Raw genomic sequence first — 288,076 nt, 5'->3', positions numbered from 1 at the left:
TGTGCCGGTCTCGACGCTATTATGAAACGTGGCTCTGCTGTGGCGTGATGTTACTTGTGCGATCAGAGTAGCCGTATTAAGTTCTTAAATTGGATTTTTTTTTTTTTCTTTTACAACAGTTCAGATGGAAACATGCCGAGAAAACCCGTGTTCGTAGCTATTCTTATGTTCTTACTCTCTGCTTCGTGTACCTGAACAAAAAAGTTTCATGCGCGCAAGCAACTTCTTTTTCAGTGACATGTCATGATTGATTTATAAATAGAAATGTTTTAATTACGGAGATATTTTATTAAGCCCATTTTAAGACGATCGATATGTATTTCAGTATCAGCGATACCTTAAAAATAAATCCGAACAAACGTCGTGTAAAAACCCCTCACCAAGTTTTTTTTTCAAAAGTTTTTTAAAATAAGTTGAGCACTATCACTTAGTTATGGCGTCAGTACATTTTTCTTTTCCCAGTGTGAGGCTTCCGAAAACTGTCGAAGCCGCTCCATGATCATGTATGAGTTAATTTTATTATAGAAAAAGAGTTACATACATTGCTTATCTATTTTTTCCTCATGAAATACTCAAAAATAGTTTCTTAACAAGTGGCTTTTACTATTCATGCTGTACTCTCGCTGAAACTTACGAAAAAATGTTTAAGAAACACGTGAAATAAAAGCCATATATTAGTGCCACAGCGCCCTAGGTGGTACGAGAGGACTTGGGTTCGATCCCCGCTCAGTCTGTCTGTGTGGAGTTTGCATGTTCTCCCTGTGTCCGCGTGGGTTTCCTCGGGGTGCTCTGGTTTCCTCCCACAGTCCAAAGACATGCTGTTCAGGTTCCCCCATAGCGTGTGAGTGACAGAGAGAGAGAGAGTGTGCTCTACTGATTTATGGATGAGTGACCCAGGGTAAGTAGGGTATCTAGCAGTGTAAGTCACCATGGTGAATAAGGTGTGTGGGCTCATAACACTACATAGAGTTCCTTGGAAATCACATTGGAGAAAAGTGTCTGCAAAATGTATGTATATTTAATAATTTTGTCACCAAGGACAGTTTCATTACATCAAGGGTGATTTACATTTACATTTATTCACTTAGCAGACACTTTTCAGTGATTTAATTTCCCTTGCATCAGTTTACTAATATGTGCAATCCCCTGTGTAGTAGTGTGTACATTCTGGGTACAGTGTTGACCTTGCCTGGTGCGTACAGTTCGTACACAGCTAAGTACAGCTCAAGTTTATAGAGCTCTGCGCGCAGTGAGTGCAGCGCTGTTGTGTACAATCATTGTTTCTGTGTTTATAGTGTGTGTCTTCTCTGCCCATATTTGCGACTGTGTTCCGAGCGAGAGGAACCGTGTTAAGATTTCCAACGCGCCGTATGTGCAAAATGGAAATGGAGGTTCTTCATCTGGTTACACAAATGTTCACTGCAGTGACCTCTTTCATCTTAAACCTGTGTGGCACACTGATAAAGCTGTGTCATATAACATGTAATAATTCTATACTTTCACCTTTTTTACTAATACTTTACTGGTATCATTTACTTACAAGCTGCAGAATATCTCAAGTAGTAAAACTTTTAAACTTTGTAATAATTTACAAAATCAGTGTGCTAATGAATCTCTCAATGTTTATGTGTAGAGTCAAATTGTCCACTGAGTAATTTTGGTCTAAGTTACTCATATCTGTTTTTTTTTCTTTTTTTTTCTTTTTTTTAAATCATAGAAATTAATTGTTTAAAAAAAAAAAATGCAGGTTTTTCCAGACTCAAATTTCCACCAACGCTTTGAAAGGCTGGGTAAACAAGTAGAAATAATCCTCATATGTCATGACACTGAACTTTAGTCCTCCTGAATTTCCCAATGCCATTGATGACATCCTTGAGCCTTGGTGCTCTGAAACTGTATCAAAGAGATCAGTTTATTCACCTTTCACTTTCTGCTCTTGGGCTTCTACACACCTGCTCCTGCTATTTTTAGACAATTCGACCTTCTAGTTTGGCCAAATAGTGTAAAATAAATATTAGCAATGGTATTTTAACATAGCTGAGATTTGGCAGATTTATTCCAGTTACATTGGGTTTATTATGTTATTAGAGACTTAAATGAAGAGAAAAACTTGCAACATTCATCAGATTAAGAGGATGATTGCAAATGTGTATAATTAAATGGATATTACAGCTATATCCATTCAAGTGAATTACTTCAGGAATCTTACAGTGCAGTGGTTTTTTTAATTTTGAACAAGGACTTATTCAGTATGCTGTTTTGGCAGTTTTTGTGTTGATTGGTACACATTTGACGTTATAATAAAAACCTCTAACAACAAAGTGAAGATGTTCTTTCACTAGTTTATTAAAATTAGTTGACCCAGAACAATTAAGTAATTAATTTAAAATCAATGTTTTGGCATTTTGTTGTACTGGGATTGGTACAGATACTACACACACACACACACATTAACTAAAACTGCTTGTCCCAAGCAGGGTCGCGGTGAACTGGAGCTTAACCTGGCAATGCAGGGCGCAAGGCTGGAGGAGACACACCCAGGACGAGACACCAGTCTGTCACAGAGCACCCCAAGCAGGACTCGAACCCCAGACCCGCCAGATAGCAGGACCCAGCCAAGCCAGCTGCGTCACCGCACCCCCTGCGGTACAGACAGTAATGTGTTTGAATTACATTAACAAAATGACATATGAACCCATTGCCTGAAGTATTGGTAAATTGCTATAGTCAGTATATAGATAAGGCATTTTTAAATTTTTTAAATTTTGCTTTCTATTTATTAAAAGTTTGGTATGAATAAAAAAAAGCACATTCAGTCCATGGAATTCAAAACATTTATGCTGACACAGACTCAAGATTTTCACTGTTATAAGATAAATGGGTTGACATAAATAGTCAGCTTGGTGTCACATACTGTTTTACTGAAGGTGACTGATTTTATTGTATATTAGTTTGTATGTATTGTCTTTAAGCTAAAATAATCCTTATAAATTGTAACAACAGGACAAATAAAAAAAAAAAGCAAAATAGTGCATATACTTTAATTCATGTGTTTCAAAGAACACTTTACAGATTAGTAAAAGATAAATATTTTACCCCATCCTGGGTGTGTCCCCTCCCCCTCCAGCCTTATGCCCTGTGTTGCCAGGTTAGGCTCTGGCTCCCCGTGACCCCATGTGGGACAAGCGGTTTCAGATGATGTGTGTGTGTGTAAATATTTTACACTGCCGAACAGAAAAATCTTTTCTTGAAGACATGATGTAAAACGGCACTGAACTGTGTAATAACACCATAAATGATTTCTGATCCTGCCTTGATTTCTTGAGATTAACCTGCTTTAAAAACGTAGGCAAGATTATGAATATGTTTGACTTTTTATGGGGCCGCAAGATCAGCGCACAGCATTCCACACAGAGAAATTACAGTGACCGCATAACAAAGTTCACTCAGCCTGAATTAAGACATTCTGCTATTTTAACTTCGACTATGTATTTCCCCTAGTCGGTTTCTTGTGGGAAAAGACAATTCGTTAAAGGCAGGGCAACGTTTCTTTAGCGTATACATATTTAGTTGCCAACTCAACACGAGGACTCCTTAGCAAATAGTTTTGGTAAATCATTATCCAGTCCATCCAATTTATTGCATGCAGGGATGGTGTCATGTAGCACTTTCTGCCGAAGCTTAAAGCAACTCGCGCTCGGTCGCCGGGACCATGTACGTGTGCCACAGCTCTCACGCTGGGTAAGTGTTCCGCTCTACAGCCGTTTTTAACCGCTCCACCGCATCCCCGCCTGCAAGCGTTATTCTGACTACACAGAATACTTTGAATACGCATACATATCATTTTCTCATAAATGTATTCCTCATAGGCCATCAGTCTGAGGATGTAATACGTACGATTTTTATATTCTATATTCATATTTTTATATTCATTTTTGAGGATTTCAGTAAACGTTGATAAATAATGCTTCGTGGACACCGAGCAGTGAATTTTTAACTTTATCTGAAGGCGTACTGTAATGACTTAATGGTGCTTTGTTTCTGCCAGGTGATCTCTGACTAGGAAATGAGTGTGTGTTTTTATTATGTGTTGATACTCCGGAAGATCATAAGGCAATAAGGAAGCCTCGAGTCTGAGTGGATAATAGAACAGCTAGAACAGTATAAAACTTTTCTACCTCATCTAGCAATGCCAACATGAACAGTAGTTTCCAAACCAGGAATATTTTCTCCTATTAAATGCTATATAAACGTTACAATGAGATGCCGTTTAGCATTTTTTCTCCGTTAGAGCGTAACCACTTCTGCTATCGACGCTTTTGATAAAAAGAGTTGTGAACTATTTCAAACACACTGGGCGTGAAGAAGGATTTCAGTGAAGGTATGGGAAATGAGATGAAATCCTTAATGTGAATTTTCCTCTCTTGCGAAGATCCACTCCGGGTTATGAGAGCGGGAGGGTCCAAGAGCGTCACCAAGAGCGTCGCGCACACCCCCCTTCAGAGCAGCCAAGGGCGCCTGATGGTTCCCATCCTGTAAGCCACTGCGTATCTCCATATGACACACAGATTGCCTCGTGTCTTTTATGGGTCAGAGGTTAGACGATTTCAAACCCCCGCCGCAGACAAGTGCAAGTGCTTTAAGTTGACGAGACACTCGTGCCGGATGAGCTGTCTTTCAAGAATCAATACGAATAGACCCATGTTTCCCAAGAGAGACGGCTCAGTCCGCTACAAAATTATTTCTTTCCATCAAAATGTCAGCTGAAAATATATATTGTCTTTCATTAACCCTCTCATTTCTCTTGTTCTTGGTAGCTACGCAGATTGTAGCACAACTTTATTACCCGCACTAGTTTGGAACATCTCGTCGAGCAGACGAGAGGTTTCCCTCGGATGAAAACTTTGTTCGCTTTTCATCGGTCTCCTCTCGTTGACGTGCAGGATCTTCGGCACAGCCCGCATGCGAGTCACAAGGACTGGCAGTGTCCCGTGTGTCTGCAGACTGCAAGCTTCCCCATCAGTACCAACTGTGGGCATCTTTTCTGCGGTACGTTCCACGAGCGTTCATCACAAGAGGCTACGTCAGAGCATAATGCAAAAAAACACAAAGGTGCGAGACACCTCCCTGAAATAATTAGCACTTAAAAAATTTCTAGGGTAGCGTGAACCGAAGCCTAACCCCGCAACGCAGGGCACGAGGCCAAAGAGGGAGGGAACAGTTATTTTATTTATTTATAAGATATTTTATTATAGAACCATGATGAAGGTTTAGTTGAGTAAGGTCTACATTTTGTAATCAGATCAGGGGCAGTTAAGTTGAATAATTCATGATTTGGATATCTTTAATTCTGAGAAATAAATAACCTGCTCCCTTTTCAATACACACTACTCTATTTAGCGTGCCTTTAGCAAATAGGAAAACATGAAATCAGGGGGAAAGTGTGAGCTCCAGTGCATTCCAGGCACATGGCACATGCAGAGATCCAATTACCACAGGGATTCTGAGTTACTGTATGGTACTAATCATTCTACAGGGTGGGTTGATGTTGATGTCATCGCTGGCAGTGTGACAATTGTGCAGTGACAGACTGGGAATCAGTGTGGAAAATTTACATTAAAGTCAACCAAAAATCACTGATTTTAGTGCTTCTATGCCAAAGCATTTGAGGCATAATATGCACACAGCAGAATCACCTGTAGATTATTGTACTCAGCCTCCAGGACATGTAGGGAACAGCATAACATGGGGTTTCCTCAAGTGAAAACTATAAAAAGTACTGCTGTGTCACAGAACCTCCTGACATGGATGCAGTTCTTTTTTTTTTTTTCCCTTTTCTAAGTGATTCCCCTAAAGTGGCCAGCGATGATGATGGATGGATACATGGGAAATATAAGGCTCACTGTAAAGGCAATGCCTAAGATGTGAGGCATCTGGGGTTGCTGAAATATTGATGCTTATTCCTATCTCTGCAGCTCCCTGTCTGATAGCCTACTGGCGACATAGTTCCTGGCTTGGCGCCATTAGCTGTCCTCTTTGTCGGCAAAAGGTAACCGTTTACCGATCGATACCATTATCCAGAAATACTGAGTCCGACATACAAGTTTTGCAGCGGGTTATTCATTTCGCTGTTTCAGTGAACGGAGAGTTATGTCTGAAATGATCCGTCTGTGTGCATCGCAGGTCAACGTACTGTACCACCTCTTTAGGGAGAGCAGGACCGACAGACAGCACGAACAAGTATTGGGGGACATCAGAGATTATAACAAGCGCTTTTCGGGAGCACGTCGACAGGTACGTCGCGCGCAAACGGCAACGTCTATGAAAACATTTTCGAGCCACTCGCCCTCTCATTTCGTGATGGGCATTTGGCCGAAAGACTTAATTCGGTTATACGCAAAGGCACAAAAGTTCAGTTATATCTAACTCAAATACATTAAAGTACAATCGTATAAAAGTCATACACTATTAGATATGACAGGGTTTCAAATAGTTTCAATTGATACATGATGCTCCCCGCAGGTTACAGACTACCTCTATGACATGCCCCTGTTTGTGAATCTGCTCTTGCGTGGACTGGGAACCATGGGGGGCCTGGTGGGGCTCTTCTTCCTGCGGGTGACCGTCTGCTGTTTTGGGACCATTATCTCCTTGGCCTCATCCGTAGAAGCTGTAGCAGAGCCCTTCTGTGGGATTCTAGGCCTCCTCGATGACATTGCGGTGATCTTTCTGCTCGTCGTCTGCGTGATCAACATCGGTCAGCAAATACAGCCCCCCGGGGCTGCCGTCACGCAAAGCGCCACCCGGGATGTTCTCGCAGACTCGTCGTGAATCTCCTTGCAGAGAACTCGCTGCCAACGGCTCTCGGCTCGTCTCGGGAAACTGGTTTTTCCACGGGGAACCCTGACTAGCTCTTTCATCATATACACACAAAACATACCTTGATGGACTGAGCAAACAGAGCCAAAGGTGAAGAATGTGGGAAAAAAAAAAAACAACTCACCGATTGCCAGACTTTCACCACGTCTATATGGTTTCTCTAAATTTGTTTCAGTCTGTCGCTTAATGGAAAAGGGGACAAATGAAAGAAATGTGAATAAATCCAAAATCACAACTGAAGACTAAAAAAAAAAAAAAAAAAAAAAAGGAGCAAAGTCATTATTACAATCTGGTAAAGAAACCCATGATATGCGTTACAGATTTCTTAAACTGGAAATGCACTAAAATGACATTTCTCTTTCAATTCCATTAACAGAACAATATGCTCCTGTGCGTATAAATGAGAAGTACTGAATGTTAAATTTGTGTATTTTGTAAATAACCATGTACTGATAATTGCATTTTTTTATGATAAAGTTTGTCATTATTATATTAAACTTTTTTGTCAGCAATATATTGTCAGTAAGCCTTCCCAGCAGCCACAAATCACACTGATTCTTTCAGCATTAAGAAGTTCTTTATAGCTTTTAACTCCCCTCCAGAGAAATCATAACTACACAGCAGAACGATGCATTCTGAAAAATACAATGAGGAATTAACCCTAGACAGCAAGAAACAGACATTATTATTAATACAAGTTTAACACAAAACACAACCCCACCTATCACTGCAATGTGTCAGAATATGGTCAATATAACGCGATATCACAAACGGCAATAGCTGCAAAAACTGATGAAATGTCAATTTAACAGAGGTGGAATGTTCAATTTTTGCGCTATACCCTTCTTCAGATCGACATATTTCTGGTTTACAGATCTCCGGCCAGGAACTCTTGAGTAAAGACAAAAAGGAATTTGCACTGATTGTCACAAGGACACAAATCTGTGCTTTAACAACTCTCAGAAGCACCATTTCATCATTAATCCCTGAACAGAAGACACATTTTAATGTTTTTTTTTTCCCCCCCGCACCTTATAAGATACACTGACCTTCCAAATACAGTACGAAAGCTGTAAAAGGTAAGTATTTTGCCAGCATTGCCACCCCTTCATCCAGCAAGTTCACGGCTGCTTAACATTTCAGCCTGTCACTCACACGTCATCATTCAGGTGAGACATTTTAGTCAATGGGAATTGTGGACCGGTGTAATACTCCGCCCTAAAAGCGCACGCTTTAGCGATTTTGTTTTACAGTGTTTCACCTTGTGTAGTGCAAGCAGCTGCATCTTTGCTGTAACTGCAACAGTTTTGCCGCACCATTCGGAAAAGACTGTCTGCAGTACCCGATTTAAGACCTCAGGCAGTTTGAAAGTGCTGTGGATTTCACCACGCTTACAGCCTAAATGACCCATTTCATTAGTTACAATATTCTACTTACGAAGGAATAAAAAAAAAAAAAAAAAAAAAAAAAAAAAAAATTACGGACCTCTCTTTAGGAATGCTACCCAGAAACCGGACGCGTTTCGCTCGTTGGGCCCGAGCCGAAACGCGCTTGCCAAATTGCTCCCCTTGCTGCCTCACTGCACAGTCTGGCACCAGGCCGCAGCATTTCGGAACATGCTGAGCCAGGGCGAGGACGGCAGGGATGCCCGGAGGGGCCCCGGGGCCCAGGGCCACTGCCAGGACAGCACCGTGCGCTCCGGGTGCGGCATCATGGCCAGGTGGCGCCCATCCGGGGAGCAGAGGCCAGCCAAGCCGCCAGGGGAGCCGTTGGGGTTGAGCGGGTATACCTCTGTGGGAGACCCCGAGTCATCCATGTAGCGCAGGGGGCCCAGAGTGCCTCCGACAACCCGCTCCTGGGCCTCAGAGGACCTGAACCGCATCAGACCTGGGTGAAGATGCCAATATGCGACTATGCCGGAACTGATCACCGTTGGCTTGCAATGCAAGAAGTAAGCCGCTGACTCACCTTCCCCATGGGCAACCCAGGCGCCCAGAGCGGAGCCCTCCATGCCCTGCAGCATTATGGCAGGTGAGGGCAAAATGCCCACGCTCACAAAGCGGGACTCAAACCTGCCAGACTTGTTGTGTGTCAGGATGACATCCGACTCTGAGCAAGTATGGTTAAAAAAAAAAGAGGTCAGGACAAATCAGTTTCTGCTCCAGTTTCTCAGAGAGACAACCGCCGTGGCTATGCTAAATGACAGCTGAATGACTTTGCTAACTTGGCACCAAGAAGAGGGGGAAAAAGCACGGATCACCACATTTTAGAAGCATTCTCTTTAGAGAGAACACTTAAATCATATATCCGATCTGTATTGAATTGCTGATTTACTAATGCTTTTTTTCAAAGCAATTACATTTATTCACTTAGCAGACGCTTTTGTCCAAAGCGACTTACAACGGATACTATGTAGTGCGATTGGCCCACACACCTTATTGACCAAGGTGACTTACACTGCTAGATACACTACTTGCAATTGGTCACTCATCCAGACACCAGTGAAACACACTCTCTCTGCGACACTCACACACTATGAGGGAACATGAACAGCACGTCTTTGGACTGTGGGAGGAAACCAGAGCACCCGGAGGAAACCCACGCAGACACGGGGAGAACACGTAAACTCCACACAGACTGAGTGGGGATCGAACCCACGTTCTCTCGCACCACCCAGGCACTATGAGACAGCAGCGCTACTCGCTGTGCCACCGTGCCACCCAATTTACAGTATTCGATCCATTTATAGAGCTGGATATATGTACTGAAACGGCTCAGGTAAACACCTTTCCGAAAGAGTACTACTGCAGTAACAGGAAGTGGGCCTTAAAGAGTCCATGTCCTTGATCGCTCCGCTACAGATTTCTCTTGTTATCAAACAATAAACTGACGTCAAAGGGTGATGCAAAGGTCCTGAGCGATTGCTTTTCCGCACTTTGGCAATGCACGGCACCATAGGATACAGAGCCTGTTCTGGGTCTCAGATGTCAACTGCGTGTCAGTTACTGGAAGGGAAGAATGCTCGACTTACCGCCGCTATCGCCACCCCCCACCCAGCCCAGCAGGGCCAGCAGCTGACAGCCATTGCACACGCCCAGACTGAGGGTGTCGCCCCGCCGTCGGAAACGCTCGAACTCGGCCCGGGCGCGAGGGTTAAAGGTCACAGTGGCTGCCCAACCTAAAGGGACAAAGGCCATAACTGCTCCAGTCGGAAATGTATTCAGAGATAAAGCAAAAGAAAGGGTATGACAATTAAACAACAAACAGGAGACCACAGGGAATACGGAATATTAACGTGCTGTCGTATTAAACACATGGGCCCTGTACACAGACAGAAATTTGAGCTTTTCAGTAAACTGCTACCTTTTGCGGAGCCCAAGACATCCGCATAACTGAATCCACCCACAAACACTACAGCCTTGAAAGGGTCCAGATTTGTCGATCCAGAACAGAGGTCTTGCATCGTGACATCCCACACCTGGAAAGAGTTTGTCAAACTTGCGTTACTGAAAATGCATTTCTAAGAAGTTGCACAAATCGAGGCGAGTTACACTAGTGTTCCAAAGTTTGGAACGACCCACAAATGTTCATGCTTTTGAAAGGATTTATAGTTTTCCGTCAAGGTACCGGGGGGTGCAGTGGCGCAGCGGGTTGAACCGGGTCCTGCCCTCCAGTGGGTCTGAGGTTCGAGTCCCGCTTGGGGTGCCTTGCAATGGACTGGCGTCCCATCCTGGGTACGCCCCCTCCCCCTCCGGCCTTGTGCCCTGTGTTGCCGGGTTAGGCTCCGGCTCCCCGCGACCCCGTATGGGACGAGCGGTTTCAGTTTGTGTGTGTCAAGGTACCATTAAATGTAAATTGAGTATAATGGATGATGATCCTAAGTCTTCAATGTTGCAAATGGGGCTTTGCAGCCTTTTGCGAATAATAAATTAGAAACCAGTCATTTCAAGCAGCAACAGCCATTCGTAATATTAGTAATGATGTCTTGGCTATATTTTTTTAAACCAGCTTAATGGTACCTTGATCAAAAAAGTATCAATTCTTTGATAAACATGAACATTTCCAGGTGATTCCAAACTTTTGCACACCTGTATTTCTAAATGAATTTAATCCTTTTGTCATTCTGTTACTACTACAGATATACTTGTGCACCACTTAATAAATGTCGAGTACTCATTTGTTCTTTACCCTTTCTCCCAAGTTAGCCATGGAGAATTACTGAGTTTTTACATTTATTCATTTAGCAGACGCTTTTGTCCAAAGCGACGTACATCTCGGCAAAAGCACAATTTATGCATTACATTAAGAATTTTTTCCATCATAAGAAAGAACACCCAGGAAAACAGCCTCCAATGTGCGCACCATGAAACACCTGGGTCTGTTCATATAGATTAACAGGCATGGCTAAACCCTCCACCTTTACAGGATATAATTTTACTGCAAGCAGAGGGGATAGAATCCCAGAATCCCACCATCCCATAACCCACAAATGGCTCATGTGGCACAGTGTGGAGTCAAGCACCGATCCTGCAGAATGGGGCACGGTAATTTAACGACCTGTCACTAGGAGGCCTGGATTCCAGTATTTAAACTGAGTCCTTGTTTTATGTTCAATTTACAAACTTCCAAAAAACAAGAACAGTTTTGCATTAATTTACATATTTTAACTGTATTTTCAAAAAATATATTTGTTGCTGAGAAAAAGTGACCTGCATTCATAAGAATTGTGATGTAGTGATTTACAAACAAACCGAGTTACGAACGGACTTCCAGACCCAGCTGCGTTTGTAAGCCGAGGATCCAAGGATTCACCATAAGGGTCTGTGCTGTTCGAACCCTGTTTCAGACTAAGCTGCCCGAATCAGTACAACATCCAGATGTCATCGACATCAGCAGCCTGCTGCGTTTGTTCATGTTCATTCGCCTCTCTGTCCACCGCGGTACCTCAAATCCAGCCATGAACAAGGAAACGGACATCTCTCGATCCCCATTACTGCCTTCCTCTCGCACCACTGCTACTCTGGGAGGGGTGAGACCTGAGCAAAACCAAAAGCAGCACACAAAAACAGATCGTTACTAACAGTACGATTTAAACTAAAGCTGCGGAAGTTAAGTCAGGACCACGTGAATGTTATGACAAAACAACTATTGCAGCCTCACCAAGCTGTTGAATCCTGGGTGTCTGAGCAGGGTCATAGGTCAACTTATAATACGGCTGCGTGCGGGCGGCAAGGCCTTCCTCTTCCTGCCGCACACACAGACGTTGGGCCTGCAGGCGTTCCAGCTGGAAACTGGTGCTTTCCCATAACGCCCTGAGGTGTGGCAAACTGCCTCTCAGCACCTCCTCTCCGCAGATTCGCACTTTAACCTGCAACGTGGAAAGTTCCCATTAACCGTAGTTTTACATTTCGCCAAATGCTGTACGTGAAAGCTGGGCAAAATCACATCCGACGCCGCCAACAAAGTTTCTCAAGCTGAAAACCATATCTGTAACCGTTATTCATTAGAGAGGCCCCTATTTCATGCATTCTGTTTATTAAATTATATAGATCTCCCTCAAAAGAAATGGGAATACACCCAGAACGTGGCATTACCCAAGTACCAGCATGTTTTATAACAATCTTACGAAGCGATGAAAAATTCACTCTGCTTCAAAGCTCGACCTCACCATAGACTCTGGTCCAAAGCCACGAGTTCTGCCGATCCTATAGCAGGCGAGGCCAGCGTCGGTGTAACTCCGGCACACTCTGGCGACGTTAGATTCGGACACCTCCAAAACCAAACCCAGCTCCTCAGAGAACAGAACTTCCAGCGCTGAGACACAGGAAAATTGAGCCGTGAGAGATGACGACAATTTCTTCTTTCTAATCATACAGCTGGGTGCAGAATCTCCCAAATACCGCCAACACCGACCTCCCGGTCCGCGCAAAGGCAAGTCCACATCGATCCCATGATTTCCTGCAAAGGCCATCTCCAGCAGGCAGGAAATGAGACCCCCGTCACTGACATCATGTCCTGCGCTTAACAGTCGGTCTAGGAAACGTTATCGAACAGCACTCCGTTACAATCACAAGTTTTTAATTGACCGCTAATTTTGTATCGATAACCGCCGTTTGTTCTTAAGCAGCTGTGAACCATTTACTGTGACTGACCCTTCAGAAGCAACTGGGTGGCGTTGAAGCAGGCAGAGAGCTTGTCCGGGTCCTCCAGATCAGGACCGCAGTCTCCCAACTGTCCATAGCACTGGGCCAAAGCGGAACCACCCAGCCGGTATTGACCCGGGCTCACGGGCACGTACAGCAACACACCTGAAAGAGCACGAGAAGATGAGTAGAAAGACGTAGGGATTTGAATTTGTGTGCGCTCGGGACCAGATGCTGAAGAGTCAAGGTTAAATTATGTCCGGCTATTAACCAATGGAAATTTTATTAATTAGTAAGTTTATTTATTACACGCTGACCTAGGAAAAGGAGAACCGTGGGAGTTTAGCTGGCGAATCATAACCAGTCGTTTCATGGAGTTTGTCAGCCACACGCTAAGGGACTGCGAAGAGGTCGTCGTCGTGGAGCTCACCTTTCCCATCTGGGTTTTCAAGGTCTGGGGTGACGGTAGCGGTGATATCAGGACAAATGGCATACACTGAGATCACAAGCGACCCTGGGGACACAAAATCCACATTAGAGCGAGACTGCTATACATAGAGACACTTAGAGGCCTCAAGAATGAGATGCTGGTGCACCTGGCGCTTTGACGGTTTCTTTGCCCACACGGGCCGCCATGCTGAGGGAATCCTTGCCGCCGTCGACAGCCACACCCAGTTGGCCCATCACTTGGCACATGGCTTGGCATGCCTCCCACAGGTTGGCGCCCTCGCCGGGCAGCTTTGCCGCCCACATCCAGTTCCCACTGCACTTCACATCCTGCCAGCAGACCACAATTAAACCCAAATTAACACACACCGGAAAGCATAACTTTGGACAGGGCAAACGAATATCAGTTGGTTCAAAACAATTAACGATAAGATCTACAATCTGAAGGATTTCAGTTTAGGTCCTAACTTAGATTTGCATTAAAAAAAAAAAAAAAGATACCCAGGTCTACAGATGAGTTAAAAATCACTTGCGCTTAGCAGTAAATCCATACTTTTTACATTGCCTCATTTTGTGTTTATTGCATTACTCAACTCAGCGCGACACTTTTGATCACCAAGTTCAGTTTCTTGGCCCCTGTTCTGCCTGCTGCTCCTTTGCCTGCATATGAAGAAGCCTTACCTTCAGTGCAGAGACTCTGGCGAAGACCAAGTTGGTGAGCGCCTCACCCACAGCCATGCGGGCCCCCGCTCCGGGGGACACGAGGCCCTTGATAGGCTGCTCCCCTACCGCAGTAGCCGCCCCCCGGAGACCGAAGGGAGACAGGGCCACGACGGCCACGTCAGCAAGCGGGGTGTGCAGGGGACCGACGCATTGCTGCTGCGCCACCAGACCCGTCACGGAGCGGTCCACCTGGGACAGAGAAGGCAGCCAGGAGACATCTGAAATCTCAAGTCCTTCAGGAACACGGTTCAAGTCAACAACACAAAGCTGACAGCACTGTTAGTAACCTGCAGATGTACTTTGAACAGCAGTTCCTAGTCCCCTTACCCACATCAGTGACTCAGTAACTAACCACGTCACATTGCTTGCAATCACCTTTAAATTTCTTTAGCCAACTTCTAGCCAACTGAATCCAAGCAGAAAAAGGTTATGCAAAAAGTTTAGCAGGCAACTGAATAATAACTATACATATGTATAATACTGTATATACGTGTGTGGAAGAAGGGTGCAGTGGCGCAGCAGGTTTGGCTGGGGGCTGCTCTCCGGTGGGTCTGGGGTTCGAGTCCTGTTTGAGGGTGTCTTATGATGGCCTGGCGTCCCGTCCTGGGTGTGTCCCCTCCCCTTCCCTTCCAGCCTTACATCCTGTCTTGCCAGGTTAGGCTCCGATTTGCCGTGACCCCGCTTAAGACAAGCGGTTTCAGCCAGTGTGAGTGAGTGAGTGAGTGAGTGAGTGTGTGTATATATTATGACACACACACACACACACACACACACACACACACACACACACACACAGTATATCAGCCCACACTGTTTAAATTCACAGAGATCTCCATTTTCATCCACAAACACGTGGAGAGCGGTAACAATGAGCTCTACTGACAACACACCAGTTACACAACCATAGTTATGCTACTTATTCCAGGCCACTGGTCATATCACACAAGAGGAGACTAAAACGGGCTGAAAAACACCAAATTATTCTCACCTTGTTGGTAAGGTAGCGCTTGCTGGCCACAGAGGGAAGCCTAAGGACCCTCTCGAGAGCATCCAGGACAGACAGGCCAGGAGGCAAGGTCAGGGGTTTGAGGGGAGGAGACACCTTCTCTAGCTTAAACTCCTAACATGGAACAAAGGACACAGAATAACAACTCAGCAATTTGGCCTACAATTTATTTTAAAAGTGACAGTACTTATGTCCTTATATTCTGCCCTAGCCAACACTGGACGCTGCACTTTGAAAACAAACAAACAAACAAACGGAAGTTTATTACGTAGAATTCAGGTCACCGAACTATAAAACTCGTCACATCCTTACCTCGGCCTCAATTTGCACGTATCGAACAAACGCTCGCGGTAAACATCCGTACATCACTTCGGATTAGACTGTCCGCTATTGCATATGATCCGCATATTTGTGCGTGTCCAAGGTCTAGTGACCTAAAGCTAGACCCTCATAATACCCTGGAACGTTGAAACCCGAGATCCACCTCATTCTTCTGGACTAACCTTCTGCGGCATCTTTCCTAGGACCCAGTCCAGCTTCAGGTCCACAGGATGCCGGCCTCCCTCTCCTTGCTCCCCGGGATTAGTGCGGTCATCCACTAATACAATCTGCAAGACAACTTCACCGGTGAGGTGTGGACACCAGGACAAATAACGGCAAGTAAACACAGAAGACAAAAACACAAGAGACAGATGTACATAGCAATGAACATATTAACAAAATATGAAATATCTATGTAAAAAGTAAAATACTAAAGTATTTGCACAATTACAGAAGACCATGTAAATATATCTTTTAGAGTAATCCCTTACCCCAGCAGGGATTTGGTCACAAGCACAGCCCTCAGTCCCATCCACAGAAAAACTGCCTTTAATGTAGTCGTTTTATTCAACAACGGGAATTTTGCTCATTGCCTTCTACGTCTTTCAGTCCACAAAGCATGTGTACACTATGCTTCTTATATATCGAAACCAATTACTGTATATAGGGGCAGGGGCAGGGGCAGCTGATGGCACAGTGGTCAGAGCTGCCACCTCTGGACTTGGAGGTGATGGGTTTCAATCCTACCTCCTTCTGTCATATTCTTGAGCAAGGTACTCACCCTAAATTGCTCCAGTAAATATCATCCTGCCGCATAAATGGGTAAATCATTGTAAGTCACGTTGGAGAAAAGGGTCAGATATATGAATACATATACTTCGTATCACGCTGACAATCCTAACAAATCATTTTCATTGTACAAGGCCTGTTAGAGTTGAGTTTATAAAATCAAGACAAGCTAGAAATAATATTTTCATCAAACATCATAAAATGTTGGTTTATCATTGTTTTGCAGAAAACTACCCCTTACCTTGCTATTTTATTAATTTTGGGTGGCATATTTTTTGTGAACCAATTTATTTTATGGGGAAAAATAATTGTAATCTGATACCCTCACAATGGGAATTTATCTGCATTAAATATTACATAAAATACAACAATGTTTATATATAGTACAGATATAGGCTGCATGTGTGTGTGTGTGTGTGTATATATATTATTTAAACATAAACACTCACAGACAGTCCATTTCCACGAATACAGGGTCAAAAGCGTGAACCTGTTGGGGGTTGTGCACACACCTTGCCATCCCCAGTGATTCTGCCCACAAAGTCCACAGGACACTTCTCTCTGAGACACACTTGCTTCAAAAAATCACTGTTGGAAGGGCGAATGAGCAGTGCATTGCTTTCCTGATATTCAGCCCCCCAGAGCTCGAGCACACTCAGGGTGGGGTCACCTGTCTGAAAGGGAGGAGGAAAAGCCTTTACTTCATCCGCAGCATCTCTCCCTCTCACACACACACACACACACACACACACACACACACACACACACACACACACACACGACAGTTCACTTTGAGAAATCACAAGCGGATTTGTTAGTTTTAAAATTTCGCTGATATAAGTCAATGCTTAAAGATCTGCAAGGAAATAAAAGAAAGCCAAAATAAATGGAGAACTTGAGAAGAATCAGGTAAACCTTAAATGAACTATAAAGATGGATTAAGAGGGTTAACCAACAAAGGAGATTAATTGAAGATGCCTTAAAACTTCTAAACTTCTTACATTCTCTGGGTTACATTACATTTATATTTATTCATTTAGCAGACGCTTTTCTCCAAAGTGACATATATCTCATAGAAAATACAATTTGTGCATTACATTAGAGGAAAGAGACATAGTTGCAGATGTGATTCTTAAGTAAACCCATCATAATGTGTAACGATTTTAGAACATTGCACTGATATTACAGCACAAGTCATTAAATGCAACATGTTGAAAAATAATATATTTTTCTGACAAGGTTACAAAGGAACCCAAAAAAAAAAATTTGAAAAAAGGCCTCCATATGATGCCAATATAGGAGCCTTCAAAATCCTGATAAGGAAATTATACGACAGCACAACATTGAACCACAGCCAGGTTTAAAGCTTCTTTAAAGCAAACTGACCTTGAAGAAATAAAAATACTAATCGTGGATCAAGGCAACGCTATTAACCCTTTCAGGGCGAAATTAATACTGGCAGTTTGGAAAAATAATTACCAGCCGATGCCAATTTGCAACGTCTGCCCGGAAAGGGTTAATACTGTTAGACTACGAAAGGACACCGGCATTTACATTTTAAAATAACGTAGCTTTTTCTGCACTACTACTCATAACTCACCTTGATTGAAACAAACTATTAGATGAAAAATGTATTCTTTAATTACGTTTCCATCTAAAAAGAAAGGGATGCCGAAATGAAAAGGAACGGAAGATGGAGCAGCGGAGGTGGAGTTTACAACGGGAGAACCGTGGAGGTGTCGGGGGAAGCCCTCACCTTAAACTTGCTGGCATATATGACTGCTCCTGCTGGCTCACTCAGCTCCTTGAGAACATTTCCTACATGCAAAGGCACGGTTTACTACGCCAACGCAAAACCTCGCAGCAGCAGCAGCAGCACGAGGCTTTCCGGCAGAATTAAAAGTGTGGCGTTCGAAATAAATGCTTCATCTGGAGAGCATGGATGGGGTGTGGAGAGTAGTGTGGATGTGACCATAGGATACTTCTGAGCTGTGCTTCCTAAATCAGACATGCAAATCCCAGTTATGAGACAAGCCTCAATAACTAGCAACAATTAACATGCACGTGAATGTTCGTGTATCTTGGCGTTTTGTTGTGCTGGGGTGTATTTTGCTCCGATGCGTTGTGCTGCCCAGTCCGGTGGGGTGTATAAGCCACACACCATTCCCCCCAGCACCCTGGTCATGGATGCTGCATATGGGGTTCCCGCCGGGCCGCTCCAGACAGGCCCGCAGGGCTCGGTTCATCTTTTGCTCCATCTCGGCATCCCCCCTCTGCACCGCTCCTAGATCACGAGCAGCTGCATTGTCGCCTTGGACCTAAGACACGTGGGCGGCAAACAAGTCCGAAAGGTCACAGGAAGGGTGGTTAAAAACACGGACACGAAGGTTGGACGTCGGAATTGTTAACAAGTCTCGGGGAAACATTCAGCTGCAGTACAACGAATGGAATTCTGGAACCAAATCATTCTTCTTTATGCAAAAAAAGTCGAAAAAAGGAACAGCTAACAAAATAATCAATTTCTAGAAACGGCACAGTCGCGAAGGTGGCGGGGACACAAGCCGAGCAAAAGCTGAAGCTCCAAGCCGGACATGAATAACCACACAGACGACGTGGACGCTTAGGGTAACGTTGCTATAGGAGCTGATCAGGGTCGCAGACCAAGAGCAGCAGCATCAGAAGGGACGAGGACACCGAACCTGTATAGAAGAAGCAGCTCCTCCACCCACACCAATCCTGTACACGGGTCCTCCGATCTTCACTACCTCCATCCCTGAAACGGCAGCACGTCCGAAGGACGTTTGACCGACGCAGCACCGGTGAACCACTCTTACTACCCAGCTGTGCTGGTGTCTAAATGTTTATGCACGTTGAAACTTTGTGTGCAAAATGGGAATAAATTACGACGGAGATAAGAAGCGCCCCGCTAACCTGGCTCAGGAGTCTCCTTTTTCACGTGCTGGTCCTCAATAGCGCCCAACCCTCCGCTGAACATGATCGGCTTGATCCACTCCCGCCGCTCCCCGTCGGCCAGCCGCATCCCGAAGGAGCGAGCGAAACCTGGGTAGCGATTCGCACGGATTAATTACGTTAGAGACGCTGCGGGGATCTCCTTCCGGCATTTTCCAGGTCTGCGGAGGAGGCGAAGAGGGAGGTACCTGCAAGGACCGGTTCCCCGAATTTGTTGCCGTAGTCCGAGGCGCCATCACTCGCCTCAACGGCCACCTGGAGCGGAGTAGCGAACGTGCTGGGATACTCCCAGCCGGCCTCCTCCCAGGGGAGAGCATATCCTGACAGAGGGTGAGGAAGCAAGAGGGACACATGAAGTGAGACCACAAGAGGGTGCAGAATCCAATGGTTAAGTGAGCACAGCGACTGAAAGGAAACTAGTCATGGCTTCCACACTTGCTTTTTCACAGCAGCTGGTCCCCGACTTAAGAACTGTCAAGAAACAAACTATTTTTCCCAAAGCAAACTTTGAGAAGTATTTAATATTTATTTCTTTATAAAAAAAGAGAGCTAGTACATAATTTGAATACGCTGCTGAAGCGTCACCCGATGCGTTGACAGGCAGCGATCGGGAACAGTAAGCGCCGCATTAGGGTTTTCAAAAGGAGGGAGAAGCAGACAGCTGGCGAACAAGCCTTGGATGATCCTATGGCTTCTACATCTACCAGCTCTGAGCCGTCAACGCAGCGCTGCCTCGCATCATTCTGCCTCCATGTACGACTGCAACTCCAAGTTTATGCGCAGTTGCCTGCGTTTCAAGGTAAATGACCAAAAAAAAAAAAAAAAACTTTAATTTTGCACAGAAGCTGGATATAGGCTTGCTGAGGAGCCCTCGCCCGCTCCACGTTACATTCGGCTATGACCTGGTATATAGAGGTTTTTAAACTTGAACGTTGTTTATTTTTTAATCGTATGTTAGGGCATGAGAGGGGGGCGTGGTGGCGCAGTGGGTTGGACCTCGTCCTGCTCTCCGGTGGGTCTGGGGTTCGAGTCCCGCTTGGGGTGCCTTGCGACGGACTGGCGTCCCGTCCTGGGTGTGTCCCCTCACGCCCTGTGTTGCCGGGTTAGGCTCCGGCTCCCCGCGACCCCGTATGGGACAAGCGGTTCAGACAGCATGTGTTAGGGCACGTATTCTTTTATGCGAGTCCAATGTTGTGCACTGGCCGTGTCACGGTGCCCAAGACAAATTTCCCTGGAAAGGGACAATAAAGTATATTCTATTCTATTCTGAACTTTGAACGAACCAACTCCGTCCCAATTAAGCGCCTAAGTCGGATACCAACAGCAATTAGCTTCTGGCGTTTATGGCTTCCACCTAAAGCAACACCAAGGAAATATTAGAAAAGTACATGTTTTCAGGCCACTGTACCACATGCAAAGGTACAAGCATCATCATACTTTTCTTGCAGCTCTTGGAAAGTAACAGTTCTAGTCTGCGGTGTACGACGTTCACCGTCCAGAGAGCTTACCCGGAATACGTAGGTTGCCAAAGCAGTATCCCGCGGTACCGGCGATGACGTGGCCTCCCTTGCCGGCACTCTGAATATCCCGAATCCGCCCCCCCGTACCCGTTGTTGCGCCGCTGAAAGGAGCCACACCTAAAAGACATGGATGTAGGAGGGGGATTGTGCTCCACTTGGATTTCTTCTTTACTTTATACCCCTATAGCAGAGAGTAACCTGACACGCAGGCTGCAAGCATCCACCCGTTCCGCTCATTTTGTGTTACGACTAACGTACTAGAGAAGAGCGAAGGCAATACTCGGAGGAGTGCTTATTCTCTTATTTTCTACCAATAACCTTCCCGTTCTTCGCCGCACTTCCTAACTGTCCGTGACAGGTTCTCGCACGGCAGCATTACCGGTTGGTTTTTCCGGCGCCGGTCGAAACAGCTTCAGCGCGCACGCGGCTCCATAACGTTTAAAAGAGAAGCGCCCTTCGTCTTTCGCTCACCGGTGGGAAAGTTGTGCGTCTCCGCAGTGAAGATGACGTGCCTGGTGGAGCGTCGCGTGCCATAGGCACTAGAGTGAGCTGGGTCACCGGGGTACATGCACTCCACCTCCATGCCTGCGATGCCACTAGAGACATACAAACACACACAACATTAGAGGAAGACCAGAACGGGGAAACAGACGAACAAGTCTCCATCAGAACTTCTTCCGTCAGCAAAAGGTTATAAGGAAACGGTAGCATTTTCATGACATTTACAAGCGCTTTGAAACCGCCGCCACCCTCTGACCTGCTGTTGTCGCAGAACTTGATTACATTGTTCTGGTTGCTATGGCACTGGGTCCCCATGACGAGACCGAAGAGAGTATCCTTCTGCTCCTGTCCGTCGATGGTTACGCGCCCCCGGAAAAACCAGTGGCGACTGTGCTCGCTGTACGAGGAGGCGAGAACCACATAAGCGATACGGAGCAAAATAACGCACCGAAACATGACATCGTATGAGGTCAAACGTGAGAAGATGACTTATTCCAGCACACCGACGCAGTCAGACTGACCTGTTGGACTGAGCGAGGTCAAAACACTCTACGCTGGTTGGGTTCCTCTGAACTCTCCGGAAAAGGTCACTGTAATAATCCAGGTCCCAGGAATCAAAGGCCAGACCTGCAAAGAGAGACGAGGAAAATAAAACTGGGTTAAATGCTGCGCTCAGTCACTCTGATAAATAAAGTGCACTCTAAACCATGACATAACAAGGACTTCAGAACGGTTATTAGGCTGAAGCTACCCGAAACAAGTATTAAGTGACTGAGCAGCTCAACCGTAAAATCGATACAAAAGCGACAACCGTCTCGGCGTCTGGGTCCGGCTATTTATTCAAGGTTGAAGGTGAATCATCCGCTCGAAAGCGAAACACGTGCGGCACAATGAAGAGCACGTAAAAGCGGCTCTCGCCTTACAACGGGGGTTCCGTTCCGACAACCTTGTCGAAAGTGGCAAATCCCCTTATACTTTATTCTACGCACCATAAGGATTTATAAGCACCACGCACGACTGCTACACTGTATAAGAGGACTTTGTTTTTTGCATTTATTCATTTAGCTGATGCTTTTCTCCAAAGCAATTTACAGTGTTAAGCTTCTTACAATTATTTACCCGTTTATACAGCTGGGTAATTTTACTAGAGCAATTTAGGGTAAGTACCTTGCTTAAGGGTACTACAGCTGGAGGTGGGGATCAAACCTGCGACCTTTGGATGCAAAAACAATTCTAACCACTACACTACCAGCTGTCCCCTACACATCTACAATTATTAACTGATGCTTTTCACCAAATCAACTTACAATTACTTACTCATTTGTACATCAGGGTAATTTTACTGAGCAACTGATGGTAAGTACCTTCTTCAAGTGTTTTTCAGCAGGAGGTGGGATTTGAACGAGCAACTTTTGGATCCAAAGGGAGGAGCTCTAACCACTACACTACCAGCTGTCCTTTTTCACCAATTTCACACCTTATTCATCGTGCTAAAACCACACGAATATAGGATAGTTATTCAGTACGGCATTATACGTTCGTGCTGCACCATTATTTTCACTTTCATTTGTAAAGACATTTTCTTACATTTTTTCCTTTTCTGCACCACCACAATGCTCAATTTTTTGACTTCATAGGCATTTTAAATAAGATGTACTGTAACTTGAGGGGAATCAAAGAAAAAGTTTGGTAAGCAAAAGTCAATCACTGCCAGACAACCAAACAGTGACTCAAACCCAAACAAAAAGAAATATGGTTTCTTGCAGCAGCACAGCCAGCCAATATTATCATACAGTAGATGAAGCAGTCATGTTACAGCCAGAAGTGGGAACTCAAAAATAATATAATAAGGTTAAGACAGCCATTGTAAGTCCAGGTTGTTGGATGTCACATACACTGCAGGTCAATGACTAAGTCCACTGAATTTGCCAACATGCAATCACATGGAGGAGTGAAATCAGTGATCTAAGCAACCAGCGCCCAGTCTTGTGACTTCAGAAATTGTTTTAATCTTGTTAGGCGTCACGTGAATTGTGCCCGCTTCCTCTGGGCTTTAAAATTCTTCACGAAAAACAGTAAGACGAGAGACAACAGACAGTTTGTGGACAACGCGTTCAGCGGCAATGCTTATGTGAACACTGATTTTGAAAGTACGCATAAAATGTGACAAATCAGAGATAAGTGAGAAATCAGTTTAAATAATCAACTAATGCTCAACCCTTACCTAGCTCATCATTGGCTTTCTCCAAAGCAGCTCTCCCGTGCCCAAGAATGTCCACCTCAAAGACATCTTGCGGCTGTGTGTCCACAGCAAATGAATAAATGGGGTGAGGATAGATGCACTCTGTCATGCTGTCATACAAGCAGCTAACCAGTTTCTCCACATCACCATCAGTCATGCACGCGTTGGCATCACCAAGGCCCTGCAATGCAAAAAAAAAAAAAACGGACATTACACTGAGGAAAAAGTCCATTATTAATGGAATTATAAGGATTAATAAGGGCAATATTTTCCCTTGCTTTAACATATGTATAGGAGAAACTTCTAGGGACACCCAACAACTAATCCAAAGTGCAATAGCCTGGCACAACAAGGTGGCATGGCGGCACAGCGAGTAGCCCTGCTGTCTCACAGTGCCTGGGTGGTGCGAGAGAACGTGGGTTCGATCCCCGCGCAGTCTGTGTGGGGTTTGCACGTTCTCTCCGTGTCTGCATGGGTTTCCTCCGGGTGCTCTGGTTTCCTTCCATAGTCCAAAGAGATGCTGTTCAGGTTCCTCCATAGTGTGTGAGTGACAGAGAGAGTGTGTTTCACTGATGTATGGATGAGTGACCCAGTGTAAGTAGTGTATCTAGCAGTGTAAGTCACCTTGGTCAATAAGGTGTGTGGGCTGATAACACTAAATAGAGTTCATTGCAAGTTGCTTTGAAGAAAAGCATCTGTTAAGTGAATAAATGTAAACAAACAGCAAAGAATTAAGATAGAATTCCAAGTAGTCCAGTGCCTTTTCAGAAATGTAAACAGCACAAAATGCTCAGCTAGGGTAGGCAAGACATATATGATGGCTTCCATATAGCTGAGGGGTCCCACGTACAGTAACGCCCACAGGCTACAGCTCCCCGATTACCTGTACGAGGAATCTGCGGGACAGCTCCACTCGAGTGACCTCACTCAAACCTGCGCTCTGACAGATGGACACAGCGTTGGTGGACCATGCGGTGGAGAAATTCAACCTACGGGATGAGATGACACACAAAGACAGGAGGCTTCTTTCCAAAGTTCATCCAGGAGAGAAGCACAGAAGTGCAAGCGGAGCATTACAGTCGATGTAGGGTTGTTTCTTCAGACAGACGGGCAGAATCCAGAGTCACATTCCCCATTAACTTTGCATGTTTATTAAATCTTCCACGTTACCCTACAACACTCAGTACACATCATCACTGAGCAGAGTGGTTGCACATGAAGCATTTCATAAGAAATGCAGACCTTTATACGTTTTTTTCCAAACCCACGCAATGAAGCGCCAGCTCAAGGAGCTTCTCTCACCTGGGCCCGATTTCCACCACACATTCTCCTTTCCCAGCCTCCAACGTAGGCTCCTCTGCCAGCTGTCCAGGTGCGAATGGCGAGCTGAGCAGCCAGACGAGCACATGCTTCTTCTGTGGGCTCAGGGAATCGGCCCCTGGGGCGAAACAAAGAAAGGCTCAACAAGAAATCAGGCGGCTTTACCTGCTTTCCATCAGTCTTTTCACATCCAGTTCCCCCCCCCAGCACTTCCAGCCTGTCATCCTTCAAGATAACTGCTCTGCTGCTCATCATCCCAAACTGGAACAGCCGAATGATTTCTCACGGGTCTGTGATCGATTTGTCACTTATCCAAAATTCCCCATCAGGCCTCAACACACCGGGTGGTCTGTTCTACCTGAACGGCACAGCTGCATCCAAGAAGAATAAAACTACAGGTGGTACTTCTAATTGCATAACACAGTGTTGCCTCACCAGTCAGCTCCACATTGTAGCAGTGCTCAGCGCTGATGGTGGCGTGAGGGTAGAGCAATGCGGCCCTCTGCACACCACGGCCTCTCTCATGCTCCCGCCTGTAAAACCGTAGCACTGCCATGACCTTCACACCTGCAAGGACACAATATTTGCATTTACATTTACGCATTTAAAAGGTGACTTTCTGCAGACCGACATACAACAATGGAGCATTTAGTTGACATTCTATAATCAAGGTGACTTCATACAGCACATACAGGCGCACTAAACTACCAACAGTCATTCACGCATCTATACACAAGGGCAATGTAAAACACACACACAGACAATGACCAATTCAGAGTCGCCAATTCCCTTGAAACACTTCTGTGGACTGTGGGAGGAAACCAGAGCACCTGGAGAACCTGCAAACTCCACACAGACCAAAAGGCCCAGGCACTGTATATCAGCACCACCCGCTGCACCGCCATGCTGCACTCACAAACAGCAATAGTGCAGACATCATCATAAAGAAGGCAGGACCTAATTACTCAGCGAGTAACTTTATTAAGGGGGGTGGCAGTGGCGCAGCAGGTTTGGCCGGGTCCTGCTTTCCGGTGGGTCTGGGGTTCGAGTCCTGCTTGGGGCACCTTGCGACGGACTGGCGTCCCGTCCTGGGTGCGTCCCCTCCCCCTCCAGCCTCGCACCCTGCGCTGCCGGGTTAGGCTCTGGTTCACCGCGACCCCGCTCGGGACAAGTGGTTGTAGGCAGTGCGTGCGTGTAACTTTACTAAACTCATACAAAATTACCACTGCAGAGCAAAAATGCATTTAATCTACTGTGAGTAAACAGAGTAGGACTCAGTCTGTCAGGCAGATGTAAGCCAAAAAGAAAAAGTGGCCAGGCCTGGGAGTGGGGACAGCGGATACTTTTCCTTACAAAAATATAATTTACTGTACTTCATTTATTTCGTTTTTTATGCTTGCACACTAACCTGGTACACTTAGTGCTCTTGAAATATGGTATTTTTTGTAATTCCTCTCGAGTCACACGTAGACATTGACTGGACCCCTATTGTGTGAAGGCCGATCGATCAGTGGCTCGTTGCGTCACATGACACTGACCGCGCGCGCAGCGTCACCCGTCAGATTACAGCGGTAACGAATCGTGTTCCGACAGCACTCTTTTCCCAAAAGCTCTTCCAGTGAGAGGCTGCTGCTTTAAACACTTCTTGAGAGATATGCAGGATCTCTATGCTGAAGCTTGCCAGCAAAACATAGTGAACTATGATACTCTTTTGCATTCGATCTCTCATATCTAGCTTTTGATACTTGTTGTGGACAGTACTCTCTGGTCTGGACAAACCGTCGTGGGAGGTCAACTCTCATGACTGGTGGTAAATCAGTGCACCGCGAAACTACGATCTAAGCAATTATCGGGACAAGAACGATGCATTAGAGCACTTCTCTTGCTGCGGAAAGACACTGAGAAAATAGCAGAGAAGTCGTGCTTTACCTTGGCTTAACGCTCCGCGGCTCTCAGCAGCTCCGCTCACCGCCGCGCCGACGGTCAACCCACGTGTGTCTCTCACTAAGACTCCGATCTTCCGCCACACATCGGGGTCTTTCTGCGCATGCGCGTCTCGCAAGACCCGATCACGTGACATTTTAGACGCTGAGCGTGTTTGTTGTACGAGTCCAGTGTATTTGCAAGTCGTTGAAATCGCATGGTCGCACTGAACGGGTGTTAAAATAAATTTAAAATTTAAAAGTAGATAGACGATATATTAATAAGGATCCTGCACTGAATGACGTGGAATGCCGTGCTTGAAGTTGATTATGGAGCCAGTGAGTTTAATCATGCGCAAAAGACATCATGATACATCATCATGATGCATTTTCCTCACGCTTTAGTTTAGACTAAAGTTTAGTTAAAGCGACTTGTTACTTGAAATTATTTACCCATTTATACAGCTAGGTTTACTGGAGTAATTTAGGGTAAATACCTTGCTCAAGCCTTCAAGGGTACTACAGTTGGAGGTGGGATTCAAACCGGCAACCTTTGGGTCTAAAGGGCTGTAGCACTAACCACTACGCTACCAGCTGTCCCACAAAATAATCTTGAATGTCATTTATTGCCCATCATCATCATGTAAGCATCTGTTATTACGATATTGTCATAATTAGGTTACGTTGTATTCAGTGCCTTTTCATAAAGATATACCACACCAGGGAGGGAGGAGCAAGTTGATTTTTTTGCTCCCCAAAAACCTGACAATAGTACTCAGGAGTTACAGAACAGTAATGGGAGGTATATAGGAGTACAAGCATGGCTGAGATTCCTGTACTACATAGTTTTAGAAGTAACAGCTGCTTGACATTTACATTTATTCACTTAGCAGACACTTTTCTCCAAAGCAACTTCCAATGAACTCTATGTAGTGTTACCAGCCCACACACCTTATTCACCAAGGTGACTTACACTGCTTACCCTCTGTCACTCATCCATACATCAGTGAAACACACTCTCTCTATGTGTGTGTTACTCACACACTATGGGGAAACCTGAACAGGATGTGTTTGGACTGTGGGAGGAAACCAGAGCACCCAGAGGAAACCCACACAGAGACCATGCGAACTCCACACAGACTGAGTGGGGATTGAACCCAAGTCCTCTCGTACTACCCAGGAGATGTGAGACAGCAGCGCTACTCATGGTGCCACCATGACACCCCCAGACAGAAACCTGTTTCTTTCATGAAGTGATGACCGTCTCCATTTAGGGAATCAGAGAAGTCTTTCAATGAATTATTACTGATATAGGGAGTTATAGAGTATGTACTGCAGAATTACTTATCACAGTAATGTAAGCAATTCGCAAAGTGCTTGAATGTGTTATTCCTGGGGTTAAAAAAAAAAAAAACTAGGCAGTTTATTTTTGCTGATTGTTGTTTCTGATCAAAATCATTTGGAAACATCACAGCAATGATATACTGTGACTCAGAAGTCTATATAGGAGAGCTTGCTAATATTTACATCCAAGTTCCCCGTTAAACACATACAGATGTGACTCCCTTAGCCTACTTTATAAAATCTTTATGAAAATTCACTTTTATGAAGATGTGAAATTTGCTCCATAAATTACCAAAACCACCTAACAGGTTTAAAAAAACCCCCAAAAACAAAGGTCTTTCATTAAACAGAGGAATACACAACAGCATCAGAGCCATCACACATGGGTCTTGTCCTTCTGTCTCAGGCCTCTGAGATGATTTTTAATCTTTCTAATTTTTGTTGAAGCAATCAGTATTATGCCTTTAGCTTTGTGCTTGTAACAATTACAACTTCTTGCAAGTGTATGCAATATAGCTTTAATTCTGTGGTGTTGGATGTGTGTCCAGAGCAATTGTACCGAGTTTTCTAGCATGTGTTGAGCCTAAATCTGGAAAGGGTCCGAAACGTGTGGAAAACACCTTGATGATTCTAGCTCCCCAGAATGGCCGACCGTCAAATTTCACAAATTACCGGCTGGTTGCTCCAACTTCTCGCATCTCAGCTTCTACGCGGTTTTATGTTGGTGCAATGATACTGTAGTCGGTGTCAATAGGCTGAATGAAGTCCTCAGGAAGGCTGGCTTGGGAAGTTAACGTTAATTTGGTGGAAACTGTGGATATTCTCAGGCAGAACTGATTGTGGCTCCTATCTTTTGCTTACCAGTATACATTGGTTTAGACTCAAGGAATCAAACATAAGCTTGGATGAAGACTAAATCATGACACAACATTTTAATTTCATACACTGGATATATTCACACACTGTCAACTGCAGGCAATGGAAAATAAATACAAAAGCCTCAGGCATGCTGCTGTAGATATATTTAATAAATTAAAACCAGATACAAAAATCAATATACATTTTCCTCATTCCCCTGCTTTTTAATCTCCAGCAAGTATTACCCTACTGTACCAATATTGTGCAAGCACACATACGCTATGCTACTGTCACCAACCAACCCCCTCCCGAAAAACATACATGCTACAAGTTTGCAGGCTTGAAATGGGTACAGTCAAGGACACATAGCGTTAGGTAGGAGCAAGGAGAATGACAACTCCGTTCATGCACTACAGGTGTTGATGTAAATGGTGTTAAATTGGGCAGGGGGGAGGTTGATTTGGAATTTAGGGTGTTTTTACATGTCCAAAATGTAGCTAAAGCCTGGATAACCAGTGAAAATGCAGGCATACAAACACTAACAGTTATTGAACAGAAATCTTAGCAACTCTGCTTTTGAACTAAGAAACTGCTGTAACAGGGCTCAGATTATTAGAGTAGAACAATTAGCGATAGGTTTGTACTCCGTCCTTCAGCAGAACCAAGGAAACCTTTCCTGTTGCTGTTTGATCCACCACTGTTTCCGTTAGGAAGCTAAGATCCTTCAATTGCAATAATTTCCACCCAAAGTCCTCAGTGTAGACAGAAGCTTTTTTCATGTATCAATTACTTTAAATCATTCCAAGTTTAATGGTTACATTTGGGGTACAATTCATTTCCTTTGATTATTAGTAGTGATTTAGCTCATCTCAGCTTAATTTATAATATCTACAAGAACCAGTTAAAATTCTACTTTATATAATATAAAAAAATATAAAAAGCCTAGGACACATAACAGTTCACAATTTGGCAACATAGGAGCAAAGACGGGGCACAAATTGATGCAATAAGACATGGACCTGCAGGGCACAAAGAAGTTTGTCTCTTTATTTGTCTTCTCCAGTTAGCAGCAGGCATGACTATGTCAAGTCCTGTGTGTGTGTCTTTGGATCTTTCCAAAAATAAGCGAAATATCACTATTTATCTTATGGATGCATATCACGAGGAGAATAGGCTCAGAGCCATGGAAGAGCCATAATGAGAAGAGCTGAAAGCTTGATTTGGAAGGAGGGGAGATGAGCCATGCTGCTGGGTAAAAGCCATGGGAAAGGGGCAGATCGGCTGGAAGAAGTAGTTTTGGTTTCAATGCTAATAAAACCCAGAGACATTTCAGCCTTGGCTCTCCTGGAATGGTCACTGAAGAGCTGGGATCACCCCGGGGTCACCCTGACTTTCCTTGGTGTCGATTCTCTTGGCTCCCATGTGACCGAAGTAGTAGGTGTCTAGGTGGCTGTAGGGCTGCTTTGGGTTCTGGTGTCGGGGCTGGTGCTGTTTCAGTAATCGGCAGCGTACTCCGTGCCATGCAGTCCTCTACACAGCAAAGTGAACTCCTTCACAATCTCCTTGACTCGACGCTTGTTCACTCGCTCCCTTGACAGCCAGAATGGGAAAGTTTGCCTGTGGTAAGCTTTACTACAGTACACAATGAGCTCATTGTGTGTTCAAAAATAATCTTGACGCAAATCATTCTTGAATGGCACAGACCAAATTGGAATTAATACTAAATACTGTGCTGGTGATGATTTTGGCTAGTCCTGTAATCAGTTTGTAAATAACACGTTCTTAAAGCATCAATGTAACTACAATCTCAGAATTAGTACAGACAAATGTTTCTTTTCCCAAATTTGAGAATCTGTGGCAGACTGCACATAGTAAACATGCTGCGATGATCCCTATCGGATTCCATATGTACAAGGAGAACTCCTTAGTAGCTGGCCTTTTCAATAACTTCTGTTATGTTTATTACCATCAGTATCCCAGATATCACATGTTGAATGTGACTTAGAAATGGTTTGTGTGTGTTGATAGATATTAATAGATATAACTTATATAGCATTCTTAGCTGTCAGTAACTAAAATAGACAAGGAATTGTAAGCATTTATAGAGGTGAACATCATACCAATATTACAGAAAGGCCCGTAGGATTTGGACAGGCGACGCAGATTGTGAGTTACATATGCATGGGTAATGACTGTTCACTGGAACCAATTTGTAGTCTGAACACTTTTCTTTCAGATGTACATTTTAGAGCACATGGGTCTGGGTTTATGTGGCGGAGAGCGCACCTGAGGATCTGTTGGCTGAAAGTGTCTTTCTGCTCTGCAGTGAGCCGAGAGGAGGGGAAGTTGGGGCGCTGCAGCACCTCCTTCAGCCACACTGTCAGCAGTGCAAAGCAGTGCTTGTTCATAGAGAACAGGATCTCTGAAAACTGGTCCATCAGACTGCGGGACGACTGTCCTCCAATTGCCTGGAGGTCAACAAAATGAAGGTTCACCAACCTGGCCCTCTGAGGAAATGAAGCATGCACAGTCCTGAGGTCAAGGTATTGAAGAGCCTTACCTCCAAGATGGCCTGCAGCAGCAGCTTGCCCTCTTCCTGTACCACCTGGCCCACTGAAGGAACATCTGCACAGTGAGGCAGCAGCTCCGTCTGCAAGGAGGTATGGTTCCGGACTCCATGAGCCAAAAACAGGCCAACGCTCACATGAAATACAGCTACTTCAGGATGACAAGCATACTTGAGCTTAAAGGCAAACAAATGTATGCTTTGAGGAGAGCAGCAGTATTTTTTCCCCAAGAACACAAGACAAAAAACACAGGAATTAGAAAATCCTCATTACTTACAAAAAACAGACAGGTGGATTTGACAGTGGGGGCTTCTGGAAATTTCAGTGACAGCACTCCTGAGAGAGTTTAAACTATTAGTATTTTATAGAACTATACAATAAGATATTTTAAATATTATTTCAATTATATAAGCATGATAAGCAGTTGGGAACATGCACATTTACAGCAGTAATAATACAACTTTAGGCCATTGCTTAAGCACTGGAGTAGTTCTGAAGGTGTTTGGGGTGTTTGCCTTGGCACAACGCCTTCCATGCACTCTAATCTCTGCACAATTGATTTGCAGTGCAATGAGCTGTTCAGTAATTGCCCATATGTGCCCTGTGCCTGTTCAAAACTTATACCAGAGGGATATCTATAAGGGTGTGTTAACATTGGGGTCTGAAGTTTACAGTGTTGTGCAAGCTGGGACTTAGTAAAGGGAATGGCACAATGTTTGAGTTCAAGATACTTCAACGTCATACTTACTGGTGGCCTGCACAGAAGCAGTAGAGACAAGAGGTCCCATTCGAGACAGACCTCAAGAGCATTACATGCAACCATGCCTGCACAGCAAGGGGTACGTGCAGGAGCTCAACACTCACCACAATGGAACACAGCTTTCACATCAAGATTCTCAGACATAAATAAGTCTGGTTTCCGTTTGAGGGCCTACAAAAGAGAGCAATTGAAGAAGGCTGAAATTTCCCCTCTCTCAGATGGAATCAGTGCAGCCCTCTCGTTACAAGCCTCATCTCGCCTCACCTACCTGTCCTCTCACTGTCTGAGCCTAGCTTTCCAACAAACAAATAAACCAAAAAAAAAAAATAACTTGTTCAAACGCAAATGTAAACCAATCAAGTAAGGAACACATTAGAAAACTCAAACATCAAAATTTAACTTAAGTCAAAATTAAAGGTATGATGGTTTGTTTAAAATTCCATTCCAATATTTTGGTTTGTTTGGACTGAATATGTAACAGAAATCCATAAGTAACATGTACGAATAAAGACAACTGATGCTTTAAGGAAATTATTCAGGATGAGAGGAGAGAAAGGGAAGGGTCAGACACGATTTTCAGGTTTATTCCAAGGCAGAAATCAAAGGAAAAATGAACTTGAGAGAACAAAAGAGGGCCCAATTCATTTTAATTAATTAATTTGCTCATTAATTAATTTAGGTTTTGATTTACAGTTGGAATGACTTGGAAGAAGAGGGTAGGAATTTTATCCAAGGTGAGATTACTGAGATCCTATCTCCCTTCTTTCTTCACGAGTCTCATCTCCTGACAATGATCCCCCCCAAGAGCTTTAGTACACAACTGAACTCATTTTCAAAACTGAATATTCCAAAAGTCAAAATATTCCATTTGCCTGAATTATTCCCTTGATATTACATTTACCAGGCAGCCTAAAATGGTGGATATATGCTTCTACTTAGTTACAGAACTCAGCACCGAGGGCAAAATCTACAGCCCATGAGAGCAGCAGAGCAGCAGGATGAAAAGCTTCTTGCAGCTTTAATCATTTGGATGGGAAGTCATTGCTCACGTACCAATTATTTTGAAATCTGTGCTGTTAAATTCATATACACATAAGTTACACAACAATCTATGAACAATGCAGACCCACAAAGTGAGAATGAAACATTTTTTACAGTAAGAATTGTTACTGGTTTAAAGGAGGAAGAGCTTATATACTAAATGGATTCACTCGGAACATATTCATTGTTTAACAGCTTGTGTCTTAAGGAAACCGACAGCAAGCCGGGTTGCTGTGGCACTGGTGCTTTCCTTCGGAGTGCATTTAGCCAGTACACGCTGGTCAACATCAAGCAATTTTGCCAACATGCTGCTGTCTGGCCTGTTCTGACTTATACAGTAAATTGCTGCCTTAAAGGAAAAATGCTCCTTTGCAAATTTCCACCACAACTACTTGAATGAGAGACAAGTCTCAATGTACGTCCACAAGGCAGTTCAGTTAATTATAAAGGAACTGGGTCTATTCCTACCCCCTGAAAGTCCACACACATTCCAAAGTGGAGCAAGAAACATTGTTTTTGCTCCCAATACTGGGGTTTCGGTTGATCTCCCAACAGCAAGACCATGGGTCAGTTTCATGGCCCTGCCAGAGTGGTTGTCCCCTAAAGACCCAAACAGAGGACAGAGAGGAGAGAAAGAATGAGCAAAAGAGGGAAAGAGACAGAGAGAAAGAAAGACAGAGAGAGAGAGAGAGAGAAACTGAAAGTGAATGAAATAAGAAACCAAAAACACACCTGAGCTTGGAGTTGCATAAATGAATCAACAATATCAGGATGATCCCTGGGCCCTAAAACATAATAAAGATGTAACTTAAGAAATAATAATAAGAATAATACAAACAGCAACTGAACAGATTTAACAGTCATGTGGAAACAAAAATAAATCATTGAAATAATTGCACACGTGAGTAAAAGAGGGGAGGAGTCGGGGACAGGCATGTGAAGCTTTGGAAGCAGTCTTGGGAAAAGGAAACAGAAACAGACAGAAACATGAGTCTGTTTGGAAGAACGCAAAAAGAAGTAACAAGAGAAAAAGAAGAAACCTAAAAGAACAGAAGTGGGTTTGGAGTGGGACCCCAAGGAGGCACCTGTTACTGTCAGCTTTTTTTTTTTTTTTTTTGTTGTTGTTAGCATCTTTGCAAGCTCAATGGAAACTCGCACTCCTAAAAAAAAATTAATGGGTGCACTCAGGCCCCCAAGTAAACCCCATGTCTCTCATGACTAAGGCAAGATGTGACGGGGCGTCCCAGCCCCCCCCAGAGCTGTTCCCACATTCCAAACAAAACCTTGTTCAGAAACACAGTTTGCTCATAAAACTCATCCAGGGGACCCTGCTGAAAAAAAAGAATTAATCAGACTCTCCCGTTCATTGCCAGTTCGTTTCAGGAAGAGTGGGGAGTGGAAGCACCGGGCAGGTGCGTCTTCAAAGACAGACCTAACAGAAAGTACCCAACACGAGCTATGCAGTAGTCAAACTCAGGGACGTCTTCCAAAAGCTCCTCTGGACAGATAACTAATAGCACTTGTGGATTTTCTTCATTTTCAGTGATAAAGAAAAATCAGTAATGCGTTTTCAATAGTACTGTGCACATTTACAGAAATAAGTGAATAGCTGATTGAACTTGAGGTTCCATGCAACAGCTTGCTGTTATAAATTTGCTTGTACTGATAAGAGAAAAATGCAGGTTACATAGAAACGGTCTTCAACAATTTATCTCTGTAGCGTTTCATGTTCATTATTTTAACTTCTCTCAAAACCCCACATACAGAAGACTCGGACTTGATTAAGGCAGACCTCTTCCTCAGATCATCGGGTACCTTTAACAAAGCAAAAGTTCTCCCAGAGAGCAGGGTCTTCAGTCAATTCAGTAACATTTTTGCCTACTAAAATACTCTGGCCATTCCCTCAGCAATCAAAGCAAAACACAACCTCCACCCCAGATTCCTTCTGTGACTTCATACCTTGCTGAAAGATGGATAATGTGACAGAGGTGACCAATTCAAAAAGAGCCTTGATAGGGGGAAAGTAGTCAGTTTCACTGGCAAATATATGGACCATCTGAAAGACAAGGACACAAAGTATAGTTACACACACTGCAAAAGATGACAAATAACAAAAGATATCAGATTGCTGGAAAAGGATCACTTGTGGAGTTCTTCTGTGCAAATATGACAAACAGAAGTTTTTTTTATCTGGCATATAAGGTCTCAGCTGAAAGGTGCATTCCTCCATACAGGCTTATCTGACATGCCATCCTTGAAACTAGTTAAAGAATGTGACTAACCTAAATGAGAGTAAGTAAATCCCCATTTGTGGAAATGATTTTGCAACTGACCAGATGCATCACATCATAATAGTATTAGGGTATAAAGGCCAAGCTGACCTGACGTGTGAGGTCCAGGGCAGAAGCCTGTGGGATGGTGCTATACATCTGACCAAGCATCTCACTTAGTTGGGACACCATAGGGGCAAAATCTTGTAGAAGAGTCTTCACAGATTTCTCAAAAATGGCACATACAGCCTGAGAAACAAAGCATGGCACAGAAAGAGTGAGCAAGTGTGGGTGACTGACCAAAAATAAATCCAGAAGGAGGGAAGGAACTGCAGTTACCTCCACCACCTGCGAGTCATTGAGCCACTTGCTGAGGACAGTCTGGATAAGAGCAAAGACCTGCTGGAGGACCACCACAACCTCAAGAAACACACAGGGATTAGTTCAGTTATGGAAGTTCAGCAATTAACATGGAAAAATTTTAGCAACTAATATAAATATATATACTGTATATATTCTATATATATATATATATATATATATATATATATATATATATATATATATATATATATAGTTAAATAAATTAAACCTGAAGAAGACTCACTGGGTTGGGGCCTGACTGGGGGAGGGCCTTTTTGACCAAGGGTACACCTTCTCCTAACTCATCCTCCTGTTTAGAGATGTCCAGTGTAGTGAACAGGTTGGACAGGAGGCCCAAAATGTGAATGATAGCTAGCTTATTGGACGGATTGGGCTGTAGAGAGAGAGAGGGGGGGGAAAAAAAAAAAAAGGAATTCTGATGGGTTAGGTAAGCATACTCATACTGCTTAATTATTTCCATCTTTGAGACATGAATAAATCAGAACTCCAAATTGTAAGATTAAAGACATTTAGAGTCCATATAAGGGTCCTTAGAAACTAGCACTGACAAATCACAATAATGTAACCCTAATGCGGTTCTGAGTAACAACCATAATTAGAAAGCAATCACTAACAAGTTAATCACTCCCCCCCACGATGACAAGCCCATATTTTGCTCCTGCACATATAGAAAAGGGGAGGTAAGATGTGCCCTATTGCAATTACTGCTACCCCAAGGAAAGTACAAGTTGTCAAGTGGACCTATGCAGACATGCTGACATACACAATAGTGATGCACAAATAATCATGCATGTGACCACCCCAACAGACAGACACACACCCACAAATCAAAAAATTACACAGATAAAGCAAAAACTACAAAAATTAGTTTCCTAAGTAATGGTATTGAGAAATAAAAATCAAAGGCTATACCATCATTACTTTTTCCAATGCAAATCATTTTCCTAATTAAGACCATAAATTTGAGCTCTGTGACATGGTTAAAATGAAGTCAAGAAATCTACTTGAGCCTGCTGTGTTAAAAAGTTTTGCACTTTATATGCAGATAAAGAATGGTAAATCAGGAACACAGCACATTATTGTAAACATATCTGGTCCCGATTAAGTTACTGATTAGGGGGCCGATCAATAAATTTAGGGCTGTGTTCTACTGGACAACAGAAGACAGAATAAGATTTCCCTAGATGAGGATCTTCCTCATTACCGTCTCAGCTGCCAGCTTCTCCAGCTGTTGGATATAAGGGGTGATGAGAGAATGCAGGTTCCGTAAGATGTCCTCCACTGGCAGGGCGGAGAGCAAGAAGCCCAGGGCCTGCATCAGCCACATGCATTGACTGGTCTGCATACATACAACATATAAAGAGGAAAACTGGTCAGATACAGACACTGCTCTGCACAAAGTGAAGGACTGCTGAGCTATGCAGACTTGTACACACAGGAAAATGGCCTTTACATATAGAGGCTGGCTGCTTAATCAATATGTTTTTTCAGTACCAGATGTACTTTTGCACTGTGACCGGTGTGCACACATTGAAAGAGATTAGATGATGTGAGAAATCTACAAAAATTAACATGTTAACCACTGTAACCAGCTTGTGTACACACAAAGGACCTAGTCAGTGTTTTATTTGCAAAAATCAGACAGTTACTTATGGACGAATATATTGAAATTCAAGCGTTAAAGTGCTTGCAAATGAAATAATGAATCATCACTGACCTTGTGGATCTGCTTAATGAGAACCTCCTGTTGAATGAAAAGATTTATGATGAAATAAACATTCAAATTTGTACTCCAATACAGAACTGAGTACAATTCTGCCAAACTCAGTCTGTTACAGTACTATCAATGGAATAAAGCTTGAGAATATTTAGCAGGTATAACCAAACATTTCAACACTGCCACAAGTAAAAGCTTAGCATTAAAAAAGGCACTTGGATTATAAATAAGACTTTTACTTATTGTATAATACTGTAAGACTTTAAGACAAAACGGACTAGGTTCATAAAAGACTTAATGCTCCACATAACTCCAGCAAAAAGAAAGTGATTCTCTACTAAGGAACCGTCTTACCTGGGAGACTGCGACAATGTTGTTAGCGTAGGGGGGCAAGTCGTACTTGCACTCACGACAGATCTTCTTGAGCGTGGACACACTGGACACCGACAGATCTGGGTTCCCCAAGGCCTGCAGCACAAGCGGGAGGACGCTGCTCAACATGACTGGGTGATCAGCCAGCCACTCTGCCAGCGCACCTGGAGAGGTACAGAAAGGGGTACAGAAAGCTTTGATTGCAGAAAGTCTATAGACAAAAACTATTTCCCAGAACAAACCAGCAAAAAAGCATAAAGCTAAGTACTGTGAGCACCTAAAGAGCAGCGCATACCCTGGCAGAACACATGGCCATGGTGGCTGACCAATACGGAGAACTAACTTCATGATGTACAGGCTGAGTATACAGATTGACTGGCACAGGAAAATCTGGCTGGTTAGGGGCTGTGACAGCACAGAAATGGCAATAAAATGGAAAACAGCTGTACTTTGTAGTGTGTGGTACACACAGATCCATACAAAAATTACTGAAATATTCAGTCTCAGTTCAGTCACATCTCTGAAACCAAGAAACAGCTCTTTCTAGAGTGAGAACTTGGAAAGCTTCAAACTGGCAGCACAATACGTGGCAACCTGCCACTCCCAGAAGAAGAGAACGATACACACACAGAAACAGAACACAAAGCTTATACATCTGATAAAAACATTGAAACCTGAATGAGCTCTCCTTTACCTATAGTGAACATGACTGTATCTGCCAGCTGAACGTTGTTGATGTTGATTCGCGGAATCAAGCCGATGAGGCCAGGAATGACGTCGGAGTAGTTCACATCTATGGTTTCGGCAATGGACTGGAAGCCATACAGCAGTGCTTCTGTATGCTGCAAGGACAGGTAAAACATGCTTTCCTTCAAATATGCTTCATTGTTCATGAATACTGGAACCACTTTTTGTTCTTTCTGCAGCTGACAAAAATCCCCAAATGAGATGCTAAATGAATAATCAAAATGATTATAAATTGCCATAAGCGTAACAAAGTTAATAAAAAAAAAAATTGGAGGGGTTTATCTAGGGTGGATAGATTACAGACCTGACTCACTCACCGACCTTTGAACTCCAACTGCCCTCCTTCACAATGATTGTGTGACATGTGAGTGAAAAGGACAATACAAACTTGAATGGCCCACATTTCTGTATGCCCTGCATGCAGACCAGCTGGACTGACCTGCCAGGACGTGGGCTGGTCGGAGGTCAGCAGCCTGCCCAACTTGTCATACAGGTTGCTGAGGAGCTCGGCACCCAGCATCTCATACACGTACATCAGTGTGTCTGAGATGTCCACCCTAAGGAACAGTCCCACGTGGTGTAAGTGTGCTACGCAATGATTCCTTGCTTCCAAAATCACTTCAGTTGTCGAACAGCACGTCACTCCATAATGGGTTTACATCATTCCAATGATTTACGACTGCTCTGCACTGATTAGTCAAAGTGAAACTGCAATTGCCTTTGAGGTCTCAGTCTAAACAAAAACTTCCAAAGAATAAATATTATTTTTACTATTTTACTGCTTAGCTGATGGTTCTATCATGAGACAGGTAATGATGACATGATGATGACACGACTGATAATAAATAATCATGTTAAGTAACTTGCTCAACAGAACTGCAGCAGGGACCTGAACTATTAACCTTCAGCTAATAACTCTGTCAACCGCTATGTCATCAAGAAGCCTTGTTCAGAAACGGTTAGGTCAGCTCTGTGCCATCCTGTCTCTCACCGGTAGATCCTAAACTGCTCCTTCTCATCAGACGACCAGGTGGCATACTCCTCATCAGAGGGGAACTGGGCCTTATGTAGCAGCACGTCCACCAGCTGGAAGTACACAGGCCTGTAGACTTGCAGATACACTGCCTGCTTGTCGGCCTCGAAAGACATGATGTCATCCTGGAACACAGGGAGCAAGCTGTCAAGCCTCTGCGGCAAATGAGATTTCCCATGAAAATAGGCTTCGAACAATCCATGAGCATGTCAGTAGCCAGAGGTTCAGGGAATCCTAATTCAAATTGATATTGCTTTTTACAGTGCTACTCATGGTACTGAATTGTTATTATCTAAGCAAAGATATTTAATTTTTAAACATTACACAGGAGCTTTAAAAAAAATATATATTTTCAAGGCATCACCATGTACATTTACGTTGATTCATTTAGCAGACACTTCTCCAAAGCGACTTCCAAAGAACTCTTCGTAGTGTTACCAGCCCACACACCTTATTCACCAAGGTGACTTACACTATTTACAATGGGTCACTCATCCATCAATCAGTGCAACACACTTTCTCCCTGTCACACTCTCTCTCTCTCACACACACACACACACACACACACACACACACACACACTACGGATAACATTTTAGTGTTACCAATCCGTGTGAACAGAATATCTTTGGGCTGTGGGAGGAAACTGGAGCACCTGGAGAAAACCCACACAGACACAAGAAGAACATACAAACTTCACACAAACTGAACAGGGATTGGACCCACATCCTCTCAAACCGCACAGGTGCTGTGAGAGACACAGGGCTACTCACTGTGCCGCCCATAGAAATGGAGAAATATATTTAGCAATAGTGAAAAGAAATTCACATGTTTACACAGAGAAACTCTACCTAGGTCAATGGACACAGAGGGGGGAAAAAAAAAGAGAAAGAAAACTGTACGAAGTCTGGTTTACAAAAAACGATAAAAACTGGAATAAAAGAAAAACCTTGTTTGGTATACTAAATCCATTAAATCACAAGTCAATCATTTCTCATAACTGGGGAAAAAAGCAAAATCACATTGATGACCTAAAGAACACCAAACATGGACATTAACCTTGTCAGGGAGACATCAGGCTGACTCATTTGCAAAAATGTTTTAAAGAAATGGAATCAAAAAGCTGGCAATCTGAACTTCTTGTCAACTTTCTGCCACATTCTGACAGCTACCAAGGTGTTAAGTGCATTTATGCCAGTCCTGATAACACTGAACATCTCCCAAGTGTACTGCAGACTTTACACCATTTATGAATATCTATTCTGCAGAAAAAGTTTGATTTTAGGCCCCCCTTATCTAGACTGACAGAGAAATGGGTCTCAGAGTCACAGTTTGCTAAAGGACTATTTAAAATCCAAATGCCATAAGACATCATCCTCAAATTTTGATCAAATCCTGGCCTTTCTTCTCTTTCCAGCATTATAAAAGCGTGAACACAGAGCGTATCATTGCCATTGAGCATTTAGTTCTCCATGCTGACCGACTTCAGTGGAAAGCCCTACTGAGATACCTGCTCTCCTGCACATTCAATCCTGGCTCTCATACAGATAGGCCATTTAATAACTCCTCTCTATTAAATATGCAACAAAAACGTATAGCAATCCAGCACGTTTAGAACTAAAAGTCACTGAGTATAATACAGTCAAAAGGAACCGGAGCAGATTAGATATGCAGTAAGGCCGATTTTGGCTTGAATTTGGGTGGCAAACTCATGGGGGGTGGCGGCGGCCCACACAAGGATCACCGTCAGGAGGAGACGCAGGTCCTGCGGTGCTGCTGCCTCATGAATACCGCAGCACCGTCAATGCAGGCCCATTGATTGAGGGCGGAGGATTACGGGAACGCTCGCAGTGAGACGTGCTGTTGGGCGCTGTTCCATTCAGCCTAAACGTGCGGTGAGCATCCTACAGAGCTTGTACATGTCAAGAAGACAAGGTACCCTGGGCCTGACACCTCAGTCTAAACACACAGAAAGGGCAGCGTGACGCAGTCAAGTGTGGGGCAGCAAGGCCCGGACCTTTATTCTTCCATTATTTTTGTTAAAACACATGTACCAAGTCATGAGACTAAGGACACAAATAAAATCCCCCCCCCCCCCGCAACCCTTCATTACACTAAAATGGCTCAATTCTCCTTTAGAAGCCTTCGCTCAGGTGGGACCCTGCAGGCAAGGAGATGGAGCTGTGGCTTCGGTTCTTATGCCTGCACAGAGAAAGGCCACACAACACACAAACATGCTAACGCACAGATGCACACGTGTGCTGCTTCGGAGGGGTGCGGCCCTGGCGATAAAGGTGTGGGTGTCTGGCCTCACAGCGCTGCTCTGCTCCCCAGAAAGACTGGCTATAGTCCACTGGTAGGCTCACTGTCAAACTGCTCCGTTATGCAAACGGTCATCTCATTTCTACAGGATGACAGGCACGTGCATACATACAGCCGATCTTACCTCACATACACACTACTGTCTTTATTCCACTTACAAAAACACCAGTGCACACATGGAAATTTGTAGACCGTACGCTGCCTCACTCCCAAATCCAAACTGTTTCGTCAATTTATTTTCTGCTCAATTACCAATCTTTTGAACGGTCTCTCAATGCAAAGAGCTATAATAATTACACCGCATCTTAACATTAACTAACGTGTGCTGAAAGCTCGTACTAAGTATACAGTGCGCAATGAGAAATGTGTGACTCAGTTTGAAAAGGGCAACAGCGCTGTTATGGAAATGCTTTTTGAACATAAGGCCCAGGGTGCAGTCGACACTTGTATTTTTGTCGGGAACCTGTAATAACCGAGTAGGGCTAACAAGGTTGTAGGAGGAATTATTTTCTGCGTCTAATTACACAGGAATTTAAAAAAAAGAACAGTTTAACGGAAAAAGATGCTTTTCAGACTGAGGAATACTAGGAAAATATTCTTAATATTTTTAGGAAAAAAGATGGTCAAGCTAAAAGTACAACTATAGTTAGGATGAAGTTTTGTGTTCATAGGATTCTGCCTTGAAAATTATTCAGTGTCACATGATGAAAGGTATGTTACTGAAAGAATGAAAATAAAGAATACTGAAAGAATAAGAATCAGCTTATTTATAGAAGTTCCACTTAAGGGTTAAATCATAAATTCCAAAGGGAAGTTTACACACACACACTTTCTGCATTGGGATAATAACCCACTTCCGTTGAATGCGTGAACGCAATATTATGTTGTGTTTTTCTGAACAAAACAGTAGACACACGCTACTGCATTTAGCGACAGCTTCAGTAAAGAAGTTTGGTGTATTAGTAACATTCTAACTTTGCCGTCAGTTCACTTGAATCCTTTCACCACCCACTATGGTAAAACGACCTGGCATAAAAATAAACTCGAACGAAAGTTATTTTAAACATTACAGTGCATTTCAACAGTTCCTAAAACTTTTAAATCCCTCAAAAAATGCCCCATAACCACATGGACACTTTTCTCTGTGTTTTGACAGACAGCTGTAGGTGCAGAGCTCATACCTGGAGGGTGTACCAGAAGGTGAGTGTGAGAGAACTGGTGGTCTCGTTGACGGGGTAGTGCCCAGGAATGCCAGTGCAGAACATGATCATGTTCACAAGGGCCAGAAAACTTTGCCAGTGTTCAACCTGCTCCAAAAGAGTCCTGCGCGCGCACGCACACACACGCACACAGAGAGAGAGAGAGAGAGTTAAGAGCAATTCTCTGCAGTAAGTGGTTCAGTAAACTGCCATACGGTCAGAGCAACCCAGTGCAGCACAATCCAGAGAACTACAATAACAGTGATGTAGTAGAATATACTAAGCAAGAGACCGATGCACACATTTGGTCAAAATTTACTGGGCTACTCTATCCATAGACGAGTGTTAGCAAGTGTACAGTGTAAAGAGTGAAAACTAATGTTCGCTGACTAGAGCAGTGTACACAAAACAGAATGCAACAAGCAACTGTCTTCTCTTTTGTTTAGGGGCTACTTAGCGTACGACATACTAGACAAAGATGCCTTGCGGACTGCTATGTGCAGTAAACATTGCGATAAACTGCTCTCTCCAGTGTGAAGCGTTGTACATGGCAGCACTGGATGGCACAGCAGGAGCCAGCTTCCTGCTACATTCGAATGGGTGCGTCGTACCTGGAGTGGTTCTCCCCAAGGGCCACAGCGATGCGACAGATCCCATGTGAGGTCTCCATGTCACCACTCTGTACCGCCTCCCGCAGCTGGTCCTGCAGCTGCAGCACCTGGGGCACCAGTTTCAGCAATGTGTTCACGTACCTGGGAGAAGGCACACAGCCACATACAGGACAGAGTATTACCAGTGGCCTGTGCTCCTCTGGACTCTCCATGTGTTGCTTTTCCTCCCCAACCCTAAATCACGTGTGTGGTCCATTTGCACATCTCTCTCCACAGCACTTTCCACCACTGTCCCAGAGAGAAAATCGAAAGGGTTAAATCAACTCCTTGAGAGTTAAATCAGTGAAAAAGAACGGAACATCATGCATTTCGTTGAATTGTTGTGAACTGTTGTTTTTAGTATTTTGGGAATTCTTTCCAGAGGTTACAGGTTTGTATTAGACTCTTGATAACCTTTTTTTTATCTCCAAAGTGTCACGTCCTTTCTTTTCCCTCCCACCCTTTCTTACCAAGCAGAAACAGAGCCACTCTGCCTCTGCGCTCTCTCACTCCTGCGAAAGAACTGCTTCCTTCAGCCCTCATCACTTAGCTGCTGTGCTGTCAATTACTAGCGCTCTTGCTCAGTGCTGTCTCAGCTCTTTAGCTTCTATCCATCATCTCTATTGACCTTCCTCTAAGTGATAACATGACTTCACTGCCACCTGGCAAACTGGAAGCAGCTTCTTGCAGGCAGTCAGACTCAAATTCCAAAGAAATCAGTCTTGGTAGATACAACCTCCTAGGTCAATGCCATACAGTTGAGAAGCAGTCACAGGTACTTTTATTTTTGACAGTACTGGTTTTACTGGTACACTTAAAAGCAGCAGCAAAAACAACCTCCTAGCACTAATAGCCCAAAAAATGAATTGCAAAAATTTTGGAATGAGTCCAGACGATACAAACTGTTACTAGCTTTCAGCAGAATTGTTGATGAGCTAAAACAGCAGAACCAAGCTGGATATTCCCCTAGGGACACCTGAATTCTTACAGAAAAGAATATTAAGGTGACAAGCATTATGGGATGGCTTTGATTCATATTTAAATAATGACTAATTGTTCAGTGGAGTAGGTTGCTTCACAGTATGGTCAAGCAATGGTCCATGTGTCACTGCAGGGTCAGAAAGGCTCTCTGGAGTAGCCCGTTCAGGCACTGACACAGCAGGGCTCAGTAACAGATCAGCAATTTGCCATCTGCTTTGCTCCTCCGCTATTATAACAGCCTCGGCTCTTCCCCTTCGAAGAGCCCGACCCGAATTCCCTAAGATGCCTGTTAAAAATGAATGAGGCTCTGAGTGCTGAGACTGCCGGGTTACTTGTCAGACACAACTCTGAATAGAGAGAAGGGAAAGGGGAACTACTGGGTAGAGGGATGGAGCTTAAATCAGGTAAAGTTCAAACAGGGTGGGGCGCATGGCAAACGCCTCACTGGACGTGCACATCCCTATCACTATAGACAATCTGACACACCAGAAGAAGAGGATGACCGTTATCAGCTCAGTTCTCAGAGAACCAGCCGGTCTGCTCAAGTCACACAGGCCTCTTGCTCGGGCCAATCTTTCCCCCGCCCCCCTTGCTGCAATTTCACTGAGACACAGGGAGACAGGGGAAATGAGTTGCTTAGCAACAAAAGGCAATTGGTCCAATAGCATCCTTGCAAGTGGCTTGATTGTAATGTATTTAAGCAGTATGAGTGAGTGTAATGGCAAGGAAATAGAGAGATGATAAGAAGGAGGGGTGTGAGAGTACTGGCAAGAGAAAGAGGTTAAGAGGGGGAATATAAAGAGAGAAAGGCAACTGACTGGTCCTTACACACAGTTAATATACTGGTATGTAGAGTACCAACTAAAACCACCCATCTGGGAATTTAAAAATTGATGGTAATCCCTCCCAGAACTCGCCCTCTTTCTGGTGAAAGTCGTCGTCTTCTACACGGCACAACGCGTTATTTGTGCACTACCTCAAGTGAGCTGCTCAGTGGGTTCGTACACAGAAGTGCACCACTGGGATGCATTAGTGTCGTCACACTCACTTTCTAGTAACCCTGGAAACTGTCTTTTCCAGTAACCTTGGAAACGGCAGGACCTAATGACAGGAGCCCATAAATCTCTAATGTCTAGACTTTTCCCCCACACAGACACACACGCGCCCCTCAAGTATTGAGCACCTTAAAGCCAAAAAAAACAGAGACCAAGGCTCCAATGTGCATTGCAAAATTTGTCTTTTGCAGGGAATTTAGACTATAATCAGAAAGAACTCTGTGAAATTATTGAAACTCATTACCTCTCAACTGTGCTGTCACCTAAATCACACTAATGCCATTGCCTGCTCATGCAACATTCTCTTCCAATTAGCTCTGGCCATGATTAGTCACGGTAACAGCATGACCCACAACACTTAAGGAACACAGTGTAAAAATGCATTAATTTCTGCCTCAATCACCAATTTATACATTTATTTATTCGTTCATTTGCCAGATATTTGCTGCAAGTAACAATCAAACTTCAGGGACATTTACACTTTATATACCGACCCACTGAGTAAATAATATTTTCCAGCAGTGCGAGTTGCCACTGGATAATGCCTTGTTGTCCTCTGAAGGCCAGAGTCACAGGAAGTGATTACCTCCCAAGTCATAAAAAGAACTTAAATTTCTACCCTCCGATAAGGAGTACGTTTATTCATTTAGCTGACACTTTTCTCCAAAGTGACTTACAGTGTTGAGGTTACAATTATTTACCCATTTATACAGCTGGGTAATTTTACTGGAGCAATTTAGGGTAAGTATCTTGCTCAAGGGTACTACAGCCGGAGGTGAGGCTCAAACCTGCGACCTTTGGGTCCAAAGGCAGTCGCTCTAACCACTACGCTACCAGCTGTACAGTAAATTCTATAATCAAGCATGGAAAAATTAAAGAATGAGAAGACTAAGGTAGTGCAGATGAAAGGTGGTCCCTCATTTGTTTACTCCTTCTTAACATTTCCATTCAATTGTTCAGAATGTCTAAAAATGCCTCTTCCGGTTTCTGACCTGTAGCCCAGTATGGCGTGTGAATGGAAGGCTCTCCATTGGACAGCCTTATGGAGTCACAGTTATGGAGTCGATGGCCAAGTTGCTGTTTTAGGATATGTACAGGAGGATGTTGCCACCCTTGTCTGTCTCCCTGTGGGCAGGGGGAGGGGTGGATGAGCACTCGCCACGTCTGTACCAACCAGAGCGTAAGACATCGTTCCCTTGCACTGTCGCTATGGAAACAACGTCCAGCCTTGAAAGGCCTCCACCCTCCCAACTCGCTAGACGCCATCTCTCCTGCCAACCCATCCCCCTCCCATTCTACATCTTAACCTCTGTCACAAATCTCACCTCTTTCCCATTTGTGTTCCTGCCTTTGCTCTGTCTCTCTTGGTCTGTGACTGTGGACCTATTTCTGCCCTTCCATCCTCCCTGTGTCATCAAGCTTTTCCTTTCTGCCACATTGCCTCATCACCCCTTACTCTGCATCATTTAAGAGGGTGTGCATAAAGTATCTCAGATGTGTCTCCACCCCAACATGTTCATGTGTCAGAGATCAATACGCTGCTCAGATCTGAGTCACTAGCAGCTTTAAACCAGTTCTCTCCCGGCCCGAGAACGCTGGCAAAGGCTGGATTCTTCATATGCATTCACCATTATGTTTATTCATATATAAAGCAAGTGATGTAAGAGAATCATTAAAAAATATTAAAAACCCACAGAGTTAGAGGAGCATTATTTTGGTACATCATACACGGACCTGATGGAAGGGGTTAAAGTTATCTTTCAGTTACAGGAGGAGGGTGTCTCAGTCCAAATGAAACTCCAGCATTTTTCAACCAATCATCATCAGATAACAGCTCAGCAAGTAGTGAGCCAATGCAAATGATGACTGCGGTTCTCCATCGTAGTTCAGCGCAAAACGACGAACGCGTACGAAGGCCTGCCGCTAACAATGTGTAAGCACACTAAAATGATAACCACCTATAGTTCAGCCTATGTTTTGTTCCTTTAGAATGCTTAACTGATTTCAAATCACTGACTTTCAAATTTACTACAGTTACTTTGAAAATTGCCTTTTAAATTCAGTGTTATTTGACATCCATAACACTTTCGCATTGTCCGTAGCACTGCCAAGGTCTACACCTTCTCTTTTACTCTTTTATAACTGATATGAAGTTGAGTTATTTCAGTACTTCCACCAAAATTACCATGCAGCAGTTCTGAAGATTTCGGACATCTGCGAATACCTCATGATTATTTCTCCTTTGCGCCACAGTAGTGGGGATGGGACCGTGGATCTCACCTCTGGGAGTCAGGCTGAGAGATGGCATTGACGACAGCCTCCACAGCGGTATCAAAGAGCTCGGGGTCAGCCAACGCGCTGAAGCTATCCTGCACGAGGGCCTCGCTCTCGCTCAGTGGCACATCCAGGAGCACCCAGCTGGACAGGCACCTCAGCACTCGTGCCTTCACGGGGCCTGGCGAGTCGGGCTGCCGCAGCAGCTGTCGGAGCAGCGGCCACACTGAGGCCCACTCGGCACCCAGTGCTCCGCGCACCTGCCCCTTGCGGTACTGTGGTAGCCGGCTGGTCTGAAACTCCTCGGGCAGCACGGTGAGCAGCTCGAGCAGCGCCAAGCAGCGGGCACGCCCATCTGCCACGTTCCCCTCTTCCTGGAAGGCACGCACCATCTCAGCCACGGCCCCCGGCCACGCTTCTGGCATCATGTTGAGTGCCAGAGAGGCCAGGGCCACGCAGAGCCGTGTCAGAACCATTCTGGAGCCCGAAGCGAAGCAGGCAATCTGGGAGAAGAGCTGCGTCTTGAGGGAGTCATACTGCTCGGCAGGGATATCCCCCCAGTAGCGCGAGATCTTGGTGTGAAGAGCACTGGCACCAAAGTACTGGATCTCTGGAACCTTAGGAGACAGGGTGGAGACAACTTCAACGGCCATTTCCAGGTCCGAATTTAGCATGCTACATCTTGAGAGGATGACAACTAATCTGACAGGAGGTGAGAAAAAAATGAGTCATGCAAGATTAAGTCTGAAAGGGTTTTAAGGTACCTCTGTCCGGGTTTTAAGGCATCTACATCAATAGCTGGTGTAGTGAGCACTGAGGCTTATTTAAATGTCCCTGGTGTATTGCCAGCCAGTGCTTTGCACATTTCCTTGGCTAAAACTGAGAAAATGAGCACATCCCTCCCCATTAAACACCAAAGAAAAAGCACAAGACTCTCAGCAGCATCAGTATGCTTCCCAAAAAGTAACAAATAAATTACAATTAGTCCTGACATTAATAATCAGCTGTTAACTGGGAAATTTAGCAGTTGACATTTTTGCAGTATCAACAAAATATATGGAGATTAGGAAATAAAATATTTACAAGATTTACTGCAAAATATATCCTAAACATTTAAACTAGAAGAAATGCATCACACTGATAATCAGATTAAGGATATTGTCTGTCTGAAAAACAGACAGTCATAAGAGCAAAAAAAAAAATGAAAGTGCACTAAAGACCATTCGGTGCTCAATTAGCACAAAATATGTTAGAAAATTCAATCACTGAAAAAGCTAATGACTTCATGAGCTCCCCGAATCACTGAAACACATCCCAGGGCCATCGTGTTTAATCTTGGAGAAACAAATGAACGAACAGAAGTCATTCTTTATTATAGGTGAAAGAGACCCAATATTAGGACGCCAATAAAAAGTGTGGCAAAACAAAGCGAAAGAGGAGTAAGAGTGATCCGAGTCAGCACTGTGCCTTGTTTGGGCAGGGCAGCTCACCTTGTCTGGGCTAAGCAGAGCCCAGCAGAACTGCCATGCCTGTGGGGACACTTGGGCTTGCATGAGCCACTTCTGGGCAAGATTCTTGTTGTCGATATTAGGGTCATAGTAGAGCTGGTGCAGAGCCTGGGGGAAGCAAACAAAAGGGTAGGACATTAAGACAAACAGGGAGGTGCGGTGAAGAACAAAAACTGGCAGGAGTGAGAGGAAAAGACAAGGCGTCATCACAGGAAACTTCTCCAGCGAGGTAGTTGCATGCACTTCTGGCTTCATGTCACCAGAGTACATTATGTCATGTTCTGGCCTCCTCTTTAGGCTATTCAGTGCAGTCAGCAAACTGCAGAAAACAGACAGCTCGTCCCCTAGAGCGGTGGCAAACGGTGCAGATCCACAGACGCGGTAGTTGCTGTTCGGATAGGAAGACGCTGGAGGAGCTCATATAGTCTGACGACCACGCAAATGCACTTGTCTGTAGTACACCTACAGTGTGCGCAAGATGTGGATATTTCTACCAAGGATCTAAGCTTTACCAGTCAACTCTCACACCACATAAGGGTGCTCTCTAAATTAAATGCATAAAGAAATTGATCAGGGACTGACTTAAATACTGGATAAATCCTTGCACTCCATGTGTCATGACTCCCTTTAAAATGTGTCAGTTGTGTAAGAACAATTGGATTTACTGTACATTACTGCACTGTTTCATTTCACAGTGTCCTGCCATCACTAGAATACCAGACTGCAGCAATTGGAAGTGGAAGGAAGGAACCGATGGCTGAAGAACAACGAGTGTATGTGCGGACAGGCGGGCGGGCGGGCGTGCAAGTGTCTGATGGGGGGCATCGAGCAAGATCATCAGGCCCACAGAGTCGCCATCTGCTAAACCGCGCCAGGTGGCAGCTAAAGAGAAGCATTACTGAACTGTGGCTAATGAAGGGGATGTGCAGCCAGCACTCGGGCCATACATGCGCAGGTGCGACGACAAGAGCGAGACTGAATTCTGCCCTTTGTTCTCCTTCAGGAGCCAACAGTATATTTGCTCTCCGCCGAACATCCATCAACAGCCTCAGAGACAAAGCCATAAATCTAACGCCCATTTGCTCAGCACAGCGACGCGTCCCTCGGTGAATGTTTACTGCCGCATCCGGAGGCGTTGCAGGAAGTGCAGAACGCGGCGAGGCCAAAAACGGTCTGATGGTAACTTATGAGGAGACGCAGAGACCATAAATAAATCAATATAAAAGCCAGCCTCCCGAGTGCAGGGGAGCTGAAGGGAATCCAGCCTGTGCATCCCCTTCATTAGCCTAGTCATCTGGAGAAGGCCCTGGCTGCATAACTTTCGTGAAACAACTACCTTTGATACACAAGTGCATTCAGTTCCCATCACTTTATCAAAGTCTCATGTCAGTCACTTGTCTGATGCTTGAAAATAAAAATAAAGAACAATCCCAGACTGGTTTAGTAACAAAAACAACAACAATACTGACAGGTAACAGCCTTACACCACATGGAAACGTAAACCCGTAATGAGAAGAAACACGAGAATTCTGTGTGAGCGCAAGAGTCAATAAATGCTGCAGTCAGTTTTGCTGCAATATCAACAACAAAGGCGTCTGGGAAGTGAAGAGAAGCCTTACAGAAACTTCTCATCTTTGCCAGCAAAACTGAATCACGGTTTTCCAGTTCAAACTAGCCGCTGCCTGTAAAGAATGGGGAGCAACTCTGCATATTATGTGTATAGGCAATAGGTTTTTTTTTTTTTTTTTTAAAAAAAAAAAAAAAAATTTCGCCAAAGTGCAACTGTTATTCTGAGGCAGTTCCACACAACGATCCAGAATAATGTTCAGCTTAAACAACAGAAAGGCCATTTTTTCCCCCCATATACAATCCAAATCTGACTAACTGCTGACCAGTTGCGAGTCCCTGGGAATAGAAGATATAAAATGCTTATAATTCCTTTTTGAATAACTGCTTATGGTCATCATTTTGGCATTAAATATTCCTCTCCCCCCCCCATCTAATGCCAAGTGACCAACCTTTTCTAGTTAGAAATGAGCTTTAAACTCAATATGTGCTTCAAAACAAATACAGAAAATGATGAGAGCTACAATATTCATCCATCCATCCATCATACCCGTTAATAACTGCTCGTCCAATGCAAGGTCGGAGCAGTTGAGCGCATATCCCTGAAAACACAGGGCACGAAGCAGGGTACATCCTGGATGGGACACGGTCCATTGTAGGGCGACCGCACACATACACGCATTTAGGCAACTGAGTCACCAGCTGACGAAAAACACATTTTAGAAGGTGGAATGAAGCCAAAATAAATAAAATATAAAAACACATCTTGTTGAAAACTAAAAGGCAGTTAACGAGACCTCAACCAGACCTACACGCTGACGAGAAAGCTTTGGGGCAAACAGGTGCCAGATGAACACTTATTGACAGACTTTCATCAGATTAATAATGCTCGATGGTAATAAGCCTCAGCATAATGGAATATTTCTGATATCTTCCAGATAGAAGCGAGGGAGGAAGCATTATCAATTTTGCTGACATTTCTAAATATTAAAGCTGTCACAGATACGTCACTTTTTATAGATGCTGTGCTCATTAAACTTCACCAGTGTTTGAGGAAATAAATTGCTTTAAAAAAAAAAAAAAAAAAAAAGTTCTGCAAGACAAGGTAAAGGAGAAATTGGAAAACCTGAGAAGTCTGAGCCCATCAAAAGCACACTAGTGATTAAAAGTACCCACCCACCCAGAAAATAAACAGTAGGAGTGCTTTATTGCACTCCTCTGCAATCCTCACGAGGAACAAGACAATCACTTTTCTTTGGAGGCATACTAAAGAGACTAGAAATAATTTAATTGAGCATGATGCTATACAAAGGACAACTTGATATCGTGGTATCAAATCATGCCTTTCTTTTCATAAACAAAGGAACAAAAAAGCAATATAATAAGGAATATATCCACTGTACACTGCTGGGGGGGGGGGGCCCTTTGTCCAGAGAAACTCTAGCAACTCTAGTTGTACACTTGTGGGGAGGAACAAACTTGACAGAATACACACACACACACACACACACACACACACACACACACACACACACACACATTTTCAGAACCGCTTTGCTGGAAAGGTGTATAAAAGAGGGAAGAAGCCTGTGTATCTGCTGTGGAGGGGCGGACCACGGCTGTTGACTGTGCCAGCAGTCTGCGCAGAGGAAAAACAAACCTCGTGTTGCCAATAACGACCGAATCCAAGTAGATGCTGATGTAATTGGCAGAACAGGCCCTTGCCTGAGAATTATCACACCCCCTCAAAAAATAAGGGCCATGTCACATGATCACCATTAGCCTTCGCTGATCACAAACCAAACATGGAACACGATATTATGACAGCGGGAGTAATGGAGAAAAAATTTGGCATGATTAGCAGGAATACAGAGACACACTCCAAGTGAGTCCAGGTGGATCAACCATCACTCCGAGAGAAGATGCTACACTTCATCTCCGCTGCAGGTGGAGAAATACTGCAAGGCATACAGACAACAGTTTACACCGAGTTATTAACATAAGAGTACCACACACTGCTCGTGAATTCCGCAAAGCTGGTAGCGGAGCAGTTAGAGCTACTGCCTTTGGATGCAAATGTTGCAGGTTCGATCTCCACCTCCAGCTGCAGTACCCTTGAGCAAGGTACTTCCCCTAAAATTAGTCCAGTAAAATTACCCAGCTGTATAAATGGGTAAATAATTGTAACCTTAACATTAGAAGTCGTTTTGGAGAAAAGCACAGCTAAATGAATAAACGTAAGCAAACTAATGTTAAAATAAAGGAAAATAAAATTCCGTCCACAAGTATTTTTTTCCCCCAAAAGAGTTTAGGCAAAATAAGTGGGCTTTAACAATGTAAATGGCCAAATTTCTTGGGTAAACAGCTGGAATGCAAAAGAATAGGGCAAAGTAAAGTACTGGAAGCACTGCATCAATTATTTTTCTGATATATAAAAATAGTAGCACTGGGTTACAGGTAACAGGAATATGAAGCTAGTAGCTAGAAGCCAGATCTGTAGATCTATTTTTTTTTTTTTTTAAAAAATAGAACGTAACGAAAGTGAGGAGATGCAAAGTACACATGCAGACAAATGGGAAGTGTTACTGAAGTGTTATTTTTCTGGCAATCCTACGCAAATCAACAGAACCCCTGAGACCACTGACGGAAAAAGAAATAAAACCAAGAAGCACAAAACAAAAGTTAAGATGAAACTGCTGCCATGTCTCCAGTTTATTTTTAGCAGCGTCACGGCGGCTGTGAACAGAATACTGTGTTCTCCCTGGCACCGCCAGCGTCTGTGCCACCTCCCTCTCCTTCCCCCTCTTTTTCATCTTCCCATCTGACTGTGATCTATGAGTCTTTTGTCCCTGCGCTTCTTCCAAAACTACCAAGTTGCGCACTGAAACCTGCGGACAAGGCCTTCAGCTATGAGGGAGAGAGGAGAAGCGCTGGAACGGTGCCCAAATCAGTGTCCCGTTTGGTATAATCCCATATCCTACATGCGGCAAACTACGCGTTTACATTAAAGTCACATCTTTCCTTTCACCTGCAAAAAATAAGAAACTTACTGCCCATTTCTTAATTTACCCCCCTTTGAAATGGTAACCGATGTAAACAAGGTCGACTGGAGTTAATGTTCCCGACGTGGCTGCTCTTCTGTGCCACCAGCACCGTGGAGCCACTGTGACCACGGGAAGGAGGCTCAAGGAAGGAGCTGACAGCCCAGCTTTGCTTCTTCCACACTTTGTGGAGCGCGAGCGGTCACGTCTGATGGTTACATGGCACCGTGAACGACGGCATGCAGCGTAAACGCTGTAAATAGCGCTCAGCTTATCATCGTTCGGCATACGGCCATTCTTCATGCTCAGACACCAAACCTTCAGAGAAAGGGGAAGAGACAGGAAAACCCTGTTTTTAATGTCACATTAGGATGCCCTTCTCATGTTATTTCATTTAGACCTTTTGAAGGGATTGCTTTTAGATCATAATGCAAAGTGAGGCTGTGTCATGATGTCACACATGGAACAAAGCAGCCGTCTCACATTGATTACACTGGATGTTAATTACTCCTCACTCCAGCTCTCTACGCAGGGGGTGCGATCGGTCTGTGGTGCACCTGTGAAGGACGAACGTGAAGCCTCCATCTTCAAAGGAGCAACCACAGTTACTGCACGCAGCACACGTGACATAATGACTTAGACCCTTGTCCATCTACTCACTCATACCGCTTTTCTGTCACACGGTTTCAGGGATGGCGGGCGCCTGCTCTACCCACCCTACGGAGTCTCAATGCACTGTTGTTGCGCTGGAAAAAACAGCGTAACACATTGATGCCGGACAAAGAGCATTGTGCAGGATCGGGAACAGGGCACATGTGCGTGCACATACACACAAACACAGCCTGGCACTGGAACCCTCCTGCTCAGCACTCTAAACTAATGATATATCAGTTGTCTTCAGACCCCTGTCTGTATTACCAGTGCTGTTCTGCATTATCTGTCTGTAATGCTGTTGTATTTGAGAGTCTCATACGTGCATCAGATAGAACGTGCACGCGAACCCTACTTTTAGGGCTGAAACCAGAGGATTCAGGTATACATTTCTAGAAAAATCACTGATTCAGCTTCTCTCATACCTCAACGGAGACAAAGCCATCTTAATTAGGAACTGCTTTGGATTCAAATATGAGTGAAGAGATGATGCTTTAAATTTTCATGAGGACTAATATAATGACTACCACGGGACCTCTTCATACTAGAGTTCACCTGCATACAAGTAATGGTATATGGTACAGACAGCCAGCGACAGAATGAAAACTTACTATGTATTAGAATGAAAATCTACTTTCTCTGGTTGCTCACCCTCTGCCCTCCCAATTCCCCAAAGCTGCCAATTTTACTCTGCCCAATAATCACTTCACTTTTGAGACAATGCTATTTGTAGTATATTCTAACTTCCTTGATCCTGTTATGATGTAACCATTACTTCTGTATCCCTCCCACAGTTCCACTTCGACAGTCAGAGACACCAACCTTTGCTGTCCTCCTCTGTCCTTAAAGCTCCCAAATTCACTCTCACCAACCACCCCCCCCGAAAAAACCACCCGCCCTTCCTGAACAAGCGAGAACTGCATTTACTTGATTGCACAAGGAAGCCTGTCCTTGCAGCAGCGCAGCACATGCATGGCCAGCGAGACAAAGTCTCCAGCAACTCAGAACCTCACATCGCAGCAACATGGTAACTCGCACAGCTGTTCACGTGTTGCTATGTGCAATGCATTCCCTATCGGCAACGTCCCACAGGGGCCGTCAGGAACACGCCTGCTTAAAGAAACTCACACTCTCAATCAGTCGCAACATGAAAAGGCAACACTGCTCCTTATACACACTTATTTACCCCAGTAACAAGGTCCAAAATGAAAGATGTTCTCCAAGCAAATCTGACTGTGCTTTTGACTGAATGAAAGCCCAACCTTGGGAAGAATAGTGTAGCGCGCTGCGCTCTGGGTTCAGATGGGGCGAAGGAGGACACACGGACAGCGTTCATTATGACAGTTTCCCTGTGTGGCATCGTTTCGATAAATAACGCTCTTGGGCCGAGGACCCCTTTTCTTCAAGGACCTGCACCTTAAGCCAGCCATCCCAGCCTGCTTAGCACCACTCAGGGTTTCTCATTCTCTTCCCTTGACAAAACACACGTCACCCCCTTACATTCCCTGTAAGTCCCCCCAGTGGTTGAATACTTCATTCCATTTTCCCCACAATACAGCTATTTACAATAAACCCATTTCCCGCCCAAACTCCTGGTAACACGGGTCATTAGCAATGATAACTATGGAGCAAAAACGGTCTCCATCAACTCTCACATTCAGAAGGCACTGGCTGAGGTGAACTGTTAAAGCACTAATCCTTTCTACTATGTCTACATGTCAGTCCCTCTTATACAAAGGTAACCCAAACTCCGCAGACATGCTAAAAACTGTAGAGTGACAATATGCATTTTTGTCAAGAGACTGCTCATGCTTCTGCCTTCACAGCCTGTCTAAGCCTTGGAACCACTTGACGAATATTGATTACCACCAGTGATGCAACAGACCAAACAGCCAAGTGATCAAGCACGCAGTAACCTGGACTCACTCTGAAAAGTAAAACTACCTAAATGCTTTAAAATAGTAATCATTCCTAGCCATAACAATGTCAGGAAGGCAGGTTTTGGCAATATATGAAAGAATATCAATGATTTGAAAAAGAAAAGAGCTCTGCACAGGGTAGGCAGGCGCACAGGTGGGGGCAATGGCGCACAGTCATTCTGCAACAGAACAAGAACAGGATGCACCTTCTGGTGGACTGCAGCCCTGAAGCATAGGATGCCTGGCTCAGGTAGACATCGCTCTCTTATTCTGGCTACCACCGCCTTGCTCCTGCCCTCCAGAGACAAAAAGAACACCGCACTGTTGGCGTGGGACTTGGCGGATGCACTCCAGCCAAAAGGGCAGCTGCCTCTTCCATCAGCATTGGCAGGAATTCAGCATTATTTTTACAGTTTTTTTTTGGAGGAAACCCATGTTTTTTTTTTTTTTGGTTTTCTATTGACTTTTTTTCTTAACTCCAGCAACGGAGCAGCAGGCAACGACGGACTGGCTTTTCTGAAACAGTCCTGACTGCTACACATTTTCACCAGAAGCCCTACATACTCCTTAAGACATGTCAATTTAAAAGAGGTTTTTTTTTTTTTTTAAAAAATGTGAATGCTAGGACTGGAAACAAAGAGAAGGTTATGAGTTCATATTTTCATCTGAAGCAAAACCAGATGCCCACCTAAGCAGGCACATTTGTACTTTTGGATCCTAACGCAGGCTCCAGGTTGGAATCGGGACAGGGTACGGCGCGCACACCCACACAAAGAGCCAGACAAAAGCACTGCTTCAAAACGGCCACATCTGGCCATAACAAACGCTCAATCTCCGGATTATCCTCTGCTGTGAATAAGAGAGAGTGCGTTAATACAAATCCCAAGAACAACAGAGCTCATCATCTGGAATGTTCCTCGCCCAGGTTCGTCAAAATTATCCAAGAGACTAAATCACAGCTTCCGTTTGGACGGCGCATGCTTTCACAGGTGTGTCGGGGCCACACGCACCGCCACGTCCGCATCGCTTACACACACGACACGCTCCAACGGGATGCGTCTAGAGGAACCGCAGCAGCAGCAGCACTCACATCTGGAGGGGCAGGAAAAGGCATTATACTGAAGTGAACAGAAGTGAAGTATACGTACATTTGACATTGTGTAGAATGAAACGGACACCCTGGAGCAGGAGAGACCCCCAGCAGTGTTTGTGAGCACACCGATTGTGGGAGTACAGCACTGCCTTACAAAGGAAAGTCTATAGACTCAAAGGAAACACGTATGTAGTGGAACAGGGAGGGAGGGATGAATGAATGGATGGATGAATGGAGCAGGATTCTCACCTTCTCCACATTCTCCACGGTGAAGTCCAGGGACTCCGCACTCTGCGATATTCTGAATGTCGTATCCATGTCCACACTGCACGTGAACTCCCCGCGCGCGCGAGGACACGCGGACACACACTCACTCACTCTCTCTCTCTCTCACACAGACATACACACAACAAGGTAAGGCTGTCCGGCCCGCTCTCCCTGCTGCTCTGACACGGCGGTTCTCCACCCGCTTTCGAGCTGAACCGAACCGAACCGAGCTGTTCTGACTGTGACCCCCCCTCCCCGCCGCCTCCGCCAACGCGCGGCTGTTCGACTGTGTGCTCAGCTGCCTTCAGTTCAGTTCCTCTCGCCTTTCCCGGTTGTGTCAAATGTCCGCTCTGCTCTCTCCTCCTCCCGCTGTCAACCTCTCCTTCGCCGCTGACAGCCTGCTGAACCGCCGCACACGCAGACACACGCCCCGGCTGCCGGTTCTTCCTCAGTCAGAGCCTCTCAGTCCAGAGATGCACACGGCGTGGTTCCGACCATCATGAACCGCGTCACACGAGCATCCAGCCCCACCTTGCTCGCAGCGCCACACCGGCTTCTCGACAGCTCGACCGCGGCCAGCCCGGCTGATACAACGGCGACGGTCCGCACAGCCTGGGGTCCTGGCGAAAAAAGGCGGCCTTTCCATGCGCGGCGAAAAAACACAAACGCTGCCTTTTTTTACATTGTATCCCAAATTTCACTCTGCACTTATTTTTAACACGAGAATAAATGTATTTTTGTCGCTTCTCTGTTTCAATATTGATACATAGAAGGCTATAAAGTTAAAGTAAGTTTTTTTATTTTCATTATAAATTTTTGAGAAATTAAATTATATTTTATATAATGGAATAATAAAAGCTTTGACCCACGCTTAATCAGTTCTTTTAATAATATTTCTTCATTTATAGAAAGGCTTTCTAATAGTTTCTTTTTTGGGGCCATCGCGTTGCATTGTGGAGTTTGCAGTTTTTACGGTTATCCGAAATTGGACGTGAAAGTCTAACAGCGGCTCCTTGTGGATCTTAGGAAGTAAAATAAGCGGAAAATGCGAATACGTTAATTTACATTTTTGCATTTGAGAGGCTCAGTATCGTGTGTGTTCACCATCCATGTAGCAGAGCAATGTAACACACTCTCTGACTCACATTTACACACTAAAGATATTGGAACCCCTGATTCTAGTTCAGGCATTTATTCCACTTAATTTCAAAGAATTAAACAACATATTCTTCTATCAATCATAAGTAATTTAGGCTCACCGCACACTGACATATTTCACCGGGAGAAAACACCGGAATAGATTTAACTGAGATTGCGTAGGGAGCTGCTCTCATTTAGGTTGCTATAATAATTCAACATTTACTTGAAAATAATAATTGTATAATGTTTCACTCGCAATGTAAATCTTTACAAAAAGGATGATAAGCCACATGTTGCTTTGTGCATGAAAAGCACGGTGAATTTCCGCACATAAAATCCAATCACGAACAACAGGTTTCTCTGTAGGTGGTCTGTGTACAAGTGGCATCCAGGCAACAAAATTCAATTATAAAATGAAACACATATTGAACAAAGATGCGGAAACTTTGGTGGTAAATTCATTTCACAGCGTAGCTTTTCCCCTACATCTTTCCAAATAAATGATACACGAAATACAAAAAATGGGCACCAATTCATAAGCGTAACAAGGGGGACGTGTGTGTCCAGTGCTCAGCGAAGCCTCATTTGATGATTTACTACCAGCAATAATATGCGTGTATGAAATCCTTCAGTAGTATTGCTTTTTGTCCCCGGTACCTGACATGTTGTTACACCCCCAGCCTGGATAAAGGTGTCAGCTAAAGGGTTAATGATAACAACAGTGTGTCCAGTATGTCCAAGTGTCCGCTGTGCCTCCCCATTCCCGTCCGAAATGCTAATTCCGTTCTTATGCACAACCAGTGACGTAACAACTTGACCGACGTTGGGGGGGGGGGCGGGGTTTCAATATTAGCAAAAAATTCGCTAAGGAGTCATTCGGAAATTGTTGTGGAGGGTGGAGACACCTAGTCCTGCTTTAACGTTTGTGGGACATGTCTCCCCCTGTCGCGCCCATGACATGTATTAACTTGTTAATTATTCAATTCAGTTCAGTTCGGTTTATTTTTATGGAGTCCTTTTTTTCACCGGAGTGACGCGGAGCACCCAGAAAGATTGTAATGTTAACCAAGTTTCCTGAGAATAATGGGAAATTGCAAATTAATTATAATTTACAATTACAATTAACAGTAGAGTAAGGCAGCTGGCAACAGTGGGGAAGAAAACAAAAAAATCCCATCACAGCCAAAGGGAGAAAAATGAACCTCTGGGGTCCGAGTACAAGTGGCTGGCCACTCCTCCTCGGCATTCAAAATATGAATTATTATAATAATGTACTTTTCAAATTATATAAATTATTAGAAATTATACATAGAAATGAGTAATGGTACCAGAATTATTATGATACCTTGTACCTGCAATGCTTTTTTGATACAATCAGGCAAAGAGTCAATCCGTACTTTCAACCTGTTTTACCACAGTGCAAATATGTCCGAGCTCGAGCGGTAAAACCTCGGGGAAATTACCGCGTAACGCAGTGACGCGCGCAGAGCCTGGTTTCAAGGCGGCTCCGCGAGACGAGGAGGAGGACGAGCGGTCCGAGCGCTCACTTTCCACCGCAGTGTGTGAAGCACAGAGCCCTGGCGGTGGATGTGACTTCAGCGAGGAGGGACAGTCCCCGTTGGTCCACAGCATCTCGTCGCGGCTCCACACAGGCGCTCCTGTGGGCGTGGGGCTAAACACGTGGCACTGAGTGAGCGCGTCTGTGCGCTAAAATTGGAGCGGAGGACCGGAGCGCTTGGTGACAGCGGCGCCCTCACCGCCCTGCACTTGGACGTCACCCCCCCTCTCTCTGCCCCGCTCGGACCTGGACGGCCGCACTTCCAGCCGACTATTTTAAATGCGTTTCTTGGAGGAAACTCAGCGTCACCGTCGCATCCTTCCACTAGCTGCAAACCGCCGGGCTTTTTTGACTTTTCCGGGCACCGCGGAGCCCCCGCTGCGCCTTCTTTCTTCGTCGCTCGCTGCGCCTTCATCTCATCTGTCATCCGCCACCCATCATCTTCTGCCTACGAGCCCTTCATCGCTCATGCGGCACCTGTGATCTTCTGCCGCCCTTCACGTGCCGCTGATCGTCCGTCCGTCCCGTCCGTCTCGTCCGTCCGCCGCCCGCGGCGCTCGCAGCAAACTAAACTACGGGCAGTGGAGAAGAAGAGCGCAGGGAACGGCGGCGCGGTAAAGCGAGGCGAACATGATGGGGAGAAAAGTGAGTTTGCTGCTCCACGGACTGGCCTTCCTCGTGGGCTGCTCCCACCTTACAGGTGAGATGGCGTTTCGCTCGAGGCTCGCGGCGCTTCGTTCGCGTCGCTTTCCTTTTCTCATTTTTTGCTCGTTCGCGTCCGTCACTGAACCTCCTGTCCCCGCGTGACTGTGTGTCGCGCGTTTCGTCGGCCCGCTTTCTGAGGTTTCTCAAAGTTTTCTGCCGTCGCTGCGCCGTCGTTTCCAGCAGGGCGACACTCGACTCGTGCTTTCACTTTGTTCACGCGGTCGTTTCGCGGAAATAACACCACCACCTCGCCTTACCGATTGTGCCTCGTCGTTGGTACGTGCGCGCGGGTCCGATCACTTCCTACATGATCCAGTGTGTGTGTGTGTGTGTGTGTGTGTGTGTGTGTGTGTGTGTGTGAGAGAGAGAGTTGTCACCCCCTGTACTGTCCTGCACCGATACACTCTGCACTCTTCTCTGACAGTCAGTGTTACACAGTTTACACAGACCGGGCGGGCGCACGAGGGGATCCGAGTGGTTCGGGTTCGGGTTCGGGTTCACACACCCGCGTGCACTACACGCACACGTGCGATGCACACACGCACACACACACAGTACACATGCAAATACACACTCGTGTTCGCAGTGTATAGTGCACCAGGCTCCGATGTGGTGGAACGACCTCCCCCCCTTTCACTCAGAACTGCTGAGTCCCTGTCCACATTTAAAACGGGTTTGAAAACTCACCTCCTCCGGACTCACTTCGTCCATGATCTCTTAAGCTCATCCATGTAAATGTTCATGCACTATAACTTTGAGATCATACCTGTTAAACGGATAAACCTTCACTGGGCTTCACACAGCTACTTCTGTAATGTAACTTAAATGTTTATATATAAATTTAAATCTGTATATAAGTAGGAAGGTGATTAAGAATCGTTGATATTCGGATAAGTTTTATGCAGCTACTCCTCCTGTGATGAACATTGTCATGTGGTGGAAAGAAAGAAACCTTTGCATCTAAGTCTCTCTTTAATGTAATGCACACGTTGTATTTTCTGAGATGCACGTCTCTAAAAATAAAACCAAGTGCTAAATGAATAAATATACATGTAAATGAAAATGTGATGTGTAGCGCAGGCAGGTGAAAGGAAACACACACCAGTAACACAATGGTGTTGCGTTGTGAGTGAAACCTGGATCGGCAACATTAAAAATCCAAATAATGTTTCCTAACAATGGGATACAGTTGGAAACTCTGTTGAACTGTATTTTGTTACCCTGCTTTCCTTGACTGAGCCCGTTAAGTCACTGCTGCCCATTTTTCGTCATCCCACAAACTTCATTGTTTTTAATGTGTTTAAGTGAAGTGGGGGCAGTGGTACAGTGAGTTGGCCTGGGTCCTGCTCTCCGGTGGGTCTGGGGTTCGAGTCCTGCTTAGGGTGCCTTGTGGTGGACTGGTGTCCCGTCCTGGGTGTGTCCCCTCCCTCTCTGGCCCTTTGCCGTATGTTGCCGGGTTAGGCTCCAGCTCCCTGTGACCCTGAATGGGACAAGTGGTTTCAGATGGTGTGTGTTTGTGTGATCCCACACAGGTACATCCTTTCAGCAGAGCTGAGAACTGAACTCTTTGTCCATTCCAGCTCTATTTATCTCCCTGCCCCACAGGAACCTTGCACATCAGTAAAATGACAGTAAAAACTGGGAAAGCACACAAATTGAAGACCCAAATGAGCTGCATATAAAGCCATAAATACTAGTATATGTATTTAATATGTATATATATATGCACACATACACAAACTTCAACATTTGACATGTAAAAATGAAAAGAATCGAGTTTTTCTGAGTCCATGACACTTAGGAAGAAACGGCTGAGCGTTTTTTTGTTTTCTTAAGATTTCTGCAAGTAGACACTGGCCTAATTACAGAGCAGTTTATAAACCAGTAGTCATTTCTAACTTTTCTAGTGGCATTTTAACCAGTGAAATTATATGTTTCACTGCAGAAGGAATTGTGCATGTTATTTAAAAAATAATAAATGATACAACCAGTATTATTTAAACATCTGAGTTTCATCTGTGTGTTTGCTCGGTATGTTAGGGTCTTGTCATCTACCACTTTTCCGTGATGTAGTCTAGTCGCAGGAATAGCTCCTTACGAGGTACTTCTCACCACTTGTGCCTTGAAATGAACATTTTGAATGGAAAATACGTTTAACCCGGCTACTGCAACACAAACAAGAACGTGGGTGTTTTGGCCCATCCGAATGAAAAAATCCTCCAAACCTAGTTGACCCACAGGCATGTGGCTTCCAAGTTTAGCTTCGTGAACCGGAAAGTTCATAGCAGCAAAGCGATGTTTCCGTCGTGCCCGATCGTGACCCAGAATGACGGACGCCCACTATCACTGTTCAGCTCGTGCGTGCTGCGTGCACGTGTGGCTGTCCTTGCGCTCCGAATGCTGTTGGGTTAGCGGTAACTCACGTTGGGTTGGAGGCCCGGCCAGCTCATTGACACTGCATGTTGGGTTTTATTGACCGGTTCATAAAACATAAGGCAAATACAAAAGGAATTTACATGCTCAAGCTCTCAACGACTCCATATTAACAGCACAAACAGGTTACGCTGCATCTAATAAAACACGGCGATGGAAACCATGCAAGCTGGGTTAAAACTGTCCAGCACGTGTTCCGTTTCATACGGACCCAGTGCCAGGCCAGGTCTCTTTTAACGTAAAGTTTTATTCGACGGACAATAACTAGATCTAGCGAGAGTTCTGTATCTTGGGAGTCCGTCGGGATGTCAAAGGCTGATCTTAAAGAGTCCTAATCTAGCCTCTCCGTGACCGCCTTTTCTTAGGAGTCCTAGGCTGAAAAAGGGTTTTAAGAGGGGGGCTTGTTTAAAAGGACCGCTGTTAATACACTCTGAATGCCTGCATGCTCATAAGTTATACCTACACCCTCTGTCATCCACTTTCTGCGATTCCTTAGATTAATGAATCGCTTTCTGCCCCGTAAAAATGGTGATATGGTCAGAGACTTTTTCTCCTCCTCTTTACCCGTACCTGTCTTCCCTAGAGTCTCACTCCTTATTTCCATTTATTCATTTAACTGATGCTTTTCTCCAAAGCGACTCACAGTGTTAGTGTACCTACAGTTATTTACCCTTATAGCTGGGTAATTTTACTGCAGTGATTTTAGGGTAAGTACCTTGCTCAAGGGTACTTCAGCTGGAGGTGGGGATTGAACCTGCGACCTTTGGGTCCAAAGGCAGCAGCGCTAAGCAGAATAGAGGTATGTTAAAAATAGAAATGTTAACTTCTTTTCCTGTGGACATGAATTTTTCAGTAATGATTTTGATTTTATTCTAGTGCTGATATGGGGGGGCGTGGTGGTGCAGTGGGTTGGACCTTGTCTTGCTCTCTGGTGGATCTGGGCTTCGAGTCCTGCTTGGGGTGCCTTGTGATGGACTGGTGTCCCATCCTGGGTATGTCCCCTCCCCCTCCAGCCTTACGCCCTGTGTTGCCAGGTTAGGCTCCGGCTTCCCGCGACCCCGTATGGGACAAGTGGTTCAGATGGTGTGTGTGTGTGTTGCTGATACTCCTGTAAAAACCAAGTACTGCATTAACTGTTTCCAAAATATGCAGATTTTTTACTTGTTCTTTTTTTTGTGAATTATAAATGAAAATTAACTCAGTTTTCTGGTTGCCAAGAAAAGTGTCCCTTAGATATTAACGTTAGACAGATGGATTTGCCATAGTGCTGTAGACAGCTAAGAAAAGTATACCGTAGAGAAGTTACATGTCATTCTCTGTAGATAATTCATATCTCATCGTACAGCACATATAAGCCCTTCTTGTTATTGGTATTTCCAAATTTTCCAAATACACAGCCTGTTACTGTGTGTGTGTGTGTGTGGTGACAAACTCCCACACCTAATGAGAAATTATTCATTGAGGTGCATTGTTGACCACAGTGAATTAGTCTTTCTTTATTCACATGTATAACATTCATTTCCCATAAATAATCAGCTATTTTTCTGATTTTAAAATAAGACTTCATGTTTTGCAAATACATATTCTGCACATTGTTGACACGGTATTTCTGAACATTTCACAAGATATTTCTGGAAGTACCAAGATTAAGTGTGTTGAAAGGGAAAAAAAAAATCCCAAAGCCTTGCAGAGGTGAAATAACACTTGTTCTATTTATACCCCCCAGTTCTGCCACTGCTCAACCTGAGAATTTGTTAATGGCACATTGATTTTTGGGAAACAGAAACACTTTTGTGTGTTATCCTTATAGGGGTTCTTGTGTTATGGGTGTAACATGTTCTGGTAGACCTCTGGGACAAAATTAATTTTATATTAGTAGAGAATGTATGGAAACATTTGGATGCTCTTGCAGAGCACTGATTCTTTTGTTATCGTGGTCTGGCTTTCCTAAGGTGTCAAAAAAATAGGGACGAGCCAAGCATGGGAGTGCTTTGGGTCCTGACCTACCGATGGAATTCCAAAAATCGGTTTATCTGTACACGTCAAGAGGGTTCCCACTCATGTTCCAGATTTATAGGCTGTGGTCCTGTACAGCTAGGTAATTTTTACTGGATCAGTTTAGGGTAAATACAGTGCTACAGCTGGAGGAGGGATTCAAATCTGCAACCTATTGGTGCAAAGGCAGCAGCTGTAACCACGACACTATAAGTTGCCCTTATGAGTCGTCTATGAATCTGGCCAGTGAGAACGATCACTCCCTTCCCCCACGTGCCGAGCAGCACTTCGCCTTTTTTCGAGCCCGCACTTTCCCAGAAAGAGGTCCATGGTTTGTGTTGACTGAAGCAGGCACCAGGTGGAACAAAGCCAAGCCACTTCACGGCGATGAACCGCGGTGACGTCCCTGAGCGGGAAATGCCAGCCTTGTAGGGCTGCACGGTCCTCAGTAGTTTCAATGATGTTTTTTGTTAGATTTTTACTCACGGGGGCATATATTTCAATTTGGCTTTACAGCCAGAGCTGTACGTGCCAATGTGTCAGAAAGCCAGGACCTACTCTTCTGCCTCTTAGGTTTTTGACGGTTGTCCCATAAAACCCTTTACTGAAAATCACACAACACCAAAGAGCTCATCGGCCTCATGGTCGAATGTGGTGCTGCCTTCACTGTGGTTGTTTTTTTTTTTTTTTTTTTTTTTTTTGCTCTCTAAGAATTTGGGGAACGAGACCACCTTTGTACAATGTATTACTGTTGAGTGCAGTGAAACCACCCCACCCCCAGCTTTCCTGAAGAGCTGCTTACCCCCTGGGAAGGTCTCCGAATTGGCGATGGCCCCTGTGCCTCGGTCTCGCCGCTCCTCTGGCTCCTCACAGCTCCTACGTGTTCACCGGGCAGCTGGCCAGAGCCCATAAACAATACCGTTGGTGTTTGTACTCTGTGTCCAGAATGGTCCTTTCGTGCTTCAAATCAAAATTACGCTTCACCACGTGGCATCCAGCAATTTATCAATCCTCCAGCTAGGGAAGAAGTTTTTATTTTTTGAAAATGAAAGCTCTTCAAACCTTCCTCTGTTTATTTCTTTTAGGTCATGACCGCTACGCACTGGCCTCAAGCGACCCGGAATCGGAGACGCCAAAGCCAATGACTGATAGAACGGAGCAATTCAACACTTCTTTCATCACCACCATGGGAACCCCATCTTCAGAGGCTCCCAGGAAGTATAACGACAGCGCTTCCGGAAACCCTCCGACAGTCCCAAAAGAAACAGCGTTAACGTCGGAACAGCCCTTTCAGAAAAGGAATGACAGCATATCTGTGACCCCCACAGAAAACGCACCACAACCCACAACTCTGAGCAACAGTACAACTGCTGGGCCAGCAGCAACTGACATCTCAGGTAACTGTGATGATGGATGCCTTGGCCTCATCTGTACGGCAGTGCTGCTTTTACTAGACATCCAACCACCACATATGTTTAAGACGTATTTACGTTCTCCGGTAAGGTCACAGTAAGACAGGAGAAGCAGTAAAACCAGCAGAAACCAAAGAGTCATGGTGCAGATAGTACATAGACAGCTCACATTGTTCTAGAACATACCGTACCTCAGTTCTACAGGCCAAATCTGTCATTAATGCAGCGAAAGATTCAGCGAAAGGACCGTTCGAACATAAACCTAACCCTAACCCTGGGTATTTTGATGCTGGGCTTGTGCTCTCCACACAAGATCAAGACTGGAGATTCCATAAAGAAATACACCCGCTATTAACTGCTGTGCCCAAGGTTAGAATCCTGGGCTATATTTAAATGCCACTTAAAGGGCTTCTCTGCCTGAGTTTAAGGGTCAGAGCCACAAAGACAAGATCCAGCTGGACTGAAACAGACTCGCTCACTCACACAGCTGGGAACTGTTTGCATGACCTGCATTCTTTCAAAAGAGTGTGCCAGCTGTGAGCAGAAGGAAATGCTGTGAGTTGCGGAGTACAAAAGTTTTAAAAAAAAAAAAAAAAAAAAAGAACAGAAAACCACAATTCATGTTCACCTAGCTGGTTCGGAAAGCAGAAGTTGACAGAACATGCAGTGCTCTCCTAGGTAGGAGGAAGTGGGGGGGTGTAGAAATAAGGTAAATGACAGGAAGAGGATGAAATGGGGGAAGGGATATTTTAGGACAGCTAGATTGGACAAGGGAGGGCGAATACAAACATGGAGTACAGGCACAGGATCTATCAGAGTGGAAAGGATAACACAATGAGACAATGTGTCCAGGAGGTGAGGTGTTTCAGTCTGCTGTCATTCATCAGAGACACAAGCAACACGTCCTTTACAGTTTAAGATATGAGTGTGACCTATGAGAATCACCTCTTGACTCCTATCTGCACGCCCAAGAAGAAACATTTCCTCATTTAGCTGATGCTTTTCTCCAAAGCGACTTACAATTATTTACCCATTTATACAGCTGGGTAATTTTATTGGAGCAATTTTTAAGGGTGGTACTTTGCTCAAGGGTCCTACAGCTGGAGCTAGGTAGTGGACCTGTGACCTTCGGGTCCAAAGGTAGCACCTCCAACCACCATGGTTCCCCTGAACAAACAAAATTGCATGCGGTGTCGGTCGACTCTACCACCGGATGCGAACCCAGAAATGTCCCAGGACAGAGGATATGGGATATGTTAGCTAAGCGCATTCTGGGTTGCTGAACATGATAAATACAGCCTGTTTGTGGTGCCAACTTTGAGCAGCATGTTGGTGGAGACCTTGTAAAATCTCAACGGGTGGTGGTTTAAATATTTGAGCCATGAATAGTAGCAGCCTGGGTGAAGACTGCTAGGGATGGGAAGGGTTGGATAACCAGTGTCTGAGTGATTAGGCTTATTCCACCTTAACGATGACCTTTTTGTTATTTGTAGAGTTCTAGGTTAGTTAATTCAATCAAGTTTTACATTTATTCATTTAGCAGATGCTTTTCTCTTAAGCAACTTCCAATTATTACCCATTTAAACAGCTGCCCAGTCTTACTGGAGAAATTCAAGTACTACAGCTGAAGGTGGGATTTGAACCTGTGGCTTTTGGGTTACCAGTACATAGCCAGCTGCTCCAAATAGTTTCAATCTAACCAGTTTTAAGAGTCTTCAGAAAATAAAAGCACAGGTGGTCTTGAGCTTGTGACGGTTTTCTGTTTATTAAATGAATAGGCATGAATGCTCAGCTTTATAACACGCTTTCCTATTTTTTCACTAATTTCATACATTATTCACATTAAAATAATGCCAAAATAGATTAATAATAATATAAACACAGTACATGTTTTATGTTCATTTTGTTATTTTATAGTTTCTCCTTTTTCATTTTCTTCTCTGTTTTAGTATTTGTTATTTATTATTCTAACAGTATAACAGCGCATCTTGTTATAATTTCATGTTAAGCTGCTGTGTGTGAATCTCCCTGCAGGGATCAGTAAAGCAGTTTTTTTCCCTATCCTAAGATAATTTCGTATTAATTCTGCACCATTACATTCATTTTCATTTCTAAAACGATTGTCTTCTGCTTTTTCTTTTCAGCACTTACCAGATCACTCAGTTTTGGCTAGCTTTTTTTAAATTAAAAGTAACTTGAAAGGAATCACAAACAAAACGTTTTCTCAACAAAACACACTCGCCGCTAGACACCGAAGCACTGACTGAGAGCCAAACAACGGCCAGTCAATATTATCGCACAGCAGATAGAGCGGTTATCGCTTGATGTTATGACCAAACATCGGGACTCGAAAGTAATATAATAAGGTTAATGGGACGGTCACTGTACATCCGGGTTGTTTTAAGTCACATATGTATTAAGTTGAGGACTATCCGTAATGTATATTAAATGTAAATTGGATTATCACTCACTCGCGGTCCAAGTCAGAATTGCACTAATAGAGCCTCTCCCAGAAGCACAGGGTACAAGGCACAGGGTATGACATGCCACGTCATCACAATACATTAAATAAAGTCAAAAGTTTTATATCCTCCTTTAGGAGAGCAGTCTCAATTAAAGCCTTTGATAGTATGGTAAATGGATTTATTGATTGCCGGTAGAGAAAGTGGTTTTACCGGCTCGTGCAGCGAAGAGACGGAATTCAGGATGTTTTGGAATTAAAAAATGGAAGTGGAATTAAACACGTTCATTTTGGTTAAAGTATAGCAAAAGCAGAGATTACAGCAAATGGTTACCCACCAGTATTTTCACGCTCATTGTCCTTGAACTTTAACCCTGGATTACTTCTTGCCGTTTCAACAGATTTCAACAGAACGTCTCCGCTGACAAATGAAAGCACAGCTGGGGGGCTCACCCAGACCCCTGGGAATCAGGTCAATTTCAGCAGCACCACCCTCAACACCACTTCCTCTTCATCCGCTTCAACCCAGCGGCCTGACAACGGCCTTTTCACCACCCGCATGCCACATGCCACTCTACATCCTTCTACAGTGCCTGAGACCACCATGACCCACAGCCTGCAGATGTCCAGCTTGTCCACCCAAGCCAAAGTCAACGAGAACAGTCCTTCGCAGCTCAACGTGGGAGAGAAGGGTGAGACGTCGCCTTGGACCTTGGGCCTTCGGGTGTGTTACTTGGTAATCGGGGGTGGTGTGGCTCGGCCCGGCGGCGTCTCTGTTGCGATGCAGAGGCTCGCACTTGTGAACATCAGGGTTTGTCTACTGATCCTACAGTCCCATACACTGACATCTGGACATTGGAAGGAAAAACCATCATAGTTTAATATTTTCATTTTCCACTATAGAGTACCACCTGAACTTTAGTTCTTCGCTATAGGCGGTGCCAGTGAACGTCTTCGTCGAGGGATAAGCGGGGATGTTCGCTATTGGCCGTCTTTGCTGCTCAGTCAAAGCACGGGCTTGTTTGTGCCGAGGAAACAAAGAACAGAATTGCCTTTGTTGCCTTGCCAGCTCACTGAGTCACTGTGGACATGTCCCGCTGTAGCCTTGGGCATTTTACTCTTCGTGTGCTAGCTTGACTTTTCACCCCCACTTCTATGGAAATATGAGACATGGAGATTTGCTCACCTGGTTGTTTGATTAAGCAGTTTGATTAAGTCTCACTTGTAGTTGCACACGTGTGTCACTTTCTAAAAGTGATTTAAATGATGGGGTGCGCCTCGAACGGACTGACGCAAATCTGACGTAAATCTAGTCCCTGATGCCATGGGCTGCTTTTGCGGAACACGCAACGAGTGCGTCGTGAGCGTCGGCGCATGCGATCTAAGCCACCTAACAAAACAGGTTTCTGTCATTCTGTCTTTCTCATCATAAACTCCAACATTCAAGGAGCAGAATAAACAAAGACGGAGCGCAATTCCGATAACAGTCTGAGAGCTGTGAATTAGTGAAGTTCACTGTGAATCACATTTTTATTCTCTTCTCTCCCTCTTACATTGCTGTAATACGTGAAGACCAAGACCTGCGCAGATCAGGACCCCTGCTGGCTGGCCTCGTGTCCGTGTTCGTTTTAGCCGCCGCCGTCATTTCCCTCCTCCTCTTCCTCAAGTTCCGGCAGCGGAGCAGCCGTCCAGAGTTCCGCAGATTACAAGATCTACCTATGGTGAGTCCATCTGGTTTCCAGTCGTTGAACTTTCACAGCCACTTTGGTTTGATGGTCCTTTTTCATGACTAATGTCCAGTGCTGTCTCTGCACAGGACGATATGATGGAGGACACGCCACTCTCCATGTACAGCTACTGAAAAGAGGCTTAGGTGGTCAAGCTGACGCGCATCCTCCGAGCTCCTGTTCTTGGCTAAAGCATCGCTTTTGATTTTGATTCCATGTCCGAAAGGTGGCGTCTCTGGTGGATGTTGCCCGACTGGAATTGTGAGCTGCAGTAGAATTCAAAGCCTTCATTTCACTCAGATTACAGGTGTTGGATGTTTATTAAAGAGGAGAAGGGGGAAATTGACTGTGCATTGGGCCTCATATGGATCCTTCATCAGGGTCTTTGCTTATGGCTGTCATTATGTGTTTTTAAACCCTCTTGGAGAGGTACTTGGAGTACAGAGACTGTCACATTTAGCACCAAAGGAATTGATCTGTAAAGCAAACAAGTAAAAGTAGTTCGGTTTGGTTATATACATTTTTTGCATGTTTGATGGACCTTCCACATTGATACATTTCCTCAGTCTATCGCCCTCAGCTTTGCACTCCTGGTTTTGTTACTGCAAGGACATGGTTGTTAATATGTGTAAGTAGTTTTGCCAGTGTTCCTTTATGCTGTTGCCTGCTTCTGGTGGCCTTAAATGGGAAATCAAAACGCGCACAAGACCGATTGGCTGAGCATCGGCAAAATCCGCGATGAATTCAGAATCAGCATGTTGCCTTCTGTTCTGGCTTGTTTTGTAGTAGCACCTGTAACCAGTTAATACTGGAGAATGGATTGTATGTATTGTGCTTGACTCAAGTGTCATGACTTTTAATTTGCGCAAGGTTGTGGTGAATGTTCACGAAGGGTGTTTTTTTTTTCCACCTAAATGTGTGGTAGAACTGTGTTTTAGGAAAGAACTTAGTCAAAACAATCTCTGTACAGGTTTAGCTTAAACTGCTCTTGATTCATGGGAACCTCAAGATTTATTTTGTGATATTTCTGGCTTTCTCACATGTGAAGTTTTATTTCAACTTAATTGAGCACAACTTTCATGTAGGCTTTGCAGCATTAGCATCAGCATAAGTGTATATACAGTGTAAGAATTCTAAATTACATTCACCTTTACAATAGGTGGAAAATTATAAATTTTAAGGCATGGTTTGTTGTTTCTGAGCCTCTCAGAGTAGTCAGTAAAGTGTCACCCGTTCATTCCGGTGACAAATGTAACAATGTTAATCAAAATCAGTACTTGGACAAACTCAAGTGTTCCCACTTACTGAAGCAGCTGCAAATATACTATATTCAGCAAAATTAACATTCATCAGTAAAGTTACGTCCAGGACACAGTAACTCTTCTAAACACTTTACGGCTAAATTTTGAGTCATTAAGCTCATTATAATAAGTATTCTGGTTATTTGTTGGATTAATGCAATCATGGGCAAAAGTAATGACTTGAAAAAGGAGCAAGCTGGATACGCAGATATTGTAGCTGGACCTATTCCTGGGGAACTCATTGAACACACTCCCAAAACCTAGATTAGAGATCCAGAACTGCCACCCTCAAGTGCAGCCTTTTTAAACTCCATAATATTTTAAAGTCATTATTTGCATAGAAATTCACTGAGTGCATAGAAATTCATTGAGTCTCAAGGGTAAATCTATTATTAAATTGAAGATGAATCAAAACTGTTTACATCAGGACTAGAGTTAGCCACCTCACAATGGTCCAGAGCCAATCCTGGGAAGCGTATGGCACAGGGTGGGGTACATCCGAATGGGATCTCAGGGCATCACAGGGCAAGAACGAAGTCACACACAAGGCAATTAAGGATCACCAATACATCTGAAACACACATTCTCCTGGCATGACTTCTTCCCAGCAGAAGTCCAGGCAAATACAAGAACAAGCAAACTCTACATAAAGCTCAATTTAAACCCAGGTCTGAAGCAACAGCTCAGCTGGGAAGCATCCGTTCTAACCACTGCACCACCATATGTGTGGGAGTGACATTTCCAATCACACTGGCGTTCACTCCACTGTATTACACTTGCACTGAGGGTGAGCAACAGGGCAGACCTTCTATATCATCTTACTGAAAAGCCATATATTTTAAGTAAGTACAAAGAAAAATGTTTTCTTTCAGGGGTGAAAATAAATTCAGACCTACAAAAAATTTTACAGTGATAGGAAAAAACCTCTATGCATCAAGAGGGGACATTTGAGATTTACATCCCTGTAATGTATTTTACCTGTGAATCTGCCAAAATAATGTATTTTATCAAGAGTACTGTAAACAGTGGACAATAAATGTTTTTCTTTTTTTTTAATAAAGAAAAATATTTAAAGCACAAGAATGAGCTTCCTGTGTGTTTTACATAACACAGACCAGAAATACCTTCACAGAATTCGGAACGAAATTAACAGACACTGTAGCAGACGGTAAAACCCATTTAACCATAACAGTTAAAGAAAAAAGTTGTACTGCATTTCCTTTCACAGGATATTGTATTTTAACTGTCCTCACAGCATCAACCAACATGGATTTGTTTCAGTATAATAATAGGACTGAGAATATCAACAGGCTTCCTTTTCCAGTTTGCTGTATCTGAAAGTTTATCACTTTATATTTGCAATACATTCAGTGGCACATTTCTACACAGCAAGTTTTAAAAGTATGAAAAAGTGTATAAGAAATTCAAACTGTTTCATAATGCTGAAACAGAGTTCCACTACATTACTACCTGTTAATTGGTAATTGAACCCCCAAATCTGGTGCAGTTATGTTAATTATCTCAGCAGTGTCTTACTGGATTAAGTTGTGTGTCAGCAACACAACTGCAGCTCTCAGTAATTGAAAGTATCTCATATATTGCAGAACACCAAACTTAAAACGAATGAATGGGCAGCAGTTACGGAATGGCAGTGGACTTTTATTCAGAATGTTCGTAACTCTGAAATTCAAGAAATGAAATCATAAATTATGAACAGATATGCTGTTATTTTCCTGCAACTTGTATAGCTTTGAGTCATGGAGGGTGGAAACCAAAATGCCAAAATTTTTCACATATAGTGTACTTTTCTTCCACTGCTATAAACACTGTACAGCATTTCCCAAGAGACTTTATTAAAGATCAGAGGTCATTGACATCGAAATCTTGAAAGCTATCAGACTGTGTCTCCGGTTCATCATTTAAGTCAATACTGTCCTCGTCCTTCTCAGCATCCTCCTCCAGGCCACTTCCCCCTGTGCCATTTTCACTTTCTGTCAGCTGGAAATTTTCGCTTGTATGGGGTTTTCTTCGTCGCCCTGCTGGAAAGTAAGAGTTTATTTCGAGACTGTACTTCTGCTGTTTCTAGTTAACTTGTACAACAAACACATCAGAAAAATACTCTGAAATACATGAACAACCTGCTGAAGACCAAATCTCTGGCTGGATTTCACTGAATGCATTTTGAACTGTATTTTTCAAACTTCACTACACTGACTTTTAAAGGAAGAGGATGATATTCTTTGTACTAGTTTCTGTGAACCAACATGTATTGCTTTATTATAATTTAAGCAATGAAAAGGAACTAAAAAAATTCAGAAAAAGGAAATAACTTCCTTTACCCCCAAGGCTAACGCTACAAAAAGCTTCAACAAATACCAGGAAACTGGAATCAAGAATAAAACTACTATTGTTACTGTACGTCATAAGTATCTTTGTGGGACTGTATGAGATTGAAAAGTATCACCAAGGACTGTGCATCTGCTCTAGCTTCATAACTGCAAAAACATGACACTGGCCACTTGGGAAATAAACTTTCATAATACATGTTATGTGTAGCTTGGTAATTTCCTGTTTGTAAATCTAACCACAAAGTTAGCATACCAGTTTTGACAGTGTGGCACCACCTCACTAACAAAATATTAATTAATATTATTGTAAAACAAAGTAACTAACTGAAATTGTGAAAGAGCTGGAGAGAAATCAGCACATTACAGATTTATGTTACAATGGCCTTAGGCCTCTCATCTAAAACCTTGATATGCACGCTTCACCCTCATAACTGAGTTAAATGTAATGCAGGAAAAATATTGCTACAACAGACTGAATAAATATATAACCTTTTCTTTATTATTGAGTACAAAGGGATTTTTGCTTATTTCAAAGTCATTTTACTTCCACAATGGGCAGGGGGGGAAGAAGTGATATAGGAACACCAGTCACCTCTGTCGTCATGTCCCCATCACCCTGTGGTAGGTTTTTTTCAGTTCAGCCAAAATACAAGTATGACTGCTGCACAGCTTTCAGGCTACCTTGCACATTGATATAACAGTTCAATGAGGGCAACAATTGCATGCAATAAAAATGATTTTAATAAAAGTAAATAATTTATCCATATTGTGTTATTTCAACCTTATGCACAAAAAGGCACTCCTTGGGCAGCACATGTTCTGTGTAGCTTTAATGCTGTTGTGCAAACTGGTGAAAGGACAGATGGGTTTAAAATGTTACAACAGCTGTCTCTAAAAACATGCGTAAGATTTTAGTGTTTCCATGAGTTTCTTGTGAGTGGGTTTGCAATACTGTTAAGTTCAACACTGCACTCAGGGCTGCTACAACAGCCCAACAAATAAATAAAGTACAAAATCAGATAAAAGACAACATACTCCCCACATGCTGCAGAAAAGGAACCTTTCAGCAGCAATGTGTTTTTTTTTTTTTTTTTTTAAAAAAAAAAAAAAAAAAAAAAACAAAAGCAAAACCAGACTCACCAAAAGTATTTGAGAATCACAGTTTAAAACAAGTCTCCCAGTAACAGGTTAAAACCCACAGTAAGATATAAATAATATATAGACTTTAAAAAGACAACTTTCCTCTGTTACTATAAGGTTTTTTTCAACGGAGAAAAGTTTCTGCTGTTCAAACCAAGTTTAAAATACCTTAAAAATCCATAAGCTAAAAGGAATTGAAGCTAATGTATTGAATCTAGCTGTAGTACCCTTAAGCAAGATGCTTACCCTAAATTGCTCCAGTAAAATTACCCAGCTGTTTAAATGAGTAAATCATTTTACGTCGCTGAACATTGTAACTCACTTTGGGGAAAAGCATCAGCTAAATTAATGTAAATTGAAATAATTGTTACAAATCGTATAAAATGCATTGTACTATCATCGATATGAATCTGTTTCTTGTCTCTTGCCACTGAGTTCCTGTAGCTGCCTGTATCAAGTTCAAAACATCTATACCTCACACGTACAGGATGTGATCATTCACTACACTCCAGGCAGACTGCTATACTCCTCCACTTCTGGCTACTTTGTAATCTCATGCACAAGAAGTCAGAATCAGAAGTCGGAGGTTCTCAGTTTTAGCTCCAGTGTATAATAAGCTTCCTCTCACTCAGAACATCTCTTTCAGACTTACTGTCTCCTCCATGAACTTGCTACATTATCTGTCACAATTACCTTTATACTTCCTGGCAATTCTCTATGCACCTACTCATGTGGAGAGGCAAAAACTGTGGTACAGGACAAATGTATTGTGCCTGCAGTATCACGTTGGCATCTATAATTTTTCAGTTTGAGAAAACTTTACTCTGAGTTGTACAACACTTTGGACAAAGTGAATTTTTATAAAAAAAAAAAAAAAAAAACATCTTAGGTGACATTTTCATCCATATTTTTCCAACAATCATGGCAATTTGACCTCACGATAGGAATTCACACAAGATGGTGATTTCACAGAAAAAAAAAAAAAAATTACACTTATTCATTTAGCTGATGCTTGTGTCCAAAGTGGCTTAAATGGTTAAACTGCCTACAATTATTTACCCATTTGTACAGCTGGGTATTTTGTTCAAGTACTTTTTTCAAGGGTATTACAGCTGGAGGTGGGATTTGAACCTCCGAGTCCAAATGTGAACGCTTTAACCATATGCCGCTGGCTGCCCCCAGCCTTATGTGAGGAATGGCTATATACATACAGTATATCTACACCATCCAAGCACACACCTCTACACTTAAGCACATAATCTAGTGTTTTACCTCCTAGCTTTACTCAAAATGTTACACTAGTAAGCATAAAAGTAGCAGAGCCCTGGAAGGAAATGCTTCTAAGCAAATGCATTGTAAGCAGGTAAGAGATTATACTTAATTTATCTTAGTTTGTCTTCTATTTAATTAGGTATTACTCAGCAGAGTGAAGCAATTTAATTCTCCTTTATTTTACTTTCTCATCAGTCCTTCCATCATAGTCGTACTCAGTAGAGTTTTCTTTAGCTGATGTTTAAAAGCACAATTCTTTATGCAAAGATCTGTATGCTCAGCATGTTTCCCTCATTTCCTTATTTTTCTTGTACTACCACCTGTTTCCATTTATCGCCCCTCCACCCCACAACTTAGAGATGCCAGAGCTTCAAACACACTCTCAGTGTAACACAAAGACATACACCTGTATGCTTTGCCCCTACAAGTGTTCATGGAAATCTAAAAGAAAGATCAGTTCTTTTGTGTTACCTGACTAAAGAAAAGAATGAGACATGTTTGTGTCTGTTCTCTACTGAGGTCTAACATCCAGCCTACGTATGAGGGCAGAAGATGGGTGGTGGTGGGGGTGGAGGGATGAGGGTGGGATTTGTGGAAAGACATCTGCAGCGGTGGTGATTAAGCTCTGAGAGAATGCTGGCTTTAACAGGGACTTTTGATCTCCACTTTGTCACAAAAAATTTCCCAAACACCTCAAAAATGAGTTTGCAGTGGGTTTTCCCCAACACCCCCAGAAGAATAAGCTTTGTTCCTTTCATGCTGGTGATTATGTTCACATTCTAGAACCACAAGACGGAAAAGGTTCAACTCAGCACAGCACAGAGTAGAGCTGCTCACCCGTGTCTCTCTCAACCAGCCACGACAGGTCATCTGAGCTCACATCTCCTAAGCTGGGGGTGGAGCTAAAGTCCTCTTCAGAGTCTGAAGCAGACCTCTCTTCATGATGGTCCACAGGTCTTCTAGCTGATTCTTGATCTGAAATAAGGATGCCAAGAAAAACTGGTTTATGTACCAAAAACACTTCTGGATATAAAATAAAGTGAACAAGCATTTCACAATGGACCATCCATCCACCTGTAACAACCACTCATTCCAGTCAAGATCACAGCATTCCAGAGATCATCTAAGGAAGCAGACGGTATGTAAGGTACACCTATCACACACACACACACACACACACACACACACACACACACACACACACACCTATCACACACACCTATCACACACACACACACTTTCTGAACCGCTTGTCCCGTACAGGGTCGCGGGAAACCGGAGCCTAACCCGGCAACTCAGGGCATAAGGCCGGAGGGGGAGGGGACACACCCAGGACGGGACGCCAGTCCGTCACAAGGCACCCCAAGCGGGATTCGAATCCCAGACCCACCGGAGAGCAGGACCCGGTCCAACCCACTGTGCCACCGCACCCCCACCTCTCATCAAATAGCACAAAAAAAAAAAAAAAAAACACATTTGGGTCGAAGTCATTTTTTGGAGATTAAATGGAACAAAATTTTACCACAGAATTCCTGGAATGGGGAAAAAGGGCATCAGACCCCTCAGCCTCACCTGCTCTGAATGTGGTCAGCACAGGGGCACTGTGTCTTTCCCTAAGGATGAGTCCTCTCACCTCCTCCTTCAGTTCTGTCACAGTCACCCTAAAGGTAAAACACACAGGTTCCTGTATGAACTTTTACTCTCAAGAAAACTGGAAGTAACTAAGATAGTCTGAGGTTTTAAAAAAAAAATGTCTACATGGCATTACAATTTCATGCCCAAAAGTAACCAACTGAATGGACCCGTTGCTTCAATTCAAAACAACATCAACGAAGAATCTCAAAAATAGATGACTGATGTATGGATGAGTGACCCATTCTAAGTAGTGTATCTAGCAGTGTAAGTCACCTTGGTGAATAAGGTGTGTGGGCTGATAACACCTAAGAGTTCATTGGAAGTTGCTTTGGAGAAAAGCACCTGCTAAATAAATAAATGTAAAATAAATGTAAAAAGAAAAGAAACCCCCCATAAACAGGCTTAATTAAATGTCGTCTAAAGGTGGAATAGCAGGAGTTCATTTTGGTCAATCAAAAAGGGCAGATGCCAGCTCCAACCTAAAACTGCAGTCTGGGAAAGAGGATCCAGGCTGTACCAGGGATTACCACCATTTCGAGCTGACACAGCAGGCCCCTTATACTTAATTACCAGTGACCACAAGATCAAACTGCAAAATATTCCTTGCTATCAAGAGCAAAAATGCATTTTGGCAAGGTGCTGCCAACTCCCACTCATCTAGCTAACCTCCCATCATGGGAAGCAACTTCTAGAAAGATACCAGCTGAGAGAGCACTGACTTGAGCTGTCGAACATCCCGCTGGGTGTCCTGGTACTGGGAAAGGATCTTTGTCAGGTCCAAACTGTGTGTCCTGTAGCTGTCGGTCAGATTCTCCAGAGTCTTGGAACAAGAACAGTATTTATAATCTTTAATATCTACAGGAATGAGCCACCTTATCTCATGACTGAAAGACCTATACTGGCAATGTATGTAACAAATTCAAATGCACTACTTTACAAATTTACAGATCAAAAAATAAAAAGGTGAAACATTCGCCTCCATAAACAAGAAATTTAGTAGAGAATACAGAATTGTTTCAGCTAAATGCCTCTTTATCTTAAGCCACTACATACAGTGGAGATTCCAGTACCAAAACTCAGTTTTTATGTCATTACTTGAGCATACCAACCTGACTTTTTTTGAGGGGGGGCCTCTAGGTCGCCATACTGAGTTTAAGACTCTAATTACGGCTTACAAGGCCATTAATAGATCTGCTCCCTGACACCCGCAGGACCTGATCACTCACTACGCCCCAGGCAGACTGCTATGCTCATTCACCTCTGGCTGCTCAGTCGGCCCACACACGAAAGGTCAGACATCAAAAGCCCAAAGTTTCAGTGTTGTTTCTGACATGTTGGAACAAGCTCCATCTCTCCCTCAGAACTGCTAAACCCCTCTCAATGTTAAAGAAGGATCTCAAAACATCTGTTGGAGCAACTGACTGTACTTCAACAATCATGGGTCTTAACTCTACATCTGTTAATGAAATGCACTTTTGTTACACATTGCTTCAGAGAAAAGTGTTGCCTAAATGAATAAATGTAATGTAGATGTAGTAGGAAATACAGGCCTACAAATTAAAACCTTCCTTCCCACACTAGGTTTTGCAATCGTACATTTGAAACGTAGGTAAGAACAATGACTATTCTTGTTTATTTCATTATATTTATGTTCAACATTTTTCTTCTGCACTGAACTATAAATTAAGCCAGAGATTAAAGATTTGTTTGCTAAATTTAATGTTGTGTGTATATAGGAGGGGGCACAGTGGCACAGCGGGTTTGGCTGGGTCCCACTCTCTGGCAGGTCTGGGGTTCAAGTCCTGCTTGGGGTGCCTTGGGGCAAACTGGTGTCCCCCCCCCCCCCAGCCTTGCGCCCTGTGTTGACGGATTAGGCTCCCGTTTGCTGCGACCCCAGACAAGCGGTTTCAGACAGTGTGTGTGTGTGTGTGTGTGTGTGTGTGTGTGTGTGTGTGTGTGTGTGTATAGGAGTAATGGTGAGGTATTTGTAGAAAAATAGTTTTTCTGGGGGGTTTGGAAAAAAAAAAAAAAGACCCACAAACACAAAGGGTTTAGGGTAACTTTTTTTCCCCCGTTACGGAAAAAGCATAGTGCTTTGTGGCATGAAAGACGTAGGAGGCAGAAAAAAAAGGTCATTTTACTTTCACAATGGGTGTTTAACTATGCAGAGAAAGCCACTGTGTTAAACAAGTCGACTATGCAAAAGTTTTATATATTTTCATGAATCACAGTAGTGGCTTTTACAGTATATGAAGAAATGGTATACTTATGTAGCTTATGGCTAATGTACCTTATTTTACACTAATTATTTCAACATTTCTATTGATTTGTAATTACACACCAATACACAATTGCCTCACCTTGCAGTTTTGTGCATACTGCCTCCTCACCTCTCTGGTCTCGGACTGCTGATGAAACAAGTCCTCCTCTCGTTTCCCTGAACATGTACATGCACACAAACAGACCAGTAGATACTGAGTTGACCCGACTTCATTAACATCCTTATCCTTCAGTGTCAAAAAAAACTGATTAAACACAGTTCAGACTTACAATTCATGAAATTTTAACTAAACACAAATTTCATAATTATGGCAAAGCTCCTTTCTCTTTTAGATGTTCTTTCCCACCCTTTTTTTTTGGCTGTGCAGGACCACACATGATTAACTTAAGACTAATACAGGCCTGCTCTCCTGTTAAAACCTGCACAATCCTGCTGAAATAACCAGTGGCTGGTCTGCAACTTTAATTTCAACATTACTCTAAAGCAAGTCTAATTTGCTTTTTTTGTGCAAGTTTATAGGCACAGGCACCTCAACTTGCAAAAACTATGGGACTGGAAGTCTGTTTTTTCAGTTGATTTGTTTATATCTCCAAGGACACTTTTACAACTAACGCACATTCAGTAATACTATAGCAATACAGATATGCCTCAAATTATTTTCTTACATTTACATGTATTTTAGCTGATGCTTTTCTCCAAAACAACTTACAATGTTAAGGCAGTTACATTTACGCATTCATACAGCTGGGTAATTTTACTGGAGCAATTTCAGGGTAAGTACCTTGCTCAAGGGTACTACAGCCAGAGTTGGGATTCAAGAAGGTCGTGTAAAAACTACAAATAAAGAAAAATTAATTCAATACGTTATATGGAATTAACGACTTCAAACAACATTAGAATCAATTTAAAATGAAAAAAGCTAATTTCTACAACATCATAATTAAATTGGTTGACAAATTTATCCTAAGCTTGCAATATGTTTGTCAACTTCTGGCCACTTCACACAATATTTTTTTCTACATGATCAAAAGGTTAAAGATACCCCTTCATCTATTCATGGGTTAGATTTTGCAGAAGTTTCAGAGAAATTATAACAAGTAAAACAAACTGACTTTGTATTTTAATGTTTTCATTAACTTCCACCTACATTAACGAAACCTAAGATGACAAAATAAAAAAATCTCCACAAATTTCTATTTCACAATAACTGTAGCCCCACACTCATATACTGTTGTGTTTTACTGCCAGCTAACTGTTTAGCCAAAGTAAAAGATGTTAGAAAACTGTAATTAAATATAAATACTCTTGAAAATGTTTGTATCTTTGGAAATTTGTATGGCAAGGAGCCAGAGTAGTAAGCTTCTTATAATTATTTACTCACTTATAAAGAAATATTACAATCCACAATGGAAACCACAAAACTTGTGAATAATACACTGTGTCATATATTACAGGTGCTGATAAAAAAAAATTAAATGTTATGCTGTGTACTATCACACCATAATAACTGCCAAATGTCTGGCAGAAGGCATCCTGAAAGAGTAGGATTAACAAAGACTTCAGTTAACAGGAAGGCAGGTTGGTTCCGTTCGGTTTTTCTGAAAAACTTTACAAAATTTTTTTCCGACTTATTGAAGGGCATATTTGAACTCTTAATCATATTTAGTTTTGTTTTTTCACCATCACCATCCTTACCTTGTTAATATGGTAACATTTAGCACAGCATACAGACTTGTTTCAGTTTTTTTTTTTTTTTTTTTTGGGGGGGGGGGACACTTATCCGCACCATCTTAAAAAGTTTCATTTGAATAACTCATTAGGAATATTATGACTCATCAAAATGACCACTTGCACATCCAGTCACAGGACAAAAAAATAATTAGAAAACAATAAAACACTTACTCAGCTGCTGTTGGAGCTGGTCCACCTCCCTCCGCAGCAGTTCCACCTCTTCCCGCCGCAGTTTCGAACTAAAACTGCAAGTAAATATCATAACCCCCAACTAATGACTACACCTGCCAGTATGTATTCCACAAAACTACTAAACAGCAGCCAAGGGTTAAGCATCTCCACCTCGCCCCATCCATTACTCTTACGCAATCCACTTTCCTCCCTGTCAAACTCCCCCCATCACAGAAATGAAATAAGCAGAACAGTTCATAATTTATTTTTTCCTGACATAAAACAACCTTAAGAAAGCTGTTGGCTTTATTCTGCTTGGCATGCAATGTTCAGCCAAACCATTTTGGAACTATACATAGTGGTGTCAATATAACAATATAAGTGGTGGGATGCGGTCAAGCTCTTTCTCACCTCTCCTCCTGGTTGCTGAGAGATATGGCTCTGTCAATCTGCTCTCTCAGGCTGCTCATCTCTCTGTTCACCTCTCTCTTCCACAGCTCCATCCTGCGCTCTGCTCCTGGACTCCCTCTGGCCCTGTCTCCTGCCCGCATCCACTCATTCTCACGGTCACGCAACCTCTGCAGCTCCTCTAGAAAGAGTTATCAGAAAAAAGTTCTCCATTTGACTTCTGTCAGAAAATTATTGCCCATTCATTTCCGAGTGTTAAAGACGACACTTTGGTAATCTTTAAAACCTTCAAAACAGGTCAGGACAGTGGGTATGCCTGTTTCAGAGACCAGGATAGAGAGAAAATCCAAGACTTAAGGAAGTGCACATGACAAATTAGAACAGGTATTAAGAGAAATACTTCCATTATAATGGGTACAACTGCTGACATGATTATATCCAATGAAGCAGGGGAATCCTACTTGCTAATGTGACTTCAGGGTTGAACATCATAAATTTATGCAGCACATTAAATTATGCATGCAGGACAGAATATAAAATGATGAGTCTAGACAGTCTGTTAACTGAATATGAAATGTGGGATAACATCACTATAATTTAGTGCTATACATGACTTTTACATCTCGCAGTTTTTCATGAAAATATAACTACATTAAACAGATAAATATGACAATTAATTGAATAAATAAAACCAAGTGGCTATGGGAACATTTCAACTATTAAGGTTGAGGCAGCAGTCTATTTTGTGATGCCGCTTGGAAATCAAAAGTTTCAGAGTTTGAGCAAAATAAAGGCTACTAATATACCACGAAATTAATCCAAGTGTATGCATAGAAATAACGAGTCTTTACCTTGCAATGCCTGCAGGTGGCGATGCTGAGAGTCTCGCTCTCGTTCCATGAACCGCAGGGCCTGGGTAAGTGATTCGATGGCCTAAAGACACTGAGATGTGTAAAATTTTCATCCTTCATATCTTACACCCTGTTTTAGTTGGTGGTGTTTTGAATCATGAGTATGCACATGAGCACACACATTCTTCCACAGCAGGTGTAGGGCAATCCTTCACCTGGTTCTGACTTTGCAGCTGGGCCTGTATGCCAGTCATGTCACTCCACTGCACTGGTAAACTGAGAGGCTGAGGGGGGCATGACACAGGGGGCACTTCCAAATCTGGAACACGCAATGCCTCTGGTTGTGGAAATACATCTACCACAACACAAAAGTGAGAGAGGAGTACCATGTGACAATGAAGCAGTAGGTCCAAGCAACCGCAACAGAAACGCCTTTTTATTTCTCTTAAAAAACAATGACCTACTCACTCACCAACACCCAATACTTAGCCTAAAGCTCTGAATGATTTGTTTACAAATTTAAACTTCAACAGTTCTTTAAAGACTGGCATTGTCAAACCGAAATTTTCCTACCTTTTGAGCCTTTCCCTGCAGAGGTCAGTCGCTCCTGGAGAAACAAAAAGATCAATGAGAGCAAGAGACAAAACAACCATGAGACATGCTGGCAATATTACTATACCTGTAACCTCAAACAGATGAACATTGCATAAAGGTGTATTTTACTAGTGAACCATATCCCAAATTATGTTTCCCTTTGGCCCCACTATATATGTAAACAATATGGGCTACAGGGGCCTTAGCAACGCGTGTGTGAAAACTTCAATGTAACACACCGACCTAGTGGTTGTGTCTGCTACTCACGCGCATTTTGGCTACGCTGCCATCTGCAGCTGACAGGATGGAGCTGAACCGAGTGTCCCAGTTCATTTAGGAGGGCAATCTGCAACAAAAATCCAACCGATCACTTAGCACAAAACACGGAATTGCCATCCAAAAGTATTTTGCTGCATTTTCAAAATGAGTTCAATAAGCCAGCGCAGTGCTCACAACCGTTACCTTATTATGCGTTGGTTGTAGGTCCAAGTCCTCCGGCTGCTGTAGTTCTCTTGATCAATCAATGTACCGACCTGAACGAATACAGTAAAAACACTCCATTTACTCAGTTAACTGAGGGGTGGCACAGTAAGCATAGCTGCTGTCTCACAGGGCCTGGGTGGTGCCAGTGTACATAGGTTTGATCTCCATTCAGTGTGGAGTTGTATGTTTTCCCCATGTCTGCGTGGGTTTCCACCCACAGTCCAAAGACAGGCTGTTCAGGTTCCCCCCCATAGTGTGTAAATGACACAGCGTGTGTTCCACTGATGTATGGATGAGTGACCCAGTGTAAATAGTGTATCTAGCAGTGTACTGTAAGTCACTGTGGTGAAAGGTGTATGTGTATGGGCCATAACACCACATAGAGTCATTAGTTAGATTAGAATAGAAGGAGAAAAGCATAAATAAATAATTGTAAGTGATGCTTTTCACCAAGCAACTAACAATGTAAAGCAGCTACAATTAATTACTTACCACATTCATTGTATACATAAAATTACCCAGCTGTAACAGTGTAAAGGTGAGATTAATTTGAAGCAGCAATTATCTTCAGATCCAAAAGAGAAGGCAGCAGCAAACTAACCACTCTTGCACTACTAGTAGCTGACCCGATGGATTGGCCTAACTCACACAGTAAAGCTTAATTATATATAAGTCGATTTTAAGTCAAACGTGTCAGATAAAATAAACCTTCTGAATAAGCGGATTTCACTTGGGAATGCGTAATTAACTGTCTCTGTGAAAATAATCTCGTCAGGACATTGGAATGCCAGCAGATGAACTACCCGCCACACTAATTAATACCCACTACTGTGTGTAAATAACATGTGAGAAGTGAAAACGAAAATCTATCAAAACTCGTCTTTACAAGAACGAAAAGAAAAAGAAAAAAACACTTACAACAATTCTGCGTCCCACTTTTAAATCCTGGAGCGCCGCGCATACGTCATTGCGTCAGCGCGTACAGACGTTTCAAAGAGGGCTTCTGGGAATTGAAGTGTAACGTTTTTTCGAAGAACAACATTTCCCAGAATTACATGGAATCGATGGCGAAACCACGTGTCACCGTGGAGGACATAGAGAAGGGGCTTAGTGAGTTTCTCATGCCTTTGGGTTTTGAAGTTTATCCTTTTAAGGTAGGTTATACTGTCTGTGAATCACTGTGCATTAATGTAACTCCTGTTTAAAATTTAAAGTTAGGCGACCAAATTGATTGACATTCTGCAGCGCTTAGTTTACCTACTGAATTGTTAGCAAGCAAGCTACACAACAACAGGAGAAGATCAGCAGCAAAATGAAAATATTCTCTTAGTTTTGAATTTTATCTTATTCAGCTGTACAATAAAATTAAGAAAATCATGTGTTCACACTATTCCAAATGAATGAAGTTCACAGACTCAGTACTCGGATATTTTATAGGTGAGAATTTATCATAACTCTCACTGGTGCAGCTTCTTCTAGTAGTAAAGGAAGTAAACAAATAACAATTCCCCCAAAAATGACAGAAAATATGGGTGTACTGTAGTGTAATTGCTGACCTCCACACTCTCTTGTTTACTAGGCTCCTGCAGTTATCATATTAGTAAACATAACATTATTGGTTCAGCAGTATTTCCCAACTTTTTAGAGTTTATTTCTAGTTAGATGGCCACTGGGCGGAAGTGCTGCCACCTCACAGCGTTGGGTGTAGGTTCAAATCTGGCTCATGCTGTGTGGAGTTTGAGCGTCCTCCCTGTGTCTGCGGCGGTTTCCTCCCACAGTCCAGACACACTCGGTTCGGCTGAACTGGCAACACTAAACTGCCCGTTGTGTGTCAATGGGTGCGTGCATGTGCGGCTGCCCTGAGATGGACAGGCATCCCGTCCATGGTGTCCTCCCCGGCCTGGCGCCCGGTGATTCTACCGTAGGCCTCAACCGCTATTACCCTGAGGTCTTCGCTTGCTTAAGTAAATGCATATTAAATTCACTTGTTATAAATACACTGAAGTACTTATATTTACATTTATTACTTTAGCAGATGCTTTTCTCCAAAGTGATGTACATCTCAGAGAAAATACAATTTGTGCACTACATTAGGAGAAAGAGAGACATGGTTGCAAATGTGTGATTAAGTACAGTTAGTTTCTTTCCACCATATGAACCAATGTACATCACATGAGTAACTGCATAAAATTCTTGACTAATCATGCCAATAATATTAATAATTAATACATTAGTTGTTGTTTTAAACCATTTAAATTACACTTAATTTTTATGAGTATTAGTGCAAAAAAAAAATCTTAGGTCGTACACTTATACTGTAATAATAACATAGTTGGGACTCAACCATTTTTTAAATGAGTCGATGGATAAGTCCTACCTATCTCAATTTGATTGTCTCAGTACAGAAAAAACATACTCTTTATTTATTATTTACATATTTTAACTCAGAAGTTTTCCTGAGTTCTCTTCCTTGGAAGTAAATAAACTAGGCTGTCAGTAAAGGCAGGGTGAAATTCAACTCTAGTGCTGATTGGCCAACAGTAAATCTGATTCTTCTCATTATTAGTGAACTTCGGCAGTGAAATCAGAACAAGTAGTTGGATGGCTTTGAATATTTGTGATGGTTCACCATAAACGTGACTAACTGACAGCCGGCAATAGCTGCTGAAATTCACAGAAGACGTGATGGTTCGCGATAATAATAACTTTATTTTTTTAAAGAGAGAAAATTAAAACATTAAATGTGAAAAATTCAGAAGTAATGAAAAGAAGGTCTCGGAAATGTAACGGAGTAAATGCACATTTTTGTTTTTTTACAAATATACTTGAGTGAAAGTAAAAAATATGATTATCAAAAATTAGTCAAACATTTCTCAGTTTCTCAAAAAAAAAAAGAAACTTGAGTACCGGTAAGAGTACATGATAATTCGTTACTACCCACCTCTGGAAATAAGTGTCTCTGATTAATATGAAGCTTCAGAGTTTACAAAATAAATTATATAAAGGGCTTGGTCAACACCAGAACCTTTTTTACACATAATTTATACATTTAGAACAGTTAATCCTAATGTGAAAATATGTGCAATGTACTAATGAACTCTTTGTTCCAAGAACAAGATTAAAGAAGGTTTGACGTCCCTGGATGTGAAATTGAAATGTATTAATTTCATACTCCCGTATGTCACATGTACAGGTTGGCTGGTATAATGCCGTGCTCATACCGACCCTCCATCTTTCATACCCGGATCACACAGTTGCGGTGGTGGTCTTGAGCACTCCCAAAATGTTTGAACAAGCTTTCAAACCCTTCCTGAAGAGAGAGAGTTTCAAAGGCCTCAACGATCCCATTGATCAATGTGTCGCAGACTGCATCTCAACCTGTGTATCTCAGGTAAACACCATTTGTCAAAATTGCTTACTTTGTTCATTTAGACTCTTTCAAATTATTACCAAAAATATTTAAAGCAGTATTGTTACACGTTTATGAGCTTGTTATATTAAATTCTTGGGTTATAATCCCAGACCATTAAAGAAAACGGTGCCAGATGTGAAGGAGTACTCAGACATTGTCATACTATCAATTTTTTATCACAAACATAGCTTTCTTAATTACCCAGATTATTCACGCATGCTTATGTGCAAAGTTATCTTATGATCATGTTTATGTTGACTCACTAATGCAATGTGTAAAAGTAAAGCTTGTGTTGAAAGGGAAGCTAGTAGAGTAGTGGTTAGAGCTACTATTTTTAGAGCCAAAGGTTGCAGGTTCGATCCCCACCTCTGGCTGTCATACCCTTGAGCAAGGTACTTAACCTTACATTGCTCCAGTAAAATTATCCAGCTGTATAAATGGGTAAACAATTGGGAACTTAAGTTGCTTTGGAGGAAAGTGTCAGCTAAATGAATAAATGTAAAAGAATTTCCTATAGTTGGTCTAGTTCATCCTTACATCTGATGAAAAAATTTTATATCCATTTGTTGTTCTTAGGTGAGGAAGTGTGGACCAAATTGTAGGAGTTGCAGGTGCTATAAACTTTTCACCAGTTTTGTAAGATAGGGCACGTAAACAGGATAGTTGGTGAAAACTACAAAAAATGTATTTTCTCACATCACAGTGTTTCCCAGATCAGCCTGTTGACATCAGCTATGATTATGAAATGCTCCCAAGCAGGAAACCAAAATTCTTGGCACAGACTGCTGCCCATGTTGCTGGAGCAGCTTACTACTACCAAAGGACAGACATCACTAATGACCCATGGGGAGAGAAGGTAAAAGAACAGGTTCTTGGGCTTTGCGGTCCATCTTCTTGTAAATATCATTAATAAGGAATCTTATAACTATAACTACATAGCAGACATGACAAGTAATGTAAATCAGCATCTGATCAGTTAGGCTCGCCAAAAGTATCTGTGTTTTTTCAGCAGAAAGTTATGCAATTCTCTAACTGTGTTTTGAAAAAAACTTTACAAGATGGTGAAACTTCACATTTCTCTTAAAATTATCTCATGACTTATTCAACAAGCCAACTGTTACCACTGGACGCCATCCTTATGCCGGGGGAAGATGCGTAGATGTATGGAATTCCGTGTCTGTTTTTCCATTTTGAGTTCGTAGGGCAATGCTGTGTGACCCTCAAAGCTGTGATCAGTAGCTCTTTTTCCATTCCTTCTATAGTGGAGTAGAAAGCGTAAAGACTTTCCACTAGTGCAATACTAGAGACTGCCATGTGGGGTGTATACATTAGAAATAAGCGAGAATCTTAATGTCGAGAAGAATTTTTAAACTACCTACTTTACTAATGGCTCTGTTAACTCACTTCCCCCCCGTCCCATTCTTTCTCGTATCCCTCACCCCATCCCTCTCACAGAAAATGTTTGGAGTTTGTATTCACCCCAGGCTGGGCGGCTGGTTTGCCATAAGGGCTCTGCTGGTCTTCCCAAGTGTGGTAGTAGATGAAGAGTTGATACAAAAGCCCCCTCCAGATTGTGTCCCCTCTCAGGAGGACAGAGTGGAGCTCCTGGAGAGGTTCAACTTCCGCTGGAAAGACTGGAGCTACAGAGATATCATCCCATCAGTCCAGTGCTACTCTGAGGAACAGAAAACCTACTTTTCCACTCCTCCAGACCAGCGGGCAATGCTGCTGAGACAGTGGGGTTTTTCGGCAGGAGAGAAATCGGGACTGCAGCTCCCGGATGGCAACAAAGGAGAGGAGGGCCCAAGATGATTCTCTGATTTTCTCAACACGATTCTCTTTTTTTTTGCTTGTTGGTATGAACGTTCATACATTTACATTTATTCATTTAGCAGACGCCTTTCTCCAAGCAATTTACATCTCGTAGAAAATAAGACACTACAGAGGATTGTGTACGTTGTGTGTATGTATCATTAAACACATGACAAACTGTTTTTATATTCCAACAAGTTAGATTCTGATATTTTCAGTTAAGTAATGGTAGCTAATGGCGAGTCAAAGGGACCGTAATATACTGGGCTACATTTATTTTGCCATGATGTCGTCCGGGAGCTGGAGGCGGACCCAATTGCGGAGCACTCCGGAGTCGGCGGGGTGAGACAGAAACCGTGGTCAGGGACAGGCGTGGGTCTTCTACGGCAAACTTCGTTTAATGGACAATCCAAAATCGTAGTCAAGAAGTCAGGCGAGGGGTCAAAACACAGATCGAGAAACCACAGGAAGGAAGGGGTCACGGGAGAGGACGTCGGGTTATGGACAGGGGATGAGGAGGAGAGTAAGGAGCAGGTTTGTGCAAGCACGGACGCTGGTCGGGTCGGCGAATCAAGGTTCCGCATTTGTCTCGGTTAGACTTCTCCCTTTTATCTTGCTTGGTCCAGGTGTATCCTATCCTCGCGATGGCATGGGCGTGGCATGACCCCCCCTCCTAGGAGCGGCTCTAGACGCTCCCCTGGGACCTGGGGGGCGACCTCGGGGCCGGGGAGCGGGCCGCCCAGGATGATCCCTGTGGAAATCAGAGATAAGATCAGGGTCCAATACATCACGGGCGGCCACCCAACTGCGCTCCTCCGGCCCATAGCCCTCCCAGTTCACAAGGTACTGAAGGGTCCCCCCACGGCGACGGGAGTCGAGGAGTGCCTTTACGATGTATGCTGGCCCCCTCCCGTCGGGCAAGGCGATGGGCGGAGGAGGTGCAGGCTGCGGTTTATGTAGGGCAGTGGCCACGGGCTTCAGGAAGGATACATGAAAAGAGGGGTGTATACGCAAGTGCCGGGGTAGTTGCAGCTTATAGGTGACCGGAGTAACACGTTTTAGCACTTTGAAGGGTCCCAGGTATCTAGGGCTAAGTTTCTTGGACATGTACGGCCCTTGTAAGCCGCGGGTGGATAACCAGACCCTCTGACCAGGGAGGATAGAAAGCGGTCGTCGTCGTCTGTCCTCCTGACGTTTCAACTGCAACCGGCGACGGAGGAGATGTTTGCGTACGGTTTTCCATACCTTCTGGCTGTTCTTGTGCCAGGCTTCCACCCCAGGCACGTCACTAGGTTCCGGATGCCACGGGAATAAGGGTGGTTGGTATCCTAAAATACACTGAAAGGGAGAGTGTCCGGTCGACGAATGAGTGAGGGCGTTATGGGCGTATTCTGCCCAGGGCAAGTACCTCACCCACAGCTGGGGATTGGCAAAACAGTAACTACGGAGGAATCGACCAATGTCTTGTTGTAGACGCTCCACTTGCCCGTTGGCCTGGGGATGGTAACCAGAAGTCAGACTCACCGTTATCCCTAGCTTTTTCCAGAAGGCCTTCCAGACCCGTGAGGTGAACTGCGGTCCTCGGTCAGAGACGATGTCCTCGGGCAGACCGTAAAGCCGGAACACGTGGTGGAAGAGGAGTTCGGCGGTCTCGAGAGCCGTGGGTAACTTCGGTAAAGGGACCAGGCGACAGCCCTTTGAAAAACGATCAAGGATGGTCAGGATGGTTGTCTTACCCTCAGAACTGGGGAGCTCGACCAAGAAGTCGAGGGCTATGTGGGTCCAGGGGCGTCTTGGGATGGGCAAGGGTTGTAGGAGTCCTGCAGGTTTCTGGGTTGGCACCTTTGTTTGGGCGCATACCGGGCAAGCCCGGACATAGTCGTGCACGTCCTCCTTGAGGGATGGCTACCAGTATCGTTTCTGCAGCTGTTCTTGGGTGCGGCTGAAGCCGGGTGATCGTGGGCCCATTGGAGCAACGTCCTTCGTCTCTCTGGGGGAACATATTGCTTACCTTCCGGTCCTCCTGGCGGTGCGGTTGACGGATCCGGGGGCAACCCTCGGTTGACATCCCATAGCACGGGCCCCAGTACGCAGGTCCGGGGCAGGATGTACCCGGGTTCATCGGTGGTTGGTTTCTCTTCATGTAGGCGCGAGAGAGCATCCGCTTTGGCGTTCTTCGTCCCCGGCCGGTAGGTCACTGTGAAGTGAAACCGAGCGAAAAAGAGCGCCCACCTGGCCTGCCGGGAGTTTAAACGTTTGGCGCTCTGCAGGTACTCGAGGTTCTTATGATCGGTTAGTACCAGAAACGGGTGTTTTGCACCTTCCAACCAGTGTCGCCATTCGTCCAAGGCCAGCTTCATAGCCAGTAACTCCCGATTCCCGATGTCATAATTTCGTTCTGTGGGCGACAATTTCCTGGAAAAGAAGGCACACGGGTACAGTTTTTCTGGCTTACCCTGGCGTTGGGAGAGCACGGCGCCCACCCCCGTTTCTGAGGCGTCCACTTCCACGAGGAACGGTAGCTCTGGATCCGGTTGGTGAAGGATGGGCGCAGAGGTGAAGCGGCGTTTGAGCTCCTCGAATGCCTGTTGAGTCCCGGGATTCCATGGGAGTCTGGGGGATCTGTTGGCTGTTAAGGCGGTGAGCGGGGCCGCGATCGAGCTGAAGTTCCTGATAAACCGGCGGTAAAAGTTGGCAAACCCTAGGAATCGCTGTAAGGCCTTGGTAGTGGTCGGGCACGGCCAGTCTAGCAATGCACGTACCTTCCCCGGATCCATGGCGACCCCCTCCGGGGTCAGTATGAACCCAAGGAAAGATATCTGCTGCTGGTGGAACTCACATTTTTCCAGCTTTACGTACAAACGGTTATGTAGCAACCGCTGCAATACCCGTCTAACCAACTGAACGTGGGGGTTAAACTCTTTGGAAAAAATCAAAATATCATCCAGATATACTAGCACCCAACAAAGCGCCAGGTCCCCCAGCACATGGTTGACGAAAGCCTGGAATACACTTGGTGCATTGGCGAGTCCAAAAGGCATGACCCGGTACTCATAATGCCCCATGGTAGTGCTAAACGCGGTCTTCCACTCATCCCCTTCCCGGATACGGATCAGGTTATATACACTCCTCAAGTCTAATTTCGTGAACCACCTTGCATCTCGGACTTGTTCTAGGGCCGCGGTGATCAATGGCATTGGGTGAGGATACCTGACCGTGATGCTATTCAGGCCCCGATAATCGATGCAAGGTCGCAGTCCACCATCCTTTTTCTCTATGAAAAAGAACCCGGCAGAGGCAGGAGAAGTAGACGGTCGGATGATGCCGGATGCGAGCGCCTCTGTGATATACTGCTGAAGCGCCTGCTGCTCGGGCCTGGCCAGGGGATACACTCGACTACGGGGTGGCGTGGTACCTGGAAAAAGATCGATCGCGCAGTCCCAAGGGCGGTGCGGAGGCAATTCAGCAGCCCTACTGTGGCTGAAAACTGTAGCCAGTTCTCGGTATTCAGGGGGCACCGGTGCCGGTTGTGCCGACTCATTTCCTTCAATGGAGGTAGCCCTGCAAGGCAACCTCAGGCATTTCCCTTCACATTGTGCCCCCCACGAAGTGAGGTCTCCGGTGCTCCAATTGAAAACGGGGTTATGAGACACTAACCAGGGAAATCCCAATATCACTGGAACCTCAGGGGTGGCGATCAGATAAAATTGTATTGTTTCCTGATGACACGCCCCGATCCCCAGCTGAACAGGGGCTGTCCGGAAGTCCACATATCCCTTGCCTAGGGGTTGTCCATCTAACGCATTAATTTTCAGGCGCTGGGGACATTTCTCTACCGGAATCTTGTGGTGCTGGGCGAAATTAAAGTCTAGAAAACTGCCTGCTGCCCCCGAGTCGACCAAAGCATGAATGGACAGGTTACCTCCTCCCCACGACACGGTAATGGGAACCGTCAAACGGTCACAATGGAGAAACCCACTCACCTGGGCCTTGGGACGGACAGGGCACTGGAGACGACGGTGTCCGGGTTCCCCGCAGTACAGGCACAGGGCCTCTTGGAACCTTCTCCTTCGTTCCGTGGGAGACAGTCGTCCTCGACCCAGCTGCATGGGCTCCGCAGGGCCGTACTTGTGGCTGGTTCGTTCCGGAGTGGCCCGGCGCCGTGGTTCGTGGGTACGGACTGCGTTGTCGACGGCCATTGCCGTTTCAATAAATTGGTCCAGACTCCACTTGTCTCCTCGGAAGGCCATTTCCTTCCGTATGCGCGGGTCTAAGCCCCGGCGAAAACTGGCCAGTAGTGCGGAGCCGCCCCAGTCACTGCGTGCAGCTAAGGTGCAGAACTCGATGGCGTAGTCGGCGACTGTTCGTTCCCCCTGTCTGATCTCGAACAGACTCTCATTCAGGCTGTCATCTGACAGGGGCAGCCCGAACACCGCTTGAAACCGTGTCTTGAATTCTTCGTACGTCGACTGTGAATTAACCCCCCAAGTGGCCGTTGCCCAGTCTAGCGCACGGCCAGCAAGGAGGGACGTGATATAGGTGATACGGCTGAGGCTAGTGCCGTAAACTTGAGGCAGGCTAGCAAAAACGAGTTCGCACTGCATCAAAAATCCCGCGCAGCGTGTGGAGTCACCTTCAAAGCGGGCCGGCGGCGGGAGACGCGGGTCTTGGGACGGTGGGTACTGGGACAAGGGGGACGGAGGTCTTACGGACGGGTTTTCTGGTCTGGATGAGGCCGCGGGGGCGGTACTTGCCGCGACGAGCATACCTTGCTCCTGCATCGTTCCGACGAGGGACTGGAACGCTTCCGCGAGGTTATTCAGGGTTTGCTCCATCGATCCCAAACGGTGGCCTTGGGAGGCGAGCGCCTTCTTGACGCGGTGGATCTCAGCTAGGTCCGTTCCGGAGGCGGAACCTTCTGCCATGATGTCGTCCGGGAGCTGGAGGCGGACCCAATTGCGGAGCACTCCGGAGTCGGCGGGGTGAGACAGAAACCGTGGTCAGGGACAGGCGTGGGTCTTCTACGGCAAACTTCGTTTAATGGACAATCCAAAATCGTAGTCAAGAAGTCAGGCGAGGGGTCAAAACACAGATCGAGAAACCACAGGAAGGAAGGGGTCACGGGAGAGGACGTCAGGTTATGGACAGGGGATGAGGAGGAGAGTAAGGAGCAGGTTTGTGCAAGCACGGACGCTGGTCGGGTCGGCGAATCAAGGTTCCGCATTTGTCTCGGTTAGACTTCTCCCTTTTATCTTGCTTGGTCCAGGTGTATCCTATCCTCGCGATGGCATGGGCGTGGCATATTTAAAGATAAATGATTATGATATGGGATTCCATAACACAGTGTGTTAATGTATGCAGTGAGTCATTTTCATTGTTGAAAATTATAAAACCCTTGTGAATTAAGGCGTGGCACATAGTGCCATTAAAACTATTTAAATATGCGGTACGTTTACTACATGTATGGTGAATCAGTTCAGTTTTTATTTTAACGAGAAAGAGAAAGGGTGTTGGTGAAGCTGAGATTTGAACCTAGAAGCCTGTGGTCATAAGATCAACTTGCTGCTCTACATTGCTACCCCTGCAAAGAAATATTCTGCATACATACATACATACATACATTGTCTAAACTGCTTGTCCCATACGGGGTCACGGGGAGCCAGAACCCAACCTGGCAACACAGGACATAGGGCTAGAGGAGGAGGGGACACACCCAGGACGGGATGCCAGTCCGCCGTAAGAGACTCCAAACGGGACTTGAACCCCAGACCCACCGGAGAGCAGGACCCGGTCCAACCCACTGCACCCCCAGTATAGGATTTAATGAGTTATAAATTTAATAGAAAAATATAGTCCATTTGGATTATTTCTCTTTAGGAATCTGGGTGTTCAAATCATAATCCTGCCAAATGGAGTTCTGCCAGAAACAGTTGTGAGGATCAGCCTAGCAGGAGCCACATCCCCAGGTATGACTTTGCCTCCTCCTTGTAGAAGCCAGGGTCACATTCAGGGCTTGGCCCAAGTTTACCTTTCCTTCCTAAGATGTCAGATGGAGTCCTTAGTCATTATTTAGTTGTTCCTTGCTGCAAACCCCTTAGGGATACTAAATCTAGATTTAATGTATTATTTAACTATTTTATGTTTGCAGGACTGCAGAAAGCACTGTGGTTTTTTTTTTTTTTTTCCCATTGCCTTTTTCTTTTTCAGAGCAGGTTCATTAGCAGCCAGAAGACCGAGTTTATCTTGAAGTGTTGAAATGAACTGTTATACACGGTGGTTATTTACATGGTTATACATATTTTGTGTTAATTAAATGTTTAATCACTTTTGCATCTTTACTTCTGTTGCCACTTTCAAGTGTCATTCTTTAAGAGTCCTAAGATATAATATGGATCATGGTTCTGCCAGTAACGAGCAAAATTATTCTTTCTAAATACTTGCAGGCGAATACACGTGGTATATGTTTGTTTTATATTAAGGTTATGGGTTTTTTAAAGAATCTGGCAGTGATTTAATTTCAATTTTTTACCTTAAGGTGCAGTGTAACTAACCACTCTGACATGTTGTGGAGGTGCTGGAAATATAGAACTACATCTTTCAGCATCTTTAATTGTGGTGTCCCCTCTACGACAGTAATATGAACCAAAAAAATGTCTCTCCTACAGCAAAGACAAATGTAGTGGGATTATTTTTCCAATAAGAAATAGTGGGAAAAGTTAAAGCAGACTCATAAAACAGTGAAAGGATGGAAAAGGGTGCAGAGCTATTTGACTTTTCGTCTTTTTGCTGGTAGTGCATTAGATTCTCGTTGGTCAGCATTTAAAGGTACCTGGGTTGGATAAAGAAAGCTCTTAGTTTTTATTAACAGATTTCTGGTCCCAACTGTCTTTGTAGGTTGAGGAGCCAGTATATTAGGAGATTTAATTTGTGTAAAATTCAGCTCAGTGACTTAGCTGTGTTACTGCTATTTTATTAAATGTGTATGGATATGCTGACAAATTGCATTGTGCATGTTCCACATTTGTCCATTACATGTTAATCGTAAGTTAAACATTTGAATAGAGCTAAATATTTATAAAGGTTAAAACAATTACTCATTTTATTTAAATTCTTTAAATACATAAAAAAATAGTAGTGGTATAAAGTACTGTACTTTGCTTATAACGCAATTAGAATGTGGGGGCGCGGTGGCACGGTGGGTTTGCCCTGTGCCTGCTCTCTGCTGGGTCTGGGGTTCGAGCCCTGCTTGGGGTGCCCTGCAATGGAGTGGCATCCCGTCCTGGGTGTTTTCCCCTCCCCCTTTAGCCTTGTGGCCTGTGTTGTTGGGTTAGGCTCCGGCTCACTGCGACCCCACTCAGGACAAGTGGTTTCAGTCAGTGTGTTTGTGTGTGTGTGCATTTAGAATGTAATGCTCCCTCTAATTTTTAAGAGGCAGTGTACATGGTAAGCCATTTTTCTGCAAGATTTTCAGCCGTAACTGAAATACGTTCACTGTGATGATCAAGTGAACTTATCCAACATTATGTAAATTATGACTGTAAAGAGAAATGGCCATCAGTGAGAAGAGCAAGACAGCGACAGTGACAGACTGGCCCGACAGAAGCAGGCTGTAACTACCAGTCGATTTACAATGACTGTCTATTTCAAAAAATTTTTGATGACTGGAAAATGGATCCTTTATTGTGCTCAATTTTTTGCCAGTTGTGCTTGCATGCTAAATCATGTGCACTTGTAGAGTTAGTTATTTTTTTCCACCTTCACCTCAGATGGGGTATAGGCCACCAACGCTAGTTTGTCAAATCATCTAATTGTGTTAAGGAATGATAGTTTACATGCAGTTACATTAACTGAATGTGCCTTGTAAACTAGATCACATGTCGTACACATACATTCATACATGTATTTTTGGACTGAAAAAGTCTGCACCCCAGGGTAATGTTGTGACAAATACACACATATAATAAAGGATAAAATTAAACGCTTGAGTACTAAATCAGTGATCATACGTGCCATTTCCTCTAAGTTAATACTAAATGTAAAGAGAACATATTTAAGAAATTTTATAGTAAAGTTGGCTATTTTTTCCACTTATTTACACCAATATACCTCTTATTGGAGCCAGCAATGTGATTATGTGTGGGGCATCCAACCTGAAAGGTACACAGTTGTTGCCTGGTTAACGCCATGTACCCTTAAGCAGTGCAAATGTTATGAAAGTGCCATTTTTGGACCATATTCATAATAGGGCTTATATCATACTGTCATAACCTCCAGCAACTGTAAAGTCCTAAAGATCATTAAATTGGGCATTTATTTCAAGTTTTTCAGTAGTCTGTTTTGATCCCCTCAGCATTTGTTTTACTTTGCTGTATCTGTTGCTTGCATAATATTTCTGCTTTATGTTTATATTAAGAATTTTGGTTTTACATATATATATATAAATGATATAATTATATATCATAATTAACATTATATGCAAGTAATTTTTTGTCTGTCATGTTTAATGTAGTGTCTTTTTTTCCACTAGATGGCAGCCACCCCTTTAACCGTCCCAACGTGTATGTAGTGTAAATACTGTAAACTGTTAAGCAAAAGAAGGATGGTTCACTGTGGAGGAAAACTTTTTGGAGAATTGCTCAAATGGGCTGGATTCACTGTTTGCTCTTTGTACACGTGCATGTTGCAGGTTGTAAATAAAATGAATATCCTACAGTGAGAGCAATTCAGCATGAATTTAAAAAGTCGTTCGTATTTTGGTAAAATCTTGATCACTTTATGCACCATGTTAACATATTAAGAATTACTTAATTGCTTAGCTTTTTGATGTTTGGATGAGTGACCCAGTGTAAGCAGTGTATCTAGCAGTGTAAGTCACCTTGGTGAATAAGGTGTGTGAGCTGGTAACACTACATAGAGTTTATTGAAAGTCGCTTTGGAGAAAAGTGTCTGCTAAATAAAATAAATGTAAATGAGAAGTGGTCTTAGAAGAGAACTAAATATGCTGATCACACAAAAAATGTACTTTGGTATGCCAGCCGCCGGTCCTCCCAAATCATATGGCTCTTCCACTCATGCAGTCCTGCTATGTAGTTGTTCTGTGCGACTGGGCCAAGGTCAGTATGCAGTTCCTGTTCCCCAGCCTCCTACTTGCTTACATGCCTATTCTTTTATTTCGGCACCCCCTTCCCCCAGCCCAGCTCCCTGTTCACCTGAGCAATGGCTCAGAGAGCAATTTCCCACCATGCTGAATCAGCACTTCGGTCCCTGTGGTGCAGGCCTGCAGGCTCGTCCGCAGGACTTAATTAAACTCCCACATCGTGGCCCTAGCTCTGCCCCGAATTGCCAGCGCCGCTGTGCTGTTACACAACGGCATCGTGTCCACATCTGTGTTTGCAGAGCCATGCACGGCATGTTCTCGTATGCGGCATCGTTAACTACGCCAGACTCCGCTTTGGGGGGTGTCGTTCAGGTGTTGTTGTCTTGCTTTTTTGTAAATGTCATTCTTTGCCGAAGACCTGAGCAATTACGGTGTTCGTGATTAACTGGACAGCCTGTGGCTGCATGCATGTTTATTGCCACTCCTTGATTTGGACTGACGTCTCATTTTTTTAAGTTCAACTTTTATTCATCACATACACAACCATGCTTTTCCGACTGTCCGTAGTACATATGAAGTAGGAATTAGAAACATACTACAGAAATATGAGGAATATATAATGATGAAAATAGGATAGAATAAATAATAAAATAAGATAAAAATATGTGGAGTCCAATATTAAAGGTTAAATATAAAGTGCAACGCGTGCAATGTTGTGCGGAGGAAAAAAAATATACAAGTTTGTTTCAAATCTCTTCTTCACTCCCAACAGTCTACTCAGCTCACATTTATCCATGAAAGTAATCGCTTTCTTCACGTATGTCTCATTGTTGACTGTTGTCCCTAACACAATGTATCATGATGTCTTTTTTTTTTTTTATTATTTAGCACTTTTTAGTAGGGCCACTGTTGCTGCTTATGTTACAACAAGGTCCTGAGCAACTGAGTCATTGTCAAGCACTCAAGCTGGAAGTCTCTCCTTGTGCTGTGGCCCTCTTTGGGAGTTGAAGCTGAATGGAGAATTTCTCACCTGCTTAGTCCTTCTAGCGCTCTGAGGTAGGGTCTCACCGATATAAAGAGCCAGGACTGTGGTCTAACAAGGTTAGTGAGCAAAAGTGGGCATATACTCTTCATAAGTTTCTCTGGTCTGCGAGACTGCAGAACCCCTTATAGATATTAAAGTCACAATGAAACTGAAGTGGGACAGCTTGTAGTGTAGTAATTAGAGCTCCTGCCTTTGGATCCCAACGTTGGGGGTTTGATCCCCACCTTTGGCTGTCATAGCCTTAAGCAAGGTACTTACCCTAAATTGCTCCAGTAACATTACCCAGCTGTATAAATGGGTAAATAATTGTATCCTTAATACTATAAGTTGCTTTGATGAAAAGCATCAGCTAAATGAATAAATGTAAGAGAATGCACAACCATCCAGTCTGCACTGAACCTGGTAATTCTGTCTTCTGTTATGTCTTGGAATACGTGATACATTTGCTGACTGAAGATGACTGACACGCATTGAGCCTTGGATGCTGTGACCCGCTGTGCACCTGTAACCTTTCTGTGACACGGTGCTAACGTGGTGACAGGTGGCCTAGAATGACATCAGGAGAGGCGCTGATCCATTACCATTGACACTGCAAGTCAGATATTGACACGCCACCTCTGTCGGGTATGATGTTTGCCATTGGAAAGTTCTGATGAGCTCATACGTTTTGTCTTTTACACTCTGACTCATGTAAAGTGCAATCCCACGGTGCTTACAATAAAGAAGATGGAATAACGGTGTGAGAGAAACCAGTCGTCACTTTTTGATGCCAGAGACAGGAAGCTCCAGCCTGTCCAGTGTATTCAATGGCTTCAATAGCCTGAACCACACAGCCTTGCGACCCTGCTCTGTGGGCATTCCTCCTGCTGCTCCCGTGTGCACAACCCAAGCCTGGCACCCAGCGGCTGTCTGCGGTGCCCTATCTGTCGTGGCGTATGCTGGACGCGATCCGCAGAGATACAGGGAACCAGGACAGGGCTCTGTTCAGTCCTGCACAGGTTTATTGGCCTGGGAACTAATTTGAAGACTTAAACTCAATCAACCAACACCTGAATTCACTGGCCTGCCTTCAGAGATCAGTGTATATGAGGCATGGTTAACTCAGTGCTGCTATCCGTGCTGCCACCTGTCCACAAACACTCTGCACCTGCTGGACTGTCTCGGACTTCTCTCACTAACCTCACCTGGCTGGGTCACATTTCTCTATTGCCCTCGGTGCCATGGCCAGACAGTCATTTTCCAAGGGGTCCTTGACACCCCCTCGCTTCCTGCTGCTGAGCTTGAAGTGTCAGGTGCAGCTGTGGATGGAAACACAGATCAGAGCGGTGAATGTTGCTGCGGAGTCATGCATCCCTGTGCACCGTTATAGAGAGGTCGACTCCTTCAGTTTTCATGCAGAGCGAGAGCAATGACATCATCGCAAGAGGAGGACATTCAATGAGCGTCTACAGGCTAGGTGCATCGTCACTCAGGCGCGCCTCTTAGTAACTAGTCAGGTGCCCGGCCTTACGCGTGCAAAGCTTGCTTGAACTTGCAAAACAAAGTGGAACAATAACTGATCACACTTAAGCTGTCATCAGCATCAATCTCTCTCAGACTTATCACACCTAGGACACAAATGTCAATAGTTCAAGCTGTTTGCTTTAAATCAAATTACCTTAAAGGCTGTATTGATGTCCAGTGGAGTTAGGCTGCCAGCATGACAGCATGGCGATGTATCCGTTTTTACAGTACCTACCAAAAAATACATAAAGCTGATGTTTAAAACATTTGAATTAAGCAGTAATCCGGTTACACTGAAACCCCACCAAAGCCACCTATTGCATTGGGTTCATCTCTTCTCGGTGCTCGGGTTACCAGTTGTATTCTCATAAACCTCGCGTACAGAAATGTCTCATTATACACACAAGTAAAATATTAACAAGGATACATTTTACAACAGAAGGCACTTAGAAGATAAGAATTTAAAATTATGACCAACTCGTTGAAGTTCTTCTGTTGGACTCTTTGGAAAAGTGCCTTCATACTCTGCACCAATTGAGAAAACCCGCGGAGTAGTGTTATGTGACCAAAGGGTGCACCTACTATTGCTTTGTTTTATTGCAGCCCTAGAAGAAGAGAACAGACCACAGTCAGTGTTTTGGCTCATCTCCCTGGGAAATTCAATCTGCATTTACATTTATATTAACATTTACTCATTTAGCTGATGCTTTTCTCCAAAGCGACTTACTGTATATTATATCTTAATGTTAACTTACCTACGATTATCTACCCATTTATATAGCTGGAGAATCTCTCCACGATATGCTGTTTTTACAAATGCTAGTGCCTGTTCTTATGATGCACCAAGGGAGGCATGGGAGCATGACCTTGACCTTTAAGTGACAATAAATCGTTTCCTTATATGCTAAAGTCATCCTCGTCTGCGTCTCCCTCAGCATCCAGGAACAAAATTTTACATTCATTTACAGTCGCCATTATTTTTCTATGCCTTCATAAGATATTTTTGCAGGCATCCAATCTTTGTTTTAAAAGTAAGACTGTGCTTGGAACTTTGATACATTTTCTATGAAAGTGATGGGAAACAAGCTTACTGGAATAGCATTCATTCAGCTATTTAAAAGATCTTGAAACATTTTTTAAATTTTCTCAGTCTGTATTCTTGTTTAACTACAAAGCAAATTCTGTTTTTGATAGAAGTTTAAAGTTCTAGAGATTGAAGTTATAGAACACTCTTAGACATGGGGCAAAAACATGTATTTTAATGCTATGGCCTACACCAGAAACACAAACACGAGTGACTCAAATGTCTACATTTCTTCTGCTAGAAAATTTTTCATTTTACCTATTCAATAATTTAAACGAATTCTGGAATTTATGATCACGCTTATGAAATTCTTGCTGCTATTGTAACCTTTTGCCTGTGTGTTTTATTATGAATTCACATGTAGTTGCAGTTTCTCGATATACTGTTTCTGTCGCTGTGTTGTTGTGATTCTGTTATGTTCTGCCTTTTATCAATAAAAAAACTACATACGTTAACTTTGCGTTATTGGAACATGTTATTATAGCAAACGTTTACTTGTAAAAGAAGCAATACTGCAACATAAGTTTTTTAAAAAAAAAATCATATTACACATAACGTAATATAAACATAATAGGTAATACGTAATGATAGAGAATGCTGCCACTGCTGTGTTTGACCCGTCGAAGCGTTTCCATGTATCACCCCCCCTCGTCCCTCTGCATTGGCTTCCTATTCCTCCCCGGATCAAATTCAAGACTCTGGTTAAGGGCTACAAAACCATCAATGGACCTGCTCCCTGATATCTACAAGACCTGATCACTCGCTACACCCCAACCAGACTGCTACACTTTTCTACCTCTACCTGCCTGGTGCTCCCATGCACAAGAGGCCCAAAATTAAAAACGCAAAGATTTTCGGTCCTGGCTCTGATGTGGTGGAATGACCTCCTTGTCTCACACAGAACTGCTGACTCTCTCCTTTCTCTTAAGAAGGGTCTCAAAACTCACCTCTTTCAGACTCGCTTTTCCCCGTTACGTGCTCGACAAACGTGTGCGTGTTTGTTAAGCGTAATAACTTTTAATAATTTGTTCGTTAAGGGAAAACCTACATACAGCTACTCGTGTGATGTATACTGGTTCAAATGGTGGAATGTGACAAACTGACTGTACTCAAGAATCACACGTCTGCATCCAAATCTCTCCTGTTGATGTAATGCACTTTTTGTAAAGTTCCGCGAGATGTGCGGCACTTTGGAGAAGTGCGTCCGCTAAATGAATAAATGTGAATGTTTTCAGTTAGACCCAAGTTAACGGCAGAGAGCTGAGCCCAGATCTCCACCATACCGACAGGCAATAACACCATTAAATAGTAAAGAGCCAAGGTAACAATCTGTCAGACTGAAAGAAGAGAGGCTGGGTATGATCCAGTAAAGAGAGCAGCACTAAAACTCAATGTGCAACATGTTTATCGAACATTTGAACACATATATTCATATACCGTAGGTTACAGAGTGCTCACCGGACCATAAGCACCCCTCTCAATGTTGAGAGCTGCTCTGCCCAGAGGAAACGTCCTGAAAGGCATAGTTATTCTACTGCAGATATAACAAAAAAAAAGTTTTTCACAATGTAAAAAATAAAAATAAAACTTACAAAGCTAATAATAAATTTGCAAGCAAACTTGATTATTAAAAGCTCTTAATTATTAATTATTATATTTCTGTTCTTAGATTTTGAAATCGTTTCTTCAGAGGCTAGCAAACTTGTCACCGTCACATTTCTGTACCTTCTACAATATTCACTTAAATGTGCAGACACCAGTCTTAATGCTAGAAAACAAACAGCATGATACAATATATCCCACTGAAGTGCAATGAATACCGTTAAAAGTAGCTGGATTAGTATTAACGTTTCACAGACACAGAACTGGATCTTAAGCTTAACAGAAACACAACACACTTCTAACTGACCTGCCCATCAGTGATTAAAAAAACATCTCGCTAAAGAGCGTGTAATTTTCTTTTCTCAAATCAGCAAAGCCCCTTCCGCTGCCAGCAGAGGTATCGTTGCACGAACAGTATCACGTACCACAGCATAGAGTTTAACAAGCTTTTTTGAAAGCCCACGCAAACAGTGCAGGCCATACGTAACTGGCAGCCAAGAAGACGGAACTTGAACGCTGGCAAGTAAATTTTGTGGGTGGACTGGAGGTGATGAATTTGTACACTGTTTTAACACAATTCCGCTAATGTTACACAAGACGGTGACTCATTCGTATAACAATACTTTTGTCCAGGTAAAACGGGTTGACGGTACATGCAGGCCTGCCGATTTCAGCAGCAAAAAAAAACACGACTTTACAAGAGTATTCAATCAATTTGCTGTTAAGTTTCTCTTTTAATTCACTGTTTGGGCAACTTTGGTATGAAATGAGAAAGAAAAAATAACTATCATTGCTGCCGCTATTAACAATTTGAACTCCATACGTTAATTAGAGCCAACGGAGTCACGTGGTATGGGATTGCTACCACTCGCACATTGCTTCATTTTAACGAAAAACAAAGTCACTATGTATGCATGCATGCATGCATGCCAATATATAAAATTACAGAATGACCAGAACAGTATCTGCGAGGCGCTGATAGGCCTCAGCAATCTATGACCCTGGGGCTGACCCAGTGTGGCTGGGTTATTATTGTTTCTCCTTATAGCAGGCAACCTGCATGAAGAGAGAACATCGGAGGATCCCAGGCATGTATCCAGTGTGCAACGCAATACAGGAATCAGACTCTTTGTTGCGGGTGCTTTGTTCCAGTCTGTGATATAGACTTTCGTCTGGACTTGGCGGATTGCGTTTGTATTTTTAAAAGGCGTCATAAATAGACAACACCTAATTGCGTCACCGCAGGACAGAGGACCGTCACACGGCCTCCGAGGCTCTCCGCTTACACAGCCTTCGGTCCGCTGTCCTCGCTCTCCTTCATTCACCCAATAGATGAACACGGGCGTGGAGGCAGAGCGAGACGGAGAGGGGGACAGAGGGACGGGGGGACTGAATGAGAATGAAAGAGGGAGGGCGGCGAGCATTAGAGAGACGGAGAGAGAGGGAGAAGGACAGAGGAGGAGGAGGAGAGGGCAACACTCGGGGACGAGGGACACAGAGAGGGAGTGAAGGAAAGACTAAGGGAGACTGAGGGAGTTAAAGAGAGAGGCATGATGGAGAGTTAGAGGGAAGAGAAATTGAGTGGGGGGGGGGACAGACAGAGAGAGAGAGAGAGAGAGAGAGAGAGAGAGACAGAGACAGACAGAGGGCAAACTCTCCTTCCCATTCTTTCTGTTGTCCATGAAGCTGCACACACTGCCTGAGAGCAGCGCCACCAATTTCGAGCGACCCCGTAATAATGAAAAAACGGACGAAACGCAATAACATTCGCTCTCGCAGAACGAAAACGGGTTTAGGATATAACGATAAATCAATGAGATAAACAAGATTATACTTTTTATTCTACTTTCTGCCAGTGCGGTGAAAAAATAGCGCCGGCGGGGGATGCGTGTAGCTTGTAGTTGTTTGTGGGGCGGGGGAAAAAAATAAGCAAATATTTTAGATTACAAAAAAGAAAAAAAAAAACAACAAGCTAAATGGCGAAAAGACATAGTAAACTGACGTTAAGTAAAAAACCCCACGCGTTCATTAGGTGGAGTTTGCGGAAAGAGTTGCTTTTAATCCAATGAGCGCGCGCCTGTCAGCGAGTCACCTTCGGAATTCGGCGGGACTTGGTTGGGCGCGCGCCGCCCGGGCTGGGGCGCGAGGCGGCCGATAAGCGGCGTTTCTGAGCGGGAGCGCAGCGCTGACATCCACAGCGGCGGGACTCTCGGCAGTTGCCCTTCCATGAAGAATGCGCGGGTGCTGCTGGGGGGGTGACCGTGCTGGCCACGCGGAGTTGATGAAGCCCTCGGCGGTATCATGCGCGTTCTCCTCCCCGAGCCCGGCGGCGCGCAGTCTTTGCGGCTCGTTTGCACGCTCGTGCTCGTGATGACGATGGGGGTGGCTCCGTCCCCCGCGCTGTCGGCGGGCTGCCCCGGCCGCTGCGTGTGCGACGACCAGCTGGTGGTCCAGTGCGCCGGGCAGCAACTCGCCGAGTTCCCCGGCGACCTGCCGCTCGCCACTCGGCAGCTCGTCATCTCCAACAACCGCATAGAGGAGCTCCCTCCGCTGCAGCTCAACTACCTGTCCGACCTGGTGTACCTGGACTGCAGCAACAACTCCCTGAGCGAGCTCAGCGAGTCCACGTTCGGCAACCTGAGGAAGCTCGCCTACCTGGACCTGTCCTTCAACAGCCTCGCGCAGATCGACGAGCGGACGTTCGGCCCCCTGGCCAGCCTGGTGATGCTGCGGATGACGGACAACCCGGGGCTGTCCGAGATCCACGCGGACGCCTTCTCGGAGAACGCGGCGCTGCAGGTGCTGGACGTGAGCAGGAACAACCTGAGCGCGCTCAACATCAGCACCCTCGTCGGGCTGCCCGCGCTGCGCTCGCTCGCCATCGGCGGCAACCCCTGGAGGTGCGACTGCGACACCGAGGATCTGTGCCTCTGGGTGCAGATCGAGGGCTACAAGTTCCAAGGTGAGCTTCCTGCTTCCTTCTTCTCGCGCACGCGCTGCTCTCGGCGCTCCGACCGACGACGCCAAGTTTAACTTCGCTTCTTTCTTTGCTCCGCCGGGCTTAAGTTTTAGCCACGGAGTCCGAGGCGCGCCGGAGAGAAGCAGAAGGAAGGACGCTCTTCTTCGGCGCTCTTCGGGCCGGCGCTCTTGCTGGCTTTGCGCGACGCGCTCAAATACGCAGTCGTGTTTAGTTCAGGAAAAAAAACATGATACCGAGACAAATTATATATAATTATAAGCAAGGAAGCAAGCTTAGGTGTTGCTGGCTCGTCCTCAAATCCCACACAAAAATAACGGCTTGCAGCGCCGCTGGGGTTTGCCGGGATTCGTTTTTCTCCATGATCTGTGACCTTGACACTTGAATGGGACTCGAACAGCCAGACGCACAATCCTCTTGACAAGATTAAGATGATTTATGAAGGGCACTGCGACTGGCTCGATTATATGCATTGTATCATGTGATGCCGGCACTTATGTCCTTAGAATTACGCAATTTTACTGTATGAATTAGAGTGAACGCTATGCAGGTGGGTATGAGTCCAAAAGTATTGGGACAGGACTAAGACACCTCAGCTTTCTTGACTTGTTCACTGTGGAAGTGTGGCCAGAGTGGTGTATGCGTGTTTCACAGCAGCATGCCCGTGCTGCCCATAGTTGTGCATACTTACCAGGGTAAACAGAGAGATCAAAGACACTGACTGTATGTGGCGCCACCCCAAACTTTATGGGCCGGGATGAGCTCTTCAGCTTCCACGGCAAGAGCGTCTACGCGCTGAGCCGATCACTCGATCGCACGCGCTCTCCTCGTGCGGCATCGCTCCCCACCCCCCAACCTTGAGAAGATGCCGCATCTTTTACGCAGTGCGTGGTCTCATTTTGTGGAAGAAAAGTGAAACGAAACTTCAAGATGTCAGCGCTGTTGCTCTTCTTCGAGTCAGAGCTATCACCAGTTTCCTTGTGTCATGAAAGAAAATGTGATTTCTATTTCTATAATTGAGGTCCCAGGAAGTGCTGCTCTCTTCTCCAGTGGATGACTAAATGGTTTCCCCATTCAGCAGTGCGGTTCAGCGTGGTACAACAAAAGTCATTCCCGTGCCCTTCGGCTTCCATTGGATCGCCGTGACACGGAGGCTCGTGTATTAATATGGCAGCCGATACGATGAGCACCGCATCGTGTCCCCAGCGTGAGACCCCCAGGAGGCGATGCGTGGCCTCTTTCCACCGTTCCGCCACATTCCTGAGACCCTAATGGAAAGAGATCCTTATGTCCTTAGTGTCACGCTGAATTGTGGTACTTTCAATTTTTGTTCCACCTGAGCTCTCCGTTTTCTAATGCAATCAATCACACCCCCGTGTCCCATGTCTTGCACTGTTAGGCAGTCAATGGGATCCATGAGATGTATTGTGTGGGTGTGAGCGATGCAGATGTACAGGCGTGTCAAACAGCAGTGAACCTCGGAATTGATGAGCGTACCAGAAACTGTTTATTTCATCTGTGTAATTTGTCTGAGATTAACAAGTTAAGATTCACTTTAATTAATTCGAGATGTATGTTTTATTTTGTAGGGAATACTATCTTAAATCAAAGTATAACTCACTGTCCAAGTCCCATCTCCGCAGCAGACAAGATTAATAGGATAAATAAACTATATACTTATAACTTTAAAAAAATTGCTAATGAAATTTAAAGTAAGCATGCAAAATTTAACATCATTTTGCTTTGTCTTGCCTCTTATAATTAAACATTTACCTGCTACTTTTCTCTAAAGCAGCTTGCAATCATTTACGCATTTATACAGATAGGTCATTTTACAGGAGCGATTTATGGCAGGTATCTATAATAACGTAGAGGGAGGAAATCAATCCTGCAATGTTCACCTCCTAAGGCAGCAGCTCTAGCCACCATGCTACCAATTGTCCCTGTTAAAACCAGGTAATACTACACATACTCTATTTAGCTACTACTACAGTATACATGCTTGTTTTTTCCTGTAATCCCATTAGCCAAATAAGAAATATAAACATAAAGGAACTCTTCAAATGTTCAAGAATGGTAATTGTCAATGATGTATGGACATCTGAGGTTTTCAAATCTTATTTCATTTCAAACTTCAAATTTTATTTCATTTTGGAATATCATGTTATCTGTTAACACTGTGCATAAAGTCACAGACTTGTAACCGAAAGGCTGCTAGTTCAATCCCCCATCCTGCTACTCTCTTACTGCCCTTGAGAAAGGTGCTTAATGGAATTGCTCCGGTAAAATGCCGTATAAATGGGTAAAATGATGAGTTGCTTCAGACAAAAGCCTTGGGTAAGTATTGGAAGAATAAACTTTATTGAATCGAAGAGAAGTTCTTCATTGCAGATTGCCTGGCTTTCCAGAAAGCTACACTCATCGCCGCACAGAGTCAGAGATTTGCAGCTGTCAAAAGAGTTAAATACTCAGTGAGATGGAAAAGAAGAGACGCAGAGAGATTAGGAGAGAAAGGCTGAGGTGGGGGGAAGAATGACTGAACAGTGTAGGCTTACCTTATTGATAATTTAAAATGACGACATAAATGTACTCCACGCCACAATAATAAGTGAATTAAAAACGCTAAATGCGACATAAGCTTTAATATGAACTGAAGCAACTACTGAGCAAAGAGAGCGAGGAGTAGACAGAGCTGCTGGATGAGTTGTAGCTGGTGACAGGAATGCAGATTACTCCATGGATGACCTTCACTGCCTCTCGCACCCAGGACAGGAGGAAGGTGATCGGGGATTTTTAAAAGATAATAATCTTGTTAGAATCATTTTAGTCAAGGAACACAAGGGCATATGTAACTGGGCCCGAAAATGGGCAGCTATAATTAGGCATCCTCTGCTCAATGACGCATCTCACTGAATGAAACCACTTTGTTCAAAGTCCTTCTCCTTAACCATTGTTTCAGTAGGAGATTGTTATTTCCAGTGTCTTGCCTCATGGCACACACTTACGGTTGATTTGGCACGTAACTCGCAGCTAAACAACTTACATAGACGTACTATATCTTCATTTGTTGCCATAATTGATTAAGAGAGAAACACGTTGCAAATCACATATTTATAAGCATGTAACCAGCCGCATAGCAATTAAGAGCATGGACACGTGATGTGAAGGATGACTGCTCAAGATGTAGGTGTGGGAACATAAAGACATAACTGGCTGCAACTATTCTTTTCAGAGACAGGTAAGATGGCAAATAATTAAAACAAGTTAAAAGCATGGAATTAGTCTTAGCCCCACCTTAAGCTATACTGGGTCAAGCTATCATGAATGACTGAGTCTCAAATTTTCCAGGACCACCACTGCGTCGTAATCGCTAAAAGCTTAAACATACGGTAGTTTTCCACAACTTCGTATTCAACGCCAAACAATTCTTCACATAAGCGTGACTAAGTGAGTGGTTGTAATTTAGTAGTTGAATTTACAAACAAATCAAGTTACAGACTTCTGGTCCCAGTTGTGCTCATAAATGAGGTTCTTAAATTATTTACCCTTACGCTGGAAGGCAAGAGTTCCAACCACTGTGGCAGCAGCTGCCTACCTGAATAAAATAATAGTAATAATTTATTTAGCACCAACTTAACAAATGTAAATGTAATAATAGTTAATACTGAACTCAATGAACGCTGTGTTGTGCAGCTGAGTGTTTCAGTCTGCGACTCATGACTTGGGCACTGCAAATCTTCTTGGTATGAGGTCCAAGCCAAGCACTTGTTTAAAAGGATGTTTTGAAACCTCAGTTCGCTACCAGCATTAAATACATCCTTGCACAGGTATTTTCCTTCTCGTCAGTTTGACTATTGTTTGGATTTCATAAAAGATTCACTTAGAAAATGCTTTCAGAGCATAAGAGGTTATTTACGGATAGAGACAATTAAATTTTGGTATGACGACTGAAGATGAATTGTTCTCTGGGAAACGGTTTTCAAAGTTAAATATTAAAACGCTATCGGGATTCTTACCATTTAAGGGCCACACGTAATACTACCCTGGGTGCTCAGCTTGAAAACACAGTTAGGAGTGGAAGTCTGCCTGCAATTCCACCTTCTTGTGAATCCAACCACTACGTCACAATCAATAATACATTCGTCCCACGGTTTTTTTCCCCTGGCTACGTTCGGTAAAATCTCAGATAAAGATATAAAGAACTGAAAATTCACTGCAAGGCTTTATTCCATTTTCATCATTCATTCATTCCATTTTCATCAGCAGTTCATATTGTGCAAGGTCACCGTGTTCCACAGCCTGTCCTGGAAATATAGGGCTCAAGGCGGAGCGCACCGTGGGCAGGACACCAGCCCATTGTAGGAGCTTTATTATTGTTTATTAACTTGAAACAGCATGTGCAACGTTAGTCAGCATCTGGCCACTTTCATTTTGCTTTATTATCTGCGCAGTCAACAGAAGCGTAAAAATGGAGACGTACCTTGATTTATTTGTTGGCTAGGTTCTGTAAAAGTCTCAAACATATAGCTGTGACAAACACAGTGTAAAACTTTTAACATGTTTATTAACATTGAGTTACATCAAAATAAAAAATACGTGTAAATTGATTGAAAATAAATATACGTATAAAAGCATACATTTAATGCAGAATGTTGTCCGATGTCTGAAATCATGAAAATATTCCAATTTTGTAATGTAGCCACTCGGGAACAGCGGACATGAGCTGTGTAAGGGAATCAAATTAATCTGGTCCTACATTCCTACGTTTTTTTGGCTGGATTTTACTGCCAACTATTGTGAGTTTGTGGCAATGCAGGAGATGATGTGCATTGTCTTTTTCGATATTTCAGTGTCAAGTTTTGCAACTGGGTCCGTAACTGTAAACTGTAAAACAGACTGTAAACAGCAGAAACAATTAATGTAACGATGTAATTATGTAAAGTAGCACATGAATACTGTTCTGAAACATTTTAAATATTATGTATCTGCAGATACGGGTCTACTGTACAGTTTGTGAACAGCAGATGACTGCACACTAATGCAGGCATCATTTACACATTTTACATGCTTGCTTTAAAAATACCTTTCATCCTCTTTCACTACCTAAACTAGCACTGATACTCTAAGACAGGTGAGAGTACTGAGTGTTAAAACAAAGTGTTAACCATTTAAATAAGCCTGTATTGTTTGGGGTTCAAAAGGTTGATACACAAGAGTCCCGCTGTTAAAATAAGTGAAACTTAATAGTTTCACTCGCAACGGACAATTTAGTCACCGGTTCCCCTGAAATGCATGTCTTAGGACTTTGAGAGGAAACCAGAGCATACACAGGAAACATACACATACAAGAGGCAAACATTATGGCAAATTCTCCATCACTGTGCCACTCCTAATCGTTATCACATATGCAAATCCAGGTAACAGAGATATGCATAGGAATAACCACACTTTGAATCCCGTCAGTGCAATTCACTCTGTTTGGGGGAACTTTGCTATGGTCTAGTAGTCAAATGAAAATCAATACAAACTCTGAGATACACTCATCTGAGCTACGAGAACTGAGCTTTTCAAGGGGTTTCACTTAATACCCCTACTTTGTCTTGCAAGGCATTTCTTCGTGTTTATCACAACAGAATTTTGGATTTTGCACGCTTCCCGACAGCTGAACGGTCAAGACATTGACATTTATATTCATTGATTTTGCAGACTGTTTTCTCCAAAATGACATGCACTGATTATGATCTAGTATTTATCTGACATGTTTATACAAATTGATTTACTGTGTTTGATGCACTGTACTGACCTCCCTACAATTTCTCACCGGTCAACACACATATCTACACACAAACGTGCACAGTAGCAGCAATGTACATTTATATTTACATTTATTCACTTAGCAGATGCTTTTCTCCATACTCCATGGATACTATGTAGTGTTACTTGCCCACACACCTTATTCACCAAGTGACTTACACTGCTAGATACACTACTTACAATTGGTCACTCATCCATACATCAGTGAAACACACTCTCTCTCTGTCACTCACACACTATCTTTGAAGGTAGAATCACCAGTTCCCATGAAAACGCTTTTGGACTGTAGGAAACCTACAGAAACAGAAGGAGGACATGCAAGACCCACACAGACGGAGCAAGGATCGAACCTTCATAGAATCGCACAGCCCAGGCACTGCGAGACCCGGTCAGCTTGTTCAGTCGCTGTGAATTCATTGATTTCTTCACTCTTCTGTTTTGCTTTTCACACTGAAGATTGAATTAATACGTAAACATTTAGTATCACATGTATACTCAATGCATGTTTTGTTTGTGTTTGTCAAGTCTACAGTATGTAAAAGCTGCAGAATAGTTGAAGGAGCCATACAATATTAATAAAAATAATGAAAAAGCCATGAAGGGTTATTCATGCAGGGAAAGTGTCGTGTTATGTTGTGTTATAACGAGCGTTAACTGTTGAAGCGGTTATGTCCATTTTAATTGGAATTGGAGATATTTTATTATAGATGGGTGTCGGTTTTGGGGCTCGGGAACACAAAAAAACTTTTACCATTGAAGCTATTGTAAATATATCTTTGAGTTTTAAAAAAATTATTTTACAAGGCACTCTTCAGGAACGCAGTAATTTCATAAGGTTGGCGAAGACCGTAGTTTAATATCGCACCGGACAGCCTTCCTTTAGCGAACTCCAGAATGTCAAGAAAATGACTAAGAACTGCAGACATCTCCTTGGTCCTTGGGTTGATCATGTATTGCATGCAGCAGACAGAAGGAAAGGGCAAAATATCTCTGGCTGGTGAAGTCTACACTCTGGCTAATGAAGACATCGAGGTCCTGCGTATCCTCGCAAATGCACACGGAGGCTGACAGCAAGGGACATGACGTCAGTCGGCGCCTCGGGTAAGGTAGAGCGAGCGGACTGGGCAGGCCCTGTCTGCAGGATGTTTGCTCCTCGGGGCTGCTGGTACAGCCTCAGGCTGACGCCGGAGACACAGGGCAAAGACCCAGCATCAGAAGGTAACAACTAGCAGTGATGAGGTTCACTAAAATGCATCAGTAAAAACATTCAATACAAAATTCACAACTGTTACTCTATATAAACAATGTGTCAGGTATCATTGACTCCTCATGTTACATTTGAATTATGAACAGTTGAAAGTACAAACATTTTCTGGTTAATTTTTGCATTTTAAATTGCCTCTTCCCATGCTGTTCTGTTCTGTAAAATTTATGTCTGCTGCTCCGCAAAAGCCACCTGCATTTCTGCATCCAGACTTTAAATTGGTTTTAATGTCGTTTGAAGTGAAAAATGTTCAAACGCAAAGTATTACAAGATTATTTTTATGCATAAACCCAAGATTTTACATAACCTTACTCATAAATAAATTGAGGGACATATGTCGTATTAAACATTTATTGATAGTGTAAATAAAGATGAGAGTAACCCGAACGTGAGAAACATCGGATGTGCTTATCAACAAATCAGTCAATGACGCTGAATGAGAGGTTGTGCTAGTTGTTTTATTTTTGATTTTCAATCATTTTAATCACGTGTTAAAAAACTGTTATACTGTGATGCAGTGGTGTCACCTCCAGGGCGTACCCTGCCTTGCATCTTGTACTTCTGGCATATGGATGGATGTTGTAAAAGTAAGCATTTTTTAATAGGTTAATAAATGGAGATATTTACCTTACATTGACCTTCATTAATTTAGCCGATGCTTTTCTCCAAAGCGACTTACAGTGTTAAGCTACTTACAATTATTTATCCATTTATACAGCTGGGTAGAGACATATGCATTATTCATCTTTGTACTGAATGAGATTTAGTGCTAGAGGTGACTTTGAAGTCATAAAGAAATTGTATTACGATTTTTGTGTTTACGGTATTTCTGTGTGAGATCAAAAAGATGCCATGAAAAAGAGTCCAGGAAGTCCTTCTCTTCTTTGACCTATGAGAACATTTTCTCAGTGCGTTCAGAAAATTCAAGTAATTAATGCTTGAATAGCTGTATTAATGCTATTTATTGTAGTCATTAACAAGATAGGGGGGCGTGGTGGTGTAGCAGGTTTGGCTGCGTCCTGGTCTCTGGTGGGTCTGGGGTTCGAGTCCCGCTTGGGGTGCCTTATGACAGACTGGCATCCCGTCCTGGGTGTGTCCCCTCCCCCTCCGGCCTTGCGCCCTGTGTTGCCGGGGTAGGCTCCGGCTCGCCGCGACCCTGCTTGAGACAAGTGGTGTGCGTGAGATTAACAAGATGGGAACCAATGCCATTGGTAATGGATCATTTCAATTAAAAGCATGTATGTTGACATTGTGGAAAGGACAAATGGATTGGGGCATGTGATGTAGGGCTCAGGGTTGGAGGAATGATGGCTCGGAATTGGAATGCGGCCCTGGTTCTTGCGCAGTCTGTCTTTCCCATGGGTCCTGGAGAGACAGAGAGCGATGGACTCACTTGCCAACCCGCCGCTTCACACACAGCTCCATGAGGATGGGCCTTCAGACCAGCAGGGCAGGCGTGACCGAGACTGCACGTTCTTGAACGCGAAGAGGCTGAATGAAGGCCGACGAAGGGGACGGACCTCCCTCGGAGGTGTGGCATTACAAGCAGCACTCGGGGTGAACTCTGTCTCTCTCCGAACGAGATCTCATGCTGTCATACGATATGAGCGAACAGGACACCCGTCTGACTTGTACCGAAGTGTTGATTTTCTCTTTGTATCCAGGATTGCTTTAGCTTCTGCGTCCAGTGTCGTGGTAACGTGTTATAAAGTAACACCTTACCATTGCGTTCCTTCCAATGTAAAGATATAACATAATGTGATACTTTTGCAAGCAAAGCAAGAAAATGAGTTACTTTCTCTCAATTTCGGATCCATTACTTTCCATCGTGCATTTCGACAATTCTTGGTAATGTGCGTTGGAGAAAATTATTTAGCCTGTCCCATGTGCCGTGATATAAAGCAACATCAACATAATACACCGGGCTACATATCCTAATTTATAGCACTCTATTGGCAAATAGCTGTAGTGCTGCAAAAGTGGGTAAAATGTCCGATGGCTGTAGAGTCTCACGGACAGATTACAGCCAAACAGCGCAGATATTATTTCACTTTATTTTTTTAATTATGCACCCATTACTTTGTGCGTCTTTGCATCTGTGGGACTTTTGGCCACTGGGAATATGCTAAATTGCTGGCTATTAATCTTCATATTAGCATTAATTACTTAATTATTATCCAGTTAGTAGAAGTTGCTATCATTAACAAAATCCATTTCCTGTCATTCCTAATGGCGCTCTAGATAAACAGCTGTCGCACGTCATCGTGCTTTTCTGGGAACCTGCTGAAAAAGTGGGCACCCGGGTGCCGTGGTCACGACTTTCAATCCACGCACTTGCGCGCCGCACTGTGAAAGTTTGCTCTCTCTTTCCGTGCCTTGCAGATGGAGGTCAGACCCTGTGCCAGTATCCTCCAGACATGTCGGGCCAGTGTCTGTCCGAGGTGGGCATGCAGCTACGGGCCGAATGCCACCAGAGCCTGGGCTACTGGGACTACCTCTTCTTCATTGTCATCGGCTTCGTCATCTTTTCGGCAGGCACCGTGTCTGCCTGGGTGATGGGAGTGCTGATGGTGCTGTACGAGCGCTACAGCAAGAGGAAGAGCGAGGAACTCGACAGCGACGACGAGCAGGAGCGAGGTGGGGCTGGACTGGGGGGCGCTCAGGGCAATGGGGACCTCAGGAAACCTGGCATGCAGGTGTGAGGCTTCCGCCTCCGCTCCAGGCCCCACCGTCTCTTTCCAGCTCAAGCAGGGGGATGACTCTCCGTGTGAAGGTAGACACCCGTAAAGCAGGTCACGGTGTTGGCAGAGTCTGAGGAAGTCCCGAGCGTCTTCGGCTCTGTCTGAAGAACGGGCGTGCCGGCGTTCCCCGGCTTGGAGTGTGGAAAGTGGAATTAGCCAAGGTGTGGTTAAGGCGGAGTCCCTGGTGCATCACAGACCTTCGAAAGATGTTCTCTGAGACGCAGGGACAACTGGACAGGCGTGCTGCTGCTTTCACGCTCCCTGCAGCAGTGATGTCAATTCCGGTCTTTGTTTTTCAGAGGCGAACACCCGAAGCCCATTACGTGTGGGACGCGTTAGGTTAGGTCAACAGCGTAATCATAATCACTTAGACAACTAGTGCTTCTTCTCTCTTTTGCCCGGGTTGTAACAGGGCATTTTTATTTTTGGGGGGGAGGGAGGGGTGTTCGTCCAAACACTGTAATAAATAAGCCAGGCCTGGCCAGTGTCAAATTGCTTTGAAAAAAAGACTTAAGGACTAATGGCATTTTGACAATGGCAATAATAAAGCTTGGTGTGAGACAGGGATCAGCAGTTGGTTCCAAACCACAAGCCCAGGTCAAGGTGGACTCTTGTGTCACACCTCCATGTACAGCACCAAAAAGCCTTACAAGGTATAAATCTTAAGCAATAACTCCTTGATGGGTAAAGCAGTGCGAGCTGGAGTAAAGTCATATATAGTAAGCTAGTTCATTTCCACCATGACTTAGGTTTTCACCCTGAAGTTCTCTGGGTGAAGTTCTTATGGCATAAGCGCAAACTCTGTACCTCCCCAAAACCATTCTTACTCTTACCTGCACACCACAGCTTTTTCTCTGTGACACATGGACATCCTGTGTGTTTTCCTAACCTATCTTTAGTTATTTAACATGCTATAGGCTTGTCCACAGGGGTCTTCGCACAAGCTGAGCCTTTGATTTACGACATCTTCCGCCGAACCTCTTATATCACCTCGCCACCTCAAATGGACAGCGCTGGTTCGGTCAGGACACGAGCGTAGAGGTCATCCTGGTGACTGCTAATGGCACTCTGAAAGTTAGTGTTAACCCGCCCTGGAACTGCAGTTATAAATACCAAGTTGTGAAGGGGAAAGAGGATTAGCTGTATTTAGGATGTAGGACAGTCCGGGGGCAACGTCCACCGGTGGCCCCCCTGTTGCTGCCGAGGTTAGGCCGGTGTCAGCTCTAAGGTAGAGAGCGGTGACACCCAGAGGGGCCCTTCCTTCTGCCACGTCATATCAACGGCCACGCCCACAGGTGCTCGTCCCCGGGCTCCAACAATACCAATGCCTGTGTGTTTTTGTGTGTTTCTGTGCAAATGAGTGCTGCTCGCTGTTCACATCTCGACTAGGGGTCTGCCGCTTTGTCAGGGGTCCTCATCCACGTGCCTGTTCCTGTGCATAGCCTTCCAGAAAGCCCAAAGGCCTTCGGGTTCACAGAGGAGAAACAAATAGGATAGCCAGTCCGTAAAAACAGCTTTAAAGACAATGTCTGACATAAACTTGAACGTGGGAAAACGGGGGAAAGTGGCCTGGAATGTCTCTCTCCCTCGGGCCAGCGTATTGATTTTACGCTTCCTTGGCCGAGGAAAACCGGGGTCTGTCCGTCACGCGAATGTAAGTACAACGTTGAAAACGTCCACCGTGAGGAATCTTCTCCATTCTTCCCTGTTAGTTGTGGAGCTGGCTCTGCACATCACAAGCCCACGGTAAAGACAAGCTGCCATTCGGCGGCAGTTTGGAAACATCATCTGAATCTGATGATGAGGTGATGGTATTCTTAGAGAATGTTCAGTACGCAAAATTAGAAAAGGGATATTTGCTAAGTCTCAGCAAAACACTGTATTGGGATGTGTAGTGATCAAATGTAACTGCAGTGTTGTGAACAAAATATAACAAGATCTTTGCTTTCATTGTATAGCCATGTATCTGTCTATTGTGATTTAGGGACACAGCAGTTATAAACATATCAATAGTGATTGTTCTCGAACCTTACAAGTACCATTCTCGGTTCTAATGAATATCTATAAATACCTACCCTCACCAGAGCTCGGTAGGTTCAGTAATTTAGGGGTAGCACTATAAATGTCACATATCCTGGAACTGTGTAAACAGTGTCTGGTGTCACGCTGAAGTCTGACTGACATCAGGCCCCTCGAGTGTAGCCTCCGGCTGCATCCACGTGAAGCGTACGTGAAACGTACGTGAAACGAGCTCCAGCTCACTCGGCTGTAAATCAGTGCCGTGCACTCTGTACAGTGCAGTGTAGAAGTGGCCTTGTGTTTCTTCACCAGTATTAAACTGAGTGTAACGTCTTCGTGTCACGTCCTGCTTCCTCTCATTCGGTGCGACTTGAGTTACACGTGTGTCAGCTGTTTGAGAAACAAAAAAAAAACATGAATATGAAGCTGTTTGTGTCCTTTTATATGATCCCTGCCGTGAGAGTACAAACAACCCAGTGAACTGTGAACGGGGTGCGAGGCGTCTCAGAGGCTCGGCGTCGCCAGCAGGGAGAGGTGCACCCTCGCGTTGCCCAGCGCTTTTGGTCGTCTGCCTCTGCCTCCACCTTAACAACTGTGTGGGAGCAGCCGGAGCTACAAGGGAACAGCGACTGACTCTGGGAACCCGGCGCACAGTTGGGATACTGATGAACACGCATATATACTTGCGAGGACCAGCCCTTTAAGAGACGAACGCACCCTGCCCTTGCTCACACAGCTGGTGCCTAATGCCAGCCCGTTGCCCCAAATCTCGGGCTGCGGGGCACGAAAAGACCTTCACGCTGCAACCCCCCCCCCCCCCCCCCCACACACACACACACGTCATCGTCGGAACATTACTGCATATGTCACGTTCAGCGACAGATGTAGAGCTGTTAGTCCCGTCCGTCACGCGCTCGGTATACAGGAGCTAAGCTCTGCACTGGAAAGACTGCGATCTGCTGATACGGTCCTGAAAGGCGCAAGCGTATTCTGAGGGCGCGACAGCGGGACCTTGTGGCATTTACCTTCTTCACTCCTTGCTGCTGTCACTTTAGCCACCGAGCTGTCTGAAGGCCCGCGGGGGACTTCTCGAGGAACGCATCGTGTCGAGAAACATGTTCTTTGTGTTTCGTCGTCATGACTCTGAAGGAGAATTGCAGAACGCGGATCACAAAGAGAGGCCCCCTCTTCCAGTGACTAATAAAAACAGACCGTCACCGCTTTGAGCCTTTCGAATGATTTTTGGAAAGCTGTGAAAAAAAATACGGCATTAGATACAATGCATTCTGGGAAATCAAAGCGCACATAGCTCCGAACTCCCGGTTCCAGCCTTTCCAGATCCTGTGAACAAACACAACCACATAAATGGGTGGAAACTGAGCGTCAGCATTTCCGCTGCTTCCGCACTGAAACTAGCGTCAGTTTGCGTCGCTCGGACAGCATTCGTGGCGACGCTCCGTGAGATGTCGAGATGGGACTGAACGAACGGCCCCTCGCCGTTGTAGATGCTGGGCGATCACATTCTCTATGCAGACGTCCCTCCTCTTTTCAGCGTCCGCTATGTTACGACTGAGCCCCGTTGGCTTTCTGCGCGCACTCTTCTGTAACGTGCAGGGCACCCGGTCTATTCGTCTTCACGGGTACCTATAGGTAATAACAGAAACAACAACCGATCACCACAAAAAGCAGATCGGTGAAACCTGCGTACCCGTACACACACCTTCCTGACTTTTTACAAGTGAAGTAACTTATATTAAGTGGAAAAACACATTATTAATGAGAAAGAACAATAAAGATGTTTTGTTTTTTTCACCCCGACGTGATGCAGCGGCGTACGTCGTAGTCCTGCGAGGTGGGCGGCTTTGGTCTTTGGACGTTGCGGTACAGCCCCGCTGTTTGGTGCAGGAACTGTAATGTAGCGCCTGCCAGCATTGTGCTCTTCCCCAACAATAAAGGTCATCGGAGTGGAGCGGGTGTCCTTCGTGTACAGTTTTTTAAGTGTAAAAAAGATTTTTATTGCCATTCTTCTGTCTGTCTGTCCTCTCTTTCTTCTTCCCTTGCCACTCTCACCCCTCCTTGCCTTGTATGAGTGCGCGCACACACACTCACACACACTCACACTGAAAATCACACCCTTGCTGTGCTACTCTGGCAGGAGTCAGTGTTTTACCCTGCCAGGTTTACACTGTGCTGGCCCCCCAACCCAGCATGGTCACCATACCCAGGCTCCCTTGTCTTACTGCTCTGAGCTCTTGGTTTCAGATTGCAGGCCCGTTAAAGTAAGGGCTCCGTGCACAACAACACCGATGCCACATGTGTACCACATGAGTTTGTGTGATCGTCAGAGGGGCATCTGGCAGCACGACCCACTGAGTAATAGGACCGCGGTACCCTGTACGCTTGTTTACTTTAACGATGCAGCTGAGACTAAGTGGAACGCTCGGATGGAGGAGGCGTCGGGAGGGGCCCTGGTGTATTCGGCCGGTGCCAGACACCGCGTGCGGTGCCAATTGTGAGGACGCACAATTACTGCTGACAGTTTTATGCCTCGTTACAACACAGCAAAGCTGGGGGACGAAAGAAAACAATAAATTTGAACACAGCTTCTGTTACGACATTCCCCGCCCCTCGATTTTGAAGTGGTGAAGCCCGTCTATGACCTTACATAAGACAAAAACCAAGCACCTACACACACACACACACACACACACACACACACACAAAGACTACGAAAACTTAAGAAAGGCACGTTGGTGCAGGGTTGTCAATACTGCAATAGAACTGGCAAAGTGCCTTGCGAGCGTTACTCGGAAACGCCGTAAAAACAGAGTCGAGCTGCCCACCTGTGTCTTGCGGAGAGGCCCGAGCGCCAGCGCATATGCCCTCTGACCCAGGAGTCTGCACGAGCAGTCCGTTCTCTCCAGGAGCAGGACAGACACGTAGGCAGCGCGTCCCGCCGGCTGCGGAGAACGGGCCCAGGTCCCCGGTCTCTGGTGCACGGCCGCATTCTTTTTATAGCCAAACTCACACGTTAATAGAAAATGGGCTCTGGAGAGAAATGACTCATTAAATGAGAAGTCTCCTTCTGGGTCCTTGTTTCAATTGCCGAACATAAAATGATCCTCCAGCTTGACTCTTGCTGGCCCCTTTTCCGCATTTGGAAAGCTCGAACAGAATTCCCCTCGTTCCCCGAGGGCTGGCGGAACGCTCTTCCTCCATGCATCGCGGTGCTCGTAATGAGGTCGGCTGAAGTTCTTCACCTTTCCCTTCTACGGTCGCCTGGGAATGTGGAATTGTTGGACGTAACTCCCAGCTTCCAAACAAAAAATTTCAAGTACTTTCTGAAAGCTGGGAGGATGCTGGTTTATGTGATTTCGGTCACAAACAAATTTGGAATCGTAACACTTTCGCTGGTGAAGCAGGACTGTCAAGTACGGACAGATCCATGGTTTCCATCTGCTCTTTTCACAGAAATATCACGTCTACGCATTCATGTATATTTATTCACTTATTTATGCATGTATCCATACACTCAGGTAGACATAACCTTCAGAGGTGCCTAATCAGACAGCTGATGGCTACCGCCTTCGGATCCAAAGGTTGCAGGGTCGATTCCCACCGCCTGCTGTAGTACCCTTGAGCAAGGTACTTACCCTAAACTGCTCCGGTAAAATTACCCAGCTGTATAAATGGATAAATTATTGCAACGTTTGCATTGTTAGTCACTTTGGAGAAAAGCGTCAGCTAGATGAATAAATGTAGTAAAACTGCCTTCTGAACTTAACAATGTTGAGTTGAGTCACACTTGGAACGGGCAGTGCTTGTCAAGGACCTTTTAGAGCCCAGCTTCGAGTGTTTGTGTTGAACGTATTATCTGTTTTTTTCTTTTTCCGTGCGTGCCTGTTTCTTGTCAAATCAGCTGCAGGCAAAAATCGATGTTTCCAAGAAAGACCTTCTAGCTCATCCTACTGTGGATTGTTAAATTGTAAGGCTTAGACACTCAAAGAACACCGACCCTTCTTGTAAGCACACCTATGGCTTTAGATTATCTTGTGCCGCTGTTCTCGGTCTCACTACTCTTAAATCACACCACCTGTCCACACATTCCATACGAAAGCGTTCCCAAAGTCTTCCCAAGGGGGTGACGCCGGTCACAAGTGAAATGATGAAACTTTGGAGATGATATGAAGCTGGTCAAGAAAGAGATCAAAATTAAACTTTGTTACCTAACAAGTATTGGGTGTTTTATACTAAGTATTTTTGACAGATTACAGGAGTCGCAGTCATTTTTCCATAAAATTGTCAGACAAACTGCATTTATTTATTTAACGCAGACAGGACGGCCAAGACAGCTGAGAGGATCATCGGCGGACCGGTGCCTATCCTTCAGGTCTTGTACCAGACCAGAGCGAGGAAGCGGGCAGGCAAAATCATCACTGATCCCACACACCCCAGGCACAAACTCTTCACACTTCTCCCCTCTGGCAGGCGTTACAGAGCACTCTCCGCCAGAACAACAAAACACAAGAACAGTTTTTTCCCTCAGGCATCGCCCTCATGAACAGTTACACTCCCTATAGGTCTCCTATCGGTACAATATATGCCATCAATTTTGTAATGTACTTATTCTTTGTTACTCTGTAAATATGCTATTTATTTATTCCGTGTCTATGTCCGCTATCTGTCTTTATTGTCTGTAATACTGAGAGCACCAAGCGGCACAGTAAATTCCTTATGTGCATCAGCACACTTCGCAAATAAAACCTCATTCTGATTCTGATTCTGATATTGGCTGTGTCCTTCCTGGGTGTGTCCCCTCCCCCTCCAGCCTTGCGCCCTGTGTTGCTGGGTTAGGCTCCGGTTCACCGCAACCCCGCCTGGGAAAAGTGGTTTCACCCAGTGTGTGTGTGTGTGTGTGTGTGTGTGTGTGTGTGTGTGTGTGTGTGTGTGTGTGCAAACTGGATGTAAGAACTCAAGTATAGTACAGTACAGTACTACTTTCAGAGGTACCACTCATTTCTCTACTGTACAAATATCTAACTAAACTCAGAGCTTCCGTGATTAACCATTTCAAGAAGTCGTGTTTCCTGCTGGAGCTGAAAAATCCACCATAGTTTGGCTTTTGTTAAAGACTGGTTATCCCAGCTGATTCATCACAATAATAAAAGCTATAACTTGCATAACTATAACTTTCATTTTGCAGACATATTATACTCTCTACGCATCAAGAGTGAAAAATAGTCTGTTATCAGGAGTGAACCTGAAGAGTTCATATTAATAAGAGCTTGGTTGTTCTATAAAGCTTTTTAGACAAGTACAGCTGTGATTTTTCTTTTTCCTTCTGAAATGAAAAGTAAACACTCTAGGAAGGGTAATTGCATGTTGACTGATCAGGAATGCGCTAAAGTAATACAATGTGAGTCCAGAAACAATGACAGTAATAACAGCAGAGTATGTTCATTTTCAGCCTGGCAGTGAGTGGTCCTCACATGACTATTTGCTCTGAAAGGGGTCTGCGGTTGCCATGGGGACCCCAAGTGTCCACAACGCTGGTCACCCGTGGAAACCCGAGGTGGTGGGAGCGGGGATCGCCGGGAGGTGCGACATTTTTAATTCTTAAAAAAAGAAAATCAAAAAGGTACCAATCAATGATGAAGGGAAAACTTAAGATGCATAGTTCTCATTTCAGAAACGAACTTGACTCTTAGTTTGTGTTGAGTGAAATAGTTTGAGAAAAAGGACCGTGAAGACATCTTTGCACCACAAAGTGAAAAGCAATACGCTGATGTGAGGCAAAAGACCGAAGGTCGTGAGTAGTTTGTTTCTCTTCGTTAACTTACTTTGATATGCAGTTATTTAACAACGGGCTCCAGTTTCCTTCGAACTGAGTTGGATTTTAACCCAGCTCACAGTCTACAGCCTACAAACACACCAATGCTACCCACCACAACGCAATGCAGCTCATTATTATTAGTAGTATTGTTAAGAGTAATTAATGTTAGACAAGCAATTTTGTAATAGTTTACCAATATTTACAGCTTGGTTAAGGGTTTTTAAGGTATGTTTTCACTTATCCTTTTTATGTTAAAATGGTCCTATGTACAATTTTGCATAAAAGTTTAACATGCATGATTTTTATATGTAAGTCTTATATACATTATCTAAGTTCATACTATGTATACCGAAATACAGTGGTAGGCAGGTTTTCTTTATAACAGGCCTGACTGTGTTTTATAGTGTGCTGTACTGTATAAACTGTGTGGAGTGTCCTGCCACGCGTTATGAGTGTGAAGTATTTTCAACAGGCACTCCAAGTACATTTGTAACCTTTTCATTTAAAAGCGGAGTTCAGCGTGGGTGTTGAACATAACATATCAGTATTAAAAGATAAGATTTTCATGGAAATTTGCTGGTGTGATAGTGACTGAGAGACTCATTCCAGACATGCGTAATAATCCATAATGAAAATAAGATTTTTCTCTTTCTCTTTCAACCTGAGAGGGGGGTGTGGTGGTGCAGCGGGTTGGACCACAGTCGTGCTCTTTGGTGGGTCTAGGGTTCAAGCCCCCTTGGGGTGCCTTGCGATGGACTGGCGTCCCGTCCCGGGTGTGTCCCCTCCCCTTCCAACCTTGCATCATGTGTTGCCGGGTTAGGCTCCGGCTCCCCGTGACCCTAATGGGACAAGCGGTTTAAGACGGTGTGTGTGTGTGTGCGTGTCTTTCAACCTGTGTTTCAAATTAAATAATGTCTCCATGGGCAATTCTTATCCCTAAAATCAAACACAGCCATATCCCTAAAAATGTATTCTGTGGTGTCATCAGTGCAGGGATGGTGGACCTACAGTAGATGTATGCGACTTGATGCTTCTTTCAATACTTCCCCTCTTTCAATAGCTTCTTTCAGTCACTTTGTTGTGCATAGTGTCGACGGTACAACGAATGACCAAAATTAAAATATAACATGTTTGGTTTTAAAACGATTTTGAAGTGAGAAGATGCTAATAGATGCAGCAGGCTGTTCTTGGTAGCAGTGTGGGTTGGACAGCTGCAACGAGGGAGTCGCATGAGTTACAGAGTGGGTGTATATAGATGGGATATACCACAGTTATGGAAACATCAGCATATGATTCAGTGACCAGTGTGTACACCAGATGGGGACAGAACTGGGATGCATATGCGCTGCAGCCCTTCGGGAACTGCGGAAATGGGGGCCTTATAGCGGTTCCCAGTTTGGCTATAATATCAGAACAAAGTGTCACAGTGAGAGATGCAGCCATGCAGTCGCTTATGCACTGGAAGTGCCTCGTGCCTGCAGCTCAGGTGAGACATTCTGCATGAAAACCACAAATAGCCTTGTTTAATAATTCATGTCGTCACATTCTCCTTTGATAATCTCACCCCTCACAGACCCTCTTGCGCTGGTATTGCACGTAAAAATAAAGGAAGGGACTTGCGGTTGGTGGACGTAACAATACATCGATGCAAAACTGCGTTAAATTAAGACCACACCATATTTAAAGTACACCGCACTTAGTTTGTCTTCCATGAACAAAAGGCGAATGAAGTTGACGCAGCAAAGAGAGCTGTTGGCAGTAGTTGGTCCATCGCTGTGCATCATTGCTAAAATTCTCAACGGAGGGCAGACCTGTGAACAGAGTAACTGGAGCTATTCATGAGTGATGTACTAGAGGATACAGCGTGCGTGCTGTCATGCTATGACACTGGTCTGGATCGCTATCCTTGGCGTCTAAGGGGAGACTCGAACTCTACCCTGAGCATTGTCTCACACTGACTTTCCTGTTCCTATTAACGTTGTGTCCTTGCTGAATAAAAGCGGAGCCATGCACCGAATGGGCAGAGCAGCATGGCTGGTTGACGCACAGCGGCGTGAAGACAAGCGGATGGAGGCCAGGCTGGCTGGGGGGCTGCGGCAGCTGGATGAGGCCTGTCTGTACCACATTAGTACCTTAACAAGGGAGCAGCGCCGATTGACTCGGGACCTGGGAACAACTGGAACAGGTGCAGCTGTGATGTTGAGTGTCTTTGTGTTTCTGTGGCATGGTGTGCCAGTGCTCTCACACCTCTTAAATGTTTTTTCTCCCCCCCCCCATAATCTTACAATTCCACTACGAATTCAGGAAATCTTTGCAGGAAGAACGTATTCAGCCTGCAGTCACAACCTTGGGGCCGTAATGACGGTCACCAAATGCCGTCATATCGGAAGACTGTGCTACCTATAATCCCACAAAAGCCAGAAAAGCACAGGTGAGAAATGCAGAAAATAATGCAGAAAATGTCTTGTTAGGTCTCACATGCTGAATCACTAGACTAAAGACAATACAGAAAGGAACACAGCAGTTGAGCATCTTTGTGCGGCTGATTCTTAAGCACGAACTGCGCTAAACCTTACTTTTAGCATCTCATCTTAACTTCTTCATCTTCCAATGAATGTGCTAGGCATGGAGTACATCTTCCTCGCCTGCAGTGAGCTGACGCATCAAAAACAAGTAACCAGTTTAACTGGGTTTAAGGGGTACTTTGGGCCAATTTCTGTTTAAATTTAAATTCCAAAACATTTTTGCTTAGATGTAAGAAGCATATAATTATTTGTCTTGCTTAGAGGAATGTACTTGATAGTTACTTCCAGTTAAACACACATCAATAAATGTCTGTCTGCCTTGAGGTTGGACCACTATTACCTTACCACTGGAAGATCCCATGTTCCAGCCCCATCTCCTGCTTTTTTAATTTAGTGCAAGGAACACACCTCGAATTGCTCAAGAAAAATTACCCAAATTCAGGGGCAAATAACTGTATGTAGCCTTATGTGGTACAAAACACTTGTAAATCACCTGGGACAAAGGTATCAGTTACATGAAATAAATAAATTAGTAACACTGGTTGTTCTATTTTTGTGCAGTTATTCATCTCATCTATAGTACATTACAGGGTTAGCAAAGACAGTACAGTTAGTGGCTGTATTGATGTGCAGCTGGAATTCAATTTATGTGACAGATCCCTTAATTAATGGTGGGTTCTGAGTTAATTTGTTGGGAAGTCGATAACTTTTGCACTGCATATGTGTTAGGTTCTGAAGTGTGAACTGCAGAGTATTTACCAACAAAGATCAGCTTGTTCACGTTTAACTCCCTTTGAATTTCATTACATAAAGGCAAACAATGCAGGAACTTCTCGCTTTTGTAGATTCAGTGTTTAACTCAGGTACTGTCTCCATCAAAGCTTCTTATTGTATCTAAAACACAGCAGGATGGGCAGCATGTTAATTATAAATGCTTTAACAGAAAACAACTCTTTATAAGTATACCAGTTTTGGATAAATTTATACAGATAACACTCAAAGCAACTGATTTTCTTACTGCAGATTCATAATACTATGTGTTCTTGTACAATAGATATTGATTCTTCTAGACAAATTTTCTAAACTCGCAAGTTAATAATAAAGGCCATATTCAGATTTTATGCTATTCTTTTACAGGTCTCTGAACCCAGTGTTGCGAAACGCTGGCTGGACTTCGACTGGGCTACAGACCCGGGTCCGGGAGTTCATAGGTGGTAGAGGGGTGAAAACGGTGGGTTCTGTGCTGCCAGTCTGCCTGCCAGATCTCAAAGGGCAGAGTGCCGATGGGCCAAACACAACCGAACTTGGGAAGAAGTGTCAGGGTGAGACGAGTATTGAAACAGACAGCAGGAAGCAGACAGAAAAAGAGAAAGGTGTTCTTTCAACCCCACCTCCTTTCCAGGAGCTGGCCCCAGATGGAAAACTAAGAACTGTCTACACTCTTCCCAGCTTTGCCCAAGCTCTTGCAGAAGCTCGAAAAGCTCGCTACCTCCGCCTACGTGGCCGCCCCCTCTGCGAGAGGGAACTGTCTATTGAGGAGATATTCGCCAGGACCCCCACTGAAAACTGAACAGGCTGACCCCAAAACCCCTGTTGAGTTTTTGACCATCTTTCGACCTTGCATTGTCTAGCCTCTATGACTCAGCGTCTTCAAGCTGCCTCATTGTGTAGCAGTCATTAATTCCTATGTATATTCCAGTTTTAGGAATAGCTTAATATTTTCCAGAAAAAAAAAATCAAGGCGTTTTACTCATTTTATAGTATAGCACACTCAATGATAATTATAACATTAAAGAATATCTTAAAGTATGAATAAAATTTGCAAACACCTGTAATACCTCATCGTTTTGTGTTCGATCTGTGGGGAGGCTCTCCCATGTGCTCACGCTCTTGTTCTGGGTTTTCTTTGGGTGCTCCAGTATCTTGCTAACATCCGAAGACATGTTTCAGGTGAATGGCTGTTTCAAAATTTTAAATCTCTTATTTTGTATTTGTTGTGTGAATCACTCTGTCTGTGTGTGTGTGTGTGTGTGTGTGTGTGTGTGTGTGTGTCACTGCTCTGCGATGGACTCGCATCCTGCCCAAGGTATACCCTGCCTAGGACCCTATGCTTCATGAATAGCAGCCAGACCACTGTGATCCTGCATTGGACAAATGGTTAATGATGAATCAATAAAAGAAATATCAAATAAGAGTAAAGCTTCATAACAAATCATCTTACAGCAATAAAAAGCTGTGAAATGAGTAAAGAACAAATCTAACAATATTACAAGCATATATCTGTACAGACTTACCTTGTATGATTAAGGTGCCTTTTTCAAAAATAGAGATACTGTATACATATCTGATAGTATAACACAATTATTATAATTATAGTTATAATTATTATTGTTAATAATAGTAACAGTACCGAATAATAATTCAGGGGAGCTGAGAGCATAGAGGTGGGAGCTGCTGCCTTTTGATTTGAAGGTTCCAGGTTCCACTACCACTAAATCACAATCCATAAAAGCTATAACACATTACATTTATTCATTTAGCTGACGTTTTTCTCCAAAGCAACTTAGAATGTTAAGGTTACAATTATTACAATCTTACATACAGCTGAGTAATTTTACTGGAGCAATTTTAGGTAAGTACCTTGCTCAAGGGTACTACAGCCAGAGGCAGGCTCAAACCTACAACCTTCGGATCCAAAGGCAGTAGCTCTAACCACACAGTACAGAAGTGTCGAACAAAAGAGATTTTTGATCCCAGTTGTGTTCATAAGTTGAGATGCCATTGTACCGTATATTTTATACATTTTGCTCCAGGGTGCCTTGAAATTCCTAAAGTGTCATGATACTTTGTGCACATTCAAGGGCTCTAGTGCCAGAGGCAGTAAAGCAGCCCCACAGCTTTCTAAAAAAATATTCAGGTTTCTCTGAGAACATTTTGGCAGAGTTTTTGTCTCAGTAAGGTGCCTTTGGGCTTCCAGCCATAGAACACATGTTGTTTCAGTGTCGGGGGGGCGGTGGTGCAGTGGCGCAGTGGGTTGGACTGGGTCCTGCTCTCCAGGGGGTCTGGGGTTTGAGTCCCGCTTGGGGTGCCTTGCGATGGACTGGCATCCCATCCTGGGTGTGTCCCCCCCCTCCAGCCTTATGCCCTAAGTTGCTGGGTTAGGCTCTGGCTCCCCGTGACCCTGTATGGGACAAGCGGTTCTGAAAATGTGTGTGGGTTGCAGGTTCACATCCCAGCTGTGATACCCTTGAGCAAGGTACTTACCTTAAATTGCTCTGGTAAAATCACCCAGCTGTGTAAATGGGTAACACTGTAAGTTGCTTTAGAGAAAAGCATCAGCTAAATGAATAAATGCAAGTCCATTGTATTCTCACACTGATGGGAGATATAGAGTCAACAGCTGTCCTGGAATGTGTCTTTGGACCATAGGAGAAAGTGCTGATGGACATGGGAAGATGCAAACTCCTCAGAGATGGAGGACTGGACTCAAACTCATGGGTGAAGCCAGAGACCAGGCCTGCACGTGTAATGAGCAGTTGATAATCTGGGCTTGGTTTTCATTTAGATTTCCTCTGTATTTGAAAAGATATGGCAAGAATTTGGCATGTTTTGTGAAAAAAAAAAATGGTGAATTTTTGTTACTGGGTACAGTATGGATTTGCCCCCTTAACTGATTTTTCAGAGAATTCTCTTCAGGAGCAGACCTTCGGGAGGGAATCGGCTCTGGCATGCAAGGGAAGCCTTTGCAGATTCATTTTTGGTATTTTCTGAACCCAACATAATCACTGAGCCTTTCTTTAAAAATAGGGAACTAGAAAATCCACAACACAAAGATGTAAACAATTCAAAACTGCGCACTGTTAAGCCCTGTCACTATTAAGTTTCTCATTTTAAAAAAATCGTTTTTTTAACTCTGTAAACACTAATGTGTGTGTGGATTCCGCCTTATCAAAGTCTGCAGTCGAAGGCAGTAAAAGCGAACACGCCGTAACGACACCGTCACACGTCCCGTGAGCTCGAGCACTCGCACGTGCCGTCGCCGAGGTGAGCGAACGGTGTGTGTGTGCGGAACCCCTCCCCTGAGCTCCGAGGGCGGGGTATCCGTGTCCGAACTTCCGCCACACTCTTCCTACTATGTGTCCGCGGCTTGCGTCACACGTGACGTAGGAGCGCCGTGCACGTCGGCTGAGAGAAGCAGTCATGACCTTTGTGAGGAGCCCGCTCGTGCGGTCCTGCGCTCGGCTGCGGTTGCTGCGGGCTCTCGGAACGCGCTCAGTGCCGACGCCGTGTTGCGCGCGCGGGTCGCACGCCCGCGCGCGCCCTTCCGAGGCCGCTGAAGTGGAGCTCAGCCGACTGGAGGGAGGGGACGCCGGTAGGGCGAGGCGAGGCGAGGCGCGAGCGCCCCGCACGCGCACCTGACCTGCTGTCCGCGCAGCCACGTTCCCACCCCGTCGCACCGCCCCTTTCTTTCTTTCTTTCTTTCTTTTCTTCTTTCCTTCTTTCCGGCTTCCGCCAACACGCACGTCCAAGACTTCATACATTTCCTCCACTTTGGTGTGGTGGTTGAAACAACGAAGCGGAGTTTAATCCTGGTGTTGAGAAGTGTCACATCACCCCCGCTTCGTTTAAACCGTGCGAAAATACTCATCTTGATGTATCGACACACTTATGTGCCAAAAATGTGTGTTGATTCACTTGCTTTAGAACTTATACATCATTCCTGTTGTTTGCCCCGCACAAAGAAACCAGTAGTTCCAGTAAAAAAAAAAAAAAAAAAAAAAGTGTCCAAAACCAAGCATAATATTGAGAGAATAATCAAACTTTTTTTTTTGACTAACCTTTTCTATACATTGAAAATAGCACCCGAAGGTTAAGTAGTTAAAGCTTAGCGTCAGGTGTCCTCCAGGTAACGTGTTTGTGGAAAGTTTTAGCGACCGAGTCACTGGGTTGGACACTGCAGCTGCTTTCACTTATTCAGGTGCTGACTCAGCACCATATTTCATCTTTTCAAATGGAGAAACTGTGAACCGATCAGGTTGCGACATGCAGCCAGCAGAGATGGACGTGTTATTCGTGGAAATCTGCTCTTCTCCCATGGAGGAGAAAGCGCTGGAGTTGGTGTTTTCCCGTGGCTCTTGGGGAAAACCATGGGAGATGTCACACGTTGTCTTTTCTCACCTCACTACTCTCTAGACGGTCGATTCCCTTTGCCTTGGAGCACTGTGCTCAACAGTGTATCATCCCAGCGGGAAATTAATGCTCCTATGTCTGCCTTGTCATGGGAACAGAACTAGGTTTGCCTGCCGCATATTAACATGAACATTGCAGGGCCTTCGTACGGTGTAGTATTTCCTTAAGCCTTGGCCACCAAAGGATGTGGATGAATGCGTAGCTGTGGAACACACAGTTGGGCGTACTTCCGCGTCTTCATGCTGAGGTATTTTTGTTCCTTTTCCGGGCATCTCTCTCAGAATAATACTTCTTTGTGGCATCTTGGAAGCTTCTGTAGGCTTTGAGAAGGAAGAGTCTTCCAGATCAACCAAAAATCACATCCCAGGGCATGCCAGGTTATGATGGAGGATTCCACAGCTGGTTTATGGTTTACCTACAGGAGGGGTATTCACAGGAAGAGACATGTATATTTCAGAAGCCATGACCTTCACCGGTCATGCTTTGCTGTGTGACCCTTTCCTTTTGTTTCTATTTCTATTACCTTCTTATGTATAAAAAGCTGGCTTTATGCAAGCACTCACTTTTAGAGTCTGTCTCTGTCTGTCAAGGGATTGCGGAGGTGTTGATGAGTCGCCAGAGAGCGAGGAACTCCTTGGGAAAAGCGTTTGTGTCTCAGGTAAGGCCCGCAAAGCGATGCCGTAAAGCAAAGACCCAACACAGCGGTCTGCTAAGGAGGAGCAACGTGAAAGTTTCACGCTGTGCCGCAGATGCGGGAAGCGGTGGCCACGCTGCGTCACGACTCCGCGGTGCGGGTGGTCGTGGTCCGAAGCACGGTGCCTGGAGTCTTCTGCGCCGGTCAGTGCCTCCCTGTCACAGTCTCTGGACAACCAAGTTTAGCACAGTACTGTCACCTTCTGCTCTTATGGGTACTGCGCTTTGTACATCCTGAAGGTCTTTTATAACGTAGCACGTCAAGTCCCGTAGCGCTGAAAGAGTTGGAGTAAGTCTTGTGAAAGTATGACTCCCTGTTTGCCTCTTTGGAAGGAGCTGATCTGAAGGAGCGTGCTCAGATGACCAATGCAGAGGCTGAACACTTTGTATGTGGGTTGCGCTCGCTCATGAATGAAATTGGTGAGGGTCTCTTTGTGATCTGTAGTGTTGGGCCAAAAAGGCTGATCCACCTCCATGTGTGCTTGCGTCTTTGTTCATTGCGCTGCTTATTAAATTAATTTGTCCTGAACTATCTCAACACATGATTTCCAATCACTGTATTGCTTTCAGTGTGAAACTGGGAAAGGAGTGCATAATATAAATGTTATAAAACTCTGTAGTTTGTGTGTACAAACATTTGAATTCCTAATTTGTAATGACTATCATGATTAGGTTTATGACCTGTTAGGAATTGCACAGGAATCATGATTTCATAGCACCGTTTCTGACATTTTAACCGCTTTCTTATGTTTTAATTTGGTCTGTGTCTTTAGCCTTTTTGCCCATGCCCACCATTGCTGCACTGGATGGCTTTGCGCTTGGAGGGGGCCTCGAGCTAGCCTTGGCCTGTGACCTTCGTACTGCTGGTCAGTGTCAAGTAGAGGCTTTGGGGTCTAACAGAAAAATTACAGCAAGTCCCAACAAGCCACTTATACTATTCCCCAATTGCGAGTATGTTGTTGCATTTTTGTACACATGACAGATCACCACCCTTCTCTCTGGAGTAGAAAATTTACTATGTTGTGTTACATGCCCCAGACAATTAAAAAAAAAAAAAATAAATATATATATATATATATAACACTAATAACGATCAAATTTCTCTACTTTTTTAAAGCTCCAATTTAATTGAAATACAGCATAGAGCTCTTAAAAAATGTTGCCAGTGGTCACTTCTAGCTTTGAAAAGTATGAGAGGAAGGTCAGCTGGAGTCCACGCTGTTGGTAATTGGATTACAGCTTTACAAGTCCTCGCATCTTTTTTATTCCAGCATCCACAGCCCAGATGGGTCTGATTGAGACCACAAGAGGACTGCTCCCAGGAGCAGGTTAGAGACATTTACATTAATTCATTTAGCAGATGCTGTGGAGTTAAGAGAAAATCAAAGTGCTTCTCACCAGCAGATGGGGAGATGTAGATACAGACATGCTATTCTTGAAGTTAGTCCAATACCACTGTTTAACCAGTATACTCTCCACGAGTAGCTGTATGTAGAACTGGTAGAGTTTTTTCAGAGAAATTTTACTGAAATTCAATTCTGACTGTAAAAAAATAGAATATATTAATTGGTTCTTAAAATGTTGACTGTTTATGGCTAATTACAAGTGGTAGCGGTGAAAAATGACCCAGCAACCACTTATAAAGACAGTTTTGAATAGCTTCTGAATGGATTTCATTATCAGCACTTTGGAAGTGGTGTGAGAGCAGTCCTCTACACCAGCTGTGTTTCACACTGTAAGCTGTAACAGTGGTGCCTTAGATCAAGTGAACTGTTCTTCTTCCAGGGGGCAGCCAACGCCTCCCTCGTCAGGTGGGCTTTGCAGTGGCCAAGGAGCTCATCTTCACTGGGCAGCGTGTGGGGGGCGAGCGGGCGCTACAGCTAGGCCTGGTCAACCGGATGGTGGAGCAGAATGAGGCTGGAGATGCTGCCTACCGAGAAGCACTCCAGCTGGCCAGAGAGATCCTGCCTCAGGTGTGGACTTGTGTCTCTGTAACATGTCTCCTTTCAGCTGTAGTCTCAACTGCCAGAGTAGTGGATGGGGTGGAGCTTCAGAAAATTATGTGCGACCAGGCATTTGCAGCATGTGTTTCAGGGTGAGCGGGTCAAATTATGAACCGTATGCAAATCTTCTGGCAAAAGAGTCTTCGGAATATAAAAATACAGTGGTATCCTTGGTACAGTTTTCTCTTCTGCTTTATTGGCATGACTGATAGAATGAATGACTTAGTAACATCTTTAAGTGAATAAGTAAAACCATACCAGGGCAGCACAGTCCTCGACTGTAGATTCAAATCTAGCTCGGTCTATGGGGAGTTGGCATGCTTTCCCTGTGTTGATGTGGGTTTCTTCCCACAGTCTGAAGATGTTTCAGGTGAATTGGTGACTATTGTACCTATAGCGTGTGTATGTGTGAGTGAATGTGTGTGTGATTTCCCTGCAATGGACTGAGGTCCCATCTAGGGTCTAGCCCACCTCATCCCCTATGCTTTCAGGATCGGCTGAGGACCACTGCGATCCTGAATTGGACAAGAGGTTACTGACAATGGATGTTTCATAATGGTTTTCAATTAAAAGAGTACAAAAATACAAATGAAAATATATTATGGTTCATGGTGTGTATCATGGGTTTTTCTCTCGCCTACCCAGGCACCTATTGCAGTCCGGATGGCAAAAGAAGCAATGAACAGAGGCATTGAGGTTTGGTTTGAGATCGTCATTGTTTCATAGCTCACTGGTCTGTGATACCAAATCACTAATCATATTTAACTATGAAATGAATTGTGAGTGCAGTCTGATAGTTATCCTTATACTCGGTGTTCTGCATCTCTTTGTTTTCTTCTCTCCTTCTCTGATTGTAGGTGGATATCAGTACTGGAATGGCCATTGAGGGGATGTGTTATGCCAGGGTAAGACATCTTGTCAAAGAATCAATGCGGTTCATGAAAACTTCGCACAGCATGAGCACTGTTGCCGGACTCGATTTTACAATATGTTTTACGCGCATCTAAACCATGCTTTATGCCCTATGGGCTGTCTTACTGGCTTGAACTGGTTTGCACTCCCCTTGCAGGTCATTCCCACACGAGACAGGCAGGAGGGAATGGCGGCTTTCATTGAGAAGAGACCGGCACGCTACACAGGGGAATGAAGGCGTTTGCAAGCCTGCTTTTTTTTCCCAGCTGCCGTGAGTTCAGGTCTGGCAGTCAAACCTTGTGCTGCACTGGGTGAAGAGAGATATACGGCTTATTTCTGCTGGTTTGTGTCCTGTGGGGGCAGTTTTTGATGACTTTCTGTTGTTGTGCGCATAGCGGAATACATTACCGTAGTGTGCCAGAGGCTTATGGTAATTTATTCTGCATATGACTTTCCACACGAGTAGAGCATCTGCAGCATATTAATGTGATTTAGCGAGATTTAGGGCATCAGTGGATTTATTACGAGAAGTTTTACGGCTTGGTGTTATGATAACAGGTATGTGGTTGAAGTGTTAAGGCTTGTACAATTTTGTGCTCTTCTAGTTCCCAGTATAAATACTCACTTTGTTCCACTGTTTCTCATCAGAAGGTCAAATTTTGAATTTCTGCACAATTAGTTTTGTACCATAATAAATAACTGAGGATACATCTGTAATGTAAATAACTGAGGTTTGTTATTGTGGCTTTAGAGAATCGGCAGTTGGTACACAAACGCTTTCATGAAAGGACACCTTACAAGTGCAATTAAATGGGGTATGCATTCTTTATTTCCTAAACACCTCTAACAAATCATTTCTCAGCAGCAAAATGTAATATTCACAGGAGTTTCATCTGGACAACACCCATATTGAGGCTAAGCGTACAAAATAAATATGGATAAATAGTTCACCATTAAGGGAAATGCATACTGAATGCATGACACAAGTGTTTAAAACCCTTTAGAAAGACAGGGCAAAACATGCGAAAGGTTTGCTGAATAAACATTTTTTTGCATTTGATAGACATAGCTCTTTATTGTATGTTTTCAAGAACAAAACTAAAACCCAGCTTTATACAAAAATACCAGATTGCCAAGGTAGCATGCTTTTGTTGAAAGTGGAACAGATGTTGAGGACTCATGATTGGCTTCAGTTAAATTACTAGCTGCAAAGCTATTTACTTTTAAGATTTAAGGGTATTATCTTGATATTTCATTTAATATACTGAAATCCATGGGTATTTTAAATTGTTTTCAATTTATAACTACAAGCAAGCCTCATCAGTATATGTGCTGGCATTTCATATAAAGCACAATGTAAAATGCAATAAATCGCTGACTAGATTTAATGGAAGTATGTGTCTTTGAAATGCTGAACTGGCTTCTGTAATGTACCATCTATCAGTTTGGTTACTTGTTACTCTTCAGTTTATTTCCTTACCTTTCAAAAGTACTTGCTTCACTAGTCAGTGATATTAAAAACCTAACTTTGTCTGATTTAAGTACTTTACATTTAATTACACCATTCGATTTGCAAGAACAATTACATACTGTGGAAGCATTGGATCTATAAATGGGCACTGCTGACTTGATTTAACTAATCAAATGGGACTGACAGCAATTATGGAATGCAACAAATGACACAATAGTGATCCGTCCACCCTTGTACAAAATGATTCTAAAGCGAGTAGCTTTCAGTTCATCTCTAAGCTACTGGACTAAAATTTTCCTGGATTTTATTTATGTCATGGTTTCTTTTTGTCCATGAACAAATAAGTTAGAAGTAGCACACCCTCCCCCTTTATTCTGGTAGTTTCACATGACACACTCAGTCAAAATAGCAGGCTTGATCTACAGCTGTAGACATTAAAAAACTTTTCATTCTTGACATGCTGTTGGACGTACCTTATGTACAAAATGCAACAATCTAGCAGTAAACACAAATCACTTCCAAGAACTTACAGAAATATACATCTTTAAAAAATTGTATATGTTTCTTCTATAATTTTAACAATATTTATTGCCATTTAAGTCTATAAGGAACTATATACCTTATAGGCAACTTTTATAGAGGAAGAGGACTGTAGGAAAAAGCAAAGAAAGCATTAAGAGGCTTAAGACACACTAGTAGCCTGGGAGCACATGCCATCATGCACACTCTTCAAGATGCAACATGGCTCTCAAAGGTATGGGCCAGCTTCATTAGGCCTGTAAGCTTTTTGACAAAGCTGAAACAGTAGGGGTAAAAAAAAAAAAGACTTTCACATATGGCCAAATGCATTGGGGTCATTTGCATTTCAGTCACATATACTCAACTTCCTTGTAAAATAATACGTAATATGAACAATAGAAACATAAATGTTGACAGCTCAAATGAAATCCAACTGAATGTTCAGTGTGTGCAAAGAAATGATCTCCAGTCATGTTGCCCCCTAGTGACAGTTCAGGGTAACATGAAAGGAGCAGAAAGGAACACGTGGCAGCCAGCAGGTCATCTTGGAACCTCTTCACTGTCTTTTCTATTTTCCCCGTACACACTCGAGACACTCTCTACATTTCCAGTTATGTTCCCTGCACTGCAACTCTGGGAGCAGAGGAACCAGTAGGCTGGGGCAGATGTCATGGAATATCCTTCTCTGGAATGCAAAGAAAAAAAGAAACTTCTGTAGTGCAAAGTAAAGTAACTGCCTTAACCTCACGTGCCTAACTAAATGAAACAGACTGCTTAACTGGACATAAAGCTGGAGTAGCTTTCTTGAATGTTCCTAAACTCTTCAAAATGCTAAAGCAGCTCCAAAGTCAGACTTAAAAGTATGGCTCCTGTGGTCTCACCTTTGCGGGTGTCCTGATGGCACTGGCAGCGGTGAGATGGTGGAGGGATCGGCTGGCCTGTGCGGGCCCTGTGTCGCTCCAGGCTATCCAGGATGCTCTCAGCCAGCCTCCGTACATCACTGTGGGTGTCAGGGTGGGTCCTCACCATCTCCAGCTGCTGCAGGCCCCCTTCCTCCAGCAGCATGCTGCAGTAGCGAGATGCTGGCAGGGACACTCGTAAGGCTTAGTGCAGGGCATTGTGTGCAAAAGATCTATTCATGTCCCTGGCACATTGTTAACCTGTGATCTTAAACTGATTTAAAACACTGAACTCCCTCACAATGGATTAACCTGAGCCTGTGTCTAATCCCTTATCTGCCACTTCCTTCTTCAGGGAGGTGTCTGTGGGAACCACTCACCATTCTTGCTGCAGACATGCTGCATAGCCCAAGCAGCCCAGAGCTGAACCCCAGGGGTCCTGAAGCACTCCAGTAGGGGGAAAAAGGGGTTGAAGGACCTGACCAAGGCAGAGAGGGGAAGATGACACTTCACAGCATTTATTCTAAGTCCTATGTCTGCATTGGCTTCCTACAGCTGCTGGTCAAAGTCAAGGTGCTGATTACAGCCCACAAAACCATCAACAGATCTGCTGGATATCTGGATGTCTACAAGACCTGTTCACTTGCTACACCACAACCAGACTACAATGCTCCTCTACCTCTGCACATCTGGTGGTCCCATGCACAAAAGATCCAAAATCAAAAGCACAAAAGTTTTCGGTTCTGCATCCAATGTGCTGGAATGACCTCCCCCTCTCACACGGAAATGCTGAATCTCTCTCTACATTTACAAAGGGTCACAAATTCACCTTTGTCATACTTACTTACCCCTTGATCTTGTAAATGCAGGATAAAGATGTAGTTTTTAATTTGTTTAATAATGGAAAAGCCTTTATGCAGTTAATCCTGTAATGTATACTGGTTCCTTTGGTAGTATGAGATAAACTGACTACTCAAGTATCACATGTCTGCATCCAGACCTCTCCTCCTGTTGATTTACATTGCAATTACATGACATTGCACTTTTTGTATTGTTCTTTGAGGTTGTTTGGAGAAAAGCATGTTAAATGAATACATGAAAATGTAAGAAAAACTATAAAATGCTTCATTATATAGTATCAATTACATTTACTTAATTAGCTGACACTTTTCTCCAAAGCAACTTAGGTCACAATTATTACATGCTTACAATCATTTACCCATTTATACAGCTGGGTAATTTTTTTTACTGGAGCAATTTAGGGTATTTGCCTTGCTCAAGGGTACTACAGCCGGAGATAGGGATCAAACCTACAACCTTTGGGTCCAAAGGCAGTAGCTCTACCATTACGCTTCCAGCTGTCCCACAGTTAACAATGACAATTACATATATTACATTATATTGTCTGTATAATTTTAGGTATTTTCAGTGCTGACACAAAGGTAGTGAAACCACTTCCTCCTGAAAGGAACAAGGGCATGCAACAAGACACCTGTACAAACACAGTGGGGGTTTACTCCAGATAAACAGCTCAGAGCACTAAAGAGTGATTTTCTACTGTATTTTAAGGAAAAAGAAGGTAACAATGAAAACTAGAAGAAAATGCAATTTGTTTCAATGGAAAATGTCAAACGTACTTAAAATATACATTGCCCATTTTTTTTTTTAAGTAGCCTTTAGTATGATTTTCTCTTATAGTAACTGCTAATAGAAGTCTTTGGGAGAACCATTTTAAGCATCCAGACACACTGACCTGTACGCAACCATCTCAACCTCAGGTGTAGGCCATTTCAAGATGGCAGCATGCTGGAAGGCAAAACCACAACCAATGGCTGAGATGCATAGAAAATACAGACAAGAACTACAAATATAAATGTGAAATGACTGTACCAGTTGATCCAGCAACATGGAACGGAGAGACAGCCCTAATGTCCACATAGCTTCCCCCCTGGAGGTCAAGTGGGCTAGGATTCCAGCAGCAAAGTAGCTGACTTCCACCTCAGGGCTGTGCAGCAAACTGCGGATGTGGTCCAAGAAGCTTTGAACCATCAACTCTGAGTGAAGCTCCCCCACCTCAGCTATGTTGTTCTGGAACACAGAACACAGGTCTGGCAGAGTCACATGCAAGATACCAGCGCACAATTTCAGATCCTGTGAAATACACCGAGTCCCACAGAATCACAGATGTGGTGCACAACACTGAAACTTCCACAGATCCAATTCACTACAGGCTAATACTTAAGCATCTGCTTTTCACTACTATAACAGTGACTGTGGCCAGGAGGTGGACCTCCACCCACACACAGAAAGTTAACAAAACTCACCAGCAGGCCTAAAACCTTCTGCTGTATAGAAGACTCTGAAGGGAAAGACTGCAAGGGGCAAGGAAAAACATGTTTATTTCTCTAGAAATGTTCCATGTGAAATAAATATTCAGTATGTAGTAAACATGTGTGCGGTGTACCTCTAGGACTTTGATAAACAGTTCTAAGCCTTGGTTCTCAATGAAGTGGCGACAGGTAGTGGGTGACTCATCAGTCAAGTTCCAGAGTGCGCTCAGTGTAAATTTGAGTGTGGCATCCACTATGCCCTGGGCCGTCTTCTGACGGACTATGTGAAGTAGTTGCTGTGGAAAGGGAGGGACAGAGAGAGAGACAGGCTTCATGCATGGTTCTTCTATGATGTTCACTTCTTAAGGTCATTCCAAATGCTCAATTTGGCACTCGGGGAGCCCTCAGCCTCACCTTCACAATGAACAGCTCTGCACCCAGCTGAGCTGTCTGCTCTGTGGACAGCTGGAGAGAAATTGGCAGACAAAATAAGTCCAATAAAACATTTTCAGCTCTGCCTCTACCCCTCTGATAGAACTCGATCCATAATTCCATATTTTCCTTAAGCCTTATTCAATCTTCATAGCTGTCAGGAGCTGTTCATTCCTACCAAAATGACTCTCAGTGATGTACATCTCACCTTGGCTGCTAGTATTGAGATGATGGCCACTGCCATTCTCTGCATATTCTGATCCTCATGGTTGCACAACCACTGCATGACCAGCTTGGCTGCTTCAAACCTGAAATGCAGAGATCCGAACATAAATACATTCTAACCCCGAAAAGTACTTCTAAACATTTTGTTTCTTATGTAGTAAAATGTTTGATGGTGACGTTATTGCCTTTGCTGACCTCTACAAAACATACATCATACAGCCACTGATGACATTTTGTGTGCTCCGTGTCCAGAAACCGATTCATAAGGGCAAGGTGACAATCCTATAATATATAATCATTAAATTCTGGAAACATCCTGGACCACTATAGAAAATCACTAGAAATAAATTGACCTATTGAATGGGACTTCCTGTAGGATGCGATCACTGCAAAGGGAGAGCAAGCAGTTTTTTTGTAGCTGAAAAGCAGAAAAAGAAAAACTGTCAGTGAATGCAAATTCTGTAAGCACAATAACATGTCAGTCACATGCTGCCTGGTAAAGCTTATTTCATTCCTCATTCTGATCAATGAAATAGCTCCATAAAACACTGACTTCGTAGATCCTATTGTACAATGCGCCACCGATCCTGCTATGCATAAAAGGAACTTGCCGACAAGGAACCCATAAACGAGGAGAAACAGGATGTTCAAATATCACAGGGATGCTAATCTGGTTTCACTAGTTCTCTTTAGCAAGATACAAGTTGTGTGTTTTCTTCTAACAATGCAGTGTTAAGTCAAGTTCAATAACCTGCTGATGGTTGGGGAAGTTCCTCATAGCCTCCAGCAGCAGCTGGGTGACAGTGCCAAGCAAGTGGACAGGCATTCCTGCAGCAAGGTCCTGCTTGGTCAGGTTGAAGACGCAGGCGCTGGCTGCCAGCTGCACGTGCAGCGTCACGGGGTGGTTCTGCATGCCTAACACCACCAGCTAAAGACAGGGCAAGGCTGGTCACATTATGCCATTTCTCATAGGGGTACAATACAATGAGGCTTGTTAGTGACAAGGTATGGTACGGGAAAGACTTTTCTTGCAAAACAACCTTTAGGATGTCTGGCCGTGGTTTCTCCATCACATGAGTGTGGTTGAAGAGGTGGAAGAGGGCTTCCCGCACAAAACATTCCCGCTCTGTATACCTTCTGAGGGCTTCACAGATCTGGGTCTCATTTGCCTCCCCTGTCACCTGCAGTCAGAACACATGCATGGAAATTTGCAGACACACATATATAGAATCATATTAATTTAAAAGATCATTTATATTGAGTCCAGATAGTGTGCGCACGCGCACACACACACACAGAGAATGAAAATGCTTGTCCCAAGTGGGGTCGCGGAGAGCCGGATCCTAACCCGGCAACACAGGGTGCAAGGCTGGAGGGGGAGGAGACACACCCAGGACGGGACGCCAGTTCATTGCAAGGCACCCCAAGCGGGACTTGAACCCCAGACCCACCAGAGAACAGGCACAGGCCAAACCTGCTGCGCCACTGACGGGGGAGTTCAGAAAGTGTTTCAATTAAAAAAAAAACAATGGAACACTATATTTTTTTTAAGCGAATAACTACGTACATAAAAGCAAACACCAACCAAAAATGCCAAAAAAATAAAACATAAAAATAAACAAACATAAAAACAAATAAATAAGCAAACAAGCAAGCCAACTTGGACTTCTCACCTTCAAGCTGCCCTCCCCAGACAGGAAGTCAGAGAATCCAGCATCAGTTGCCAACAACCCAACAAAGGTCATGCCTGGTCTCTGCTCCACAAAAGCCTTAACCGCCGCATCAGTGACCTGCTTGCGCCCAGACACATCCAAGGAGACAAGATGAGGCAAGATGCCTGGCTGCTCCAACAGCTGCCGTGCCACATCGGAAGTGAACTGCTTGTCGTCCGAGATGTCCAGGTGCTGTAGGCCATCGAGCTGGCTGAGTACAAAGAGGAGCTGGGCAGTGGTCATCTCCAGCCGTTTCAGCTGATGCATGGTGAGGTAGCGCAGACGCGCTCTGCAGCCCAGCAGTGGTGTCAGATTTGTAACAGAGGTGTTGGAGATGTCCAGACTTTCCAGGCGCGGGAGAGTGCATACATCAGCCAACCCCGAGTCGTAGAAGTCCACGTTGGCCACGCTGAGTGAGCGCAGGGCCTGCAGGGAGCTGAAGCAGCGGCGGTTAGGTTCCTCCAGTGACATGGTCAGGCCATTCAGCACGAGTCGCTGCAGGCTTTCCTGGCACCCCTTGTTGGATGCCAGCCCCCGCAAGATATCGGCAATGGTCAGGTCTGCATTGACCCTTGATGCATCGAGCTCCAGCAGACGGTGTGGACACAGGGCACGTCGGAAGGCTTCCGCTGAGATGCGGGCGGTCCGTATGCAGGCGCGACGCAAACGCAAGTACTGACTGCTGCGGAAGATGCCCACTGTGCTGTCATTCAACAGCCCTGGAACAGCACGACAATCTGTTTACATATTTTCACAGCCACTTTAAAACCACAGTGATGCTTAATGAAAAAATGCAAAGCTAATCTCTAATAAAAGCCAATTAAAATCATTACAGCCTTGATTAAGACAAACATAAAATGTTAATCACTTAGAAGCAAAGTTGCAGAAGCAAACCTGTGTGCACCTGTATTGAGATAAAAACAGGCCAAAGACCTAGCAGATCTCACCCTCAGTGGCCATCTTGCACAACAGCTGGTCAGCGAGCTCCTGGGGGAAGATGAGAGACTCGCGAAGACACAGGGACCCATCAGCATGCTTCTCACAGAAGCGTTCAAGGTTTCTGCTCACGTAAGACAGGGATAAATCTGTCAGGGATGCTGGAGATGCCTCATCCTGTAAGGAATACGTCATCCATTAGCACTGTAGTACATTTCTTTCTCATTAAGAAAAACAAGTCCATACTCGAAACACACGGCACTTGTGCTTCTTTTTAATAACAAACACCCAGGTAGGTATGAACATGACACAAGCCACAAAGACATACCCACAGCGAACCTAGAGCATGGACATTTTATGTACATTCCCATACATTAAAGCAGAGCCATTTCTGCCTTCAAAGCATTTTAAATTTCACACTTGTAGGGAGCAAAACAACAAATTGCAGAACCTCAGGTGCAAAGTTTCTCTGGACATCTCATTAAAAAAAAAAAAAAAATCACAACCTACAAAAAGCATACATATTGTGTTTTACCACGGACAACAAATTGATCCTTCCCAAATATGCACACAGAAGTACAGGTAGTCCTCAAGTTATGACATATGTCACTTATGACCACCTGGATTTGCAACGCTGTTCCATAACCCTTATATTATTTACGATTCCAGAGGTTTGACCGTAACATCTAATGATGACCGCTCCATATGCTGTACGACGACATTGGCTGGCTTCCTTATTTGTTACAGTTTGGGTATCAGTCAGTGTTTGGGTGACTAGAAGTGACTGTGCTGTTTACAAAACTTCTCGTTTATGGTTCCCTTCAAGTCACTTTTTATTTAAAATGGTGAGCAAAAAAAGTGAGTGTTATAGTATTGCTGAAAAAAAGCAAAAGACAACAGACATAAAAAATAAAGTGGAAATAACAGTGCGGAACGAAAAGAACGCTCTGTTGTACTTGCTAATATTACTGTATATTAGTATTATTTTAACATAGTGTGAAATCTGTGAAAAACTCATTATACAATGTAACACTCGTGCATGTTGTTCGTATACCCTTATGGTTCATATCATTATATTGATAAGGGGATTTCTGACTTATGAACAGGCTGTTGAAAAGGAACCCCACCGTAAGCCGAGAACCACCCGCGGTCCCCTGGAGAGCACAGTTTAACATACGAAGAAGGCGCCGAGACATTCGGCTTTCTTATACGAGATGTCCGACCCGTTTATCCATCAACAGGAGGGCATTTGCTGAGATCTACTGCCAATAAAAACATTTAAATGGTATCCAGTAATTAAACTCTCCGTGGGGAACATCCATGGCCCAAAGGCGCGGCAAGAATTTCTCATGCCTACTATCAATATCGACATGATCATGGAGAAAGCAGGTACAAACCAAATAACATCACATTCATTGTGAGGTCAGCAGGTTGACACTGGTTAGCACTGCTGTCCTACAGTCAACAGTTTCTGGATTTCAATCCCGTTCCCTTGATCAAAATACGGACCTTGGCTTGAATTGAAGAAGTGGGTATACCCCGCATTATCAATAATACGCAAATCACAGCAAAGTTGATTATCCATCGCTGTGAATCACCTTGGCTTGGACAAAGAAAGGTATGAGATAAACAAAGACTGCTAATGAGACAACACCTCAGGCTGAGGTCCACACACTGACAATGTGTCCGTAGCGGTTAAGGTTCATCCTCTTTCCAGAAGCGGCGATGCGTGTCCAGCTCACCCCCTCCTACACACCTCTATACAGTGATCCAACACGTGTCCGGCAGGTTCCACGATTACATCCAAATAAATCCAGCCCAGCTAAGTACATTAATGCTAATCTAATTGGATTATGGCCTGAAGGCCAGCTGTACAGGTAGTAAGTTAGGAGAGCACATGTTCTGTAAAATCACTCAAGGATATCCCTTAGGTGTACATAAAGAAACGTTTAGAGCACTGGGTGATGATGATGCTGTCCAGATATTGGTGATGGAGGGGGAGGCATCTCAAGTCCCGTTCTTTCAATGAGATTATTATTATATACATCATGATCATCACATCATCCCTCGCTGTAACAGTGCCCGACTGAAGCAGCTCAACACACACTCGATCGGAGGTGAAGGAACCCCGCCAGTCCATCATCATGTACACCGAAGTGGAAGGCCGACCAGACTCACTCTGTACACACCGACACGTCACTTCAGCTCCTCCACATTCCGGCACAGACACACACACAGTACTAGTGATTGTGGCGAGCCCCACAGTAGAGTAACGACAGCCAAACGTAAGGAAATTTGGCCCCTGAGACACTTACCATTTGGAAAAGGATCAAATTCCGGCCGAACCGGTACGTGAAGAGCGAAAATCCGAATATAACTTCTTGTTGTATATTACGTATAGTATACCACTCACTGCCAGGGCTCTGAGATGTGCGAGTATCTAGCCTAGCGCTGGCTAACTCCTCAGCAGTAACACGGCGAGCACTGCGAGGCCTTCGGCTGCATCGTCTCCCTCAACTCCGTCCGAAAATCGGCATGTCACGCCTGAAAAATTGACATTTTCTCGGCGAGATGAGGAAACACAAGTTCGCGTCGGCTGCCGGGTAAACAAGGTCACGACACCGGAAGTGGTACGCGTCGCGAGGCGGCACGCGGACGGGCTGCGCTTCTGCGGTCCTTCCTACTTCCGCACAGACTTGGAAGAGGTACAATCTATCAATAACATAATCTGTTGCGAATAAATGGCATACCGCGTGAAAACAACGAAGTGAAAGAATATTCAGCTCATGACACTTTGTTTTTTTTCGAAGCTCTTCTGGCATTAGAACGTTTCTTTTACGATTTCCGTCAGCGCTTGGACAAGATCACTTCATGCTGGCCAAGCTGTATAACTGTAACACACTGACTGTAGATCAAAATTGAACACTACATCTCCGAATCACGGGATCGCATCACTCCCAAATCGCACACACAAAAGTGCAAACTGCGTTGCCCTATTTATTCATTGTGTTGCATCCAAATCGCACGGTTAAAGCACGCGCTGTTGCAAATATACCTTATTTCAAACGCATTAAAGTAGTGCCCGACGTGACCATGAGGTGGAGACAAAAGACCCTTTGGTGATTCACAGCTCTTGTGAAGTAGTACCCTAGATGGTCATGCGGTGGAGACAAAAGCTTACAAAGAACCTCCTTGGTATAAATCCATTTTCATCAACCACTTGTCCTGGTCAGGGTCGCAGAGGTCCGGAGCTTATCCTGGAATCACTGGTTACAGACCGAGAGGGACATATATGGATTACCAGGTAGCCCACCAAAGATGTGTAGCTCCACACACTGTCCAACTCGACAGGTCTCCATTCATCATTTCCGACGATTAAAATATTTATTCAGTAAATAAATCCTAAAAACTGTCATGCCAATGATGAAATCAAAAAATCGAAGCAATAAACCAGCTAATATAAAGACTGCATGACAGGAGCTTTAAGACACTAAAAGACATACCCCAAGGCTAAAAACCATAAATAATTTAAAGGAATTTACTGGAGGGGGACATATACTCTTGACGGTACACCAGTCCATTGCAGGGTTAGTCACGCTCGCACTGATGGCAATTTAGCATCACCAATACACCTGGACTGCATGTCTTTAGACTGTGGGTGGAAACCAGAGCACCCAGACAAATCCCATGCAGACACCAGGTGAACATGGAAACTCCCCACAGTCTGAGCTGGATTGGAACCTACGCCTGAACAACTCAGGCCCCATGAGGCTGCAGCCCACCTTTGGTAGCTCGTCAAAATGAAAAATCTTACACATTTATTAAACACTTGCAGTATTCAAAGTCAGGGGGTCTGTACTGAAAAGTTAAGATAAACGCGACACCTGAGTCAATTTTCTACATTCTAACCAGTAAAGTTTGCTTTCAGCATTGCTAAAGTTTTTAATTTTTAACAGCTGTCGAAAACAATAAGTCCTTACAGGAAGTTTATGATTAATAGGTGGATGATATGGCACTTTTTCAAAACACGATTTTAATATTTTAGCATTTTCAAAATTTGATTACTCATAAAATAGTTTTATTTTTTTAAATCTGATTTTACTGTGAACATTCTCTATGTTGTATAACACATAGCTTAATCGGTTGCTTATTGAATGCACAGTCGAATGCACGAGACGGGTATCGGTGCGAGGGACGTGACCGCAGAGTGTGGCCCTAGTCTTTCTGTGTAACACCATTTCTGCTCATTTATCCACTCGTACCTGAAACCTGTCATGTTCTTACGCCACTAAATAACATTATTTCTGCCTCAGCTGAAATATATAAATACGCAATATTCTTACTTTAACTGACATACTTTAGACAGATTCATGTATGAAATTGACACTCTGACAGGCTGCTCGCGCCGCGCTTGTTGGTCACGCGGATCGGGACAACTTCTCGCAGTCCTCTGACACGCGTGCACGCGATGCACTGCTGTCCAACCGTCGTCTCGGAACCTGGGCGGGCGCGCGCAGGGGAAGGGAGGGGGGGGCTCCTCCCCTTTCGCCGTCTCTCCTTCATTGAAAGTCCACGCGCCGTGGCGCGCTGTTCACTGCGGCGGGGTTGGGGATTTAGCGCTTGTTCACCCGCACGAGGACGGGTGTTCAACCGGCTGACAGCTCGTGCGGTGTCAAGGGTCATTAAAGACAGTAACCCGCGAGCCTCGCTTTCGTCTCAACACGAGGATTTGAGCGCGCGGAGTAAAACGCCGGAGGTCAGTTGATGTGTGTTGTGTGATTCTGATTGTGCTGCCTGCTGCTGGCGTCTCTTTTTCTTTGCCTGTGTGGAAAACGTATGGCGCTTCATCCATGTGGACTTACTCCTTCCCGCAGCCCCCGCTGTAAGAGACGTGTTGCGCTGTCTGGACCCTCGCGCGATGCCCCCCCCCCCAGCACCACCGGCTCTGGACATGACATGTCCGTCGACTCGTGTCGCTCGTGTCTCATTTCCTAGGACTAGTGTCTCCGCTGCGGAAGATGTCTGAAGTGCTCGTCACTCCAGACGTTGCTGACCTGCTAAATTAGTTCAGCCTGTTCTAGCTCTGTTTAAAAAAAAAAAAAAAAGTGCTGTTTGCGCAAAATAAAACTCTGTCTGAGCGTCACCACGAAATGGGTTTGTTTGTCGTACAGTGGCTGACGACCGTGCGTGACGGGAGCCGCCGGCACGACAACTCCATAATAAAAATCAAATCAAATGTGTATGAAAAGAAGATGGCAGGTGGTCACGAGCCCCAATTAAATTTGAAATTTAGGATCGTCTCTGCCGTGTTTTGCAGATGAAATCAGTTTGTTATAGTTCGTGCGTCTTTTTTGTGCGGTAAATTTAGGTGGCTTTTTTAGACGCGGTGCAGGTAGCGGTCGCGAGGCCGGCGGTCCGTTACTAAGGACAAACAAAGTAACGCGCGCTCGCTGTCCTGCAACTAATTATAAAAAAAAAAAAAACACAACTATATATTATTATTATTATTATTATTATTATTATTATAGTTATGTTTTTTAATTAGTTGCAGGAACACAAAGATCTTCAAAGTACACCACGTGTGTGTGTATATGTATATATATATATATATATATATATATAAAACAGGTTAACAATCAGCGTGATTTACTGCACGCGAACCCGTTATATAATTTGTGGCGGTTGTTTATAAACTCCTGAACTTGGACTTCTTCCCTGCGCTCTTGTCCCAGGGGGAAGTGCTGAAATGTGCCGTGAAATCACTTGCTCTGAATGGTTTGCATGAAGGTTCAAGTGTAGAGGTGTAACAAGTGAGTGTGTGTGTGTGTGTCTCCATTTGCGTGTAACCCCATGGAGCGCCGTGGATGTTCTTCCAAGCCCTGCTTAAGTGATACGTTGTAGCTGCTGGTTTTAGACCTGGATGGAAACCATGCCCAATCTTGGCCTGTTTTGGAGCTCGGTGTAAACATGCACTCCCACGCACGGGTTGCGTAAGTTCTCTAACGAGGGAGCTGTGGGGGACGAGATGAACAGCTCTTCGCTTGAGTTCTTCAGCATACGGTATAGATCGTTGTATCTGGGTGGATGCTTGGATCTGCAGTCTCGCTCTATCCAGCTCGCTCTCTATGTCTCAACTAGTTAGTCTTCACCCCGAAGGTCATGTATTCCTGGAAAACCCTTCCAGGAGTGAGGTCTGTTGGACAGTTTCCCATAAAATGAAGATGTAATTGACAAATTAGTTTGTCTTGCTGCTGAACCCCAAAATTGATGCCAGTTTATGCTGAAATGTCACCAGATCTCATCAAAATGGACTCAATTCTGAAATTAACATTTGTTACCATAACAAACTGGCAGTTTACCTTCATTAATTACTTTTTAATACTGTTCAGTTGTCTGCCTGCGGTTGTTCAGCTATTTTGGAGCAATTACGTGCCATACAGTGAATAAACACAAGAACATACATACTCTGTATGAAAACAATGCAAATTAAATCACTCGAAGAATAAAATACATTCTTTGGATGTGTAACCAGGCCATGATGCAGAGATTATAACCGGTGAAAGTACTAAACAGTTAATAGAGGTGGAGTCATGGCACAGCATGTAGTGATGGTGTCACAGTGTCTGGGCTATGTGATTAGATGTAGGTTTGATCCCAACTCAGTCTTGGTTTTCATTTTCTTGTGGATTTCCTCAAGGTGCTCTAGTTTCCTCAAATGGTTAAGATGTGTTTCAGATGAAATCTAAATGGTGTGTGTTAGTGAGATGCATTGCTATGCTGTATAATGGATGAATGATCGTGGGAAGTTGTGCAGTGTATTTCTTTGTTAGTCACCTTGGACAAAGGTGGCATCTAAATATGTAATTATTATACATTGCTTTTGGAGAAAAGCATCTGCCAAATGAATGAATGTAAAGGTCTTTCAAAACTTGGCTTTCAGGAGGCATGCAAAATTCAAGTTCAGTCCTAGAGAATGCGAAGAAGAGCCTTGCAGGGCAAAGTGGGGCATTTAGTGAAATATTGTATCCCAGGGCATGAGTTTATAGTTGGAATATACACTATTCAGACTCACAGTTGCCAGATGGTTACAAGATAATCCTAAAACCTGCTGGACTACCCACCAAGACAAGAGTGCATGAGTGATCTGTACAAATATGTGTTGAAGTCCCTTTGCAGACAGTAGCCACGAGACTTTCTAATAATTTTATTAGAACATATGTTAAGTGGAATTCTGTCTTTCTTTTTGTTGTGAAATAGGAGACTGATTTTTCTTTGTGTCACATTGAAGACGCGTGGGTACTGTTAAGTTAATCACCTTTCATAGCATTCTGTGTTTACTGTGTTAGTGTTTAGACATTGCTGTTACCTCGAAGTTCAGTCTGCAATAGAAACTCAGCCCAGTTATAGATTTTCAGCAGTCCTTAATGTACTTTTGGGGAACATTAATTGTAAGGTCAGCATGCAAAAATGTTTGAAGTGGACTGCTTCATAAGAGTATTTTGAAGTCAGTAAATTTGGTATCTTTCTGGTAATATTCAGTCCTTAAAATGCCCTAAGAAATTCGGGAAAAATGGCAGACAAGTGAAGGTTGTTCGGCACCAACATGTTGTCTTTGCATAGGCGTTTTTTTATTTTTTAAATTTAGCCACAATTTTTTCCTAAAGTTGAAAATATGGTTGCGAAATGCACGTTTTTAATAAGGAAGTTTAGTGTTTTGCCTTACTGAAAACTTGATTTGGCAGTTATTGGATCTTAAATTGGTTATAAACTTTTATTTTTAGTAGGTTTGTATCATAATTAAGCATGTATATCTAAGTCTTTGTCCACCACCATTTAAAATGGTTTTAGTACTTTGTAGTGCTGTCTGTTAGTTTTTGTGTAACTTTCAGAGTTTTAGTAAGTTGGGCAGATTGGATTGGCTGTGTGGTGGCATACGTTGTCACTAACAAGTAGTGTTAAATGAAGACATGTGGAAAAAGTACACTCTGCCATCTCTGTAGTTTTGTTATATGCCAGGACAACAAAATCATCTTGCCCTTACTATGTCCTAGTGTTGGGTAAACCTAACCGCAGGTGACAAATGCATGAAAGATTCCAATATGTCATTATTTAATAAAAAGAGCCAGGATGCAGATGGCATGTGTGGGGGGGGGAAAACTAAAAACACTTAATGATTCAATAGCTTATAGAACCAACTTCAGCAGCAGTAACTTGAAGTAATTATTTTCTGTATGAGTTTGTCCTTTTCTCACATTGCTTTGGAGGAATTTTAGCCCACTCGTATTTACAAAATTGCTTCTCAGTGGGGTTGAGCTCTGGACTTTGACTCCACCATTCCATCACCTTAGGACTTCTGATTTTCTTAGCCATTCAGTTGTACGTTTGCTGGGGATCATTATCTTGCTGCATGACTCCGTTTCAGACAAGCTGTAGCTGCTAGACCGATGGACCCACGTTTGTCTCTAGAATACTTTGTCACTAGGTCATTGTTGACTCGTCGCCACCGCCCACCACTGTGCTTGACTGTTGATATGAGGTGTTTGTGTTGATAAACTGTTTGGTTTCCACCAGACGTGGTGTGTGTAATGACCAGCATCTCCACATTGATCTTGGCTCTCCAAAGGACTTTGTTCCCAAAATGATGTGCATTCAAATGAGATGGAACTTCTCAAACCTAAGCTTATAACTGCTATATTTTATATAACAAAATATTATATATTTATAATAGCTGATGACACTACATAGTATCCATTGGAAGTTGCTTTGGAGAAAAGCATCTGCTAAATAAATAAATGGCAACACAGCTTACATCTTTTTGGAGAGAAAAGGCTTTCTCCTTGCTTCCCTTCTCTGAAAGCCATATTTATTCAACATTTTTCTGTTTTAAATTCTAACATTTAACACGTTAAGTAAAAACAGTAGATCCTTACATTTAGCTTCTTGGTTCTTTGCTTGGGGGAAATTTGAAGGGATGCGCACTCCTCGGAAGATTGGCGACTGTCTTGACTGTAAATAACCCTTCCCATCATAGAATGATGGATTTCGTAAGTTGTTTGTAAATGGCCTTTAACACACACGTGCACATTGACTGAAACTGCTTGTCCCGAGTGGGGTCGCGGTGAACCCAGAGCCTAACCCGGCAACACAAGGCGCAAGGCTGGAGAGGGAGGGAACGCGCTCAGGATGGGACGCCAGTCCGTCGCAAGGCTCCCCAAGCGGGACTCGAATTCCAAACCCACCGGAGAGCAGGATTCGGTCAAACCCGCCATGCCACTGTGCCCCCCTGCCTTTTAACTCTTCTCAGATTGAGCAGAAACGATTGCTTCTGAGTTCATCTTTTTGGCATGGTGTTAAGACATCTGAATACTGCAGACCACTGAACTGCCAAAAGTTCTTTTATAGACATGATTTATTGATGAAGTGCATTGCATCAGCAGCAGCTGGCTATTAATTACCTTTTTAATTTCAATGGAAGCAGTAAGGGTGTACTTAATGGTTCCTGCAATTTGGCTTACTTTTGTGTTGAATAAATATGGTGAAGTCTTAATGTGTTGTTCATCTGAGGCTAGATTTGTTTGATTATTGAAGTTGTGAGAACTAGGCAATTGTAAAATTAGAACAGAGAGAGGGTTTACTTTAAGGTTGCTTAGTAAATTTAGTAATTAATCAGTGATATTCCCACTCTTTGCAACACTGTATGCTGGTGAATGACAAATTGAAATTGAAAACCTGGTTTTATCCTAAATGGATCAGATGGTTTTGAAGGCTCCAGAGTTGTCCCCTTCTTAAGGCCAGATCAGTTTAACACTCCTTTGGATTTCTGTTATGATTACAGCCACATTAATGTTTTGTAGCTCTTGTGAGCATTTGGCCAAATGGCTTCTTTTGTGAGTATATACATTAAAATGTGCCTGGGAAAGACTCAATTTACAAAAGGCACCTTGGCTTGACAGCTTGTTCATTTTTAGTTATGTTTTGGTCAAAGTTTGTGTACAAATTTTACTCTTTATATGGTAGAACAATTTCTAAATCAACATTTAATCATTTTAACACTGGTTTGAAACAAATTGTTGTTCTGGGCTTCTTGAAATGTACAAGGAATTAGCAAGAGAGGATTATATGAGAGACTTGCAGTCATTTTATGAGGGTAAATTTAAAAAAAAAAAAGGCATACATATCCATGAAAGTTCACAAATACCTTCTGACCTGCCTTAGTTTCAGTTGTAGCATTATAATATATAAATACAATACAGAAAAGCCTTGTTTAGATTTCCTATTGTGATGGTGTTATGCTTTTTAAATCCAGCTCCTATGTGAAGTCAATCCTTTTTTTTTTTTTTTTTTGTTCATCTGTTAATGCATCATGCAAAGTTTGTGGTTGTCATTATTACACAGTTTTATTCATTAGTAAAATCAGTGACTGATTCAGAGTGGCTCAGTAGTTAGCTTATTGTCTTTTACAAATGGACAACTGAATTCCTGTAAACTTGTAATTATGGACAATAGTTTAAAATAAAATGCTACAGAGAAACTTCATTTTTGCAATTTATTAGAGCTTTCAGTGATGCAGAATGGTGTTATCTGTTTGTATGTGTGCTGTTAATGCATGTACATAATTTTTCCATTTTATATGAATCTTGGTTATCCTGTTACTGGTATTGTCTGTGTGATGCTTGAACAAGAAGTAATGGATTTGCAGCTCTGCACTGATTGCTGAAAGATTTCAAAGTCAGTTATCAAGCATGATCAGGGCAATGGCAGTTCATGGAGTTGAGAACCTTCTATTGCTTATAGATCCCTTGGATATCCTAAGTTGGTCTTTGTACGCATTTTGTCCATGATAAAGCTCCCAAGTATCAAGGGAAGGAAGAAGAACCCCCCTGTGGACTGTTAGAGCTCATTGATTTCCCTTTACGTAATGAAGAGTATTGTGTGTTGATGCAGCTGGCAGGCTTGACATGCAGCTTTAATGCCCTCTGGAAAAGCTTAAATGGCTAAATGCTGTAACAGGAAATGTAGCGTGAACTCTTGAAATGATTTGAGGGTAATTTTAAAATTTTGCTTATCTCATTGGATGTCTGCAATGAAACTAATGAAGGTTTCTGCCTTTTCACAGATATTGACATGATTAAAATGCAGGGCAAACTAGCCCTCAAATAGAAATGTGTGAGACGCAGTCATTGTTGGAGTATAATATTCGAGGTGTAATTGTAGCAAACCTCAACTGCTGCGTTAATATTCAAGCCTGTTTGTACCTTTCAAAGGGAATTCTTTTTGTATTCTGTATATCCTGAACTCCAGCTGTATGTCCACTTTTTACTAATTTAATTTTTTGATTTTCTTTTTAATCCTTAGGTTTTATGTGAAATTATGAGATTTAATATTTCCCACTATCAAGTGGGCTTCAGTCCAAATTGTCAATTTGGCTGTCATGTAGTCTAAATTATTCGTAAGTCTTTTTTGATCTTGTGAAGTCTAGTTTATTTGTACAGGATGTTTATGAGGAACATTATAATTTGGTAACCTTGCCAAGTGGCATATAAAGAGAGCATTGCATGGAAAAATGGTTGATTAGTTTTTGAATGAGAGTGCAATACCTTCACAAAAAAAACTGACACTAACCTCCTACAGTAACTTTCGACTGCTGCTATGATCTTAGTTTGCAGAATGAGTTTCCTATTAACCACATACTACATAAGCTGCATAAGCTTTGTACTTGGTTGTAGAATTGAGGCCACAATGTATCTTGTTACATGTAGAAATGTGTAAAGTTTTTGAAAATAGGCTTGCTTCAGAAATGTATTTTTAAGCGATGGCTCATTCATGTTTAATTGGTAATTTGAGGAAGAAATTAATTATTCACGTTTTCCGCAGCTGTCTTGTGTTCAGAGAATGAACAGACAATGGCCTTGGTAAACTGAGAACCAGCAGACTTTGGCAACCTGACCAGGGGATGCAATTGAGTGTTCTGTTGCACAAGGTAGTAGTGCAGTTGATGTGGCTCACACTTCTTTCTTCCTCTGTGTAGGTACTGTGTTGACTGCTCTACAGCCTCAAGAGGAGATCATTGACAGAGTGGACATGTGCAGAATATAGGTCACTTGTTGTTCTGTCCATATATGGAAAAATAGATCATTGACCCCCTGGGGGGGGGAAAGGAAACCATTATACCATCATCCAGATTGACTTGTGGCTAGTTTCACTTTAATTTTTTTTTGTTGGGATTTTTTTTTTTTTCCTTTTTGATTTGTGTGATCTGGTGTTAAACACAATGATTAGAGATGTTTACAAAATGCCACATAGCGTCAGATTTTAAGAGTTTTTAGTAGTAGCTTCGCGCACTCATTCATTTATCTTATACTTCTCTTCAAATTAGTGTACAGTTATAAAGTAGAACTTAGTTGACTCCTTTCGTTCAAGGCAGCTTGAAATGCTGGATGTATCACAGAGAGTTCCCTATTATGTTTTCGAACTGTGGGAGGAAACTGGAACACCTGGAGGAAACCCACGTGAACATAAGGAAACATGCAAACTCGACACAGACTGAGCAAAGCTTGAACCCATACTGGAATGCATAGCTCATGTGCTGGGAGGTACCAGCACTACCCACTGTGCTGCCATTTTAAAATGTTAAAAAGGTTCTCGGCTCTGCTTCTTTGTGGGCGCCACGATGGGGACGTGACGGGTATCGCAAGCAACTTCAAAAGGCCTCCTAGCTAAACTGTGAAAACACAAAACATATATGACTGCTGGACCTGCCGCTCACCCAAACTGAAAGACATCAGTAGTTTACAGAAAAAAAATATTCTGACAAGTACTGTGTGGTATATTTTTATTGACTCAGTATGTGTAGTAACAATTGTTTTATTTGCAGAGTTGTGATTCCATAATGAGTATGCCTGCAGTAGACAGTACCTTTTTGAAATTGTACATCCAGTGTACAGAAAAACATTCAGCAATGAAATTTATATTACCAGCAAACAAAAATTTAAGGAAGGCAATGTAATGACTTGTTACTGTACTCCGAGTGAGAACAGTGGAGTTGTAGTGCTTGAAGGAGGGAGGAAGCTTGACAGTTGTTCTTGCACTTGTACTGCGCAAACGTGTTGAACCAAAGCAAAATGAGACAGGATACTGCTAGCTACAGTATATTAATGCGCTTCAGTCACACGAAGTGTGTAGTCAGTAGGTGTGTGTATGTATATTAATAAGAAAGCCCTGTTAACATAGCATTTATGCATGTTCATTGTTTATGAAGGGGGTTGAGACTTGACAAGGTCTTTGGAACTGACCTCTTTTGTAAGTCGAGGACCGCTTGTACTTGCGGCTCTACAGAGACGTTGAATTGTAGGGTTAGTATGACGGCTGTCAAGGTGTGTGGAAACCCTGGCTTAATTCACTGGTGGAAAAACTTTGACTATACTGTCAAGCATGGTTTGCTCCATACCTGAATCATGCTTTTGTTGAAAATGCCAATATTGAAATCTGAGGTCTACGGAAAAACGCCTCTGTTGAAATTTACTTTATGAAAATGGCTTAAGGCATGTAAACATTTTGTCTTGTCTAATTTGTCGTCCTTCCTGGTAGAGTCCACACTGTGTCTTTGAATTTTTTTTTTGTGCACTTGGCCATATGGTCAGAGTAATTAAGCAGATTGCTCTGTACCACCAAGTCATTAATTGTTTCTGCACTCTGTTATCCTGTACATTTTCAAGAGGTTTGAAAATAGTTTAGCACAAACATAATCCCCCAGAAATGTACATTTTTAAAGCCATCTGTAGAGTGAGGTCTGTTCAAGATAATCCAAAGGGGGGGGGAGACTGGAATTGTACTTAACCATTTCTTATTCTTTGAGACACATTTTTAAACCTTTAAGATTTAATATAAATTTTGCTGAACATCTTGGTTCTGATGCTGTTCCTTTGTCATGTTTGAAAGTGCCAGGAACATGTTGTTTTAGCCTTAAGAGTAAATGCTGGAGTTGGGAGCAATTTTCAATGAGTTCCCATGAAGGTGGCGAGGCAATATTCATGCTTAACAAAAGCGCCTCTATCATTTCCTCTCAGCTTGTTCTTATTTGCATAATATACATTGATTCATTTGTGCATTAATAACATTTGGCAAGATGGCAAACTGTGATCTTGAAGGAACTCTCACTGTGGGTATTTGAGTCATGCACAGGCTTAATTTACGTTAATTAAAATGTGTTCTCAGACAAAATTATGAGAAGGCCCTTGACACTTAGTCTGACTGCAGGTCACTTTGAAAGCTAAAATTCCTGTTGATTGGTCCCCTTCTTGCAGATTTATTAGAGGCCAAAATTTGATTCTTTACTCAGTGTGGAAGTCAAATATAACATGGAGCAGGTGAGGGGCTCTGACTATATTTTGAGAATAGCATGTCTATATCTCTGTCTTGGCAAAATTAATTTTTGTTTACTAAAGGTTCTCTGTTTTGGAGGAAAAATGTCTGCTAAATGAATAAATGTAATGTAAATGTCAGCAACCCAGATAGCTTCACTGGAGGGAGACAACAGCAGTGCTTTTCTGATGGAAGAGAGCAATGCAGCCAACTGGCTCTCTCCGATTTCCTCCCTCTGGTGAGCTGGAGTGGCATGTGCAAGTGCCTGGGCATTTTGAGTCCCCTGGCAGAGGTATTTATGGCACGTTGTAAATAAACCACCATAAAGAATCCTGTCCGGAGCTAGGTCAGGTACTAGTGCTCACCTTTGGCTCTGGTAGCCCCCCCCCCCCCCCCCTTTTTTTTTTTAAAAGAAAAAAATATAAATTATATCTAAAAACTGTACACATGAAATCTAGTAGTACCTAGTACAACCATTAAAAAGAAATGCCATCATTATAAGAAATTAAAAAAAAAAAAAACACTTTACTTTGAGCCCCAGACATTAAGTATATATAAACTTGGAACCAGAGGTATTCCTTGGAACTTCAGGATGATGGAGGCAGCACTTCACTGATGGCTCAAAGCCGGAAGATACAGAAGAGTCATTTACTGCTTTTGGACAAGCTGTTTGCTACTCCGCTCCTTTGAAACACGCAAGGCAGCGGTTACTATTTGCGATCGCTGTCTGTCGGTGCACCAAGTGAAGCTTTGGTGCACAATTGTAATTGGTATGTTCGTTCCCTTAATGGAAAAATAATGCTAAATACTTAATGACAAAAAAGTTTAAGTGGCTACCCATTGTATTATTAGAAGTGTTGACTAAATGAGATCTTAACTGCACTGTTTACACTATTTGAATTTGTAAGACTTTGCACATTAACATTGGCCTGATATTGATTGATCAGCAGGAGGCCTTGCACAGAAGCATATGGCATGGGACTGGGGCTTTCTGGGTGAGGATTCAAACATTTTTTGTGTGTTTCTCATACACACACTGGCTGAAAACGCTCGTCCAGAGCGGGGTTGCGGCAAACCGGAGCCTAACCCGCAACACAGGATGCAAGGCTGGAGGGGAAGGGGACACACCCAGGAAAGGCGCCAGTCCATCTCAAGGCACCCCAAGCAGGACTCAAACCCCAGACCCACCAGTTGTGTGTTTCTTATTGGATAATCCTTTTTCCCTGTTTTGTGGCGTGTGATGATGCACTGAACCTTGGCTGTCCTGTCAGGACTGGTTTGTGGTCCTGTATGTGCATTGTGGCTGAGCTCAGGAACACACACGAGGCTTCCCAGGAGGATTGGAAGGAAAGATAACATGACTTTGGAAACTTCTTTTTTTTCTTTTAAACCCTCCCCCCAGTGAAAACAAGGGACCGGAGGACAGTTGAAACAATGTCTTGTCTATTTTTGGTCTGAGATGTTGGTTTTCTCAGTTTGTGTATCCTTTCTGAGCTTGTCACGCAGGACACCATTTCGAGTAAATGGTCCAAGTAGCATGGAGGGGCGCGGTGGCGCAGTGGGTTGGACCGGGTCCTGCTCTCCAGTGGGTCTGGGGTTCGAGTCCCGCTTGGGGTGGCGGACTGGCGTCCCGTCCTGGGTGTGTCCCCTCTCTCTCTGGCCTTACGCCCTGTGTTACCGGGTTAGGCTCCGGTTCCCCGCGACCCCGCATGGGACAAGCAGTTCAGAAAGTGTGTGTGTGTGGTCCGAGTAGCATTGAAAGAGACTGCTGTGCTGTGGGAGCGGCTGGGGAATTGCTGAGTTTGTGAGGTGCATTTGGGGGTGGGAAGGAGCGACATAAAGGGACTGGGGTAGTTGAAAAGACACAGCTGTTTGTTCAGGCTGCAGCTGTTTCTTCGCATGTATTACATTGAGGCCGTGTTCCATTATCCATTCACTCTGTTCCCTTTTGTACCGATTCTCGCTTTACTAATGCTTTTTGCTTCAGAAATGCATAGCCACACAATATCATACAAATATCACAGAAGGGAAGAAAAAAATACTTGGGCATATTTTTGTCCAAGGCTGGTTTTAAGTAATTGTTTGATTATGTTCTGTGTTTCAGGTTTATTTCCAAGATCTTGGTGCTCACTATCAGTATGCTGTCAGCCTTTTTTTTTTTTTCTGTATCGCTAGGAGAGCTTTGTCTTTCGTGTGCTTCCGAGGTTGTTGCCGAGTGCGCTGTTGATCCACGGAGTGGAGTCGACCACCTGTGCAACTGGGTAAGGAGCATCACTTCGGGATGCCACGTGTTTCCTAGTTTGGTCAACTGCGGCTGCCAACTTTCTAGTGCCTGTGCAAGCCATCGCTAAGTGCTCTGTGTGTGTGTTGAGCATTGAATCACTCAGCCCGGCCTCAGACTGTACACTCTAAGGGTATCTGTAGTCAAGATTGAGTCCAAATGCCCCTGAGCTCAACACAACTTCAAGAAGAGCTTCTTTCTGTGTTACTTTGCAATGGAGGAGGAAGACTGTCTTCAGACCCTTCGAAAGGAGCTTCGTCGAGAGGCTAGTGAACCACGTCAGCTGGCTGGCTGGTTGAAGGGAGCTCTCCGCCAGAGCTCTGCAGTGCCTGCTACTCACTCAGCTGCCAAGTACAGGATAAATGGGGAAAACCGCTCTACTGCAACGGAAGTGTCTCTTAAAGGAAGTTTGTGAGCTGCACTTAAACACGCATTTTTAATTAGAGCACAAAGTGTAAATCTTCGTTTTAGTTACCCGTAGTTCGTGATGGTTGCGTTTAAAGCTGGAAGCTCGAGAGGTTGCTTCAGATATTCTAAACATGATCAAATTTGGAGCTCCGATGAAGCAGGTCAGCCATTAGATGCCTCCGTTCTTGCCAAAAAATGTACTTGTAAACATTATTTCAGCAGCATTTAAATATTTGCTAATATGGTCTGGTGGTAGATGGGGTAGGGGGATCGGGGGGAGCGAGTGGCACTGTGTTGTGTTTGAGGTTGTTTAATCCTGGTCTGCCAGTGTCTACTCATTTTGGGCACACCATCAAGTTCCAGCATGTCATGTGTAGCCTGAGACCCTACTGGCACAATGGTACCTTCTCCTCTGTGCTGGGAAAGGGGATGAGGCTCGCTTTTGTACTTCTGCCTAATTACATTAATAGTTACGAATTTGACACTGTGTATTGGAAATACTTTCAGAAATGTAGGATGCATTTCATCTGCCTAGATTTAAAGAAATGGGCTTTTTCCGCTTCTCACATAGAAAAGAAGAGCTCATGAAAACTTCTCGACTTAGACCTTAGCTCCAAGAAATTTGGACCGGAAGTCTGTTTTTAACTGTTACTAGGTCCAACCATTATCTCACATGGGGGAAAAAAAGGCTTAATGCAGCATAATCCTTCTATTTACAGCTAAGGTTCTAGAGATAGTTACAAAGAAATTTGCTGTCAGTATTTTATTATTCAGTTTTCATCAAGAGTCATACTGTGCACGATCTCAGTTTTTGACATATATTAGAAACATTGGGTGTGAGGTAGGGAACACTTTGGGTAGAATGCCAGTTTTTTGTGGAACTTTTTAAAATTGAAACATTAAATCTACTTTAAAATGCCAAGTCATCTCAACAACCTCCAGTTCAGTGTGTTGGGTTCTGCTTCATACCTGTAACGTAGTGTTTCTCCTGCACATCAGATGGCACAGGAGTGTATTAACGGTAGAGGTGGCAGAATGTGTTACGTTTGACCTTAAGTTCCAGCTGGCGGTCCCTTTATTCAGAGGATACAACAAAACTAGTGACTATGATGGGATACATTGAGCCAGAGCTGGCCCGGCAACATAGGGTGTAAGGCTGAAGGGGGAGGGTACACACCCAGGATTGGATGCCAGTGTACCGCAAGGCACCCCAAGTGGGGATCGAACCCTAGACCCACCACACAGTTGGCACAGGCCAAACCCGCTGTGCTACCATGCCCTCCTCCGTTTCATACTTTTTATTTTTTTTTTATTTTAAAAAAGTTCAGATCTCGCTTGCAGTTGTAGTAACCTTGAGCAAAGCAAGGTACTTGCTGACCCTGAATTGCTCCAGTAAAATTAGCCAGCTGTATAAATGGGTAAATAGTTGTAAGTACTGTACCTTAACATTCCAAAGTCGCTTTGGACAAAAGTGAGTTGAATGAATGAATGAATGTAAATGTAATGGCTGTAAACACTGTTCGAAGGGCCTAGAATGAAATCCAGGGGGAGCTGGTGGCATAGTGGTCAGTGCTGCTGCTGCATTTGGGCCCCAAAGTAAGTGTAATGTAAATGTAAATTGCACCCCCCCCCCCCCCCGAATAACACCACTTAGTTTCTACAGATGGAGTTGGATTTACAAGTTTTGCAGAACAAGCTGGCCAAATGAATTTTAGCTGAGGAATGCAGATCTCTATAGGAAGTGGACCCATTTGTTTTAAAGGAAGAATCTTCAGTTCAACTGGAAGTCAAGCAGACCTTTGTTTAATTAGCCTTTCTGTCATGTTTTTAGTATTATCATTAATGTGAGTCGTATGACTTATCCATTTTGCAAGTGGGACTAGTGTGCTTTCAGACCTCTTGACCCCAAACACTACAATTCTGCCATGGCATTGCTGTTCTGATATTTCCCTGGAGAAAAGGGCAGGAATATTTGCTCCTGCAAGACTGATTTATCCCCCCTGTGGAATTTAAATCGTGCCCATATTCCAGAGAATGTGCATGACCTACTGCCACTGCTAGGACACCTGCCTTCAGCCTGCTACTTGTGCCTCTTTCTTCATGTGTATGCACCGTACAAACTGTGCGGCTGGCCTCGACTTTGACCGTGAGCAGTCGGCCATATGGGCACTGACGGGGGAGGCGAGAAAGGCATCTCCAGCAGCGCAAACGTGGCAGGCCCCCGAGAAGTAGGTGAGTAATGAGCAGCCTGCCACAAGAGCCCGCGCTCTAATTATCCACCATGCCGAGAGGCTAAAAAAAGCCAAGTCGCTCTTCAAGGTTAGCCTGCACCGGGCTGCGAAGAGCTCTTCCCAGCCGCTGGAATTTGGAAGCTGCATCGTACCGAACGTTGTGTACAGAGCGCAAACGAGCTTCCGTTCGTCCTTAGGATGATTGTCGCAAACCGTTTTTGCCATTGAGTCTGTGGTATGTGATAGGAGATTCAGCCACCACCTGTGTTTTTATTTTTTTTAATTTTTTTTTTTATTTTTAAACCCCATAGGGCACTTGATTGCTTCAGTAAAAAATATCCAGTAGCGTGGTAGTTGACATCAATCAGAATAAAAACTTACTCCCCTGCAGTTGGATTAAACAACTCTTTGTGTACTGAAATATTAATATGTGAAAGCATATTAAATATAAAACATGTTAGGCATGGTGTTATAGGCTTAGTGGTTCACTGGTCCGTGAATCGGGGTGGGACTGAATGTATTACATGAACATTTTGTTGGTGTAGGATTTAGAAGTGAAACGCTATGTATTATTCCTAGGTAACCTGCTGAAGGATGTAAATGTAAAAATGAAGCGGCCAAAATGCGGCGCGGCACGTCCGAGGTCAGCTTCGCCATTTCTCCACCGGTTCACGAGCGGTTATAATGACGTGAAGTTCTGCGGTTTACGCGCAGGTTATTGGAGAACTCTGGGATTTGTTGGGGAAGCAGGCAAGTAGTAACCGGACTGTTTGGTCACATTTTAGGCCCGTAGTGTCATGGGTTTTTCCTCAGCTTCACAGTCTCTTCTGCCCGTTTCAGTTCATTCTCAGGCTTTAACATGTAATGGTTTTTTCAGACAATCAAGACTTTAGCTGACATCTCCTTCCGACTTTATATCATGTCCTTTTGTCCCTTTATTATATTTTTCTTTTACAGTGTACGGAGAAGAAAGGGAGCAAATATTTCTGAAACCTTTTGCTTCTGTCTGGTTTTTAATTTTACACCTCCGAAGCTAAAGAACCTAGTTATGCCGTTTTTTATTGCATGCCGCTGGTATGACGTCGCTTCAAAAATGCTAGTTTTTACCTTTTTGCAGTTGTTACATTTTCGCAGATTTAGTTGACTTTTTCCCCAAAGCTACTTTGTTACAAGCGGCTTAACATTTAATCTTCCTTTTACACAGCAGGGTATTCTTATTGTTTTTGGGGAAGTAACAGTAATAAAGCAGGAGATGACATTCAAACCAGGGTCCAAGGAAACAGTTTTAACCAGTTTGCTTCCTGTTTGTTCTTGCCATTTTGATTAAATATCTGTCTTTTTGCCCTTCAACAATCTGAAGTGTATGGAAATGTCACTATGTTCACAGCATCTAACATTGCCTGGTTTTGTTTATTTATTAAAGTAAACTGAGACTGTACTGTTCATATTGTAGCCTAAATGGGCTCTAATGGAATACCACGGATGCCCTGGGACCTGAAGGGATGGCCTAGTCTGGGGGGGGTGATGAAGTCATGTCCGATTTGACTATAGACACCGGGATCGCTCCTTCTCTCTCACGGCCCCCGGGGGTCATCCTCACATTTCTCACGGCCCGCATGTTGTGTTCGTAGCTTTTCCCTCCATTGTTCTTTTCTTTGGATCAAATAAAATGTACAAAAAGTACACATTGATTGGCACTTTTTCCACTGCTTTTCAATGGACATTTTTGTGGTCTTCTTAAATTTGGTTATAGAACTTCACCTGCTGTGTTGAAGATCTAAAGTGACCATAACTTTCAGGAGGAGTTATCAGTATTACTGTTAAGTTCATCCGACACATCAGGAAACGCCCTATAGCTAACTGATAAGTTGAGTGTTAAATTTGTAGTTGGTGAATGTTCGGTCTGCCGCTTAATGACATGGATTTCTTTGCGACTGGATCCTCATTTGATCATCTGTGTTCTGCTGCAAATATTACAGTTCTTCTTTCCAGAGCTCTATTTTCCTCTTTTAAGAGGCAAAGCTCCTCAGTCCCTTCAGATTTTAGGTTTGTGAAAACTGGCCGTCTTGCGGAAAAGCTCCGTTGTGCGATTTCTCGCCATGTATCTGGCTCAGATCCTGCTTAGTGTTCACAACAGACGGCTGTTGAAGTTCTCGGTGTGTAGTAGACAACGTGTTTCATCGATTTGTGTGGACTTGCCCTATATACAAGAAGTGGAGATTTAGAAATGCAGTGAGGGTGACAGGCCAATCATCTGGAATTTAATTGGAGCCAATGAAAGGTTTTTTTTTTTCTTAAATTTTAAAAGCTTTTTAAGCATCTCAGCAACATTTGATTGGACTTGGGCAAATGAGAGATTCTAGTCTTTAATGCACGTTGTTGGCTGATTTTTATCCCATTTTATCTTGTTGCTCAATAGTTTCAGTGCTCACCAATGCCAGACACAAGGTGTAAAAACTGGAAGCAAGTTGAATTAGTCCGGTTCTCTGTTTCCTACTCTGGGTGCTTTTCACTACCGGCTCATGCTTAGACAGAGAAATACAGGTCAACATACCTTCAGTTCTGAAGACAGACAAGTGAGCGATACAATTAAAAAATGAATGGAAAAAATATATATTCTAAAAAACGGATTCAAATGTCAGTGTGCACTATGACTGACATTGTTGCCTTGATTAATGGACTTTGCTAAATGAATATATGCAAACATCAGTAATAATTGTTAATCCCACTGGAATCCCTGCTGCAGGACTCGTGGAAAGAGCGTGTGTGCGCGTGTGTGCACGTGTGTGTTGGCATGTGTTCTCATGTCATTGCTGTGCTGTAAAGGTTATCAGTGCTTCTTGTCATTCAGAAGTTGGCTGTAATTATAGAAGCTACAGCTGAAAATGTGACGGTGCCACTCAAATTACTGTATAAAAGTACACTTTCCCTTCCTGTCCCTGTAGGCAATGTTTGCCTTCTGTTGCTGATTTTGACATCCTTAAAAATATCAGCAGATGGTTCTGCTGCATGTTCTGGAGGCTTTGCAGCTTCCACATTGTGAAAGGGAGTTTATTTTTTTGCTTCACACACTCTCATCTCCATCTCACTATTGAGTAATTTCCTGAACAATGTTTACTTGAAACTGCGCCTGTTTTTAGTAAAATTTTTTTTTTTTTTTTTTTGGGTTGATCTTGGGTATTCAATGGTGTGTGCACTCATGAGTATTTGTATATTGTTTACAGTCATACCCCTTACTTATGCCAGTTTTAGCCCCCCCCATTATTTACTGAGCTGAACTGTATCCAGTGCTATCTATCCTCTTATTCTTTGTTGTTCTGTCTTACATTTACATTTATTTGCTTAGCAGATGCTTTTCTCCAAAGCGACTTACAATGGATACTACGTAGTGTTACTAGCCCTTACGCTTTATTCACCGAGGTGACTTACACTGCTGGATACACTACTTACAAGGGGTTACTCATCCATGCATCAGTGAAACACACTCTTTCTGTGATGCTCACACACTATGGGGGAACCTGAACAGCATGTCTTTGGACGGTGGGAGGAAACCGGAGCACCCGGAGGAAACCCACGCAGACACAGGGAGAACATGCAAACTCCACACAGACTGAGCGGGGATCGAACCCACGTGCCTTAACCTATCTGTACCACTGGCGAAGACTGCTCTCTGTTGCTCCGGGACTGCTCATCCTCCTTCGCAGGACTCGGTGTAAGCTGCAAGGCACCTGAAGCTCACGTGCACACGTGGCAGTCACGTGTGGACAGACAGCCCATTTCATGACTCCTTTTTCCAGGTTCATCTGCTGTGGGAAGTGGCACAGCGAATAGCAGCGGTCACGGGTTCGATCCTCTGCTCGGTCCGTCCGTTTGCATATTCTCCCTGTGTTTGGAGGCTTTCCGCCAGGCGCTCCGGGTTTTGTCCCGCTGCCCAAATACATGTTTCAGGTGAATAGGTGACACTAAATTCCTCGTTTCTGTGTGTGTTACTCTGATGCGTACATAAGTGATTGACTTGTACTGTACTGTAGCATATGTACCAGTGTAAGTCACCTTGGATGGAAAAGCGTCAGCTAAATATAACATTTACTGCAAGTTACTTTTTGCAAAAAGTGTCTGCTAAATGAATGAATGTTGTGCTTTGTGTGCTTTTCCTCCTGGGTATTGGTTGGCGTTGACAGGCTTTGCTGTTAGGCAATGTAGGAGTGGAAGCTCGGGAGCTGCAAGGTGAGAATGACGGCAGTGTTGCTTCCTGTCAAATTGAGGGGCTAATGGTAGGGCAAAGATAATCTTGTCAGCTGTTCCTTGCTTGATTCCTTCCTCATCCATACAAAAAGGGGGGGAAGTCTACTTTGGTCTATTTTTACATTGACCTGTGCATACAGTTCCAAATTTGCCCACAAGCAACCACTGGTGTGGTTGGTAAGGCAAAGTATGGATGTGGTTTTCCATTGCCTTCTACAATTCATGTCTATAGGTTGTGAACATATGGAGAAAAAGTGCTGTACACCCTCAGTCAGATTCAAACTTACACCTGAGCTTTTTTGCATTTATTAATTTAGCAGACACTTTTCTCCAAAGTGATGTACATCTCAGAGAAAATACAATTTGTGCATTACATTAGGAGAAAGACATACTTGCTGACGTGATTAAGTAAACGTAGTTTCTTTGCACTTTATGCACCGATATTCATCACATGAGTTGGTGCATAAACCATATTGGTTACAAACTTGCAGTTCTGGCGCTGTATAGCTTTGGCATTGCCTACGTACCTGCCTGCCTACCGTGCTCCTATGTTGCTTTTGAAAAGTAGAAAGCAAAATTGATTGCTTTTCATGAGTTGTGGACGGCATGACGTACTCTCTTAATCGGAAGCTTTGGTAGTGTCTGGTGGCATGGTGGACGGTGAGTAGTGCTGCTGTCTCTCAGCGCCTGGGTGGTGCGAGAGAACGTGGGTTTGAGCCCCACTCAGTCTGTGTGGAGTTTGCGTGTTCTCCCCGTGTCTGAGTTTCCTCTGGGTGCTCTGGTTTCTTCCCACTGTCCAAAGACATGTTGTTCAGCTTCCCCCGTAGTGTGTGAGTGTCACAGAGAGAGTGTGTCTCACTGATTTATGGATGAGTGACCCGTTGTGAGTAGTGTATCTAGCAGTGTAAGTCACCTTGGTGAATAAGGTGTGTGGGCTCATAACACTACATAGTATCCATTGGAAGTCACTTTGGAGGAAAGCGTCTGCTAAATAAATAAATGTAAAATCTGTGCTCTTGTAAACTTAAACCTCATTGTGTTAACGAGAAGTGACGATACATATACAACAAACTGTATTGTTGTATCTCTCCCAGTCAAGGTGGGAATGTTTCTTCTCTGTTGAGCTGAAGATTGACAGTGTTTGGCATACCCACCGCTAACCTGCTTCTTCAGAGACTCTTCAGATTTGTCTTTAAACATGGAAAAACAGCCTCCATTGGTTATGTGAAACTTTCACTTTCATTGTCCAACTCATTTATGTATGACTTAATTTTGTGTGTCAACTTCTCACGTGACAGTTGACAAGGAACAATCTCATCACTGTTGTGTATAATGTGCTATTTTTAAACATTGTTTGAAAGCTTGTTTTCTGCTTTCTAGCTTAAGTGTTTTTGTCATAAATCTGGTAAGATGTTGATCACAAAGCAGTTTTCATGCAGATTTATTTGTTTAGCTGATGCTTTTGTCCAAAGAGACTTACTGTGAATCTACCTACAAATATGTACTCATTTATCCAGCTGGATAATTTTTGTTTTGGGTTCTCATCTAGTTGATGGCCTGATGGTCATCTTTCAGGCTCTGATTTAAACCTGGGTTTCTTCAGGTGACTGTAACGTACCACCTGCTCTATTTACTGAGTGTCAGGTTGTTGTACGATTAAACCTGATCCTTGTTCTGCAGGTGAGTTTGCATTTTCAGATACTGAAGTAGTCACATGGCTGTTTTTCTCTTTGCGTCAGTTGCCTTTCACCAGGAGATGGTTAATAGTTTGCATAGGTAGAGCACCACCTAGCTGCTACTCTGTGGGAGTCACCCTCGTGGAATGATTTTTCCCCATTTCTTTACCGTTTGCGTAACTTGCCCGGTTTCCTGTAGTCACACAAACTCGTAAAAAGGAGAAATGTGACATTGTTTTGATTGAAGAAGCCAATATCCACTTTGTGTCCTTGTTCTAGAGTATTGTAGAAATTGCATTTATTTGAATGTAATGCCACCCCCCCCCCCCCCAGTAATGTTCTTGTCACTGTTGTAACACAGGTGTCTTTGAATGACCACTCTGTAATTCACAATGTGAGTGTGTGTGTGTTTTCTGACTTGATCTTCCCATCTCCAGACTCCACATCTGAGGTGAGAAGACAGGAGGACACAAGACTAGGAGATGCACCCTTACTATGCCCATCTGACAAGCCTCTGGTATGTTTGCAATGGTAAGAAGGCCAGCACCTAGAGGGGCTTCCTTCTGTTGTGATTCCTTTGTATATCATCTGAAGCGCTAATCTGGATTACTGCTTTTGCAATCCCACAAACCCTCTCTAATGCTTGCTCTTTATCCTGTCTGGCAACTCCAGAGGGCTCATGGAAGTCCCTCTCTTGGAGAGCGAGAAAAACACAAGCTGGGACTTTGGAATCTGCCCTGTGGTTATGAAAAATTTAAAGAATGAACAGATCCAGAAACTGTAGGGCACAAGGATTAACACTCCTTTAGTTCCTTTTAATACAAAGGCTACCGTATTGCCTATAATCTCATCTTGACCTTTTGATACTGAGATTTTTTTTGCCTCGCACCCCTATTTTACATTACATTTATTCATGTAGCAGATGCTTTTCTCCAAAGCGTCGTGCATCTCAGAGAAAATAGTTTGTGCCGTTTATATATATGTGTGCATAGTTTTCTGCGCAGTTACATGGGGATTAATACAGATGTTTCTTTGTGACTTTGCTCTCACTGTTGCCGCTGACATCAGTTAAAATGTAGCTTGAATGCTGTTTTGAAGTAGAAAAGAATGTATAATGCAGTAACTACTGTAAAGTTATACTGTATATGACTGGAAATTTCAGGAATATAGAAATGGGTTCAAAACATGTTTAAAAGAGGGTTCAGAGTTATGAAATCTGCAGAATAGTCTGCTAGGCATGATTCTGTCCTATTTAAGCAGCACTGATATACTCAGTGTTGCACAACTTTATCATATTTGCTGGTGAGGTGTTCATGATCCTATCTCCTTCCTGCATGTTGCAGTTTGAGGAACACACACACACACACACACATATATATATTATTCACTAGCTCAGTCACTTGCCAAAACTCACTCTGGAGAGACTGTTGACCCCCCACCACACACACACACATGTCCTTGATGTGCATCTAGTGTTGTCCTTTATGCTGTCACTTGTATTACTTTGCCTGACTTTGACAGACGCTGAGGGTTATTCCACACATGCGGGAATAGTAACAGTAGCTGCAGTTAGCCAACGCTCTTAACAGAGAAACACTTGTGCAATCAGACTTCCCTTGTTTCCTTACTACACCAGTACATTAAACTTCATCCAGCCCAGCATTGCAGCAATGTCCTCTATCAGTTTAGGGCTGGATAACGACCAGCATCGACTAGTTCTCTTTTTAGGTATTTTCAAATCTTTTCTCTTTTTTTTTTTATTAAAATTTGTTTAAGTATTTCAATAATTGTTTCTCCAGCACTAACAGGCTGGATTGAGTGCTGGGGTCCGCGGAAGGTTGTTCCGCTGTTGTCGTGACCCCCTGTCTGTGTCACCTCAGAAGGCCAGCGAGGCAGGCGGCGTCTGACAATGAAGAAACTCCTGCGCGAGAAGTGACCTGTGTGGGAATGATGGAACTCCCCAATGGCCAGGCGAACATCTGCACCTTTGCCGCCACCGCTTCCGAGGTGAGGAGCTCGTCTTCGTAGCGTTGGCGCTGCTTGAGAATCCTCGTCTTTTTCACGTCTTCTCACGTCTCGCACGACGAGACTTTAGTCTCGAGCCCTGGTAGAGATGAGGTCCGAACTCGGCTAGTTAAAGAAGGAAATAAATCTATTGAAATGAAGAACTCTGCAAGGCAAATCGTGTCTCTGACGAGAGTTGTCCGTGTTCATCCCCAGAAGAGCAGCAGTTCTGAATCTATTAGTGACAAGGGTTCCTCTGAGAAGAAGAAGAGCTTTGACGCCGTCGTGTTTGACGTCCTGAAGGTCACACCTGAAGAATATGCAGTAAGGCATTTGTGTAGCTTTGATGTAAAGGCAGCAGTTAATCTCAAGTCTGCGGTCAAGTGATCGAGTTGGGCACGTAATTACACAACTTATAATTTCAGCTTCACTTCAGTTAAATTTTCATTTTTAATGCAATTTTGACTTATTTGCTTTTAATAAATATGAATGGCCAGGCAAAACCTGAGGAAAAAGGGGGAATTTGACAAATCAGTTTTAGCTTCCCGAAGCAGATGTTGATGTGCTGCTTACAGCTCCCCCAAACCACTATATTTTTGGTTATTAACACTAGCTTGAGGTTTGATCACTCTTAAATTAGGGCGACTGAGGGAACACACTGGCCCAGTCCTGACGCTGTGTGGTGTCACTGACACTAGCACGCACTCGTTCAATCTGCTATGCTTTCAACATGACTATTAGACACTTTCTGTGCATTCCTTTCCTGGAAGACAAGTAAACTGTTGTGCTCAGATAAGGTGGCAGGGCCCATCTCCCTGATACTGTTATAGCCGGGCTCGAGGCAGCGAAACACTTCCCCCGTGACATCTCAACTTTGTCTGCTGTGTGTGGAGCGCACGTCCGTGGCTCCGGATGTCTGTTGCGGTGTGAATCTTTCCAACGTTTTCTTTTGGAAGCTAAAAATTGATTTGTCTCCAGTTTGTCAGTCCCTCCCTTCTGAAGGTTTTGTTAGTGCTTTGACTATTTACGTTGTACAAAACGTTGTCACTATAATGGCACCTGATACATAATTAGTCATTTGACTGTTTTTTGTTTTCTTAAATGTTGTTGTTTTGTGTTTCTCTCAGGGCCAGATTACACTCATGGATGCTCCAGTGTTCAAAGCTATTCAGCCAGAGGTCAGTTTTTGTCCAGTGAATCAAGCAATGCTGATAATATTTCTTAGTAGTCTGATTTGTATTTCAATGGGGGAGCTGGTAGCGTAACAGTTAGAGCTCTGCTGCCTTTGGACCCAAAGGTTGCAAGCTCAAATCCCACCTCCGACTAGTACCTAAGAGCAAGGTCCTTACCCTAAATTGCTCCAGTAAAAAGTACCCAGCTGTATAAATGGGTAAATATAAGTAGCTTAACATTGTAAGTTGCTTTGAAGAAAAGTCAGCTAAATGAAAAATGTAAATAGCACAACTCTCTTTTTCTCCTGCTGTTGTAACAGTCTCCATCCAGTAGGTGGCAATGCCTTGTAAGGTTGGCCCTCTTGAGTACTCATCCCTTACATAATTTAACAGCTTAAAGTGGCTTATGAACATGTACTGTTTTTTCTTTTTTTTGTCATGCTTCAGGATTATTATTCAGTTTAACATGTTTTTGTCCTTTATGCCTTCATTTTCTTTCCTCAGTGGGCGTTCTGTACATCATCATTGATGCTTGACTCTATCTCATTCCTGAGAGAGATACAAACTTGGTGTTTAAAACCTTTTTTGTGCTCCTGTCATGGCAAACTGGTGATTTTTTCTGAATAAATGGCAGTGCATTAACCTCTAAATTGTGAGTTTAATGACCCATGGCATTTAAATAGGGTTCTAGTGGTGATTTGACTCTTAAGTGTAGATGTTAGATGGGGCATTTCTTTAAGCAGTGTGTTAAATCAGCTGCACAATAGCAATCAGTCATACACGTACTTTCTCTTAGTTCTCTAACACTGTTAATCACAACCAGCGAATAAGGTAAATACAAAGCAGAGCTCAAAAATTGGATATAATTAGGCTGACACTTTTCTCCGAAGTGCCTTACAGCATTATCTCTCATTCAGACATTTAACTTCTTGTTCAAGTTAGGCTCTGGAAAACTGCGACCCTGTCTCAGAAGGCCAGGCCCAGTAGGGTAGGGTAGCGACACATGCATGCTGTGGGCATTTTAGGCACAGATGACCTGAAAGTCATGTCTTTGCAGTATGGAGAGGAAACCAGAGCAAACGCATGCAGACTGCAAAAACAAAGCCAGATTCAAACCTCTGTGCAACCCATACAGCTGGGTAATTTTTATGGGAGCGATTCGGGATCAGTATCTTGTTCAGGGTTACTATAGCGATACATGGGATTCAAACCTGGTTCTTTTCAGCCAAATGAAATGGCTTTAACCACTACGTTACAAGCTAGCCCTTATAACTTTTTTTTTTTCCTTTTAAGCTAGAAACATCTTGCTACTAATATTATAAAATACTATCTTGGTGTTATCGCTCTTGTGGATAAAATAACTTATTTTGCTATTTTAATAAATTTAAAGTGATATTTTTCATCTGGGAACAGATTATCCGCTTAAGAAATACTGACAATATGATCCCTCTTATGGGAATTCACATAATAGTAACTTTACGGAGTGAGGTAAACCTTTTATGTGATGGATGAACAAATACATCTTGTTTTGAGAGTAGAACCATATTATAAATATTTTTCAGGTGACATGATCAGTAGACCATTGATCATAGCCCAATGTCTCAGTGGGGAGGGAAGTGGTACATTATAGAAGGGAGTAGTAAAACATTAAAATCAGGTTTTTCATTTCTGTGGTCAAGTCCAGTTTGTTAAACTTAAGCTCCACTATAGATAAATTCCCTTCACGAGGAAGGGATTGAAGTGCCTTGAAAACTGATGTAAACCGTGAGGTTGGATCTACATCCATTTCCCTTTCCTGTGGCTTCCCTTCCCTGTTATTTATCTTGATGCTGGTTCACTGTGCCACTTGTGATTTGTGAAGTTAAAAACTATGACCCATACTATTCCTGTGCTCGGTCAACGAATACATACAGAGCTGCATGCAAGTTCCCACATGCCGTGAGAATGGCCCTGGGTTCTGTCCATGTCTCATTTCTACAAATCTTGTGCTGGTTTTGGTTGCTATGCTTCCCGTAGTCCAGGTAACAGGCAGTTACTGCCCTTTTTTTTTTTTTTTTTTTTTCCGTCGCTTGTAAAATTATCATATGTACACTGAAGCAAATGATAAAATGCATCTCAAGATGTGCAGTATGTCGATAGATTGACGTACACTCTTATGCATCATCTTACCTGTTCAGCATATTTAAATAAGGCTTAGTCATGACAAAATTGCTTTCTTTGAACATGGTGCCATCTTCGCTGTCCCATCTTTTCATCACAGTGTGATTTATGATGAGAAACATGAATTACCTGAATTTAAATGCATCAGGTGAATAAATACAACATTTCATTTGAGTTCAATGTATTTGCCCTCAAATTTATTGGGCATTTGAGTCGTCTTCAGCAACGAAACCCAATGTTGCATTGTAGCCCTCATTTTGTGAGTACTCAGAGCTTGGGGAGTAGATGTCATTGAGGTGGAGGCCTGGGCAGAGCAGTTTGGCAGAGGAATAACGGCGCATGTGTTTTTGTTACCGAGTGCCGAGTGGCCGCTGTGCAGCGCCGAAGGAGCTGGAGTTTCCGATCTCGTGTTTCCCCTGCTCTTCTCGTTCAGATTTATAATGGAAAAAACAAATCTGTGGATGGGGGGGGGGGCTGTACTGATATTACTCAGTGTCAAAGCTTTCGTACTAAATAATTTTTTAAAAAAAATAAAAAATCTTGACTACTTTGCTGAACCTGTAGTTATAGTTAGAGGTGGTGTGTTCTCCTTTGAAAAGGGAGCACATACCATGATATAAGAGAGAGGTGACTGGCTACTGCACGGGAGCAGCTCTACCTGGATTAGTGTCCTCTACTCCCAAGTGAGACGAGAAGGCAGGGCCATGGCAAGATGTAATGCATGCAAAGATGTGGCAGACAACCAGAGTGTAACTGGGATCTGCAGTTGTGACTGGATGCCTTTTCTCCCCCGCACCCGTTTCCCCGTTCTTCTTGCTTATGGAGCCTGGCGCGAATGTGGACTTGAAGAATACAGCCACAGCGATTGGTCTGGGCTAAGCTGCAGTAGTCCAGACAGGAAATATCGGAAGATTTAAACCTGATGTGTGTAGTCTGGTTGTTTTCTGACTGAAATGTGATGGTTATTATGCAAGTTGTACAAAAAAGTCCTTGGAATTAAAATGTAAGAATTATTAAAAAAAAAAAAAAAAATTGCACATGATCATTTTCAAATGTTTAAATAATGTACAAGTGCGTGATCTTTTCTGGTAATGGCTTTTAAATTTGTTACCCTAAATAACTGGCAGGTAAATGCAACATTTCCTCTACGTATAGTCCGGCCTACAGTGGCGTAATACTTCAGCCATGTTCATATTTTTGAGTTCAGGTTTGTCAATGGGATGGGTGTAAACCGTATGTATGTTTAATTCTGCCTCTTAAGCACAGGGCAGAGTATGGCCGTGCTTTAGGTTTTCTTGTATGGCACTGTTTGTACTTTTTCTTGTACAACTGAGATTGGCTTGAACAAAATTTTTTGAAATTTTGGGCAGGGTAAAATCTGACTTTGCTTATTTGCGTAGCCGTTGAGAAGTGAGCCAACCAGACACGAAAAGCTTATTGATGGACAGCTGGCAGACTGGATCCATAAGTGAATGCTGCTTCCATTTTCCCCTTTAATAGCCCTGTTTGTTCCAGTTGTTACTGGCAGTTGGTATGTTGCGGTCATCAGTTAGCAATATTCTTACATGCTTTTTTTCATGTCCTTCCAAAAATCAAAAATGAAAGCATCAGTGCTGTTTGGGCAGTTCATCTCTTGTCTCCATAGCCTGTCTGTTTTGGACCCACTTCTCTACAGATCTCCTGTCTGTTTTATAAACTTTGACGACATTATCTGTTAAATGTACTCCATATCGTGTAGCAATTTGCATAAATTATGCAGGTAAATTGAGTGTACTTTGAGAATCGAATATGTGTCTCCATCTGTGGGTGAAATGCACTTTTGTGTCCTGAGTTGTATGTTGCTTTGAAGAGAAGCATCTGCTAAATGAATAAATGTAAATGTGCAGCTTTCTCTACAAGTTGTGTAGAATTTGCGTAAAATGATGCAATGCTTCTTTTTAAATAGTCAAAATATCCTATACGGCAGCTCGTATTTTTGCTTTCGTCTCTTCCGGATGCATGCTTCAGATTTTTAAAAAAAAAAAAATGCTACACATTTTTGCATGTTTGATATCACATGTTAAAGTTCAGGAATCCCCCCCCCAGTTAAAACTGAAGCTGTGAGCAGACTCTTACCTACACTCATTGTCCATGCCAAGCTGGACAATTGGCATGGGTGAAGTAAATGTTTAAGGAGTAATGGACTCACTGCTGCCTCTGAACTTTACTGGAGCCCATGAAATGGTCCCATTTTAACACAACTGTTAAAGGACTATGTTGGTTTGAATCGAGTGTTGCTTTTTTTAAAAGTGTTAATAAAATGTAAAATAAAATTCATTGGATGTGATGTATTTGGGCCCTGCTGGTTTAATATGCTGCTTGAGGGTATTAAATGACTTTTAAAACGGCAGTTATTTCCCTTAACTTTAGACATTTCCGCTGAACTAGTAAGCGTGTGTTTAACAAGATCCAACTATGTTGGAAACATTTTAATGTAGAATGTTGAATAAATTAGCTTTCATTTAATCTTTAGCATTTTTCCCCTCTTTCTCCCCATTAATTTGTCTAGGGATATTTTCTTAAAGTATACATACATTGAATCGGCAACCTTAAGAGGCACGTCTGTGTCACGCCAACATTCCTTGGTGACTGTAGCTTTGCATTGACCCCACAAGTTTCTTGAGTGGCGAAGTTGCAAACACAAATGCAGTGGTAAGGAAAGGGTTTGTTCTTGTGAAGAACTTTGGCCCACAGTGCTGAACAAGAGGAAATGTAAGTTGCATTTAGTTCTATGTTTTATGTTGCAAGGGCTGTATGACTGCTTGCTTCCATTCAGCTTCAAGGTCTTGTGCTTCGTGCCACTTGGGGCCTCTTGTTACCACGCCTTTTTAGACCACACCCTACTCAGAACTTCAATATTACACGACATAGCACTGTAAAGCCAGTTCAATGCATAAATTGTACTTTTGCTGAGATTTACGTCGCTTTGGACAAAAGCGTCTGCTAAATGTAAACACGTTCCTTCTGTTGGACATTGAGGAAATGATCAGTAATACCCCAGACTGGAAGTTTCCGGGTGGGAGGGAACAGAAATAGCCTTCAAAGTAATATGGTAAAATAAGTACTGCTGCATTGTATAGGTTTATGTACAGTTACATTAATGGCAAGTGAATGTTTACCTGCTGTAGTAACATGACCTAACATTGTGTGTGCACCCACACATTAAAGAGTTGTGATGTTGGTGTGTTTTGCATTTGCCTTATTGCCAGTATTCTGAAAGTGGTGGTGTGTTCCTATGATATATGCAAGTATACTGGGATTGCCTAGTCTGTCCCTTGGGTCTGTCTAACCCTTGCTAGCAGCAGAATTGAACAGGGTTAGAATAATTTAGAGGTATAATCAATGTGCTGCAGAAATACAAATGCATGGAACTAATTAATGAAACTGAAAGGCGAAGGGTTCCTAGTAATTGGCAAAGGTTAAGTCAGTTTAAGATACTCTCACGGTGTTGAAATTATACGTAGCATTCGTTCTCTTGAGTCAACCATGTATCCAGTGTAATTGCTGATAGTGTGTACAGACAAATATTGCTTTTTTTTGGGTTGTTTAATACTTATTCAATAAACTTGTTACCTGTCTGCGAGAGAGAAATTAAGTTCCTTGAGTGCCCTCGCTCTTAAAGTATAGCTAAGAATGAGATTTAATTAATGTTGCTTTTTTGCCTCTCGGGTAGTCTGTTCAGTCGTTCAGTAGGGTGACACTGCAAAATAAAGTAATACAAACAGTGACGTATGCTTGTAAATGCAAACACTAATGTAATACTGCAGTAGTCCAGAATCTCCCTTTCAAGCTCAAGTGTGAGAGGCGGTACACTGAATGGAGAAATTTTAACGATTTGGTCTCCTCCCCCCTCAATTTTGTTTTAAAATACTGTAGTCTGACTCCCCACAGACTGGCAATTTGTACATTGCACACTTGAAGAAAAATCATACCTTGTTACATCTCCACTCATTGATGGTTATGCAAGTGTTTGCACAGTTTGTTCTCAGTTGACAGCTGTGGATCTGTTCCACTTGGCAGGACAGATCCTCTTTAGCTGAAGCAGGAATTTGTTCTTCTGGAGACTGGCATAGGCAGTGTGTGGTTGTCAGTGTTATGCAATAGGTAGGAATGTCCAGCAAACCTGCTGCACACTGCTGTATTAGTTTGCCTCTGACTAGGACATGTGCACACTTCATCCCCCAGCCTCCTCCCCCCCCCCCCCCCCGTTACTTCAGCCATGATTCTGTCACAGTTCCCCACTGATTTACTTACGTCTTTGGTTTCTTCTGTGACACAGTTCTGTCCTGACTTTGCAATCACATTGCTTTGTGTTTTGAACACAGCTACCAGAGCTAAGCTCAGTTCTTCACAGAACTGCTGTAGCAGTACACTGTAGTCTTGAGTGGTTTACCTCTTTTTTGGCTTTTGAAAAATATTTGAGTCTAAGAAGTCAATGACAAATTTTTGAAGATGCAGAAGAATACTTCCCACTTAATTTTGTATTGAATCCCCCACCCCGACTTTTACGTTTCTATTGCAGTGATAGTGTGTAGTTCTGATTGCTGCCATTAGTTGGCAGTAAAATGCACTGATTAGAAACTCAGTGGTGATACAGAACCAATTTCATTACGTGTTTATGGCAAATTGGCAAGTTTTGTTGTCCTTGGTAACATATGATGGTCTGTTTTTAAGGCTGAGCACTTCGTATTACATTCTTTTAATAATATGATTACAGCTTTTTACAATGGCCATTACATTCCATCTTATGCTCCTCTCCTTAGCTTTAGATGCGTTAAGCCTTTTATTGCATTGTAGTGGTTGGATTTAGGAACATCTCAAGTTACAATCAGACTTTTGCCTGTTCTTAAGAAGACATAGAACTCAGAATCAGTATGCTACCCATCTTGTAACTTGATGTCCTTGTATTCTAGAAAAAAACTTCAGACATTTAGTCAAGCAGCGAGCTTTATTGGCATACTGATCCAGCTTAAATCTGCTGCTATGATGAAATTGTCATTCTGCTTCAAAAATAAACTTTTAAATGTTTTGTGGACACGCACACAATGAGCATGTTTCTTACATTTATTCAATAAGTGGTTCATAACGAGTATTGCATCCAGTATACATCTTGAGGTAGGTCATCTTTAAATGTTACCCCCTTCCACTCCAGTTGTTCTAAAAGGTAGAAGCCAGGCCATCGTGCTTTCTGAGGCCCAGGGGGTGGTTCCTGGTTCCAAGCAGCTGGTCCCTAAGGATTTGCTGGAGTGAGGCTGATGAATGTGGCTTACACAAGTTTTCCTAATATTACCTCAGCACTGTGTTTTCAGTTCTCTACTTGGGGTATAACGGTTCAAAGCGCCACACTTGGCTGGGTCCAGCACGGATCACGACTCTGCTTTTGTTTGAGTATGTCCTATTGGTTCTGCCTTGTGCTGTGATGATCATGAAGATGAAAAAGACTCTCTCTGACCATCTTGAAAGGAGTGGAGTTCTTTATTTTTTAATTACTTACATGGCTAAACTAAGCAGAAATGTTAAATTTAGTACTTTTTTGCCTCATTATGCATAGGTTTTTATAGTTTACATTTTTGAATATCCCTGCTGTTGCTCCAGAACATGGATTTTATGTAATGGGGCATTAATAGACATGATGTATACTGTAAAAACTTTTGGCTGGGAGCTCCCGCCCCACCACCCAGTCCTATAATTGTGGTTTTTGGATTTGAACATGCATTTCAGTTTGCTTACAAATTCACTGAGATTTTTGACTTGGAGTTCTGGGGAAAACATACTTTTATGAAAATTTCTAATGCTTGTGTTTGTTAATTTATGAAATGCTAGAGAACAGTTTGTCACATTCCACCGTATGAACCAATATACATCACGAGTAACTGCATGAAGGTTTAGCACTGAGGTATAGCGAGGGATCTTCTCACCCACATGCCAAGTTTCATTTTTTTAAATGGTTTTTTTTTTTTTAACTTTTTTTTTTTTAAATAGGAGCTCTCAAGCTGTGGCTGGAACAAGAAGGAGAAGCACAGCTCTGCTCCCAATGCTGTGGCTTTCACACGTAGGTTCAACCAGGTGGGTTCAAACGTGAAATGGCACCAGTAATAAGAAGGGGGAAAACTGAATAGGATTACCTATTCATACCGGTGATATATTGTAACCTTTTGACCTTGAGCCCTTGTTCTATGTATATGGACTTATTTGTAATTGGTCTGTGTACTGTCTCTACTTGCATGTTGCTGCAGTGCAGTCTTGTCCAAAAAAAATGCACACGGACAATTTCGTGACCTTGGGCTTCCATCGTAGTCTGTATCAAGTTAGGTATATGGCCATTCTGAGGTGCGAGAATTCGAGACTAGAATCTGAGAGCAGACAGTTCACCGCTCTGCGTTCTTTCACCTCACTGAAACTGTGCCCGTAACATAATGAAGCTGTCTGGCAAGCAACTATTTTTAAGGTTCTTGGTTCACCACATTCTTGACAAAGATGCATTAGTCTTCTACACCTTAAGTGAAACGGATCAAGCAACGTTTTAAGGGAGCATCCCTAGTCAGTTTGCAACCTTGTGCACCTTTGTGGAATGAGTACTTATTCTTGGGTAAACATCTGCAGAGTTACATGATCACCTTTATGAGCAGCTTTGATGATCAGTATAAATATTGCACTCTATGGAAATGAATGTTTCAAACATTGAATATATTTCTTCCATTTTGTAGCAGCCTCTACGCTGCAGTTCAAGATTTTACATGCCGTATATGAGGAGCACAGAAAAATGTGCTTAATGAATTTGGGGAAAATGAGAAACGTGGGCAGGAGTTCGAGACTTGTCCTTTATGCTGTAGTTTATTTGTAATAGTTTTCACAGGTAATCAAAGTTCAAAAAATGCCTTACAAATGCCTTATCTTTTGCCTTAGTGCAAATTCAGATGTTGTATCCGGTAAGTTTATGCACATTTGTACGAACTTCCTTTGTAGGACCAGACAAGTATTGAAGCCTGGCTGATGTGTGGCATCTGGCTGTCTTGGTTGTGAGAAAAGGGCAAGGTCAGCATGGCCACCAGCATAGCTTGGCTGGACCTGTGTACAAGATGCATGGAGTCTTTAGCCCATATCTAATCCCTTTTCTCCCCCTAAATGCCTTAGAGTTGCACTACTGTGTTCTCCAATGTATTATTATGCTTTACTAGGAATGGTAAAGTCTTCACTAGAATGGTTTTCTAGTAAATTTACAGTCAAACTGAACAATGCTGACTGTTTCAGCATATAGTTCACAGTATGTGTGTGGTGTACCTGTTACTTTGGCTTGCCAACTTTTTTGAATGTTTAATCAATTGATGCGTAGTCGGAAGGTTTGCCTTAATGCTTGCTCAATTGCGGAGCATAGAATTTGGGCCAGGCATGTTTTGTTTATGCTATTTATAATGGGTACATTAAGATTTTTGCTTGTTGTTCAGTAACATTTACTTTATGATAAGGGCATTGTCCCTTAGAACAAAGCAGTCATTCTGCTTACTGGTGTCCCACTTATATTTATATGCATTGATTTGAACCAAGATTCACACTCCTCAATTGTAACCCCATTGCAATCATGGAAATGCATCCTTTTTCTCCCTTGTTTCAGTTGGCTCTCTTGTTCCTTTTCTCTGTCCATGTCTGCTTCTATCTGTTTCATTCACAGAAGCTTAGTGCTTGGTGGAGGACAGCTGTTCTGTATTAGGGATATCTGGTCCTGGTTCACTTTTCCTGAGCTATTTGTGCTGGATCTCGGCAGAGTTCTGAAAGCTTGGTTGCTGGGCAAGTGTTGCGTTAGTCTTTGTTTTTTCTTGCTTCCTTGAAATCGGATGACGATTTTGGACGGTTAAAGTTACTGGAAAATGAGATTATGGAAAAAAGTATAAAACACAGTTGGTAAGGCTATGGAGTATTTCCCTTGGGTAGCATGAATGTGTCTCCTATACCTTCCTTTTATAAATAACCATATATTTGATTTATCCAGATTTCTGGTTGTAAGTTTTATACTGGCTTTTATGCTGGGATACTTTGGGTAAAGTAGAGCAGACATACTGTCCAGCTGTCTCCAGTTGCAATTTCTTCATGTGGTGATGGCATTCTGAAATACTATTGTTAAATCTCAATGGAAGGTGAACTCCTGCTTGCTTTCATTCTGTTCCTTACACCTAGCAGAAATGATTATCTTGGAAGCAAGAGTTGGATATAAAGGCAGTGGGGAGATGAATATTTGAGGTCAGTCTCAGTGGAAATGATGTAAGCAGGTCCAAAGCTCGACTCTGAGGAGCTTGACAGGCATTCCCCGAGCAGAGTGATTATCGCTCATCTCCGTGGGCCGCATTTCTTTCTCAGCTCACTCTGGCTTCAGTTATACAGCCAGTATCAGTCTGAAGGACATTCTTAGGAACACTGTGTGCAGACAGCTGTGCAGAAGGAAAAAAAAAAAAAATAGGGGTTCTCACATTTCCTTGTTGTTCTGAGGTCATGGCCAAACTGGACCAGTGTCATGACTAATGCATAGTTAATAATATTATGTTGCTGCTTTCTTGTAGCAATCATATCACTTTGACTTGTCATTTCACATGCGTGCAGGATACACTCCAACATGAATACAAGACAGTGTTATAATTAAGATGTATGAGTATGATCTGTTTCGTAACACTTCTGCATACATCTATGAAATTAAGTTAGTCTTCTTGTGAACTTACGAAATTTCAACAAATTGCCAAACGAGTTTAAAATGTGAAGAGTGTTTACTGTGCATGTTTTTTGGAGAGTGCAGCGGGGTATTCATTATTTGAATGAGAACCTAGACTTGTCTGTTCTTAAAGTTTGAGGTCTGTACTTTTTTCAGGTCAGCTTTTGGGTGGTGCAGGAGATCCTTCACGCACAGACATTGAAGATTAGAGCTGAAGTACTGAGTCTTTACATTAGAACTGCAAAGGTAGGTTTAGTCTTGTAGGCCTTACTGTTGCTGCATCACTTGGCTTTTGCCAAGGGGCATTTGCAATGGGTTATTACACATCTGATGTTTCACTCATGGAATGTCAGTCAAGGTGCCAGTTGATCTTTAATGCATATGCCTTCTCTCCCCAGAAACTCTGTGACATGAATAATCTCCATGCAGTAATGGCTGTGATTTCTGGTTTGCAAACTGCTCCAATCTATAGACTATCAAAGACCTGGGCTGTGAGTATGTGTGTGTGTGTGTGTGTGTATATATATATATATATATATATATATATATATATGTATATGTATATGGAGCCTTTTTTACCAAGCAGTATTTGCATGATTTCCAGCTCTACGCAAACCACACAAAGAAGGATGACTTTCTTAATTATATAAAGTGTAAGCTGTATACAATAGAGTGCAAGTACCAGTCTTCTCTCTAATTACAAATGCATGTAAAGGATGTAAATGACATTTAAAGTTGCAGCAAGACTTACCTTCAATGTCTTTGCATGCCATTTTGCTCTTATCTTATGAATTTACAAAATCTGCACTTAGGATGTTTTTGATGAATTCAGGTTTGTCTGGGGAGAAAAAAAAGGACATTTCATGTAACATATTGAAACATTGTAAAAGCATTCAACAAAATCCCCCCCCCCCCCCCCCCCCCAAGTACATAATTTCGAGTACTCGCATAACTAAGTTTGCACGTTATCCCGTCTTTGGGTTTCTTGCAACAGTCCAAAGACATGTTTCAAATAAATTGATGACCTTAAATTACTCAGTGTGTGCATGTATGTGAGATGTTGCTCTGGTGTGTTTGGATAAAAAGGTTTCAAGGAAATGCTATGTCGTATTCATAGTAATTTGCTTCGGGGAAAAGTGTCTGCTAAACATTTAATGTACATCTGTAATAAGCTGAGCAAAGATTTTATGGGATGTGTATAGTTTTACTGTTCTAAACTATGAAATGGAAAAATCTGCATCCCGTGCTCAGGATTAATACATGTAGTACCGGCGTGGTTTGCAAGATGTTTCATGCAGACATATGTTTCATTTCTTTGATTCAGAATTCCAAAAGCATGTGTTCTTAAACAGTACTTCTCTCTGTTAAAGAAAATTAAGGCTGGTTTTTAAAAAAAGAAAAAACACTTAATGTCTTGACCTTCACTGTGAAGGTACTGGTTTAATACTCCAATTAAAGCGGGAAACATTCATTAAATTAACAGTAAAAGTCATTGACTAGTACTTCCACTGAACTTCAGCATAGACGCAGCGCACGCTAGATATTAATTTAGGAACTACATAAACTTTTTCACAATAAGCACACTAAAATAGAAATGTCTGATAAAATGTATGATCTGTAATACTTTGCTAAAATCGTTTGCAGTAGGTCTTGAAATCCTGATGATTCCCCCCACGCAGATTAATTTTTGTACTTGTTAAAATGTAACACCGATTCCTATATTTTCTTTGGTTTAGCTGTTAAAACAATGTAGAAATTGACCTCTTCTGCAAGGGAAATCTTCAAGAAGTAAGATTACATTCAGTTGTCAATGTTCATTGCACCTTGCAGCTCTTAAGCCGGAAAGACAAGGCCACATTTGAAAGGCTGGAGTACTTGATGTCAAAAGAGGACAATTACAAGCGTCTGAGAGACTACATTAGAAGTCAGAGCATGACTTCGTGTATTCCCTACCTGGGTAAGACTTGTCCTGCATTTGGAATTCCTCATTTTCACACTTTAATCTTAATATTACAGTTGCATATTACCATTTCATAAAAATGCCCAGATAGTTTAAACTGAAGATCATTATAAAAATTCTTTCCTTTTGTTCTGTACTTGTTACCTGCCTTCAACAGTGTATTTTAAAAATGGCTTTTAAACATACCCAGACAGATTTGTACTCCACTGATTTAGAGTGAGACTATCCCTGTGTGCACATAGTGTGCTTCTGTTTAGGTCATGCAATATCAAGGTCATTGAAGTATCTGTGGTTTCCCTCAAAAAAAAAAAAAAAAAAAAACTGTCATAATATTACCCAGTTTGTCATTGAAATGTGCTACTACAGAACTTAGAAACTTAAGATGATATTGTAGTAGAAATTTTATGTAGTGTGGTGTGGGGTATCCCAGTAAGGATTATTGTACCATTATATTACTGCAGAATTTTTAATAGTATTAAATGGGGTATTATATGAATGAAACTTTATCGGTTATGTGAAATGAAACAAATGCTCAATTTGAAATGTATAATAGCGGTAAATTAGCACAACTGGTTCAGCGCTTTTTAAAAAAAAATATATATATATATATATATATATATATATATATATAAACTGTAACAAGTTTCTCAATTGTTTGAGATTTGTCTGTTTACTGCAGGACTCCAGAACCTTGGATGTTGGTAGGAGTTATTTTCTCACTGTCCACACAGAATTCCTTGGCAGTTTTTCCTACGGTAGTTTCCTCATATCTTTTGAAGGCCTGCTGTGTAGATTTGTTGGGGTCTGAATTATTCCTCCACAAGTGTGAATGTGTGTCCTGTGATGGTGTGGTATCTTACTCAGGTTACTAACTGTGCAGTCTTTCTTACTATGACCATAAGTCAAGTATGAAAAGACTTGTCTTAAGATCTGAATCGATATATATAAATAACACTTAAATGCATTTGCTGAATTTTTTTTTTTTTTCCACAAGCCCTATTCTGTTTTGCCCTGTAAAAAAAAAAAAAAAAGCAAAAAAAATCTAATTGAGCCAACATGGCTGCCAGCTGCAAGAAGTGTGCGGTTTGTTTTATTGGCTATTTTAAGGGTCCTTTTCCTTTTGCCCTTGTAAACTATGCTGTTTCCCACTTGTCTTTACATATAACCACTCCTTTCAGACTAGAACATCCCATAACCCCTTGAGTGAAGCTTTGCTTTGTCTAGTCTGTCATCCCCACATGTAGGTGGGGAGGAAAGGTTAAATCTTCCTCCTTTGCCAGGAAATTGTAAGCTTTCCTACTTCCAGCTGTAGTCAGCACTTGTGTCATGGTTACATGACATGCAGGGCCTTGAGAGAAAATAGCTGCCCTTTGAGTGGGGTTGAGGGGAAAAGACTCATGTAGAAGTCATTAAGTTTGGGGCTTTTTTGAAAAAAAGAAAAAAAAAAAAAAAGCTTGGCAGCAAATTTTTTTTTCTCCACAATGAAAAGCAAGAAAGCAACAGGAATACCCCTGATGATCTTATGGGGGGGAAAATACAGAACATCAGTCCCTCTGAAAAATAAGTTGTGCTTGTTTTTCTTAGCTTGTGGATCTAGGCTGTTCCTTTTTTCCATTCCACTTTGTTGTATATTTATAGCCTATAAAGTAATTTTAACTAATAAGAAAAGTAGTGGTTAGTGAGTACTTTCTGTTTCAGAAGTACTGCTCATTTTGAATTCTCAAAATTGAGAATGCATTTAAAAACAAAAAAGTACAATTAAAATGGCTTCTTGTGTTAGTGATGTGGAAAAGTCATGCAGCAGTGCAGTTTGATCCTTTTTACTTTTCATGCGCTGCTGAGAGCGTAAAGCGAAACCACCCGTTAAGCATTTGAAATGACATTTATCCAGCTCCATGTCTTCAGATGTCATGGATCTAGCCAGCATGAAATCTGCAGCACCTGGTGAATCCTAAGACTTAAAACCCTGTGACTGGGTAGATTGAAAAGTGACTCCAGACTGCTGTGAAAATTGGGATGTTTCATCCCATTCCTGTCTCTGACATCAGGCTGTCACTGGGCGGAAAAACTCATAAAAGTTCTCAGATAGCCCTATTCACGTGTCTTTGCTGGTTGGAGTTGAAGGGGCAAAACCGTTACCTTTTAAAAAATCTGCGATGCAAAGACATCTCTGGAGAAGGGTTGACTTGTCTGGCAGACTGAGGAGAAAAGGCTGTCCTCATACTATGGCAGATCTGAAATGCATTAACATGCTGTCATTTGTTTGTGCCATAAATCTGCTGTAGCTCCTCAGAGACCGGCACCGAAGTTTGGAGAAGAGCTCGTGAACTGCTGTGCCTTATTGAAGTGTCAGTCCCTTTCTGTTTTTCTCCTCCATGCTAGTCTCCTTTCTTGAAATACCTTGCACAGGTGTGCTCTTTGTTATGGAAGCTCAGAAGTGAAGGGATGCTTATCTGGCTTGGAGTGTGAAACTGGTTTTGGATGGTGTTCAGGATGACCCTCAAGCACAGACTACAAGAGTGAACGAGCAAGTGTGTACAGCAGTGTGATGGATGGTGTTTGTCTTGGAACCCCAGCGTGGGATTAGGGGCCTCACTTGTCCTTCAGACAAGGACACAGTTCTTTTAAACCAGACTGCAGCTTTAGGTTTGTGTTATACAGATCCAACATGTCCTGAAGAATTCTAGTCCGTTTGTTCATCCCTACATGTGGAACTATCTACTTGGAACTGCTGTTGGTAACTGAGTGGGTGTAGATGTTGAGTTCGGTTCGAGCACGCCTCCTTCTGAATTCATTCTAACTTCAGGCCTAATATCTTGGACTCGTATGCTTCCAACCCTCCCAAAAGGAGCATGTCAATTTGCAGATGTTAATCTCACTATGAAACTAGTTACTTGAATTACAGGCTGTGTGAAGCCATTGCTTAACTTGAGGGCTAAATTATTCAAGCAAATGTAGACAATCTTTGGTTTTATTGCTCAATTTTTAATCTTTCCCTGCCTCATGATCTAAATATAGTGTATCTAGACATGAACTGTCAGATTTTTGTTTGTGCACAGTTAGAATTTGTGCAGATTAATTTCGAAAACTTTTTGAAGTCCACTTATCAGATAGAAATCAATTGTATTTTCATATCAATTGTTTCTCTTAAATTAAAACAACTTCAATGTGATTGGCAATGGAAGCAGAGTGAGAAGGGTTATCAAGTGAATGATGCCCTATAGTGGGGGGCGCGGTGGCGCAGTGGGTTGGACCGCAGTCCTGCTGTCCGGTGGGTCTGGGGTTCGAGTCCCGCTTGGGGTGCTTTGCGGCGGACTGGCGTCCCGTCCTGGGTGTGTCCCCTTCCCCCTCTGGCCTTACGCCCTGTGTTGCCGGGTAGGCTCCGGTTCCCCGTGACCCCGTATGGGACAAGCGGTTCAGAAAATGTGTGTGTGTGTGTGTGTGATGCCCTATAGTCAGAAAAGAGGGTTTATGTGTTGATCGGTAGCGTTTGGGAACAACAAGCGACTTTATATATATGTAGCATGGACAATATCACAGTATTGCTGAAGACTGGAGTGTTGCGATGTATGGCTGTGTGACCCCCCCCCCCCAAAGACTGTCACTGGGTATTTGGCAGCATCTTTGTGTAGTCTGCATTCAAACATCTGGGACATATTGGTTTGTAAGGCACATATACCATGTATTGACACTCCTGGAAATTATTGGAATGTTATGAATTCATGAAAGTTAATTTGGCTTCTGATCTTTGACAATTTGTTTTTTAACACATTTCATTACTTTTTGTTACTGTAACTGTTTTTTGCCTATGTAGGCTATCAAGATTGTTAAAGTAATTGTTGCATAATTTTCTTAATCTTATTTTGAAGTTATATGTCTGATTTGTAGTATGACTGTATAGTTTGTATAGTGTAGCTGGAATATAGGGTGTAGAAACGACAAAATTATTCTTCATATAACCCACTATAGTGGGCAATGATTTTTATCAGGATTAAATTTTTTTTTTTTTTTAAACGCCAAATCACTCTGTTCCTTTTATTACACTTTGACACTTGAATTAACAGGAGAGAGGTGGAAAAAACTTTTTTTTTTTTTTTTTTTTTTTTTTTTTTCCCCCTTCCCCCCCCCTAGTTTAAATGAAATGAGTTTGACTTATTGCCTGTGTTCTCTTGGTATTGAGGAAGGGATTTCACCGTGGGATGAAAAAGCATTTTGTTGTTGTGTAGTTAATAGGGAATCATTTTGAAATGTATTTCTGTGTAAGTGAAACTCTAGCTCCTTGCATGGAAGAAACTTATGGTTCTCTATATTCTAAATCAACCCACTGGAATTTTTGGAAAACATGTTCCGTTTGTCTTTTCCTCTTGTCTGGATCACAGCAATTCGATTTATTTTTTCCCCTCTGCCGAAAATTTTAAAAACTCCCTCAAGACACAGAATATAATCTTGTTTTTCCCTCATTACTTGTCTTGGCTTACATTTATGATCACATTAAAATATAACTCGTAACACATCTGTGCATAGGTGAATACATGTGTATTGTATACACATGCACTCATCCTTTGTGATGTGACAAAGTATCAAAGCATTACCTGTTTGTTATAGGCACAATCAAATGCCATTCTATAATATTAGCCTATTAACACGTGAGAAGGGGATATTGAAGTTTTATTTTGTACAAAGTGTGAGTGAAGGAGACTGCTGAGCTGCAAAGGAAATACCATCCCCGATCGACTTTGTGTGTAAAGTATACTCCTCCACAGTTGGCTGAGGGGCAAAGGAGTTTGATGGCAATCAGCATATACAGACTTTACATCTTCACAAGGATAAATAAGGGCAAGACTAAATATCAATTATAAATAAACTGATAAATAAGAGAGGGTGACAGGCTTGCAAAGAAAACATTCAGAATAAGCAGTTTGGCCATTTAAATTATCTTTTACAAAAAGGCCAAATATATTTACATACCAATGCAAGTTAAGATGATCCCAGCAGAGACTTTTTATAATTTGCCTTTTTTCCTTTTTTCTGTTTGACCAAATCATCTAAATTAAACCAATACCCAGGCCAGCCTGCCTTCCCCATGCTTTCCATCTGTACTGTATATTAAAGGTTTGTGTTTCCAAAAGAAACTGAGCAGTAGCAGCTGCCTATTTTGAGACAGCTGTTGCCTTGTAGAGGTTCTCTAATCTTGCCTTTCCACTTATGGCTAGAGGTGCTTAATCTCTTTTGACTTTGGGAATGTATCTTCCTTCCACCTTCATTCTTCACAGTCCTCTGCACATCAGATAGGTAGTTGGGTACATTGTTTGCCATTAACAAAGTACGTTTGCAGAGTGTGATGTAACAGTGAGATGGAAGGTGGTAACCGGTATCCCATTGGTTGAGAGATGGAGATGAGGCTGGGGTGAAGTCAGGGCCTTGAGAGTCGATCTCTTCTCAGTCAATGGGCCGGATCATCATGCGTACTGACTTCAGGGAGTAGAAGCCACCCCCATAGTCTGCCCAGAAGATTCCGTCCTGGAATTTGCTGCGGTACACTCCTCCTGAATACCACACTCCATTCAGATTTGTTTGGCCACAAGCATTGTACCACCACCCTCCTTTGTGAAAGTGTGCACAGTTTCCTGAAAAAGAGAAAACAGAATGGGCATGTCATGCTTTCATAGTTGTGTGAAAAGCTTTCCCTTGAGAAAGGGCATGCAGCAAACCGTAAGCAAATTTTGCCTTTTGCAGCGTACAGGTTTCATAGCATCATATTATTCTGTCAAAAACTGAGTTTACCTGAGAAGGCATCCTTGTCACGGTCTAGCGTAGTAAATTGCTTTCCATTGTGACTGGTGAGAGAGTCACCAGCATTGCCTTGGTAGGTGCCTAGGCGCAACTTATAGAACTCGTTCTCAGGCTCCAGGTGGAAACTGCTGTACTCGGCGTAGACCTTCTTCCCCACCCAGTCTTCCAGCTCTACCAGTAGGCGGTAGTCCCGTTGCTTTCCCAAGTTGTAGATGTTCTCCAAACCCAGCCAATACTCACTATCAATGTTGCCAAATCCTTTCTGTATAAATAATAAATGCATGTCTGAATGTCTTGCACCACAAAAAAGCAAAAAATTCATTGTAAATCCAATGGTAATATGATTTTCTTGTTGTGTTTAACTTTATTGTGGCAAATGAACATTCTCACCTTATCCATACCTTTGGAAAACAGTTTTCAGAAGTTGAAATTTTATAATGAGCTCTGAATTAACTGGAAGATCTGAGTAAGGATGTTTTGGAGCTGATGAATAAATACTACTGTACCCATCCACTGTGGCTTTAGTGGATGGGTAAATTTTGTAGACCGAGTTGTGGCACATAGACACAGCACGTTTTGATTCCATTATTTTTGGGAAAATGCTTGTGATGCAGTTGTGTAATGTTTGAAGACATGGTGTTTAAGCCTGTTAAGCTAATGGACAAGCTCTCAAGGCCTCTATTGTGAAGTCAGGCACAAAGAATAACATAATTTCCTGCTGGATGTTGTTGAAAGGAATGCCTCACTATTATTGCCTTTTTAGTTTGTTTACAGTACATATTATGTCCTGAAACTGTCCTCAGTTTGTGGTTTACCATTTGATTTCAAGGTCATAGTGTACTAGGGAGTTTTTTGCTGTGGTTTATTATTGTGGTTTAAAATTGGGGAGAAGTGACCCTGTTTTTGTTGGCTTCCCTGGCTGGTAAGGGAAGAATGGTGAAGGGTAGATTGTACTTGCAAGCATACAGGCTTCTGTTCAAATACAAACTATGGAGGAGGACGGCTCCCCTGTGTCAAAGGGGCTCTAGATATTCTCAACAGCTACATCCTTGAGCCAGTCCAAGCTTGTGCACAGCAAACAAGTCTTTTTGCAACTACAGATTTTGTGGGACAAAACAAGAGGCCAGTAAATAAATGTCACAAATATAGAACTCCTGTTCTCACTGGGAATCTTTTTTGTACCAAAGCTGTTTTCCTCAATTACGGGGTTCTTTAATGGTTTCAGGATATGACAAGACATTCTACAGTTAGAGTTGCTGCCGAAAATGCTGGCACTCTTGCACTTCTTGCAAATTACTCAATTTTCCTTTGATCAATTTCAGTTTTTTAAAAGTATTTCGCCTCCATTTTTTTCCACTTTAATATTACAGAACCTTTGTTTTTGAACACACATCCTATCCTAAATCAGAGCAGCAGTGAGTCAGAACAACTGCAATCAAGGGCAGCGCTGTCCTGTACCTATTAGTGTTTCCTGCACTTCTACACTGTCCACTATTTTGTCCACTCTTGTGCAAATTGCTCTAGTTCTGGGTGCATTCTCCTAAATGCTGTTTCGGGTCTCCATACATTTTCAGTGGGATTTAGATCTGAAGTTATCATTAACCTCTTTAGAACAGTGCAATGTTTTGTCTTCAAGCATTCCTAGATGCTTCTTTTAATTGTGCGTGTGGGGGTCATTGTGATGGAAGTCCCATGACCTTCATTGGAGACCCAGCTTTCTCACAATGGGTATGACATTGTACTCCAAATGGTATTGTCCTGATTTCATGTTGTGATGCACATTTTGAATGCATTTAGTGCCGGCGACAGGCAGGAAAGCAACCCAAAAATATCACCAGTCTCCACTTTTCTGCAGACTTCATTTTGTTTTCTGTAGATGCGGAGGTTTGAATTTTACCAAACCGTTCTAATTTGGTCTCGTTTGTCCGCAACACATTATCTGCTGCAATATTTCATTGTTTTCTCCTGGGACTGTGTCGGGGGGGTCAACCATGGTGCCATATTCCTTAAACTTCTTTAACATGACATGAATTAGAAACGGGAACGTCAGTCTCTCGAGAACCTTGAGATTGCTGATGTTTGCCTACAATTTTGTGTCAGACTTCCTCCAACAGTTCTTTTGGTTTTCTTTCTCCATTATGGTATACACTGAAAAAACAGGAGCGTGAGTCCTTTTCTCTATTGAAACTGGTTTGAATGACTTTATTGCAGGCATCTACAACTCACCACTGGTCAGCTCAGTTCTAAAGTAAAAGAAAATCATTTGCTCAATCTAATTATTTCTATCTACCTGAAGAAGGTGCCAATAATATTGTTTGGGCCATTTTAGGATTTACTGTGGAATAAGCAAAGATTAAATTGTTTTTTTTTTTTTTTTTTTTTTTTTTTTTTTCTTCCCCTTCTCTTTTTGCTGCTTTGTTCCACTGAAAACTAAAGAAACAGATGTGGATACCTAAAGATTTTTTTTTTTTTTTTTATTAAATTGTAAGTTTCCTGGAAGAAGCATTGTGTTATTTGAAAAATGTGTACCTGTGCCAGTATTTTTAGCCACAACTGTATATGAATGGAAAAAAAATAGTTTAAAATAGCTGTGTTTTAGACTTGTTTTTGCTCACTGGATTGTTGACACCTAAGAACTGATGTGAGTCTATAGCAGGGTCTGGTTTGCAGTTTGCCTTCAGTGGTAGAGTACCATTGCATGCGTTTATTGCTCTTGAGTATTCAAGAACCAGATTTCAAGTTGAGATTATGGATATTAAATTATAATGGTAATGTGATGTCTGGTGGGTATACCTTATAGTTCTCCCAGTTCCTAAAGAAATTGACAGAGCCGTCCTTTCTCCTTTGGAAGACTGTCCAACCACCGTTGTCCAGACCATGCTCACACCATGCTTGAATCAGGCGGTCACTGCCATCTGGCTTCAGTAGGTATATCCCACTGGAGGTGTGTCCTGCTTGCCGTACCTGGTAACAGTCCCGAAATGGTCCTAAAAAGTTGCAGAGGTCATCAAACATGTATTGATTTAGTTTGGATGGCCTCAGCTCTGGTTCCTGCAACTGTCTCACCAGTCAGCTCTGGTATTTTGAGTTTAATAGATACAGTCCTTTAAAATTCACAGAATAGTGTCACATATTTTTAACACAATTAAACTAGTCATTACATTTATTTATTTAGCAGATGCTTTTCTCCAAAGTGATTTCCAATGGATATATGTAGTGTTATCAGCCCACACGCCTTATTTACCAAGGTGACTTGCACTGCTAGATACACTACTTACAATGGCTCACTCATCCATAAATCAGTGGAATACACACTCTGTCACTCCCACACTATGGGGGAACCTGAACAGCATGTCTTTGGACTGTGAGAGGAAACTGGAGCACCCAGAGGAAACCCACACAGACGCAGGGAGAACATGCAAACTCCACACAGACTTCAGTGGGGATCGAACCCACATCCTCTTGCACCACCCAGGTGCTGTGAGACAGCAGCGCTAATCGCTGTGCCACCGTGCTGTCCTTTTTTAAAAAAAAAAAAAAAAAAAAAAAAAAAAAAAAAAAAACCCGTTGTGCTTCAGAGGGTGTTGGCAAGGAATATCTGGCACAAGTTATTGTCTTGTAGTAAGTTATGTAATTGTGTGGTCATGTCCTGCCACAGATATACTCAAGCAGTATAAGGAAGAGTGTGGACACTGAACCCTTGGGGAAGTTTTTCCCACTCAAATACTGCATGATCTCATGGCATCTGACATGAGTACAGGAGAAGCTGTTAGACAAGTAGTTATTTTGGTTTTGAATGATGCTTTCTAAACTGTGATGAAGAAATTCTTTGTATGCTTCAACCACAAAATTCTTGTCTCAGTCTGAGGAAGGATGGCTTTCTCAGCTGGTGCACACTGCACCACTGTAGTAGGTCGCACAGACACCTGAAACCCAACGGCCAAAGATTTTTCTTGTCAGAGCATGTCTTCATTTAACCCCCTCTCAGTTTTTCTGTCTGTCTTTGGAGCCTGAGAATATCAAATTGGAGTGTATTTGTGCTTCAGTCAGAGGGATGGATGAGCATTGTAGTAATGGGGAATTCCATCTTGGAACAGTGGGACAATCTCTCATATTTTGGTGAACGAACATGAGAATGCAGCTGTTTGTGGTGTTTTAAATCAAGAGAATATTGCTCCTTGGGTTCAGCCCTTGGCCTGAATGAGGTAAATGATTCTTGCTCTTCAAAAAAAAAAAAAAAAAAAAAAGACACAGCACCTTTTAAAACCTCAAATGCTTTGTTATGGATATTAGGCAGAAAACTTAAATTGTAGGTGGTGATTGAAATTGCAGGTCTCCAATTTAAATGTGAACTTCAAAATTATTACCCAATCTGTAATATGTTCAGTAAGTAACTTCCTTGAAAGTCCTAAGTAATTGCAAAAATAATGCTCCTCCAGGCAGTTCATTGCTTTGGCACATTCTCAAAAACACAACAGACAACTCTTTTAAAGAGGTCTGGGTGCTGCTGTTCTAATGCCATTTTCTTCCTGGGATTAGGCCTTTTTGTAAAAAAATTCCTAGTTTGTCACACTTCAGTAATTTGCATATGTGCCTTACCTTCAGAGCTGTAGTTGACCTGTGGTGGAAGGGGGAACCCAAAGGGGCCTTCAGTGGGGGAGGAGTCCTTTCGGGAGCCACGTGGGAAGGCACGATTGTGATTCCTCTGGATCTCATTGGTGAAGTGGTTGTTGACTGGAAGGTTCTCTGGCACCACCTGCACTAGAGGTGGTACTACAGGTGGCTCGTGGCGACTGTAGGTGCGCATGCACTGCTCCTCCAGTGCATTGATGAGTACTGACTGGTTATTAACCAGGCTGGCCATTGCTGAGTAGCGTGACTCTAGGTCCTTGTAACGTGCAGCCAGGCGCAGCATCTCTGCTGTGACATTAAGCACACGGTTCTCCAGTTGTGCCAGTTCCAGTGAGTTATCACGCTTTCGGATGATTTCGTGCAGCAGCTGCATGTAAAGCTGCGTAACTCGCGAGTTCATATTGCGGCTCTCTTTGCGCAGCAGTTTCATCTCGTTCACCAGGTTGCCATCCACATCCACCACCAGCTGCAGGGTCTCAATCTCACGTCGCTGCTTGGACAGCACTTCGCGCACATCCGCAATGTCCATACGTGTTACCCGGTCCTTGTCGGGCTCTGGGCCGGTCGAACTGGCGCAAATCGGTCCGGTTATTTTCTGCTGAGGGATGAGGAAGGTGTAGGAGCATTTTTTGCCATCCTCATCAGATGCCCTCCGTTTACGAGGTACTGGTTTCCCAGACTGGCAGGTTCCTACATCCCAGATAGAAAGACACAGTATTGCACACAGGCTCCATGTCACTTGTCTCATGGTTACACCTTGTGCTTCTGGAGCACTCCTCTTTGGGGAATGAGAAACACTGACCTAAAACAGAGAAGGCATATAATTCTTGTTAATGGTGGCTGTTTCTGGAATTTCAACAAAATGAATAAATATAAATGTAATGTTCACATTAGTTAGTTATTTACCAGGTTCCCATTCAGTGTAAATTACAAGTAGTCATTCATATGACAGTGTTTTGTCACCTTGTTCAGTGACAGTGTGGGAAGTAAGTTCACATTTCATTTTAGGCAGCTGTTTCACTTAAGTTGTATATTTAGTATGTTTAGTAATGTCATCTTTTAGGTCCTACAGTATTTTACTTTGATTAAGTATGTTTTGTATGTTGACTCGTTGTCCACGTTGGATTCAGTATTAAATTGAATGTTCACTTGCCTGAACTTCAAAAGCAAAAGTACTGTGTTCTAACCCTAAATGAAATGGTGGACTGCAGGGTGGAGAGATTAACAATTCTTCAAACTGTGTCAAACAAATCCTTGCAGCTGCCTTCATGAACACTGCACCTGGCAAAGAATTATTCATGTTGGAATGTAAATCTGTGGGCATCTGTCCTCCTAATGGTAATGTCATGACTGTGCTACATGTCTGAGAATCAAAGCTCAATTTTAATTTGCTCTGACAGGGCATCAGACTGATAGACATGGATTTCAGAAACCACACATTGAGATACCTGTACTTCCCTCTGTTTTTTAAAAAATTGCTTGCTTAATTATTTCAAAGAATTGTTTGGCATGGGGGGGGTATGTGGTGGCACATCGGGCTTGGCTGGGTCCCACTCTCTGGCGCCTCTGGGGTTCGAGCCCTGCTTGGGGTGCCTTGCGATGGACTGGCATCCCGTCCTAGGTGTGTCCCCTCCGCCCTCTGTTGCCGGGTTAGGCTCCGGTTCGCTGCGACCCCGCTTGGGAAAAGCTGTTTCAGACTGTGTGTGTTTGGCATACGCACACGTGTAAACATTATGTCTAACATGTTACATAGTGTGGACCAGACAAAGATGACCAACAGAAATTTAGCCAAAGTCAATAATCATGGTGGGATTTCAAGTCTCAAATTCCTAGCTTTTTAAATTGGAAAAATTGTTGCAAATGTCCTCTGAAGTACTTAACCCCTGGTTAAACTGTACCCCATTATTAGCAGTGAAGTGACATTGGTTGGTACCTTAAGGTATACTATTGGCCTGCAATAGTATTTAGACCCTTGATTTCAAGATAAATGCCTGTGTCTATGTGGTCCCTCAGTCAGATAATGAAATCTGAAAAGAAAATATGAAGACCGAGGAGTTTTAAATCATGTCAGAGATGAAGTTCAAGACTCATAAAATGCATATATGGAGAAAGTTACAAAAATATCAAAGTTCCTGAACATGCCTGTGGGTACAGTCTACTCCATGGAAATAATGGAAGACGCATCATACAAGACACTGCCTAGATCAGGCTGTCCTTCCAAACTGAGCACCCTGGGAAGAAAACTGTTAGGAGATGATACTCTGAAGCCAGCAATAAATTTGAAAGATTTTCTGAGTTCAGTGGTTACAGTGGGTGGGAATGTGTATCATTCTACCCAATTCCAGAATGCTACATAAAAGTAGCCTGCATGGCAAGAAGGAAAACATCACTTAAACCCATATCAAAGTGCATCCTGAGTTTGTAGCAAAATGGCAAAAGTTACTGTGGTCAGATGAAAGAAAAATTTAACTTTTTGGACTTGATGTAAAACCTTTTTTTAATGCAGACCCAACACAGGTAACATTACATCACCCAGGTAACACCACAATAAAAAAAGGCTGGCAGCATCACTATGGTGTTGCTTTTTATCAGCAGAGACTAGAAAGCTTGTAAAGATTGTAAGACTGCAAATGCTAGAGGAAACCTGTTTCAATCTGCTAAAAACTTGGAGTGACATTTCATAGTTTGGGAGGACAGATGAGCCCATGGACAAAGCTAATCTGGCGTGGCCTTAGAAGAAAGTTGGTGTCCTAGAGTGGCCCAGTCAAAGTCCGAGTCCAATTGAAAATCTATGACAAGACTTGAAAATTGCTGTCCATAAGCAATCTTCAACTTGAGAGTGCTTGAACAGATTTGCCAAGAAAAACTGGCAAAAATTGCACCAAGCCAAGGTTTATATAAAAAAAAAAAAAAAAAAAAAACTTGACTGATTACTGCCAAAGGTGTTTGCACCGAATAGTTAGGGTTTAAATACTTGTGCAAACAGCGTATTCCAGTTTTTATTGTAAAAACAATGCAAAATTCATATTGACGTTAAAGTGTGCGTTTTTTTTTTTTTTGGCGGGGGGGGGTCAAGGGTCTGAAAACCTCTGCAAGACATTGTATTTCAAGGGAGTTGCATTACAGCAGGGCTGAGAAAGTTGTAATGGACACTTTTAGACATTGGCCAGCCTGACCCTTTCTCTTAATGTCCTCTTTTAGCTTCAGCATGTCAGTATGCTCTTCATAGCACTAAAATAGTTTATTTCTGACTTTGGTGGCTTTGAACTAGAGACATGAGCTCATTTGGAGCGTTGCAGTGGCTTCAGTAGAATTCACAGCTTGTTTCCCTTTACAGGTGTGGTCAGGCATGCACATTTGTCAGTTGTTAATGTGGCTGTGCTTATCAAATTTGTGTATTCTGAACTATATGGAATGGCACAAACTTTGCTCACCATGAGTTGGGATTAAGGAGATAGAAGACATGGTGAAATGTATATATTTGTGGAGTGAGATCACATTGAAATGCTAGTAAAGTCTAATACGCTAAAGTGAAATTTGCATGGAGTGGATTTAACATCTGTTAAAAAAAAAACTAATTGTTCCTCACTTGTCTTGTTGAATATTCTCAGAACATCGGTATACTTGTGGGAATGACTTTGTTAAAATTATTCCATCTTTGCTTTGAGAATTTTGACCAAATGTTCTGAAACATAGAATAATAAGCAATCTTCAATAAACAAAATCTTTTTTTGAACAATCTTTTGCTAAGATTTTCTTGAGCTCTGCAGATGATTTACATGCTGCATCTTTTTTGAGCTCCATGAATTTCCAGTGTCAGCCTTTACAAACAAGTGTAGTTTTTGTTTCATATTGTATTAAAAGTGCTGTTACACTTAGAGGTATTGTATCAAGACAAAGAAACTGAGTTAGCTTCTTTATTTCTTGTTGGAGTGCAATTCCCTGCCCTGAAAACTGAAACTACCCACATCTGGATTTCAGATTTTCACAAGATGAATCCAAACATCTTGACACACAAAACACATTTATCAAATTTAAAGAAACAGTATAGTGGGAAGACTGACATTGTGTTCCAAAGCAGTTTTTAATGTTTTTGAGCATGTTCCCTCCTTGTATTGTTGCATATTTAGTATTGAACATTTTTTACTGTACTATGAGTACAGAAAAAATTATAAATGAAAACAACATGCCTGACTACTTGTAAACATCTAAATTGCTGGATGCACACCCTGGTTAGCAGTTTATGAGAGGTCAGCCATATTTGCCTAGAAGAAATTTTTTATTTATTTTTTTTTTTTTTTGTATAAAATGATGATCATGTTGCCAGTTAATTACAAACAGAATCAGACAAGTGTGGAAGCTGCAGCATTTTGTTGCCTTGTTAAATGAAAAAGGACAACATCATTATGGAAGAAACCTAAGAAATTTGCCAAATCAGTGTTTAAGCTAATATTAAACCCCCACCATTAAAAAAAAAAAAAAAAAAAAAAGGAAAACCTGCAGCTGTGGAAAGTGGAGTTGGCAGACTATCTCCAGGCTGGCTTTTGCTGTGAATTTATGGAGTGAAATACCCAGTTACTTCAGAGCCTTAATTGAGCCTTGTGACGATTAATCAGAAAGAAGGAAAGTTTTCAGAAACCTGAACTGGAAAGCAGCTTATACCAAAAGCTCAAGACATTGATCTGCTTGTCCAACTGCGTCTCTGTCCTGAGTGCTTTGCAACCCTGGAATGCTGAGGTTATAGGAAACAAAAGAAACCATGTTTTCTGGGTTCCTCAAATGTTGGAGTTCACTCCTCCCAAGCTTTTCAAATATTCAGAACCTTGTAGATTAAAGCAAGTCCCTTTTCTCTCTCCTCCTTATCCAGTTTCACTCCTGGATCAATTGGTCATTGTGGGAACTAGACATAGTCTGTGCAGGGAGAAGGCCTACAGCCCCCAAGCTAGATCTGAATGAGCTCCTGTTGCATCTCTCTTGAGCATATGGTGGGCTGTGAAATGAAGTACACTGGCCAGGCACAGAAACTGCTTGTGTGGAAAAGAGGAGGCTGTTAAACTGTACTGGGGATGTAGCACTTCTCACTGTGTCCACCTTTGTTGGCTTCCGAAGCAAACTTTCTCCGTACAAGGAGCCGGTCAACTTGTGTATATACCACATGCTCGCAGAGCCAGCGTGTGTTTTGTAATCGCTGTTCCTCTTGTTTACTTGTTGTCTGTTTATCCATTTACAAGTCACAGTGTGCTGAACTTGGTTTTCCGTGGAGGTTGCAAAACTGTAAGACATTTGCCATAAAAAAATGTTGCGCTAACAAAACGAAGCAAATGAGAATATTAAAAACTGACTGAACGGTACTATAAAAGTTCTGTGCGCCAGTGAAATGATTTCGGGTTCATTTGGATTGAGATTTTCTGGATATGCCAAATGCGAATGATTCTCCAGTCAGTCTCTTACATTTCGTCTGAACGGTTTCCTGTGTAACCTTGCGTGTTAGAGGGTTAGCGTAGACATGTTTTCTTTAAATTTTTTTATAATTATACATTTGTCATTTTTGTTACACTGTTGAACACAGCTGTTACTGTGTCTGTTAGTCTGCTTCTAAGACTAAACGATCCCTTCGTTTGGCCTAAGGGTTTAATCAAGGTGAATAGCAAGAATGAATCTTTGTGAGAATAACTGTGCAGACGCTAAGCTAACTCTTTCCACAGCATCAGCCCTTGGGACAACTCTGAGGGGAAAGTGCTTAAGATAGCAGCCTGAGTTTTGTCAGCTAAGGAGTTCTTGGACGTGACCGAAGACTGCCCCTTCCGCATCCATTCTGCACAATAAGGTGTACTTTATGTTGGAACGGAGACTCGAAAACCTGTATCCCCGTTCTCCTGCTAGCAATGCTATGAACGTTCTTTAGCACATGTTTCCAATTAGCTGGCTGTGGAGGGCTTTGCCGGGTTTCCACGCAAGAGGACAAACAATATTCTTGCCTCATTCCTTAAGATAGATAGCAACAGGCTTAGTAAGTACTTGAAGTAAGTGATTTCTGGTTAATACACAACAGGTTTATAGAAGAGTTGTGGGATATTCCCATGGTTTACGTTTTCCTTTCAGCCAGACGCGAGCTTGTTCAGCTTTTTCTCTTTTTAACCGATGAATCAAGGAAGGGATAAATTACTTAAGGTGTCGCTGAGGTACTATGTTGACCGTAGTTGTCCTGTCTGCGTGTCATTCTAGTGTGTGATGTACTGGTTTGTGATCTCAGGGAGCTGAGAGCTGGGGCCTGGATGTCCCCCCGTGCAGAAGTCTGCCCTAAAGTCTCCTGGGAGCGCTGAGGACACCACAAGTGTCACTTGTTACAACCCCGAGTCATGCAGGGAAGGACTGCTCTTTCTGAGCGTTAAGAATCGCGCATTTAAAATGCTGTCGGTGGCTTAGATTGTCGTGTCTCCCTTCACTTTGCGGGAGGAGAGTTAGCGTGCAGTATTTAAAAGCAATTGTGTACATAAAGTTTGAATGTTGTATATGAATATTTTCCTGTAGAAATGTAATATTCTGAGAACAAAGTGCTGCATAAGCAACTTTTACAAGGTTCTGATTTCAGTAGGAGGCTTCAGTTGATAGAGTGGTAAGCAGGAAAGTCGTCCTCAGGTGACCCAGTCTGTCTGGACTGTTTCTTTGTGCCCTGTAGCACTCGTGCTACCTGTGCTTGGTATCTCTGTGAGTGGCCCGATGGCTGTGTCACAACATAATTCTGGCTGTTCCCCTAGAGCACACCATGGGAGAGCTAAGAGTTCCCCTACATGTCCTAGTGGGTTTGAGGGGACTCTGGGATGACATGGGTTTTTTCTTTCGTATGGAGGGGGGGCATTACTCCTAATTTTATTTTCATTTTATATAATTGGGTGAATTGTTTTTTTTTTTTTTTTTTTTTTTTTTTTTAATTTTTAAGTGATCTATAAAAATGATTTCAGAAATTAACTTATCTCAAGGACTTTGGATTTTATGCTTCAGTATTTCCCATAATATACACTAAAGCCTCTTAATTCTGCACTTCTGACATAGCCGAAGAAAGCCTTATTCATAAATGCAACAGTTCCTTTTATGTAAGTAAATTACTTGCTGGTTCATCTTGAGGATAAACACAGAGTAGCTTCCATTTTTCCGTGTTTGTTGTTGCTGATTTCTCTCTCTCATTGGTAATACTGTTGTTTGTAAGGAATACATTCATGCTGTTAGAATGTTTCGCCTCTTGTTAAGGGCAAGAGGAATGAAATTGTGTAAGCTTTTTCGTTCTCATCCAAAATGTATCCGGTATTCATTGTTTGTGTTCATTAGTCTGAAAAGTACATTCAGAATTTATGCATAAACAAAACACTTTCTTCTTCTATACTGGGACTGGAATTCCCGTTTTACGTCTGATTTTTAATTAACTTGGTAAGATACAGTACAACAGTTAAACATTTTATATTTTCCCCATCAATATTTAGTGAAATTTATATCTCCATAAACATTGTCCTTGTTTTTCTTCCATTATCTAAACATCTTTAAATGTGAGCACTTAGGAAAAATGTTTTTTAAAAAAAAAAGTCTGATTTTGGTTAATTTGGCTAGTTTATGGAAGCAGCTCCCACTTACACATTTTCTCGCTTTTGACATTGAAAGCATTGCTAAGTATTTTCGGCTGCAGAGAGATGCCCTGTCGCAGAAGAGATTAGCTGCTTCCCCCCCCCTAACTTCTGAAGCTGTCCACAGACCCATTGTGAAGCCCGAAAGCCAGCAGGAGAGGAAGGAGTAAACAGTGAGAGAACGAGAGAGGGGTGGGGATGTGTACGCACCTCTGACAAGGGATGAGAAGAACGCAGATGTGTAGCGATAGCTGTTACTGCGCTATGGCAGATGCTTGAGGTTCTCTGGACTTTGTGTGCGCTGGTTGCATGCTGTCACCCAGTGCCTTGGTCCTCTCTGCTATGGTTGGTATCCTGTATCCTGTGTGCTTAGCGCTGCGTCCTGTCTTGGGCCCACTGGTATGTTTATGTTGTTGCAGCCGGGTTACACTTAGAACATGGCTCTGGGGCTCCACACATGCAGGATCGGACTGAGCTGCTGACGGCTGATAGCTCTAGGTTTTTTCTTTCTTTTTTTTCCCTCCTTCCCTACAAAGGTTGGGAGGGGAAGAAAGGGGTGGATTTTTGCTTATGGCTGTAGCTGTCCAGCCCACCTCTGATGTCACTTATACTAAAAAGGAGATAAAAGAACACTCAGTAATAATTATTCACAACTCAAACCTTCCTGTTTCCTTCTCCATAAAAGAGAAGGGAAGAGGACGTACATATACCGGAGACCCTGTGTACATCTGGGGGAGTGAGAGCAGAAGGGACCGTTTTCATTCTAGGGAGAGACTCGTCTCTGAGCTCTTTGGAAGTCACTGCTGGAATCCCACTTCTGCAGATTTCCATGTGCAACTCTCTTATGGAATTGCTTTACGTCTTTACTCACACATCTATTTTAATAGAAGATTGCATAGTGATCCATGTGATGTAATGCTGAGTGCAGTGTATTTTTCACCTTTGGGACTTTGCACTTAAATTTAATCTTCAATAATTATTTAGTATTTATGTAGGTGCCACACCTGGGGAAAACTGGAAAAACTGGCCCAGGACAGAGATGCCTGGAGAGCCCTTGTTGACGGCCTATGCCCCAAGAGGGGTAGTAGGCATAAGTAAGTAAGTAATTTATGTAGGTGGTGTAATATTGTTTTACTTTCATACTCTTGGTCGTGTAGTTCTTCGTCAGTGAAAACAGGGAAACATTTTAGTCTGCTGATCCAATTTTATTTTGGGAGTTTCAGACAGGCAGTTCAGTTGGTATTCTGTAGATCCTTGTGTGTGTTTCAGGGTTCTGTTTATCATATTAAGAAACCTTCACCTTTGTCAGTCCTTAGTGCTTAATTCCACAGTCAGTAATGAGGGTGCAACTGTCTGAAAGACAGGTTTGAGAGTCTGGTTCATTTTTTTTGTTAGAAATTTCTTTCATTTGAGTTTGGTCAGTTTTTCAAATCATTAAAATGTAATAAATACCATGTGATATTAAGAATGTAACTCTTTGGGTTGTTAAATGCAGAGTTTAATGGGTCATGTGATCTGAGTTTAATTGAGAGAGGGAGTGTTGAATTGTGGGTAAGGTGTTATGGATGCAGAGGAAAGACGTGCAGCAGCGAAGCACAACTTCTGAAGCGACATTTACTGCATAAGGTTCAAAGGCCGCACACGGTAATTGTCACTTTAGTTTATATTGTGTCTGTTGATTTGCTTTATGTGAACAAATGTGATTGTTTTTTTGCGTATTTATCGTGTTATACTTCCGTTGTAAAAACATGGTCGTGCTGGTGCGTTAACGAACTCTAATATGAGAGAATTTAAACTCTGTGAAAGATGTATGCTTGAATATTTTTATGTCTTTGTTTTTTGTAGTTTTCACGGTGTCTGAATAAAATGGTAGAAGACATCAGTATGAAGCGTGGCTATCCTTTTCATTGAACCAGTGCAGCTATAGTGGGGCTTTGGAAAAAGAGGGTCTTATGGTGTTGGAGACTGCACATCAGCAAGCAGGCATCAGTTGGGCTTTCTCAACGTTGTCACATCAGTCCTCTGAATTGAAATTGAAGTTTTCATTAAGCTTTCGTGGGGGTTCCTTTCCTGTTGTACAAAAGGAGGATTTATTTTCATAAGGTAATTTGACTGTTTAAAACTGGTTAGTGACTGTTTCCAAAATCATTGTCTGTCATGTCATGCTCTTCTGTGACCTCCTTCGGTCTGCACACTTGGTTGAGGTGTGTAATTCTTAATTCCATCCGCGTGTTGCTACTGACAAGAGCTCTTTTGGAGCCTTGCAAGTATCAACCTGTGGTTCATGGGGCTGGTTTGCTTCAGATGGCATGAATCCCTCATCTGAAGATAACCTTAAACAAACTGGCCGCCGATGGCACATACTAATCTTTATTTATTGCTTAATCCCTTCTTTTTTCTCAAATTCAAGCTGGTGTCACTTACAAAGGAAATGAGTCAAAGCCTCTTCTCTTCATGAGTCATTCTTGCTAGTTTGTTTACAAGAGCTCTTCAGTGCCTGCAATAAACAACCGGCAATGTGAGCAGCCTCTGTTTTGTCAGACAAGTCTCTTTTAAGCTGAGGGTTGCTGTTTTTTGGGGTCATGCTCAGCAATACATCAGTATCACTTACATGTATTATTACTTTGTTGGCCTATCTTGCCCAGACACACTATACACTTTTCTTTACTGTCCTGAAGGATCAACTGTTTCTATTCACAGCTGCATGCATTACTGGTTTCCAGTCCTGGCCATCCTGCACTTTGACTTCTCCTCAAGTCGTCTCCCATTCTGTTTTTTATCAGCATCTGAAGTGTTGCTGACCATTGCCAGGGCAGGTTTGCGTAATGTGACCTGGCAGTCCCACTGGCAGCCTCTGATGTGTCTTTAGTTATTGTTTATGTCTCATGGACGACTGCTAAGGAGAAGCAGGAGATATTTCCTGGAAACCCTGTGTGCTCTTTTGTAACAGCTGCAATATTTTTAACACAGTTCAATCGAAGCACAAAAAAAAAAATTTTGTTACAGGCTCTAAGTACCATGTTTTGCTTCTAAATGCTGCTGCAGCAGCATCCATATCATTTCAGTTTCACTGGGAATTTATAAAGGGCTCTTGCAGCTAAAAATAATTCGTTAGGGAGACTGTTCATTTTCAAATGTTCTGTATCGTTGTTTCTATGTTCCATTAACTTGTTCATCAGACAATTTTATTGAGGTTGAATCACGCAAAGCTGGAACTAGTTATTCCAAGCGAGATGCAGAAGAAATGCCAAATTTGCATTGAAACTGTCAATTAGTATCAAACATTTCAAGGAGAAAAAAAAAAAAAACTGAAGATACTATAATTTCACAAAAATAACGTTGCTTGCAATATCACGTGAATATCTGGGACTGATTGTTCTGCCAATCAAGTTTTTTTAAAAAAAAAAATAATAATAATAAAAACAACTTTTATTGCAATAAAAATCAAAGGTAGTAGAGATGCTCCGTGTGTGTGTGTGTGTGTGTGTGTGTGTGTGTGTGTGTGTGTGTGTGTGTGTGTGTGTAATTGTACTTGTAATTTGTTATAGCCAGGCCCCTCTTGTAAATATAAATGGCAGTGGCTATGAACTGTGGTCTTGTGGGCCAAAAGAAATCTGGTTTTTGTAATATTTTGTGTCTGGCAGACACCACAGGATTGGAATGTGCTTTGTTTGTTTACACGAATGGAAAATGCCATGCTGGTCTATAGTCACCCCTGTCCTATGGCTGTTCTAAATTGCCAAAGACAGAACTGATCTTTCATTTTGTTAATCTTACTGGGATTTTCTTTGAGGGGTCTTGCTTATTCAGCTATATTTAGGAAGATGCCTTCTAGTCATTAGTACTGGTTTGTCTCTTTGATAACAATTTTGAGCTGTGAAGTTTCAAGCAGACTAAGCTTTCATCTGCACTTTTAATAATTGTATTCAGTAAAAAGTTATACTCCAAAAGCTGTTTTTTGATCATTTTTAGGGTGACTGGATTTAAAATACTTTCACATGCAGTGTGCTTAAGCAAAGTCTGTGTCAGATCAGTGTTACTTTTCAATTATCTGTTCTCCAGCCTGTTCTACATGTTGTGTGTGACGTGTTTCCTCTGCAGGGATGTACTTGTCTGATTTGACCTACATTGACTCAGCCTACCCCTCTACCGGCAGCATCCTTGAGAGTGAGCAGCGCTCCAACCAGATGAACAATATTTTAAGGATCATCTCTGACTTGCAACGCTCATGCGAGTACGGTGAGAATTGAATTTCCGTCCCTACACCCTGCCCGAGCTTGTACATTTTGTTTTCAACTCTCCCCAGAGCCTTAACTTCATCCTGTCTTCAGTAGTCCTCCAGTTTCTCTCTGAATCTCTTACCCCGACCTCATTTTTGCAGACATACCAGTGTTGCCTCATGTCCAGAAGTATCTCAACTCTGTTCGATACATTGAAGAGCTGCAGAAGTTTGTAGAGGATGACAACTACAAGTACGTGGCTGCAGTAACTTGTCTACCGAGATGTAGACGTTTCGTTAGGTAGACTTTATCAACGATGTATTACCTTTTAGGTTGTCTCTGAAGATTGAGCCAGGTGCCAGTACCCCTCGCTCCACAGCTTTCAGTGAGGACCTTGAAGGTAAGTTTGGCTCCTCATGCGGTCTCTGCGCTTCCATCTGTTTACATACTTTATATATATATATATATATATATATATATATATTTATATATATATATATATATATATATATATATATATATTTTTTTTTTTTTTTTTTTTTTTTTTTTTTTTTTTTTTTTTTTTTTTTAATGAAAATTTTTAAACTTTGGTTTGAGGCGAAGCCAGACAGATATTCAAACCTCTTGTTTCAAAGTTTTGTGAGAATCCGTCCATCTCCTTGAACCATTCCCAGATGCATCTGCCTCCCCCATGTGTGGCCGCAAAGGTGCTGCTGCTGAAGGTGTTTTGGCCAAAGTACCAACTCCCCCATCACCTCGCAACTTCATTCCCTATGGTCACAGGAAGTGTCACAGCCTAGGGTACAAGTGAGTACTAGTCACTACACAACAAGTGGACTAACAGACCTAGCTATAGCTCTGTGGAGTTTTCTTAGTGATATATCAGTATGTGATCTGTATTGTTGTTTTCTTCTCCAAGATCTGAGAGTCCATTGTCTCTTCCTCCTCTTAGCTTTATCCACAAAATGAACACAGCAGAGTTCAAGAGTGCCACTTTCCCCAACACGAGTTCCAGACACTTGCTTGATGATAGTGTGATGGAGAGTCATGCGTCTACTCATGGCCAAACAGAGAGCTCCACGTTGTCCAGCGGTATATCACTGGGTTAGAGCGGCTAACTGCCAGTCTGATAGTGTTCACCTTGATCAATGTAGTTATATGTTGCATAGTGTGTGGGTGAGTTCAGACCTTTACCTGCATACAGCTGAACTTTACTGTTTACACCTCAATTTTGAATGCTTTTGTGATGATGCTTCAACTTGTACAGTTTTTTTTTTTTTTTTTTTTTCTTTCTTTAATGAAATGTGACAATTTCAAACATAGACTTTAAAAGTGCCTTTTTCTTTTAACGCGCAGGCAGCAGTGAGGGCTCGGAGTTAAGTGAGGAGACGTCTTGGCCAGCCTTTGAAAGGTGAGCAGATGCAGCACTGGTGTACATACACAAACGGATGTTTGTAGTTCTCTGTCAGTGCCTGGCCAGAGCTACCTGGCTCCAGACAAACGTCAGAACACCAAGGTGGGCGAATGGTTGTATCGCACATTCTATCTGGGTCCCTAAAAAGCTGCCCCAAACTTTCTTTGTTCTCGCTGCAGAGTAGTATGTCCCTAATTGCTAACAGCCATATATCAACATGCCTCATTCTTTCAAACTTTTTTCCCGGGAGGTTTAATTTGTGGTGAAATGAGGCAAAATAAATTGCTAAAGTAAGATTTAAAAAAAATTAGGCTTTTGTCAAGCTTGCTGATTTTCATTTGTGCAGTGCTATCTGCTTTTTGTGGCTGCTGTTGTCAGTTTAATAATGGGCTATTTTAAGAGGAGCAGTCCCTCATCAGTAGGGTTTTGACCCAACGTTTGGGAATGTAAAGGCGATGTCCCACCAGCCACTGTAATCTGAAAGCCTTAGCATTCTTTACATTGCTGTAAACCACATATCCTGAAATCCAACAGGACCCGCTTCTATCACTCTCTTGGCCCAGTTACCAGGGTGGTCCGCATTCCTTACCGAGGAGGCATGAAGCCCAACAGGTACCGTGCCCAACCCCTGGTGAAAAGTGTGTATTTTGGTGCACGTCAGGTGATGGGCTCATCTGTGACTTGTCTGCAGCTCTTTGCTGCATAGTTTCCTGCTAACAAAAGCCCTCACTGGTGCAATCTCCCCCTCTGCCTTCCTCCTCCTCACACTACATCTTTATTGCTCCAGCATGATCTCTAGGCTCAGCTCAGAAGTTGCTGGGTTTTCCTTTTTCTCCATTGTCAGTGTGCTGTTTCTTATGGTGGTGGAGTTTGTAGTATTCTGTTAACACAAAATTAACACCTGTCACTGGAGCTGGAGGTACTGCACCAATGTCAAAAGTACTGAGGTGTGGAGACCACGTGTATTCAGTCATAATGTTTGTCTGCTGATATAAAATCAAGCTTAAATGCGCGCGCGCACACATTGTCTGAACCTGCTTGTCCCAAGTGGGGTTGCGGCGAGCTGGAGCCTAACCCAGTAACACAGGGCGCAAGGCTGGAGGGGGAGAGGACACACCCAGGATGGGACGCCAGTCCGTCACAAGGCACCCCAAGCAGCACTCGAACCCCCAGACCCACCAGAGAGCAGGCACAGGCCAAGCCTGCTGCGCCACCACGCCCCCCTCTAGCTTAAATGCAGCCAGTTATTTACTTACATAACCAACAAACTTGTTATATTTTGACGACATTTCAGTTCCATGTCAAACAGTTCCCTTTTCAACATACAGTAGTGCTGTAATGCCTTTTTTGGAAAAAATATTTTACTTTTTTTTTTTTTTTTTTTTTTAAAGACAGTTATTTGGTTTATTCCTTCCTCTGTTTCAGCCTTTTAATATTCTGATATTTAGTTTAACCATCACTGAAATATGTTATATAGTACATTATATGGCTGATAAGTACTTTTTCCATTAATTATTTCTGGTGTGTTTATTGGGGAGAAAATTACTTCAGAATATTTAAAAGTAATAAAGAAAATATTATACCCCAACTCTCTATAAACTGCAGATATTGTGCAGGGAGGACTGGACTTTGAATCCCTGCCATCTACAACTGTAGGGAATAAGACCAAGGAAAACAAATAGTGGGGGAAGAGTCTCAGGCAACAAATTCATATGTATGTGAAGTCAGACAGATGCCTACCTGAGGTACATGTGAGAGCTTTCAGATATTGTTCTCCAAGTATTTTGTATTCTCTACATTTACATTTATTAATTTAGCTGATGCTTTTTTTTCCCCCCAAATCAACCTACAGTGTTAAGCTACTTACAATTATTTACCCATTTATACAGCTAGGTAATATTTACGGGTGCAGTGTAGGGTAAGTTCCTTGCTCAAGGGTACTTTTGCTGGAGGTGAGACTTGAACCTGCAACCTTTAGGTCCAAAGGGCAACAGCTCTAACCAGTATGCTACCAGCTGCCTGATAACAGCTGAGTATTTATTTATTTTTTTATTATTATTTTTTTTTTTTATTATTATTATTATTATTATTATTATTTAAACTGGAACAAGTCAGGGTAAGTACCTTGTTAAAGGGTGCTACAGCTAGAGGTGGGATTCAGACCTTATGACCTTTGGGTCCAAAGGCAGCAGCTGTAACCTCTACAGTACTAGCTGCCCCTTCAAGTGACACCTGCAACCCCTACAGTGATAATGCAAGTAGCTCAGTGTGTGTCTGTGCTCATCTTCCTGGATAAATTTAGGTGCCATATTTTGTGGCGCAGACTTGCAAACTGGTCTTGACCAGTTTTGCTGGAACGGGAGTAAAATGGAGTTTTAAAGTCCAATAAACATTAAGTTCCACTAAGACATTTCCCAGTTTAATCAGGCTTCCCGTGTGCTTGGATCTGACTGTCGTCTCATTCTGCAGCTCAGCAGAGTCGGAGGATTTGGCAGTGCATCTTTACCCTGGAGCAGTCACAGTGCAAGGGATGCTGCGTCGCAAGACCCTTCTAAAAGAAGGGAAGAAACCCACGGTGAGTCTCCTGACTTTGCCGTGTAGCCTCATTGATCCACACCAAAACCAACCAGGCTGTACAAAGGGCTCCAGCCTCAAATGAAAGGGCTTGTGAAAAGACATTGTTTTCAAACAATGAGCTATTAATTTCAGTACTGAGCCATTTTTTGCTTGTTACACGGTCATTCTACTTCAATAAATGTGCTGTGCACAATCTTAAGAAATCACTCAACACGGTACAAAAGCATGAACTCAACCCCACCTACGCTATTCCGAACAACACATCTGCTGTCCCGTGTTACTGGTTCAGGGCACTTGTTCAACAGAACAAAAGTAGCAACAAGTAAATGTGGGATTCATGCTCAAGGGAACACTTGGGAAAATTGCAAAACACTACTTCATTTAACTATCTGCAGAAACTGTCACCACCATTGATTGTCAGTCTAATATTACAACAGACATCTAACTTATTAATAATTCAGTTAGCTGATTCCTTTTTCCAAATCACTATACAGAGCTAAGCTACAATTATTTGTCCATTTATGCAGCATTATTCCATGGATGGACTACATTGGCCAGGAGAAGCAGCTGTGCTCATATATTGAGCAACCAATCTGGAAACTGACTTTGATAGATTTAACCTGCTAACATAATGGCGAAAGAACGAATGTGAATAAAAACCACACTGGCAACTAAAATGATTTGGTTTTATGCCAAAGTGAGTTTAAATGGCAAAGTACTATCATGGCCAAACTGTCCTCATTTCTGTAGGTGGCTTCCTGGACAAAGTACTGGGTGGCACTTTGTGGAACTCAGCTCTTCTACTATGCTGCCAAGTCCCTGAAGGCCACAGAGAGAAAGCATGTGAGTAGTCTTCCATAGGAAAGGTACTTCATAAGATGGTATTCAGCGATGCAACAACTTGAGCAAATTAGTTGCACAATGTCCGTGTGGTGGCAAGAGACAAATGGACATGACAGGAATGAACACCAAAAAAGCAAAATAACGCCAAAACGAGTACTGGCTATAAAGAGTCAATGGTTGAAGCCAGCTATCATGCTCATTATTTGCAGTCAGATGCAGCTGTTTGCACTTAAGTAATGAGGAAGCATGACATCATTGCATTCCTCCCAATTGTTCATTTAGGTAATTTGTACCAGGTGTCAGTTTCCATGCTTCAAGTGGTACAGGATGGTAGCGGAAACACCTTATCCAAACTGTTCAAAGGCCCACTGGCACATTTCAGCCCTTTCATTCGTCTACAGTCAAACACTGCAGGGTTCAGTTTGACTGTGGTCACATTATTATTTATTCATTTGCTTTTTCTCCAAAGCAGCACACAATGTCAAGCTACTAAAATTATTTATACAGCTGGGTCATTTCACTAAAGCATTTCGGTGTATGAACCTTGCTCAAGGGGACTACTGTAAGAGTTGGAATTGAATCAGGGTCCTTCAAGTGTAAAGCAGTGGCTGGAACCACTGACACCCGTTGCCTCATTATATACTTGCGGTTGGCAAACTTCTGTTTTATAGCTGTGGTTCTGACCCTGAGATCTGTGTCTGTAAAGTTTCATGAGTGCCTAATGCATCTTAGAGATTTAGAGATTAGTTTAAGATGCATTTCAACACAGCATGACACAAAACTCGGGGTTTCCGTGTTTACAATATATGAAAGAAGAGTTGTGTTAAATCTGTTTTATCACTGGTTGTGTGCTGGACTTTTTTTTTTTTTTTTTCTCTCTCTCTCTCTCTCTCCCGTTGCAGTTCAAATCCATTTCTAGCAAGAGTACTTCAGTGGCTGGCTGGATGGCTGTAATGGCTGACAATCCAGAGCATCCTGACATCTTTCTGTTAACAGACTCTGAACATGGTGAGAGACTGCTGAAGAAGGAAATGCATTCTTCTACTTTCAATATTGTTTAGCTAAGCTGTCGTTTTCAGATGAAACATTGACTTCACATACCTGTGCATTTGTCAGTCATTTGCTAGGTTGTACATGATCAGTTGCGTTGTGTTTTTTTTTCCCCCTAACTTTTCCAGCATGTGAGGCCTTTAAAGAGGTATCCAGCGAACATGCTTGGCATTTCAGTGTGTATTGGTCATAATCCCTCCTGCATCTTGGATCATTTATGGTTCTTCAGAGGCCTACAGTGATGTCATTGCAGCTGTGGGTTTTATAGTCCAGCTGCTGAAGGACATTCCCTTTGAGGAAGAAAGCAGGGGTAGGGGGTATGCTCAAATGGTATCTCCCTAAAACATACATGACGTTCTAAATAGGTTTAAAACCTGTGCCAGTCCCCTGTTGGCCTTCCTGCATCTCTTTATTTAATTTGGCTGTTTTCTTTTGATCTGTCAAATTCAAAATACGGTTCAGTGTTCAACACATTTAATGTGTTGTGCTAACTGGGCAGTCCAATAACTGAAATCAGTTCTTAAACTAGATAAGATTTTTTTTTTTTTTTTAATTTATTTTTTATCTTAGCAGTTACATCTAATTATTCATATTTTTAACTGCAAATCAGGAACATTTATGTGGAGCAGAAGTACATGCTGGTGGTATCGCCTCAGTTTCTGTGAACTTGTCTTGATCAGCAGCTAAATGTTTATTTTGACACTCATAAAATCTGTCAAGATGCCAAAAAAATTCTGTATGAGCTCTCAATGTGGATATTTATGACTCGGAGTGATATTTATATAAGCTGCTTAAGCATTCAAAGACATTTAACATAAGAGACCCAGATTCAGAACTAATAATAAACAACAAGGAACAAGATCTGCACTTTTATTTATGGTTTACTTTTTTTTTATTTTTGGACTGAAAATAAAAGCATTATACTATGAGACTGACAGTGGCTGTACATTGGTCATAAATCTATCTTCTAGCCACCAGCTTCCTTGTATTAATGATCTGTTAGACATTGTGCATCTCAAATGTGGTGTCATTATGAAGAGTGTGGTGTCATTATGTGGTGTCGTTATGAAGACTATGAACATGTGACTATTGTGGGTAAACCACAGCTTCACTTTAAATGTGTCCGTCTTGGAAAATCAAAGTTTGTGGAAAGCAATATCAAAATGAAACTAAGAATGACACTTTTACAACTTTACTGGACTCAAACTGGTTTCTGTCCTGATAGATTGCTGCTTATTTCCAATCTGCATCTTATTTTGGTTTGTTTTAGGATGAAGTTTGCACGTGGATACTTTAAGTTAATCGGTGTTTGTTTTCTAGGCAACTCGTACAAATTTCAAGCAGGGAACCGGACCAACGCTCTGCTGTGGTTCAAGCACCTGAGTGCAGCCTGTCAAAGCAACCGACAGCAGGCAAGAATGCTCCCTCACATACTGTCAACACAAAAACGGATAGCTGCTGCAATAGTCCCATGTCTCGGGTTATCTGTCCAGTATGATTTTAGTTAAGTAGCAATGTGTTGATCTGGTCACATGATATGTTTATTCTACTACTTGAGTATCACGAGAATTCAGGAACATGTGGCCACCCTATTTATAGCCCTCTACCCTAGTTCAAGGAGCTATACATTTGGCTGCTGTTTGGAGACGTTGAAGAAAAGATATTGTTTGCATGTTTTAACATTGCTTTCGTGTAACCATGTTAAGAAGCTGTAGGTTGTATATCATGATATGTAGATCTGTGCTGTCACTGCAAAAAGATGTAAGGGGCATTGCAGTCATTTAGTTATCTTAAAAACGTAAGGGGAAGTCATTGATTCGGATCACTCCCATTTTCTACTTTCTGTTGCCTTTGTTTCCTGCCAGGTTCCAGCAAATCTGATGTCTTTTGAGTAAGTGGTTTGAAAACAGCCATATATCCAAGGGAGTATTTTTGGGGGATCCACTTCAATTTGGCCAGTCCCAGTGCATCTTGAGCTGCCAGCACTGCCTTAAGAATGGCTCTCTGGGTATGTGAAGCCGCATGGAGGACAAGCAGGGCGACTACAAATACAGCACTAACACGTGGACCTGGTCTACACAGCTTCGCTCCTGCTTCCTTTCAGATTCTCTCCTGATGAACAACAATGCAGAACCCTTCCTGTGTAGGCAGCAAATTGGGAACTCTCTCTTGTAATGGGGAAAGTTGGATGTCACTGCTTGTCTTCTGCTTGAATGACTGTGCTCACTAGTTGTAAAAACATACTGCCATGAATGCTTCAAATCAGAGGAACTAACAACTGTGAATTCTCCAAGGAATCTGACTGCTATGTTAAAGCAGTGTAACCCTAGTATGGCAGGACCATGTTAAGTGAATGACAGTCTTGTAGAAACATTTACATAAATCCTGAAATTAAGCTTGTGTTAACCGTTTAAAACGGAAGGGCTCAGTAGGGCTGGAGTAGCCTCTGAATGTCTTGCATCTTATTTTGAATTGAAAGACTTATGCTCTTTGTTGACATTGATTGGATTGACACAGGAATCTGTTTAGAAGCTTTGTGTGCAAAGCTGTATGTTATCTAGGGAACTTATCCGTTTAAGACATTGCCCTGTATAGTTTATTTACAGTAAACCCCTTTTCTCAGTTTCTCTGACATTTGTAACACTATATAAAAACTTCACAAGTGCCCAAACGTCTTCAGGCATAGGATATTTTTTCCTCACCTGTGTTAAACACTGATACATACTTTGTCTTGATGAGACCAGTGTAGGTTGTTCAAGGTCAATTGAGTCATTCTGAACTGTGAACATTGACCTGGTTTTTCCATTTAAACCTTTAGTTGTTGACATGAATGTCATTACTTTGGCTTGGTGACTTGTGGCTCACCACACTATGCACATTACACTTATGAAAGCTGTGAAAAGGGTATGCAAGAGCAGTTTGGTCAGAAAAGCAGTTACTGCTGTTGAATATAGGGGACCAGATGGTGCTCAGAAACCGTAATGTGGCTCTTCACACCTCTGTATCAGACATAAGTGTCAAGCTGTTTTGGAGCCATTTATAATCTTTTATTTGTGTGTATTTGCTTTTTTTTTTTTTTTTTTTTCCTTTCTCAAGTGTTCTGCAGGGTGATATTGGCAGTATTATTGTGTAGTCAAAACTTCCTAATTATCTGGGTTATTCATTTAGGGTTTGTTACATGTATATTTTTAATTTTACTTTCTGTTTACACTGCTGTCATCTTTGTATGTAATACTTTTCCAGTGATTGGGTGTTTTTGTATGATTGGACTTCTGTGGGGTGTTGTCTGCAACATGGCTTTTTTTTTTTTTTTTTTTTTTTAAATGGAAAGTGTGTAATACAAGTTTAGCAAGAATGCTGGCTTTTGACTTTAAGCACAGGTGTCTGTTGGTGTGCAGAGCACATACTGACCTGAGTTTATCTCAGGAGGGAATATGACAGTTAAGAACAAATCAAAGCATCATTTTATGGAGGCTGCATTTTTTGGTATTTAGAGAAGGTTTTTAAATGTTAATAGATTAACCTGAGGGATGGAGTCATTATCCTGGGTTTAATCCTGTAATTAAAATGCATATTAATGACAAATTGCATTACCAGGTTTACTTAATTTCCTTGCATATGTATTAGAAATAATTGAGGTTTAGAGCAGCATTCCATTAACTAAATATTTCCTTCACCAATATGCCACTTTAGGGTACCTCTCTCTGTGTAGCCAGTTTGTAGGAACTTGAACTAGAATTAAACTTATGACCTCAGATTTATCAATTAGAGCACGATAATCTGATAGTTTTGTTTGGAAATGGAAGCTGTACTATGATTTGTCTGAAGCCAGAACTGCAATCCTAAATGGCAATATAATACCCTTACTCCTCCTCCATGTGGATTTCTTCGGTTTAAGAGCTGTCGTGGAACATTTTAAAAATGCCTATCGATCGGAGGCTTGACAACGGTATTTCCCAGTAGTATGAAATATGGCACAGTTGCCTTTTTTGGTGCAGTAGACAAAAATAATTTTCATGTTGAATGCTTGAAAGAAAGTGGGTAAAAAAAAAAAAAAAAATCATGGGTCTGACTGTAGGGGAAAAATGAATATTCATGTAGTGTATAATAAAAGAACGAAAATTAGCATAATCAAAACTGTCCTGACTGAGGTTACCAGCCAGCTGAGGTTAACAGTACACTGTCTTCATATTTGCTTTTGATCTGAAATACAATCCACTGGAGTTGCAGCAAATATTTAATGTTGATAAGACTATCGTCTCATTTGTTACCAACTACAGGTATTGTACCAGGTGCTTTATCCTGCTACAGATCCTGTAGTGCACTTGCATTTCTTTACTATATTTTGAGCATCTACAGAAACTATAACCTGCAAGAGCTCCCTACTGTGTAGTGGATGTCCCTGTTTATTGCCTCTTGCTCTGGGCTCATTCTGGCTGAAGGAGTGTGTCATGGATACACAGGGGTTTTAGTCCCAACCCAGGAAATTTCTTATGAAAAGGAAACGAGAAGGAAACGCATCTTGTTCCTAAGTTTTGAAGACTAATGTACTGCCAAAGGGCAACTTTTATCACTCTTCAATAATACTTGTAACAGCAAGGTGAAGGTCCTTACCAAAATGCTTAGCAAAACACATAGCCATATGCAAAGAACTCATCTATCAACCAAGAATCATCTGTGATCAGCTCAATCCGTCTTCACTGTATTCTCATCCTTACTGTACAATCGTACAACATTTGGTAAATAGTGCAAGGCCCCTTAAACACAGTATCCCAAAACTAGTTCAGGTCAGCTGCATCCCTTTTGTGTGCAGCCCTGTCTAAAAAGATCGATCTTTTTTTTTTTTCTTAGATGTGCCTGATTTACTGAGAGCTGGGACGTCTGGGACAGACCAGTACATTTAAGCTAAAGTGAAGTCATGAAAGGCTTTGACACAAGTAGCCAAAAGTAGAGCCAGAAACAAGTTGACACTGTACAGACAGGTTCATTCAGTTTGTGTGTGTGTGTGTGTGTGTGTGTGTGTGTGTGTGTGTGTGTGTGTGTGTGTGTGTGTGTGTGTGTGTGTGTGTGTGTCTCATTATTGGTAACTACATTTAACTAAAGGGGTGCACAGGAGATCTTTTCTTATTGCCTTCAAGTGTTAAGTTTTTTTTTTTTTTTTTTTTTTTTTTTTTTTTTTTTGTGGAATATTCATACTTTTTAACTCAAGTTTACACTATTTGTATATACTGATGCACAATTACTGATATGTATTTACAGGATGAAGTTGGGTTTTCAATTTATTTGTTTTTTTTTTTTTATAAAGAATATCGTGATATTTAAAATTGGGGGAACTTTTTTCAATAATCTCCACCTAAATGCTGTATAACTACGACAACAGTATTACCTGTGCTGGAATCTCAAGTCAGCCTTCAAAAGGTGTGCTGTGATGGTGATGGTCATCTGTTCTGTTAGTCACTCAATGCTTTGAAGTGGGGTGAAATGAGGTGTCCGCGTCCCTCCCGTCGAGTCCCCGGCTCCTTGTTTTTCACTCCAGCTGTCTTTTGTCCAAGATAGCACTATGACCTGTAATCTGAGATGTGCTCCTGGGCTCAAGGCCAGACAAAATAATTAACACTTTGTCCATATTTTATTGTTGATTTGTTTTTAATTTTCTAAAGACAAGATCAACAAAATTGAGGAGTGTCACTGTAGCTGCCTTTGTGTGTGTGTGTGTGTGTGTGTGTGTGTGTGTGTGTGTGTGTGATATAATTGTACTGTTTGTGCAAATAAGCTTGCATTTGAACAATTTAGGTACTGAGTTAACTGTTCTTTCATACTGAAATAAAATTACTTGAATTAGGAAACTTGTGTTTTTTGATATTTATGCTTCAGGAAAAAAAGTTACTCTGAATTATACTGGCACCAATACTCTTAATCTTGAATATCTTGGTGGATTAGCAGCTCATTTCATGAAGGGCATCATTTGTTACTTTTCAGTCTTCAGAAATGGAGTATTGACATCATGATGTACATTAATTTGCCATAACTGTTTTGTGATTTTATATTTTGAGACGTCTAAGTCACTCACTCACCTGGGGTACCGTAAGACAACTTCATATGTAAGCTTTATTTTAAGCACGCAACATAGACTAAAATATTATGCTTATGCAAGACAATTTTCCAGTGTCCCTGGGTGTGATGCATCCATTACTACTTGTTTCTGGGATCAGGTATACATCAATAAATCCTCTCCATTTAAAGCACCTTGTGTGTCATTATGTTGTGAAACAGTGGTGGTGGAATAGGGGAAGTACATTTTCTTCAGTTTGTTACTAATGGTTTTTACAGCTGCACTAAGTCCAATATAGAGGTCAGTTGTGGGAGGGAAGCGTTTTCAAGTGAGGAACTGGATTGTTCTGTGAAATACGCTGCTGGTGAAGGATTACCGAGATTGCGTTAGTATCAAGCATAGCAGGTTCTCTTTCATTTAGCTCACAGGCTCTTAATCCTCACGCTGTGTGTCTGAAGCATGCAGCTGAAATTGTCACAGCATTCTCAGTCTGAATTTCACCAGCAAATGACATTGTGGCTTCTATTCCAGAAAACCCACCTTTTCGAGGAAATTTCCCCTAATTGGGAATGAATACATTAAAATCTATTTTTGTGGACATGTCAGTAAACTGGATAGAATATGATGCAGGAGCACACCCTGGTGCACATATGGGAAGTGTACATGAGTGTTTTCAACACAGGTTGGAACTCTCCTAGGAGACGCTGGAGCTACAGAACCTAGACGCTTGCATGACCACAAGAGGACACTGGAGTTGCCCTAGAAGATGCAGAAGCTGCCTTGAAGCTTTATATTCATGCATTTTGTGGACACTTTTCTCCACAGTGACAAACAACTGGAGTGCAAGAGATTAGAAAGGCATGCAATTACCAATTTGCTGCACACATGGCTCAAGTAGCTGTCTATAGAGCTGAGAGTCAGATAGGAGATACAAAGATGATTATTATGGATGGGGTGATGCAAATTTAAGCAGCTGTTAGGAGATTGCTAAAGAAGTGGGTCTGGAAAAAAATCAAGACCCTTTTTGAATACTGGAAAGGATTCTGAAAGAGAAAGAGAGCTCATTGTACCACATCAAACACAAAATAAGATCTTAGACTTTCGGTTTCAGACCACGTAGGAGTGAACCAAGTGGGCAGAGGGTGGAGGAGCGCAGCACTCTTTCTGGGATGTAGGAAGGGAGAGTAGATCCTCTTTGAGCAGACACTATAGGTGCTCTAGGGAGCACTTGAGCTGATAATGTATTTGCCTATTTCTTTGGCAGTCTTTTGATGTACACGTAATTTACCTTCGTAAAATTCTAACTTTCCTGCTTTCGCTGAGCACTGGTGCTGGTCTGAGTCGCGGCGGTCCGGAGCCCATCGTGGAGTCACAGGGCACAAGGCTGGGGGGGAACATCCCGCATGGGGTGCCAGTCCATCCCAGGGTAGCTACATATACACAGTCACTTACCCATTTACAGGACCAACAGTATCTTTTTGAAGACCCTAAGCAGGATCAATACTGCAGTATTTTTCTAAAATTACAATACATTACAGTAAATTAGAATGGGAGAGTGAGTAGTGTAGTGGTTAGAGCTACTGCCTTTGGATCTAAAGGTTGCAGGTTTGATCCCCATCTCTAGCTGTGGTACCCTTGAGCAAGGTGCTTACCCTGAACTGCTCCAGTAAAATTACCCAGCTGTATAAATGGGTAAATAACTGTAATGTTAACATTAAGTTGCTTTGGAGAAGAGTAAATGTAATATACAGACTTGTAATGTATATATATCTATACTAGTAAATAAGTTCCTTTTTATCTGTTAAGTTTGTTGGATGTGGTAATACAAAAAGGGACAAATATATATACTGTATATATTTTTCAATACAGCAACTATTTTAATGACACCAAAGCACAAAATTATAAAACTGTGCAATTTACAATCTGAATTTTTACAAAGTGCCCAGATGAATAATATAATAATCCTATGAGATATACCTTGCTTTGCAGAAAAGCATCTGCCAAATGAATAAATGTAAATGTAATATTGCTTTGCTTCGAAGAACAATACTATTAATATTTTGATACAATAAAATACAAATAAAAAAGAAAAAAAAAAAAAAAACACACTGATGCGGATAAGTGTAAAGACAAACTCCAACTACAAGCCAGAACAAATTAAAAAAACACATTGCAATTAAAATCTAGGAAGTAAACACTGCTGTGCCTTTAGCGTGTAGCTTTCTCTTCTTTTTTGTTTCTTTCTTTTATTGCCTTTCTCTTCTCCCCTCCTGACAGGCACCTGGAACCCTCGAGACAGCAGCGCCCCGCGATGGAGCGCATTTATCACGGCGCCCCCTGGTGGCCGCGGAGCCCTAAGCAGTCGCTTTTGTCGCTTGTCCGACGTGTCCGTTCACACACTACGGGCAGCTCGGCGTCGCTAATGCAGTTGCTCTGCGTCTCTTTGGACTGTGACTGGTGGTGCTAAATTACCCATAGTTTGTGAATGGGTGGGTGTGTGTGCGTACATTTGCGATGAAGTGGCGTTCATTCCAGAGTGTACCCCCCACACTGCCTTGCACCCAGTCCCTCCAGGATAGACTCCGGTTCACCTTGACCCAGTCCGTGGACAAGCAGTTACAGGAACTGGATGGAAGGACTAGTATGGAATTTTATATACTCTTTTATGTAACATGCTTGAAATAACAATGGAGGAAGAGTAAAAAAACATCTTAGGAACTAAACCCATAGACCAATTCTTTTATGTAACCTTATAGTTGTTCAAATTATATTCAAATATCAAGTAGATCCTCTTTGAGCAGACACTATAGGTGCTCTAGGGAGTAATGTATATAATATAGGATTTCAAATCATAAAACACGCAAAAAAACTTTAAATCACGACGGTATTTCTGCCTTTGAAATTACACTGTTTTGGTTTGATAGAGTGTCTTATCGCAGTAAATTAGGGATGTTACACTAGTCAGTTTCAGCGAAGAGAACGAACTGCTGTTGACACACCACACCTGTGACTTTACACTACCTGTGTGATTTACAGTGTACACGTGTCTCGTAATCCCTGTGCGTCTTACAGTGCGCGGTCCCTTTAAGGCGCGAGGCGCCCGGCAGGAAGTGTACATCCGCGAGGAGAGGAGGCTGATGGAAGGGAAATACGAGGCGAGTGGAATGGAGAAAGACACTGGCAGAGTCGCTGTTTAGTCATCCTCCTAAAAGAGGATTTAAATGGTACTGAAGTGATCTTCAGGGCTCGGGGACGGTGGCTGGTGGCGAGAGGTGAAGGTGAGTCAGTATGGCAGTGTGTAACACTCAGAGAACACAATGCTGACGTGACGGAACACCGACGACCGGTTCCGTCGGTAGCATTACCGGTGTAATGCTAGGTAGTAATACGTTTTTTTTTTTTTTTTTCTCTTTTTTTCAAAAAAATTTTTGCAGGTTTTGCGATGCTGCAAACAAAAATGAAAATATCACACGTAAATGTCGTTGACAACGCAGATTCTTATCTGCTTTGTAATTTGTAGGTCACGTTTGAATGATGTGAACCTGACAGGAACAGCCGATATTGACGTGCGTTGGTGGTTGGTGCAGTTTGATGTGCAGTAATGGTTTGGCCTCAGCATTACGATCTGGCCGCCGACGTTTTTTACCTTATTATAATATAAACGTGGCGCTCCCTTGTCCGACTCCAGCAGGCTGCCGTTACTTAGCTGTAGTTTTTTTTTTCTTTCTTTCTTTCTTTTTTTTTTAACCATACGTTCAAAGTCATAGCGTGGCGCAGGTGTGGACCAAGTTCCGCCATTCGCTGTACTGTACATGAGTACTTATGTGCTGAACCACAAGTCTCGCTTACAACGACGTGGCCACTCAGTTCTTTATTTATTATTTAAAGTAGTGACTAGTCCGGCAGTCTCCCGTGACTATCATGTTCTCATAGTGAGTGCAGAGTTCATAAGCCTTATAGTTATGAAGGCTGAGTACACGGCTGCCTCTCGGAGTCGGATTGCGTGACGTGTTACGTAAAGTCAGCGCTCGCTGCGGCTGTCTGCTCTACTTTGTCCACTTCAGACGTTGGCTAATCGGCGCTGTTCGCCAGGAAAATCCGGGGTCCGCCGGGACTGCAGGCCTCTCCCGCCTGGCGGACGCGTTAGGAGCGTTAGCCGCCTGGACCGACAGGGGCCGTGTGCGCGGCGTGAATCAAGCGATTGTGCTGGAAGTGGAATCCATTGCTGCCTGCGTGGCCGCCACACACGCACACGATCACCGCGTCTGACACTCACTGGCTGGACTGGTTCCGCTGACACACTCCACACAGCCTGTGGCCCACACAGGCTGCCATGCTGAGCACCGCGGGATTGATTCTTCATTTGTCCGAAACAGATAACGGTTTAATTTGTAAACTGTAACTTACAAGCGAACACAATGAATGAATGAATCAGTAGTTTGCCCAAAACCACCCATTTCGGGTTTTAAATAAGCGAAACAGCCACAGCAGGCTGAGGTGCCGCCGTTGTTCCGTAGTATTTTTGACGCTGAGAAGGTGGCATGATAATGTAACTTGGAGGGCACTTTGACTCCAGTGGTTTTGAGCTGTTAAACAAATAAGCGCACAGTGTTCAGGCTGTAGGAGTGGAAAAGGGCAGCAGGCTGTAGATATGAGGGATGCTGAGCGTATCATGTGTGTATCGTCCATATGAGAGCTCCTCCGCAAGCCAGTATTTGAGATAGCAGGCAGTGTGCTGATCTCAGCTCATCCACACAATTGTTCAAATACACAGCAGTTGCAAGTGTCTCATTCCAGTAGTTGAAGGATTAGACCCTTCAGTTATTAATGGTTTTTCCATCCCCTGGTTCAATCCACTCCTTTCATTTAATCATTAGCGGGCTGGATGGGCACCGGACACAAAAGTACTCATTTACATTACACTTACGTTTTATATTTGTTCATTTAGCAGAAGCTTTTCTCCAGAGTGACGTACATCTCGTAGAAAATAGTTTATTTTTAGATGTACATCACTTTACGGCTGTCACTTTAAACAGATTTAGATGCAGACGCATGATTAACTTAAGTACAGTTCGTTTGTTACAATGTACATTACACAAGTAGCTGTTTAAGTTCATCCGAATATTGTATATTCCTAATCACCTTCCTAATTTTTTTTTAATACACATATATATGAGTGTGTAAAACACAGGGTGCAAGGCTGGAGGGGGGAGGGGACACACCCAGAATGGGACACCAGTCCTTCGCAGGGCAGCCCAAGTGGGACTCGAACCCCATAGCAAGACCTGGCCAAATCTGCTTCGCCACCCCCCACCCCCCCCCCACACCCAATTCTATTTCACCCACAATTCAACCATTTACAGTAAACCCATTTCCTGCTCAAACTCCCGGTAACTCGTGTCGTTACAGTGTACCGTAGCGAGTGGGTTGTGGTGGGATTACAAGGAGGTAAAAATCAAAAAAGCCTTTGAATAAATTGAATAAACATTTACGTTACAGGAGTGACTGTGTGAAGGTTTAGCCATTGTTAAACAGGTATGATTTCAAAGTTATAGTGCGTGAACATTTACAGATTACATGAATTTAAGAAATCATGGGTGAAGTGAGTCTTATGAGATCAACTCTTCACTTGTGGGAATGGTGTTTTTATCGTAACAAGGCTCCAATGGGTTGTTGCAAAGTCAGTTGCCTAGAATATGTTTGAGTGACCATCACCTAGAGTTTATGGAACAAAAACCTTCACGCTTTCTATTTTGTACCCTTAGAAAGATGGTGATAGATACCTATCTCTGTGGGTCTTAGTGGGTATTTTAGTGAACTGCATATTTGTCAAAAGTGAGAATCACTCCTATTTTAAATGCATTCTGCAATAACTATTTGAGCTTTCTTTTGAATAAGGAACCTACAGTATTGGGGGGATGTGGTGGCGTGGCAGGTTCTGCCGGTGCCTGCTGTCTGGGGTTCGAGCCCTGCTCAGGGTGCCTTGTGACAGACTGGCGTCCCATCTTGGGTGCGTTCTCTCTCCCTTCGGCCCTGCGCCCTGTGCTGCTGGGTAGGCTCCGGCTCGCCGCGACCCTTCTTGGGACAAGCGGTTGTTGGCAATGACATGACATGACCTTCGGTATTTCTTTGGGAGGATGCAATTATGATAATCTGTAGAGGGTGTTGCACACGCAGTAGCTTTATAAGGTGTAACAGCGAATATAATAGGTGTTTCAGACTGTGGTAGACTGGTTTCTGCATCAGTAGAATTCCATCTTGCTGTCCAAATTTTACGAAGTAGTGATTACGTCCTGAAATGTAGCCTTTTTATAGCACATTTTGATAACGTTGACTGATGACAGAAAGCTTGGTAGATAAATATGTGGTGAGTTGTGACTCATGTTGAAGTTTGGGAGTGGCTGGTCTTTCTACACAGTTTAATGTGTACTTGCTGATATTGCCATGCAGAGACTTTGCTGCAGAAGAATATGTTTTAATTTATGTCCCGTTGAGTTGACGTGCAGTGATTATTGTTCAGGTGTTAACAAATATTCCTGACCTTCATTTTTAAGAAGTTTTTAAAATTTTTATTTTTCAGTGAATGATCCTACAACTTTTTGCAAGACATCTAGTTTAAGAACTGTTTCATACTGTTAAACAGGTTAAAACACATGACTCGTCCTGAAAAGTACGAGTTGGCAAGTCTACACGATGGGAGAATTTGTGCGAATAATGATTGTTATTCATGTTCACCTGTAGTTTTACATATGTGTTCTAACAGTAGCATTCTTAAGATTTAGGAGCTATCACCAGTGTAAATTTACTTTATTTTAACCTTATGTTTTTGCTATTGAACTGTCCTACTAAGTTTTCAAGAAGCCAACCTTGCCATGAGTAAATAGCTTCCCTCTGAACTCCAAGTTAAATGAAGATAAGCAAGTCTTCATTACAGTCTTGTACAATATTGTTAGTCTTAACATTTCAGGAAACATTTTGTGTCATGCATGGAGTTTATTTTGTAAATACAGGTAGGGTATTGTATCATTATCATGTCTCAAGGCTTTTAATTTCTCCTAAAAGCGTAGAAGTGGATTTAACAATTGTCGTAAAGCACTGATTTTCCAGAAAATAAACACACTTTCAGATACCCCTAATTTAAAAAATGTCCTGCACATTCCTGAAGGTGATTACACTGAGCTATTTTTTTCCAGGGGGGGCGCAATGGGTTTGGTTGGGTCCTGTTCTCTAGTGGGTCTGGGGTTCGAGTCCCGCTTGGGGTGCCTTGCGATGGACTGGCGTCCCGTCCTGGGTGTGTCCCCTCCCCCTCTAGCCTTGCGCCCTGTGCTGCGGGGTTGGGCTCCGGTTCGCCGCAACCCTGCTTGGGACAAGCGGTTTCAGCCTGTGTGTGTGTGTGTGTGTGTGTGTGTGTGTGTGTGTGTGTGTTTTTTTTTCCAACACAAATTCATACACATTTGTTACATTCACGGAGGAAATGTTTTTGTACTGCGCATATCATCAGAAATCAGGCAGAACAGTAGTTAAGAACATGAAATTGTATCTTGAAGGTTACTAGTTCAGCCCCTATTTTTGCTGCTGCTTCTGTGGACATAAGCAAGATCTTTACTGGGAATTGTACGAGTTAAAAAAATGCTGCCTGTGAACGACTAAAATGCTGCAGGTTACTTCAGCTGGGTGTGAAGATCTGCAAATTAATAACAGTATACAGTAGGCCTGCTTATGAAATTTTGATGTAGTACAGTATTCTGCTGAGTTCAGTTGAGTGAGTCTGCAGTTTTGCTCTTCTCCTGGGTCACTGTAACACAGCTCTGTAGTCTCATGCATGCCTCTTTCATTAAGAAACAGTTAACATAATTAGGCTTGTGTTTTTCAGAGCTTGTTAGTTCAGCTGAGTTAGCCTTTGTTTCTCTGTCCCCAGTGTGACAATGTGATTAAAGTGAGAATTGTAAGTTGCCCAGGGTGAGCTTCTTGAAAGTAAGCAAAAAAATTAATTGGTGAGATTTAATGACAAATATTTCTCATTGTCTTTCTCTCTCTCCCCCCCCCTTCATCTCTGCTCTATGGCATACTGCTTGGCTCCTTCACACCTCTGTTCCTGCAATGAGAGCAGACAGTGTGTTGGCAGAGGGTTCCACGTAAGCGCCAAAGGGGTGTGGGACCAAGGACAGTGCCATGGTCCAGAGCTAAGGGGTAGAACACAGGTGTGTCCCATTGCAGACCCCCCACCAGTGGAGATGAAGCTGAAGCAGCGTGTGGTGGTGCTCTGTGCCATACTGCTCCTGCTCGGCCTGGCCAAGGTCTTTCTGCTGGATGGGGGTGAGGGCTCTGCTGCCAGCCGCCGGGATTTGCGGGCCTTCAGGAAAATGGAGGCGGGATTACAGCTGGCCAAGGGGGCACGTCTCACACACACACTCCAGTCTCCATGGGAAGTGGCAGCGCAGTGGGTGGGGCCTCGAGAGGTATATCCAGATGAAACCCCTGAGATGGCAGCAGTGCTGAATGCTCTCACCAGTGCCCGGGTGGAAAGGGCAGATGTGGGCTATAAGGGTACCCAGTTGAAGGCCCTTTTGGTTCTGGAAGGGGGACAGAAGGTGGTGTTCAAGCCCAAAAGGTAGGTTTTAATGCTGAAAAAGAAAATGACTTTTTTTTGTGTGCGTGCACATATGCACGGTGGTTCTTAACTACTGTTAAGGTCACTGTCGTGTGTTTTATTGAAAATATTTTGCAAACAACAAAATGTTTTATCTTAGAGATGCTTTAGAAACTCCTGACTGCAAAAAGAAAATAAATATGCCTTGGATATAGATAGGAAGATTCCTTGATGGAATGCATACCTTGTAAGATGTGAGGTGAGATTGAACTGTAAATATTTAAGCTGTGACTTGTTTTGCGAGTGAGAACTTCACTTGCTTCAGAATCCCAGTGTAATTTAGCTGTTTTTCACTGCTCTTATCAGAGCATCTGTGGAATACACAAAATGCTTTGTTGTAGATAACATTGTGGTTTGCTTGTTTTATTGCATGATATCTAAGTGGTGTATATACACTTAATATAACCTGCATGAATGTAGACAGAATTTTTTTCCAGTGATGCATTTTATCTTTTAAATTTGAGGGGCATTGTGGACAGCAATCACCCTGCACACCTTGTGTCTGTTTTGTCAGGTATAGTCGGGACTACGTGGTGGAGGGGGAGCCGTATGCAGGCTACGACAGGCACAATGCTGAGGTGGCTGCCTTCCACCTCGACAGGTAATGCAGCGTGCTCATCAGCTTAACGTTTTTCTTTTGAAAAATATGAATAACTTGCAGTTATATTGTTACTCAGGGTGTTTATTTTTTTTCTCCTTTTACTCTGCTTGTACTCATACATGGAAGTCTGTGTCACTTAATGAATCCTCTTATTTCCTTTCCTCCAGAATCCTTGGCTTTCGGCGGGCTCCCTTAGTGGTGGGAAGGTTTGTGAACCTGCGCACAGAAATCAAGCCAGTGGCCACAGACCAGCTGATGGGCACTTTCCTTATGCAGGGTCAGTTCCCTTCATCTCTGCTGCTTGCATATCTAACGATCTTGCTTGTGAACATAGAAGGGCTATGAAATGTTTATCATATTGATTTATTTTGCTGTACTGCAGTTTCTGTAGGCACATTTCTAAAATATTACTCAATTTTTATTTTCTCTCACACATCACCCCCATCTGTCTATTTATCCCAGTTAATGTAGAAGACATGAAGCTTTAGAACCATCCTTCAATACCCCTTTAATACATTTTCAGGAAACAAATCTATAGGGAAAAGATGGAAAAAAATCCAAACCCAGATTTGTCAGCCGTTAAATAGCTTTATAGAATTAGTTGGAAAACAGCCTTATTGCTATGAGGGGGGGAAAAAAAAAAAACTTTAATATAGTTTAATTGAAATCTCATTGTTCCCAACCGTGTTCCTGGAGTGAGGAAGTCAGTTTTATGCAGTCTGAGGTAGAGAAACAGTCGGGTAGTGGGTTTTGTTACTAGAATGCAATCCATCTCCAGCATTTTAAATTGAGTGATGTCAAAATGCTTTGCGTGAATGCTGCAGCGAATTTAAAGTATGTATGTAAGACTAAAGGTTGTTTTAGATTGAATAATACTATATTGTTGAGTTTGGTTTGCTGCGTTGAACAGTGTCGTCTTTTGTGCTGTCCCTATGCTTGTATATGTAAATACTAGTGTTGGCTGTAAGTAGCTATTAGTACACACCAGACACATTTGTTTTTGTGAAATGCATTTGAAACCCAAGTGAAAACATGTAGCAAAACAGCTGCATCAATAACAACAGTATACCCTAGTAGCTGGTGAGACATCAAGTCACTCAAGCGAATTGATACCCTTGGGCTTCTGGACAGAGGCGGATGTCTCTCTGTGTTCTCCACACAGAGATTCGGGCAGCCCTTAGCGGACGCTCCCTCCCAACAAGTCCGCTCGAAACGCCCACCCATTACGACTGGCACATGCACAGGTCTGTTCACCAAGGGCGTCCTTTTTAGGGAACAACACCTGCTTCTATGGGAAGTGCTACTACTGCCGGGAGAGTGAGCCTGCCTGTGCTGACGGGGAGGTCATGGAGGGCTCTGTCACCTTGTGGCTTCCAGATGTTTGGCCTTTGCAGAAGCACCGACACCCCTGGGGCCGCACCTACCGTGAAGGCAAACTGGCAAGGTGATGCTACACCTTATGTACTCCTTTATGGTGAAGAATTGTTTGTGCAGTAATGTGTATACATGTAGGTGAAGAAAAAAATGAAAATGTGTATTCATTAAGAATAGGGGTGTGGTGGCGCAGCGGGTTTGACCTGGTCCTGCTCTCCAGTGGGTCTGGGGTTCGAGTCCTGCCTGGGGTGCCCTGCGATGGACTGGTGGCCCATCCTGGGTGTGTTCCCTCCCCCTCCAGCCTTGTGCCCTGTGTTGCCGGGTTAGGCTCCGGTTCTCTGTGACCCCGCTTGGGACGAGCGGTTTCAGACGTGTGTGTGTGTGTGTGTGTGTGTGTGTGTGTGTGTGTGTGTGTGTGTGTGTGTGTGTGTGTGTGTGTGTGTGTGTGTGTGTGTGTGAATTAAAATAGAGTATTAGCACAAAGATGTGAACCAGGCAGACCTTGAATCAGACATTGTATGCTAATTTGTGTTTGGGTTCATATGTGTTGTATTTTTGACCAAATTCTCTGTGCTAAGGCATGCAACCGTTCTTTTGTTTAAATTCAGAATGTGTTACCCTTGGTAGATATTGTTTAGGTAATATTTCCCTTTTTATGCTTTGCTGTGCTGATGTTCTTATCATTTTCAGTGATGCTAAATGTAGGTGAGTATGAGAAGCCTTGAGGAAATAAGAATGCCTGCACATGGAACCCCCTTCAACTGAGTGTGTTGATCGATCTCCATGGGATCAAGCTTCATACCGTGTTGTTTTTTTTTATGCCCGCAGATGGGAGTATGATGAAAGCTACTGTGAAGCAGTGAAGAAAATGCCCCCCTATGATGCTGGACCCAGGCTGCTGGATGTCATTGACACGGCCATCTTTGACTACCTTATTGGGAATGCTGATCGGCATCATTATGAGAGTTTCCAGGATGACGGTGGTGCAAGCATGCTTATCCTTCTGGACAATGCAAAGAGGTAGGAAGCTGTTGCAGAACTAACCCTGTTCTCTGTGAGCTGAATCCAAAGTGAACCTTGTTCGTAATGCCAGGATGTACAGAATGCAGAAGTCTTCTGTACCCTAATGCATTTCATGTCTTCCAGTGCTTACCATGCTTTGTGTTTATCCATTCTTATATTCCAGGATCAAGCTGACTTAAGTTATTTTGTTGTACTGAATATTGCTGATGGATGTCTAGCATTTATGTCGTCTTTCTTGGTTGCAGCTTTGGAAATCCAGCCCTTGATGAGAGAAGTATCCTGGCCCCCCTGTACCAGTGCTGCATGTAAGTATGCACTCAGGTATCCAATAAAAACATGGCACTTTATGTCTAAGCACCAGTTTCTGAAGTTTGTCTTAAGAGTGTTGTCTGTGTTGCTTATACATATTTTAGTCTACGTAAATGTCAAGTATGATAAAGCTTGCGCTAGTAAAATGATATGCATGTAGTGCCAGCTTCTCTCACGTTGTTTCATAAAATATGAATTTTAACAAACGCATTTCTTATCAGAAAGAAGTTATGTCTGTTTAGAATGAAACAAAAATCACAATGCCTTAGCGTATAACGGAGAATACAAAAATTAAACCAGACATGCAACACTCACATAAGATGCAAATTTAAGTACTTGTGTTGGAGAAAAGTCAAATGAAGAGGAGAAGAAACAAAATGCTATTATAGGAAGGGGGGGGGGAGGGGGAGAACTCTGGGGGTCCAAAGCCCACTCCTGCACATACTATAATCTGTATAACCGAAACTGTTGGCAGCTAATGTGTCTCAAAGACGAAGTAGTTTACATAGGACAGCAATGATAGTGGAACATTATTTTACATTGATTAAATGGGATTGTTTTATATTAAATTACCGTGATAAGATATTCTAACACAACACTGAACTAATTTACAGAGGAAAGACATTTGCTTACAGCTGCATATTGGCAACTGAAACTTCTCTTAATTGAAATCATTTTAGCTGTTTTTAAGCTTTACAGCCTGATCATGAATCATCTTTATCTGGGAAACAAATATTTGCTTTATTGAAGGAAACTGTTACACAGTCCTTGTGTTACAAATGTTCAATTTATACATTTTCAACTGTACAAACATTTGAAAGCTTATTTGTAGCTTCATAGTTTGTCTTTTTGAAACATTTGTGGAGGGAAGGTCATCTGCATTTCTGCATACAGCCATTAGTTGGCAGCTAAATGCACTCTGCATAGAAACAGAAGCATAGGACTACCTTCATTCAACTCACTTCCAGTGTTACAACTAGCGGGTGGGGTTCCTGAGTGTTGATGACTAATGATATCTATTATAGTTACATCAGAGAGGTTTGCTAAACCTTCCCCATTCTTACCCTGCTGATATTGATTCTATAGATAATAATGCAAACTAATAGAGGCCAGTGCTCATGGATGTTGCATATATCTCTATGTGATGATTCTAACAAGAGGTTGTGGAGATTTTGTATTTTTTTTTTTTAGTATTTTCAAGTTACAGTTAAAAAAATCTGAACTTTATTTCATACTAATAAAAGTCCTGGAATGGACTTGCACCCTCTCTGTGGTATACTATGGCTTCTGTGCTGTGTTTTCAGGATTGGCTCTGGAACACAGACCCTACATAACATGAGCAATTGATAAATATACAATGAAGTTTTAACAGGATAGTTTTTGTTCATTATAATTTTACCTGAGGTTTTTGTAGAACCAAACCTATGAATTTGAGGCATGTTTATATTATTGTGCTTCTGTGCATTATAATTTGGTCATAGTGACTTTGAATTTACAAACAAATCGAGTTGCGAATGCTCTTCCTGTCTCAATAGAGTCAATAAGCTGAAAACCCAGAGTATTAAAAATTGCCAAAAAATACCTGAAGTTACTGTCTCTGGTGTGTTTTAAAGATGAGGACATACTTTAATACTTACTACTGCCATTCTTTAGAGGAAAAAAAAAAAAGCATGCAACTTGCCCATTTTCTATATTCTCCTCCATCTTTACTTTCTCACCGGGATCTGCTGTTGGATATAATTTAAGGATAAAACACTTAAATCTGTTTCACACTCTAGATTCAGCACAAACCAGAATAATGCAACTGCTCTTCCATATTAAACTAACTTGACCGTGTTCTACCTCGTGATTTCCACCCCCCCCCCCATTTTTCACGAAACTCCAAAGAATGAGAAGTCTTCAGTCAATGCTTAATTTGTAATGAACAGTCTGGGAGAAGTGCAAAGTACATTAAACATTGCCCAATCTTGATCTGAGAGTGTGAGGTAGGCTAGGCTTTGTAGAAGCTCATACATGCTTTTCTTCTGTGTCTCAGGGTTCGTGTGTCCACGTGGAATCGGTTGAACCTTCTGCGGAACAGGGGCCTGAGCGGTGCCATGCGGCTGGCCACGGCTCATGACCCCACAGCCCCGGTGCTTACTGAGGCTCACCTGGCAGCTCTCGACAGGAGGCTTGTGGGTGTCCTGGCCACTGTGCGACAGTGCATAGAAACCCAGGGTCCTGACAACACCCTGATTGAAGACCGCATGAACCTCCCACACCCATAGACACTGGTGGGGTAAAATTTTTTGATGTTGGATCATGAAGAGGCCAAGGGCTGGCCACTTGGACATGGATCCTGATTTCTTTGGTACTAGAGCTGAGAGATCACAGGAAGCGGTAGGAAGACACCACACAGACCCCTCCCTCCACTTTGCTGCTGAAAGGCCGTGGAATTGATACCCCGAGTCGCAACTACTGCTGAGTAGGTCAGAATGCCTGCTCTCTCTATTGATGATGTAACAAACCTGGTGAGCCAGTGATCACTGCCAGCAAGAAACTGACCACAGTCTTTTTAAATTGTGTGGTGAGCAAGGGGAAAGAGGAATGTGCAATGCTGTGGTGTTGCCCCTCAGCGAGGATCGTGGTACAAGAACTCAACACAGAGTCTCAGGGCAGAGCAAGCCACAGTTATCCTGAGTGCCCGTGTTCCTGGTGAGGGGCACTGGGGTCCTCTATAGATACCCGTTGCTCCCGGTGAGGGCTATGGGTGTCTACTAGGAACCATAGTGTAAGAACTGCACTGTGGCAATGGAAATGGGGACGACTCTACACAATAAATGACTTGAACTTTAGTGATAAACTCTTTATGGAGACAAACCTTGAATCATGAATATGTTGTACAGTACTAATATTCAGATAATATTGAAGATCATAGTGATGGGAATTATAAGGAACCTAATATGATGTCCAGTTTAAATACTGTAATGTACATTGTGGGTAAAGGGAATTGGTTTGTAATGGTTGACATTGCTGCTGATCTCCAGGTAGGGCTGGAGATGGGTGGGGAGGATGGGTATAGAGGGTACAATAAGGGCTGAAAAAGGATTTTTTTTCTATCATTAAAATGTAATGTTAAAAACCTTGTATTCTGTCTGTTAAATACAACATTCTTATCAAGAGTTCTGTATTTAATACAGTAGTTGTGGCAAATTTTCAAAACAGGAAACGGGTAATGCTTAGAAGCCCACAAAAACTTTTCATTCCTGAATGGAAACGAAAGGAGATACCCAGTTATTAAGCACTTGGCTGTTTATGCTGAAAGTTAACTATGATAAATAAGGAAAAACTGACCTACAAAGCCAGTATTCCCCTTGAAATTTTTCTCATTCTGTGTGATTTGAATAGCCGGTGACATTCTTTTGGAAATGAGTGGCTTGCTAGCATTGAATTCAATTTAAAAATTGCCCTATTTATTTATTTATTTATTTTATTTTTTAAGCTAAAGTAAATTAAACGGCTAACAAAGGTACTCTTGCTTGTGAATTTTCAGTGGCAGTTCAGCTTTCTGTTGAAAGCAGCAAAAAAGCCCTCCTGTGCTAGTACCGGCTCGGAGCATGTCATGTTTTTACATGCTTTTGTGAAAGTGCCCGCTATATTCTCAGATCCAAATTTCAGTGACATTTGCATACTGTTCTTTAAAGGCGAACGGACAGGAGGGCTTTTTTTGCTGCTTTCGACAGACTAACTTTTCAACTGAACACTAGGGCCACAAGCTTTTAAGACTGTGTGTGCATTTCCATGCAAGTTAAAAGAACATAAGTATGGAAAAGGATTATTTATACAGCTTGAGGGTTTTGATTTTAAATATGCATGAAAAGAAAACTGATTTCACTTAAATATTTGGGATCATTTTTTACATCCTCAACACCCCCCCCCCCCCCCCTTTCTGCAACATTGAAAAGGAACAGAAACCAGAACAGACATAAGTCAGATGGTTTGTTCCCGGGCAACTAAGTGTAGTTTATAGTTTATATAACACTGTATCATCCTAAGTTATATGCAATTGGAGCACTGAATTCGCTGTTAAATGCAGCTCCTTGTTAACATCGCTGGACTGTAGTTTGTTTCTTTCAGTTTAGTCTCTGCGGTGATAAAGGACTGTACTCGAATCAGGTTTTCACTTGAGTTGTTTCACTTGATATCCGAGAGAAAGTGGCAGCAATCTCCTCCAGTGTATGAATCACCAAGGAGCCTCCATGTTCACCAATGAAACCTGTTGCTCTTAGTCAGTTCTGTTGTGAGACAGGAGGGGGCAGAGCAGCTTCAGCCAAACCACAAAAAAAGTCCTTTCATTATCAGCATCACTTGAATAATATTCCTTTGAAACGTCACCAAATGCTGCAATATTCTTAAAATATTACACATGTGATGTATTTTAAGGAATACTCATGTGAATATATTTGAATATAAATTGAGAATTCTCAGTCTTGTACATAGCTGTTTTGTCAGAGGATGTCGGTACACTATTTATAATATAAATTATTGAATAATTAAACACATTAACAAATTTTCTTCCTGTGCCTGATTTGATTCAATGCAATGGTTTTTTTTAAAAAAAAAAAAAAAAATGTTTACCTTTTAATAATACATGTTTGGTTAAGGTGACTTGCAGTGTCAGGCAGTTCACCTATGTTTAGAGCAGTGCACTCTTACCTTTTTGTTCGGGGTGATCAAAGGTACTACAGCATACAAACCTGTACCCTGGTAACTTCAGAGTACAACACAACAGCACTGAAAAGGACCCTACTTCCTGCCCGACGTATCATCTAGCTGGTTAAAATCCTTATCTCTCTCGCTCTCTCTCAAAAATCTCCTCCCTTGCTTTTCAGTTTGGAGTTTTTTTTTTTTTTTTTTCTCTTTCCTCTGCTGGCTTACATCTGTAATACATTTACTTTAACTGTACATGCATTTCTTTAGCAAAGGCTTTTCTCCAAAGCAACGTGGTGTGAGAGAAAAAATACAACGTGTGCGTGACATCAACACACGAACACAGTTTTGTTACAGCGCTACAGAACTAATACAGATATTGACGTGAACTCGTTGAATTACCATGTTAGTAATTTAATTCGTAGTCAACCTTGTAGTCGTACTATGTCTCTCATGCTTTTGTTCAGCGCTCTGTAAAAATGAGCTGAACTGAATCATGTTTAGGACACAAGTCTCTACGAATTCGACCTGATACTTAACTGCCTTGGTTGGTGTGTGAACAAAAATGTGAAATAATACGCCAGTTAATGATGTTCTGTGACACTTCTTTTCCCGATTTTGCTGGAGAAACTGCAGAAACCAGAGGTGTGTGTCCGACTTCGGTCAGTCTTGTTTAGTCCATGACTCGTTCTCCGTCTGGAACGTCAACGTGTCCCCGGAGCTGCAGGTGGGTACGGTAAGTACAGTACAGGTACCATACTTTACCCTGCTGCGCTTTCCTTCCCCCCTCAGGGCGCAGCGCTGCCCTCTCTCATTTTACCCCCACAATGAATGATGGTACGTGACAGAGGTTATTCTCAGAACAATGAAGTAATAGCTGGGGCTGCAAATAATTCTACCTTTTACTCCCTTCGCTTCGGTAGCTATTGCTAAACAACATGTCGTGAATTTTTTTTTTTTTTTTTTCCCCCCTGTTCAGTTTTTAGACACCCGCATCACATCCAACGCGTGTTTCATTTAATCGTTCTTCATGAGCTTCTCTTACGGGCACATCATTTACTTTATGAACTTACTTTATAAACATACTTAAATATGTATTGTACGCATCTGTTCCAGACACGGCACTGCTGCGGACTGCAGCGATCGTCACCGCTAGTACGTGCTGCACAAATTTCGTGTGCAGGTGTGTGACTTTTTTTCTTCTGTGGTGATAATTTATTTCTTATTTATTTGAATATTTCATTCGGTTTTTTTTTTTTTTAATAGCTTCGGCATTTTCCAGCAGGGACTGCGAAAGCTATTAACGTTCAGGACTTTCATCTGACAAGTTTCTTTTTACATGTGCACACGCGAAAGCGGCTCGTATTTTCGGCTCCTTCCGCAGAGCGTTATGAATGCTGCTGAGTCATTAGTGGCGCGGGGCGCGCGCGCGGCGCGTTCGTGCGGCGCGCGGCGAGGAGAAATGTGGGAAGATGAGAAGAAAGCGGGGAAAGCGGCGCGATGTGGCCCGGGTTTGCCCGCCCTCTCGGCTAGCAGAGACCCCGCCGCCCGGGCACACGGCTCTACACTCACACCTTTCGCTATGACCGAACTACGATTAACTTTACTGTAACTTTCTAAGAGCGCCTCAGACTGTAAGAAGATTCTCAGATAAGAAATCCTAAAAGTTAGTTCGACCAATTTGAAGAAGCTACTCAGAACGTTATATAACTTACTATGTCAACGGGCGCGGAGACTGTGTGTGTGTGTGTGTGTGTGTGTGTGTGTGTGACGAATTACTAGAATTGCGAAACACGCATTTCAGTCAACATTTGCACTATTAACTTTTTAGGCCACTTGCTCGGTAACTTGGAAGCATTTGATTTGTCCGGGACGGTGCGGCAAAGACCTTTTCGCTGACGAAGAACAAACATGGACCGTTCGTGCACGCCACACGAAAAGTTGTACAACTCCATTGTAGCCTGTTGCTAACGTGCCTACGTGCAACCCAAACAATTCAAACGCGCAAGAAACGTATTTTGGGGCTTCATTTGATCACGGTGAAGGAACGGCTACCACTTCCGTCACCACAGGGGTCGTATGATGAACCTGAACCGACACTTGTGAACATCAGTTTATTCAAAGGCTTTGATTTTTGCTTCCTTGTAATCCCACCACAACGCGCTCGTTACGCTACGCTACTCTACGCTACACACTCAGTGTAACGACATGCGTTACCGGCCAGTTTGAGCGGGAAATGGGTTTATTGTAAATGGTTGAATTGTGAGTGAAAGGGAATTGACATGTGTAGGGGGGGCGTAGTGGCGCAGCGGGTTTGGCCGGGTCCTGCTCTGTGGGGGGTCTGAGGTTCGAGTCCTGCTTGGGGTACCTTGCGATGGACTGGTGTCCCGTCCTGGGTGTGTCCTCTCCCCCTCCAGCCTTGCGCCCTGTGTTGCCAGGTTGGGCTCCGGCTCGCAGCGACCCCGCTTGGGTAAAAAAAACAATGTAAGGGGTGCTAAGCAGGCTGCTTTGAGGTACTAGTCTTTGAGGAAAAGGGGTCCTCGGCCCGCCGGAATTATTTCCTTGCGTTCGTGCCGTTACCTCTCGCGGTGCCGCTCTTCCGATAACGCTGCCCGCGCATCCTTCTTCGCCCCATCCGAACCCCGAGCGCAGCGCTACAGGATACCTACCGTGTAAATGCTCAAAAAGTCTGACATAAATGGCTTATTAAATACAACATTCATTGTGGACGACTCCTTGGTTCCGAGTTCGGAACGTCACTTGTACGAAACTGCTACATGCTTAATAATGTAAGGGTCTCTTGATTTATTAACACGTTGGGGTTCTCTATATCCCTTTAATTAGGGTCGTAGCTACACTACATTAAAAAATACATACTTGTAATAATGATCCATACAATGTTTCATTGTTTTTAATATTCTTATTCTATGACACTTATAGCTATGTTGAAGTTAAATCTAATTTCAAGGTACTGACAAGAAATATACCGCATATCGTTTCAACAAGGTCACGTTCCTCATTTTCTCGCCGCTTTCAACTCTTTTTCTTACGTCAATCATTAATGAAGACTAGACAGGCGCTGTAATCATGGTGGAATGGGGTTGAATTAAGGTGACGTCATTCGTGGGTGAACACTGTAAATAAATTAAAAAATGAATAAACTGAATTTGTTAAATTCTTCTGATCGACTTTCCATAACTTCATGACCTAGTATAGTGTCTTTCTTAGGGTTCAACATTAACCCAAAGTGCTATTTGTGGCCAGCATAGCATTTTCAGGACAATCAGGTCAGCGGTTGTGTATCAGAATAAGACCAAGAAAGTATGACCAGTCACAGAGATTTTACAAAGATGTCTAAAAGCTGTGGTTTGGTGTTAGAAGGCTGGATATCTGGACATCTAAACTGTCAACTAGGTCACTGGGACGGCACCTGCCTTGAGGGGACTTTTTCACTACCACCTTAAGTCAAAGGACAACATGCAATAACTAAATAACACCCAGTAATCTGGGCCAACAGCACCTGCATTAGTCAACAGAGATTTTACCCTTTTTTTAACCTTAAACACTTTTAAAATGAACAGAAGTATCAGCATAATAAAGTGCGAAAAGAAATGTAAATTGTGCTGAACTGTGAATTGCGCTGAATATATGTACATATTTTTTAAAGATTCCAGAAGTCTGGAGACCCTGTACCTGGACAGATTAGTCCCATCACTCTTCAGTAATTTTAAGTACAAATAGCTGTAAAACAGGATTTTTTTTTTTTTTTTTTTATATATCTGTAATGGTTCATTGAAGGACAATTGAACTATTGTTTTTGACACGGTTAGTTTTGTCTTCATTAAACCTGTTTTTCTGTCTTTCTGAGCTATTTGTAGTGTATAGAGATCTGGAGAACCTGCTTTATTCTGTCATTTCAGAAATGCCAGCTACATATGTTATTCAGTTTGGTTCAGTTATTTTATCATGTTCAAAATGGAGAAGCTAAGGGAATCTTTAGCAATGTAGGTGACATTTCGTTTGTGGTGTTTTACTTTTTAAATTGTGGATTTTTTTTTTTTATTTTAAAAAAACTAAAGGGGTTAGCCAGTGACAGACTGGTTAAAAAAAAAAAAAAAACTAAGGGTATCATGATGGCATAACAGGTCGATGTAGGGCTTTGCAACACTTGTGCCATCGTGTATTCTGATGTTGGGTTTGAATCTGCCTCAGTCTCTACTGAGTTTCCATGTTCTCCCTGTGTTTGCCTCAGTTTCTTCTGTGTGCTCCGTGTGGTACAAATTTCACGGATACAAAGACGGAAGATGTCTTGCAATGAAGAACAAAAAGCTTTATTTCTTGCCAACGATTGTGCGGAGAACAATGTACACTCAAATAGTCATTCAGAGTTGTTTGTCATTTGCACAGCTATACTGGGTACACTGGGCACTGGAATGCTTGTGACGAGGGTCATATAGACATGAACAGACATGTCTTTAGAGAAGGATGTGTTGATAAGTAAAGCAGTACAAATACACATACACATACACCTTCAGAACCGCTTGTCCCATACGGGGGAACCGGAGCCAACCCGGCAACACAGGGCATAAGGCCGGAGGGGGAGGGGACACACCTGGGACGGGACGCCAGTCCGTCGCAAGGCACCCCAAGTGGGACTCGAACCCCAGACCCACCGGAGAGCAGGACTGCACCACCACGCCCCCTCCGCAGTACAAATAACAAGTATAAAAGGGCAGGTACAAATAAATACAAGTACAATAAATTGTAAATAATGAACACACACACACACACATTTTCAGAACCGCTTGTCCCATACGGGGTCACGGGGAACCGGAGCCTAACCCGGCAACTCAGGGCGTAAGGCTGGAGGGGGAGGGGACACACCCAGGATGGGATGCCAGTCCGTCGCAAGGCACCCCAAGTGGGACTCGAACCCCAGACCCACCGGAGAGCAGGACTGCACCACCACGTCCCCTCCGCAGTACAAATAACAAGTATAAAAGGGCAGGTACAAATAAATACAAGTACAATAAATTGTAAATAATGAACACTGAGTAGTAATATCCAGAGATCTGGAAGAGTGTCACTCACACTCACACCCACAATCACTCTAATAGTGTCACGCTGTCTCCCCGAACGGTCTCTGCCGTTCACTTACTGAGTGTAGAGAACTGTTTGTGTGGGTAAATATTTGTGAATATCAATATAGGGTGAACTTCCATAATCATAAGAATGGTTTTTATGCGGAGTCATGCAGAATTCACTAAGAAAACTGATTCATACACCAGTCCAGTCTCTCACTGGTTAACACGAGAATGACTTCTTAAATATTAATTCTATAGCCATTTCAGATGGAATAGAAGGGATGATTTAAGATAAGAGGATAAAATCTGATTAATGTTAATAGGTAAGTCAAAGTCTGGCAGAAGTGCTGTCCACATATGTGTGACATCTCTAGAAGGGTGAAAGTAAATGTGACACAACAATTTTGAAATAGGTTACTGAGATAAATTGGGTTTAACCTACCGTCATTTGTTGTTTTCCAGAAAATCAAAGTTGGTTTGCATGAGGCAGATAATGTCTGTACATGTGAGTGAACGTACAAACATGTTAGGATCTTGTCTCTACCTGTAGAAACTTGTCTAGGCTGCTGTTTGGACAGGTGCAACTAGTTTACGTTTGAGACACTGTATCTGGCGGTGGTGAAGGAACCAAGACAGACTGCAACACAAGCAGTATTCTGAGACATTTCTTCATGCTGACCAGATCACGGAAAGATAGGGATGCTTGTGGTTGGGTTCATCCTTTATCCGAAGATAAAAACAGAAATATATGTTTCAGAAATATGCATTTCAAAGGAGGGTCAGATAGACTTTTACTTTGGACCTCTGTGATGGATGCTTGTTTCACTGTTACTCTTTGCCCATTAAAGTTTATAATGTCCATTTTTTCAAAACTCTACACTGTAACACCGCACTAAAAAAATCAAGCTATTTACAATCTTATCAAACCTCTGATGCTGTCAGAAGATGCAAATGGTTTCTCATAAAAGAAACCTATAATGTAATCTGGATAGTAATAAGCTTAAGTAAACTATAATATACAGTACATATATTTTTATAAAAAACATAGCAACGTTCAAATTAAAATGTATACAGATGTTCAAATTCTGTGCATGTGACGTGTGAGATGATTCCACTGTAAGTATGAAAAAAAAAAATCGTCTTCCAAAGACAACCTTGTAACACACACACACGTTTTCAGAACCGCTCGTCCCACACGGGGTTGCGGGGAACCGGAGCCTACCCGGCGACACAGGGCGTAAGGCCAGAGGGGGAGGGGACACACCCAGGACGGGACGCCAGTCCGTCGCAAGGCACCCCAAGCAGGACTTGAACCGCAGACCCACTGGCGAGCAGGACTGTGGTCCAACCCACTGCGCCACCACACCCCTTTTAACCTTGTAATATTCCATTAAAAGAAATCAATCAATAGCGCACAACCTGCCTTACGCACCAGTGTGAAAGTTATTAACCTGGAACAGTGTTCTGACCCCCAAGGGATCTTTGTCAGGTTCTTAATAAGTGCTGTATTAATAAGCATGAGGTAATGTATGGTTTTTACTCCAATAAACCTATGTCCATGATACATTCACAGTGGAGCAATGTTACACGGGAAGGGCTGCTCCTGGAGGCGAATGTGTAATGCACAGTGAGGAACTACTCAAAAGCGCACTGACTCAGCCAGATTAGTTACTTGTGATGCTGGGATTTAGTTAGATTGGCTCGTGCAGGTGCAGGGATCGATCCATATGAGCTATTACAGGTGTACAGAATGATCCAGAAGAGCTATTGCAGGTGCGTGAATTCAGTGACACCTGCTACTTTGCAGGTGCAAGGAATTTTTTTAGAAGAGGGCTTGTCCCAGTGAGTGACTCAGTACAAAGACTGCAGAAGGGACCTTGGGTTTAAGATCTGTACCAACACCACAAACAGCTCATGACCACATAAGGACTCGCAACTCATTTTGTACAAACCGGCAGTGAATAATCGTGGTTGTATTCCTCATCTGCTTACAAGGTACTGCACCAGACTTGAAAGTGAAAGCTGCCTTCACATACTAATTTCTTTCTGTTGCAAAGACATATAGGGAATGTGGAAGACTGCCATGAGTCTAACAAGTTTGCAAGGTTGTCTACTTGGTTCAGTAAAGTCCCAGCCTGGAAGCCTATAAAGAAACGGATATTTGTCATCACAGGTCTGAGGACGATGCTCATGTGGGTTTTCTCCAGACAGCGTGATTTGCTCCTACTTAGCGGAGTTGACGGTGTGCGGGATATACTCAAGAACGCACACAAACTGTTTTCTGATATTGGCTGTGGCCCTGTGTATACAGGCGCCCACCAAAAGTGTACAGGTATAAGTTTCTTTCGGTTTACAGTACGTCTCGTAGAAAGCGGCAGAGTGATCCTCAAATCGTGAGGGCCGGCGTCGAAGAGTTTCTCGCCCCGTTAGCTGGTGAGCTTGATGCCACAGGTAGCGGCTCAGTTGGGCACAAGCCAGGCAGGGCAAGGAGCCTGTTCATCCACACCACCAGGACAAGAGCTCTGGGCTGAGATTTCAGCATGACTTTTTTTTTTCAGCGCTGTGATGCACCATTCAAACACATGACGAACACGCCTCTCTCTGACATGTGTAAATTCCCAGAGGTCGAGCCAAAATGCCCGGGTCGTGTATTCGGTGTGAATAATTCCCGATCCATAGTACAGCACAGTAAAACGCGCTTATAGTTATAAGTTATATCCAACTCTTTCACAACAGCAATAAATGCAGCACTTCAATGTAAATTCCAGCTGCGTTGAGGGGGAAATACCACCAAAAAGATGTCATAGTTATGACATGAGTCACAGATGCGCTGCTTTTGTTTGTGAATAAACAGTCCTCGCTTGCTAAGTAAGTAAAGTGATGCCGGTGAGCGCCGCTCGCTTCGCTCCTCAAAGCTTCTCCACGGTTCGCTTCATTAAAATGTCCCAGTAGCGCAGCATCTCGCGCCGGCGGGGACTCTGTTTTTTCATCTCGGACTCGAATTTCTTTCCACTGTCCACAAAAACACAGGATGTTTTGCCCTCGTGTCTGTGCACGTGGGTGTGAGGTGAATTTTATTCGCCGTCACGGTATCCGCTTTTGCCGTATCGATACAGATATATATATGATACATGACATTATGAGAGTCGTCGACAAAACAGGAAGATATCCCATTATAAACAGGAGCGTGTGTCGTATGGCGGAAAAAACAACGAGAAGGTGTGCATCTGCGGGGGAGGGAAAGCGACACTTTTCCGCTTTGACATCGATCCCGGAGGTGAGGCCGCGTAGTGTTGTGTTGGGGAATCGCGGCGGCTTCTCCTCTCGCCGTCGACGACGTCGTCCAGCGGGAGTCAGTCAGCGAGAAGGACGAGCGCCTTCGAAAGCACTCACATCAGCAAAGAAGTGACTCATTGCTCCACTTCTTTCCATATTCCTTGCAAAAAAGAAAAAGTCCTCGACGTGAGGCAGTTCATAGAGTTAAACGTCAACGAATGGCCGCGTTGACCTAACTTAGTTATTCACTTACTGACTGACGACGCTTTGAAAGCGCGCGGTACCAGCAGCAGCGCTCGGCTCGGCTCGGCTCAGCCTCCGCTCTCTCACAAGGGAAGTTTCGGTCCTCCTTTTCTGCCCACTCGCTCTTTAAAAGCGGTCGGATTCTCCGCGAGAGGACACTCACTGCGACAGCATGGATGTAGAGAAGGCGAAAGAGGAGACGGAGGGCAGCAGCGTAGCCACGCGAATGCCGTCCGGGCAGAGCGCGGCGCGGGCCAGGCTGGTGGTGGCTCTCGTGGCGCAGAGCGCGCTCGTGCTGCTGTGCCTCGCGCTGAGCTTCCACAGCTGGGTCACCGCGCGCTCCTTGGTAAGTCTAAGTGGCGGCGCGAGCCGCCGACATTCCCGCCTTCCTTGCGCTTAACTTAAATCGTTTTTTTTTTTGGCGTAGCCCGCCCGGCGTTTACGCGTCTTTGCCCCCGGCGCGATTAGGGTGGGAGCAGCAGTGCGGCGCGCCTCTACCGCAGTAGTGCCCTGCCTCCTGGGGCTGATTGGGTTGAGGGTTGAGTCCAGCAGCTGAGCGAGCCGGGCACAGCGCAGGTGACGAAGCGGACAGCCATAGTACAGTACAGTACAGTACATTACACTACACTAGTACACACTATTAGACTAGTACAAGAACTCTGCTGCAATACTACTATATATTCACTTGTGAAAATGAACACATTTTTCATCATGTTGTTGTGCGAGAGCCGCGGTGCAACTGGGATTTTTACGAACTAAGGGTTTTTTTTTTTTTTTTTTTTTATAATTTTAGGATTAAAAAAAAATCTGTATCTTAACATCGATTATAAGGCTCGGTTAAATTAAAAGTGTTAAAGCCCGCTTTCTGCCCAAATTGGGAATTTAGTAAATAAATAGTTTGAGCAGGAACGACAGTTGGAGCTTGTGTTCCCAGCAGCTCCAGACTGATGTAGGAGAGCGGCGGGCTCCTCCGCCCCGACCGACCACTGTCTCCTTCCTATCCTAGTATACAGTGTAGAGCGCGACTCTCCGTCCGTCCGTCTGTCTGTCTCTGTCTCGTCCGTATTTCATTCACGGCTCCGAAAACACACTAATTATTATTATTTATTATTATCCGACAGGAGAAACCCAGAACGGCCGCACCCGGGCCGCGTTCGAAGTGTCGATGATGTGTCCTGAATTCACATAATTCGTTCTTAATAATAATAATAATAATAATAATAATAATAATAATCTATTACCTTTCATGAACTGCAGCCTTTGCCCAGTGAGACTCATGTTAGACAATCGACTGCCGTGATTTACCCATGATTACCCTGCTGGGTATTATTACCCTACACATTTTCCGTAAATACGATGTGGAAAAATGCACCCTCAGTAATGTTTTACGAGCTTTTCTTGCGGATTCCTTCTGACTTAACACTCGTATTTTGGAGGGAACACGAGCCAGGAAACACAGCGAGTGGAAAAGAGCAGCCCTAGTCGACTTAGAGAGGAGGGTTTAAATAAGACAGAGGGCGTTTTCCCGCCTTCTTTTAACCCTGCTAAACATATGAAAATGTGACTTTGGGCATTTGAGAGGGAGTCAGATCTGGAGAGGTTCACCTTGCATGAACTCAGGATGGATGGAAGACTTTGTAGGGCGTTTCTGTGGGGGATGAGAAACAGCAGAAGAGCTTGGCAGGAGCTGTACTCTGTCAGAGGACACAGGTGCATCATGTCTCATGTTGACTGAAATTCCCAAAATGTGAAACAGACCTTTGCTTGGTTTCATAACCTGTTGGTGGGGTGAGATCACTGCTTTGCCATTTGCTTATATCTGACCGCACACACACACACCTTTGTGTGCAGATATCAGCACTGTGTATTGGCCCTAAGTGTTTCTTGGCTCGCTGTCCCAGAGATACATTTTTTTTAAAAATCTACAAAAAATGGTTGGTCAAATTTATTTATTTATTTAATTAATTAATTAATTTATTTTTTAAACCAAAATATGATTCTGTTGAAATACTCTTGTAGTCGTGTCATATTTTTCTTTTCTACAGAAATTTAAGTAACAGCACATGTCTCAGTCTGAGCAGTTAAACGGAAGAAATAATATCTGTGTCTCTATGGGCGATGAAACAGATAATTGGCATTCAAGTATTTAGAGATTTATATCAGCAAAGGATAAATGAACCAAGTGGAGTTCATTTTCAGTTACTCATTTAACTTTTATTCGTTGTTTATTTTTGCTGGAATGAATAAGATCTTAAAAATAAATTCGAATGAATTACTGAAATATGACTGAGGCATTAAACTTACCTGAAATGAATGCAATTAAATCTGATTTGTGTTACAGCAGTGTATTGTACTCATATTTTTAATTTACCGTGAATGGTCATCAGCTCGGAATGAATGAGTGCCAGAGTGTAGTGCACTTTGTGAATCAGTGCTCCGTTATATAAGTAATTAGAGAAATTTAAATGTATACCCTACATGTACTTACCCATGTGCTGCCTTCCAGTTCCCTTGTCTTTGTATTGGTGTATGTAGTGTGGTCTGTTAAGCCTTCGGAATGGGATGTTGATAATGATGTCTCTCAGGTTTGATTGACATGACAAATCTACACATGTTGCTGGAGAATACATTACTTTTTCATCATTAACTCTATTTGGAACATAAAACCATTTACAGTAAATAATTTTGTTTGCTGAAACTTTGTACAAGGTACAATTTCTGATGAGTTTCTTTCTGCAACGTGATAGCTCTTAGATCATCACATGTGTTGCTGTAGTAGTTAAGGACATAAGATTACACGTTTAAGATCAACTCTATTTCTGTTGTATCGCTGGTGAGTAAGGTACTCCAGTAACACCCAGTTGTATGAAAGCATCAGCTAAACAAAATATTGAGAAGTAATAGTAGGCTGTAATTGATATTATTGCTCACTGTTAATTTATGCTTAAATAAAGTGTTATAACCGTCTTCGACTCAACAGTTGTTAACGTTGTGTGCACTGATAAATGGAAATAAATAGGACTGTTTTTAGTGCTGCCCAACTGTGCTAATGGAGGGCCAGATTCAGTAGGTTTTAAGTCTTTTCTGATGTCTTAAAGGTGTCTAAGGACAGGAGCCGAATGCCTTCAGTCCAGACAGCGTAATCATTGTAATCGCCGCATGACTGGATTAAAACCCTTATACATCACGCACTGAGTAGCCTTGCTGACTGGGAGGGTGTTCATCCTCTTGTCTTTCCTGCCCATTTCTATGAGCAGGACGGTAGTCACTCAGCTAAACTTTACATCGCAAACACGCAAAGCTGATGAAAATATATCCGACATTTTACACCGATATTTGCACTTACTCATCAGGCCATGTACAATTAATTGTAGTGACTGTATGTCTTACCTGTGGTATATGTCTCAGGTGTAGACGGTTAGTGAATCTGTGCTGAGACGCATATAAATTGGCTGAATAATGATGTCAGCAAGGGGGAGATCTGGCCTTTATGGGGTGTGCTTAGAAAAGTATCTGAAGCATCCATGTTAAAATCCATCTGCAAATTAATCATATGGGAAACTTTACACTTTATTCATGGTGTGATCTTTCACTTTGGAAATTAGGAGGCTGACCTTCTGTTATTGACACAGTAAGAAAAACACACCAAATACAGGAACAGGGGTTCTGGCAACATGACACAGGACAGCAAGCTGCAGTTTCTCAGCCGCATACATGGATCACTCATTGACTTAAATTAAACATGTAATTATGTGGTCAGGCCGTTCCGAAGTTCTGTGCCACTGCGGAATGTAGAACAGCACCTCATCAATGCACTTTACTAAAAAGGGACTGGCCACACAGTATCTGTGTGAGAAATAACTAAAAAGAAGGTGGTTGTGGTATCACTACATAAATAAGATGGAATTTTTTGCCATAATAGTCTAGCATGATTTAGAAAGATTGAGGAGAGGTGATTTCACAGATTAGGAGATGTAGGCCAAAATACTCTTACATTCAGTTAGAAAACCATGACGTTCCCCCCCCAACCACTTAAAGCAAGTGTCCAATACAGTTCTGACAGTAATTTCCTGGAATTACATTTATCTGAATGTGCATATTTCTCTTTTTCAGAATTTTGATTGATTATTGTTATTTCATATTTTAAGGTGAAAGACAAAGATAAGTGGCAACAACAAAGTGACACGGGTGTATACTTGGACTGGAAAGTGGGTAAGTACACATATTTAGTGTATTTTCCTTATATCTCACTGATAATAAGCTGATTAATGTGTGAGTATCGGTGATGATAGATGACAAAAGCAATTCTAAACGTGAAGACTGAATTTAAAACCCGAAAAGTTTTCACTGTGTCGGCACCAATGAAACAGAATACCGAGCGGTAAAATAACAAAATATATGTAAAAAATAATCTTTAGACAACATAGTTAAATCTAAACAAACATAACTTACCAACAGACCACCTCGACTTTCTTTTCCGGTATCATCACTTTCCTTGACTTTTTTCGTGTTTGTTTCACGTTTAGTCAGAAGGGGATTTAACTGTGCCTTGCCTGTTTCAGTTGCGTCGCTCTTAGATGAAATTGTCCCTATGCGCTTGCGACTCAGACATGCGATGGGGGTGGAGACTGTGCTTGACCGATTTCATCTCACCCACTCTGGTTACATTTTGAACAAACTGCAGAGATGGGCAGTTGGCCTCTTTTTACTGCCTTCATCTGCGTTTTAATGTCCAGTCAGTGTATCTCGTTCACTATTTGATGAACGTGGCATCAAACGCGCAGTCGGAAGCCGGCGAATTATGATTTTTAACATCTTCTATATGCGTGTCATTTAATGCATTTGTAAATATACGTCACATTTAAAGCTGATGTTCTTTAAGCAAAAGTAAACTGAAAACTGTATTAAAAATTCAAAAAAACTGAAGATCTGGTAATACTTAACAGTGATCCGGTGGCTAGCAAGTATTAAATCCTTGGTTTTCATGGCATTGTTCAAGAGGCTGAGTAAAGAAGTTAGGAGTTTAACAGAAAAAAGTACATTGATGTTGTCTTAGTCACTCTTTTGATATTTATGCCATAGTCAGTGCAGGTATAGACAAATATTCTAATTCCAGTCAGTCGCTTAAACTTAAATGACAAATTTAGTTCAGCAGGGGGCAGGCTTGCTAAACTGGTTGGGTAAAACTTAGACACGGTAGTTGGCCAAGTTGTGACTGGTGAGGGATTCCTGGATATATGAAATTCAAATTTTATTTTTCACATACACAACCACACGCAGTACGACGTGCAGTGAAATGCTTTATGCAGCTGTCCGACATAACAATCTAAAGAAAACAAATGACAGGTACTAAAATCTAAAAATGTATAATCTAAAAATCTATTTATGCATATGTTAGGGCAAAATATATAAATATCTATAAACATTTATACAGAGCGTGGCTTTATTCTAGAGCCTTTTTGCTTGGAATGTCCTAAGAGATACTCACTGTTTCATTGTCGTCTCGTGAAGAGCTCTTACTTGCCTTTAACATGTACACTTACCTTAATTCATTTAGCTGACACTTTCCTCCAAAGCAACTTACAGTGTTAAACTACCTACAATTATTTGCCCATTTATACAGCTGGGTAATTTTACTGGAGCAGTTTAAGGTAAGTACCTTGTTCAAGGGTACAGTGCTTCAAACTTGCAACCTCTGGGCCCAGAGGCAGCAGCTCCAACTACTGCTCGACCAGCTGCCCCGTTCCACTTAGTGGAACTCAACTGTTTTGCCTGTAGCTCACCACCCCATTCAGCCAAATATATCTTTGTTTTCACAGACAATGTGCAATCCCTGAAGTTCCGAACGCACTGGGTCCAAAACATGAAGGTGAAGAACGAAAGTGAGATCATGTTCCCCTGCAGTGGCCCCTACTTGATGTACCTGTCTTACAGTTTTAATGGCGAGGATGAGCAAACTGGCAATGGCACCCTCAGACTGCTACTTAAAGACAAGTCCCTGATCACCTTCCAGATCAAGTCCTCGGGTCAGCAGGAGAATGCAACAATTTTAACCTTTAACAAGAACGACGTTGTTTCAGTATCTTCCATCGGCCAGTTGTCTGAATTAGAGTATCTTCACTTGAGCTTCTACTACATGCTGGGCACACAGTGCTTTGACTAACTGGCCTGAATGAGCGCTGGTTCTTGACATAGTAATGTTCCAGACCTCTACTCTGAACATCAGCCTGACATTACCTACAAAGCCATTATGTCATTATTAATAATCTGGCCTATGTGCTGAAACTAACGTGGTCTGAAGCAACTTCCTGAATGTTTCATGTATTTATTATTATTATTATTATTAATTTGGCACTATTTTTATTTACCATCAGAAGAAATGCTACGTGATCATAGCTCTTTGCAGTGTTCTAGACTTAACTGAAATTTCCTGAAACTCATATTTATTGTTATTGTGAATATTTTGTTTGTTGTGTTACTGTTCATAGTTTTTATTCTCACTTTAATGGGATCATTTTTTTTTTTGTTCCACTGACCCACTGAAATGTGCATGTCACCTTGTACTTTTAACTTTTTAAAAGATCTTCCCGGAAAAAAGCTGACATTTTGACATTACCTCAGGGATCTGATGCACTTTAGTGGCAGGGAGAGGGTGAAGTCTTGAAAGTGGAACTCAGAGAATTGGGGGTAGGGTGGGTTAGGTGGGGGTCCCCTCATTACTTAACAAGAAGGAGAAGATGAAGAGGACTTGCTGGACAAGGCTTCTTTTTGCACATTCATCCTAGGTCACTTCTTTGTTTACCCACAGGTCTGCTTTGTTTTGGCCAAGAGTGTTGTATCATAACTAAAAAAAACACAGATAAACTGTGTCTTGACAAACGTGGGATATTAAGAAGGAGACAAACTGCCCTTTATATGAGGCTTTGTGGATGCTCGATTTGTAGAGGTCGTATGTCCTGTAGTCCATCTTGTATGCTGTATGAAGCTGATGCTGACAATGGTTGTTTTCTGTAGGAGTTGGGCCTTCCAGTTTACAGACACAGCACCAGAATGAACCGCTACTGTTGTTATTACACAAATGAGAATACCCATAATTTTATGAGGCTAGAAAGCCTCAGCTCAGTTTTTTGTGAAGATCAACAGTATAATTATAATTACACTGTATATCCTGTACTGTAGTAATGAAGTATACATGTTCTGCAGTTAATCATACAGAATGAGAAATATTTTTGAAAAACTTCCGACAAAATGTCTGTAAGTGTGTGCGCTGACTGAATGTTTTTTCCTCAAAACTCCATATGTAAATGTGGACATAAGTATGCTTTAAAGCACTGATTTATTATTACACCATTTTTGTATCTACATATTACATGTATTTGCATATCAGTATTAGTATTATTCTGATTTTTAATAAACAGAATTCTTCATCCATTTACAATTTAACTATAAAAGCTTCACTTGTTACCATGTGGGATATCATCGTATTGTCCAAGCTTCCTATTACAGAAAACTACAAGGGGAGGAGCATAAAAAAATTACAAGAAAAAGTAAAACACTTAGAACAAGAATATACCCAGTCATCAGGAAAACTGGAATTGGTTAACCAGTGTAAAGGCAAAGGTTAATCTGGAAAATATAAATGACATTAAAAAGAACTCTTCCATTCAAAAACAAAGTTATGCACTTGGGAATAAACCTGGCCATCTTCTGACATATTTAGAAAAAGTCATGACAAAGTGAAAGGCCTACTAACGCTGTAGACACCCTCAGACTTTCCTACATATGACCCTCTAGTGATTTATGACTCCTTCAGGGAGTTTTATAGGTCTTTTCATACTCATCAGGGCCAAGGTTAAACCGATGAAATACAATGATATTTGGAAATGTTACCTTTGCCAAGGGTCTCAGATCAGGACCATACTTGTCTTAATGCCCCATTTAGTCCTGAGGCTATCTGGACAACTAATCAATCAATACTTTTGGGAAAGGCCCCAGGGTTTGGTGGTTTCCTTGTGGAATTCTGTAGGAAGTTATGGTTCCAGATATGCCATATAGTAATAATGGCAATTAACAATATGGTTAAAGATGTTCATAGTTCTGACTACTTTAACACAGCCTACATTAATCTAAGTTTAAAGAAAGACAAAAACCCATTAGAATGTTCCTTTCTACCTATTAGTTTGCTGAATATGAATTTTAAAATCAGAACCAAAACTCTGGTATGTAGAGTGGACACTCTCCTCCCAAAAATCCTCAAACTTGACCAGACTTGTAGTGTCTGGACGGGAGCCCGACATGGATGCGCGTTGCTGTTACGTCTGAACATGGAGGAAAAGTAAAATGATCCCACATGCAGAGCGTATGTATAAGTGCACAGTACAAACTGTAAAGTACCCGGCAGAGGCGAAACAATGAACGCGGGACAAGGAGACACAGTATATTCACACAAAGGTGAAAAGTGAAACGTGAATCTGCGAGTAGAACTTGAACACAGAGGTGTGATGAAATACCGGACTGGAACGGGGGACCAGGACTGGAGAACAAGTGGCAGGAGTAGACGGGACGGGGACTCAGGACTAGAACATAAACACCTATGAAACAAACTGAGGAAACAGGGAACTAATGATCGCTAAGACAGCACAATAGAAAAGCTGATTAAGAATCCGTAATCTATCCTCTGCTGCTTGCTCCATTTATAGCTCAGCAATTAAGATTGTGAATAGGTGCATGGGTCTGGGCTATCGGCACTGAGTGGCGCCTCCTCTGGCCAGTAGGGGTATTGCCCCTGTGGGTCGTGACAAGACTCATAATGCAAGTTTCTTTGTAAATATTTTAAATTGTATTGCTAAGAAACGGAAGCCTGTCTTGCTAATCTCTCTTGATGCAGAAAAAGCATTGAACATGATAGAATGAGCTTTTTTATTTGCTGTTAAAGAAAAGTTTGATGTGTTGCAACTAAATTGAGCTTTTATACTGTAGCGCACCGAGTTCAGATGGGGGCAAAAAAGGACACATGGACAGCGCTCATTACATACATTTATTAGAACCCCTGCACGCAGTGAGAGGTATTGGTGTGAACATAAGGAAATAACGCTCTTGGCCAAAGAGCCTTTTTCCTCAAAGATCTGCACCTCAAGCCACCCTTCCCAGCCTACTTAGCACCTCACAGGCTTTCTTCTCTCCTCTCACTGCCCAACAGACACTCAGCCCCTTACAATCCCTGTAAGCCCCCACAACAGTTAAACAACTATCTCACATTTCACCCACAGTTCTCAACTATTTACAATAAGCATCTTTTCCCGCTCAGACACGACACTCAGCAGTAATGCAGATTGTTACAATACTCTGGTTGATACGAGTCATTACAAATTATTTGTGGTAAGACAAATTCCCAGCAGGAAAAAGTTGCTAGTAAGGCTGTCCATTTTCTCTTTTATTATTTACATTTATGACTGATGTCACAACCCAGATTGAGTCAATCACGAGGGATGCTGCCCCAGGTCCACCCAGCTCCATCAGTGAACCCGACCCCAAAATTGCTGACCAGCCCTATAAAAGGGGTGAAGGAGTACTACAGGTTGCGTATTATTAATGAGCTTTTTATTGCCTTGCCTGCGTTCAGCAAATGGTCCTTTTTTTGTGCACCTGGTTTCTCAAAGTCTTGTTCCCTGTTCATTTCTGTTCCTGTCCTGTCAGCACCAGTCCTTCGTACCCCTGTCCAGGTCTCGTGTTCCAGCCCTGTCTCCGTCATACCTCTGTGTTCCCGTTCTGGTCTCGTACGCCTCTTCCACTTACTGTCCATGGAAGAACACTGTGCGCGTCTGTCCCACATTTATTGTGTCACTCGAGCACTTTATTTACACTCTGCGTTTCACTTGCCACTACTGTCGTCTGTGTCCGGATGTTACAGTAAAATGCGTCCATGTTCGTGTCATGTCTGGACGTTACGACTGAACCTTTGGTGGAAGCTATTAGAATCAATTAGGGAACATCTGGTATAAAGGCAAGACTGAAGACTGAAAACCCTTCATTATCGAAAAGTAAAGCATACAAGGATTGTTGTGGTGTGGTATCAAGCATAAAAATACAGAAAAATAACAGTATACAAGACAACCACAAGTTGAAAGCAATAATTTCAAAACAACAGCACAAACACCAACTATCTGCAGACAATTTACAAGGCAACCTCAGTGCAAGCCACAGCAATGTGCAAAAGTGTGCAAGAAGTAAGTGCAGATACACAGCCTTGTATAAACATGCAGTATAGACCAGTTATCCGATGTACTGCGAAAAAAGCAGAGCGGTAATAGTCACCAGAGTTGTATGGAAGGATTGCACCTGCATAATTTTGTTAAGAAGCCAGAGAGCTTTAGGAAAGAAGCTGTGGAGATGGTGTGTAGTCCTAGTGGCGATGGACTTGTAGTGCCTCTGAGATGGCAGTTTCGTTAATTGGATGTGTAGAATCCACTGCGATCTTACCACCTTTCTTTTTTCCTCTGGCAGTTAACATGTCTTTTACTGTAGGTAACTGACAGCCAATATTAAAGTGATGGCATGAAGTCATTAAGTCCCATGGGGCAACGGTGACAACTTTGTAGTCCAGAACCCTACATAACTACAAGGAGCTGTTGAATGTCCAAGTGAATACAGGACCCAGTCCATCTGCACAATGTCTAAGACTTTCCAGTGAGACACCAGCAGGATCATTCATACTCCTGAAATTCTGTTTCCCAAATAATCTGTGGTATCTTCTTGTTTCATAGAGAGCACAGGGTGGGAGAAAGGGGTGGGACTATGGTGATAGAACTGGATGAAAGGGGGTAGTAACATGTGGGAAGGAGAATGGGAGGAAGTGCTCATTTTACTGAAAATAGTTTTTAAAAAATAAAAAAAAAAAAGGATGATGCAATTTTGAGAAAATGTCATGCAAAATTAAGACACGAAAATGGGTAGAAGGAAGACAACTGGTGCTCTTCCTGGATTCAGGGTGACATATACAGCTGAGGTCACACAACAGTGTCACTGGTTGAATGTTACTGGAACCTATCTGACATTTGGACATATTCACTAGGGAAAGTTCTCATTGCAGTTGGTGGTGACTCATTGTGTATCCTGTTTTTGTCTCATGAACGTTAAAAAATGAATATAGTGTTGATAAGATTAGAACACCATCACTTACACATTTGTGTTACAAACATTGTGCCCTATATCTCATCATGCCTGAAATTGAGTGAGATGATAGCCAGCTTCATTTATTAATCAATCTATCAGTGACATAATCACTGAAATCACTGAACAAAAACACTGGACTGTCAGGACCAAAAGTCCTATGATAGCTGCCTCAAGAGTTACAAGTTGTTCAACTTTTGCACTGGGAATTACACATGTCCACTGATTCACTGTGCAAAAAGAGTGAGGAGACCATTACTGCCAGAATGTGGGCCCCATGTCTGCTGTCACGTACATACTAAAACAAAATTTTAAAGAGAATTTATAAATTGAGCCAAAATCTTAATAAATACTTAATACCCAAGTTGTGTCGCAATGCTGAGTTTACAGTAAATACTGGTAAAGACAGATGTTGCAGTATAACAGAACAATTTAATTATCAGTGAGTAACACTGACTACAGAGTACCGGATGATTGAAAAAGCCAAAGTACAATTCCTGAAAACACAACAAATCACTTATCTGGAACAGATTTTTCTGCCCAAAGGTCTCAGTTGGAAGGAATGAAAACCTCAAGCTACTGTAACAAGCTTCCTTTCCATTAAACTACAAGGTAAAAAAGAACAGAGACCTCCTAGGGGGGGAAGGGGGATATCTGGGTCTTTCTTTTTCCTTTGATCCTTTCCTTTACTTGAAAAACAGCTTTCCTAAGTACAGACAGCATACAGAACAGAGGGTAACAGATGGACGTTCCCCCATACATGTACGACACAGCTGCGGTGGGGAAGGAATTTGGTATGTGTTGAATCCTAAGTTGCACTGGCAATATTGAATTCCTTAAGACATAATATTATCAATATCCAAAATGTCTTTGGCAATTAACAGTGAGAAGTTCATGACACAAAATGGAAAAAAAAAATATTAATATTATGCCTACACTTCAGTGTGTCCAGTTTATGCCTCCCAAGCCTTATCATGGCACATAGTTCAGTAATTCAAGTATCTACCCTTACAAACATTCGAGTTAAGAATTTCCAGTTTATCGAATTTTAATCATGTTTTTCTCTATTCTATTTTCTAAGATTTCTCTCTGTCACTGAGAGATAACCCTTTATAACTGCATTCATTCATTCATTCATTCATTGCATTTCTTCCACAGTGTTTACAGCTTGTTTTTGGTATTCCTGAATGTTGATGATTATTAACAAGATGTGAAATGTATTTTTGTGGAATGAATCAGTGGGAAAAAAAAACAGTACTTAACAGAGGATTAAGGAGATAAGTGTTTTTTATCTTCAATCATTGTAGTGTTCATTTTTTAATGGAAGATGAAATTAGGAAAAATATTGAAAAGGCTTACAAATCCTGACAAGAACATCCACTGTGGGTCAACTGGTAGTGTAGCAGTTAGAGCTCCTGCCTTTGGATCCAAAAGTTACAGGTTTGATCCCCACCTCTGGCTATAGTACCCTGGAGCAAGGTACTTACCCTAAATTGGGAGGTAGCACAGTGAGTAGCACTGCTGTCTCACAGTAGCTGGGTGGTGTGAGAGGATGTGGGTTCAATTCCTGCTCAGTCTGTGTGGAGTTTGCATGTGCTCCCTGTGTCTGAGTGGGTTTCCTCCCAAAGAAACTGTTCTGGTTCCCCCAGGGTGTGTAAGTGCCACAGAGTGTGAATTTCACTGATGTATGGAGGGGTGACCCATTGGAAGCAGTAGAAGTCACCTTGGAGAGTAGGGTGTGTGGGCTGATAACACTACATAGTATCCATTGTGAGTTGCTTTGGAGAAAAGCATCTGCTAAATAAATAAATGTAAATTGTTCCAGTTAAAAAAAAAAAAAAAAAAAATACCCAGCTGTATGTTTGGGTAAATAATTGTAAGCTTGTACCTGTGATAACTGTAACCTTAACATTGTAAGTCACTTCAGAGAAGTGTCAGCTAAATTAATAAATATAAGCAGCTAAGGTGAATAATGTCTTATAAGTATTTCAATTTACTAAAGTTACAGTCAAGATTTTTACAGAACTGTAAATAGATCAAGGGACTATACTTCATAACACTTTTGTTCACTGTATAGATTATGAAGAAAGCTGAAAATTATCTGATGCTGATGAACGTTAGATACGCCCATCCAATGAATCAGTCCGCTGCATTGAATGGGAGCATGTGGAGAGTGTGTAGTATTTTGTTTTTATTTTCAGCATTCCTGAATGAGTTTTAAAGTAGTTTGAAGTTAATAAAAAAGTTTTATCAATAATATGCAACATTATGGGGGGCGCAGTGGTGCAGTGGGTTGGACCACAGTCCTGCTCTCCGGTGGGTCTGGGGTTCGAGTCCCGCTTGGGGTGCCTTGTGACGGACTGGCGTCCCGTCTTGGGTGTGTCCCCTCCTCCTCCGGTCTTACGCCCTGTGTTACCGGGTAGGCTCCGGTTCCCCCGCGACCCCGTATGGGACAAGCGGTTCTGAAAATATGTGTATGTGTGTGTGCAACGTTATACAATAAATAATACTTTGTATCACAGGGTATATTGAGGGGATTCGCAGTCTCTTTTTACTGCTGGCTATTACCAGGTCCACTGAACGCCAGTGAATGTCAGCAAATCACTGCATGAGAGAGAAGGGCTGCAACAGCGCCATGAACTCCAGGCGCTTGTCATGTGTCATTTTTTCTTTTTTTTTTTTTTTGGCAGGTGGGGAAATGTTGCAAAAAATATGATGTGGTCAGTAAAGTAGATAAGACTTGTTACATGCCACAGAGAGTGTGTTCCACTGATGTGTGGATGAGTGACCCAATGTTAAGTAGCGTATCTAGCAGTGTAAGTTACCTTGGTGAATAAGGTGTGTGGGTTCATAATACAACAGAGCTCACTGGAAGTTGCTTTGGAAAAAAAAAAAAAAAAAAAGTCTGTTAAATAAATGTAATCATGTAAATGCTCGCTGTGGTTAAGCGCTATTCGTGCGGCAGTTTGCACAAAAACGCAGTATTCAACTGTAGAGGGGGCTGTTTGTGGCGGTACCGGGGTAAACATCTGTGCTGGAAGGAATGCGGTTCCAGCAGCTGAAAGTGCACTACTTACACGTAACCTCTCACTGTAACCTCTTCCTGTCGTGTTTTATAAACTCGACACTGCGACTGCGAAAACACACTCGTGTCTTCATCATCATCATGCCAGAACAAAAAAAAAAGAAAGAAACAAACACCCTTCGGCGCCCGGTGTATCGACCCTCCTTCTGCAAAACTAGACTTGTCTTCAAGAATTTGCGCCACACATTCCGGTATAAGGAGCCCGTCTCCGTTTATCTGGACTTTTCGATCGCCTCAGTTTTGCTCACATGATGATCCATAATCAGTCAGTGGCAGCGAATAAAGATATAAGGCTGCGAATGCTGGAAACGGACGCCAACTCACTTTCTGTTTACGTGAAACACTGCGCCCGGCCCCGTATTTTCCTGCTTTCTTACTTTTTTTTTTTTTTTTCTCTCAATTTCTGTTTTTATAACTGTCTTGGGAAAAATAAAAGATTAACTTAAGCGAGAAAAAAAGGGGGGGTGATAACCCGAGGACTATTCAAATTAAGCGTCACGTTAGTGCTGACGCGTACAGTGTGTGAGAGAAAAAGCTCGACGTCGTCGAAAGTTCGCACTCGACTAACTGTTAGAAACGCGTCCCCGGTTCGCTCTTGATACTTTCCGCTTTCCGAACTGCTGCTCCTCTTCACTTCTTCTCTAGCACAGCCTCTTCGCTTAACAACCTGCACACTGGTGGTAGCTAAAACTATGCACCGGCGACAGTGGCGCGAAAAACGGCTCCTACTACTAGCGCGAGGAAGATCCGCATAGCCGCGAACGAGCGACACCGCCATCGCCTCGAGAAGCCCTGGCGCGAGCGAGCGAGCGAGCAGAGCCGCGCTGAGACCAAACGAGTACTCGTGCTACTCACATGCCTGTGTTTTGGGTGGACCTAGTAAATAGCTTTCAAGAAGCACGGCGTCATCAGCCAAAGAAACGAAGAGAAGCTACATAAACATGTGACTCAAGACTGTTCGTTAGCGCAGCGGTCCTTCTGTCTCTCTTACGACGGACGTTTCTTGCTTTGTTGTTTATTTCTGAATAGGGGACTAACTCAGCTTGCTACTAACAACGGATTGCATAACTGCGCGCGCAACGCTGACATCCGCAGTTCCACCCCGACGACGCGCAACTAGGGCTCGTACCCTCGTTGGAAAAGGAAATATTCAAATAGCAGCACCTGGCTTTCAAGGAGACACGGCGGCACAAATCACGGTAGCGCTGCTGGTGCCCCTCCGTTGCTGTGTTTGCGTTGGTTTCTCCCGTTTGTTCCGCTTTCCTCCCACAGTAGAGTCCACAGAAGAGGTTTTCAGATGTCTGGTAGCGGTGCTAAGTTACTCAACCTTCGCGGCGGGTAAACCCTGCCTAGTGCCCTGCTTCCGGGATCGGCTCCGCACCAAGTCGGTCCTGCACTCGACAGAACGATGATGGGGCGAATGAATGCGGCCCTTGAGCACTTTACCATGCAGTGATTTGTACACGTTTAGCCTCGAGGCACCCAGACTTTTTGTGTACTGAAATAGATGCACTGTGTGCATCACAAGCTCTGGCTTTGTTTTACTCCAGCTCCACTTTTTCATGTTTATTTTTCACTTTTTTTAGCATTTTAAAAATTAACAGCAGAATTGGTTCACGGCAACAGAGCCAGAAGAAGTTTAGGGAAAAAGGTATAGAAAGAGTGGGGGGTGCGGTGGCGCAGTGGGTTGGACCACGGTCCTGCTCTCCGGTGGGTCTGGGGTTCGAGTCCCGCTTGGGGTGCCTTGCAACGGACTGGCGTCCTGTCCTGGGTGTGTCCCCTCCCCCTCCGGCCTTACGCCCTGTGTTGCCGGGTAGGCTCCGGTTCCCCGTGACCCCGTATGGGACAAGCGGTTCTGAAAATGTGTGTGTGTGTGTGTGTGTATAGAAAGAGTGTCTGTATCCAGTCTTGCGCAAGAACAGGCATGAGCCTAACTTTACATTATGAAATAAAAGCAAATTATATTGCAAGATGAAAAAGTAAATAAATTCAGCAAAAAATTACCATAATTAGGAGAAGCAGTCACAAACCGCTGCCTGTGAAGTTCCAAAAAATGTGTGAGAATTACAACGGAGGTTAAACACAAACTTTCACAATGAAGAATTCAGTCACATGAGTCAGACATATGAGGTTCAGGGCTGTTGTTTCTCTATTTATTTATGCGACATTTATATACCGGAAGATTTTCATTATTCCCTCTAGTATCATTTAGCTCCCCTGCAAGACAAAATAGATGTCGCTTCATGAAAAATGATTACACACCGCACAACGAGGTACACTTTCAACATACGTAAGCGTGAGCCCTACGACGTCCGTCGCCACATAAAGGAAATTGGAAACGAAAAATGTGGAAAATGGAATTTTCATATCACACCAGTTTTCACAGCAGTCAGTGATGCAGTATGACAAATTCTAGTGCCCCGGTCGCTGTTGTAAAATTATTACGCAACAACTCGTTGTCTGTTACATGATCTACCATTAGTGACACGTGCGGCGTACACCCATAGAAACCAGTTTTTACAATAATCTTACAAATAATTATCTCTTGGCAGCAAATATCAGATGAGATATTTCTGCTGTTATTTTACTCCTACCATGACAAAACAAAAGGGTATGTATTCTTCCACATGAGTCAGTATTACAAGGGGGGCGCAGTGGGTTGGACCAGGTCCTGCTCTCCGGTGGGTCTGGGGTTCGAGTCCCGCTTGGGGTGCCTTGTGACAGACTGGCATCCTGTCCTGGGTGTGTCCCCTCCCCCTCCGGCCTTACGCCCTGTGTTGCTAGGTTAGGCTCTGGCTCCCCGGAAGAAGAGGGCTGTGAACTCAGTTGTGATATTGGGACAAACTGAGACCTGTTAGGTGCATAAACATCACTGTGATTCATGTAGAATTTTTTCTTTTCATAAAAAAAAAAAAAACGTTTGTATTAGAAACAGTGGAAATTTTTGAATACAGTTAGTTCAGCGAATTTTGCATTTTACATGTCCTTCAATGAAGGGATTTATGTATTTTAGATAACCAAGCTTAAGACGTCTTCCGACTAGCTTGCCATCCACTTCACACATCATTTTGTGATGCCATTTATGTCTTCTGTGTGTTCAGTGCCCTGTGTGTGTGCTATGTGTTTGACTTGTGTGGAAATGTTTTCTGAGGAGACCAGAGATGTGTGGTGTTTTATCTAGCCTTTTGTTTCTCACTCATCACTGTCGCTTTTTTCTGTACAGTGTGAAACTAGGTAAACGTTGACTAACACAGTTTTGCACATAAGGTTGGCAGTTAAATAAGATCAACTGATGAAAAGTCATTCTCAAGGAGAGGTTTGCTTGAATTCCTTTTTTTTTTTTTTTTTCCTCTGCTGTAAATTGCGTGGGATCTGGACTCGGAGTGTTTTCCCCCGGCATGACAGAAACCCTTTTTACAATCATCCTTTTAATGGACTGGGTCATTTCATGTAGAGCTATAAAGTCATTAAATTTTATCTAACTGTGTTAAGGCGCTTTAATGACAGCGATACTGAAGGGGAATTCTGAGCTGTTGCCAATCTAAATGTTAATAACAGAGATAAGGAGGGCAGTCCCAGCAACTCTTGCTAAACCCTGGCGCAAATAAAATCCCTGCAACTTCATTTTATCAAGTTCTTCTGTACACTTGTTATTTTCGCTAAATATTTTATTTGTCAAACAGAAGTAAATATTTTTGTCATTTTTTTCATCATGTTAAGGGCATAAACAAAACAATAGTGAAATATGATTTTCTCAGAGCGGAATAAATAAGTATCTTGCCATCAGACAGCTCCTGACTACATTACATTTATTCACTTAGCAGATGCTTTTCTCCAAAGCAACTTACAATGGATACTATGTAGTGTTATCAGCCCACACATCTTATTCACCAAGGTGACTTACACTGCTAGATACACTACTTACAATGGGTCACTCATCCATACATAGTGGAACACACTCTCTCTGTATCACTCACACACTATGGGGAAACCTGAACAACAGTGGGAAGAAACCAGAGCACCCAGAGTAAACCCACACAGACGTGGGGAGAACAAACCCATGTCCTCTCGCACCACCCAGGCGCTGTGAGACAGCAACGCTACTCGCTGTGCCACCCGTACATTATCATGGTAATGGGTGGTGCAGTGAACAGCACTGGTGTCTCACAACACCGGTGCTGTGCAGGTGGACATGGGTTCAAATGCAGCACAGCCTGTGTAGAATTTGTAAGTTTCCCTGCTGTTCATGTGGGTTTCTAGGTTTCTCCCACAGTCCGAAGACGTGTTTCAAGTGAATATTGGAGCCTAAATGGTCCATAGCATGTGTATGTACATGTGAGTGTGTTATATTGCTGTTCTGTATAAATAGGTGAATGACTATAGGGAGTTTAGTGTAGTGTGTCTAGCACTGTATACAATCTTGTTGTCAGCTAAGCAGTACTCATTACAATAATCATTATACTCCGCATGGGAGGGGTGCGGTGGTGTAGCGGGTTAGGCCGGGTCCTGCTTTCTGGTGGGTCTGGGGTTCGAGTGCAGCTTGGGGTGCTTTGTGATGGACTGGAGTCCCGTCCTGGGTGTGTCCCCTCCAGCCTCACGCCCTGTGTTGCCGGGTTAGGCTCTGATTTGTCTTGGGACAAGCGGCTTCAGACAGTGTGTGTCTGTGATTATACTCCACCTTGGAGAGAAGCATCTGCTAAGTGAATGAATGAAAAATGAAACATAGTGATGATGAGTGGAATATAAGAATTCAAGAATCCTACACTACAGTAAGTTGCGTGGTTGAATCCAAAACTCTATATACAAAAGAAACTACTGTTTCAGATGTATTGCTTGCAATTTAAAGGTTTCTTATTTAAGTTTTAAATAAAATCTTCTAAGAATAAATAAACACTTGAATAGTTGTTCAGTTGTTGTTTAGCTTTTGGAAAAGGGTTGTTATGGCAAGTAATGAAAAAAAGTTAATGACAAAATGCAGCTGTTGCTAAATGACATAGTAAGAGAGTAACCAGAGGCTTAAGAGGACCTCTCACCCATAATTACATGAATACAGAGTTACAGGAGTTGGGAAGTGAAAATGCTTTGCAGATTCCGGAACTGGCTTGGGGCCTTCTCGCTTCATGATTTAGGCTTGATGCCAGCAGAGTTGCTAGAAGGCTGATGATGCAAGGCAGCATGCAAAAAGATTAGAAGCTATAAAAAAAATGTTTCGCTGTGATGGAACATGGTGGGGAGAAATCCCAGAAACTCCTCCTTCTTTCTGACTCAGTTCTCCCCGTGCCAGCAACACGTGCACAAACATGCGCTGGTTCATAGCCCAACAGCAGAGCACAGCAGAAATGGCAAATCCAAATCTGTGGCCCCCAAACATAGATATCTCCAGATTAACATACAGGACTGCTTTAAGAAAGTTTAATCCTATTTACCATACCCAAAAGAAACTTAGTTTTAGTGCTCGTTTTATGGGGAAAAATGATTAAGGAAACCGTACATATAGTAAAAATGATTTACTTTGATTTGTAATTATCTTCAATGTAATATAATACTTAATTCAGGAAAGTCTATGGAATTCTTACTCTATGTGAACTACAGCTCTAACTGTAATTACAAGGTTCTAACACCGACTCATTGAAGAGTTTGTGCTGATCACGTCTCCGTAATTTTGAAGGTTTTGTCTACAGAGCGTTTGTTGTTTACACCCACTCACTGAGAGGGAGGCTTAATCTTGATTCCTCACAGTACCAGATCTGGCATCAGTCATGTTGAGACACGACTGTTCATTTAATAGCGAGGGCAGAGCAACCCCAGGTAGAAGACTGTAATGTATGTAGAGCATCATCTATCTGCGGAGCCAACATGTTTCTCTATGAATACCTGTCAGAGCTAAGTAATTAATGTTGAGAGTCGGTAGAGAACGCAGTCCTTACCCGAAGCAGCCGGAACAAAGACAGAGAGTTGCTCTTGTAGAAATGCACTTGTCTGTCAGAGGTTGGAGAACTCCAGGAATGTAGTATAATGCCAAGTGCTGCTTCATCAGTGTCGTCACTGTTTCACAAGCATTTCTTCTGGAATGGACCACATGCTCACTGCTACTACTGCCATTACTACTATTGCCACTACTACTGCTATTACTACTACTACTGCTAAAATGATTCAGTTTTGAGGCATTTTTCTAGGAGAACCCAGGCTGGGTGTATTACCTCCAAATGTGACAGCAGAGCGTGCTTAGTGCTCTGATGCCAAACCTCTCCATTTACATGAACACTAACTAACCAGTGACTGGTAAGGAAGACATGAACCAATGCAAGATCAAGAATATTTCATGATATGCTGAAGGGCACATCCATAACAGTTCGGGAGCATCCACCTGTTGATATGCACACCTTGGTACAATGAAATTATGACACCTTACTAGGAGACTGCTAGGCTCAAGTTCAAATGTCAAAACTAGCTTGGCTTGGCAAATGTTACAGGTAACAAATGGCCATCACAAACTGCATGCTAGTGACATATGTTTTAAGATGTGAGTATTATAGCTGCTTCCTAGTCCTTTCAGTTTCCCTGTAATATGTCATGGAACAGAAAGAGCTGATACTGCTGTACCAGACAGGATGTGTAATGTTCCACTAGGTAGGAAAGATATGTGTTCTCAGATTCCACCATAAGCATACCTTGTTACAACCAATCCATTCATTCAGCTATGAAACTGGCCCCCAATAAAGACAGGCTCACATCTAAATTAGTCCTTCATGAATAAGCAGATGGAATCAATCTATTGTGTGAACCTTACAAGCAGATAAAGAATGTAGTTTCTGATTTTCGTTGGTTAAATCATTAGCGTCATTTGTCAAAGTTTCATATGTGGGCTGCTGCAAATAGACTGACATTTAAGAATGAGGGTATGCATCATAAAGCCCTATGAGATGTGGAAACTTTTATTGCATGTGAGAGATGCTTAAGGTGTTTATATGTTATAATTTTTTCATTATTTTATTTTGAAATTAATTTTCTAAACGATGGTTAAACAGGTAGATTTCAGGGTATGGAATTTTGCTGAGTCAAGGTAGCACAAATAGCCAGATGTCCTACTATACTGAAGTATCAGTAAGATGTAAAATGATGCACGAGGGGGAAAAAAAAAAATGATACCGGAAGTTATTTTCCGTAGGTTGTTTATAAATATCCATCTGCAATTTGGTTTCACCACTATGTATATATGCATGAGTGTCCCTCCCCACCCCTTCCTTTACTTTCCATTCATTTGAATTACCCTGCTGGAAGCCGTCCAATGAAAACTCTTGTCCTGGTTTCACTGTTATCAGAAGAAAGCGGTTCAGCTCGTAGGCAGGGGGTTCTGGGCTGAGCCTATGTGTATATAATGTCTCAGCTGCCATGTGGTTTCTGATGCATTGCTGGGGCAGAGACAGAGCACCATGGAGACACATGATTTCATTAGTAACCCCGAGGGTACCACAAGCTCCTCTCGCCCCAGCCCCACTTCCAGCTCCTGCAACAACAACTGCAACTGCAAATATCCAGTGATGTGCAGTATCTTGATGACTCTGCTGGTGTCATTGGCCATCATAGCAGGATCTGTGATCTTCTTGCATCCACGCTCTTCACAAGTTTCAGAGGTAATTAAAAGAGATAGCATGGCATCTGTACTACAGAAGGAAAGAACATGATGTCTGTATACAGTTATCTTAATGTAGGTATTTGGTAACCTTTTTCTACATTTTGCTTGAGACTGATCATTTAATTTGAAGTCTGACTGAGTGAAATCTGGTGCAAGGGGTGACTAGATGTGTCATTACATTCAGTTTCCTAGTTTTATGTATTTCAGTTTCAGAGATCATTTCAATACTATTTACTACGCTTCTTCTGTCAAGAATTAATGCTAAAAGAAAATTCTGACTGGTCAGGTTACATTTTTCTTAATTTTTCTGCAATGTTAAAATGGTCACTCACTCAGACATGTAATTCATCTTAGCTCAAAATCTCCATAATTTTTTCTCAGTGTGTACCAGCAAAACAGGTTTCACAAACTCGTGTTTCTGCTGTTCACAACCACTGCAATGAAATCAAAAGTGTGAGTAATTTTCAAATAATTTTAAAAAAATCCTTTTTTTGCTTTCTTAAGGGCTGCTGTTCTAAGAAGTTAAATATGACGTACACAATTCAGAAAGGTATGTGTTTCTATGCCCCTGTGTTTACTGACACCGTGATAATGTATAAGTCAGTGGTTCTTAAGCATGGTCCCCATGTGCCCCTGTGTATGCCTTTTCTTGCTATTTAGAGCTCCTGGTAGTGTAAACTGTAGATGTGAGCTTGTATTGCAACTAGGGTTCTAATTAATTTTGCTTGATTGAATTAGTCTATATACTCTTCTGGGTGGGGGGCCGTGGTGGTGCGGTGAGCTTGGCCGGGTCCTGCTCTCTGGTGGGTCTGGGGTTCAAGTCCTGCTTGGGGTGCCTTGCGACAGACTGGTGTCCTGTCCTGGGTGTGTCCCCTCCCCCTCCGGCCCTGCGCCCTGTGTTGCCGGGCTAGGCTCCGGTTTGCCGTGACCCCACTCGGGACAGTGTATGTGTATGTGATTCTAATTGTAGTGTTGCAGGTGCTCGACATAACCACAAAAGACCGTAAATCCTCAGCTAACACATTCAGTTTAACATTATTTGGATGTGGCACAGAAGATGGTGCTGGTGCAGAAGGTGGATTTGCACCGAGTGATTTCAGGATTGATTCTGGGCCACTGTGCCCATGCATTGGACAAGTGATCACTGATAAATGGATGGATGGAATTATTTGCATGATACCATGTTGTCAATTTACAGCTGAATTAACTACAGTGATTGGCTGAAGACTGGTTAGAACAAAACCAGAGCACCCTGGGTTACTTGTGGACCATGGTTGAGGACCACTGGTGTAAATGAAAAAAATTCTGATTCTGTCTTTTGAGCTCAAGAGTAAACTGATTCATATTTTACATATTTAATCTTTTACATTGCTTGCTGTCCCTACATTTAATCAGAAATGTTTGCATTGACAAGTATGAATCATTGTAGAACTATGCTGTGACTGTGTGTGCACTTACAAGAAAACTCTTTTCATTCTTAGTGTCTAACAAACCGTCCCAAAATCAATACCAGATCTGCAAAATAACTAAAACTGGAACTTATTTGATCCATGGTAAAGTGAATATGATGAAGACCACAAATCCAAGTGACTCTTTAATACTGTTCGGGGAACTCAGGGAACAACTCGATATTAAACATGAAACCATTCCAAACTGCACGATCACAGTTAATCTTGTGGCGAAAGCTGATCTTGAAGAAAACACAGTGCTTTACTTAAAGTTCAATTTTGGTGAACCTAATGTGGAGAGTACTATATTTACAATCTATGAGATGTAAAAATGCTTGCAAACTAAGCAAGGGTGAGACTCTTTATGGAGGAAAGCAGGGCTGGAGACTAGCCACAGGTCCCGGAATAGGAGTGAACTGAACATGGAGAACGTGTGGGATCGGCCCTTCAGGATATGCATTTCCATGGCAACGTAATACCTACTGGCCCCTCTACAGTGAACGTCACCAGAGCATGCACCTGTATGGTATTGTGGGTCGTCACGGCCTACATGGATAAAAAGAGCGTTTACCGCGTTATTCAGGCAAAGCAAGGCTCACAGAAAATTGTAAAGCACTACCCATGTTCCTCCTGATCTCATCCACAATGCTGTTCACTACTACCACACTGTTTGACAGGAAGTGGTTATAGGTACAACAGAGCTGTTACTAAAACTGTTGTATAGTTACACTGAGAAGCAGTTGTACATGAAGTTGTACCAAATGTGCACACAATTCAATACATTTAGATGTCTCACTTGTAAATATTGCTTACTTTGCTGCAACGCTAATTTTGCACAACCATGTCAAAATCATTTTATTCCTGCTGTTGATGTAATGCACTCAGTATATTCTTTGATATGTATGCCGCTTTGGAGAAAAGCATCTGCTAAATGAATAAATGTGAATGTAAATCATTCTAGTTTAAAGTGGCACATTTGTTTTTTTTTCTAATTCAAATGTCTTGTAGAAAAAATACTGGGCTCTACTACATTTTTGGGGCTGTTTTCACTTTAAATACTTGCTATAATGAAAGTGTCTCATTTTTGAGTACATATTGTATTATCATAAGAAGAATCAATTTTTTTTTTTTTTATCTGACAGCACTGTCCAAGGTGACTTGGTGTCAGATTAGCACCTTTAAGGTCAGAAATTTGTTCCTAATGTATGTATGCAAAAGACACTTACTGTAAAAGAAATCACTTCCATATTGTGTTTTTACCAGTACTGGTGTGTTGACAGTAATTCTTTCTGCAAATTTCCTACCTTTCTGTGTGAAGCAATTGCTCATGATATGAAAGCAAAAGCGGTGACATCATGGGGCAACTGAGGTTTCCGCATTGCTTCTGTGCCACTCCTCCCACTCATGCCTCAAAGGATACACAGCACTTCTGAGTGAATATTTAACAATTATTAACAATTGACAGTAAAAGGCATCTACCATCAAGGCAGTCCACACCGCTGTCTTTTTACCAAGGATTGTATTTATATGAATACCAAATTCCTATTTACCTGAACACCAAATTGATTTGTTGTTTAAACTAGAAGTATTGAGGTTTGTAGTATGCACTACTGATGGTGAGTGACCACAAAGCCAGCAGAGCATAATCCATGTAAGGTACAAACAGTGAGACAACAGGCATAAATGAAAGTTCAGAGTTCAAGTACACACACTGTCTGAAATCACTTGTCTTGAATGGGGTCACAGAGAACCAGAGCCTAACTCGGCAACACAGGGCGCAAGGCTGGAGGGGGAGGGGACACACCCAGGACGGGACGCCAGTCCATCGCAAGGCACCCCAAGCAGGATTCGAACCCCAGACCCACCGCACCACTGCACCCCCCACTCATTAGCTTTCAAGTGTCGAAGTAAATTTTATTGAACGACCCAAACAAACCTAAATGTGGCATTTTTGACTCTTGAATCCTGTATGTACTGTTGAAAATAATATAACTGAATTTTATGAATTTTATGTTTTAATCTTTACACGCATACTTTGTCCACATACTAAGCCCATTGTGCAGTGCTGTCTGAGTGCATTCATTTCCATTTGTAGCTGTTCTGTCAGTGCATTGTTGCTTCATTTACATGCATTTATCATTATTCAAAGAAAATAGCTGCATTTCTGCCGTGACAAGGAAGACTCTTAAACATGCTTTACTTTTCTTCCTGGTAGTTGCACGAGTCACTTATTTACCAAGATATTTGATGAGACACATTGATATTTAAGAATAAGCAGTTTGTACCTTAGAGAAGAAACATTTTTGAGATTATATCTGGGTATTCTAAATGCCCTTAGTTTGAAATAAAAATATGCTGCTCCACTGCCATGTTCTTACAATTCTTGTTTTTCCTTAAGCAGTCTTTTTTATAATAGCAGCAGGTCACATGTTGGCACTTCTCAAAGTCCTGAGGTTAACCATTACTGGATGTTGTCACGATTTCAGTACAGTAGCTCTACAAATTAGCCTCTAGAGATACACGAGAGAGTTTTCACAAAAGATTAGCTCAGCATTGCAGCCTTCTTCCTTTGCACAAAAAAAGTATTTAGGAACAGATCACTTTCATCTGAGACATTCATGCTGATGTGAAAAAAATCAGAGGTGCATAGCTTTACTATGCTGCATGTCTTAACGTAGAACTATGTGTGGGTGGTGAGCCCCAACCCACTCAACCAAATATCAGGTGGGTTGCTGCTGCATCCACCTATGGGCTCGTGCTGCACGGTGATGTCGAGAGCACGAGAAGTCGATGGTTGAGGCTCTGAGGCTGCCTGAGATGATTTTGCAGACTCCTGCACATGCTGCTCACGTTGTCGCTGAGCTGGTGTCTTGCTTGGCTGGTATCTGTCGTTTTCCTATCAGGGCGATACCTGTCTGATAGCACGGCTCTCTAACGACGAGCTGACGCGCTGACGTCAACGCTATGACGTGGTTCGAATGTGATGAAATGAGTGCAATGAGCGGCAACTCCATAACGAGCCAAGTGAGGGACATTTTTGCAACGTTGCCAGCGAGCCGAATGTGGGACATTTTCGCAATGGTGCCAGCTCGCTCAGGCTGAACCGGCAGTGCCCGTTCACATCTCATTCGATGTGGTGTTCCTTTCTCTGTCAAATTGAATATGCACTATCTCTCTATATCTTTTCATTTGTGAGCAGTAGCGGCGAGAAGGGTTGCATTTTTTTTGTGACAGGCAATTCCCAGTTGCCCCCCCTATGTATTGGAGAAAGACGTAGAACACTATGTAGTTGTACGTCAAAACATTTCCGAAGACCTGAGATAACCTTCGCTGAGTTCTCTTGTAAACCCTATAAAATATTGAAGAAGGATAAAACACATCGCCTTTTGTCACATCGTGTGCCAAATATTCTATCCTTTCATTTTTAATTTTTTTTTGTTGTTGTTGCATAGTCTTAGATTTATACCGATGAAAGTCATAATAAATGTCTCAACTCATTTAGACTGGTATTTTTTGTAATTCAGCTGGAGTGCCGTATTACTTCACTGTAGGTGAATTGCATTGGAAAATATAAAAACGTATTGCATTTTTAACTTTTGACATGATCTTTTATGCAATAAAGAAAACTTTTTTACATAGCTTTATATGCAAATTAGTAATAGAGCTGAACATTTACTTGATGCTTTTCTCCAGACCAACTTACAATTATTTACCAATTTGGGTATTTTTTTTTCCAGTTTTTGGTAAATATCTGTTCAACGTTACTACAGCCGGAAGTGAGATTCAAACCTTTGATCTTTGGGTCTAAAGGAATTAACACTAACCACTACGTTGAATTTGAACGTTTTTCTACATGTCCTTTGACTGATATATAAAACCATTGCTTTCCACTTGAAATGTCTGCATTATCCTTGCTCTGAGTAAGGATTCATTGACTGTGAACTGCACGCGGATCAGAATAGTTTACTAATTTCTCAAAATGTACAACTACTTTAGGCATTTTTCAGATAATCTCTAAGGACTCAGTTCCAGAATGATTTTTAACAGGTAATGAGTAATGTCACTGTTATCCCAAGGCAAGTTAAAGTTTATTTTCTTATCTCCCAGGTGGGGGTATAAAGAAGTGACAACATCCCCTCTATCTGATGGGGAAGAAGCAGAGCTACTATGCACTATGAAGAGTTAGATGAGGAAAGAAAGATTTAAGATATTGAAACCTTGCTGAAATATTTAGTGGTGCAACTGGCACAATTTTGCAGTGATTCGAGTGACGCCTAGTGAGATTTATTCCAGGATATTCTTAGTCAGGGTAGGCACTGACTAGACTGAATTTCACTAAGTGTTTCTTGTAACCTCCTATACAGATCTTCAGTGCAACAGACTCTGCATGTGACAATGAATCACAGTTTTGGAGGTTGCTGAGCACTCAGCCATGACGGTTACAGTGTGGTCCTAAGAAACAGCATCTGGCAACATTTAGCATTCAGTTTTGCATTTTGATTTCAAATTAATTAATTAATTAATCAATTAATTAATATTTATTTATTTATTATTTCTGCTCCCTTTCTTGGAAAACTCATGATGATTTGAATATAGATAATATAATATCTGGCCTTGATCCAGTGGGTTTGTATTTGTTCTGGGTTCCCATATGTAGTATGACATTGCACACTTAAAGTGATATGGTGCACAATAAGCACAAGAAGCATACAATAAACACACATCACAGAAAATGTTTTAAGGCAACAGTAGTTTATTAGTAATAGTCACTTTTTATATTACAAGCCTACAATAATTTTGGGGCCTATTCTGGAAGTGCAAGGTATGTGGAAGGTGTGCACACCCTGCACAGTGCACCAGGCCATCACACCCACCTTCAGTTACACATTCAAAGACAGTAGGAAATTCAGAGTCACCGGTTCCCCTCAAATCTGTGTGTTTTGACTGTAGGAGGAAACCAGAGCACTTGGAGGATACAGGGAAAATAAGCATAGACTGAACTAGGTTGGAATTCACACATGAATGCATACATCAGGCCCTGAAAGCCAGCAACACTACCCAGTGTGTCACTGTGATGCCCCCTGTCATAAACATAATATCAGTACATACTCGTCACAGTTGCATATGTTTCTGTGTCTCTCAAATTCTAAGAAAATTGTATTAATTTCTTAAAGGCACTTCTTAGAAGCATTTACAGTTCAAATATATAAGTAGTGAAGCTGAAATATGTACGAAGAGCTGTGTTTTTCCTTATGTTTCTTGATTTAGCAGGTACTTTTCTCCAAAGCAACTTCTAATGAACTCTACATTTAGTTGATGCGTTTCTCCAAAGCAACTTACAGTGTTAAGGTTACAATTATTTACCTACTTATACATTTGGGTAATTTTACTGGAGCAATTTAGGGTAACCAAGAGCCAGTTTTTTTGGAAAACGACTATCGGTCGGCTTCAAAGAGGTTCTGGAGAACCATCCGGCAGCTCAGAAGGGGTTGGAGGAGTTTTACTCAGGCTGTGTTTAGCAGGAGTGGAGAAACTCTGACCTCTGATGAGGACATTGTCGGGAGGTGGAAGGAGCACTTTTAAGAACTCTTAAACCCGAGTAATATGCCTCCCTTACAGGAGTCAGGGCCAGAGGCTTTCGGGCTGTCAGAGTCCATTTCCCTGGTGGAAGTCACTGAGGTAGTTGGTAAGCTCCACAATGGCAAAGCGCCGGGGGTGGATGAGATCTGCCCGGAAATGCTTAAGGCCCTGGATGTTGCAGGGCTGTCATGGTTGACACGCCTCTGCAACGTTGCATGGACCTCGGGGACAGTGCCCTTGGATTGGCAAACTGGGGTGGTGGTCCCTATCTTTAAGAAAGGGGACCGGAGAGTGTGTGCTAACTATCGGGGTAACACACTTCTCAGCCTTCCTGGAAAAGTCTATGCCGGGATGCTGGAGAGGAGGCTCCGGCCGATAGTTGAACCTCAGATTGAAGAGGAACAATGCGGATTTTGCCCTGGCCGTGGAACAGCGGACCAGCTTTTTACCCTCTCACAGATCATTGAAGGGGCATGGGAATTTCTTAATCCAGTCTACATGTGTTTTATGGACCTGAAGAAGGCCTATGACCGTGTTCCCCGGGAAATTCTGTGGGAGGTGCTTCGGGAGTATGGGGTAATGGGGCCACTACTGCGGGCCATTCGGTCCTTGTACATACGGAGCGAAAGCTGTGTCCACATACTCGACATTAAGTCAGGCCTGTTCAGTGTGGGTGTTGGACTCCGCCAAGGTTGTGCCTTGTCTCCACTCCTGTTTGTGGTTTTCATGGACAGGATATCAAGGCGCAGTCGAAGTCAGGAGGGCATTCTGTGTGGGAGTCGGAAGGTGACGTCTCTGTTTTTTGGAGATGATGTTGTCCTTTTGGCACCGTCACATGGCTGCCTCCAGCACGCACTGGAATGGTTTGCAGCCGAGTGTGAAGCGGATGGGGATGAGGATCAGCACCTCAAAGTCTCAGGCCATGGTTCTCTCACAGAAAAGGATGGTATGCCCCCTCCAGGTAAGGGAAGAGTTTTTGCCCCAGGTGGAGGAGTTCAAGTATCTTGGGGTCTTGTTCACGAGTGAGGGAAGAAGGGAGCGTGAGATCGGCCACAGACTGGGAGCAGCGGCAGCAGTAATGAGGTTGGTGTACCTGTCTGTAGTAGTGAAGGGGGAGCTGAGCCATAAGGCGAAGCTCTCCATTTACCGGTCGATCTACGTCCCTACCCTCACCTATGGTCATCAACTCTGGGTGATGACCGAAAGAATAAGATTGTGGATACAAGCGGCTGAAATGAGTTTTCTCCGCAGGGTGCTGGGACTCACTCTCCGTGACAGGGTGAGGAATTCGGACATCCGGGAGGAGCTCAGAGTAGAGCCGCTACTCCTTCACATTGAGAGGAACCAGTTGAGGTGGTTCGGGCATCTGATAAGGGTACCCCCTGGACACCTCCCTTTGGAGGTATACCTGGCACGGCCAACTGGGACAAGGCCCCAAGGTCAGCCCAGGACCCACTGGAGGGATTATATCTCACAGTTGGCCTGGGAACAGCTGGAGATCCCCCAGGTTGAGCTGGAGGAAGTTGTAGGGGACAGGGGCAGCTAGACCTCTCTGCTCTCCCTGCTCCCACCACCACTCTTTTAGGACAAACAGGATGAATGGATGAATTTAGGGTAAGTACCTTGCTCAAGGGTACTACAGTCAGATGGAGGGATCAAACCTGTGACTTTTGGGTCCAAAGGCAGTAGGTCTAATCAATAGGCTACCAGCTGTCCCTGTTACATTCTGTAAATATAAATGTATTCCTTACCTCTCAAGTATGCAAGTTTCCACAAATCAGTTTGAGATTAAATTCAATGTCATTTTCCTCCGGTAATATTCACTGGAACTGAGGAAGTTTTCTTGGTTAGTCAAATGTCCTCTTGATATCTGTAGTGAAAATCTATTTTCTCAGTCCATATACCTTACTTTCTGCGCTATAGAGCGCACCTGACTATAAGCCTCACCACCCAAATTTCATAAAATTTAAGAAAAATTACACACATAAGCCACACCTGACTATAAGCCGCGCCTGCCTATCAGCCGCAGGTTCACACTGAACCACGATATCTTTATGGTACACAGAAAGATGGTACATAGAAAGATTTTTTTAAATGTTTAATTACTAAACACAGCAGTAAAATGAGATAACCATACCGGCTTTTTTCCGAACAGTGCCTTAACACGGCAGTAAGTAACGCAGCAGTGAAATTACATTATAGTAACATGCCGGTTAAAAAAATAACAAGCCTACCAGCTGTTGATCGTTAGCCTTTTAAAAAAGTCATTGATCGCTCTCTTCATCTTCCTCACTAAAACCACTGAATTCGTCGTCTTCAGTGTCGGAATTGAATAGCCTCAGAATGACTTCGTCACACACTTTCTCAGTCTCTCTTTCGTTGTCGCTCTCAACGTCACTTTCGTTCCGTGGCGAATTTGTGCTTCTGCTGTCCTCTTCATCATGCAGTCCTCGGCCGGCTGCTCTCTGTGTGTTCACCCAGTCTTCAAGAACGTTTTCAAGTTCAGGCCATCTGCTTTTATTACCTCTGAAAGCTTTTGTCGTTTTTTTGCATTGAGTCAGTTCTTCACGCTGCCGTCTCCAACGTCTCACCATCGATTCATTGATGCCAAGCTTACGTGCAGCGGCTCTGTTTCCTTCTTCTACAGCCAGATTGATTGCCTTTAACTTAAAAGATGCATCATATGCATTTCTTCGTGTGTTTTCCATGATAAGGGTGTGCGCATGACGCGCAAAATGACTGTTCAAAACACAATTGACGTGTGTCAATCAAACTAGCGACTTCCTCGGCGCATTATTTCTCCTGCCTGTCTGTCACGCTCTTGCGCTTCCTGCTAGAGCGCCCGCTATAGGCCGTTAGCCCGTAAAAATATATAGATTAACCGCATCGTTGTTTAAGCTGCAGGGTTCAAAGCGTGTGATAAAAGTAGCGGCTTATAGTCCGGCAATCACGGTAATCATCTTTGATCCTGTGCTTAAGTTAGAAATTAGAGAATCTTCAGCATCATTTGCTGTAGCTGCATTGTTCAGAATTCAAATACAAGAACTTGCAGAAAAGCTTGCAGAAGAACTCCTAAGGCTAACCATGAAAATTTTCATTATGGGTATGCAAATTATGAAAAGCAATGGAAACTAGAAATATTTGATATTTTCAAATTACCTTTTTAGATTTAGTGCTTTAGTGCTTAGAAAGGTTTGGCTTGACAAGTAAAGCTAACAATAATAAATATTGTGTCTGGAGCAGAAATATGTTTTTGTGTTTGGTGTAAGTTTTTTTCTAACTGAAGTTTAATAACACCCATATATAGTATAAATGGAACACACTGATAACCACGGTAATTTTCCCTTTCTTATATATATCATAGCAAGAATCATCCCCCTTGCCCTTTCTCTTTCCACAGGCATTGGTTAGCTGTGAAGTGGGCTTTCCACCAACCACAGGGGTCATTTGACTTCCTTTAGAAATTCTGTTGACATGATAGCAGGATGGAAAGGAAAGGTTAATTCAGACATTTAGCAGACCCATCACTCCCACCCTTCAATGTTACTCTGAGAAGACACCTTCTGAAGATGCAGTCTTTGCTTCTCATTTTTCAGCTTTAGATTTTTACTGAGAGCACAGTAAAAATGCATCAGTATGTAGCACAGTTCCACATGACAATGACAATACTTGGATCTTTATGATCTCAAATAGTGTCCCTATTATAAGGTATGACGATGGCAAGGGATTGCAGGTCTTGCAAAGCTTTCCGCCAGTTGTACCTGAGCCTGAAGGATTCAAAGGAGACGAATGTGAATAAATACATTTTCTGTAAACAAACTATATGTGAACAGCAGCACAAACAAGTAAGCAGAAAGGGACTCTGAGCAGGACAAGCAAATAATGAAACTGAGTGAGTGAAAAGCAGTACTAAAAAGTACTAATAATATTGATTATAATTAACAGACATCCTAGTCTTTCCAAGACAGTGTGCATACAGACTTAAAATACCTGGTATTCTCCTCTGGTTTACAGCAAAACCCACCAGCAGATGGTCCCTGACTCTGCAGTTAGAATTTAAGTACATTTAACCAAATTCCAAATGAAATTTGCCTTTTAAACAAGTATTAAAATTTTATTTTTACTTTTCTGAGTAACTGCAAGCCAGTGCACAGATTTCAGGACAAGAGTTGTATTCAGCTTTTCTCTACCCATGAGTACCCTATCAGATACATTTTGAATAAACCTGTGGGGTACAAATTTGTTTGTAATAAAGGATTTGCATACCACAACCTGACTAAAGCATCACTCTCTGTAAAGGTTAATAGACTACCCTCAACATAACTAGTTGCCTTTGCAGTCAAATGAATCTGAATGGTTTGTCCTTTTTTGTTAGATCCCAGATAAATGCACAGAAATCACCATCAAGGAGTTTGCTTTCACACACACACACGGGGTTGCAGGGAACCAGAGCCTACCCGACAACACAGGGCATAAGGCCAGAGGGGGAGGGGACACACCCAGGACAGGACACCAGTCCGTCACAAGGCACCCCCAGTGGGACTCGAACCCCAGACCCACTGGAGAGTAGGACCTGGTCCAACCCACTGCGCCACCGCACCTCCTAGGTTTGCTTTCATCTACAGTCTATTTGATGCCTTGTCCAAGGCAACTTAAAGTGTTATATTTACAAGTTTATACAGCTAGGTAATGGAGAAATCTGTCTGCAAAAGACTCAAAAAATGGAAGAAGTGATTTTGGGAACATCAGAGAATGGCCAGAAAAAAAATATACTATATATATCTTATATAATATATAGTATACTATATATATATATATATATATATATATATATACTGTATATATACACACACAGAATTAAAAATGCATTATATAACAAAAATACATTTAACCAGCAGAATTGTTATCTAAACATTCCCTTTATGTTTGATAACCTCTTCCCAGTGGTAAGTTGTTCCTCCCCGTTACCTGTGTAGTTGCTATCTAGCGGCGCAGAAAAAAAAAAAAAGCAAAAGACTGTGGCTCCTAATTAAGAGGGTTAGGTCTATAACACGAAATTATCATGCATTTACTTAACATATTTGTAATATAAATGACAAAAGCTCATTTACACCTAGTATGAATGTTTATTTCCATTATAATTTTTTTATTTAGTGTTTCTCCAAAATGTATAACAAAAAGCTATACAATGCAAACTGTATGTTCACCAGCCAGCTAACAGGTAACCTCTAATAGCTAACAATGTGTTAAATAAAAATGTGTTAACCTGTGTGTTATTTGTACTTGCTTATCACTGACAATGCCAATAGTCTGTTTAATTATCAGGTCTTTAATATAAATGGCAGAGAAGTTTTGTGTTCATGATTTGGTAGTATATTAAGAGGGTAGCCAGTAGTGTACTGTCTAGCACTGTTACCTTTGGTCACAAAAGTTGCAGGTTTGAATCCTACCTCCAGCTGTAGGACCCCTGAGGAAGGAACTTACCCTTGTTTTGAGAAATTTACCCAGCTATGTAAATGGGCTATGTACATTAACATTGTAAGTCACTTTAGAGAAAAGCATCAGCTAAATAACCAACTTCGACAACTGCTTGCTCTAGGTGGGGTGTTGGCCTTGCCCGGTAGCGCAGGGCCAAGGGGACATGATACCAGTCTGCCGCAGGATACCCCAGGCAGGGCCCAAGCCTCAGAGCCCCAGACCCCCCCACACAGCAAGCACTGGCCAAACCCACCATGCCACTATGCAACCCCCTTCAGCTGAATAAGCTAATGTAAATTCTGGGCATGATGGATAGCAGAGTGGGTTTGAATTTGTGCAGTGTTTACACATTTCGATCTGCAGCCCCTAGCAGTAGAAAAGGTTTATGCCATCCTGGTGAAGAGGGTTGGGTTCAGTACAAGAGTGCAGTAGTAAGTAGGTCAGGTGCTTGGTAAGAGTTAAAAGTTTCCAGGAGACACAATGACCGATACAAGTGCCACAATGATGTGTAGCCAAGACAAGCTTCTGTGAGAGAAAATCCAACCAAGGTAAAGAATAATGAAACGAGAATACAAAAAAAATTATCTCTACCCTCAAATGATCAGAAGGTCAAACTATCAGAAGTTTTTGTGGTGTAGTGGTTATCATGTTTGCCTAACATGCAAAAGGTTCCCTGTTTAAAACCGGGCAGAATCAAACTTTGGGACAGCTGGTAGCATAAGGTTAGAGCTACTGCCTTTGGACCCCCAGATTGCAGTTTTGATCCACCTACCCATCTGGCTGTAGTAACCTTGAACAAGGTACTTACCCTAAAATTGCTCTAGTAACATTACTCAACTGTATAAATGGGTAAATAATTGTAGGTAGACTAACATTGTAAGTCACTTTGGAGAAAAGCTTCAGCTAAATTAATTAATCTAATGTAAATTAAACAGACAGGTCTATTTTAGAGAAAGAGGAGATATTTGACCATGATTAGTAAAGATCCTCTGACTCATTCCTGTTCTCATTAGTGGTTTCACAGAGACTAACTCCCACAAAGGCTACATCAATATGGCCCTACAAACTTCATAACTGAACATGATACATGAAATTATATGAGGTTCTGATTTTAAATGACGGCCAGAATCTCAAAGAAGTATAGGTGAATTGGTGATTTTAGAGCAGAGCTGCTTTCTTTTGAAACAATACATACTAAAGATGTGATTTCCTGCTTTTGTAAGCAAACACATTCCAAATTTTAAGCAACAAACATTACAAATTATTAATTTTGTTAAGAACAAAGCAGAATTTTAAATGCTAATACACATATAATTCATATTTTCCATATTATCATGCTGTAGCCAAACCCTGTTAACTTTGGTTTCAACCACAGACCTTAACATTTTAGTGAAGGATAGCATGGTTAAAAATTTTTCTTAAAAAAAAAAAAAACAACATGTTTTCATGTATATGACTCAGAGAGTGCCACTTTTCCACCTGTACTAAGATATGAGGTTGATCCTGCAGGCACAATCTTGGCCAAGGAGAAGGAGCGAAGAAAACTGGTGCCTGGGAAATTGAAATGTTTCAGTAGTATAAACTTCTAATGTGTGGTTTAGTGTACTAATAAAATAAATACAACTAGTAAATAAGTATAAGAGGTATTGCTGCAAAAACAAGGGGACAACTATAAAGATTCACTGCACCTTTCACTTACCATTAATTTTGGTAAGAATGAAGCAGAATTTGAAGACTGGTATGTTGTCTGGGACATACCCTGACTGGCCTGGTGCCTTGTGTTTTTGGGACAGGTTCTGAACCAATGTGACCCTGACCTGAACAAGCAATTAAGTCAGTGAGTATGTGAAGTAACAGAGTTACAACTTAGGAATAATGTCTCTTAAAGCCACATATTAAGTGTAAGCACTAAAATTCACGGTCCCCATTCCTATTAAATTAATGCATCATTATATTTCTGAAGTCTTTGTCAGAATTCTTATCTACTTGAAACAGTGGCATCACTAGGGTTAGTGTCACCCAGTCTGTTAACTCATGGTGTCACCCCCCCAATGGATCTCCTCCCATACCAGACTGTACAGAATCCTTAGTAATGTTTTTTGTAATAATGCTATTTGTGAATCGTAATTTCCGTATATCACTGAATGCAATGACAATAGTAGTGATATAAACTAGAAAAATTAAAATTACACCTTTAAATTACAGTATCATATGGATAGCCTAAATATATTTACATAGTTTCATGTGGTTAAAGTGAAAATTTGGTAAGGAAACAATAAAATTCAAAGTAAAAAAAGTTTAAGAACTACATCAAAATTGTTTCTTTTAATGTTATTGACATAGGTTCACAAATTCTAATTGCCACAATATTGTAGCTAAAACACGAGAAAAATTGACAAAATCAGCGATTATAGAAACACCAGCAGCGATGAAAACAATAGCGCGTGCTTGTAGCGAGTGCAGATGAAAGCACGTGATTCGAAGCGTCATTGTAATTGGGTAATAATGAGAGCTCTGACCAGAGCGTATTAGAAGGTTCAAAAAGTAAATTAGCATAGAGTTTTAGCCTTCTAGATATATTGCTATATGTAAGTTGGGCTTATGAAAAATGTTTTTGTTGTTATAGGAATATTTTTATAAACAATAATACATTTCTGCTGAAACACTGCACAAAAATTTTATAGACAGTCATTTTGGCGTTACTCCCTCTGATGGTGTCACCTGGTGTGGTTCGCACCCCCACACCCCCCTAGTGACACCACTGAGGCCGGTCAGGGTACGTCCCAGACATAGCACCAGTCCAGCGCAAGATAAGTGAAAGGTCCAGTGAATCTTTCTCTTCATGATGACCCGTGTTTCATCCACTGTAAAATCTCACTACAACACTGAATCAAAGATGTAGCACGCCGAGGCCACCCGGGGAGGGGGCGGAGACAGGGTTAAAGCAGCCACAGCTGGGGCTGATTTCATCCCCTATTTATTCCCTGGTGCCCAGCAGTAGAGAGAAGAGACCGGGGAGGAGAACCAGACCGAGACGACCGCAGACCCGATCCCTGACACGAAGCCCACGTCCCGATTGACCCGACTCTCCCAGCCAGCACAAAACCTTTCCCTACCTGTTCCCTGCTCCCCCTTTCCCATCTCCGTCCTTCTCCGCTGTCTAGGCAAATAAAAGCCCACAGCTACGGACGACTGCATCTCCTGTCTCCTGCCTAGACTCTCTTACAAAAGAATTAGACAAAAAAAAAGTACCTCTCCACTATAAAGCTCCATAATTTAAACCTTGTAAAATGAGGTCTAGATCCATAATCTATGCTACATCTGGATGGAGAAATGCTCAGTTTACATCATCTGATTTCATCAGGTGTAATAGGGTAACTGTCATGACGCTCCCCCATCATCACTCCAAGTGTGTCAATAGTGTTTAACGTATGAGCAAAAATTCCCAGGAAAAGTCTGGTTCAGTTTAAATGTCAGCTTTGATTGCTCTGTCATGGCATAATGGCATGTCTCCAATTTCACCTGCAGCACTGGAAGCAGATAAGGCAACCCTTCTTTGTTTATATATATATATATATATAGTACAGTCTCAGGGTGCTGGACTTTCCTTCTGTACATTGTGAGGAGTTTTCATGTCTTGACATCTGTGGCACCTATCTCCTCCTGTGGCCAACCTATTTTTCTAGCTGGGTATCTGACTGGTAGGGCATACATGTTGATGGCTTGGATTTATTCCTACCATTGCGCTGGCTTCTCACAAACTGACTTACTCGCTGGTAGTATTTGGTTGTAGCTAACCTCCTTGCTACCTCGTTTTGGTATACATTCATGGACACGGACATATATATGTCTATATAAACAAAACTGCCCATAATCACTTCTGTCATTATTCTATAAGAAAGACATTTTGACTCTGGGTTATTTAGAATTGCTATTAATTCATTGCTAATCTTAAATTTCTACATTTTTTTTCTACTTTTACACATTTTATTGATGAGTAATCCACTGTATGTAGTGTACAGTACTAGCAGTGTAAGTGACCTTGGGGAATAAGGTGTGGGCTGATAACACTATGTAGTGTTCATTAGAAGTTGATTTGGAGAAAAGTGCCTGGTAAAGGAATAAATGTAATTCATTTAATGAACAAAGTTGCCTAACACCACCTAATACTATGGAAAACATAATTGCCCTCTTACACTTAATAACCGGTTACACCATCTTTACCTGCAATGAGTACGTTCTTTGGATGTTTTGTAGGGTCATTTGTGACTTCCTGGATGCTGTGCCCTTGGAGAAATTTTGGCTGGTGAGCCACTCCTGGGAACATTCACTACTGTGTGCAGTGTTCTTCATTTTGAGATGATGCTTCTCAATGTACTTCAGTGGAGTCTCTTAATGTAATGCATAAATTGTACTTTTGCTGAGATGTACGGCGCTTTGTACAAAAGCGTCTGCTAAATGAATAAATATCAATGTAAATGTCTCAGAGCCTTAGAAATGGCTTTGTAATCCTTTCCAGCCTGATAGATATCAACAACTTTTTTTTTTCTAGATTCTTCAAGAATTTCCTTTGATTGTAGTATAATGTACTTGGGCTTGTTTTTGTGTTGGCAGCTTGACTGTGAGGGTAAGAGTTAAAATAAGTATAGTTTATATTAAACAAGGCTGACTGTAATCAATCAAGACTGGTTGTGCTCAGTCAGCTGACCTTAATTATAACATTAACTGGGTTCATATTCATATTTGTACCATGGACAACTGTGACTGAGATGATGTCATTCAAAAGAAAATAGGGTTGAAACACAGTAAAGTGATAAAGCTGATAGTTTAACTGAAATCACTTGAAGTTTGGATCATATTCAACATTCTTAAATCCTGTATGCTAAACCAAGTACCTTTCTGCACAGGGTAAAAATGTCTAAGGTGCTTTATTATGTTATGTCTCTTTGTGCCCCTTTCTTCCTGTTGTGGATTGCCAGTTGATCTATAATTAATAATGTCCACATTATTGCAAATCAGATGTTCAAAAATTTTCTCCAGAGCATTTCAGTTTTAGTTTTAATAATCCATTGTACTATAAAGGCTTTCCCAGTCAAATACACCCTGGCATCTGAACTACTGATTTGCGTTAAATGCTCTACCCATTAAATTTAACAAGCCTCCCTTAGTTACATCCTAAAAAAATCATATCAATATGTATGCAGATGGATGGTTCAGGAATACTGGAATAACAATTCGAATTGGATAACAAAGAAAAATGCATGTAGATATAGTTTGGGACACTACGATCTGTGAAGTTTAGCATCTGAAAAATATACTGCAGTAAATGTATAGCTTTGAGGACATGTTTCTAATCCAGGAAACTGAGTCATGTCTGTCTTAAGAGGAAAGGCTTGCTCTGCTCTGTGTGTCTTGTTTTTTATGAAGGTCAGAAAATGCCCAACACTCCCACAGTGCAACTGCACTGTGTTAGGGGCTGTTAGAATACACTTCATTTGTGGATGGGCTTGTGGTGAGAAATGAATCAACACTTTATATAAACTGGGCCCATATAGATGCCTTGCTGTATTTGCAGGGTTTTTTTTTTTAAACTCTTCTCCTAAATCTTTTAACAGTCATAAAACAAGATCAAATGCTTTTAACAACCATATGGGATTTATTGTAACTGAATGAATTTTATACAGATGAACTATTGACTTTCCAGTTAATGTGGGGTGGTTCTGTTGTTAGTATCCTTTAAAACGTATTGACAAAAGGGATTTCTAAATGCTTACAAATATGAAAATATCATGTGCACATTGATATAGCCCTGTCATTCACATAATCGAGTAATTCGGTTCCATGGAGTCACTCTGTTAAGCAAATTCCTTTTTTGATGGGATCAAATAATATTGATATATAGATTATATCCATTTTTTTGGCTTTATCTTTCTCTGCTTTTGCAACCTTTCAAAATACCTTTTGCACATTTGGCTCATAGATGTTGATGAGGGGGGCACAGTGGCGCAGCAGGTAGTGTTGCCAGCTCACAGCATCTGGGTGGATTGTGCATAGATTGAAATCTAGCTCAGTCTGTGTGGTGTTTGCATGTTCTCCCTATGTCTGCCTGGGTTTCATCCTGGTGCTACAGTTTCCTCCTACAGTTCAAAGACATGTAGCTCAGGTGAATTAGACACTCTAAATTACCTGTAGAGTGTGCTTATGGCTACCGTACAATGGAGTAATGTCCTGGCCAGGGCGTAACCCTCAGTCTTGTCCCAAGTGATTCTGGGATAGATACTTCGTGTCCAGTAGCTACTGATGAATAAGAAGTAGAGGTTGTGGGAATGTATTAGAACCCTGGGTGCATTTGGACAACAGGCTGGAGTGGACCTATAACAGCGAGACTCTGTACAAGAAGGCACCGAGTCAGCTTCACTTTCTGAGGAGGCTCAGGTCTTTAGGATTATGCAGGTCATGTTGTTCCAGTCCGTAGCAGAGGGCATAAACATTTACACTCTTGTATGGTGGAGAAATGACACTTCTAGAGGTAATGACAGCAGGTTGAATAATCTCAGTGAAGGCTAGTTTGGTCCTGGAAGTTAGGCTGGATTCTCTGGAGGAAGTAATACAGAGGAGCACTCTAAAATTCCTAGTTATGATGGACATTTACTTTTACTCTCTACATGCCACCATGGCTAATCAGAGCAACACATTCAGCAACACACTGGTCTAGTTGCACTGACCAAGGAGCACTTTCTGAGGTCATTTCTGTAGTAGCTTTCTGTTCTATGGGAAACCATTATATAAGGAATGAGCATACACTGTAATCGTGCTAGGCATGAAATTTTATTATATGCAAGCAAGTCTGTTTTTTGAAGCACACAGTCCAAGGTTCACAGGCTTGCTGATGTTTAAACAA

At 42.6% G+C, this 288,076-nt stretch overlaps 12 protein-coding genes and 1 non-coding gene across 25 annotated transcripts; 9 read left to right on the top strand and 4 right to left on the bottom strand.

Annotated features, from left to right (window-relative positions):
* The first annotated feature begins 3,712 nt into the window (after positions 1-3,712).
* On the top strand, positions 3,713-7,071 carry LOC108923488 (E3 ubiquitin-protein ligase RNF170). The gene is made up of 6 exons (XM_018734256.2): positions 3,713-3,741; positions 4,433-4,535; positions 4,944-5,049; positions 5,976-6,049; positions 6,184-6,294; positions 6,523-7,071. Exons 1-6 carry the CDS (start codon positions 3,713-3,715, stop codon positions 6,829-6,831), a joined length of 732 nt encoding a protein of 243 aa, XP_018589772.1. The 3' UTR covers positions 6,832-7,071.
* A 1,293-nt stretch (positions 7,072-8,364) lies between these two features.
* pfas (phosphoribosylformylglycinamidine synthase) lies at positions 8,365-26,858 on the bottom strand. 3 transcript variants are annotated; one of them, XM_018734220.2, is made up of 29 exons: positions 26,791-26,858; positions 25,297-25,428; positions 24,844-24,979; positions 24,425-24,530; positions 23,524-23,722; positions 21,821-21,926; positions 21,556-21,696; positions 21,270-21,394; positions 20,787-20,915; positions 19,467-19,598; positions 19,240-19,368; positions 19,008-19,081; positions 18,470-18,626; positions 18,065-18,126; positions 16,821-16,982; positions 15,702-15,806; positions 15,181-15,312; positions 14,151-14,381; positions 13,619-13,799; positions 13,453-13,536; positions 13,032-13,187; positions 12,793-12,912; positions 12,548-12,693; positions 12,040-12,247; positions 11,824-11,915; positions 10,243-10,357; positions 9,911-10,057; positions 8,848-8,988; positions 8,365-8,766 (listed from the first exon to the last, which is right to left on the bottom strand). In XM_018734220.2, the coding sequence occupies exons 2-29, from the start codon at positions 25,415-25,417 to the stop codon at positions 8,456-8,458; spliced, it is 3,948 nt and encodes a 1,315-aa protein (XP_018589736.2). In that variant the 5' UTR covers positions 25,418-25,428; positions 26,791-26,858; the 3' UTR covers positions 8,365-8,455. The 3 variants fall into 3 exon arrangements, with proteins under 3 accessions (XP_018589736.2, XP_029110328.1, XP_029110329.1); XM_029254495.1 differs by having other exon boundaries at positions 8,365-8,988; XM_029254496.1 differs by lacking the exon at positions 26,791-26,858 and adding an exon at positions 26,270-26,333 and having other exon boundaries at positions 8,365-8,988.
* A 2,276-nt stretch (positions 26,859-29,134) lies between these two features.
* Positions 29,135-61,071, bottom strand: ipo13b (importin 13b). Of its 3 annotated transcripts, none has more exons than XM_029254624.1 (21): positions 61,006-61,071; positions 49,848-49,973; positions 48,364-48,974; positions 44,009-44,149; positions 43,380-43,521; positions 39,835-40,001; positions 39,283-39,400; positions 38,791-38,938; positions 38,079-38,260; positions 37,725-37,751; positions 37,212-37,346; positions 36,231-36,380; positions 35,963-36,043; positions 35,735-35,872; positions 35,313-35,409; positions 34,086-34,138; positions 32,417-32,483; positions 31,830-31,888; positions 31,546-31,635; positions 31,272-31,453; positions 29,135-30,575 (listed from the first exon to the last, which is right to left on the bottom strand). In XM_029254624.1, exons 2-21 carry the CDS (start codon positions 49,908-49,910, stop codon positions 30,479-30,481), a joined length of 2,748 nt encoding a protein of 915 aa, XP_029110457.1. In that variant the 5' UTR covers positions 49,911-49,973; positions 61,006-61,071; the 3' UTR covers positions 29,135-30,478. The 3 variants fall into 3 exon arrangements, with proteins under 3 accessions (XP_029110457.1, XP_029110456.1, XP_029110458.1); XM_029254623.1 differs by lacking the exon at positions 61,006-61,071 and adding an exon at positions 58,385-59,014; XM_029254625.1 differs by lacking the exons at positions 29,135-30,575; positions 31,272-31,453; positions 31,546-31,635; positions 34,086-34,138; positions 61,006-61,071 and adding an exon at positions 58,385-59,014.
* A 10-nt stretch (positions 61,072-61,081) lies between these two features.
* On the top strand, positions 61,082-74,208 carry LOC108923507 (mucin-5AC). The gene is made up of 5 exons (XM_018734283.2): positions 61,082-61,800; positions 67,319-67,630; positions 70,508-70,798; positions 71,679-71,827; positions 71,923-74,208. The coding sequence occupies exons 1-5, from the start codon at positions 61,731-61,733 to the stop codon at positions 71,965-71,967; spliced, it is 867 nt and encodes a 288-aa protein (XP_018589799.1). The 5' UTR covers positions 61,082-61,730; the 3' UTR covers positions 71,968-74,208.
* Positions 74,209-86,242: 12,034 nt separating this feature from the next.
* Positions 86,243-91,957, top strand: mmachc (metabolism of cobalamin associated C). Its single transcript, XM_018734312.2, has 5 exons — positions 86,243-86,250; positions 87,025-87,202; positions 89,242-89,439; positions 90,164-90,316; positions 90,916-91,957. Exons 1-5 carry the CDS (start codon positions 86,243-86,245, stop codon positions 91,270-91,272), a joined length of 894 nt encoding a protein of 297 aa, XP_018589828.2. The 3' UTR covers positions 91,273-91,957.
* A 13,709-nt stretch (positions 91,958-105,666) lies between these two features.
* On the top strand, positions 105,667-120,230 carry lrrc52 (leucine rich repeat containing 52). Its single transcript, XM_018734255.2, has 2 exons — positions 105,667-108,565; positions 118,041-120,230. The coding sequence occupies exons 1-2, from the start codon at positions 107,905-107,907 to the stop codon at positions 118,358-118,360; spliced, it is 981 nt and encodes a 326-aa protein (XP_018589771.2). The 5' UTR covers positions 105,667-107,904; the 3' UTR covers positions 118,361-120,230.
* A 5,753-nt stretch (positions 120,231-125,983) lies between these two features.
* Positions 125,984-130,417, top strand: ccdc190 (coiled-coil domain containing 190). The gene is made up of 4 exons (XM_018734253.1): positions 125,984-126,056; positions 128,252-128,436; positions 128,556-128,682; positions 129,914-130,417. The coding sequence occupies exons 2-4, from the start codon at positions 128,259-128,261 to the stop codon at positions 130,344-130,346; spliced, it is 738 nt and encodes a 245-aa protein (XP_018589769.1). The 5' UTR covers positions 125,984-126,056; positions 128,252-128,258; the 3' UTR covers positions 130,347-130,417.
* A 2,506-nt stretch (positions 130,418-132,923) lies between these two features.
* Positions 132,924-138,661, top strand: echdc2 (enoyl CoA hydratase domain containing 2). The gene is made up of 10 exons (XM_029254870.1): positions 132,924-133,148; positions 134,557-134,624; positions 134,716-134,803; positions 134,993-135,079; positions 135,433-135,525; positions 135,931-135,987; positions 136,445-136,632; positions 137,308-137,358; positions 137,520-137,567; positions 137,732-138,661. The coding sequence occupies exons 1-10, from the start codon at positions 132,977-132,979 to the stop codon at positions 137,807-137,809; spliced, it is 930 nt and encodes a 309-aa protein (XP_029110703.1). The 5' UTR covers positions 132,924-132,976; the 3' UTR covers positions 137,810-138,661.
* A 486-nt stretch (positions 138,662-139,147) lies between these two features.
* zyg11 (zyg-11 family member, cell cycle regulator) lies at positions 139,148-148,710 on the bottom strand. Of its 2 annotated transcripts, none has more exons than XM_018734307.1 (15): positions 148,414-148,710; positions 146,110-146,275; positions 145,124-145,881; positions 144,491-144,631; positions 144,202-144,378; positions 143,804-143,868; positions 143,434-143,533; positions 143,208-143,258; positions 142,928-143,089; positions 142,788-142,835; positions 142,354-142,551; positions 142,217-142,269; positions 140,844-140,941; positions 140,446-140,646; positions 139,148-140,249 (listed from the first exon to the last, which is right to left on the bottom strand). In XM_018734307.1, exons 1-15 carry the CDS (start codon positions 148,414-148,416, stop codon positions 140,233-140,235), a joined length of 2,238 nt encoding a protein of 745 aa, XP_018589823.1. In that variant the 5' UTR covers positions 148,417-148,710; the 3' UTR covers positions 139,148-140,232. The 2 variants fall into 2 exon arrangements, with proteins under 2 accessions (XP_018589823.1, XP_018589824.1); XM_018734308.1 differs by having other exon boundaries at positions 146,110-146,222.
* Positions 148,711-150,658: 1,948 nt separating this feature from the next.
* On the top strand, positions 150,659-220,488 carry ralgps2 (Ral GEF with PH domain and SH3 binding motif 2). 7 transcript variants are annotated; one of them, XM_029254669.1, is made up of 21 exons: positions 150,659-150,854; positions 171,738-171,817; positions 173,184-173,307; positions 173,521-173,628; positions 174,432-174,482; positions 182,658-182,741; positions 185,530-185,619; positions 185,772-185,864; positions 187,204-187,330; positions 209,476-209,613; positions 209,756-209,846; positions 209,927-209,994; positions 210,269-210,401; positions 210,547-210,686; positions 210,951-211,005; positions 211,543-211,620; positions 213,478-213,583; positions 214,336-214,428; positions 215,331-215,436; positions 216,799-216,890; positions 217,344-220,488. In XM_029254669.1, exons 2-21 carry the CDS (start codon positions 171,783-171,785, stop codon positions 217,371-217,373), a joined length of 1,842 nt encoding a protein of 613 aa, XP_029110502.1. In that variant the 5' UTR covers positions 150,659-150,854; positions 171,738-171,782; the 3' UTR covers positions 217,374-220,488. The 7 variants fall into 7 exon arrangements, with proteins under 7 accessions (XP_029110502.1, XP_029110500.1, XP_029110504.1 ...); XM_029254667.1 differs by having other exon boundaries at positions 210,547-210,698; XM_029254668.1 differs by lacking the exon at positions 150,659-150,854 and adding an exon at positions 162,646-162,720 and having other exon boundaries at positions 210,547-210,698.
* On the bottom strand, positions 191,985-205,950 carry LOC108923510 (angiopoietin-related protein 1-like). The gene is made up of 5 exons (XM_018734291.1): positions 205,585-205,950; positions 197,726-198,560; positions 195,920-196,113; positions 193,118-193,388; positions 191,985-192,960 (listed from the first exon to the last, which is right to left on the bottom strand). The coding sequence occupies exons 2-5, from the start codon at positions 198,504-198,506 to the stop codon at positions 192,773-192,775; spliced, it is 1,434 nt and encodes a 477-aa protein (XP_018589807.1). The 5' UTR covers positions 198,507-198,560; positions 205,585-205,950; the 3' UTR covers positions 191,985-192,772.
* A 4,167-nt stretch (positions 220,489-224,655) lies between the features above and the next one.
* Positions 224,656-237,903, top strand: fam20b (FAM20B glycosaminoglycan xylosylkinase). Of its 2 annotated transcripts, none has more exons than XM_018734328.2 (8): positions 224,656-224,808; positions 229,641-230,141; positions 230,695-230,781; positions 230,949-231,058; positions 232,054-232,225; positions 232,984-233,175; positions 233,424-233,483; positions 235,523-237,903. In XM_018734328.2, exons 2-8 carry the CDS (start codon positions 229,765-229,767, stop codon positions 235,752-235,754), a joined length of 1,230 nt encoding a protein of 409 aa, XP_018589844.1. In that variant the 5' UTR covers positions 224,656-224,808; positions 229,641-229,764; the 3' UTR covers positions 235,755-237,903. The 2 variants fall into 2 exon arrangements, with proteins under 2 accessions (XP_018589844.1, XP_018589845.1); XM_018734329.2 differs by having other exon boundaries at positions 229,636-230,141.
* Positions 237,904-281,798: 43,895 nt separating this feature from the next.
* trnav-aac (transfer RNA valine (anticodon AAC)) lies at positions 281,799-281,871 on the top strand. Its single transcript has one exon. It is a non-coding gene; the product is annotated as a tRNA-Val (tRNA).
* The last annotated feature ends 6,205 nt before the right edge of the window (positions 281,872-288,076 follow it).

Source organism: Scleropages formosus, chromosome 9 (genome assembly GCF_900964775.1).
Source record: "Scleropages formosus chromosome 9, fSclFor1.1, whole genome shotgun sequence".
NCBI classification, from domain to species: domain Eukaryota; kingdom Metazoa; phylum Chordata; class Actinopteri; order Osteoglossiformes; family Osteoglossidae; genus Scleropages; species Scleropages formosus.
Note: the sequence above shows the minus strand (reverse complement) of the source record. Positions and strands in the feature narration are given on the sequence as shown.

Coding starts and splice junctions, on each gene's coding strand:
- ipo13b (XM_029254623.1), bottom strand. CDS start 58,453: ATGGATACGACATTCAGAATATCGCAGAGTGCGGAGTCCCTGGACTTC. Junction 49,974..58,384: donor CCGTGGAGAATGTGGAGAAG/GTGAGAATCCTG, acceptor TGCTTCCCCCAG/GCTCTGCACCAGCTCTACTA. Junction 48,975..49,847: donor CTCTGCTTAGCCCAGACAAG/GTGAGCTGCCCT, acceptor CTGTCTCCTAAG/GTTCCAGAGATCCAGTACTT.
- mmachc (XM_018734312.2), top strand. Junction 87,203..89,241: donor TTGAAGTTTATCCTTTTAAG/GTAGGTTATACT, acceptor TCACATGTACAG/GTTGGCTGGTATAATGCCGT. Junction 89,440..90,163: donor TCTCAACCTGTGTATCTCAG/GTAAACACCATT, acceptor CTCACATCACAG/TGTTTCCCAGATCAGCCTGT.
- LOC108923488 (XM_018734256.2), top strand. CDS start 3,713: ATGTACGTGTGCCACAGCTCTCACGCTGG. Junction 5,050..5,975: donor CTGTGGGCATCTTTTCTGCG/GTACGTTCCACG, acceptor CTATCTCTGCAG/CTCCCTGTCTGATAGCCTAC. Junction 6,050..6,183: donor GTCCTCTTTGTCGGCAAAAG/GTAACCGTTTAC, acceptor TGTGCATCGCAG/GTCAACGTACTGTACCACCT.
- ralgps2 (XM_029254667.1), top strand. CDS start 171,783: ATGCACCCTTACTATGCCCATCTGACAAGCCTCTG. Junction 174,483..182,657: donor TCAAAGCTATTCAGCCAGAG/GTCAGTTTTTGT, acceptor TTTTTTAAATAG/GAGCTCTCAAGCTGTGGCTG. Junction 185,865..187,203: donor GACTATCAAAGACCTGGGCT/GTGAGTATGTGT, acceptor TGCACCTTGCAG/CTCTTAAGCCGGAAAGACAA.
- LOC108923507 (XM_018734283.2), top strand. CDS start 61,731: ATGATGGGGAGAAAAGTGAGTTTGCTGCTCCACGGACTGGCCTTCCTC. Junction 67,631..70,507: donor AGCAGCAACTGACATCTCAG/GTAACTGTGATG, acceptor CCGTTTCAACAG/ATTTCAACAGAACGTCTCCG. Junction 71,828..71,922: donor GATTACAAGATCTACCTATG/GTGAGTCCATCT, acceptor GTCTCTGCACAG/GACGATATGATGGAGGACAC.
- fam20b (XM_018734328.2), top strand. CDS start 229,765: ATGAAGCTGAAGCAGCGTGTGGTGGTGCTCTGTGCCATACTGCTCCTG. Junction 230,142..230,694: donor GTGGTGTTCAAGCCCAAAAG/GTAGGTTTTAAT, acceptor CTGTTTTGTCAG/GTATAGTCGGGACTACGTGG. Junction 233,484..235,522: donor CCCCTGTACCAGTGCTGCAT/GTAAGTATGCAC, acceptor TCTGTGTCTCAG/GGTTCGTGTGTCCACGTGGA.
- zyg11 (XM_018734307.1), bottom strand. Junction 142,836..142,927: donor TGTTTATCAAAGTCCTAGAG/GTACACCGCACA, acceptor TGCCCCTTGCAG/TCTTTCCCTTCAGAGTCTTC. Junction 142,552..142,787: donor AGAAGGTTTTAGGCCTGCTG/GTGAGTTTTGTT, acceptor TCTGTGTTCCAG/AACAACATAGCTGAGGTGGG.
- pfas (XM_029254495.1), bottom strand. CDS start 25,417: ATGGCAGTGCTACGGTTTTACAGGCGGGAGCATGAGAGAGGCCGTGGT. Junction 21,697..21,820: donor GACCTCGCTCAGTCCAACAG/GTCAGTCTGACT, acceptor CTCCTCGTACAG/CGAGCACAGTCGCCACTGGT. Junction 13,188..13,452: donor TGAAAACCCAGATGGGAAAG/GTGAGCTCCACG, acceptor GTGCTCTTTCAG/GTGTGTTGCTGTACGTGCCC.
- ccdc190 (XM_018734253.1), top strand. CDS start 128,259: ATGCACCGAATGGGCAGAGCAGCATGGCTGGTTGACGCACAGCGGCGT. Junction 128,437..128,555: donor CCTGGGAACAACTGGAACAG/GTGCAGCTGTGA, acceptor CTACGAATTCAG/GAAATCTTTGCAGGAAGAAC. Junction 128,683..129,913: donor CAAAAGCCAGAAAAGCACAG/GTGAGAAATGCA, acceptor ATTCTTTTACAG/GTCTCTGAACCCAGTGTTGC.
- LOC108923510 (XM_018734291.1), bottom strand. CDS start 198,506: ATGAGACAAGTGACATGGAGCCTGTGTGCAATACTGTGTCTTTCTATC. Junction 193,389..195,919: donor GGAACTGGGAGAACTATAAG/GTATACCCACCA, acceptor TTATTTATACAG/AAAGGATTTGGCAACATTGA. Junction 192,961..193,117: donor TGACAAGGATGCCTTCTCAG/GTAAACTCAGTT, acceptor TCTCTTTTTCAG/GAAACTGTGCACACTTTCAC.
- lrrc52 (XM_018734255.2), top strand. CDS start 107,905: ATGCGCGTTCTCCTCCCCGAGCCCGGCGGCGCGCAGTCTTTGCGGCTC. Junction 108,566..118,040: donor CGAGGGCTACAAGTTCCAAG/GTGAGCTTCCTG, acceptor CGTGCCTTGCAG/ATGGAGGTCAGACCCTGTGC.
- echdc2 (XM_029254870.1), top strand. CDS start 132,977: ATGACCTTTGTGAGGAGCCCGCTCGTGCGGTCCTGCGCTCGGCTGCGG. Junction 134,804..134,992: donor GCCTGGAGTCTTCTGCGCCG/GTCAGTGCCTCC, acceptor CCTCTTTGGAAG/GAGCTGATCTGAAGGAGCGT. Junction 137,359..137,519: donor CAATGAACAGAGGCATTGAG/GTTTGGTTTGAG, acceptor CTCTGATTGTAG/GTGGATATCAGTACTGGAAT.